At 57.9% G+C, this 271,620-nt stretch overlaps 16 protein-coding genes across 30 annotated transcripts in view; 8 read left to right on the top strand and 8 right to left on the bottom strand.

Moving 5' to 3' along the window:
- The first annotated feature begins 12,639 nt into the window (after positions 1–12,639).
- Positions 12,640–20,588, top strand: BLOC1S1 (biogenesis of lysosomal organelles complex 1 subunit 1). Its single transcript, XM_048831612.2, has 4 exons — positions 12,640–12,765; positions 14,605–14,677; positions 17,137–17,269; positions 19,901–20,588. Exons 1-4 carry the CDS (start codon positions 12,672–12,674, stop codon positions 20,009–20,011), a joined length of 411 nt encoding a protein of 136 aa, XP_048687569.1. The 5' UTR covers positions 12,640–12,671; the 3' UTR covers positions 20,012–20,588.
- Positions 20,589–22,176: 1,588 nt separating this feature from the next.
- Positions 22,177–27,901, top strand: RDH5 (retinol dehydrogenase 5). The gene is made up of 5 exons (XM_048831591.2): positions 22,177–22,269; positions 25,043–25,364; positions 25,641–25,899; positions 26,625–26,788; positions 27,571–27,901. The coding sequence occupies exons 2-5, from the start codon at positions 25,052–25,054 to the stop codon at positions 27,792–27,794; spliced, it is 960 nt and encodes a 319-aa protein (XP_048687548.1). The 5' UTR covers positions 22,177–22,269; positions 25,043–25,051; the 3' UTR covers positions 27,795–27,901.
- A 1,708-nt stretch (positions 27,902–29,609) lies between these two features.
- CD63 (CD63 molecule) lies at positions 29,610–37,410 on the bottom strand. Its single transcript, XM_048831593.2, has 8 exons — positions 37,260–37,410; positions 36,958–37,035; positions 31,904–32,092; positions 31,305–31,379; positions 30,985–31,080; positions 30,631–30,780; positions 30,330–30,413; positions 29,610–30,032 (listed from the first exon to the last, which is right to left on the bottom strand). Exons 2-8 carry the CDS (start codon positions 37,021–37,023, stop codon positions 29,967–29,969), a joined length of 726 nt encoding a protein of 241 aa, XP_048687550.1. The 5' UTR covers positions 37,024–37,035; positions 37,260–37,410; the 3' UTR covers positions 29,610–29,966.
- Positions 37,411–40,272: 2,862 nt separating this feature from the next.
- LOC125627456 (inositol polyphosphate 1-phosphatase) lies at positions 40,273–49,231 on the bottom strand. Of its 3 annotated transcripts, none has more exons than XM_048831577.2 (6): positions 49,087–49,231; positions 43,297–43,514; positions 42,947–43,007; positions 42,419–42,619; positions 41,953–42,127; positions 40,273–41,101 (listed from the first exon to the last, which is right to left on the bottom strand). In XM_048831577.2, exons 2-6 carry the CDS (start codon positions 43,498–43,500, stop codon positions 40,612–40,614), a joined length of 1,131 nt encoding a protein of 376 aa, XP_048687534.1. In that variant the 5' UTR covers positions 43,501–43,514; positions 49,087–49,231; the 3' UTR covers positions 40,273–40,611. The 3 variants fall into 3 exon arrangements, with proteins under 3 accessions (XP_048687534.1, XP_048687532.1, XP_048687531.1); XM_048831575.2 differs by lacking the exon at positions 49,087–49,231 and adding an exon at positions 46,494–46,613; XM_048831574.2 differs by lacking the exon at positions 49,087–49,231 and adding an exon at positions 45,983–46,102.
- Positions 47,291–58,999, bottom strand: LOC142069689 (uncharacterized). Its single transcript, XM_075121691.1, has 3 exons — positions 58,335–58,999; positions 49,238–49,349; positions 47,291–47,576 (listed from the first exon to the last, which is right to left on the bottom strand). Exons 1-3 carry the CDS (start codon positions 58,811–58,813, stop codon positions 47,535–47,537), a joined length of 633 nt encoding a protein of 210 aa, XP_074977792.1. The 5' UTR covers positions 58,814–58,999; the 3' UTR covers positions 47,291–47,534.
- Positions 59,000–59,185: 186 nt separating this feature from the next.
- Positions 59,186–79,524, top strand: GDF11 (growth differentiation factor 11). The gene is made up of 3 exons (XM_048831573.2): positions 59,186–59,668; positions 75,039–75,412; positions 78,516–79,524. The coding sequence occupies exons 1-3, from the start codon at positions 59,275–59,277 to the stop codon at positions 78,894–78,896; spliced, it is 1,149 nt and encodes a 382-aa protein (XP_048687530.1). The 5' UTR covers positions 59,186–59,274; the 3' UTR covers positions 78,897–79,524.
- A 19,754-nt stretch (positions 79,525–99,278) lies between these two features.
- Positions 99,279–149,111, bottom strand: SARNP (SAP domain containing ribonucleoprotein). 2 transcript variants are annotated; one of them, XM_048831602.2, is made up of 11 exons: positions 148,964–149,111; positions 146,737–146,836; positions 146,073–146,119; positions 142,224–142,291; positions 138,886–138,937; positions 135,249–135,322; positions 134,207–134,235; positions 133,528–133,559; positions 131,327–131,395; positions 103,699–103,788; positions 99,279–101,794 (listed from the first exon to the last, which is right to left on the bottom strand). In XM_048831602.2, the coding sequence occupies exons 1-11, from the start codon at positions 148,997–148,999 to the stop codon at positions 101,753–101,755; spliced, it is 639 nt and encodes a 212-aa protein (XP_048687559.1). In that variant the 5' UTR covers positions 149,000–149,111; the 3' UTR covers positions 99,279–101,752. The 2 variants fall into 2 exon arrangements, with proteins under 2 accessions (XP_048687559.1, XP_048687560.1); XM_048831603.2 differs by lacking the exon at positions 131,327–131,395.
- Positions 149,112–149,230: 119 nt separating this feature from the next.
- ORMDL2 (ORMDL sphingolipid biosynthesis regulator 2) lies at positions 149,231–153,349 on the top strand. The gene is made up of 4 exons (XM_048831610.2): positions 149,231–149,320; positions 151,210–151,384; positions 151,922–152,073; positions 152,800–153,349. The coding sequence occupies exons 2-4, from the start codon at positions 151,211–151,213 to the stop codon at positions 152,933–152,935; spliced, it is 462 nt and encodes a 153-aa protein (XP_048687567.1). The 5' UTR covers positions 149,231–149,320; position 151,210; the 3' UTR covers positions 152,936–153,349.
- A 150-nt stretch (positions 153,350–153,499) lies between these two features.
- On the bottom strand, positions 153,500–166,324 carry DNAJC14 (DnaJ heat shock protein family (Hsp40) member C14). Its single transcript, XM_048831541.2, has 7 exons — positions 166,103–166,324; positions 162,664–164,415; positions 161,455–161,561; positions 160,242–160,361; positions 159,710–159,870; positions 159,274–159,376; positions 153,500–158,155 (listed from the first exon to the last, which is right to left on the bottom strand). Exons 2-7 carry the CDS (start codon positions 164,125–164,127, stop codon positions 157,954–157,956), a joined length of 2,157 nt encoding a protein of 718 aa, XP_048687498.1. The 5' UTR covers positions 164,128–164,415; positions 166,103–166,324; the 3' UTR covers positions 153,500–157,953.
- A 2,985-nt stretch (positions 166,325–169,309) lies between these two features.
- LOC125627460 (transmembrane protein 198) lies at positions 169,310–178,237 on the top strand. Of its 5 annotated transcripts, none has more exons than XM_075121439.1 (6): positions 169,310–169,396; positions 173,606–173,644; positions 175,402–175,634; positions 176,385–176,960; positions 177,522–177,670; positions 178,016–178,237. In XM_075121439.1, the coding sequence occupies exons 3-6, from the start codon at positions 175,415–175,417 to the stop codon at positions 178,139–178,141; spliced, it is 1,071 nt and encodes a 356-aa protein (XP_074977540.1). In that variant the 5' UTR covers positions 169,310–169,396; positions 173,606–173,644; positions 175,402–175,414; the 3' UTR covers positions 178,142–178,237. The 5 variants fall into 5 exon arrangements, with proteins under 5 accessions (XP_074977540.1, XP_048687541.1, XP_048687542.1 ...); XM_048831584.2 differs by lacking the exon at positions 169,310–169,396 and adding an exon at positions 171,187–171,274; XM_048831583.2 differs by lacking the exon at positions 169,310–169,396 and adding an exon at positions 172,265–172,536.
- A 1,033-nt stretch (positions 178,238–179,270) lies between these two features.
- MMP19 (matrix metallopeptidase 19) lies at positions 179,271–185,006 on the bottom strand. Its single transcript, XM_048831567.2, has 9 exons — positions 184,740–185,006; positions 183,509–183,597; positions 183,080–183,210; positions 182,382–182,597; positions 181,957–182,202; positions 181,572–181,694; positions 180,651–180,815; positions 180,376–180,503; positions 179,271–179,729 (listed from the first exon to the last, which is right to left on the bottom strand). The coding sequence occupies exons 1-9, from the start codon at positions 184,830–184,832 to the stop codon at positions 179,493–179,495; spliced, it is 1,428 nt and encodes a 475-aa protein (XP_048687524.2). The 5' UTR covers positions 184,833–185,006; the 3' UTR covers positions 179,271–179,492.
- Positions 185,007–192,270: 7,264 nt separating this feature from the next.
- Positions 192,271–200,384, bottom strand: PYM1 (PYM1 exon junction complex associated factor). 4 transcript variants are annotated; one of them, XM_048831601.2, is made up of 3 exons: positions 200,328–200,384; positions 195,232–195,325; positions 192,271–193,184 (listed from the first exon to the last, which is right to left on the bottom strand). In XM_048831601.2, the coding sequence occupies exons 1-3, from the start codon at positions 200,356–200,358 to the stop codon at positions 192,668–192,670; spliced, it is 642 nt and encodes a 213-aa protein (XP_048687558.1). In that variant the 5' UTR covers positions 200,359–200,384; the 3' UTR covers positions 192,271–192,667. The 4 variants fall into 4 exon arrangements, with proteins under 4 accessions (XP_048687558.1, XP_048687556.1, XP_048687557.1 ...); XM_048831599.2 differs by having other exon boundaries at positions 195,232–195,349; positions 200,328–200,361; XM_048831600.2 differs by lacking the exon at positions 200,328–200,384 and adding an exon at positions 198,092–198,178.
- Positions 200,385–207,884: 7,500 nt separating this feature from the next.
- On the top strand, positions 207,885–233,620 carry DGKA (diacylglycerol kinase alpha). Of its 4 annotated transcripts, none has more exons than XM_048831536.2 (24): positions 207,885–208,035; positions 217,161–217,300; positions 218,094–218,170; positions 218,344–218,494; positions 218,908–218,988; positions 220,044–220,093; positions 220,574–220,648; positions 220,953–221,072; positions 221,506–221,623; positions 222,174–222,262; positions 222,590–222,709; positions 222,829–222,927; positions 227,734–227,823; positions 228,538–228,611; positions 229,112–229,186; positions 229,705–229,790; positions 229,929–230,018; positions 230,253–230,413; positions 230,697–230,761; positions 231,298–231,388; positions 231,583–231,772; positions 232,096–232,216; positions 232,406–232,466; positions 232,984–233,620. In XM_048831536.2, exons 2-24 carry the CDS (start codon positions 217,231–217,233, stop codon positions 233,080–233,082), a joined length of 2,253 nt encoding a protein of 750 aa, XP_048687493.1. In that variant the 5' UTR covers positions 207,885–208,035; positions 217,161–217,230; the 3' UTR covers positions 233,083–233,620. The 4 variants fall into 4 exon arrangements, with proteins under 4 accessions (XP_048687493.1, XP_048687494.1, XP_048687492.1 ...); XM_048831537.2 differs by having other exon boundaries at positions 217,205–217,300; XM_048831535.2 differs by having other exon boundaries at positions 207,888–208,144; positions 217,205–217,300.
- Positions 233,621–234,058: 438 nt separating this feature from the next.
- PMEL (premelanosome protein) lies at positions 234,059–244,624 on the bottom strand. Its single transcript, XM_075121803.1, has 12 exons — positions 244,480–244,624; positions 241,156–241,281; positions 240,333–240,479; positions 238,992–239,132; positions 238,371–238,532; positions 237,442–237,843; positions 236,860–237,360; positions 236,299–236,421; positions 235,679–235,763; positions 235,172–235,374; positions 234,847–234,934; positions 234,059–234,439 (listed from the first exon to the last, which is right to left on the bottom strand). The coding sequence occupies exons 1-12, from the start codon at positions 244,610–244,612 to the stop codon at positions 234,280–234,282; spliced, it is 2,271 nt and encodes a 756-aa protein (XP_074977904.1). The 5' UTR covers positions 244,613–244,624; the 3' UTR covers positions 234,059–234,279.
- A 6,743-nt stretch (positions 244,625–251,367) lies between these two features.
- CDK2 (cyclin dependent kinase 2) lies at positions 251,368–258,762 on the top strand. The gene is made up of 7 exons (XM_048831928.2): positions 251,368–251,657; positions 252,299–252,376; positions 252,719–252,839; positions 252,955–253,125; positions 253,824–253,925; positions 254,954–255,157; positions 255,795–258,762. Exons 1-7 carry the CDS (start codon positions 251,542–251,544, stop codon positions 255,897–255,899), a joined length of 897 nt encoding a protein of 298 aa, XP_048687885.1. The 5' UTR covers positions 251,368–251,541; the 3' UTR covers positions 255,900–258,762.
- Positions 258,763–260,575: 1,813 nt separating this feature from the next.
- Positions 260,576–271,620, top strand: part of RAB5B (RAB5B, member RAS oncogene family) — an 18,773-nt gene continuing 7,728 nt past the window's right edge. For both annotated transcript variants that reach the window (XM_048831653.2, XM_048831654.2), the window contains exons 1-2: positions 260,576–260,679; positions 271,521–271,620. The exon at positions 271,521–271,620 is cut by the window's right edge and continues 177 nt beyond it. The gene's annotated coding sequence lies outside the window, so the exon portion shown is untranslated. The remainder of the gene's footprint in view (positions 260,680–271,520) is intronic.

A 271,620-nucleotide genomic window follows, 5' to 3' on the forward strand; every position in this document is an offset into this window, starting at 1 on the left:
CAGCGCCCTGCCCCTGAGGTCCCAACCGCCGGAGCTGGGACTGGGGCAGTTGTGACCTTGGGCAGCCAGCGCCCCCTGCTGGGAGAGGCTGGGAAAAGGGGAGGAGGGCAGCAAGCCCCAGCAGCGGGCATGCCTACACCCTGGCCTGCCCGACCTTCGCTGCACAGCGTGGGCTGGAGGGAGTTTGCAAAGTGGGTAAGAGTGAATCCCGGGGCGCTCCCTTCCCGGGGAGGCCGGCGTGCAGCGCGGCTCCCACTGCAGGACGACTGCAACCGGGGGGGAACGGCCGGGCCCCAGAGTGCAGGCCTGACCCCAACCGGGAGCAGGGTGGCCGTCACATTTTTCCAGCACATTTCCAGCTATTTTTAAACCGCTCCTGCTCCCCACGGGCTCTAGGAGATATTTGCGAGTTGGCAGGGCCGCCTGTGGCCACGTGAGTCAGCTCCGGCTCCAACGCTGGACGCAGCAGCAGAAGAATCAGGAGACCCGCGACCTTCCTCCCCCCCGGTTCACCTCCCATCCCCAGGGCCGAGGCAGAGCTGGGACAGATGGGGGACCCCACCCCTTGGCAGACCCCCATCTCTGTGACCAGTTGCCTGACGGCAGACGGGCCCCAGGAGCTGCTCCCTCACAGTGGAGCCTGGGAAAGGACCCAATTCAAGCCACCGTCCCAAGGAAGCATATGGCTTTAGCGCCTGTTAACTCCCTCCACCTGCACATCCCCCCCCCGCCAAAAAAACCCATTCTGTGCCACACCCGAGACCTGAGATCAGACCCCCAAATTCCCCCCGCCCCGCCCCCTCGGCAACATCTTGACACGGCCCATCCGGCGGGAGAAGGCTGGTGTCACTCAGGCCCGGCTTCCGTGGGGGCGCAGACGTGGAGGCAGATGTGGCTGGGAATCGAGGAACAGCCGGTGTAAATGAAACCGAGCCTTGGGCCGTCCCTTCAGCCCTCGACACAGAGGGGCACTCGGCCATCTGTCTGCTCAAATCTCGGCCCGAAGGCCACACCCAGCAGCCAGGTCCTGGAGCTCTCTGTGTCTCTCACTCCTGCTGCTCTTCTGTGGGGTTTGTAAAACCACCCTGCACCGGCTGCTTTCACCCCCCTGCCAAGCCCAGGCTTCCAACATCCGCGTCAAGCACCCCAAGATCCGCAGGCTAGTTTAAAAACCACAAGATTGTTTAAAACCATGATCTGGGGCTCTCCACCTTTGGATCCCACTTGGGCCAGGGATGTTGCTTTTCTCTGCAACCACAAATGCCAGATACTTCCTGGCTTTTGTAGCAAGGGCTGAACGTCTTATGTCATGGCAGGATTCAAGGAGCTGGGGCTCTGAGAACAATCCTGACCATCGTCGGCAGCACCCATTGGGATCAACGCCTGCGTTTCTGCCGGGTGGAGCTGGACGAAGAACACGCAACATTGACCAGCAAACAGCTGCTTCGTGGATCATCTGCCCGCCCTCCTGTGTCATAGGCCAGAGACTATCCCCCCATTTCTCCTGCACTGCCCCCTGGGTGCCTGATTAAACCATCTTCCAAAAAGACCTCCAGCCTGGCTGCAAAGACCCCATGGCCTGGAGGATCTGCCCCGGCCCTTGGGAGTTTGTTAACCGCCCCCGGCCAAAAACCTGGCCCACAAAGGGGCAAGGGCGAGCCTGCTGGGAGAACGCCAGGGGGCCCGCCAGCATCCGTCAGCATTTCCAACTGCGTCAGATTCTGCTTCACTTCCTGTCCTAAAACTGCAGCCTGGCCTCGCTGTGCCCTGGGACAGAGCTGCCACGTGCCACCCGCCGGCTGGCTGCTTCCCTCAAGGGTTCCCTCAGCAGCCGGCTTTGTGCAGCGTCTGCTTGAGTCCCTTTGCAACGGGAGGCCCCCAGCTGAGAGCGCTCCGGCACACGGGGTCCCCTCTTGGAATCCCTCCCCTGCGTTCCCCCCTTGGGGGCGTTTCTGGGTTAATACAAGTGCCAACTTCCACATGCGGAATCCCCGAGGTAGAAGGTTCGGTGGGATTTGAACCCTCAGCTCCCCCTGGCTTCTGAGAGCCAACGTGATTAACCATCAAGAGAGGAGTGTGGAGGGCTCCCGAGGTACTAGGGAGCCAGCTGGATCCAAATCAGGGAGTCTCGTGAGTGCCTCAGGGGGCGGTGGGTGGGGCTGGCACAAAGAATAGGCCAGAGAAGGGAAAAACCACAGTGGGTGTGGAAAGAGCTGGAGTCAAAGAGCATCCAGGGGCTGGGAGCGGAGCGCAGAGGACAGAGGGTTCCAGGCCGTGGCTCCACCCCGCTGGACACACCCCGAGGGAGCCGCTCCTGAGAACCCCTCCAGTTCCGGAGAGCAGCGGAACCAAGCCTGCTCCCCCTCAGGAGACCCTCAGCCCCTCCCGGGAGCATCCCGCACCGGGTGGAAGACAGACGGGAAAAGCTAGAGAGTAGAGGGAGGAGGGCAGCTGGCAACGTGACAACAGGGCACAGAATCAGCCGGTCCGTGCCCATATACCAGCCTGGCACCTCTCTGCAGCGGCCGGTGCGGCCTCCAGAATCTCAGCTTTCATGCCTAGCAGTTAGAGGGGCAAAGAAAACCTCTGAAATGTGACCCGGGTGTAACCCGGGCAGCTTCACCTGCCGGAGTCTGCACAGAGCCTGGCCCAATAGCTGAGAGACGTGTGAAGCGTCCCCTTCACCGCGGGGAGGGGTGGACTCCCATTCCCAGTGCTGAGCACTCACGGGTCAGCATGGCTAATGCCCCCACCCCTCGTGTGTGGGTGGAGGGAGGGTCCCAGAGCCGCACAGTGACTGTGAGCAGGGTCCCTTTGGGGGCCCGGCAGGGGCGGTTGGGAGATGCTGCTGCTCATCCTTTCAGAGCTTAGTGAGCCCGCGATGAACCGCAGCACGGCCGAAGCGAGCCGGGCCCCACTGGGTGTCAGGAGGTCGGCACTCATCTGCAGGCGGCCCTTGGCAGAGCATCACTGCCCCCCCCTTTACTTCCCAGGCTGACCCTGCTGCGGGGCTCCTGAGCCCTGTTCCCAGCGCTGCCACCGGCTGTGGGCAACTCCAAACCCTCAGAAGCGGGCACTGATTTGGGGGACCCCAACTTGAGCCACCTCAGGCCTGGTTTTCAGAAGGTGCCGAGCACCTGCAGGATGTCCGGCCTGGCTGGGCTCTCTCTGCCTCCGACAGTGGTCAGCTGTTCACTCAGCCGACCACTCGATCCCGCGGCTGGACGGGCTCCCGCGGGCCGGCAACCGGGAGAAGGCAGTTGTGTCGCTGGAGGGAGCAGATCGGTCAGCCAGGTGCCGGGGGCGGGGGGGAGTCAGCCAGGGCTATTTTGACACGGTCACTCTGCTAACTTTGGGCCAAGCGACCTGGTAGCTCCAGTCAGAGCGTCTCCTGGTCTGAGCTGCTAAATTCATCCCTGGAGCCGAGTTCGAAAGGGTCCAAGTAAGGAGCGGGGACATGTCCAAGTAGGGGCTGCCCTTCTCCTTAGGAGGAACCAGCTGTGGACCAAGCCGCTAGAGGTGCCACCTTTCAGGTCAGCCACGAACACAGATGTCCACACTCCTCAGGGGCAATAAAGATCCCATGGGCTTGGTATTTCTTCCACTCCTGTCCCAGACCGTAGCATAGGGTTGCTGCATGCTGTTAAAGAGCTGCAACTTTCCACCCCAGAAATGTCTGCCTGGCAGCCGTGAGTGAACAATCCCTGCAAACACCGTCTTTAAAGTGCTCTGGGATCCTGCTAGAGAAACGATATTCAGAACCCAGGTGTCACAGAGCCACAGGCCCAGTGCTCGCCGACAGCTCTGGAACAGGCCCTGGCAGGACCCTTCAGCATGTCAGCCCCCTCAGGGTCACACTCTCATTGGGGTCAGTCCCTCAGCTTCACCGCCTGCTGGGACCGAACCTCGGAGCCATCAGAGCCCCGTGTCGCGCCGTGAGCTCCCTGCAGCGAGTCCATCTGGACTGAGCGCCCGGGGGAGACTTGCACCCCCAAAGAGAGCGATGCACCCCCAGCTTCTGGACTCTGCAGTGACGCTCCGCCAGTGGGGTAACAGCAGGAGGGTTTATTAGCTGTCTGGACACAGCGCAGAAAGTCCTTAGTTAACACAGAGAACAAAGTTACAGCAAAGTCCAGCTGGATAAGCCCAGAGCCCTGAGGCGTCTCTAGTCCCAGTCCAGGAGCCTCTGTCTCCTCCCTCTAACAGCCCACACTTAACAACCCCAAGGGGCCCCTCCTCAATCCTCTGTTCTCCACAAACTGCTGCCTTCCTGAGGAGGGTGAGCCACCCGTGGACCTCAGTTGCTAGGATTCAACTGTCTGGGCAACAGAAGGGGCCATTGTCTTCTGGGACGGTCCATGGGCAGGGGCCGTAGGCCCCAGACAGCCAGGCCTCAGTCAGACCTGGATTTCTGGGTCTTTACCAAGAGTAAACAACCCTTTATCCACCACCTAGTTAACCATGCACCACACAGGGGAAACTGAGGCACACACAGTATTCCTTCCAAACGACTAATCCCCACTCCGTCACATGAGGTCACTGCAGGGCCCATCTTGGCACATTCTGCTCCCAAAACTCCAGCCCTGGGGCTCCAAGTCACATCTTCCTGGCGCTGGGCTGAATAACCAGAGCAGGAGGCTGTCAGCGCCCGGAGGGAAAGAGGGGCTGGAGCAGACTGGGGGCTGGACTGAGTCAGGCGTCCCAGCCTTCAGTCTCTCCTCTCAGGCTTCTCCAGACCTCTTCCTTCCTGGGCTCCCCAACCCCCATCCCATGTCCAAGGGACCCCACAACCTTCCCGGACCAGCCCCCCCCCCCCAGCCCTGCTGTCCCAATGACTCAGGGCTGGATTACTGAGATCACCAGGCTCTGCTCCAACAGACCCTGCCTTACGCCAGATCTAAATCCGGCTCTGACACCAGCCAAGCGCGGTGAGGTCAGGCACCACGCGCTGCTTTGCCGACTCACCCTTCGGGAGCTGGTGCTGCGCCTGGAGTCCTCTGCCAGCTAATATCCTCTCCGGAGAGCTCCTGGCTCTCGAGCACGAAGGCTCAGGTTCCCCCCATCTTTGGAGCCCAGCCAGCCCTTTCCCGGTCTGCTGACATCTCACGGACCCGCCACCGCCCCGATCCATCAGGCCCTGAGATGGAGCCAAGCAGCCGTCCATGCCATCTAAACAACACAGCTGTTTGTGACCTTGGGCCAGATGCAGTGCAGATGAGAGCCCCCCCCCCGACATCACAGATGGAGAGGGGATGGAGAGGGGAGCAGGCACGACGCTGGTGGGGGCAGACGATCTGATCTGTGGCTAGGAGCCCCAGTCAGGGACCGGGATCCCCACTGCACTAAGCTCTCTACCAAGACAGACAGACAGAGGGGCCCCCAAAGCACTGGCAGCCACAAAGGATCCGATTCTCCTGCCGCTGACACTCCAGGAGTAACTCCACCCAAGTCAGCAGTGCGAAGCCCTTTCGGAGAGGAGACTGGGGCGCAGCGTCCTGCCACTTGGCCCGAATCGCTATGGACAGCACAAGAACCGCCCATCGTACTGGTGGGGCTTCCAGCCCAGGCCACGCCAGGAAATGCAGCCCCAGAGCTGGGACTTGTAAGGATCAAAGCTGGAAGCAGCAAAGAAGGTGGAAGGAACAAGAGAGGAATCAAGGCCCCGCTGCCCATCCCGGGCTGCAGAAAAGGCTGACGAACGGTCCAGCCTAGTGCAGCACCTGGCTCATCCTGGGAAGGGAAACGTGCAGCTGACTATATTAAAACTGAAAATTCAAGAGAGGTGGGGATCCTCCTTGTCTCCCCCAAGAGATAGCTGCACCCTTGGGGATAGCCCTCCCCCAAAGATCCAGGTGGATGGTCAGGTCATTCTCAGAGTTTACATTACGGGTCGTGCCAAGGAGGGAGTACTATCTCCAGAGAGATGAAGGGACTGGTCCAAGTCCTCCCAGGCAGCCAGTGGCAGAGCTAAGAACTGAATCTAGATCTCCGGAGTCCCAGTTTGGTGCCTTAATCTTGGCCTTTTTTGTCTTGACATAATTAAAACCTGGCTAATTCCATGCTGCCTTCCTAACATCCTCCTGAAGAGTCAATCAGATACAGGATTCTCCTCTACTTCCTGTCCTAACCTTGCTGCGTGCTGTTAAACAGCTGATGCATCCTGCCCCAGAGGTGGCTGCATTTCAGGGCTGCTCTTGGATACAGCCACAAGGCTACCTGGCTCTCCTGATAGGATCTAAACTAAAACAGAAAACAGAGTTAGTATTTAACTTGTCTCTTTTGTCTAGGGTCTATTTTCTTTACACTTATTCTGGGTCCTTTCCCTGGGGCGTGTAACTAACGCTCATCACAAGCTTGTCCCGGCTCACTAACTCACCTACCACCAGCAGACCCGGAGCTCACATGGCAGCAACGTTTCAGCACAAAGTGGGGACGCTGAAGCCACACATTGTCCTGCCGGCTCAAATCACAAGCATGCCCAGACTGTGTCAGAACGTCACCACCACCACACGGCAGGGCAAAGCTGCCCCGGGAAGTAACGCCACCGGGCATCAAAAGGCGGCCTCACGCTACATCACAGCTCCATTGCTTCAGGGGGCAGCGTGGAAAAGACACGTCACATCCCACCACCGCGTCCCATCCCAATGCGTTAGTGGGGGTGTCAAAAACGTCACCGCTCTGGCAACAGGGTCTCGCACGGCGCCGTGTATGATGTGCCTCGGCAACAACACCTCCAAACACATCACTGTATTGCCCCCAAACACCCCAGCACTGTGCCAGCCCCGGGGCAAACGCCACCCCACTGGGTCAGTCCCCTACTCCAGGGCACAATGGAGGCACGCCATAGCAACACCTCCTCCCCCCGTGCCAAACGCCCCTGTAACGCAGCGGCCTGTGGCGGGACACTACTGGGAGTATCAATTCTGGACAAATTGCTTAGAGCAGGGCAGTCAGCGCCCCTCTGCACGTCAAACCAGCCAAAGAGAGAGGACTTTGGTTTTACCCCACTGGCTAACCAGAAATCACACAAGCAATTCCCTTAGACACTCCAGTTTTCCAGTATCACCACCAGCAATGCTCCTTATGGGGAAGAAGGTTATGAAAACCAAGACCCCAGTAAAAGAAAAAAGGTTCCCTCGATCCCAAAGGACCAAGCCCCAGACCCAGGTCAATGTACCAGTCAGATCTTACCCACAAATCACGCTGTTGCCAATCCTTTAGAATCTAAAATCTAAAGGTTTATTCATAAAAAGAAAGAAATAGAGATGAGAGTTAAAATTGGTGAAATGGAATCAATGACATCCAGGAATGGCAAAGTTCTTGGTTCAGGCTTGCAGCAGTGATGGAATAAACTGCAGGCTCAAATCAAGTCTCTGGAGAACATCCACGGCTGGGATGGGTCATTCAGTCCTTGGTTCAGAGCTCCCATGGAGCAAAGTTCCTCCAGAGGTAAGAAGCAGGATTGAAGACAAAATGGAGATGATGCAGCTGCCTTTTATAGTCCTTTTGCCATGTGGCTTGTGCTTCCTTTGTTCCAAACACAAGCTACCCAGCACATGGCATGGAAAAACCGTAGAGTTCTGCCATAGGCATGTCCCTTCATGCCTTGCTGAGTCAGCAGGTGTATCTGCCTTTTCTCAGGTTTCAGAGTAGCAGCCGTGTTAGTCTGTATTCGCAAAAAGAAAAGGAGTACTTGTGGCACCTTAGAGACTAACCAATTTATTTGAGCATGAGCTTTCGTTTTATAAATAAAGTCTGCTGCAGTTTCCACGGCATGCATCTGATGAAGTGAGCTGTAGCTCATGAAAGCTCATGCTCAAATAAATTGGTTAGTCTCTAAGGTGCCACAAGTACTCCTTTTCTTTTTGCCTTTTCTCAGTGGGTCAGTTGTGTAGCTGATGGCCCTTAATGGGCCATCAAGCAGGCTAGGCAGTGCTGATGCCAAATTGTCTGGGGTGTCACCCAGAAGCAGAGCACAAGTTGGAAATACAGAGGGTATAGAGCCAATACTGATAACTTTAAATACAAGAATGATACATACATCCAGATAGCATAATCATAACCTTTTCATAGACACCTTACCTGACCTCCTAGGTAAAAGATTTGATGCAACTGTAGGACCTTGGTTCAACAATGATCTATATGGTCACAGTTCATGTCCATAACGTCACACCCCCAACGCACAATTGATGCAGGAAGGGATGACACAAATGTCACTGACTGCATCCCAAGAGCTCCCCATCCTTGGTTCTGTCTTACTACGGCTAGTATTGGGTTAGAAGCCGTATCAGTGTATAACAGAAATGGTTTATCAAAGTCATGTTCAATAACATGATTGAATCTCTTTACAAACTCAAGGTAAAACTTGGTTAGAACAAAAGTGGATTGGATCTGCTCTTGCAGCATGGTTCCTGTATGTCTCATGCGATCTTGCCAAGAGCTAAAGAAAATAGCTATTTTATCCATACAAGCTCTGGCAAATGTTTGGAACCCAATTAACATCAAGTTACTATAGATATTAATGTTGTCCATAGTGCAGGAATCTTGGCATTTAGCCGTGAAAGCAATATGGTAGTGTGCCTCAGTTTCTCTTTTCAGACAGCACATCCGGTCTGGAATGTCTTTTCCCCTGTGAAAAGTTCCAGGACTGTTTACAGGCACTAACTGAAATATCAGGATCACAAGGTCTTTTAACTTAAAGTGTGTTCTTATGCTTCACTCTCAACGTGTTCAAGGGATTTGCCCAAAGATTAGGCACATTGTACATTTTTACAACTCTTGGTATTAGCAACACATGAGTTACAAAAATCACCATTAGCAATAACACCAAATCCATTGCACGTGTCCATCTACAATCATTTTTGTCATGCCACCCCTTTGGCCAAATACCACTGGGGTTTGGGTCTTTCAGGGTTACCCTGTGGCTTCCCTTTGCAGAATTAAGTTCCCTTTTTTTCTTCTTGTCCTGTAGGATCACACCCTGATTTCTCTTGCTTACCAGAATTCACTGGCTGATGGGGTGGGCTCTCTGGTGCTAACAGCTATTGGCAAGTCCTTCTTCTCCCTGCCAGCCAGGTAAGGTGCAGCAACACAGATACTAGCTTGTTCACCAGTTTTCAGATCCTTAATTGCTACCAATTCCAAGGCTGGGCTCTGTCTTACAGAGATACCACACAAAGCCAGAGAGTTGGAGGGTGAGAGTTTGCTTGCTCTCCCCAGCATCCTTAAGCATTCAGCCATAAAACTGTCCTGCTCTGAAACACCAGGAACCAAACCTGTTCTCAGACCCTGAAGCACAGACGGCTCACTCAAAGAATCAGCACGGAGACATTCCTCTCTCAACAACCTTGTCTCCCCAACAAACTGGCCAAGCACAGCCACTTGGTCATAGGGCTCTTCAACTTAACAGCTTTCACCCCGTCTGAGACCCTCTCAAAGCTCTCCACTCTGGATCTTTCAAGAGGAGAGTCAGTGGATCCATTCACAACAGAACATGTCTGGCTGTGAGGAACTGAAACTTCCTTGATTAAATCACTTCCACACCCTTCAGCTGCAGCCAGCTGCTTGCACAGACCACCCTGAACAATCTTCTCTTCAGGAATTTTTCGAAGCACCAAATCACCTCTACCTTGCTCCACAGAAGCATCGCTCTGCTGAGCCACTACCAACTCCTGAGCTTCACTTACACCCAGAATCCCCTCTGGCCCATCAGGCGGGTGACTCCGGGCAACGGGCAGGACATTGTGGCTGGCTTTGCACAAATGGGTTTTCCTAACTGCGGAGGGGCAACAGATGGGACACATATTCCAATTCTGGCACCAGACCACCTAGCCACCGAGTACATAAATCAGAAGGGCTATTTCTCAATGGTTCTCCAGGCGCTTGTGGATCACCGTGGGCGTTTCATTGACATTAACACAGGCTGGCCCAGAAAGGTGCATGACGCACACATCTTTCAGAACACTGGCCTGTTCAGGAAGCTGCAAAGCTGGGACTTTCTTCCCAGACCAGAAGATCACCGTAGGGGAAGTCGAAGTGCCTATTGTGGTCCTTGGACACCCTGCCTACCCTTTGATGCTGTGGCTCATGAAACCCTACACAGGGAGCCTTGACAGCAGCAAGGAGCGGTGCAACAACAGGCTGAGCCGGTGCAGAATGACGGTGGAGTGTGCTTTTGGCCATTTAAAGGCCTGCTGGCGCTATCTGCATGGGAAGCTGGACCTGGCCGATGACAATGTCCCCACAATTGTATCTGCGTGCTGTACCCTCCATTTGTGAAGGGAAGGGTGAGCGCTGCACTGAGGCATGGACCACGGAGATTCAACACCTGGAGGCTGAATTTGAACAGCCAGAGAGCAGGGCTCTTAGAGGGCCCAGCATGGGCTGTAAGGATTAGGGATGCCTTGAGGGAGCAATTTGAGGCTGAAAGCCACCAGTAACGTTTGGTGCCCTGCACGGGAGTCAAGTGCAGAGGCTCTAATGCTAACAGGCATCTGTGTTTGCTACGTACGATGCTCTGACTTGCCGGGCCTGTTACTTTCCTGGCCTATGCTATCTTTTACTTAATGCAATAAAGAATGTTTGCAAAGCCAAAGAATTCATTTATTGAAAAGAAACAGAACTGCTGGGGAAACACACATGGCCTGACACATCTGTGCTCTGTGGGAGGGGGAACGGGGGCGGGGTGGGGAACAGGATAATCACAGATTTGTGTATGTCCTGTTATCATGTCTGGAGCGCTGCACAATGAGTGCTGCACTTCAGGCTGGCTAAAATGCAGGGTGATGGAGGTGGAGCGCAGCGGGTCAGGGTTGTAGTTTGCAGAGCTGGCTGGTGAAGCTACAGCTGTTGGAGGCAGCTGGTGGTGGTAAGAACCTGGATGTTGGGGAAAGTGGGTTGGTGGTGACATGGGGGCGTACCAGCATAACTGGAACCTGAGTCTTGCCATGCAAACGTCCCCTGATGAACTCTAAGCAGATCTGAGATGACAGAATCAGGGACCAAGGATCTTCTATACAATTTCATGTCTTCTTTGACAAGCTGGGATTTCCTCAGGGAACAAAAGGTAATCAGGATGACTTTGAAGGAGGTCCATCACCGGTACTTAGCTATAGGAATTAACAATTGGCCATTTGCTTGTTCCTCCACCATTAACAGTACATTTCAAAGAGCGATAAATACCGAGATATCCCGTGTTTACAATTCATTTAAAGGATAGGATCTTCTTTTGACCTCGGCATTATCCGAATGCAGCCTAGACAGGGACTGTGGATCACATTGTGGACCCTGCTCATGCATATGTAAATACCTGAAAACACAAACATTTTCTCCCTACCTGTTTCGAGGGTTATTCATTTTGCACAACGTTTAGCCCTTTCTAGCCATGCGGCACGCTCCCAATGTGAGACTGGTGTGGAAGGGTGAAATCAGAGCCCCTGGATACACCTTAAGGACCCTCCAACGTTGATAGGAGCTGTATTTACACTGAATTCTTTGTAAGGCCAAGCAAGCTTTGGCCCCAGCCAAAAACTTAGTCCTTACTCCGTGAAACACTTCAGTGATTCCAGGGTTTGGCCTAACCATGGCCATGAATGTTCTCCAGAGAGCACTTACTCTGGCCACATCGCCTCTCCATGGGGGGCCAACCCCCCGCACTGCCAAACACCCGCCCCCCCCCGCTGGGTCACCCCCCTAGTGCCAAACGCCCCCCCCGCCGCGTCACCCCCCCACTGCCAAACACCCGCCCCCCCGCTGGGTCACCCCCCCCACTGCCAAACACCCGCCCCCCCGCTGGGTCACCCCCCTAGTGCCAAACGCCCCCCCCCCGCCGCGTCACCCCCCCACTGCCAAACACCCGCCCCCCCCGCTGGGTCACCCCCCTAGTGCCAAACGCCCCCCCCCGCCGCGTCACCCCCCCACTGCCAAACACCCGCCCCCCCCGCCGCGTCACCCCCCTAGTGCCAAACGCCCCCCCCCGCCGCGTCACCCCCCCACTGCCAAACACCCGCCCCCCCGCTGGGTCACCCCCCTAGTGCCAAACGCCCCCCCCGCCGCGTCACCCCCCCCACTGCCAAACACCCGCCCCCCCCGCCGCGTCACCCCCCTAGTGCCAAACGCCCCCCCCGCCGCGTCACCCCCCCCACTGCCAAACACCCGCCCCCCCGCTGGGTCACCCCCCTAGTGCCAAACGCCCCCCCCGCCGCGTCACCCCCCCCACTGCCAAACACCCGCCCCCCCCGCCGCGTCACCCCCCTAGTGCCAAACGCCCCCCCCCGCCGCGTCACCCCCCCACTGCCAAACACCCGCCCCCCCGCTGGGTCACCCCCCTAGTGCCAAACGCCCCCCCGCCGCGTCACCCCCCCACTGCCAAACACCCGCCCCCCCCGCCGCGTCACCCCCCTAGTGCCAAACGCCCCCCCCCGCCGCGTCACCCCCCCACTGCCAAACACCCGCCCCCCCCGCCGCGTCACCCCCCCACTGCCAAACACCCGCCCCCCCGCCGCGTCACCCCCCCACTGCCAAACACCCGCCCCCCCGCCGCGTCACCCCCCCACTGCCAAACACCCGCCCCCCCGCCGCGTCAAACGGCCCCCGCCGCGCCACGCCCCAGGGCCAGGCCCCGCCCCCGTGGCGGGGCGGGGCCGCGGGCGGTCACGTGGCGGCGCGGTCACATGACCCGCGCGGAGCGGGCGGCCGGCCGGGCGATGCTGTCCCGGCTGCTGCGCGAGCACCAGGCCCAGCAGAGCGAGCGCCGCGAGCAGCAAGGTGAGTCCGCCGGCGTCTCCATGGCAGCCTGCTCCCCCGGGCCGGGTTTCTATTGGCCCGCGGGGCCGTCACTCTGCGGGGGGCTGGGCCTGCCTGCCTGCGTCGCGCCGGGCCTCGGGGTCGCCGTGGCGCCGCGTGATGACGTCACCCTCGTGACGTCACATCACCCTTCGGGGTGGCCTGCCCGCCCCAGGACTCGGTGCCCCCGTCACTCTTCCAGTGACGTCACTCCGCGAGGGCGCCGTGGGCCCGCCGGTGTCGTTCGGCACCAGCCCTTCGCACCCCCCACTTCCACCCGCGCCCCAGCTGGGGGCTGGGCCCTGCTCTGCGGGTGGGGAAACTGAGGCACAGGGCGGGGGCGCGACTCTCCCGAGGTCGCGCCGTGGGTCAGTGGCAGAGCTGGAATCGGAACCCAGGCGTCCTGAGTCCTGGCGCCCCGCCCCCAGCCGCTCCCCGAGCCCGGGCCAGGTCTCCGAAAGTCGGGGAGGGAAGGGAGCTCAGCAGGGTCCAGTCCCAGCCCCGGCTCAAAGCAGCACCAGGCCCCGCTCACTCACCCCAGCCGGGGCGGTGTCAAGCCCGGCCTTAAAAACCTCTAAGGAAGGAGATTCCACCACCACCCTAGGGAGCCCGTTCCCGTGCTTCGCCCCCCTCCTCGTGACACAGCGATTCCTAGCATCCAACCTAGACCCCCCGCCACGTGAGACCATCGGTCCTTCTTCCGTCCTCTGCCACCCCTGAGAACAGCCGCGCTCCAGTCGCTCTGGAACCCCCCCGTCAGGCAGCTGAAGGCTGCCATCAAATCCCCCCTCACTCTTCTCTTCTGCAGGCTAAACGAGCCCAGTTCCCTCAGCCTCTCCTCGTAGGTCATGTTCCCCAGCCCCCTGATCATTTCCATTGCCCTCCACTGGACTCTCCGATTTGTCCACCCCCTTGCCGTAGTGGGGGGCCCAAAACTGGACGCAATACCCCAGATGTGGCCTCACCGGTGCCGAAGAGAGGGGAATAATCACGTCCCTCAATCTGCTGGCAACGCTCCTACTAATGCAGCCCAATAGGCCGTTCGCCTTCTTGGCAACAAGGGCACCCTGCTGACTCATCTCCAGCTTCTCATCCACTGTAACCCCCAGGTCCTTTGCTGCAGAACTGCCTCTGAGCCGGTCGCTCCCCAGCCTGTAGCGACTCCAAGGAGTCCTGGTGTAATGCCGGCAGACGCGGGGTAGGATCAAACCTGGGACCCCTGGAGCTTGGTGCATGATCTAAACGCCGTGTGGCTGTTACCTAAGGCTGCAGAGCAGATTCAGTCTCGCTCTCTCGTGGTGTCTGTTGTCCCAGCTCCTGGCACCACACCACACCCAGGAGGTGTGTGGCTTACACTGGCTCCTGGCCACCTGCTGTAACCCCCTAGACTCTGCTGGCCTCCCAGAGCCGGGGCTAGAACCTAGGAGTCCTGGCTCCCATTTCGCTCCCTCCCTCCCCCCGGACTAACCGCCAGATCCCTCGCCCTCGAGCACTGACAAATACCTTATTGTTGCTCGAGATTTGACAGCATTTCCCAGGCCACCCAGGCACCTTGAAGGACAAGGTTGGCCCTTGTCATCCCAGACCTCCCTGTTTCTGCTGAGCGCGTGGGGTGGGGTACATGCCACGGCCACCCCTCACGGGGTTCAGCTCAGCTTCGTGTTCATGGTTTTCTCCGGCAACTCCCGCCTTTGCACTAGCTGGTCTGTGCGGTTGCGACTCCGGGATCAGTGCTGGCGGGGAGACGTCTGTAAAGGGTCAGTCGGTTTGAGCTCCCCCCCCCAGTACAAACACTGGGGCACTCGGGCCTTTCCCTTGCAGAGCGGAGACGGCGAGAGGCCATTGCTGCAGCCACGTGCCTGACCGAGGCCCTGACGGACCACCTGAACGTAGGGTGAGTGGCAAAGCCGGCCCGCAGCTCAGCAGCGTCGGGAGCTGCGTAGGCAAAAATGTGTCCTGCCCGGTGCACGGTGATGGGCCTTTCACCGGGGCTTCCCCAGGGCTGTGATGGGATTTCCAGAGCCAGTCGCCTCCAGGGAAGCAGCGAGGCCAAGGATTTGGCTGGCGACTGGCGACTGAACTGCCCGCGGCCCCTAGGCTTAGTCCCTGTGGGGGCAGGAGGCAGCCTGGTTCTGTGGACATAAAGGAGACTCCAACGTCAGCCCAGCACCTTCCACCGCCCTTGTCATAAATTAAAGGGACGGGAGTCGTTTTCTCCCACCTTCTCCACGGGGCCTTGGTTCTGCCTGGGGCTGGAGGAAGCCCGGGTTTTATAACTCTTTAAACCACACTGTGCCCTGCCCTGCGTCCCTGGAGGCTGGCAGGGGGGGTTCTCAGAGGCCAGGTGGCGAGAGAGAATGGAGCAGAGCTGGGGCGGCGAGAAGCCCATTGTCCCGCTGCGAGGGAGGCTCCAGCACCGGTGTGGCCCCAAACTCCTGGGGCCATGTAACGTCCCCACCTGGATTCAGGAGCTTCCCTGCTCTTTTTACCAGGAGAGCCCCGTTCCTGCAGGCGGCGCACTGTCCCTCGCTGCCTGATGATGGGGTACGAAACGTTTTGTCCAGGCCGGTCCAACCCAGGCTGGCAGCAACCACAAGTAGTTACTGTTTGATGGCTGTTTAGTGGCCTGAGCGTCATGAGTTCACAGGCCTCAGACCACAACTAAGTGGGGATAGTGATGTGCTTTTGGGGTGTGGCCCCTTCCCGTCACGGAGTCCCAGGACTGACTGTGTCTCCAGGGCTCTGAATCCTGCACTTCTGAGCAACACTGAAATTGATGCTCAGGGTTTCTGGCCCAGGTGAGTGGCAGGGACCTATCGCCCTGGGCTCTGCCTGGCCCCCTTGGCTCTAGCTGGGGCTGTGTGGCTAAAAGCCTGTGTAATCCTTGGAAACCTGTAGTCCACACAGACTCCTTACGGCGACCCCTGAATGGGACAGCTCCCTGCCAGTCCCTGGCCAAGATCCCCGCTCCCCTGACTGCGGGAAGCGGCTCGGCAGAGGGGACTTTGCGGCCGCGTTCTGAGCACAGGCTGCATTCAGCAATCATGTGACTCTGCTCATCCAGCGAGTGCTGCCTGAGGAAGGGAGCTGGATCCTGGGCAGCTAGCCGCTCCCTCCATGGGTCCCCGCCCAGGGCCCTCTCCCGCAGGGCAGATTATGGCTGGGAAATGGCCCCTGGTTCCCTCCCAGCCAAGGCCTGGAAGGGTTTGGTTGCAAAGGCTTTGGTCAGTGTCATGGTGCGGATTCCCCGGCGGGCAGCAGGGTTCTCCCCCTTCGCCGCCGGGCAGGCTGCCCCTTCTCCAGCACCCGCAGCCTCCCGGGGCGGGCTGGAGCTCACTGACTGCAGTGCAGGGCTGAGGAGCCAGGGGACAGGCTGCCAGCGCTCCATGCCCCCGGGAGCCTCCTGCGACGAAGGTGGGCTCCTCCCCAGGCACGTCTCTGCAGGGAGCTCTGTCCGTTCTGAAAATAACTCGTCTGAGCTGGGTCGGGCACGCTGGCTACTGTGCCCATGATGGGAGAGCAGCCCTCTGCTCGCAGCCGTGGGCCAGGCCCAGGGGAAAGTAAACTCCGTCTCTGGCATGAAACGAACTTGCTGGATCTCAGCCCCGTTCTCGCTGGGAAGGGCCCCGCCCTGCCATGCACCCCCATGTGGCAGTCCCAGCAGAGAGGCCAAAGCACCCCTGGGGCGGGGCGGGGAGGGGAGCTGCAGAGCCAGTGGGGCTAGTGGCTAGAGCAGGGCGGCTAGGAGGCAGGACTCCTGGGTCCCATTCCCAGCCCTCACCACTGTTCCACTGTGCGAGTCCCGCTCCTGTGCCTGTATTCCCTGTCTGGCAATGGGATGGCGAGGCTGCGAGGGTGACCGCCCTGCTGCCCGTACCATGTGCAGTGATGCTGGCCTGGCCCACATGCCTCCCCCAGGCCTGTGCCCCATGGCCCGGATCTCAGTGCCTGGCACGCCCCTCTCCAGCTGTCGGGCCAGATCCCTTCCCCGCCTCCAGGAGCCCTGCTGCCTTCTGGGCACACCTGGTGCCCCGCATGCTGCCTGGCCTGATGAGAACCAGACGCTCTCAGGGCCTGGTGATGGTTCCCAGATGCTGCTGAGCCGCTAAGCTGCTCCGGCTTGGGAACTTCCCCGGCCAGAGACTCCCAGCGTTTGCCTCCGCCCCCACTCCGGGGCATGCTCCCCCGAGGCCTGGCCCGTCCTGGGCCTCTGGATCCCGGCCAGCCGCTGCTGGGGCTCCCGGCGCTGAAGGGGACGATACGGAGATGCAGGGTGTATGTCCCCATGCGGAGCGGCTGGTGGGGGGCGGGCCCTTCCCAGGGGCTGGCTGATCACCCTCCTGCCCTGCCCAGGGTGGCCCAGGCCTACGTGAACCAGAGGAAGCTGGACCACGAGGTGAAGACGCTGCAGATCCAAGCCGCCCAATTTGCCAAGCAGACAGGCCAGTGGATCAACATGGTAGAGAACTTCAACCAGGCGCTCAAGGTCAGTCTGCCCCGGGACACCATTGGGGAGGCGGATCTCCTGCCCAGTTGTGCCCCGCCCCACCCCGAGGGCAGGGGAACCACAAGGAAATCCCCCTCACCCAGAGACAGGAATGCCAGGCAGGTGCCATCCGCCTCCAGCCCAGGGCTGGGAAAGGCCCCCCAGAGGGTCTCCAGGGGCGCACAGTCCTGTCAGCTGGCGGGAGGGGGCTCTGATTTCCCTGGGGCTCTCGGCCAGGTGAATGGTGTGGAGCAAGGAGGGGATGGCACCATGCTGGGGGAGGCAGCTGGTTGGTGCCAGCTTCTGCTGACACAGGCCTGGGGCCCCCCCAGGGCTTTGCCCCTCTGCCTGTGCCCCCTTCACGCTGGCATTGGCATCCTCCTGTGGGCTGCTGGAGCCGCGTCCCCACCCCCGTCCTCTCCCGACGCTGTCGGATCAGAGCCGTTTGTTCAGGGTTTATTCGCCCTCCGGCCTCCAGGGCAGAGAATCGGCCCATTGAGCCTGGCTTGGCCTGAGCCCTCAAAGCCGGCTTTGTGCCCAGCGGGCGTGGGGGATGGCAGGACGGCGCGTCTCGCCATACAAAGGCAGAGCTGCCCTATGCACCCCACCGCTAGCGTCCGACTCCTCCCCTTCGCCCACCCAGCGGGGCTGGCATGGCCGTGCGCCCAGCGCCACCTCCCCCCCGGCCTTGCCCACCTGCAGCCTCAGCGCCGGACCTACCGTCTGCCTGGCATGGGGTGGTGCTGGCGATGCCGGGCGTGTTCCCTGCCACCGCGGAGAGTCTGCTCCACGCCACGCTGCTGGGGGCCAGGTCCTGCCTCCTCTGGCTCTGGGGCCCCTGCATTGTTTCACGCTGCTGAGAGCTGCGCTGTAGGGCGCTGGTGCAATGAGTGGAGAAGCCTCAGCTGCCCGGGTGCAAGGAATGGATGGTTCAGCACGACTGGCAATGTGCACTCAGGGTCGGGAGTGACGGGCACCGGCAGAGCTGGGGGGCACTGGCTGAGCTAGCAGGGGGCTGCGGGTCGGGAGTGACGGGCATCGGCAGGGCTGGGCTAGCAGGGGCTGCGGGTCGGGAGTGACGGGCACCAGCAGGGCTGGGCTAGCAGGGGCTGCGGGTCAGGAGTGACGGGCACCAGCAGGGCTGGGGGCCTAGGGCTGGGCTAGCAGGGGCTGTGGGTCGGGAGTGACGGGCACCGGCAGGGCTGGGCTAGCAGGGGCTGTGGGTCGGGAGTGACGGGCACCGGCAGGGCTGGGCTAGCAGGGGCTGTGGGTCAGGAGTGAGGGCACCGGCAGGGCTGGGCTAGCAGGGGCTGTGGGTCGGGAGTGACGGGCACCGGCAGGGCTGGGCTAGCAGGGGCTGCGGGTTGGGAGTGAGGGCACCGGCAGGGCTGGGCTAGCAGGGGCTGTGGGTCGGGAGTGACGGGCACCGGCAGGGCTGGGGGCCTAGGGCTGGGCTAGCAGGGGCTGTGGATCGGGAGTGATGGGCACCGGCAGGGCTGGGCTAGCAGGGGCTGCGGGTCGGGAGTGAGGGCACCGGCAGGGCTGGGCTAGCAGGGGCTGTGGATCGGGAGTGACGGGCACCGGCAGGGCTGGGCTAGCAGTGGCTGTGGGTCGGGAGTGAGGGCACCGGCAGGGCTGGGCTAGCAGGGGCTGCGGGTCGGGAGTGACGGGCACCGGCAGGGCTGGGCTAGGAGGGGCTGCGGGTCGGGAGTGAGGGCACCGGCAGGGCTGGGCTAGCAGGGGCTGTGGGTCGGGAGTGATGGGCACCGGCAGGGCTGGGGGCCTAGGGCTGGGCTAGCAGGGGCTGCGGGTCGGGAGTGACGGGCACCAGCAGGGCTGGGCTAGCAGGGTCTGCGGGTCGGGAGTGAGGGCACCGGCAGGGCTGGGCTAGCAGGGGCTGCGGGTCGGGAGTGACGGGCACCGACAGGGCTGGGCTAGCAGGGGCTGCGGGTCGGGAGTGACGGGCACCGGCAGGGCTGGGCTAGCAGGGGCTGCGGGTCGGGAGTGAGGGCACCGGCAGGGCTGGGCTAGCAGGGGCTGCGGGTCGGGAGTGACGGGCACCGGCAGGGCTGGGCTAGCAGGGGCTGCGGGTCGGGAGTGACGGGCACCGGCAGGGCTGGGCTAGCAGGGGCTGCGGGTCGGGAGTGAGGGCACCGGCAGGGCTGGGCTAGCAGGGGCTGCGGGTCGGGAGTGACGGGCACCGGCAGGGCTGGGCTAGCAGGGGCTGCGGGTCGGGAGTGACGGGCACCGGCAGGGCTGGGCTAGCAGGGGCTGCGGGTCGGGAGTGACGGGCACCGGCAGGGCTGGGCTAGCAGGGGCTGCGGGTCGGGAGTGAGGGCACCGGCAGGGCTGGGCTAGCAGGGGCTGCGGGTCGGGAGTGACGGGCACCGGCAGGGCTGGGCTAGCAGGGGCTGCGGGTCGGGAGTGACGGGCACCGGCAGGGCTGGGCTAGCAGGGGCTGTGGGTCGGGAGTGACGGGCACCGGCAGGGCTGGGGGTGACCCCGCGGTGGAGTCGCTTCCCCTGCTGGTCACTGCGCTCATGTGCACGGTGCTGAACGGGGGAAGCGTGCCACCATGGGCTGGGGGCCGGGGGCACGAGGCAGGGCCCTGATGTCTCCTTTGCCCGCCAGGAGATTGGCGACGTGGAGAACTGGGCGCGCAGCATCGAGCTGGACATGCGGACCATCGCCACCGCCCTGGAGTACCTGTACAAGGGGCAGCTGCAGCCCTCCAGCTCCTGAGCCCCCGCCAGGCTGGAGCGGGGCCGCCCTCCGCCTTGCTGGCTCGCTCAGCCACCTCCAGGACGACCCCTCCCCTGCGTGCCCGGAGCCGGCTGCCTTGCTCGCTAGCCCAGGCGAAGTCTCTGGGGACCCCCAGTGCTGCAGCTCGCCTGGCGTCCGCCCTTCTGGCCACGGCTCAGTGGGAACGGCCCAGCTCTTTGCCCCTTCGGCCGGGGGCGGGGAGAGCAAGGAAGAAACGACCCATCCTGCATTACCCCCGCCCTTGGGCGAGAGGCACCGTCCCGCCTGCTTGCTGGAGAGCGTTGGGAACCCCGGCTGCAGGCGCTTTGCTCTGACCCTGGGGGCTGCTGGGCCGTCTGGTGCCCTGCCACAGGGGGGAGCCGTTGGGTGTGGGCCCTGGGGCCACCTGAGCCCGTCACGGGCCTGCAGGTCGCCCGCCCATGTGCGGGGCGGCTCGCAGCAGGGGGTGGGGCAGAGGGCAGCTGGCTCGTGGGGGTGGGATTCTGACTGGGGGGGATCCCAGTGCTGCAGGGGGGCCTGGCTGGAGAATGGAATAAAACGCGTTAGTTAAACCAGAGCAGGCCACGTGTCAGAGCCTCTGTAAGGGGGGGAGCTGGGCAGTAAGGCGAGCCCAGCCTCTCCCAGCAGGGGGGCGCTGTGGGGGGCAGGGCAGGGGCACTGGCTGGGGGGGGGGTGGCTCCCAGCAGGGGGCGCTGGGGGGGGCGGGGCAGGGGCACTGGCTGGGGGGGGCGGCTCCCAGCAGGGGGCGCTGGGGGGGGCGGGGCAGGGGCACTGGCTGGGGGGGGCGGCTCCCAGCAGGGGGCGCTGTGGGGGGCGGGGCAGGGGCACTGGCTGGGGGGGGGCGGCTCCCAGCAGGGGGCGCTGGGGGGGGCGGGGCAGGGGCACTGGCTGGGGGGGGGCGGCTCCCAGCAGGGGGCGCTGTGGGGGGCGGGGCAGGGGCACTGGCTGGGGGGGGCGGCTCCCAGCAGGGGGCGCTGTGGGGGACGGGGCAGGGGCACTGGCTGGGGGGGCGGCTCCCAGCAGGGGGCGCTGTGGGGGGCGGGGCAGGGGCACTGGCTGGGGGGGGCGGCTCCCAGCAGGGGGCGCTGGGGGGGGCGGGGCAGGGGCACTGGCTGGGGGGGGCGGCTCCCAGCAGGGGGCGCTGGGGGGGGCGGGGCAGGGGCACTGGCTGGGGGGGCGGCTCCCAGCAGGGGGCGCTGTGGGGGATGGGGCAGGGGCACTGGCTGGGGGGGGCGGCTCCCAGCTGTGGGGGGGTGGGGCAGGAGCGCCGTCTGTACCGGATCTTGCCCCGTGGGGGAGGGGAGGTGCCTGATCAGGGCTCCCCCCTCCCTGCCCCCAAATCCTCTTTCACTCCAATCCGCCTCGGAGGCTCTTGCTGAGCCCCAGACAAAGGAGCCGTGTGACCCGGGCACCCGCTAATCCCTCCCCAGCCCCATGCGCAGCATGCGCTCCCCGTGCCTGATCTCCCCCCTCCCGCCCAGCTGGGCCAGGCTTGGGGCCTGGGTGGGGGGTTCCTGCTCCCTGCCAAGCCCCTGGGGGTCCCCTCTACCACCCAGGGGCCTGTGAGCCACCCCCTCCCGTGCCCCAGCCCATCCCCCTCCTTTCCTTTGAAAGGAACTTGTCTGGGTTCTCTTCACTGTCAGGGGCATACATTGTACAGCTGGGGAAACTGAGGCACAGAACAGCCATGCACCAGCAGCAGCAAGTGGGGTGACTTTATAGCCCCCCTGACATTGTGCAGCTCTGTGGGTCCAACACGGCAGGTTCCTGGTGTCTCCTGCCCATGCCTGGACCCCTCCCCTGCCCTCACCCCTTCGGTCACGCTCCCTCGGCTTGGCCCCGCCGCCCTGGTCCCCTCCAGAGACCCCGTTACCCCTCACCGCCTGCCTGTGGGGCAGGTGCCCGCTGACCATTGCCGGGGGCTTGGGGCTCCTGGGGGCGCACTCACTCTGTGGGTGCAGGGCCCCGTTGCTGCCTCTGGCCCTGGCCTGGTGCGGAGCCGGCCCTGCCCCCCTGCCTGGGTCCTGAGGGCCCTGGCCCTGCCTGCCCCGGGGCTGGTGTGGGGGGCCCTGCCTGCAGGCCGGAGCTGGCAGGGGTTAACGCCGGGCTGGCAAGGCCCGCCCCGTGGGGGGGGAATCGGCTCTTCCCTGGACTTTGGCTGGAGCAGAACTTGTGTGGCTCGATCCCAGGCAGCAGGACCCAGCCCGCAGCGCAGGGCCGGTCTGAACAGCAGGCAGGTATGTGGGGCAAAGGCAGCAGAGGGGCTGTGGGGGGTGGGAGGGGGCAGGCAGCACCCTCCCCCCCCCCCCAGCTGGGCTGGCAGCTGGATGCAGGCCCAGCGACCAGCTGCAGGGGTGATGCCAGGCCACCGCAGGCGGGGGGTGCAGGCCCTTGGGGGGTGATGGGCATAGGGGGCAGAGCTAGGGGCTGGTGCCGCGGGGGTCACGGATGGGCGAGTGGCTCAGACACTGATTCCCCACGTGGGCCCCGGTGAGCCCCATCGTCGTCCGTCCCCCCCCCACATGCCTGCAGGCACCTCTGCAGCCTGGGGGGGGGGGGGTGAGGCTGAGTGGGGCCGGGCTTGGGGGGCACGAGCAGGGCTGCTCACGGACACTCATTGTGAAAACTCATTGTGACACTCATTGGGCTGAAAGCTCAGACGGGGTGTCAGGACACCTGGGTCCCGTTCCCAGCCCTGCACTGGGTCCATGGGCCAGCCCCTCCCCCGCTATGTGCCTCAGTTTACCCATCTGAAACACAAAGCGCCAGCCCACCTTTGGCCGCGGCTGAGGAAGGGCAGCCCATTCTGTGGCAGCCAGCCCCATGTGTTCCCTGTGCCATGGAAGGGGCACGCAGGCTGGGGGGACGGGGACTCAGCTGCTGCCTGCGGGACCCTCGGGGGGGTGGGGGGGGCTGTGCCGAGATGCAGCAGCTCCCCCCCCCCCCGCACCACGCGCGAGCATAGCCCTGCTGTGCCAGTCCGGAGCAGTGGTCCAGCCGTTCCTGCATCCCGCTGGCTGGGGCTGGTGTGCGGCCAGGGCGGCCAGGCAGCCAGGGCAGCCGCAAGCCGGGGGCACGACCTTGTCGGCCCTTTGCCTGCGGGAGGCGCCACCTGCCCCTCCGTTAACCCTTCCAGCCCTGGCACCAGCATTTGCTGTGTGGGGACGGGACCAGGCCCACCCCGACTGAGCTCCCCGGGCAGCCCCTGGGGTGAAGAAGAATGACCCAGTGGGGATTGCTGGGCACCCTGCTCTCCCCGCCCCCCAGAATGGGGGGCACAGACTCGGGCTGCAATCCCTAGAGGGGGCACGGAATAGCCCGGCCCAGCTCCCTCGAGCACCCAGCACCCTCGAGGTTATGAAACCTCCTCCCCAGCCGGGCCTCTCGCTGTTCAGGGGATTCAGGGGCGCGGGTCTAATCCCCCTTGGTAATGCCCCCCCCCCAGCCATGGGGCACTGGGCAGCTGGCCCAGCTCTGCCTCTGGGGCCAGGGAATGGGATGCACCTTCACCCCTTAGCTGCCAGCCACTGCCGGGAGCCCCTCCTGGTCCTGCAGAGGAAGGTTCTTGGGGGGCACTGGGTCCCCCCCCCCCTTGCCTCCAGGTGCAGAGCCCAGGTGTCGCCCTGTCCCCGTGGCCCCTTCCAAGACCCCAACCTCAAGGCAGGATCCTCTGGGGGCTAGAGTGGGCCGATGGCGGGGGGGCAGGGGGAGAGCCAGGACTCCTGGGTTCTATTCCCAGAGTGAAACCCCTTGCGCTGGGTGTCCCACAGCTGGGACTGGCCCTGGGCTGGTCACACCCTCTGCAGCTCCTGGCAGCGGGCGAGCTGGCCCCTCACGCTGACCCCTGGCGGCCATTCCTAGGGGCTCACCTACGCCCCTTCCCAGCCCCAATCTGGCCACGCGGGCTCTTGGCTCCTCTCCGCTGCCCCCTGCACCGTGGCACAGCCCTGGCAGAGCTGAGCTCCCTGCATGGGTCCGCTAGCCAGGCCACCTGCATGGGTGACGCGTGGGGCCAGGCACCGACACCCCTAGCCAGGGGGATTAGCAGGTACGACCGGAAGCTCCCCCGTCCCGAGCCCCAGGGGGCTTAGAGTGCCGGGGGGGGCGCTGAGCTCTCCCCTTGTGACTGCAGGAGCCAGCGGCCAGGTTCGCTCTGCCCGGCTCCCTGCCCAGTGCCCGGCTGCATGTGGCACAGCCCTACAATAACCAACCGGGGGGGCCGCCCCATCACCCATGGGGGGCTAGTGGGGGGAGGAGAAGGGGCTGGATCCCAGGTGTCCTGGCTCCCCTTTTGGTCCGTCCCTTCCCCACTCTGTGCCTCAGTTTCTCCATCTCTGTGCCAGGGAAGAGGCCAGTGCCCCCGGCCCCTCCCCATGGGAGCTGGGAGCCAGCCAGCCGCTGACCCGCTGATCCCGGCTAATCCCCATCACGCCCAGCCCAGGCCCATGGCCTACTTCAGGCAGGTTGTCGTGCAGAGCGGTCCGTGGGGGGTAAGGGGGAGCCGTGGCTGCGGGGGCTCTTACCCCGCCCCCAGGAGGGTGGCTGCACCAAGGGAGGGGGTGCTGGGCTATGCAGTGGGCAGGTGAGGGGGAGGGTTCCTGCACCCCGGAGTTGCTGAGTGGTAAGTGCCCCCCCAGACCACGGCCCCCCACCGACCCCAGGACCTGCCCGAAGCCAGGGGGCTTGTGGTGGGGGATGGAGCCTGGAGCCACCTCACCCTGCCACAAACACAACAGCAAACCTGCCCCCCACTCCCCCCAAAACGCACCTCGCACAGGGACTCACGGGCTGAGCGGGGGGCCGGTCGGCTCCTGGCTAGTCGCTGAGGGGGGGTCTCGTCATCAGCACAGGCAGGGAACTCGGGCGCCTGGGTTCCGTTCCCAGCTCCGGGAGGGATGTGGGGACCAGTGGTTAGAGCGGGGCGGGGGACCCAGGACGCCTGGGTTCCTTGCGCTACCCCCGCCCCTCCCGCGTTCCAGCTCTGAGGCTGGTGTGTTTGGCCTGCGGCAGGTGCCAGCCATGTGGCTCTACGTGGGGCTGGTGGCCCTGGTGTGGGGGCTGGCCTGGTACCTGCGGGACCGCCAGACCCTGGCCAGCGTCCAGGACAAGCACGTCTTCATCACAGGCTGCGATTCGGGCTTCGGGCACATGCTGGCCAGGCGGCTGGACAGGAAGGGCTTCCGGGTGCTGGCCGGCTGCCTGACCCAGAAGGGGGCCGACAACCTGCAGCGCACCAGCTCAGCCGGCCTGCGGGCCACCCGGCTCGACGTCACCAGCACCGAGAGCATCCAGCGGGCCGTGGAGTGGGTGCAGGCGGCGGTGGGGGAGAAAGGTGAGTGGGTGCAGGGGAAGCACCCCGCTACTCCAGCCCCAGCCTCTAACAGCAGGGGGCGCTGTGGGGAGCAGGGCGGAGGCACTGGGGTGGTGGGGGAGCTCCGAGCAGGGGGGCGCGATGGGGGCAGGGCAGGAGTGCTGGGGGGCACCCAGCAGGGGGTGCTATGTGGGGCAGGAGTGCTGGGGGGCTCCCAGCAGGGGGCGCTGGCTGGGGTCGGCAGCTGTGTGGGGAGATCCCGACACCTCCGGCCCAGCTGCCGCGGCTCCCTCCCAGGGCTCTTCGGGCTGGTGAACAACGCGGGGGTGGCGAACCCCATCGGCCCCACCGAGTGGATGCGGGTCCAGGATTTCCAGCAGGTCCTGGCCGTCAACACCTTCGGTCTCATCGAGGTGACCCTCGCCTTCCTGCCACTGCTGAAGCGGGCGCGGGGCCGCGTGGTCAACATGTCCAGCGTGCTGGGGCGGCTCTCGGCCAACGGGGGCGGGTACTGCATCTCCAAGTACACCGTGGAGGCCTTCTCCGACAGCCTGCGGTGAGCCCCCCACCCGACCCCCTGCCACGCTCTGCCCCCTGGGCGGTAGGGCCCCCTCTCCAAGCAGGCCAGGGTTACCCCCAATCCCTCGACTCTTTGCTGGGGGACGGGCTGGGAGCCAGGACTCCTGGGTTCTGTCCCCAGCTCTGGGAGGAGAGTGGGGTCTAGCGGTTAGAGCTGGGGGGGGGCAGGGCTGGGAGCCAGGACTCCTGGGTTCTGTCCCCAGCTCTGGGAGGGGAGTGGAGTCTAGCGGTTAGAGCAGGGGGGACGGGGCTGGGAGCCAGGACTCCTGGGTTCTGTCCCCAGCTCTGGGAGGGGAGTGGAGTCTAGCGGTTAGAGCTGGGGGGGGGCAGGGCTGGGAGCCAGGACTCCTGGGTTCTGTCCCCAGCTCTGGGAGGGGAGTGGAGTCTAGCGGTTAGAGCAGGGGGGATGGGGCTGGGAGCCAGGACTCCTGGGTTCTGTCCCCAGCTCTGGGAGGGGAGTGGGGTCTAGCGGTTAGAGCAGGGGGGACGGGGCTGGGAGCCAGGACTCCTGGGTTCTATCCTGTGGCACCTTGGGAGAGTCGGCTCCCTGCTCTGGACACGGAGTTAATGCCTAGTTGCTGGCCAATGCGTGCTCAGCTCCATTCAGGCTCAGGCCTGTGCCCCCCGCAGCCTGTCCCAGGGCTGGGGGCACGTCCACAGCAGGTCACAGGGCCGGGGCCCGCTCACGCCGGTGCCTTGCAGGCGCGACATGTACCATTTTGGGGTGCGGGTGTCCATCATCGAGCCCGGGTTCTTCAAGACAGCCGTGACCAGCCTGGACACCATCGAGGCCTCCCTGCACCAGCTGTGGAGCGAACTGGCACCCGAGGCCAGGCAGAGCTACGGGGAGGATTTCTTCCCGCAGTGTGAGTGCCAGGGGCCCGGGGCCAGCCAGGGCTACCCCGCAGAGCTGGGGCTGTAGCCCCCCCATTCCCTGGGGCCAGGAGCCTGTGGCACGGGGGTGCTCAGGTCACAGGCTGAGGGGGAATGGGGGGCCCCTTCACCCTGTGGGACCCACAGTTGAGTCACTTGCCTGCTACCCTGCCTCAGTTTCCCCAGTGCAGAACAGGGCTGGTGACACCCAGCTGACAGGGAGGAGACTGTGTCAGCTGGGCCCCTGCACTCCCCACATGGGGCTGCTGTGTGTCCCGTCCCCCCAAGTGTGTCACAGTCCAGCCCCTGTGGCCAGCGAGTGGGGAACCCCTCCCAGCTGCTGGGGTAGGGGCTGCACGACCCAGGTGCTGTAGAAGCGGAGATGTGGGGGGAGGGCAGGGAGCATGAGAAAAGAATTGTGGCCCTGAGGAGACAGAAAGCTCTGTGCCTTCCGCTGGACACGGGGGCCGCCTTCACTTCCTGTCCTAAATGCCCCTGCCCAGTTGCTGCATGGCTGGATAAATATGCCCCCGCCCCCAGGTGGTTGAATCTCAGCACCGGGCAAGGGACCCCTGTCTCAACAGCTGCTGTGCCCCACCCCAGAGGTGGCTGCATCTCATGGTGGGTGAATCTGCCTGTAACACAGGGGTGCCCACGGCAGGGGGGCAGGGAGGCAGTGACCCAGGAGGCAGGAATGGGAGCCGTGTGTGGAGGGCTGTGCCTGGCCCTGCCGCCCCCCGGCCAATGCTCCTCGGGCCCCCCTCTCTCCCCCCAGACCTGAAGGTGCAGCGGCTCATCATGGACTTCATCTGCGACCCTGACCTGAGCAAGGTGACCAGCTGCATGGAGCACGCGCTGCAGGCCAAGCACCCACGTACACGGTACAGCGCCGGCTGGGACGCCAAGCTGCTCTGGCTGCCTGCCTCCTACCTGCCGGCGGTCGTGGTGGATGTCGTGCTGGCCACGATCTTGCCGAAGCCGGCCTGCCGTGTCCGCTAGCCCCGCCCTGGGGGAGGGGGGCACCACATGTGGGTTTTAGCCCACAGCATGTGATTGGGCCCCGGCACCCCGAAGCCTGTTGGAAATAAACCGGCCCCCAAAGGACACCAGGCCTGGCCCCTTCGGCTCTGTTCACGTTCCCCTGAACAGGGACTGGGCGATGCCCCTTCCCAGCCGGGCTTTGCCTCCTACCAGCCCCCTGCTCAGTGCAACACAGCCTCAGGGGCCAGCGGTGAGCAGGGTGCTGGGGGGCTGGCCTCCAGGATCTAGCCCCACTGCTGGGAAGGGAGGGGGCCAGTGGGGGGGGGTTAGGACTCTGGGGTTCTCAGCCCTGCTGCTCGGAAGGTAGGGGGCTAGTGGGGTGGGGGGTCAGGACTCCAGGGGTCTCAGCCCTGCTGCTCGAGGGGGCGCTGGGGACAGGACAGCGGAAAGCAGGACCCCTGGCTGGGTTCCCTGTGGGGCTTCGGGAGAGTCACAGCCCCAGGCTGGAGAGCAGGTCCCCAGGCTAGGCAGAGGCGGCTGGTGCCCACGCTGCCCTGGGGCTGCAGGCTCTGCCCCTTTTAAAGGTTAGGCCCGCAAAGCCGCAGCTCCCATCCTGCTAGCCCCGGCCCCGGGGCATGAACCAGCAAAGCTGGGGAGGTTGCCCCCCCCTGCAGCCCCACATGTGACCAGCAGGGGGTCCAGCTGGGAGACAGTAAATGCCACACCCCCTCAGGGGTCCACCGCGAGCACATCAATGATCCGGGGGAGCCAGGCCCCCAGGAAAGCCAAGGCTCCTTCACTGCGGGGGATGGGCTGCTCACTTGCGGGAAGGGGCACAGCTATGGGGCTGCTCACCCCGGGGGGGCACAGCTCTGGGGCTGCCGTCCAATCCAAGCAGGCGGGCGGGAGCGAGCTGCTCCCAGCCGCTGGGTGGCCCCAGGTGCGACGAGTCGCCCAGTCACGGAGCCCCCACTGCCTGGCCACTGGGGGCACGGAGATGGAGTGGGGTGTGGTGTCCCCTGAGGGTACCTGCGCCCACTGGGGGGGGCTAAAGGGATGCCAGGAGGCCACAGGGCGCCAGTCGGCAGGGGGCCCCAGCAGCCTCACCCCTGAACTAGCTGACCCCCCCAGCCCTCCCCAAGGAGCCCCCCAGCCCAGGCTGTCAGCTGCTCAGCACAGCAGGGCCCCCCATCTCTACCCAGTCCCCGGGGGCCCCGCTGGCTCCCCCGGTTCCTGCTGCAGGAAGCCTGACCCTTCCGGAGGGGAGCAGCCAGGACAAGTTGCCATGACAACAGTTGCCAGTGACCTTCAGGGGCTAAAAAATATTAAACAAAGGAGGGGGGCAGGGGGGTGAACACATCCGGCCCCCTCCCACCATGTTTCCAGGGAGGGGCCACCCGTCAAACATAGAATCAACCAGGGTGAAATTCTTGGTGTGTGGTCAGCAGCCCTGGGCTAGAAGGCAGCTGGGGACAGAGCCTGGCTGGGGACTCATGGGTCAGAGGGACCTTGGGGGGAGGGGGGGGGGAAAAATCACACATGCCCCCCCACTGAGCTGGGCAGCCCGGGCTCCTGGTCCCACCCCCGTTGCAGCAGCAGAGGGGTTAACACTTGTGGGCGGGCCCTGCCCCCCACTCACCACTGACCGGGGGGGGGGGGGGGGAGGGTTGGTCCCCTGGGACCCCCAGCACAGACACCCCAGGCCACGTGTGTGGGAATCCCCCCTCATCAGACACCAGATGGGACGAGGTCAAATCTCCCCCTTGCCCCTCAAGCCGGGGCCCAGGCCAGAGCCAAAGAACCCGACAGGCCCAAGGCATCAGAACGGAGAGATCCGGGGAAGCTTTTTATTTTCAAAATACTGTGCACCCCCCCTCACATCTTCAAACGTATCGACATTCCCCCCCCAAAGACAGAGAACCCCCCCGAGCCCCCCTCCCCCGACACTGGACAGGCGGGGGGAGGGGCCGCTAAAGTAAGAAAAGGGGGAGAGGTTTTGGCAAATGTTTAAGGCACCTGCTACCCGTCCATTAGAGGAAATACGGTACCAGCTGCAGGACAGGAGCTGCCCACCAGGGGGCGCTGCGGAAAGAAGGCGGGTCTGACAGCTTAAAGGGGCAGAGAGCGACACCCCCCTCCCCCCCGGGGAGCCCCCCCGGAGTCCGGGCTGGGGCGGGGCCCCCCCGCCGGCTACATGACCTCGTAGCCGCTGCGGATCCCCTTCATGAGGCAGCAGGCGAAGATGATGCCCAGGAGCTGCAAGAGGAGACCAGGCGTCAGGCGACCACGATGCCAACGGCCCCCCCGCCTGCTGCGGCCCACCACCCCCACCGGCTGGGCACTGCCTGGCCCTGCGACCTTTGCCCGCCAGCCCATTAGGTAGAGGGGCACCCCCAGCTCGCCCCCCCAGGGGCCCAGCCGGAGGATCTAAGGCAGGGGAAATTGTCCAGCACCCCTGGGTTCCCCCGCCCCACCCCCAGCGCTGCCTGTCTCCGGACTCAGGGGCGGGGCCGGGCATGCCACGGGGAGGGGCCAGGGGCGGACGCTCGGTACCTCGAAGAAGGCGATGCCCAGCGCCACGGCCGCCACGATGACGATGTGTTTCTTCAGCCAGGCCTCGATGCTCTGCGCACAGCCCTGCAGGGGGAGCCGACAAGGCAGCTCAGGGCCCCCGCCGGGACGGTGTGAACCCCCCCTTCGCACCCCCGCCCTGCCCACACCCCCCCTTCGCGCCCCCGCCGGGACGGTGTGAACCCCCCCTTCGCGCCCCCACCCTGCCCACACCCCCCCTTCGCGCCCCCGCCGGGACGGTGTGAACCCCCCCTTTGCGCCCCACCCCCAGGCTGGAACTCACTTGGACGTTGATGGTGGCAGGCGTGGGTCGGAGGTAGCACGTGGGCACAGTGGCGTTTGCCCAGCAGCAGGATGCGGGGACACTGTGGTTGCTTTTGAACGGTTCGATGGTGGACCAGTCCGTGTAGTTATTGGCCCCGCAGCAGGAATACTGCGAACAGGAGAGAACCAGGCGTCAGAGCAAGCAGGAGCCCTCTGGCCGCAGAGTCGTGAGGTCTAGTGGTTAGAGCAGGCGGCTGGGAGTCAGGACTCCCAGGTTCCCTCCCCAGCTGTGAGGGGGAAACTTGGTCCAGCATTTGGAACCCCACCTGGCCCCCCAAAGAGGTCAAAGGTCGCAATGCCCCACCCCACTCACTTTCCTCTGCAGTTCGTCCAGGGTCTGGGTTACCAGCGAGTCGTTGCCATATTTCTTCATGGCGTCCTCCAGGCCGTCCTGGAGCACAGCGCGGACCTGGGGGGGAGCAGGGGGTCAGAGCAGCCACACGCGGCTCCCGAGGCCGAGCGCCCCCTTGTGGGCTCTCGGGTCACCCACCGCCTCAGCTGGGTGGGCCCCGGACCCAGGCTGAGCCCCACTGGCGATCCCCAGGCAGCCCCAAGCGCGTCTCCCCAAGAGATGCCTGCGCCGGGGGAGCAGGACCCCTCATCGCGGGATCCACACGGCGGTGAGGTGCCCACCTTGTCCTTGAAGATGTACCCGGCAATGGCAGCTGCGATCTCCACCAGGAAGATACAGGTGAGCAGGATGGCGAACTGTGGGGAAGAGCGGGGTGAGCGGTGCCCCTCAGGCCTGCCCTGCAGCCTCCAGCCCCCGCATCCTAAACCCTTGGGGTGCCCCTGAATCCCGCCCCGCAGCCCCCAGCATCCTAAACCCTTGTGATGCCCCTGAATCCTTCCCCGCAGCCCCTGGATCCTAAACCCTTGGGGTGCCCCTCAGTCCTGCCCCGTAGCCCCCAGCCCTCCTGCCCTTGCATCCTAAACCCTTGGGGTGCCCCTGAATCCTGCCCCGCAGCCCCCAGTCTCCCTGTCCCCGCATCCTAAACCCTTGGGGTGCCCCTCAGTCCTGCCCCGCAGCCCCCAGCCCCCGCATCCTAAACCCTTGTGATGCCCCTGAATCCTGCCCTGCAGCCCCTGGATCCTAAACCCTTGGGGTGCCCCTCAGTCCTGCCCCGTAGCCCCCAGCCCCCGCATCCTAAAGCCTTGGGGTGCCCTGAATCCTTCCCCGCAGCCCCCCGCTGGCCCTGCCCCCAGCTCTGCCGCCGGCCGCGCCCCCTCACCGTGGTGACCATGCAGTAATTCTCCTTCGAGGCCCCGCAGCAGCCAAAGAAGGAGACAAAGAAGATGACGACGCCCACGACGATGATGACGATGGGGGCGCCCGAGGCCGAAGGGCTGCTCATGATCAGCGTCTTGTTGAGCTCGATCTGCACGTAGATCCCGATGACGATGAGGGCGATGCCACAGAGCTGGGGGGGGAGACGGGGGCAGGTCACCCCGAGCATCACCTGACCAGCACCCCTCCCCCACACTCGCCCCTCCCAGACCCAGTCAACAAGAGCCCCTGGCCCCACCAGAGCCAAGAAAGTGCTGCCCATGTCCCCTCTGCTGGATGGCACCTGACCTGCTCAGCTGTGTGTCACAGCCCCGTACTGCTGGCAGCTAATGGGGATTCGCCTGTAGCCAGGGTGGCTTTTGGAATGAGGAGGAGGGGGGACGGGCGTGCGAGTCCTGCCAGCCTCAGGGAGTTTCTCTATTTGCTACAAGAGCTTAAATTTCCCCCCCAGGATCCTGAAGCACACGCCAGGCCTGGCACGGAGGCCACGCTTAAAATGCAGCCACCTCTGGGGCAGCGCATGACAGCCTCAGAGTAACAGGGCTGGAGAAAGGTGTTCCCGCCCCCTCTCCCGCCGGGTCCTGCCCAGTATTCCCTCCCCCGGTATCCCCTCCTGGGGGAGGGGTTTGGAGAGTTAGAGGTACCCCCCCCCGTGAGAATTCAGCCAGGACACCCCAAGCCTTTCAGTAGTGCCAGGGCGGCTGGTGTCTCCTGTCTGCATGGCATCACCCTGGCAGCATCTCAGAAACTAGAATGGGGGGGCAGAGAGACCCCCCACCCTAAAGATAATCTGGAGCAAGGGGAGGGGTGAGAACCCCCCCAATAAGGGGGAGATGTGCCAGGTAAGTCCTACCTGGCCCCAGAGAGCGACCCACAGGCAGACCCAGGTCCTGTGGCCTCCTTATCTCCCCATCCCATCTGAGGATCTCAAAGCACAAACTCCATTGAACTTCGCCTCTTCCACACTCCCATGTACACTACACCCCGCACGGGCTCGCCTCCCCACCACCAGCCTCCACCCCCTTCTCAAACAGCCCCACCTGGCCCTATTTACCTTTCCCTGCCCAAGGAACACAGACCCACTGGTGCATGGTCTCCACCCACTTGCCTGGGATCAAGGGCCAGAGATGCCAAACCCTGGGGAGACCGGGCAGGGGCATTCCCTGGACGCATGGCGGGTGGAGGGGGCTCGCCCTGGGCAGAGGCAGGCAGGGACCAAGATGCCCTGGCCCCACTCAGCAGGGGCAGACAGGGCACGTGCCCCACTGCCCTCTGCTGGGCAAGGGCAGCATGGCTCAGCCACATCATAGGCCCCCACCCCGCCCCAAGCCCCTGGCAGAGCCGGAGCCCCGTCCCCACCCCACTGAGCCGGGGGTGATTTGGTACCAGCAGGACAGAGCTGGGGGCACCAGACCCTGTGTGGCTGGGGACTCAGCTGTTGCCACCAACACCCCCCAGGTCCGAGTTCTGTAATCCCGTGGGAGCCCCCCCTCGGGGGCTGGCGTCCTGTGACTCGGGACTTCCCCTTTCCCCCTGCTCAGCCCCCGGGGGGGGGATCGGCTGGAACCAGTGCGGGGGAGGGGCACCGGAAGAAGCCACATGGGAGAACAGGCCCCGCCCCTGGGTGTGACGGGGCCTGGGGGTCCCCGACGGGGGAATAACGTTCCCCCCCCCATCCTGCCCTCCCTGTTCCCCCCAGAGCCCACCCGGCTTTCTCCTCCTCCAGCCCAGGGACATGGCAGCGGGTGGGGGGGGAGGGAGAGTTATTGAAGCCGAGCTTCACTGGAGCCTGGGTTTCCGGCCTGGCCTGCGAGAGGCGGCTGTGTGCGTCTGTCTGTGTGTGTGTGCGTCTGTCTGTGTGTGTGTGCGTCTGTCTGTGTGTGTGTGCGTCTGTCTGTGTGTGTGTGCTCGCGCTCAACGGCGGGGGGGGGGGGTGAGGCCTCGCAGGGGGCAGAGGATCCTGGCACCTTCCACTACCGGGCCCGCTGCCAGCGTGACCCCCCACCCCCTGCTGGGATCCCGGGGCTGCCACGTTCGCCCCAGCCCTGCCTCAACCCCCGCCCCATCAGCGGGACGAGCTCTCGGTGCTAAGTGGCCCCCAACCGGCCCTGCAACAAACTGCCATCTGCTGCTGCCAGCGAGCTGCCCCGGGGGGCAGGCCAGGCCCCCACACCCCCACCTCTCCGGGGTGGGCTACGGAGCGGGGAGGGGCTGGGAGCCAGGCCTCCGGGGTTCCCATCCCAGGAGGATGGTGACATCCAGCGGTTAGAGCAGAGGCGGCTCAGGCCCCCGGGTTCCCATCCCAACTCTGCCACAGTCAAGTCCCTTCCCCATGCCTCAGTTTCCCAATCTGCCAAATGAGGCCACTCCACCTTCTGGAGCCTTATTCCTGGTGTTTAAGGAGCAGGGGGGGAGGGGAGCACAGGTTGCCAGTCAGACCAGCCGGGATCCCTACCCCAGGAAAGCCCCGTATTCTCGGGCCCAGGTGTATTTACCTGCCGGGGAGGGTAAACAGAGCAGCCAGCTTGGCTGCCCGTGCAAACACTGACGCTCCCCTGAGCTACTCACCGGGGGCGGGCGGGGCCAGGTACCACTGACGGCATTCACGTGGGCAGCGGAGCCAGGGTGGCAAGGGGAGAAATTGCCCCAGTCCATGCCGGGCAGAGGGGAGCTACAGACCCAGCTACTGGGGTCACAAGTGCCCCGGCTGGGCCAGGCACTCCTCATTCCCCGGCTCCAGCCCACATCCACTGCTGAGCCCGACTGCCGGGCACCCGGGCCATACCCCTGGCACCGCGGGAGCACGGACGCTCCAGCACTGCCCAGGGATCCCCCGGTGCCGACGGGTCTGAAGGGTCCCCTTGCCCACCTCTGTGGGAGAGTGGCCAGGGCTGGGCACACGCCCCCTCCTCACAGCTGAGCCGGTTCCTCCTCCCAAACTCTGTGACTTCCCTGGCTGGGTGGGGCTGGGACAGGAGGCCCTGGCTCCTTCCCACCATTGAGCAAGTGAGACCCCCATGCGAACCGCTCCTCCCGCCTACGAGGGGTGACTCAGCCCCCCCTTCTTGGTAGGATGCGCCCTCCCACCCATTCTGCTGGGCAATTGCAGGCTGATTACGATCGGAGCCCAGAGCCGTTAGGCCCTGCCCGGGTCTTTCCCCACCAGCCACTTCCCCTGGCCATTCGGATGGCACATGACACGGGCCGTGATAGCATCTCCCTCGGGTCAGGGGGCCCAGCACCCCTCAGCCGGAATCAGCACCATGACAGTCCCCATGCAGTGCCCAGCCTGCCTCAGGCCAGGAGGTGCCCGGGCTCCAGGGACGACGGCCACTGAGGTCACAGACAGGCCAAGGCAGTGGCAGCAGAGATGTCAAGGGGCGAATGGGCCAGGGAGGCCCAGCTCCCCGGGTGGAGGGAGCATCTGTCCAGGGCAGGCGAGACACCACGGCCCAGGGGGAGGGGAGGCCTGCCCCATGCCTGCTCTGGGATTAGCCAGCAGGGCAATTCCGTGGACGCTGAATACGCTGTCGAGCAGCCCCAGAAGCCAGGCTTAAGGTCTCCAGCCGCTCTTGGGGAAAAAGTGGGTATAACTCACTCACTGCACTGGGGCGTTACCCCTGAAACCTAATGCTGGCTGATTATAGGTCAACAATGCAGCTGCCGGGCTATTAGCAATAAATCACCAGCTACTCTGGGCCAGGGGTGGGGAGGTACCACATCTTCCCCAGCTGACTCCTGTTTACGATTAGCTGCCCACCTCCTGCCCCGTCCCCCCAATCCACACCCCCCCCCAAATAAGTCAATCACTCCCAAGCGGACACCCTCCAGATTTCCTGCCCAGGAGCACCAGGAAAAGCCTCACGGCCGAACCAACCATCCCTTGGTGCCCCACCCCAGTGGAGAGCTGGGTGCAGCCTGGGAAGGCCCCGTCTCCTCACCTGCAATTCTGGATTGGTTCGCACCCTCCAGACACATTAAATGGAAACTCCTGTATCCCGTGGGCATGAGCTGGGGGGTGCCTGTTCCAGAGAAGTCACCTGCCATCCCGAGCCAAGGCCTGTACAAGGTGGCACCACTATGCTCTCTGCCAGGCAGAGCCAGAACCCCAAGTCTGTTGTCATAGACCCAATACTGCAAACAGGCAGGGGAGAGGCCCAGTGTGCTGGAACGGCAGGGTGTCTGGGGCTGGATGACCTGGGGTCAAGCCCCGCTGTGGCCATGAAGGTCTGAAATACTAGCCAACTTCCTCGCTTCCCTGGCCCCCAGTGTGAGGCAGACAGTGGTATAAGTGATGCTCTGTGGTTTTTTAGGGCCCTTTGAGCCCCGCGTTAGCCACCAGAGTGGGGCTGCAGCTAGCCCACATCCTGTCCCCACAGCAGGGAAAAGGAGCCTCTTTGGGGCTGGGCCAGAGTCAAGAACCTGGCTCCGAACTTCAGAAGGGCTCAGGGCTGAGATTCAGAATCTCCCTGGTCTCTCTAATGAGCCAAACTGGCCCCTCGCCCCACACATCAGCCCCAGCCCGGGCCCATCTAGCCCGGCCTCCAGCCCACCACGGGGGCAGCCCAGCTGCTTCTGAGAAGGGCCGGGGGAACCCTGCAGGCCCCCGGAGACCTTCCGCCCAGCCCCACCCCACTTCAGGCCCAGCTCATGCCTTGTCACAGAGGGGGCTCAGCCCCCCATGTCCCCAAGGACCCGAACCCCCACCTGCCCCAGCCCCTGTCCACCGGGAGAGCCCCGCTTGGTCCAACCCCAGCCTCTGCCCCCCCCGGGGGGAAGTCTCCAGCCTCTGCCCCCCTCCCCAGGCAGGGCGGGGCGGGAACCTGGGACCCCCGGCCACCGCTCGGCCAGCCAGACCCCTGCCAGCGCTGGCGGCAGGGAGACGCGCCCATGGGCGCGGGGGGAGACTTGGGGGTGGGGATGACGCAATCAGGAGCCAGCCCGGGTCACCCCGAGGGAACTAGGGGGCGGGCGGGGGGGGGGGCAGGCCCGACTCACCCAGAACAAGAAGTTGAAGAAGAAAACCAGGAACTTGACGCATCTCATGCCGCCTTCCAACGCCATCGCGCCCGGTGCCTGGGGGGACAAAGGGCGCAGCAGAGCCGCGGGGCTGGGGGAGTGCGGAACAGACCCCCCCACCGGCCCCCGGCCCCTTCGCCCGGGGAAAGCCCCCCCCCGCCGGAATCACCCCGGCAGCGCGTCCCCCCACCCCCCCAAGCTGGAATCCTCCCCCTTCCCTCTCCCCCGCCCACCCAGGGAGCCGCCCCCTGGCTCCCCACTTTCTAAAGCCCCCCACCCACCTCGGTCTCGCAGCCCCGCGCTCCTGCCTCCGCCCGGCCCGATCACTTGACTCGCTCGGCTCCACGCAGGTGGCAGGAGGGGCCCGGCACCATGTGACCCCTGTGAGTCAACAGGAAACCCACGGGTGGGCGTGGGGTGGGGCGGGGCGGCCCCGCCCCCGCCCCCGGGTGGCTTCCAGCCCCGGCGCCAGGGGCCCCGGTTAACCCCCCCGCCGGCCGCACGGGGAGCCCCCGGCCCAGCCCTGCGAGCCCCGGGCGGGCGGGATCGGCCCCCACGCGCGGCCCCGCGGGGGCAGCTGGCTATTGCTGGCTCTCTGGGGGCCCCTATGGGTCGGGGTCTCGGCCGGGGCCGCGCTCAGCCCCCCACGGGCGGCGGGGGCAGGTGGCAACGAGCCGGGGAGTTTGACTTTGTCCCTTGGAAAGCGCCCCGCAGCCCCCACGTGACGTGGGCTCCCCCCACCCCTCGGGGGAATTAACAGAAACTTCCTCCAGCCCCACTGCCCTAAAGCGGCTCATGCAGGGGCAGCCCTGGGGCGGACAGGGTCCGGCTAGCCCCAGATCCCGTCTTCAGCAGCTGCCCTGCCAGAGCGCCAGGGGGAGAGCCCAGAACAGGGGAGCTGGCCGAACCCCCCCCGGCTTCCCCTCCCAGCTCCTGGCGGTCAGAGGTTTAGGGCGACCCAGGATGGAGCTGCCTGCGGCCCTGACTGCAAACTGACCCAGTTCTTTTTTGAACCTAGTTGTACTTTGGGCCTTCATAACATCCCCTGGCAAGGAGTTCCACAGGTAAACCGTGCACTGCATGAAAATGACTGCCTCTCGTTTGTAGGACACCCACTGCCTGTTCACTTCACCGGGGACCCCTGGCTTCTGTCATGCGGGAAAGGGCAAATCACCCTTCCCTAGCCACTTTTCCCCTTCCCGGCCTGATTTTCTCCCCCTCAGTCGTCTCCTTTCTGAAGTCGAAGCCGTTCCAGCCCCAGATGATCCTGCTGCTCTGTGCAGTGAGGCTAGTCCCATATGGGACGGGACCTAAGCCGCTGAATGCTGGGTCCGAAGGGGCTGCTAGCTGGAAGCTGAACCAGACAAATTCCAATTAGAAAGTAGGCCCAGATTGTTAACGGGGGTTAACCCCTGGTGCACCTCCCCAGGGCAGGGGGATCCTCCATTGCTGGCGACCTGCGGGAGCGAGACCTAGTTTCCCTTGCAAATAGCGCGGTCCAGAGCAGAACAGCCTGCGGCACGTGCGGGAGCCGACAGCACCGGGCCCAGGGCCCAGTACGGAGCCGCTGAATCGCCTGCTCCCGGGAGCCTTTGAGCCCCCCGCAAAAGTGAAAAGGAGTCCCAGCCCTTCCCACCTTATCCAGATGAGTTTAGCATTGTGGGGGGGTCAGGACTCCTGGGTTCTGTCCCAGTTCTTGGAGGACCTCCAGGCTCTACTGCCGCCTCCACCCGCCTCGCTGCGTGACCCTGGGCAGGTCACTTTCTTCCTCATTGCCTCAGTTTCCCCCTCTGGGGGATGCAGACAATGCCTGGTTGTTGTCGAACTGCCTTGTAAAGTGACTTCATTTTACCCAGGAAAGTCCCTGGGTGCTGGGCTGGCATCAGCCCGGACAGGACAAACTTTTCTTTATGTCCACGTTGCGATGGCAGGCCCAGTTCAGTCTCTGGAGGGGGCTGTCAGTTAGGGGCCAGACCTTGGTTTTAAATGTCTCCCTCATACCTTGTGTTTTATAGCCTCCATCAGGGGCATTATATACAGAGACCATCCCCCCCACCACCAAGATCAGTCGCCAACGAGCGTGTGGCAGGTGCCCTCAGGCAGCGGGCATGGGCCTGGGCTGCCCGTTCCAGGAGCTGGAACATTAGGATTTGTAGTGCGTAGTGCCTAGCGGTCCCCAATGAGATCAGGGCCCCCCTTGTACCAGGCCCTGCACAGGCCCCCCGAATGAGATCAAGGCCCCCCGTACCAGGCCCTGCACAGGCCCCCCGAATGAGATCAAGGCCCCCCGTACCAGGCCCTGCACAAACACAGAGGAAGAGCCAGCCCCTGCCCAGAGAGCCTGACCCCTAACCAGAAAGGGCGAGGGAGGCCAGGTGATCGGGGCACCGAGGCCCAGAGAGATTTGGTGACTTGCTCACGGTGGGTGCAGAGCTCAGAAATGACCCCAGGTGAGGAGACAGTTAGACCGGAAACAGCACCTCCCAGAGGGGAAAGGCCTCATGTCCCATTCCCAGCCCCCCTGAGCCAGCCAGGCCCCACCCTGGGGATCAGAGCCAGTGCCCCCTAGAGGGGAAAGGCCTCCTGCCCCATTCCCAGCCCCCTCCCCCGAGCCAGCCAGGCCCTGCTGTGGGGCCGGATCAGAGCTGTCATCCCCTGGAGAGGTGCTCCCTGGCTCCAGATTAGATAGCAGCAGGGTGAGGTGTATGGAAACTCCTCCCACCTGCCCTGCCCAGGGACAGCTCAGCGCTGCCAGGTAGGGGAGCCCCAGGGCAGGGGCTGGTGGTTAGAGAGAACGCCTGGAGCCAGGGAAAGTCTGGGCAGCAGGGCAGGGGTCCGGCGACTCTGCTGCTGGGGCGGGGCAGGGGACTTGGATGCTGCACTGCACTGACCCCCCTGAGTTCTGCCCAGGACCCTGCTGGGGGCAGGGGATGCAGGGAGCATCCAGCTGTGAGACAAAGGCCTGGCTGCTGGCGCCGAGCTCACTGCTCATCCTGGGGGGACTGGCACCCCTGCCCTGGCCCGGGGGGGTTGCCTGGCTGGGCAGAGACGGGGAAATTCTCCTGCCCAGCAGGGTTTATACAGCCCGGCTGCTCCTGCCCCCTGCTGGCTCAGAGGGGCTCTGCAGTGTGCACCTCCCGCCCACCAGTCCCAGAGCCCGCCCAGCCCCGCTCCAGGGCCGGGTTAGAAACGGGCGCCCAGGAGCACCAGCCGGGCAATAGGTCTGGAGATGGGGCTGGCCGGGGCAGGGGCCTGGGGCGGGGGAAGGAGGGAGAACAAATGAAAGGCGAGAGGGCAGGAAAAGAAAGGCATGGTTTAATGGGGGCCCGGCGGAGGCTGGCACAAAGGGGCGAGCTCAGCACGGGCAGCCCTAGCAGAGGGGGTGAGGCTGGAAGGCTCCAGGGGGTGGGGGTGGCGTCAGACGCCCAGGTCTGCGGCACCTGGCAGGGAAGCAGGGGCTGCCTGCAGCCCCCTGCCCCTCCTCCGAATGGTGCTGCCGCCCCCGCCCCTTCGCGCCCTTGGTGCCCAACTGCCCCCACCCCCACAGACCAAGCCGGGCGGGGGCTGGCCCCGTCCCCTGCTGCAGCAGAGGCGGAGCCAGGCTGCCCCTCCCCCGAGGCAGCCCCCTGAGGGTCACAGGGCAGCAGTGGCCAGCGTGGCCAGCACCACCTCCAGGTGTTCACGGTGCATGAAGGCCACCAGGCCGCCCCGGTTGGCCCAGCGCTCGGCCCCCACAGCGCCCCCCGCAGGCTGGCTGTAGGTCAGCTCTGGCAGCGCCCCCCGCTGGCCGGCGCGCCAGGCCTGCAGGGCAGCCTCCAGGTCCACCATCCCTCCGCCCAGGGCCCGCAGGATGGCATGGGGGGCGCACGAGTCCCACTTGAAGGTGCTGCCCTCCGAGAGGACGTAGGCCTCGGCCAGCCCCAGGATCACGCACAGCATCTTGTAGCCGGCGCCCGAGGCGAAGAGCAGCCGCTCCCCATACAGGGGCCTCAGCACCCGCTGGATGGCCGGCGTCTCGCTGCGGCTCAGGACGACGGAGGGCTCGGGGCGCAGCGGGGGCCGGCTCAGCGAGCACAGGCTGGTGCCCTGGTACGAGATGCCCCAGTGATACACGCCCTGCCACCTGCGCACAGGAGAACACCATGGGGACGGTGCCAGCTGCCACAGGGAGCAGCAGAGGTGGGGCTGACGGCAGCTGCTCAGGAGAGGAGCTCAGGGCTGGGAAAGCAGGGGGCTGCAGGTCGGGAGTGAGGGGCACCGGCAGAGCTGGGGGGAGCCCAGGTCTGGGCTAGCAGGGGGCTGCAAGTCGGGAGTGAGGGGCACCGGCAGAGCTGGGGGTGGGGAGGAGCCCAGGGCTGGGACAGCAGGGGGCTGCGGGTCGGGAGTGAGGGGCACTGGCAGAGCTGGGGGGAGCCCAGGTCTGGGCTAGCAGGGGGCTGCGAGTCGGGAGTGAGGGGCACCAGCAGAGCTGGGGGTGGGGAGGAGCCCAGGGCTGGGACAGCAGGGGGCTGCAGGTCGGGAGTGAGGGGCACCAGCAGAGCTGGGGGGAGCCCAGGTCTGGGCTAGCAGGGGGCTGCGAGTCGGGAGCGAGGGGCACCGGCAGAGCTGGGGGGGGGAGGAGCCCAGGGCTGGGACAGCAGGGGGCTGCGGGTCAGGGCTCAGAGGCACCAGCAGAGTGTGTGAGGGAAAGGGTTACACACACCCCAGGGTGGGTACCTGCCATGAACTGAAGCTGATCAGAGAGAGCCACGAGCCACTGTCAAAGCAACCCCCCCGGCCCACTTCTCTCTGCCCCAGTCCCTGGGGGAAGGGTGGGGTTGGTACAGGCCAAGGGCCTAGTGGCCTGCCCTGTGTGGGGTCCCCAGCAAGGTCCAGCTGCTGGGGTGCCTGCAGACCCCCCCCCAGGCCAGGGGCAGCGCCAGGATGTGCCCAGGGCAGGGCTCAGGGGAAGGTCCGGCGGTGAGGGGCAGGTACCTGTGGGTGAGGGGGTCCTCCCGGAAGAACGGCTCGTTGATGACCCCCAGGACCGGGTCCCCCGAGCTGCGGTCATATGCCCCGATGAGCACCAGTGCCGAGCGCAGCCCGGATGGGCAGATGCCACCAATGGGCGCCACGCTGGCCTGGCCACGGATATACTGATTGGTGGAATCTGCCAGAGAGAGGGCGGCGTCAGAAGCAGGCTCCGAGCCCCGCCCGGGCAGAGCACGAAGCCCCCCAGCCAAAGCCACATCGCTCCCTTTGTCCTCGCCATGCTGGCATGACTGGTACTAACTGGGGGTCTCGGCCCTAGAGCTGGGGATGTGGGTTCCCTCCAGGGCAGGGAGGAGCCACCGTGGGGGTGAGGCCATGGGTCAGCACCTTTTCCCAGCCCCAGGACAGGCCGGCCGCTCCCGCGCCCCTGGTGTCGTGCTCTGGGATGGCAGCGAGGGACCCCCCTTACCGATGGGGTCGATCCAGATGGCCAGTCTCTCCGGGGGGATTGCCAGCGCCACGGTGTCCAGCGCCGGGTCCTGCAGCGCCACCTCCTGGTGGATGGCCGCTGCCAGCAGCTCAGCCGCCGGCTGGTTCCGATCCAGGATTTTGAAGAGCAGCGAGGCCGTGTCCCGCTGGGTCGTGCACACCTGCACCACCAGGGTCTCTCCTGAGGGTGGACGGGCTTAGCCAGACGGGGCAGGCTCGGGGGCCCCCAGTACAAGGGGGCTGGAGTCAGTGTGATGCAGGGGGGCTCCCCAGATCAGGGACTCCCCCCACCCCAGTACAGGACCAGCTCAGACCCCCAGCACTAGCTGCCCCAAGCCCTCCCCACCCCATGCTGGGTTAGCATGGCAGGGGGTGGGGGCCCTTATACCTTTCCCAAGAACTCAGCCCCGGCCACCATGCTGCATGGGAGACCAGGGACCCCACTCAGCCAGGGACAGCGCCCCCCACTGGTAGCTCCATCCTGTCCCCACGCCGCCGACTCACTCACCCAGGCTGTTCTCAAACTTGTTGGACTCCTCCCCGCAGATGTGGCCGTGCAGCTCTGGGAACTGAAAGAGACAGGGCAGGGGGAGCTCAGGGTAGCACGAACCCCTTGTCTCAGGCCCTTGAGACTCCACCTCCTTTCGTCTAGGGGTGAGGGGACCCTGGAGGGGGGTGTCCATAGATGGGGACCTAGGCAGCTCCTTGCCTCGGGGATACGATGCCTTCCCCATGCCCCCAAGGGGCACCCCCTGCTCCCGCCTGGCCCCCCCCCCCCCCCCCCCCGGGGATGCTATTTGGATGCAGTCGGACAGGCAGAGGGGAGAGGCCCCAGCCCTGCAGGGTGCCCACGGGTACCTCCTTGCCCACGTCGTGCTTTATGACCTCCTGGATGAGCACGTCCGCCAGCGTCTTGAAATCCTGCACAAACTTCTTGTTCTTGTCGGTGCCCGTCTTCTCCTCAATGAGCAGCTGGAAGAGCGCCTCCTCCTGGCGGCACAGCTGGGCGATGCGGGCTGACTTCTCCGACGCACCCACTAGGCTCTTCAGCAGGGCCGACATGGTGGAGCGGGGGTCTGGAAGGGAGGCAGGGTTAGATGGCACCCAGGTTCCCCCTACACCTTCCCACAGGCCACGAGAGACCAGAGCCCACCAGACAGTGAAAAGGAAGGTCCAGTGATTAGAGGGCAGGACTGGGGGAGTGGGGCTCCCAGGTTCATGGGGAAGGGAAATGGGGCTAGCAGGAGAGCAAGGGCTAGGAGCCAGGACTCCTAAGTTCTATTCCCAGTTCTGTGCCTGACCCGCTGCACGACCTTGGACAACTCCTGTCTCCAGGCCCCCGTTTCCCCTCTGAAATGGGGAGACATGAGACTTGTCTCCCCTCTCATGGGGCTGGGGTTCAGAGCAGCCCCTAGCTGCAGGGCAGGCTGGAGAGGGGCCAGGACCACCACCCGGCATCGCGGTGTCAAAGGGGTTAACAAAACCCATCTCAAAATAGCTGGGTCTAAAGCAGCAGCTGCTAATTACAGGGCCCGGGGAGGTGCCCTGAGAGGGGGAGCCACCTGGCAGGCAGGGCAGGGCTCCCCCAGCTCCAAAGGCTTCTGGGAGAACGGCACATGCCAAAATTAACCCAAACTGTTACCAGATGTGACAGAGGCTAGGCCGAATGTCAGAGGGCAGGGGACTGCCACGGGGCTCTGGCCTGGCCTGGGTGGGGGACGTGCCACGGGGCCGTGGACTTAGCCATGGGGCTCCAGCCTGGCCTGGGGACGTGCCATGGGGGCTCCAGGCTGGCCCGGTTGGGGACGTGCCACGGGGACTCTAGCCTGGCCTGGTTGAGGACGTGCTACGGGGACTCTAGCCTGGCATGGCTGGGGACGTGCCACGGGGATGTGGATCGAGCCACGGGGCTCTGGCCTGCCTCACTCCCCCAGGCAAAGGCTCCTTGTGGGGGATGCTGGCTTTGGTCCCACGGCAGAGCACTGGGGCCAAGCTGGCAGCGCATGGGGGAGGGGAAGGAGACTGGGGCAATTCCCCCAGCCCCTCCCGCTGCCAGCCCCCCGCTGGCTTGGAGGGGCGAGGCTGGCTGGTGGGGAGCAGTTGGCGGGGTGCAGCCTGCCAGGCCTCGGGAGGGAGACCCTCACCCACCGGTGCCATGGGCTTGCCCCATCAGACCTCTGGCCTCCCCAGGGGGCGCCAGCCCCCTCCCCCGGGCCATACAGGGCCAGCAAACAGCTCCCTGGTCCGGGACAGAGACCGCTCCCCTCCAGTGGGACCCCCCCCTTGCCTGAGTCAGGCCCCCGCCCAAACCGGGAGGCCCCACATTAACCCCTTCAGTGCCAGGCAGCATCCCAGGCCGGAGCCAAGCCAAATGGCAGCAGCAGCTCCCCCCCCTCAGCCTGTGTCCTGCCCCCCCACACCTGTCAGTTCCCCTCCAGCCTCTCAGCTCCCCCCCAGCCTCTCAGCTCCCACCCCAGGACTGTGTCCTGCCCCCCTACACCTGTCAGTTCCCCCCCAGCCTGTGTCCTGCCCCCCCCAGCCTGTCAGATTTCAGCCTGTGTCCTGCCCCCCGAACCTGTGCCCTGCCCCCCCAGCCTGTCAGTTCCCCCCCAGCCTGTGTCCTTCCCCCCAGCCTCTCAGCTCCCCCCCAGCCTCTCAGCTCCCACCCCAGGACTTTGTCCTGCCCCCCTACACCTGTCAGTTCCCCCCCAGCCTGTGTCCTGCCCCCCCCAGCCTGTCAGACTTCAGCCTGTGTCCTGCCCCCCGGACCTGTACCCTGCCCCCCTAGCCTGTCAGTTCCCCCCCAGCCTGTGTCCTGCCCCCCCCCAGCCTGTCAGACTTCAGCCTGTGTCCTGCCCCCCGGACCTGTGCCCTGCCCCCCTAGCCTGTCAGTTCCCCCCCAGCCTGTGCCCTGCCCCCCCAGCCTGTCAGACTTCAGCCTGTGCCCTGCCCCCCGAACCTGTGTCCTGCCCCCCCAGCCTGTCAGTTCCCCCCAGCCTGTGTCCTGCCCCCCCCAGCCTGTCAGACTTCAGCCTGTGCCCTGCCCCCCGAACCTGTGCCCTGCCCCCATAGCCTGTCAGTTCCCCCCCAGCCTGTGTCCTGCCCCCCAGCCTGTCAGTTCCCCCCCAGCCTGTGCCCTGCCCCCCCAGCCTGTCAGACTTCAGCCTGTGCCCTGCCCCCCGAACCTGTGTCCTGCCCCCCAGCCTGTCAGTTCCCCCCCAGCCTGTGCCCTGCCCCCCCAGCCTGTCAGACTTCAGCCTGTGCCCTGCCCCCCGAACCTGTGTCCTGCCCCCCAGCCTGTCAGTTCCCCCCCAGCCTGTGCCCTGCCCCCCCAGCCTGTCAGACTTCAGCCTGTGCCCTGCCCCCCGAACCTGTGCCCTGCCCCCCCAGCCTGTCAGTTCCCCCCCAGCCTGTGCCCTGCCCCCCCAGCCTGTCAGTTCCCCCCCAGCCTGTGTCCTGCCCCCACCCGAAGCCAGGCCCCGGTCGAGTGCAGCATCGTGCAGCCCCTGGCCGGCCCCCGCCGGGCCCCCCCGTCCCCCCGTACCCAGGGATGCTGCGGCCGCTCGCTGGCGCGGACAGTCACGGGTGGGACCGTCCCGACACCCCCGCGAGGGGCGGGTCCCCGCCCGGCCATGTGACGCCGCGGGGTTAACCTCGTCGGCGCCGGGCCGCCCCCCACCCCTCCGCCAGGTGCTTGGGCGTCGCGTCCGGGGGGACCCGGGTTAGGACCGGAGCCGCCGCCCCAGGCCCCGGCTGTGACCCCCCGTCCCCGCTAGCCACAGTGGTTATCGCTGGGGAAATCGAGGCACGGGTCAGGCCAGTCGGCGCAGAGCCTGGACTCGAACCCAGGAGTCCTGAGTCCAGCCTCCCCCCAGGGACCCCACCCCCTGGCCAGGGCCAGGAACAGAACCCAGGAGTCCTGGCTCCCGCCCCCTCCCCCCACTGCCCCATTCGCGGGGGTCCGGACCCTCCCCGGGCCCCTCGGCGGGTCGGAGCCCGGAGCGGGGCAGAGTTGGGCCCGGATCGGGCCCGCCCGGTAAGTCGCTGTTTCTAACCTGCCAAGACCCGAATTTTGGGTTCTGGGTTTCCCAGGCAACAGCTGGTGACATCAGCGCGAAAGAATCAGGACAACTCTCAGGCCTTGGTGATGTCATCAGTCGTTGCCATGGTGAAACAGCGAGCTCTGAACTCAGGTCCTGACAGGTCAGTAAAAGAGGAACTGATTTCCGCTCTCAAATCATTCTGACACCTGGCACTTTACACACGTTCACCCGAGATCCCGGGACCGCTCCCCCCTGCTCAACAGGGGAAACTGAGGCAGGGAGGGGGAGACTTCAGCCTGGCTACACAGCAAGGCTGGCACAGCTGGGGACAGAACCCAGGAGTCCTGGCTCCCAGCACCCCCCTCCCAGAGCTGGGGATAGAACCCAGGAGTCCTGGCTCCCACCCCCCCCCCCACCCCCCGTTAAAGCTGATTCCCCACTCTGGCACTTCAAGTGCAGAAGGTGGGGCCCACAAGCATTCTAAAAATTAATATTGGCCACTCCAGGGTGGTATTAAATTCCCAAGGTTACAGGTTCTCTCTGACCTTGGCTGGGTAGATGCTGCCACCACCCCAGTGCAAAACCTCTTGGAACCCGGGAAGGCGCTCTTGGGAATTGCTCCCTGTGGGGCACCCTCAAGCCCTTTCACACACACGCGCCCCCCTCGGGGAAGAGCTGAGAAAGGAAATCAGTTGTAGCCACCAGCTAGTTAAACAGCATGGGGACAAACCTCTTAGGGCACCAAAACCCAGCCCTGTTCCTAAGATAGGCAAATTGTATTAGAAACAAAAAGAAAGGAGACACACCTGGAACTTGGGCTTTTGCTGGATTTAAAAAACCCACTTACAAAAATCAAACATCAAGAATAACCCTGAGGTCCAGCATAAAGGTTACTAGCAAAACAAAAATATGTGGGGTTAGCCCTGAGGAGTCCACGGGCCAATAAGAAATAACCCTAATCATGTTTTCCTAGACATGCCCTAATTTCCTTACGCATCGGGGGGTTCAGATCAGCAGTCTCTCGGGATGATCTGATGGTTTTTCTTAACTGGCTTAAAGCTTTTCATGCTGCCTGTTCCCCGCTTCCCCGGAGAACTGCAACACACAGACAAAGGGAAGTTTTCCCCCCAATTTTGAAAAGTTCTAGCCCTCCCATTGGCTTTTGTGATCAGGTGCCCACTCCCTTCCTTTTACCTGTGGGCTTGTTGATCCTTTACAGGTAAAACAAGTAGAAAACAGACACCAAGAGGAAGTCCATAGCCAACTGGCTGGCTGGGTGTCCACAAAAGGGAGCTACCCCCCTCTCATTTATCAACCCCCCCCCGCTCTAACCACTAGGCATTTCTTCCTTCCTTTATAAGACTAAATCGCACCCCCCACCCCATGGACATTCTAAGCTGCCCCCAAAGGCTGGGAGCCCTCCCAGAAAGACCCTCCCTCTGCCCCAGGCACTATTCAGCCCACTGCCCCTGACAGGTGGGGGAGGCCCAGCCTCGCCCACTGCCCCCTGGGACCTGCTCCCTTCCTGCAGTGGATCTGGGCAGGATCCCTGGGCACGGGCTTCTCATCACCCCCGGCTGTATCAGGCTCCTGGAGCGATGTCCAGCAGCACCCGTGTCCCCTCCAGGCCCCTGGAGGGAAGGGAGCTGAGCCCAGAAATGGTCTCACAGGAGCTGCCTTTGGGGTGGGAGGGGAACACACGGGGGAGGGCAGTGCTGGGCCGCAGGGGCCGAAGGAAGCAGGATTTTTGCTGGGTGTTTACAGAGAATCATAAATCCAGGGGCCTCAGGGCCCAGTGCCATTGAAGGAGCTGTTCCCTGGCCAGGGAGCCATGGCTGTGGCTAATGGCCCAGTGGTTTATGCTGCATTGTGTGTTTTTATCCTCGCCCTGTGATGGCCAATGGCTCTGGAACGCCCCTTCCTTCAGGGGGCCATGGCCCTGCAAGCCCCTGGCTGGGGGCGTGGGCCAGTGTGGGATGGCCTAGGGCTGCCTAGAGAGCCAGCCACAGCCAGGGAGGGAATGGCACTCACTGCCTTCACTCCATTGTGCCATGGTACCATGATCCCGACTCGCAGCCGGCTGCTATGGGCTTCCTCTGCCCTGGGCTGCCGACGCCCCTCAGCCCCGACCCGCAGCCCCCTGCTATTCCTGGGATCCCCCTGCCCACGCCCCTCACGACCAACCTGCAGCCCCCCTGTCAGCCCCGCCCTGGGCTCCCTGCACCCCCAGCTCTGCTAAGGCTTTGTAGCCTGTGAGGAAATGGCTTTACACCCCCCCACCCCACACACACATGTGCGCACTCTGGGGCAGGCCTGGTTCAGGCCATTAGCCCCCAGCCTGACTCTGCTCAGCCAGCCACAGACCAGGGGTGCTGCACACTCCGCCCCCACTAGGTGGTGCTCTGAACCCTGATCTAGAGTCAGAGAAGCAGCCGGCGGGGGGATGTTCTGATTGGCTAAGAACTGGAGAGATTTTCTGGCACCCAACAGCCCAGGTTGAACCCACCCAGCATCCACCCTGGCCACAGCTGGTGCTAAAAGACCCCCCCGCCCCCGTGGCAGTGAGATGGGCTGGAGGACTCAGTGACGATGAACGTTTCTCTACCGTGCACTCGGACCCGGGTGCCCAGGTTCCAGGCCTCTGGGGACACCCGCTGAAACTCCCAGGCACCGAAAAAACCCTTAGATGCTTTGGAAAATCTTGATTGTGCTACTGGGTTCTGAGTCTTCTGCACACGGCGCAGGGCCAGACGAACCTCGGTGCTTCGCTTGGGAGCTGTTTGGGCCAGGGACCGGTTTCTGGTTCTGGGTTCGTACAGCGCCTGGCGCACGGAGGGCCCGGGCCAGGCCTGGAGCGCCTCAGCAGCACTGCAATGCAAGGAGAATAAGAAGTCACAGTAACTGGGCTGCGGACGTTGGACGGACATTTTGGCGCCTGCGTTTGAGCTCATTGTGTGGTATTTTCACATGAAAGTTTAGGCAGGACACAAAGTAGAACAGGTGCTTGATATGTCCCTGGAGGTCCGCAGTGGCCTCACTGCCCACGGGGCAAATCCCAGTCATGGAAAAGATAGTGACAAATTCCTCCCACCCCAGAGCAGGAGTTTCCCAACACACACACAGATAGGCACACATGCGCACCCCCTCCCCCCCCCGAACTAGCATCTACATTCAAAACCCAAACTAGTGTAAGCATTACCTGGCACCATGGCCCCTCCCTGTACAGCTGTTAACAGACACTCAGAACACGCTCGGGCCTGCTGAATGACCTTGGACAAGTCACTGCTCTGCTCAGTGCCTCAGTGTCTCCATCTGTACAATGGGGCCATGGATCCTGCCCTGCTCTGTAAAGCACTTTGTGACACTGTGAAAAGTGCTGAGTAAGCACTAGGGGTTACTAGGGGATGATTATGTACAGGCCCAGCTCCCAGAGTCATGTTCGTACAGGAGAGTTTCCGTTTTCATCAAACAAAAACAGACAGTCACTAGCTCTCTTGGTTGCAGAGAAAAACTGGACACGTGACTGGAGTGGAAACCTAAAAGCTCAGACACCAGAAAGGGGGGATAGAGAGAAACCCAAATTGATTCATAATTTTAAAAAACTCATCATTTTTATGCCACTCTCGTGATTTTGGCGGCCCTGGCCATAGGCTGGAACAGCTGGGTAGGACTATTCCCCCCCCCCGATTTGCACTAAATCCAATTGCAAACTCCCCCACTTTATAGTGAAACCAATCCCACTCCACCTGCAGACAATCAGCTGCCATGCACCCCTCCCCCCCTTTACTGCCACCCCCTGGAGCAGGCATGAATTAACGTCCTCCCCGGGACCCTCCCCCACACCAGCACCTTGCACCCCGCTCAGCAGCAGCCACAGCTAACTACAAGTGGGAGGGAGGGGGATGCATGTGGCCGGCTGCTGGCCCTGAATAGGACCTGTAGGGCTTTCCTGGGTGAGGGGGGACCCTTGCCCAATTCTAAGCGCTTGGTGGGGTGAGATGAGCCCTGCAGCACCTCCCCCTGGTGGATGCAGGACTGGGCTCGGGGTACGACTGATTTCCTTCAGCCCTGCGTGTCACGCTCTTGGCACAGAGTTTGCATCAGTGGCTGCAGCGGGCTGGGCAGGCAGCACCAGTTCCCGGCTCTTTTCAGTGCCCAGCCTGCCCTGCGAGGCAGTGAGAGGCTCGTAAGACGCCCTCCCTGTGGGGCTCATTGCCCAGTGGGGTAGGTTCTCTGGCCTTTTCAGCTCCGATTCAGCTGCTCGGTGACAAGCACATCAGCAAACAACACGACCAATGGACAGCCCCGGCCCTACGAACGCTGCAGCCCACGCGTGGTTTTATGCACATTCTGCAGTGCTGGTAGGATTGTGGCCTAAATCCACAACATCTCTTCCCCCGCTGCTGAAATGCAGCCACCTCTGGTGCAGAGCACACCAGCCGTAAGCACAGCACCTCCCAGTCCAGACACCCTGGGCCAGGAGATTCCAAGCCCAGCTGTAACTGTGGCAGGGGGAAGGGCAAAATGTAAATGTGTTTGGCCAGGGCACAAAGGACAACCCTTTACGCTGAGGAAACATGTCATGGGCCCAGCGGGTTTAACGATACAGACCAAGCTGGCAACACTGGGTACACCCAGAGATGGCTGCAGGGCGCCCAGGTGAGCGATCTCTCTGTGGGCTGCATGGAGCAATGGTTAGAGCAGCCATGTTCCCGGGGGGGCTCCCCCACAAAGAGGCAGGCATTAAAACAAACCCTTTCCAACCATTCATTGTTATTTCCCCATCTCTTCTCCCTTTACGGTCACAATGCAGCACAAGCCCCAGGCTGTAGCTTCAACTCCTGTCCTCACAGAAACCCCGGCGCAGCGAGACGCAGCCTGCAGGACACAGCACACAAATAAAAGTCTTTTAAAACAAAACCTCAGCCCAAAACCCCAAACGAAAACCAACCAATCCAACAAGAATCGGGCTAATGGATAAAGAAACTGACCTGACATGTACAGAACTGAAACCTGTCCTTTGACAGCCAAATACTGAGTAAGGGCGTCTGTCCCTTCCTCCCCCGTGTCCCCACGGCTGCATCTCACTGAAACTGCACCTGCCTTAGGGCAGGATGGTTCCTCTTATTTGTCTGCAAAGTGCTGTGCAAACTGTCCCACTCTGTGTGTGATAATTCCATGAACATTAGCGGTAAAGCACAGACAAGAACCCAGGAGTCCTGGCTCCCAAGACCCTGCTCTCAGCCCTAGAGCACACGCTCTCCCAGAGCTGGTCACAGAGAAAATTCTCAGTCCCCCTCCCCTGAACTTCCCACTAGTTCACACACCCCCAGCACTGGGAAGAGAACCCAGGAGTCTGGACCCCCAGCACCTGATGGCTCAGCCATTCCCACACCACCACCTCCTGCGCACGCACAAACTTACACACAAGTTCCGAATCAGTCAAGGATTTTTTAAATGATTTTCTCCTTGCACCTGAGGCTGGGGAGGAGCGGACAGAGTCACATGCCTTGCTGTGCATTTCTGCAGAGAAGCCAGTGGCCCCGGCCCTGCATCTCTGCTTTTCCACTCTCTCTCCCGCAGCCAGGTTCCCCACTCATGGCATGGGGTTCATTTTTCTCCCGATGGAGAATCCCACGGAGAGTTGGGATGGCAGAGACCGTGCCGGAGGCATGCCCGCCTCCAAGCTGCTATTGCCCCGTGTTCAAGGGTGGCTTCAAACAGGAAAAAACTCCAGGCATGAAGCAAAGATTCCAGCCGGTTGGAGAGAAGAACCGAACCAAAGGGGGTGCTGAGCATGTGAAAATCTGGCCCAGGAGTCGATGTGGTTGGCTAATAAATGGCCCCAGCAGCCCCTGTGTTGCTCCAGGACTGGCTGGGGCCGCCAGGAATATTTTAGGGCACCTGCAAGTCCAGACCTAGCTCGAAATCTGCCTCTTCCCTTTCCCCATCCGGAGGTTTCAGCTAATTCCCCCAGGGGAAGTCGTGCTCATGGCACGAGGATCAGGGCTTGGGGCCACTCACAGATGGGGCTTCCTTTAGCCTCACCACCCCCCTGCAAGGGAGGAAGTAGCTCTATTTCTGTCCTTCTGGTGGGAAACTGACGCATGCTGAGGTGCAGGGACCTGGCCAAGGTCACTGAGGAAGGGAGCCGGGCCTTTGGAGCCCCAGCATAGGCCCAAAGCTGCAGGACAGAGCCAGGCTTGCTCGGCCCACGCTGCCTCCTTGAGGAGTCAAGAGGACCCACAGTGTGGGGCCTACAGTCAATGGATGCACAGGCCCATGAGCGTCAGGCCCAATGTTTTCCCCAGGAATTGAAATTGGGGGGGTGTTGGAATATTTGGGGGGCGGGGGGTGAGGGCCAATGAGGGTTGAGACCATGGGGGCAAAGGTGGACTGTATGGCACATAGTAAAAACTGAAAAATGTTTCACGACTATTTTATTAAATTTAACTCATGTTTTAAAATCATCACAAAAATTAAAGTTGGCTACTCAAGGCTACTATGAAGCACGACATCTACATCCGTCTTGGTTTCTTGTTCTAATTTTGCACAACTCTTTGGTGTCTTCTTGTGTGTCCGTTACTTCCAGGCCTTCATGACATGCTCATGATCAGGCAGACGGCGACTTCTTTCAGAACACAGAATTCTATTCCGTGAGGAAGAAGAACGCTCGGCTGTCGCTGTTGTGACTGGGAGTAGAAAGAGACGAATTCCTACGTCTTTCATCCCAGGAAACAGAGCACAAAGATTGGGTCGAACCACTAGTGACGATAAAGAAGTTGAAGTTAAATCTTCATTTGTTTGTCGGATGATATTCCACTCTGTGTTCAAAATTCTCTATTCTGTCCTGAGCACATGGCAGCCCCATTGCTGGTCGTGCCTCACTCCGCTCAACTGTCGGTGTTTTATAAGACAGGCATCTGTAAAAGCTATGTAGAGGTTGAGTAGAATCCAGAAATCGCATTGTAGATTTGTAAGAATCAAGTCTCTGTACTTTTTCAGCTGGCTTAACAAACACTTCTTGTCATTTTCACTTAAGGACCTTCATTTGTCAACTTCTGGACTGAAGTCTTTGTTTCTTCCAGTACATTTTCAATGGATAACTCTCTGATTGATCCAAGGGTAGCTTCTATTGCTGGACAAAGATCTACTACTGTTGTAGCAGATGCCTGGATGACATTGTTTAATGACCCAAGTGGTTTCAACAGTAGACTTACAAGAGAGAGAACGGTGATAGTCTTCTCTGAACTTAGTAACAAAAGTAGTCCATCAGCCTGTCTACCCAGATCTGTCCTATCCTGGAGGATACTTTCCAAAGCCGGTAATAACAGTTGCAGTAATTTTAAGACAACAGCCAAGAATCGCTCATGAGAAAGCCAGTAGGTTTTCGCAGGTTGGACTAATTTGAACTTCAGTCCCAGTGTATCTTCTATTTGTTTCCAAGACGTTCAGTCCTTGTGGACTCTTGCTGAAAAAAAGAGTATAACAAAGCCATTACATTTATGGCTTTTTAATGTCTTTTGAAGATTCTGCAGCTTGTACTTGGGCTAGCTGGAGTAGATGGCCTCTGCAGTGTGTATAGGAGAGATCAGAGTTACACTTTTCTCTGAGCAAAGCTTGTGCTCCACTATGTCTTCCAGAGAAGTTTGTAGCTCCATCAAATGCACAAGCAGCCACCTGTCTGGGGTTCAACTGACAAGCATTTAACTCTTCTAAGATGCCACAGATGCAGCTGATGTGTCTTCTCTTACCTGAACACCTAGAATGCATCTGCTGGCCTACCACGGACATCAACATACGCCATGACTTAACACCTGATGCCTAGTTGCACTTGTGCTTCATCAGCCATGAGTGCACATATTCTGAATATGGCGGGAGAGGTCTTCACTTTTTCAACGGCTGAGTCTTTCGCTGTTGCACCGCATGTGTCTAGCCAGTCAGCTGAGTTTCTTGCAGAAAGATAGGGAGCATTTGCTGGTCTTGTTCGAAACCAGTGTCCAACTTCAGGATTAACAAATGACAATGCACTTAACATTGGCCTCCCGTTTGTAGCGTGTGGTATCTCTTGCTTAAATAGAAAGTAGGTACAACAGCCATGTTGGTTCACATAAATTGAGTTATGTCTCCAACATTCTTAACAGCCTCATAAGTTCTTCTAAAATTGGCTTTGACAGTGACGGGCTTATAAGGCTTTCTGCATGTTGATGCAGTCCAGAGGCCCAATGTTTTGCAGCCTTTTCATATAGGTTGTCAGTATTGGCTTAGCTGATCAGTCTGGCAAACCAAGCTCCTCCACTTTACTATATAAATCCATGATATGCCCACATCTTGAATACTGCATACAGTTCTGCTCACCCCATCTCAAAAAAAGGTCTATTGGAATTGGAAAAGGTACAGAAAAGGGCAACAAAATGACTGGGGTATGGAACAGATTCCATAGGAGGAGAGATTAATAAGACTGGGACTTTTCAGCTTGGAAAAGAGGCGACTAAGAGGGGATATGACAGAGGTCTATAAAATCATGGTGGAGAAAGTGAACAGGGAAGTGTCATTTACCTCTTCACTTAACACAAGAACCAGGAGTCACCACATGAAATGAATAGGCAGCAAATTTAAAACAAACCAAAGGAAGTGTTTCTTCACGCAACGCACAGTCCCCCGTGGAACTTTTTGCAAGGGATGTTGTGAAGGCCAAAATTATAACAGGGTTCATGGAGGTTAGGTCCATCAGTGACCATTATCCAGGATAGGCTGGCATGCAACATCCTGCGCTGAGTGTCCCTAGCCTCTGTTTGCCAGAAGCTGGGAGTGGACAACAGGATGGCTCACTCTTCATTTCCTCTGAAGCACCTGGAATAGTCACTGTGGGACGACAGGATACTGGGCTAGATGGACCATTGGTCTGACCCCGTCTGGCCATTCTTACATAAAAGATATTTATAATAATAAAAAAGTTTAGTACAGAAACTCCCCAAGATAATGACCTCTTGAGACAGCGATGATGTGAGATAAGGACCTTGGCAAATAAGGCATTTTAAAAATGTCCCACTAGGAAACATATATTTATATAAGTTTCCCAGTCACAGAACTAGCATTCTGGAGCGACGTCACTAAAACACAGTCCAGTGCTCTGGCCACTGTTTGTCGTGCCACCGTTCACCCTACCGCTCCGTCCCCAATGGCCCTGCACCGTCACTTTCTGCTGCCCCCTGCCACGTGACCTCTGCGAGTGGGTCTCTCGCAGTTCCACCGGCTCTCGGGGGGGGGACCTCGCTGCTAGTGCAGGCTGGGCTGTCTCCTGTCCTGCAGCAGGTCTAAGCACTTAGACCTTATCAGTGAGTTCAGCTCCAGTGGTCACTTAACGGAGCCTAAGCAGCTCTGTCTTTAAACAGGAGAGAGGGGCAGGTCAGATAGTGCCTGTGCCCACCCCACCAAGCAAAACACCTGTCCCCACCCTCTGTCTGTGCACTGGGATCTGGCATCCAAACTTCCTGCTTAGCGAGTGCCGTTCAGTTGCAGGTGACCAGGGCTTAGTTTGCAAGGAACGAGGTGCCGGGGCTCAAGCAAGTTTGTTACTTTCCTAACTGATGTGACAAGCCCAGAGGTCCCAGGGCTCCGCACTGCTGAGCCTGGAGCTCAGCCCTGGCAAGCCCGAGCACAAAGTAAGCACGGCGGGAGACCCCCTCATTCAGGCAGGCCGAGCACAGGCCTGCTGCCCTTTACTCGTACAATGAGGAGAACAACATTTCATGACCCCCACATTTAACATGACCAGGATTTGTAACTGACACCAGCCAAAATCGATCACTTGGGCAGCACAGCTCTGGCTGCCGGATACCCCGGCAGAGCAGGCGAGTCGTGTAACTACCCTGAAGCCTTTCCACCCGTCCCGGCTCATCACTAGCCGTCAGGGGAGAGCTCAGTCAGGCCTCGCTTATAAATAACCAGTTGGAACCATTAGGGAGGTCGATGTAGCTGAGACGAATGTGCCGACATTGTCATAAATAACAGCTGTATGGGGAAGCTCGGCTTTGTTCAGACTTTCCCAACCCATTCTGCTTTCTCGGGTACAAGTATTTTCTCATACACTGTAGATGCTTTTAAAGTGCGTATTCATGTTTCAATTTCAATTCAAGCTTCCAACCCATGACTAAATTAGCAACACTGCATGTAACTGGGGCGGGGGGGTTGAGGAAATTCAGCAGGGCCTACTTGCCCCCTAGGAGGCGGGTCTAGGGAAATCCCTGCCATGGGGACCATCTGTTGCCCTCCTGCACAGCACAGGCCAGCGACCCACCCCCAGTGATTCCTGCATCCCCATGGTGCTGGCTGAGCCATGGCATGTCTCAAGGCACCGTCTCCGAGTGGTGGAGAACCCGCCCTGGCCCCGGCACTGTAAAGAACTCCACCTTATGTCGAGCCTGACTTTGCCTTGGAGCCCACATGGTGTCACTTGGAGACCGGGCGCCAGCCGCCTCTGGACCCTGCCTTGAACAAAGGAACTGGGCCGCACTCAGCTGCTGCTGGGGGGGGCTGGTCCATGCGGAGCCTGTTCCCGCTTTCGCCACATCCGGTTCTCAGGCCCCTGCATGCAGCCGCTGATCCCAGCCCTTCCCTTCCACTGCTGCCCTCCCCTGCACCATAGTCCCGCTCATGGCCTCCAGCCACTGCGGCCTGTGTCCGTCTGGCCACCGCACGTGGCTCCTGGTGGCCATCCAGCAGCTGTCTTGCTAAAGCTGAGTCTACTAATGCTGCACCAAGGTCCCACCCTGCCTGGCACACCCCTGGATCCCAAAGACCCCCAGGGAGGAGGCTGGCAGGGCTGGCTTATGTGGGGTCCTCATTTCTCAAGCCCTGAGCGTGCCTAAGGCTCTGCATCTGCCCCAGCCTGCAGGTTCCTTGCCAAGGCGGGGCTGTGGGTGCAGCACCGGGGATGGGGGCTGGGGGGGGGAGAGCTGTGGGGCATTAGATGAGATTCCCAGACGTTAGAGCTGGGCAAGAGCTTTTGGGGTCAAATAATCCATCCTTAGTTGTGCTGGTCTGGGTGCTCATTTCCAGGCTAGTTGAGATCTTCCAGGCTGATCTGATCTATCTCTCTATCCATCCCCCACACCCCCTCTTTCAATCTATCTATCCATCCCCACACACCCCCTCTTCCAATCATCTATCTATCCATCCCCATACACCCCCCTCCATAAATCCCCTCTGTCTATCCCCACACACAGCCTCTATCTAATCTATCTCCCCCCACACCATCTGTCTATCTCCCCACACCCCCTCTATCCATCTATCTATCCCCAGACACCCCCTCTATCTATCTATCCCCAGACACCCCCTCTATCTATCTATCTATCTATCTATCTATCTATCTATCTATCCCCCCCACACCATCTAATCTAATCTATCTATCCCCACACCCCCCTCTATCTATCTATCTATCTATCCCCCCCACACCATCTAATCTAATCTATCTATCCCCACACCCCCTCTCTATCTATCTATCTATCTATCTATCTATCTATCTATCTATCCCCCCCACACCATCTAATCTAATCTATCTATCCCCACACCCCCCTCTATCTATCTATCTATCCCCCCCACACCATCTAATCTAATCTATCTATCCCCACACCCCCCTCTATCTATCTATCTATCCCCCCCACACCATCTAATCTAATCTATCTATCCCCACACCCCCCTCTATCTATCTATCCCCCCCCCCCATCTAGAGCAGGACAGGGAGACCTGGGGATTTTCACTGGATGATTCGCTACTTGCACTTGGCGCCCCTCCGCCTCGCATCGCCCCGGGCCTGTCCCCCGTGATAGCGGCTCCAGCGCCCCGTCTCACCTGGCCGGCTCTGCCCGCGGGCAGCGGAGCAAGGCGGGCGGCGGTTGCCGGCCCCCTGGCTGGAGCGGGAGGTGCCGGGACTTGTCTCGCAGGGCGGAGGGGGGGATCGCTCGCGTCTCGTGCTTTGGGCACCGGTGCCAAGGCAGGGAATGGCCGGGCCACGTCCGGGTCCGGCCCCTCCGGAGCGGTGGGACCCGGGCAGGGAAGCAGCAGCTCCCAGGTGCCAGGCGAGAGGCTGCGCCGCACTGAGCGCAGGGCAGCGGAGGCGCCGGGGGCGAGACCTGGGCAGCGCCAGCCGGGGACAGGAGCCGGCAGGAGGCTTGGCACGGACCCCCCCTCCCTTGGCGATGGACGGGGACGCGGCGGCGGCGGGTGGGGGTCCGCAGCTGCCGGCTGGGGCCGGCCGGGGGGCTCAGCCGGGGCCGCTGGCTCTGAGCCGGGGCAGACAAACGCTGCTTTGGGTTCGCCCCCCGGGCCATTTCACCCCGGGCTCTGGACCTGCCCCGGGGCGCGTTTATTTCGCCGCAAGCAGCAGCTCCTCCAAAACCCAGCCCTGCCGCGGCGGGCGGGGGGGTCCCTGGTTCTTTAAGGGGCGGCCGGGCCGCCCCCTCCCCCGGGCCGGGCGCGGAGCAAGTGGCGGAGCTGGGCCCCCCTCGCTCGCGGCTCGTTCCCCTCCGGTGACAGCCCTTTGGCCAGAGGATCTTTTGTTGCGTCCCCAGCCAATCAAGGCTTTTTACGACACAGTTCAGTTGGGATATAAAACCCCGAGTCTTTCTGGCTCCCCCCCCCCCGGCCAGCATCACTAGTTACCGGCTCCCACCCAGCCGGCCCCGGAGAACCTCTGCCCCCATCAACCCCCCCCTCCCCAGGGCAGCCAGCCGCGGCCCGAGTCCCAAGTCCGGAGGCGGGGGGAGGCAGGAGGGGAGCCGTCCGTCCAGCCATGTCGGTGCGCAGGTCCCCGCTCTTCCTGTGCGCCCTGGCGCTGGCCGTGGCGCTGGCCCCGGGGGAGGTGGTGGAGAAAGGGGCCGGCGGCGGGCAGCGCCCCCCGGGGCCCGAGGCGGAGGAGCCGGGCTGTCCCGTCTGCCTGTGGCGGAAGCACAGCAAGGAGATGCGGCTGGAGAGCATCAAGTCGCAGATCCTGAGCAAGCTGCGGCTCAAGGAGGCGCCCAACATCAGCCGGGAGGTGGTGAACCAGCTGCTGCCCAAGGCGCCGCCGCTCCAGCAGCTCCTGGACTTGCACGACTTCCAGGGGGACGCCTTCCCGCAGGACGAGTACCTGGAGGAGGACGAGTACCACGCCACCACCGAGACTGTCATCAGCATGGCCCAGCAGAGTAGGTGGCTTCTTTGTTAACCAGCCGGGGCGGGGGGGAGCGAGAGGCGAACTTCATGGGGACCCCCCCGCCCCCGCTGGGCCGGAGCCCCCTTCCCCGCAGCCGGGTCCTCGCCGCCCAGGGGCCCGGCTACTTTGCGCCCTTTCCACGCTGCGGGCAGCGCGAGTTCCAGGGGGAAGCGCCCGGGGGTCGCTGCGCGGGGGGCGGCGTCGCAAGCGGGCTGGGCTCCGGGCTCCTGCCTGCTCCCCTTGACTAGCAGGTCGGGGGCAGGGTGCAGCTCCCCTGAGGGGCTATTGGCTCCCACCCCCGGCCGGAGGAACCTGGTGCTGAGTCCTGGCGCCCGCAAAGTTCAGGGTCCCGCACCCCGCGAGCAGAGGCCGCTCGGGGCGTCCCGCGGGGCTGCGGGTCATTGTCTGCGGCCGAGCTCCGCAAACGCGGCTGCCGCTGGGGCCGGCTGCGAAAGTTTGGTCATTGGCCCCAAGCGAGCCAGGCCCCGGGAGCGCTGCCCCCCGCAATTGGCCAGGGGCTCCCCTCTGCCCAGCCTGGGCTCGGCCGAGGGGCTTTTCCCTGGCGGGGGTGCGGGCAGCTGGGCCGGGGCTCTGGGCACAGCCCAGCTTTGGCTCCTGGGAAGCAGATTGGGGGCGGGGGTTGCTCCAGTTGGCCAGGGGAGAAAGTTAGTTTGAAAACATCCCGCAGAGGGCAGGGCGCCTGACAGGAGCAGTTGGGGTCTCTGCTCCCCAGGATTGGAGGCACCGGCTCTCTCCCTCCTTCTGATGGGGGTTGGGGGCAGGAGCCCAGAGTGGGCAGCTGGGGCCAGGCTCTGAAGGTGGCACGTCAGGTCGCCACATCAGAGGCACTTGGCCCCCAGGCAAGGCCGCTCCAAGGTGTCCCAGGCCCAGCGTTGGCTGGCAAGCAGGAGATGCCCACCTGGGGCTCATGGGGGGAGATGGGGTAGGTGGTGCTGCCCCTGAGCCTCCTCCATGGGGGACTTCTGGCTGATTGGATGGGGGGCCCAGCGGAGCGGGCAGCCCCAAAGCAAGTGACCGGGGCAGATCCCGAACCTGGCTTGGGAGGCGCTGATACGAACCGGCTGTGCGTAGCCCGCAGCGCAGACTCAGACAGGGCTAGCAGGGTCCTGGGCTCACTGGCCCAGCCAGTGAGGTGCTGCCCAGGCAGAAGCAAGGCTCAGCTGTGGCAGTGAGGGCATCCCTGCTGGCAGGACATGCAGGCTGGGTGCCAATCCCGGCTCAGAGCGGGGTCGTCTAGGGTTAGCATAGGGGGCTGCAGGCCAGGACTCATAGGGTCTAATGCTGTTTCTGTCACTGACTTATGGTGTCACATTGCTGCCCGACACCTCAGTTTCCCCATCTGCGGGTCAGGAGTGAGGGGAAGCAGCAGAACTGAGTGGGGGGAGCCCAGGGCTGGGCTAGCAGGGGGCTGCAGGTCAGGAGTGAGGGGCACCAGCCAGGCGCGGTGAATGTGGGGAATACCATCAGCTCCTGACTAAACCGGCGCGTTTATTGCAGTGGAATAGTTCTGAGTCCAGCTGGGGTGAAAGGAGCCAGGCTGAGAGCCATGGGGGCCAAAGGCCTCTGTCCAATGAGCAGGTGGATGTTGGAGAGCGGCTGGGTGATGCCCGTGTGCCTGAGCGAGCCCTGCCCTGGTGCTCTGTCTCCTTGGCCTCCACGTTCAGCTGGGCTGGTGGGTTTTGCAGAGCTGGCCGGGGCCAGTGCAGGTGAACCACCCGGGGAGCAGCTGCTTTCTGAGATCCCACTGCTCTTGGCACCACCTGGGCCCTTGGCTGCAGCCTCTGCAGAGGCCGGGGTGTGAACGGGCCACAGGATTGAGCTCCCCAGCCTGCAGCTGGGGCCCGCTAGGGCAGAGGCGAGGCTGCTGCTGGCTGGGCTGACCTTGCCCTGGAGATGCCCAGGGGCTCCAGTGTCACCCAGCCCCTCCCCAGCAGCAGAGACCCACAGCCTGATCCCAGGGGCTGGGCTGCCTCCAGGGCAGGGCAATAAATGGAACCTCCTTCCCTGAGGGGGCTGACGGATTGGCTGTGAGTGCTGTCACCACCAAGCCTGGGACAGGGCAGTGAACAGAGAGGAGAGAACAGGGGAGTGCAAGCAGGGGGCAGGGCGTGGGGCCAGGAGGTAGGGTGTGCAAGGAGGAGCCTTCTCAGACAGGGAGCTGGTGGAGGGGGTTGCCCTGCGATGGCACAAATGCTGGATCACGTCTCTCAGAAAACAACCTGCCATGGGAAGCAAAGGGGGCTGGAGGATCTAGGCATGCTGAGGGGTTGGGGGAAGCAGGGGTGGTAAGATCTGTGGGGCTGCAGGATTAGTGACCGTGGGAGTTCAGCCCTCAAAAGGTCCACGTGTCCGTCCTCTCTGTGTCCAAACTCCCTGAGTTGCCAATGAGTTGCTGACCTCCCGGGTCTCCGCACTCCAGGGAATTTCACAGGGCACTAAGTGCCATCCCCAGTGCTCGGGGAACCAGGGACTGGCGTTCAGGCTTTGCCCACAGTGATCCTCCTTGTTAGCTCTGGTATGCGGTGGCTGCAAATCTCTTGGTCGGCCATACCCCCTCGTCTCCACGCTGCAGCTGCTCCAGAGCCCAGTGAGTACCGGGGGTGGGAGTCACCCACAGTGCAGTCTGTGTGGGGGTCTGGATAATGCAGCACAGCGGGAAGGGGTGCTTGGATACGGGCCACTCTCTTCCAGATGAGACTTACCACCAAGCTCCTGGCCACCTGTGGTCTCTAAACTTCCCCTGGCATGCTGCCTCCGAGATTGAGGGTGCCAAGACGAAATCCCACCTCAGGAAATTACATTCTCCCTCCAGCTGAGCATATTCTGGGGTTTCCTTCACTCAGACCCACTGAGACTTCACCTCCTGTGTCTAGGTGCATGAGGCAACCCGTTTCCCCTGGCTGGCTCTGTGACTGATGTCTGACTCCATTGTGAGCTGTCTCCATGAGGGCGGTCTCCTTTCCAATCTTACTGCAATAGGCCGTTCTGTGTCCTCCGCACCTTCTCTTCCCTCCAGGTGGGATCCAATCTAATCCAATCCTTGCGATTGTGCCACCGGGTAGCCGGATGACATGGCCAAAGCACCGTCACCATCTCTAAGTACTGAGACGCGGGTCTTCTATGTTGGCTACACAATCTCTCCAGTTCATTCCCAAGATTCTTCTTAGACAACACTGGTGGAGTGCACCCAGCGTCCTGTTGTGTACTTGGACCCTCAGCCACCTTTTGGAGGCGTACAGTAGTGCTGGGAGAGCAGGAGCATTGTATGATCTCATTTTAGTGTGTAGATGGATCTTCTTCCTCTTCCAGATGTTTGACAAATGGGAGAATGATCCACAGGCTTTGCTGATTCTTGCCTTCGGTGTAGTGAGCTGCTGTTAGCAGATATTGTACTTCCAAGATAAAGTCATCAACTCTTCCATACTCTTCTCCATCAATCGCACATCAGCCAGCATGGACAGCACTCTCTGGCTACACAACCACATGTTGATACGAAGTCCCACTGGGGCAGCTTCTGCTTTTTTGCTCAGAAAGAATCTTTTCATTCCATCCAAGCTGGTATCCAGGATGACTATGTCATCTGCAAAATCCGACTCATGCAGCTTATCTCCGGCCCAAATGATACCAGCGGCCTGCAGCCGTCACTCTTCTCGTCACAGTCTGTGACCGTGCAGAAGAGAAGCCACCTCGCCTCACAGCAGTAACAATCTTTAACCATTCTGTGTCTCCGCTCTGTCCTGATGCAGATTAGCAATCTTTGCTGGGATTTCACAGCGTCTCCCGCTCGGCCTACACTACAGCCTTACGTCTGTATAAGTAAGTCACTCACCCCTGAGCGACGCAGTCCTGGGGCAGACAGCACTATGCCAGCAGGAGGGCTTCCCGCAGCACAGCTCCGGTCTCTCGGGGAGGTGGGGTTCCTCTGCTGACAGGAGAAGTTACCCTAGCAGCCCAGACCGCCTCTTCACCAAGCGTACCACTGTGCTGCCACAGTGCGGTATGTGTAGACAAGCCCGCAGGATCCTCCAGAGGGTTTATTGGGGTTTATCATGGAAGTTAAACCCATCTTCTGCTGAGACGCTAAGCCACTCTCAGCATCTCCTCAAGGTGAAAATCTGCTCTGAACACAACTTTCCGGATCAAAATCCAGCCCACTCTCCACCAGGAGCAGTTTTCATCCTATTCAAAATGACCTTCTCCAGGTACAGACAGGAGGCCCCCCCACTCCAGCAGCCACAAATAAGCTGGTCCCCCGATGACACGTCTTCTCCCATCCATGGGACAGAGCTCCTTATCCCAAACCATCCTGCACTCCCTGCACGTGGCATTCCCTGCCACCTCCTCTGCAACTCTTTACCGTCCAGCATCGATCTCAGCATCGCCTGGTGCTTTCCCGCTCTTCAATTGGTTTATGGCCTTAGTTACTTCCTCAAAGGTGATTGCTTCTAGTGACATAGGTAAGCCTGCTAGTTCTTCACATCTCTCGGTGTGTGACAGCGGTTCTGGCTGGTCGAGCACAGCCTGGAAAGGTTTCACCCAACGGAATCTCTGTGCTTCCTCTGGGGTTAAAATTGTACCATCTCGGGCCTTCACAATGCCACAAAGGTTCGAGACTTGTGATGCCAGCTGTTTAGGTACTAGAAAAAAGGTTTTGGAATCCCTTCTCTCATGCACCTCCCCAGCTTCTCTCACTTGATTTTCCATCCATTCTCTCGTATCTCTCCTGGCTTTTCACTTCCTTCTCTTTGTCTGCAGGGTCTTGTTGCAGAAGAGCTCTTGTCTTGTTGAATTATCTCCTTTCGTTCTTCCCTCTCTCCAGCAAGCCTCCATGTGTCTGGATGGAGCCGTTCTTGTTTCCGAGCTCTCCCCTCCACTTTAACCCTGGCTGCTTAAAAACGGCCATTGTTCTCCCTCCATCAATGTCTCTAACTCTTCAAATCAACGGCTAAGTAGCAGATTGAAAAATGCCTTCGCTGCTAGATCTACTAACTTCCTAGCATCATAGAGACCCTCTGTCTTGCGCTGCTTCACCTTTGTTAGTTCTAGGTCGATTGTCCCAATAACAAGATGGTGGACACTTCCAACATCAGCTCTTGTGTGCACCCTGCAGACCCCCAATGACCCCTTGCACTGATCTGTTGTGCTGGGTTACTGGGATTGAGTCCCACCCCAAAGACGGCTACATTGCAGGCAGAATAGTTATTGTGTCACTCCTGGGACTATCTCTGCAGTGTGTATTGTCACGGCAAACAGGTGAAGCTCATAGAGAACTGCCCTGAATTCCCTGACACTGAACCGATGGCAAACACATTCCGCTTCATCCCACTCCGCGTGACAGGAGGAGCAACAGACACCGACTCGTTGGGAGCCAAACCCGCCAAACTGAACGGATGCTGCAGCTGGGGCTTTCCGGATCGCTGCCGTGTCCTGGCTTAGTTATATAATACGAGGGCCGTCTCTCAATTAATTGTCTAATTGTCACAGCTAGCTATCTCCAGACAGCCCCTCCGTCTGTCCATCCGTCCATCCATCCCCCCAGATATACATGCAGCTACCACAACTTCCTCCCTCCATTCACCCCCAGACAGCCCCCTCCTCTCCCTCCCAGACACACACACCGCACCTTATTCCCATTCTAATCAGGGCTTTGCTCCCTTCGAGCGCCCCCAGCCACAGCGTTGCTCCCAGGCATACCGTCCCTGCATCCTGCTTTCTCCTGGCCTGGGACAGGCCCTGGCAGCCAGTCCTCGTGCCCCTGGCTCTGCGTGGTGATGCCCTTGGGTACGTGGGCGGCCTTTTGTACCTCGCTGGATGTGATCAGCTGGGACACTTACCAGCAGTCCTGGGACTCACTGTGCCTGGAACTCTCAGCCCCTGGGCCTGACCTTTCCTGGGGGCCACGTGTGGAGGGGTCTCCGTTCCGCTTGGCTGGGTGGGGTCCCGAACCCCTTTGCAAGTCTGGCTCCTTGGGAGCGGGTTGTTGAGGTGCTTGGAGTCAGCTGAGGGAGCAAGTGCCACAGAGCAGAGACAATCGGTCCCGTCCCTCCCTGACAAGCCTTGGCCATGCCTCAGGGAGAACTGGAGCTCTGGGTGGGGGCAGCATTCTCGGTAGGAACCTCTCCAGCTTGGATCCAGCCCTGGGGTGGGGGTGAGGTCAACCCAGGCAAACCAGAAGCAAAGAAACCAACCATGCCAGACACCAGGGACGGGTGGTACCTAGTCTCCCACTCTCCAGCTAGATGCGTGCAGGGGAATGGTGGAAAAGTGCAGCCTGCCTGTCCGGACTGGGCCGGATCCTGGGGTTGGAGCAGCGCCCCCTGGGGGCAGCAAGAGGAGAAGGCACAGCAGGGACTTTTCAGTCATGCCTCCCGGTCCTCATGTGGCTGCTCACACCTCATTCCCTAGTGGTTAGAGAGAGGTGGAGGTGGGAGCCAGGATACCCGGGCTCTGCTTTGCCACTGACTCACTGTGGGAACTTGGGCAAATCACATCCCAATCCATGCCTCAGTTTCCCCAGCAATGGAAAAGGCGACAATTCTTGCCATTAGTTGCATCCCTGCAGTATCCTGTCACCCATCTGTGGCCCAGGTCCCACTGCACTGGGCAAAGCCCAGACAGCCGCCGCCCAAAGCAGCTTACAGTCGAGGTGTGATACTGACCTTGGCCCCAGCTGGGCTAATTCTGCAAACTGCAGGGAGGTGGTCACTGGTGGGGCTCTAACCACTAGACACCACTGCCCTCCCAGAGCCAGGGAGAGAGCCCAGGAGTCCTGGCTCCCAGGCCCCCTGCTCTAACCCACTAGACTCCGCTCCCCTCCCAGAGCTGGGGATAGAACCCAGGAGTCCTGGCTCCCACCCCCCCACTCTAACTCACTAGGAAACACTGCCTGTCTTTATGCTCTCCCAGAGGGGTCCTACTGGACTCTGGTGCCTTCTCCCGGGGCTGATCCAGAGTCTGGGGCCCTTGACTTGATCCATCCTGAGCCCAGCATGCCCAGGATGCAATACACAGGTGCCCCCTGCAGCCCTGGCCCTGGGATGAGCCCATGGGCCAGTGCAGCGCATGGTGAAGTGCCAGTTACCCAGCCTCAGGGTTGGCTTTGGTGCCGGAGTGTCGGCTGGCAGTGAGGGTGGGCCGGGGCGTCTGGCCAGGCTGGAGGGGTGTGCAAAGGCCGAGCGGAAGGGGGGCTGAGGAATGGTTCCCTCCAGCAGCTCATGGACAAATTTCCTTCTTGAGCATTCATAGACTGGAGCGGCTTTGAAATTTTATTACCCATAAAATTGAGAACACGCCGGGGGCTTTGCTCCACACCCGTGTGAATGTTTGCTGCTCCCCACCCGTCCCCCCAGTCCCTTCACTTGCCCCCCCCAAATAAATACCAGAGCCCCGTCCCACCCCACCTGACTGCTGAGGGGGGAGAGAACCTAACCACCGTCCACCCTCAACCCCCTCACCCGTTTCAGTGGGGCCAAAAGCCCCATTAGGAGGGGCTGTCACAGGAGGAGAAGGACTGGCTTGTGGGATCCTAGGGCAGGTGACCCCCCCCAACTCAAGCACCAACCCCCCCATGCGCTGTCTTCCAGCGTTATTATTATGAATTTCGCTTGGCAATTGCGGGTTGGTTTTTATGGTTCCTGAACAGAAGGAAAGGAAGGTTTTATAGGCTGTAGGGCCCATAAACCTCTCAGGTTCTCCTCACCCTCCCCACCCCGCCCCTCAGCACAGCCCCCCCCCCTTTTTTTAACTGCACAAGAAACTAGGGAAGGTTAATTGGGTCCTAAAACCATTTATTGGCTACCCGTGACCCTGCTGACCTTTGGGGTGGGGGGAGGGGAAGTTAATGAAGGGAGATTAAGGGGGGGCACAGTGTGAAACCCAACAAATCTCACTCTCAAATCCCACCATTAGGGTGCCATGGAGCCCAGAGCAAATTAAAAAAGCTGAAGGCAGGCTGCAGGTCGGGAGTGAGGGGCACCGGCAGAGCTGGGGGGAGCCCAGGGCTGGGAGTGCAGGGGGCTGCGGGTCGGGAGTGAGGGGCATTGGCAGAGCTGGGGGATCCTAGCAATGGAAGAGAGGGAGGCTGAATCTCCTGGAAGAGCAGGATGGATGGATGGAGTGTGAGTCTCTGGGACTGGTGCTTACAGTGCCTGTGGCTGCTGCTAGACCAGAAAAATGAAGGGTGTCAATTGTATCAGCAGCTCCCCAGCCCTGCCAAGCCCCCCCGCAGGGACCCGCCTCTTGGGGTGAGGGAGTTCTGGCCTGCTGGGGTTTGGCACCTCCAGGCCAGGACTGGGCTCCTCCCACTCCAGCTCACACAGGCTGCCTGAAGCTTCAGCACCAGGCAAGGGCAGGCCCACGCGATCCCTCTGCTGGGGGGGTTGGCACCCAGGGGATTCAGGCTTACAGGCTGGAGCCAAGCGGGGCAGCGCCAGGCCTTGAAGTGGGAGCCTTGGCTCCTAAACCGGGAGCCAGGGCTAGTGGGCTCGGATCAGAGCTGCAGGGCTGGGAACCCCCAAATAGGCAGGCTGGGGGGCAGGCAGCATCAGCCAAAGGCTCCTGAGCCACCTGGTGCCACTGGGCCATGAAGCTGCAGTGCCCAGGCCCAGTTCAGCCTAGAGCCACAGGTGAGCCTTGAGCGAAGCACAGAGCCCCATGCCAGCCCCGGCCTGGAGGAGTCAGAGCTGGGGACAAATAGCCCCTCACCCACGCACACTCCACCAGTCCTCAGCTGCAGCCGGTGTCCCGGGAAACTTTCTGCCCCTGGTTGCCAGGGTGACAGGAATAGCATCTTGGCACCAAGGGCGGCCAGCGTGCCCAGAGTAGCCTTAGGGGGCGCGGTGCCTTCCTCGGCAGCCGCTGCACGTGGTGGGCAGCATGGTGGGGAGCAGGGGTGGGAGTCGCCCTGGAGGGGGATCCCTGCCCCACACCCCAGGGGCTGATGATGCAGGAGCCCTGAAAAGGGTTACTGGGGAGGCAGCTCAGGCACAAACCTGCCTCTGGAGGCCAGGACTCGTCTGCCTCAGGCCACAAGTGACACAAGCTTCATGGTCTCCCCAAGGGCTGCGGGTCGGGAGTGAGGGGCACCGGCAGAGCTGGGTCAGGGGAGCCCAGGGCTGGGAGCGCAGGGGGCTGCGGGTCGGGAGTGAGGGGCACCGGCAGAGCTGGGGGGTGGGAGCCCAGGGCTGGGAGCGCAGGGGGCTGCGGGTCGGGAGTGAGGGGCACCGGCAGAGCTGGGGAAGGGGGGAGCCCAGGGCTGGGAGCGCAGGGGGCTGCGGGTCGGGAGTGAGGGGCACCGGCAGAGCTGGGGGGAGCCCAGGTCTGGGCTAGCAGGGGGCTGCGGGTCGGGAGCGAGGGGCACCGGCAGAGCTGGGTCGGGGGAGCCCAGGGCTGGGAGCGCAGGGGGCTGCGGGTCGGGAGTGAGGGGCACCGGCAGAGCTGGGGAAGGGGGGAGCCCAGGGCTGGGAGCTCAGGGGGCTGCGAGTCAGGAGTGAAGGGCACCGGCAGAGCTGGGGAAGGGGGGAGCCCAGGGCTGGGAGCACAAGGGGCTGCGGGTCGGGAGTGAGGGGCACCGGCAGAGCTGGGTCGGGGGAGCCCAGGGCTGGGAGCGCAGGGGCCTGCGGGTCGGGAGTGAGGGGCACCGGCAGAGCTGTGGGTGGGGAGCCCAGGGCTGGGAGCGCAGGGGGCTGCGGGTCGGGAGTGAGGGGCACCGGCAGAGCTGGGTGGGGTGGGAGCCTAGGGCTGGGAGCACAGGGGGCTGCGGGTCGGGAGTGAGGGGCACCGGCAGAGCTGGGGGGTGGGAGCCCAGGGCTGGGAGCGCAGGGGCCTGCGGGTCGGGAGTGAGGGGCACCGGCAGAGCTGGGGGGGGGGAGCCCAGGGCTGGGAGCGCAGGGGGCTGCGGGTCGGGAGTGAGGGGCACCGGCAGAGCTGGGTGGGGGGGAGCCCAGGGGGCTGCGGGTCGGGAGTGAGGGGCACCGGCAGAGCTGGGTGGGGTGGGAGCCCAGGGCTGGGAGCGCAGGGGCCTGCGGGTCGGGAGTGAGGGGCACCAGCAGAGCTGGGGGGGGGGGGGGGAGCCCAGGGCTGGGAGCACAAGGGGCTGCGGGTCGGGAGTGAGGGGCACTGGCAGAGCTGGGGGGGGGGGAGCCCAGGGGGCTGCGGGTCGGGAGTGAGGGGCACCGGCAGAGCTGGGTGGGGTGGGAGCCCAAGGCTGGGAGCGCAGGGGGCTGCGGGTCGGGAGTGAGGGGCACCGGCAGAGCTGGGGGGGGGGGAGCCCAGGGCTGGGAGCGCAGGGGCCTGCGGGTCGGGAGTGAGGGGCACCGGCAGAGCTGGGGGGGGGGGAGCCCAGGGGGCTGCGGGTCGGGAGTGAGGGGCACCGGCAGAGCTGGGTGGGGTGGGAGCCCAAGGCTGGGAGCGCAGGGGGCTGCGGGTCGGGAGTGAGGGGCACCGGCAGAGCTAAACTTGCCTATATCTGCCATGCTTGGCCTGGCTCCCTCCTCTCCCAGATTGTCACCTCTGCCCACCCGCACCCCCACCTTTGCTCTGTGTCGGTCCCTGGTGCAGGGCTTGGGGGCTGCCCGCTGGCTGAGGGCCCCTGAGAGCTGTGGGTTGGTGAGGCCTGGCACAGCTCTGGGTACCGGTGTCCCACAATGATCACTGCAGCCGCCGCTCGCCAGGCCCCGGGGGCGCTGCAGAGTCCTAGGGCTCAGTGGGCTGCAGAGGCTGGGCTCAGCCCCTGCCCGGGCCAGGGATGAGCACAGTGCCCATCCGTCCTGCCTTTCCCCGCGTACTGAGCTGCCCCTGAGGCTCGGAGACCTCACCTGGACCTGGCATGGGGCCACACACCTGGCACCCCTGCCTGAGCCCAGCACCCAGCAGGGCCCTTCTTGGGTTGGGGGGGCAAGTGGAAGACCCCCCCCCCGCATCTGCTGCAGTGCCCTGAGGATCCCCTTTGTCTCCCTCCCACCCTCCAGCCCCCGCATGGTGCCAGCCCCATCGTGGCCTCTCCACACTCTTCCTCAGATCAGCCAGAGGGAGGCGCTGCAGAGCGTAACTGGCCATGGCTCTGCCCCAGCAAGGCCAGGGGACTGGAAGGCAGAGAGCCGTGCTGTGGCTTTAAGAGCTGACGGGGAGGGGAAGGGGAAGGGGGCAGAGAGAGGAAAGTACTTTTATGGGCTGCTCCCAGGAGAGTGGGTTTAATAGGGGGCTTGTGCTCAGCAAATTGCTGGGAGGGGTTTGTTAGCAAAGCACCGCAAGGCCCCCCGGCCCCTGTCACTTTGGTTTATGGGAGCCCCTTGTGGGCGCGGGGGGCGGTGCGGAGACATTCCTGGCCCCCGGTTGGTGTCATGACCCCTATCTGTTAGTGGAGGCCTCGGTTCACAGCAAATGGCCCAGCGCTGCAGCTGGGTGCTATTAAACCTGACCGGTGCGTGTGCGGGGGGGGGGGGCCACCGGGCGAGGACGGGGGAGAAATTCCCCGCTAAATTCAACCCAGATGTTTCCCCAAAAGGGAGGGTCAGAGCCAGCAGCACTTTCGGGGGATGGGTGTGCACAGGGTGTTGCATGTGTGCCAGAGAAAAAGTTGGGGGGCATCACCCCATCCTACCTAGCTCCCCCCATTCCCATCCCCTAACCAGCTCCCCCTATTCCTGCCCAGCAGCCAGCTCCCAACCCCCTTCTGACAGCGCCCACGGCACCTGGCCCCACTCTGACAGCCCCCACGGCAGGGGAATCCCAGACCCCTCTGACAGCGCCCACGGCACCTGGCCCCACTCTGACAGCCCCCACGGCAGGGGAATCCCAGACCCCTCTGACAGCGCCCACGGCACCTGGCCCCACTCTGACAGCCCCCACGGCAGGGGAATCCCAGACCCCTCTGACAGCGCCCACGGCACCTGGCCCCACTCTGACAGCCCCCACGGCAGGGGAATCCCAGACCCCTCTGACAGCGCCCACGGCACCTGGCCCCACTCTGACAGCCCCCACGGCAGGGGAATCCCGGACCCCTCTGACAGCGCCCACGGCACCTGGCCCCACTCTGACAGCCCCCACGGCAGGGGGCTCCCAACCCCCCTCTCACAGTGTCCGCAGCACCTGGCCCTGCTCTGACAGCGTCCACGGCAGGGGGCTCCCAACCCCCCTCTGACAGCGCCCACGGCACCTGGCCCCACTCTGACAGTGTCCACGGCAGGGGAATCCCGGCCCCCCTCTGACAGTGTCCACGGCAGGGGGTTCCCGGCCCAGCTCTGACAGTGTCCACGGCAGGGGAATCCCGGCCCCCCTCTGACAGTGTCCACGGCAGGGGGTTCCCGGCCCAGCTCTGACAGTGTCCACGGCAGGGGAATCCCGGCCCCCCTCTGACAGTGTCCATGGCAGGGGAATCCTGGCCCCCCCCCCACAGCACCCATGGCAGGGGGTTCCCGGCCCCCCTCTGACAGTGCCCACAGGAGGCTGGTGTTGGCGATTCAGCTAGGGCCATGCTGCCCTCTGCAGCTCTGTTCCCCCCTCTGAGCCAACAAAGCAGGGCGCTGCTCAGCAGAAGTCACCTCACAGCCCCATGTCACAGAAGGGGCACAGAGACAAGGCATGACTTGCCCTAAGGTCACATGACAAGTCAGCATCAGAACTAGGAGTAGATCCCAGGAGTCCGGGCTCCCGGTCCCCCCACCATCGCCCTTTTCTCTGGGCTCTGGATGAGCACAGTCATCATTATATTTCCCAGCTCCAAGGGGAAAGACGAGGTTCTGTTAGAAATGGCTTGGCAGTCCTGGGCCTGCATGTGACCCTGGAGCAGAGCCAGGACTGGGGCTCGGGAGTTTTTTGGTGCCCTCCTAACCCCCAAGAATGTCCTGAGTGCCCCAGCTGAGGGCTGCCAAGGAGAGAACAAACAGAGCCAGCTAGCAGATGGGATTCTTTGCACAGGGCTCTTGCAGGGAGGCACAGAGCTGGTCTCCTTGGGGGAACCTGGCCGTCCCCCTGAGCGGTGCGCAATCAGGGGCAGGACCTGGGTTTTACATCTCATGCAGCACCGCATCGGGTCCTCAATTCCTCCTACCGCAGAGGGCAGCATGTCCCTAGTTTGGGGGGCTCCCATCCCAGCACAGACCCAGCCTCAACACTGCTCAAGCTGGCAGGGCAGAAGCTCCCACACAGTCCTGGGGATGCAAAACCTCCATGGCATGGGGAGGGGCCTGCTTTTCCCCCGGGCTCATTGTTCTGCTCTGCTTGCAGCTAAGTGCTGCAGAATTGACGAGTTCCTGGGATTTGGAGGCCCAGACGTGTGTTTGCTGCTCCCCACTCTGTCTGCTGTGCCAGTTCGGCTTGGATAAATGTTTCCCTTGGCAGATGCCAGCCTGTTCCTGGCAGCATTCCCCATCCCCCCTTCCCCGCCAATCTCCAGGGAAGGTGCACACTTGCCCTTGGACACAAACAAGTTATGGGAGACGTGGTGAGCGCAGACGCCCTGGCTCCCAGCTTTGGGGCAGGGCTGAGTTCAGGGAGTTCACCCAGAGCCAGACATCCTGTCCAGGAGCCTTGCTGGTTCACGTCACCAGTGGTATGAGTTTCTTAGGACTCAGCACCCCTGCTAGTCCCATTGTAAGTGGGCAAACAGCACCCATACAAAGGAGGCAGCATGCTCCCCTGCTGGCACCCCCATTGTCCTTACACAAAGACGACTTGACTGGACCAAATATACCCCTCTCCTGCTCCCAGCTCCCATGGCCTGCCCCCTGGCCCTTTCGGGGTCACCCAGGCAGTAGAAACCTGAAAATCAGTATAGGTTTGAAACACACCACCATTCCTGCAGATGCTGCAGAGGGGGAGGAGAGCTCAGCAGGGGGCGCTCTCCCCTGGCAATCAGAGCTGACCCCGATGCCCCAGTGTGGCGCTAGGGGGCACTGTTCTGCAGGCAGCAAGGGGGGGGTCAGCAGGGGGCGCTCTCCCCTGGCAGGCAGGGCTGGCCCCATTGCCCCAGCACAGCACTAGGGGGCACTGTGCCGCTGGTGGTGATATCTGGCAAGTGAGGCTCCGGGGAGAGGCCATGGTTTTCGCAGGGCTCAGGGTGTTAATCTTGGCCTGGCACTTTCATCCTGCTGCCCCTCTAATTTTTCCTGGAGTTGCCGCTGGATGCAGGCTCTTTCCTCACCATCCTAACTCCTTGTGTAGCTTTGCTGGAGCGGTTACACAGCTGGCATGTTCCACCCCAGAGGTGGCAGCATTGCAGGGCCAGGTGGGATGATCCAGGCCTTCTCAGGTGGAGGAAGCTAGATCAGGGCAGGGGATTATTAGATTTTGGTGGAGGTGTTCTGGTAACAAAGAGGAGGGACTGCAAAATATGATCCTCAACACAAAGCTGGGGATAGAAACACAGAGTCCTGGGATCCCCAAATCGCCCCCCAAATTCACCCTGGATTGTCTGCTTTGAACCAGCCACATTCTGCCCCCCCACGCTATTGATCAGTGCCCAGCCTCACCCAGGCCTGGATTCACCCTAAACTCTGCCCACGTTTGAGGCCTCAGCCCCATAGTGCCGGGCTCCTGGGTTCCACACCCCGAGGACTCAGTGCTTAGTGTTGGAAACTGGAATCCAGGGATGACCCAGTGAGTCCTTGGTTTGGGGGTTTGTCCAGTTCTGTGGGGGAATTGCTCCCTTTGGGGTGCAGCTGAACTCCCCGAGATCAGACACGCAGGAAATGCTGGCTCCGGTTGCTCCTGACAGAGAGGCCGTCAGTTCCCTGGCTGTGCACTGTGAGGGTTGAGGGGGGCTCAGGATTCCTGCTCCCCCCGAGCAGGGTTTGCTCAGGAGCTGCTTTTCTGACATAGGTGGAAAGCGGATCAGTGACAGGCAGCTTGGAAGCAATGCACCGTGGGCTGGTCCTGGCAACGGTCCACCCTCCCGGCTCGGCCCATGTGCCTCAATCCTGACCCATAGCCCCGCCCTGCTATGTCAGTCTGGGGAGCCATCCCCCGCTACCCACAGCTCTTCAGTGCCTCGGGAACTCCCCCCCCGCCCACTATTCCAGCATTGGAACCCCCCAGCTCAGCCACTGCCCCTCAGTCCCGACCTGCAGCACCACGTTGATCCCTGCCTATGTAATATCCGCAGGGGGGTCACTAACACCTCACGGCATTGGGGTCAGAGGCCAGATGCAAGCCCTTAGTGCAGATACAGGGAAAATGACCTAATGACCTATTACCCGGCCTTCACCTCCCAACGCTCTGGGAGGAGTTCCCAGTCAGCCCTTCGCTGGCGAGGCCCTGGCTGTGGCTCCTGGGGGCTGGGTAGTGGGTGTCCAGAGCCGGGAGGCAGCTCCACTCATATGTGCTTCCCCCCTCCCCCCCCGCAGCGGACCCGGTGGTGCAGATAGAGGGGAACCCCCACTGCTGCTACTTCAGCTTCAGCCCCAAGATCATGTTCACCAAGGTGGTGAAGGCCCAGCTGTGGGTGCACCTGCGGCCCGTGCAGCACACCTCCACCGCCTACTTGCAGATCCTGCGCCTCAAGCCCGTCACCGAGCAGGGCAGCCGCCACATCCGCATCCGCTCCCTCAAGATCGACCTCCACTCCCGCCTCGGCCACTGGCAGAGCATCGACTTCAAGCACGTGCTGCAGAACTGGTTCAAGCAGCCGCAGAACAACTGGGGCATCGAGATCAACGCCTTCGACCCCAACGGCAACGACCTGGCCGTCACCTCCCTCGGCCCCGGAGCGGAAGGGCTGGTAGGTTAACACGCAGGGGTGGGGACCAGCCCGGCCCCTTACAGGGCTCTGCTGGCCTTGGCAGGGGTGACTGGGAGCTCTCCACTGAGTCAGTGCTGAGCCCAATGTCCCAGTGCAAGGCGGGGGGCTCAGAAGGGGGCACCGTGCCGCAGGGAGCGGGGCGGGGGGATCAGAAGGGGGCACCGTGCCGCAGGGAGCGGGGCGGGGGGATCAGAAGGGGGCACCGTGCCACAGGGAGCGGGGCGGGGGACTCAGAAGGGGGCGCCATGCCACAGGGAGCGGGGCGGGGGGATCAGAAGGGGGCGCCATGCCACAGGGAGCGGGGCGGGGGGATCAGAAGGGGGCGCCACGCCGCAGGGGGCGGGGCGGGGGGCTCTGAAGGGGGCGCCACACCGCAGGGGGCGGGGGACTCAGAAGGGGGCGCCACACCGCAGGGGGCGGGGGACTCAGAAGGGGGCGCCACGCCGCAGGGAGCGGGGCGGGGGCTCAGAAGGGGGCGCCACGCCGCAGGGAGCGGGGCGGGGGCTCAGAAGGGGGCACTCTCCTTTCAAAGTCAGTGCTGACCACAGTGCACCCCACCCTTGGGCTCTCCTCAGCACAGATCGTAACACAGCACAAAATTCTGCTCCATTTTCATATAATGGGTGAACTCTGCTTAGGAGAGACCCAGAATACTGGCACCAAGATGGCAATGGGGGCTGCGGGTCGAGAGTGAGGGGCACTGGCAGAGCTGGGGGGCTGAGGTGGGGGGCCCAGGGCTGGGATAGCAGGGGCTCTGGGTCTGGTTTAGTACTGTGTACCCCAGAATGGCTGAAGCCCGATGGCTCAAGGAAGGCACAGACCCGTTACCCTCTGGGTCATCATGCTCTCCCCATGAAGGGGGATTTCTGCCGGAGCCCCGGGGAGCCAGGCTGATGCGGAGGGTGTGGTCTAGCCCCTTCTGATTCCCAGCCACCCCAGAGCCTCTTTCCTCGCCATCAAGCTCCCCAGCAGCAGGCCTGGAATGGAGGCCACTGTGCTGCAGGCCCAAGGATGGCTGCTGATGGGGACGCTTCTTCCCGTCAGTTTCACCTGCCAGCCTCAGCCTCTGCCTGTTCCTGGGCAGAAGGGAGAGGGGTTGTCTCCTTCTGCCCAGGCCCACAGCTGCCTTCCCGCGGGAGCTGCATCGTGTCACCTCTCAGACAATCTGTCTGTGCACCCAGTGAGGAGATGGCTGGCTCCTGCCCAAGCCCCTCCTGTCTCTGAGTCCCCGGGCCAGCAGTAGCTGATGGGTCAGACTTTCCTAGTCTTCTAGCTGTCCTGCTGACAGGATTTATGGCTCCCCAGGTTCAAATCATGCTGGAGCCCAGTGCAGGGCGAGGCTGAACACTGGGGAGGAGGGAGGGACCCACTCAGCCTAGTGACACAGAGCTCAGCCCAGACCACGGCCTGCATTGCCTGGCACCCAGCTACAGGCTGAACCTCTCCCCACACTTCATCAGGGCCGCAGGGGGCAGATGAGGCTGGATTAGTAGACGAAATCAAGGGATTGGCTAGAGATGGATGGCTGGGTGGACAGGTAGCTAGGGAAGGATGACGGATACAGAAGGGTGGCTAGGTGGACGGAGGCTCGGGCTGGGGTGGACAGGGATGGCTGGGTGGGCAGGTAGCTAGGGAAGGATGACGGATACAGAAGGGTGGCTAGGTGGACGGAGGCTCGGGCTGGGGTGGACAGGGATGGCTGGGTGGACAGGTAGCTAGGGAAGGATGACGGATACAGAAGGGTGGCTAGGTGGACGGAGGCTCGGGCTGGGGTGGACAGGGATGGCTGGGTGGACAGGTAGCTAGGGAAGGATGACGGATACAGAAGGGTGGCTAGGTGGACGGAGGCTCGGGCTGGGGTGGACAGGGATGGCTGGGTGGACAGGTAGCTAGGGAAGGATGACGGATACAGAAGGGTGGCTAGGTGGACGGAGGCTCGGGCTGGGGTGGACAGGGATGGCTGGGTGGACAGGTAGCTAGGGAAGGATGACGGATACAGAAGGGTGGCTAGGTGGACGGAGGCTCGGGCTGGGGTGGACAGGGATGGCTGGGTGGGCAGGTAGCTGGGGAAGGATGACGGATACAGAAGGGTGGCTAGGTGGACGGAGGCTCAGGCTGGGGTGGACAGGGATGGCTGGGTGGGCAGGTAGCTAGGGAAGGATGACGGATACAGAAGGGTGGCTAGGTGGACGGAGGCTCGGGCTGGGGTGGACAGGGATGGCTGGGTGGACAGGTAGCTAGGGAAGGATGATGGATACAGAAGGGTGGCTAGGTGGACGGAGGCTCGGGCTGGGGTGGACAGGGATGGCTGGGTGGGCAGGTAGCTAGGGAAGAATGATGGATACAGAAGGGTGGCTAGGTGGACGGAGGCTCGGGCTGGGGTGGACAGGGATGGCTGGGTGGACAGGTAGCTAGGGAAGGATGATGGATACAGAAGGGTGGCTAGGTGGACGGAGGCTCGGGCTGGGTGGACAGGGATGGCTGGGTGGGCAGGTAGCTAGGGAAGGATGACGGATACAGAAGGGTGGCTAGGTGGACGGAGGCTCGGGCTGGGGTGGACAGGGATGGCTGGGTGGGCAGGTAGCTAGGGAAGGATGATGGATACAGAAGGGTGGCTAGGTGGACGGAGGCTTGGGCTGGGGTGGACAGGGATGGCTGGGTGGACAGGTAGCTAGGGAAGGATGACGGATACAGAAGGGTGGCTAGGTGGACGGAGGCTCGGGCTGGGGTGGACAGGGATGGCTGGGTGGGCAGGTAGCTAGGGAAGGATGACGGATACAGAAGGGTGGCTAGGTGGACGGAGGCTCGGGCTGGGGTGGACAGGGATGGCTGGGTGGACAGGTAGCTAGGGAAGGATGATGGATACAGAAGGGTGGCTAGGTGGACGGAGGCTTGGGCTGGGGTGGACAGGGATGGCTGGGTGGACAGGTAGCTGGGGAAGGATGGGTAGGCAGAGGGATGGGAGGTTACGGCTGGTTGGTTAGGGGAGCTGGTAAGATGGCTCCCTGCAGCATGCTCCCCTCCCCAAAGGCTGGCCCTAGCTGCCCCGGGGACGAGGCTCAGCTATCTGCTCTCCCCCCAGCACCCCTTCATGGAGCTCCGCGTCCTGGAGAACAACAAGCGCTCACGGCGCAACCTGGGGCTGGACTGCGACGAGCACTCCGCCGAGTCCCGATGCTGCCGGTACCCGCTGACTGTCGACTTCGAGGCCTTCGGCTGGGACTGGATTATTGCCCCCAAGCGGTACAAAGCCAACTACTGCTCAGGCCAGTGCGAGTACATGTTCATGCAGAAGTACCCGCACACCCACCTGGTGCAACAGGCCAACCCCCGGGGCTCGGCCGGGCCCTGCTGCACCCCTACCAAGATGTCCCCCATCAACATGCTTTACTTCAATGACAAACAGCAGATTATCTACGGCAAGATCCCGGGCATGGTGGTCGACAGATGCGGCTGCTCTTAAAACCCAGCTGGTACTCCCCCAGCCCCGCTCCCGTGCTCCCGGCCAACCAGCAAGAGTCATCGTTGCTTCCCCCCTTTTTTTTATACATATAAAAAGAACAAACATTAAAATTCTTTTGTGAATGTCGGGGGAGGGGGGGAGAGACAGAACACCCCCAAGAAAAACGAACAGAACCCAAACTCTCCCGCGCTTCGCCATGCACTGTGCAATAAGCAAACGTCCCTACCTGGGGAGGGCCAGCTGGGTACCGCTTTTCTCCCAAGGCAAGTCTGCAAAGGCATTATCCCCCGCCCCCTCAACCCACCCTGTCATCGGCATCAGCAACCAGCTGTGGCTCAGTCAGAGAGGTGTCTCTTACCGGGGTTTGGTTCTTGGAGGACTAGCCAATCCCTGGGCGGCCTGGGAGCGAAATGGTTAACGCCGAGACGGCAGGACAGCGACTCTTCAACCGTTTACAAGCCGTGGAAGCTTTCTATGTGTTTAAGTTAAAAACAGAAAATCAAAACAATTGCCTGGAGCTGGAGCTCACAGAAACACACAGGATATTTTGTACGGCGCGAGAGACGAACTGAAGAACAAAGCGGCCTGGTAAAAAGGAAAGATACCCTGGATCACTGGCCTTTTCTTTCCAGCAGTTTTGTTTTCGGGGGGGGGGGGAGGGGGAAGGACGGGAGGGGGAATTTCAGCTGCCTGCCCTTTGAGAGAGAGAATTCCCCTGGCAGGTCTCCAAAGAAAGGATCGCTTGGCTCCCCGGACCCAGCCAGCGTGTGCTGCGGAGAGCTAGGAGGGGCCGGGCCGGGGGCTGCATTGCTAATGTTGGAAAGTCTGATCCTGCTGGCCCAGCACAGGTTAAACTCCCTGATCTGAGCCCACCGCCCTGGCCCAGAGCAGGTGCCGTGAGCCCAGATTATGGTCAGGCTCTCTGATCTCATTGTTCCTTGTCAATCTGCTCCAGAGCAAACTCACCCCAATCCCATCACCCCTGAACACCCCAACCCCTGACACCCCCTGTGCATCCCAACCCCCCATTACTCCTGCATACCCCAAGCCCCCCATCCCATCATCCATAATGCACCCCTTGTGCACCCTGAATGCGCCCATCCTGGCATCCCAGCACACCTTGAACTCCCCACCACCCCACCTCAGCCAAATCTTTCCATCCTGGCACCCCAGCACACCCCTCCCGCCATCCCCTGCGCACCCCAGCACACCCCTCCCACCATCCCCTGCGCACCCCAACTCCCTGATCCCATTGCACTGCTAGAGATGGGCTGGTAGGCACAACAGGCTCCAGTTCCTGTCTGGGCCCAGCTTTGATCCTAATACGGAGGGCACGGGGGGGGGGGCAGTGTCCCTGGGAGTTTTTGCCTGCGAGAGGACTGCAGGAGCAGGTGACGGAGTCCAGCAAGTCCCCTGCAGCCCCACTCCCACAGGGTGCTTGCGCTAGAAAGCTGGCCGCACAGAGGCCCAGCCTGGGAGGAGACGGCTTCCCATGGTAACTTATTTATTTATTAATTATTCTCCTTGTGAGAACTCACAATTTGCCTGGCTACGGCACTAGAAAAACGTGTGGCCTCCCACCTCACCTAGACAGAGCCGTGTGAATGGCTGTGGTTTTTAATGCACTTACATAAACCCTTTTCTTGCTGTCTTCGGAATCACCAAATAACCCCCTGCCCCATGCTAGGTCTGAGATTCCGGCCTAGACCCCTCAGCCCACCTGTAATGGGGCTTCCCAGACTGCCTGGATTAGCAACAGACTGAGACCCCACTTACATAGGCAGAGGAAAGCCAGATGATCTGTCCCAAGCAGGTGCGTGAGGGATGGGAATCCTGGCTCCTGGAGGCTCCATTTGCATTCCCAGCTGGGTGGAGGCCAGACCAGGAGCAGTCTCTCTGACTGTGGAAGAGTCTCTCAAGGGGCAGTTGTGGAAACACCGTTCCCTAGGCTGTGTAGACAAAGCATTAGGAACGGACTGGAGGGAACCATCCGGCCCTGGCCGTATGGGCTGTGGACCAGGTGGGATCCAACTGAGCTGGTTGGATGGACTAGGCAGGATCTCTCAGGGCTTTTCCATCACTGAGCTCTGTGAAGAGAGTCACAGGGATGAACATGGCTCCATGTGCTTCCATGATGAAGCCCAAGAGGCTATGGCGCATAAGCTCTTATCCCTGCTGTCCCAGCGCTCTGGCAAGAGAGGTCACTGGGCTGCTGCAGCTGGACTACAATTCCTGCCATTTGCCGGGTTCAGCCCAGGCCCCAGTCTTTGTGGTGGTCTCGGTCCCAAGAAGCCACAGGATCCAGGCAGGCAGCAGTGCTCAGTGTAGGCGGCTCAGTGCTCTGGACCGAGGGTGTGCTAGGAGGAAATGAGCCCGGTTGTCCCATCACTGTGTGGATCCCCACCTGGCTCCTGGCACAGGGGCGGTTATGGAGAGATTCTCTGTGCTAGCTGGCTCAGGCAATCAGGCTACCAATGATTTGCCTCTTGGCTGCTGCTTTGCATTCCACCCACGGACCAGACATGGTTCCCCCCTGACTGGAGACCCCTGTGTGAAGTGAGGGAGTCCTAGTGGAAAAACCATCATTGCAATCGGGATTCACCAGCCTATGTGTTGGCAGCCTCACCAGAGAGATCATGGAGACGGAGCATCTCTGCTCCCCGGTCTGTGAGTTCAGCCAGCCTGGCGCTTCCATGGGCATTACCTTCTTGGTCGAAAAGTGGATCACTGTTCAGGAAAACAGGAAGCTTCCTGCCGCTGACCTGAGCAGAGGCCTGGGGTTTGTTACTGGTATGCGGCAGGATGGACGCACATGGGTCGAGTTTATCTCTAAAGGAGGAAAACTTGGCCAGAAACCCTGGCTGTGGAGAATTTTGCTGATGCAGCACATTTGCTTCCCACTCTGCCCTCGCTGTTTGGATTATTACTAAGAACATTTGCACAAAAACAGGATCCTTGTTTCTCAAGAGTTCATTGGCTCCTGCTGCTTGGGGCTGCCCCCCACCCCCGCCCATGCCATCGGGAAGATGCAAACAGAATCCGTGGGTCGCCATCTCCGAGCTGTCATGGGGCAGTGTCCCCGGCGCCAGGCCGGCGGACCGCGGGGGAGTTGGATGATGACGTCAAACCAAGTCCCTGATGCCTCGTGGTCATTAAAACCCCTGTAGCATAACACTTCCCACGCTGGGTCAGCAGAGACCTGGCTCCTCAGCCTGCTGCCGGCTACGAAACTGTGTGAAGCTAAAAATACCTCAGCCCTTTCGCCCCGTTCCTTTGCCATGGAAGCATCAGCTGTAGTGGACGCAGGGCGAGGCCGGGCCTGCGACTGGGGAGGGAGCTGTCGGTGAGATGCTCCCTGTGCGAGTGGGGCCCACTGGAAGGAAAAGGCCGGAGAGTCCCCGCCCCTAGCACTTATCTTAAGAGTCGGGCTGTTAAATCTGGCGTCCTGGCCAAATTCCAATGGGGGCCTCTCTAAGCTCCCCTCAGGGGTCAGCTGGAGCCAATGCCTCCTTGCTTTCCTCTCCCGAGATACCGTGTGCAGTTACTAGGGCAGAAAGGCTGCCAGGTATACCCGCCTTTCCCCCGTGGCTGGGGCCTCCCTGGTTCTATGTATACCCCTTAAAAAGCACTTAGGGGTGGGTCGGGATCAAAGAGGTTCTGGGAATAGATCCCTCTGATCCTGCTATCTGCCACTGCTAGAGAGATCCGTTCTGCTCCGGCTGCGCTACTGACTCTGGGGGAGCAGGAGGGGCCCACAATATTTAGCACTTGTCTCAAGCTTTTCGTCCGTGGATCTCAAAGCGCTTTACAAAGGGGATGGCCCCCGCTCGACAGAGGGAGAACTGAGGCGCAGAGAGAGGACGTCACCGTCCCAGCGTCGCACAAAGAGCCAATGGCAGAGCCAGGCACAGACCACAGATCTCACGGCTCCCAGGCCAGGGCCTTAGCCCCTGGCCTGCTGCCTCGCTCCTTAGCACTTACAGACTGTAGCGCTTTACATTTTCAAAGCACTGTTCATAGACCAACTAACTTACTCAGCCCCTGATCTGGTTCTAGCCTGGCTGCTAACCTAGGCTAAAGATGGGCAATGAAAGGGAACAGGCTGAGCTCCTGCTAGAGAAAGGAAGGGAACACTGACCCTTTGCCACTTTGAGGTACCTCCTGCCTTCCATCCGCCTGACTCTCATCCTCCTTGCCCATTAGCCCCCCACTGCCGGAGCAGGCTGGGCTTTTCTAGCGCACACCAGCCAACTCAGGTCTGCAGTCTGCGCTCTTGGCAGGACAAGAAAGTGTTTTCCGTTCACTGCCAAGGGAGGCCTGGGCAGAGCAGGGTTGGAAAGGAGATCAGCATATTGTCTGGTTTCAAGGAGAGGTCACTAAAGCAACAGGATGCCATGAACTCTGAGGACCCAGAGATCCTGTTTTCATGCTGAAGCCCCGAGCGACAGAGAGCCCTGGATCTGAGGCTCGTTAGAAGAACCTCTCCCTCCAATGTGGCAGTGATCCGAAGTGGCACCATCTACCTTGGCATCCCTGCCCCCTTTCTTTACTGTGACAACCACACAGGCCCAGCCCAGATGCGAAGGAGTGAGAAGGATTCACAGCCTGTCTTGCACATCACTGCAGCCACAACCGCCAGCTTCCGACCATGGAGCAGAGAGCCAGGAAGGACTGAGTGGGGCAACAAGATCATAGGGTCAGTGAGCAGTTGGGGAGCCCCACAGCGGCACTTGGCTGGCTGCATTGCTGGTTCTCATGAAGAGGCAGCACTGGAATCTACACCTGCAAAGAACTTTCTGAGCCCCGGAGACAGCAGCCAACCGAACCAGGAGCCAACTGGCCAGTTCTCATGCTCCCTACAGCCCACTGCTGCTTTATTCTGCCTGGGAATCATTTCCCCATCTGGCATCTGAAGCAGGGACAAGGAAACAGCCCCTGCTCCGCTGTCAAATCTGCTGCTGGGGACCTTCTATTCTCTTCACAGCCTTAGCATGATGCTTCCCAGTCCAGGCATGGAGGGCATCCCCAGTTTGGAGGTCTAAGAACACACCTCTTCCTCTTCCTAACACAGAGCTACACTGTGCCCCTCTGGCTGGTGCCACTCCGGAACAGCAGGGCTTGAGCAAAAAGGAACGGGAGCAGCTTTGTACCTAACCCTCCCAGTGCTGTCTCAGTTGGAAGGACTCAAGAGATATTACTCCACCAGTGAGCACATAGTAAGTTATTCAGAATAGAAAGGTCTGGACTGCATGGGTCTAGCAGTTAGACCAGGTGACTGGGAGTCAAGGCACCTGGAATTCCTTCCTCCTGTTGTCCTTTTGGGGAGCTGCTTCCTCAGCTGTGCCTCAGTTTCCCCCTGTGAATGGGGCTCAACCCTGCCTCGCAGCCTGCAGGGAAATGGAGGTGTAGAAAGGGGAAGTGGCTGGCCCACTGTCACACAGGGAGTCAGTGACAGAGCCAGGAATCGCCGGCTCTGTGCTTCTCCCACAAGACCCTGTTCTAGGAACACCCCAGGGCCATGAAGGCGGCATTTCAGGAGTGGTCATGGTCAAGGAAACAGCTCTAACAGTAACCTGGCAGGTCCCCAGTTTTATTCCCTCGCAACAATCTGGGCTCCTGTTTGCTTGTCTCATACGGGGAAGGTTCCTTTTCTAGCCGCCACCACCCAGGCTCTGAACATAGCAGGGCTCCAGCTGCTTCCAGCGGCCGTCTTCCAGCGGTTATCCCACTGCTGCGGCTCCCCTCACTCTCCTGGAGCTGGGCTGGCTCACCCAGGGACAACATTCAGCATTCTAGGAGGCAAACTGCTCCTTGCCACCATGCCTGGGGAGCACTGCTTCCCAAGCCCAGCTGATCCGTTCAATACCTTTGCCCAGAACCCCTCTCGAAAGCTGCACAGATCAGCCTGGGATTGGACGATCGTTACATACTTGAATCCCCTCCAGTTTTAAGATGGGGACGTTCTTAGGTGACCTGAGCTATGGAACCGGGCCACATCCTTGCCATATTATGCCTGTTTGCCACAGGGGAGCAGAAGGAGGTAGCGTGAATGGCGAGGCTATTTCTGACTAAGTACTGTTTCCTGTTGGTGGCCTCACTCAGACACGGAGGGGAAAAATGTTATCCCAGAGATCAGAGATGGAAAAGACCAGTTAGATCCCTGGGGGAAGGACTGTTCCCCTCAGGACATTTCTAATGCTTCACCAAGGCTGTTTTGAAAGGTTCTGAGCAATGGGCTATCCCAGCATAGCTCAGTTGTGACTTGCTCACAGCAGCCAAGGGAGCTCTCAAGCAAGCTTCTAACTAAAGCTGAGATCAGTCCTTCATGCTAACTACAGGCTCGGGAGGTGGGCTGGGAGAGAGAGAATATGACCAGGAGCTTATTTGTGGCTACAGTAGCTGACAAGCTGCCTAGATCGTCCCCATGAGAGATGAAGCCTAAAGAATCCTACACATCAGAGATGAAAAACAACCCTTAGGTCCCATCTATTCTGCCTCCTTCATTCCTTACAGCATATTTCCTAGTGCTTTCACCAGGCTGGTTTAAGTTCTCCCAGTCAATGGGAGACCCACCAGTGAGATGGTGGTGTTTGAATTAGGGAAGTTAGAAATGAGAATGGTGTAGTAGACCCTGCAGTCCATCTCACTGCAAATACACAACCCCTTCCTGGATACACACATCTGCCAGGCAGGCCCCTTCTCTCCCTCTTAAACATGGAAGCTCTCACTGGCTGTTGGCTGGGGCATGGAGAAATTTGGGGAAATTTTTCCAGCCAGATGACACCGGAGATGAAAAGACCTAACTCTGGCAATGGGGGACGTCACCCATGGCTGTTCTGTGCATTGTCCGGGGGAATCTGACTGGCCGAGGGCAGGCAGGGGTTGTTTCATGTGTGTTTGTACAGATCAGCCCTACAAGTATTTTATTATTATTTACTTTGTGTGTGTTACTGGGCGTAATGTCTTAGCTTGGGTTTGTTTTTTTCATTGGGTATCTGAAGATGAAGAGTTTATGAGGATGGCGGCTCAGGAAAGAAGCCATTGGTTGGGGTGGGTTTTTTTATTTTATTTTAATCACATGACCAAAAGGCCATTCATTGGTTGGGGTGTTTTTTCATTGTTGTTGTTGTTTTAATCACATGACCAAACACAGCACTTGAACATCAAAAATAAATAAATAAATAAAAATATTTTAAAAAGTAATAATAATAATAAAAAAAAAAATCAAAGAGTTCAGAGCTTTCCGCTCCAGTCCTGCACCTGCGACTCACTCGCCCCAGGCCTGAGCCCGCGATTCCGATGGGGCTCCACCCTTACAGACGGTGCAGCTAGACGCACATGTGCTCCCATCAAGAGGGACTCTTCTGGCAGGGATCGGCATTGGGTTTTCAGGCACTGGCCGCTGCACCCTGCAGTAACTTTCATTCCCAATAAGGGGCTAGATTTGTTTCATCAGCTGATTTCCAGGTCCAGAGGCCACCACGGCAGGTGCCCATCAGCAGGCTTCCTGCAAGAATCCATGGAACGTTTATTGACTTGGTTGATGTATCCACCCATCCCCACTGGATAGTCTCATCCAGCTGCACTGCTCCCTCTCACCGAAGCAAAAACTCAATCCATCCAGGAGGTGACAAGCAGCACGAGCTGTGGGGATGCTCTGGAGGCTCAGAGGTGGTGGCACCAGGAGACTTGATTCTTCCCAAATTGCAGGAGCGAGGCAAAGCGTCTGACTCAAGAACGCTGAATGTTCACTGTAAAAATTTCTGTATTGAAAGACTTGGGCTGAGGTACCATTTGCACTATGGAAGGTTAAAGAAAATTTAAGAGACTAGTATGGGGTTTCCCTTTGTGACACACCAAGGGCTCGACAGGAGATGCTTTTATGTCTGTGCTTTCTCTTCTTGTAATTGCTGTGCGTGAGGATTAGTGCGTATGCGTCTTGATGTTTTTTCCTTGCTGCCAGAGGAGATGGTTCCCTCTGCCCTGCTCTGTGTCTGTGCAATCCCAGTGGTCAGAGGCTAGGCACACGTGCCAGGATACTCAAATGAATCCAGATGGCGGCGTGTAACTCCTGCACTGCTAACATCACTGAGCTCAACTTGCAACGTGTGAAATTCCCCTGCTCTTGCATCTTCTACAGATCTTCTCTGACAAACTGGGACAATTCTGGGTTACCCAGCATACAATCCAGCCCTGCATTCCCAGGTATCACTTGGGGCCAGTTAGAGGACTCTGCCCATGTGATAAGTGGCTCAGGAGCACGAGAAGAAACTGGGCCGTGCACTGGTGTCTCGCTGGAGAATAACCTGTGTTCCAGCCCATAAGAGAGGGTCCCAGCTGCCCACTGCTTATGAAGAACTCCAGAAAGGGCAGGGAAGTAGTTGCCATGTGTTAAGGAGCAACCTTGATTTTTGAAATACTTTTACGATGTCAGCATGGGAAGGGAGTTGGGTCTAGTGGTTAGAGCTGGGAATCAGCATTCCTGACCTTGAGCAAAGGTTTGTGTTCTTCCTCAGTAGAACAAAGATAATACCTACCTCATAAGGGTCTTGTGAGGCTTCATTACTGCGTGAGGCATTTTGAAATCCACAGGCAGCAGGCATGCTACAGCCGCATACAGCGCTGAGAACATGCATGTGGGGTGACGGGTTTTTTTGTAAAACACATTTAAAAGGAAATGCCACCACTCCCCTTACCTCCTGGATGTCCAAGAGAAATTAGTCTTAAACCAGAGACCCCCCTGCTCCAAGCAGCCACCGCCTCAACGGCTGTTCAGTTGGCTTTGAAGTTTAAAAAGCTTTAGTGTGTTTCACTTCTCCACCAGACAGACAGCAAAACTACCCCGCTGAGCGTCCCTTAGCTGAAGGCAACACTGGAAGTACTCTCCAAGATGAATCCAATGCTGGAAGTGGATTTAACAGCCTCTAGGAAATCCCAATATGGTTTCTTATATATCATGTGGTCCATGTTAAAATGTCCCTCTAGGAAACAAATTCCTCGCCCCCGCATCACAGCTCACAAAGTTCCTAGCAAACATTCCTGTTTAAAATTCTCACCAACGGGGGCAAATTTCACACGGACGCAATCAACTAAAGAACAACAGCAAAAAACTCTGGTACATGAAAAAGTAAGAAATAAAATATCGGAGGAAGCTCACATTTATGATGAGATGGGGCAGAACAGGAGGTTATTTACAGCTTCTCTTTCATAAATCATTCTAGAAAAAGCTACAGGAAAGGGAAAAAAAAGTAAATGACTGTTATTTCTCTTCCAGGTTGTATAAACTAAGCTTTAGTCATCTGTATATATTATAACCGTTGCTTCTGTCCCAATTTCTTTCTTTCTTTTTTTTTAGACTTTTTTTGTACAATAAAAATTATATAGCCAAACAAAAAAAAAAAAAAAAAAAGGAAAAAAAAAGGAAAAAGGAAAAAAAAATCTGCTGGCAAATGCATTTTCCTATGGTGACTTTTCTATGATTGTCTTTATTATGACAGCGCCTAATGCAAGGAATAGACCTCAGGAGTTCTGCTCTCCAGATTGCAAGTGGTTGATTTTAGAACCTCTCCAAGTAGAGCTAGATTCATTTCCCATTTGGTTTATGGGATCTCTCTCTGCCTATCCATTAACACCGGGGTTCAAGTGCTCACTCTGGGAGGCAAGTTGGGTCTAGTGGATTGGAGGAGGTGGGCAGGGCCTAGGGATCAGGACTCCTGGGTTCTGTTCCTTGTATGACCTTGGGCCAGCTACTTCCCCTTTCTAAGTCCCTATCTGTCTTTACTCTCTGTGGGCATTGGGGAGTTTAATTCCTATTTGCAACATGCTTTGAGATCTTTGCTTGGGATGCTTGATGGCAAGTTATTCCTGGCTGGCGAAAGCCTGTGAGATTCTTTGGAACGAGATGTTTTATAGACTATATGGGCCAGCACATCATAAATCATTCCTGATTTAGCAAAAAAGGAAACAAGCTCGTAAATATCCTGGGGCCAAGGCAAGGGCATCCAGCATCAGCTTGGCCCAAACAGGCACTTCAGCCACGGCCGAGTGACTTGGTCGGTGTGAGCTGATCCCCAGGGCTCTGTGGGGAGCAGCCTACAGGATCGGGCCCTTGGCCTGCACCTCCCTCCATGGTGGGCTCTGGAAAGCTTCTGAGGTTTGCAGCTGAGTCTACACATCCTCAGAGCCTTCCAAACCCACATGGGTTGGCGCATCCAATCCCTTCAGCTCCTCCCTGGCCATCTCCTCCCTTGAGAGCTTTTGACTGGATTCAATGACCTGAGTTTTGACTGGCTCCGAAAATGTGTTTCCTAACGTTTCTCCATTTTCCCCACACTCCCTGATGCTAACCATAAAACCAGTCCACCACGCAGGTGGAGGAGCTCCTGGCATAAGAAAATCCAGCCTAAACCCAATGCCCAGAATGATTTTCCGCAGCTGCAGGACATTCTTACTTTCATATGCCAGTCAGACCAAACACAGTCGGCGCTCTCTCTCTCTCTCTCTCTCTCTCTCTCTCCTTTTTTAAACCCTCTGTAGCGGTTTCTCTTTGTAATTTTAACAATGATGCAAAGACAAACGCACCCAGCTCTGCAGAAAGGCAGCCTGTCAGCAAAGCCACTCCTTCAATTGCAAAAGAAAGGTGCCTCCGTCCCAGCAAGGCAGGGCAGGTGTTGGAGGGCTCACCTGGCACTCAAGAGACAGGGGCTCAGGTTCTTGCTCCTCCACAGCCTTCCTGTGACCTTGGGCAGCCACAAGGAGCAAGTGGGACCAATTTACTCTGAGGTGTGAATATAAACTGCAGCAACCCTCCTGGGTGGACTTGCTGATTTCAATTTAGCTTAAATTCGTTAGGAGCAGGGTTAAACTAGACCAAAATCAGAAGCTCTTACAGTGATCTAGGAGCATCCTTGCAGGGCTCCGCACCCGTTTAAGGCCTTTTCTACACACACAAAATTGTACAGCTTTGACTCTGCTGTTCTTGTTACAGTGGCAACAATGTCCCTAGCGTGGCTGCAGTTATAAAAGTACTTCAGAGCAGGAGGGCTGCTAGCTACACCCGCCTAAGAACCCCCTCTAGCAGCATCCACACTGGTATTAGTATGTGGGCAACAAATCGCCCTCCGACTGACAGGCCAGGAGTTAAACCAGCACGACTTTCCCATGCAGACAAGCCGTTAGTTGCTGTGCCTCAGTACCCCACCTGTGCAATGGAGAGGAGAGCACTGCCTCCCCGCACCGGGGCTGGGAGGTGCCCGGGCACCATGCTTATGGGGGCCAGATAAGTACCACAGCCAGATGACACCAGTAATCCTGGACTCAGTTGGCTTTGCCCAGGATTACTCTCAGACCCGTCCAGCAGCATCCAGCCCTGTTCAGGTGCCACCCAGTCCCTCGGGTTGCCCGCAGAGCAGAGCAAGTCCAGGGGATGGACACCAGGCTGGGGTGGAAAAGCAGGGCCACGCGGGATCTGGCTGCGCTGATTCTGCAGGGTGTAAATGGCACCAGGAGTGGGCTTGGCACGTTGGCCCCCGGGGTAGATTTGCTAGCTCAGCTCCCATCAAACACCGGCTCTCCAATGCAGACAAATGGGCAGGGGGTGGCATGAAGTCAACCATGCCCCCTGCGCACGGTGTGGGTTGTTAAGGGCCTTCCCTTGTACAACTTCCATGCCCCCCTTGCTGATACATCCCACACTTTGGGAAACCTTGTGCGAGGAACGGAACCTGCACAGCCCCCCCCCCAGCCCCTAGACTCCAGCCTGTGCCAGCTATGCCTGGTCTGTCATGCAAAAAGCTCCAGTCCTTTCCTTTGGAAGCCCGGGGGGTGGGGGTGGGGATCAGAGAAACCGAGAGGAGAAAGCTCACATGGCTTGGTCTGGCTGGGAGGTAGCACCCAGCCAGGGCAGAAAGGGATAGAGCAACCCCCCCAGGGGAAGTTAAGGAATCCCCCATGTTCTGAACAGGCTTGTGATGTTTTGGGGGCTCCTGCTGGCTACTAACCCCAGGGGAAAAGCAGCACCCCAAAACTGCAACGCAGAGCCTTTGGCCAACTGGCTCAGCAGGGACCATCTGCTGCTCCCAGCCAAAGGGCAGCAGGTGGCCCTCTGGCTGAAACGAGTTTGGTGGATCTCAGCCCAGCTCCAGGTGTCCGCCTCCTGAAAACCACCATTCCCTCCCGGGCTGCCTCAGCAGAGGGGCTACGGGCTGAATGAGTCATGAAGCCTGAACGCCCCTCTCTGACCCAAGCCCAAAGAAGGAGGCAGGCTGGCAGGAGAGCGCGTGACGCTCACCCTGGCCCCAGGCTACGGCAACCAAAGGGCATCCAGGCCCACAGCTATGCAGCAGGCACCTTGTCTTGGCCCCACCTGTTTGGTGGTTCCCTGTCCCCTGTCTTTTGGCTAAAACTCCTGGGCTGCCAGCTGCTCGCTCATGCTCTCCTTAGGGCTGGAAGAAAAAACAAAGGGGAGGACAAGCCACAAATAGAAAACCCCTCCCAAGGGGCGGGGTTATGCTAATTTAGGCAGGCAGGGCTCTGGGTTATGCTAATTAGGGGGGTAGGACTCTGGCCTTCCATGTGGGGCGAGGAGGAAGAGCAACTTGTCTAACTTGGCTCTGGACAGTCCCAGGTTGGGTAATCCAATGGGCCTAACTTTTCCAAAGTCAACAGTGATTCTAGATATCCCATTTGGGGAAAGCTTAACAGGACCCGACTGCCAGATGGTGCCTGTCGCCCACTCGGTGAAAACTGGGCTCTTCAAAGAGGCCGCAGGTTGGGTCTCCAGAATCACTTGTGAAAACATAGGACACGGTGGCTCTCCCTGCAGAAGGCAGCATGGTTCAGCAGACAGAACAGCATGCTAGAAATCAGGAGACCCTGCATCAGGTCCCGGCTCTGCCATGTGACTCTGGGCAAGCCGATCTCTCCAGGTCTCAGTCCTCTGACACAGAGTGGGGCTAACACACAGCCGTCTCATACACTAACATGGGGTGGTGCTGGGAACTTTAATAACTGCTGGCCAAGTGCTTTGGGATCTCCAGCTGAATAGGCACTAGCCAAGGGCAAAAGAGCCAAAGCAAAGCTGTCGACAAGAGGGGCAGTGGGGCAGTTGGTGTTGCCAAGGTGGATGCCCATTGGTCGACAGGCTGTAGTCATTGTAACGGTCCGAGTCAGGGTCTGAGCAGCGTTCTAGCTGTTGAACTCCGAGACCCACCTAGGCATGGGTCTAGGAAGGGTCCACACAGTACAATGGGCCACCCGCACACATGCGGTATACAGAGCAGTGTGGGTTCGAAACATCTGTTGAGACTCCAAACGCCCTGGTGGATGACAGAGACATCCTCCCGCATACACAGTGATGCTCACGTCCCCACCCCCCGGCTTCACACGGACTGCTGCTTCCTCCTCGCGCAGCTCAAAATTGTAAAGTTGAGATTTACAACTGGTTTGAAGTGCCAGAGGAAACCAGATCACGGCAGCTTTTATGGAGCCCTCATTAGGAGCTGGCAGGTATGCCGAGAATGTCACAGCTAATTACATCTGTGGTCAGAGGGAGTGGGGGACAAAGGGGGCACACACACCAACATTAAACCAACCCGAGGCTGCCTGGGTCCTATAGATCAGAGAGCACGTGTGCCAGCAGGCTGGGGGAATACAAGGATGGGGGAAGGAATGGAGCAGCAGAGGGATTTGCTAGCATCGCTGGTGAGACAAGGGGGAAGGACTCCAAAGGGGAACATTTGTGGGGCTGTGAGCAGTTTGGCTCAAGCATGGTCCAGCCCATAGGGACCTCCGAGCAAACAACATGGGAAAGACCAGTCGTGGACTTCCTGATGCCAACCCATAAGCTCCATGCATAGGCTGGCACGGGTACCGGCCCCATTAGCTAATTGACTGTTCAGATTTGGTGTTGCCCCAGCCCTCGCACACCTAGCCCTGGGGTCCTCTCTGCACCTTCAGCCTGCATGGCGTAAGCACCATTTTACCACTGCTCCTTTCCGCTCCTGTGACGTTACCCTCCATTCTCCATCCCTACTCTCCCATGGCCCAGTTCCTGTGTTTCAGTCACACGCGCCCCTCGGGGACAATTCTGGGTCCATTTAATCCAAAACCTCCCCCCACAGAGCCACCTTGCTGTAATCAGCCACTTCTTCAAGACAAGGCCCAGGGCCGAGCTGGATCTGCAGGGAGTGCACGTATCACTATCAGCCCTGGGCTACGGGGTACCTTGCTCGGGCTGTCTTTGGACATTTCTTTCCTGGCCGCTATTCTCATTCTGCCTGGATAGGATTCGATTCTCGCTCTAGGGCGTTTCTTTGAGCTGTGACCATCCAAGAGCCTGCGGGTGCCTGGTGTGAAACACGTTGAGGGGCGCAGTTGAGTTCTTTCTAGACAGGTGCATCCATGTCACAAACCATCCCCTAGCGCACTGCAGTTAGCACTAGCTGCCCCCCCTGTCCGGCCTCTGAAGATAAAAGATTGAATAGGAAGCAGAGACCGGACTCTCCCGCCTTGGCTGACAGCTGCCAAACCGGGGAGAAACACGAAATGCCGCCCTAGGGCTGTCGCTCCCACAGTGCTACTGTCACTGCCGGGCTTCAGGTTTTGAAGCGCGTGCAGTTACTTTTCCGAGGTGCTGAGCCCGGACAAGGTCTCGGGGAAGCCAGAGGGCAGGAGGGGGCCCAGGTCCCCAACAGACTCACCCACTGACACATTCTCAGGCCAGTCGCTGTCAGAGGAAAACAGAAAAGGGAAATAGGGTTGTGCCTAAAGCATGGAATCAGGAAAGTGACTTCCCACACCCCAGATCTGCTCCCCCTCCCCCCCAGCCAGGAGCTGGCCCAGCTATGGGAGGATACAGGGGTCTTGAGAGCCCTGGGTTCAGTTCCTGACTCTGTCACAGACTTCCTGGGTGACGTAGGACAAATCACTTAGTTTCTGTGCCTCGGTTTCCCCACCTGTACAATGGGGATAACAGTTGTGAGGTACTCAGATACACTGCGATGGGAGGTAGATAACCTCTGAGATACTCTTTAGCTGAGCTGTGGTAGCACCTGAGCGCCCCAGTAATGGACCATAACACCACGGGCCCAGGCACTGTACAGACACCTGGAAAAACAGCCAGGCCCTGCCCTACTGGTCCCCTATTATTGTATGCTTCAGATCAGTACCTGAGCTAGATAAGCCTGGAGTGCTCAAACATGAGGCCTCCAGCTGCAGGTTCTGTTGCAGACTGGCTGGTAACTCCCACCACTATGTTATTCTTAAAGGGTCTATGATATTACTGAACCCCCATCTCCAAGCTGCCACCTGCTACACACCCGGAGGCAAAAACGGATAGTAGCAGCTGGCAGAGCATCTAGAGCTCTCGATGGAATCTAGACCTTTTGGTTCCACTCCTCCAGAGTGACAGTGGTTCCATCAGAGGGGTGTATGGGGGTTGGGGTAGGTCAGCCCACTTGTAACATTCCTGGTTGGGTTGGTTGGTTTACTTGGAAGGACAATGTCAAAAGTTTAATGAGCACTCGCTTTTGTTCTGGTCGCGTCTCCCTCGAGGCTGCTGGGAGCTGCGCCCTGCATCACCTGCTTTCCCCAGCACTCGGCTGACCTAATTCAGAGACAGAGGGTGCAGGCACGCAGGGGCATGGAGGGCAGACAAATTAGGACAGGGACAGAGCCAGTTACCTCCATCCTGGTGACCACCCACAGCCATGTCAGAGGGAGGGGTTGCAACCCCATGCCAGCTATGCCATAAACTGGCTCTCCTAACCTTCCCCCTCCGTTGCCTAATAAGACAGTCCACATGCAACGTTCACAGTAATTATACCAGCAGGCAGGGAGCTTGGCTGGGATCCACTGATCCTGCTGACTCTGTAGCAGGAGACACCAGTGCTCCCTGTAAAGCAAGGACTGTAATGCCAGTGGCCGGGCAATCACCCTGGAGAGGTGGGCACAAGCTAATGCACCCTGCCTCTGATAAAGCATGCATGGGTCCCACAGTGCTGTACAGGGCAGCAGCCAGTCCATGACACAACAGATGGTTTAGGGCAATTTTCATCCAATGGGCCCAGCCCAAACTCAGCTATGGGATGTCCTTTGATTGTCCACGGGCTCATGGGCACAGCCTGTAGACCCCACGGAACACAGCATATCACCGTGGAAGGACAAAAGGCTGAGCTGACCCTGCTGCAGAGCAGTTCCAAGCCGATGGTTAGAGCCCTACACCACCTCCTCCTCAGGGACATCCCTGTCTTCTAAAGGTTCGTCCCCTGTCAACCATGTCTTTATAAACCTCAGCCTACCAGCCAGTAGGGCTAAGTGGCAGCTTTACAGAGGGTGCTGGGACCAAAGCTCTGGAGAGCAGCTAAGGATCTATGCATATGGACACTTCCACCTGCCACTGTAGGTGCTTCGGAACCTTGCTTCACACCTGGGATAAGGTATCCTTGACGGAGAAAGGCCAAGCAGGCTGGGGAGCAGCAAAGCAAAGGGGCAGGTCACCCTGGGGCTGCCGTGAGCGTGGCGGGAGCAGAATGGCGTGCACACAACTGTGGAGAGAAAATAAAGATCCTCACTCTATTCCCCACTCCCCCCGAGTCTCTTTTCTTCCAAGGCACCTAGGATGAGATGAGGGGGGAGAGAAATCTCCCAGTTATTGAAAACATCTTCCCTCCTGAGACTCCCTGACAAGTCAATTACACCACATAGGAGCAACAGGAAACATCTAACATCTGACCTTCATCTCTGGGAGCTCCTGGCTCAGTCCCCTCACTCCACCCTTATACCTGAGCACAGGGACTGGGGGATTCTCCAGCCTGTGACATGAAGGAGGTCAGATTAGAGGACCATAGTGGTGCTTTCTGGCCTTGTAATCTCTGAATTTATGATACATCCATACAGCATCCAGCACAAGGGGGATCTGGCCTGGCTGAGCTCCGGGCACCATGCTTCCTGTGTAGCAGTGCCAAGAGCAGATACAGTAGGACAGCAATGAGAAGTGTGATCTGACAGCCAAGGGGCGAGGTGCTGGGGAGGAAGATTTGACTGCAGGAGCGATCTGGGGAAGAGAGGACAGCCCAGCTCACTCCCTTCTCTTCAGGCCTTTGCCAGAGCATGTGCCTCCCGAAGGGTCATCACATGGCCAACCATGGCACACGCCTCTCCCTCCAGCTTCAGTGCACCTAGCAAACAGAGGTGCTGTGGGGAGCAGGTAACTCACAGACATGTACTTCAGAAAGGGGCAGGACTGAGGGAGCAACCATGGAGTTGGTTAATGTCCAGACCCGTTCTTGCAAGGGAGGGGAGCCAGGATGCCTGGGTTCTACTGCCAGCTCCCTCTGAGTCAAGCCACTTCTGCTTTCAAAGGGTTTCAGAAAGCCATCATACAGCCCAAGTTTCCCCACACAGAGGGAGCCAGAGGCTCCCTGAAATGTCTTAACAGCCACTCAGCCAATCCAGAAGCCAGGACTCCAGACTCCCAGCCCCCGCCCCCACCCACTAGACATTACCGCTTCTGAAGATAGGAGTAGAACCCAGGAGTTCTGACACCAAAGCCCCTGCTCTAAGCCTTGGTGTAGAGATGCCAGTCTTCCTGCTTTAACTACTCAGCAACATTCCTTCTGTCCTGAAAAATATTTGGGGAAGTGAAATTATAATCATTATATAGAAAATCCATCCCTGGCCTTGAATTCTGGAGGCAATGTGGGCTAGATCACCTAACAGGCCTTCCTGAGCTCCGATTTTTAGGGGAAAAGCACAGTTGACTCTCGGCCCAAGCAAGCGGCGTAAATCACACTTTAACTAGTCCTGAACCTCTTGGGCCAGCCAGAGACTCCAGGTATCGAGCCAATCGCAGCACCAGCTCACCAGGTCCCAGGTGCTGCCAGGGGGATATAGACGTATTTATTTTTTAAACAGTCCACTCAACTCCAAATGCAGGGAGGAGGGGAAGAGAGGGGTCAGAACTACAGCTGTTCAGGTGCACAGAAAGGGCAGCACCTCAAGACCCAGCAGTACAGAACAGGAGGTGCCCTTGCTGTGAAACTAACCAGCCCTTGTGACAATGGGGGGCAGGGGAAGAGGATAACCTGTAACCTAATCAATTTGAACGTAACACAATTTCAAGAAAGGGGGTTTACCTACAGTCAGCTTCAAGGCGACTCCAGAAGAGATTTTAATATAGGCCTATAAGGTATTTTAAACTGTGGGGAGGGGAAGAAAGGGACAGAAGAAATCTTACTGTATTGCTCTGTATTAACCCCCCCCCCCCATGCTCTGCTTCGGTTTCCTTATTTTTCTGAATTTAAACACAAGAAGTTTCCAACCCAGTCACAGACGACTCAGGGGCAGGAGGCCAGTGGGGTGAAGGGGACAGCGCGAGCGGGAAGATGATGTGTTTGTGTTTCTTTGTGAAGGGGCACGCACGCACACGCGCACAGTGCCCATCTCTCTTCTCACCCCACCTCCTCCTTCCCTTCACATTGTGCAAGCCCACCCATTTCTCACTCTCCCGCCCCCCACCCCCACTCCTCCCGCCAGCCTGACCTATAGTCCCACTTTCATTTTCAGCCCAAGCGTCTGTTGTGAAAAGTGACTTCATGCTGAATTTGGGCACTGTGCGGCGTTACCAGCTCTCACGCTGCAAGCCCTGGCCCTCCTTTTCTTTCGCTCGCTTTCCCACACTTTCCCCCGCTCATTGTGTGCCCGCTGCTTTTTTTCTCCACCTATTCAGCCCAAATTAGTCACGAGCGGCTCCCAGCTTGGAGAGGAAAAATAAATTAGGTGGTGTTTTAAACACAGTGTGATTAGAATGATTTCCCCCCCACCCCACAGAGGGGAAAGCCCAGCATTTAAAAGAAGCAGTGTCCTCTACAAAATAAACTCCCACCAAGAGGGAAAAAGAAGCAGGGGGGAAGAGACAGGGGAGGGGAGATCTCTACAGGCAGCGATGCCCCCTGTAGCACTGGCTGCTGGAGGCAGCTGCTGGACCAGGGCTGGGAATACAGAAAGTGCCTATATCCAGGCAAAAGGAGAGAGAGGTTGATAAAGGAGAAGGGAGGGAGTAGACCTGGGTTCATCGTTATGTTGCTCCCATGGCCAAAGGAAATGCATCCAGAACAAGGGGAGGGAGGTGAAATGGGGGAGCAAGAGACACTCAGGTAGTTTTACCAGAGCAGAGGGAAGTGATCAGTTTGAGGATGGGTGGAGGGGAGAGAATGCCTGGGGAGAGGAGGGGGCAGAACATGCATTAGTGGCTCTAGAACGTCAGGAATGATTTGGAACAGCCGAGAGAACGTGCAATGGAGGCACTGTCCATGGCTGTAGTGATCCCATATGCCCAAGGGAAACTGAACAAGCTGTGCTTGTGTGGTTTCTAGAGGCAATAGGGGCTGGGTTCCAGTGGTCAGACAACAGGACGGCAAGACAGGATATTTGGCTCCTATTCCCAGCTCTGGGAAGAGAAAATGTTGACTAGTTAGAACAGGAGACTGAAGTCAGGACTCTTGGGTTCTGTTCTTGCCTTAGGAAGGAGAGAGTACTCCAGTGGTCAGAGCACAAGAATGGAAATTGGAACTCCTGGGTTCTATGCCCAACTCTGCTGTACAGTCTTGAGTCCCTTTACCGTATGTCAACCTGTACAAAGGGGACCCCACTTACCTACCACCCAGGGGGGATTTGAGTACCACCAGCACGCCTCCCTGCAGTACTGTCAAACAGCCGATCATCTATACCACGTGGGTAGTATACGGAGAAGTACAGGAAGTGATCAAAAATAAAGCAGCCAAGGACACAAAAGGATATTTGCATTTGCCAAGCAGACCAAGGGAAATCCTAGAATTGGGAGCATCTGACTTCTTAGTACCAAACAAACAAACAAAGGAGACCTGAGCACTATATACACAGCACCCTGCATGTGTAAGATGCTTTACAGGACAATTAAAAGTGGAGTCCCTACTCAAAAGGGCTTGCAAAGTTTAATGAGGTCAACAGAAGTGAAGAGGAATTCTGTATCCAACTGAAACTATAGGGAAGAATTTAGGGAGGCAGAACTGGGAACTAGGGTTTGTCCGGGATGCCAGGGGTTAACAAAAAGTATCACGGGATCTTTCATGACTACAAGTGCTCAGGACCCCTGTGTTCATTCAAAGGCAAGGGGCACTGTACACTGTGGGAAGTCATTTAAATCAGGGCAGAATGGACGTAAATCGCATTTTCATTTGGCCATGGGATTGACGTGCACTGTGCATGGGTGTAAAGAACGCCACAAGATGCAGAACCAGAGAGGATCAGACCCCAGTGATGTCTGGCTCCTTGCTAGTACTGCCCAGCCCTGACACCACAGGAAAAGCACTGTTACATCACACACCAGACAGGCAGATACAGGTGTTGCCTTGAAGAAGCAGTTTTATTATGAAATCAAGAGTGAAATGCAGTGTTTGTCCTGGCACAATTCAAAACATTTCAAGCAAATAACCAGCAAAAAGTCATGAGCAGAATAGAAAATACATATTACAAAATCCTACATACAGAAAAAAACCACCACCAGAATAAGGTTATTCCACTAAGTCTGGATAGAGACAGGGGGCTTCGGTTCATTCTACCATAGACACCCCAAGACACACACAATGCAACCTGGATCCTATAGCTGCTGGGCAAGCAAACCAACCTCAGATATTGCTTAGAATCGCCTGGGGCATACAGCGGAGACATCAGCCTGGTGCATCAGTGGTGCAGAGCACAAGCAATTTGAAGACCTCTACATTTAAAGAAAAATATACTGCTTTTCAAGAGTCTGTACACAGAGCTGCTGCTCTCTAGCATCTGAAGGAACTGCGTGCGACCAGGCAAACATCTTTCCAATAGAGGGTACGGCCAGAAGCAACAATCCCTGGATGCAAAGCTCTGAAGCACAGGCACATTCCAATCAAAATGGACATTTAAAAGCAAAGATCAATCAAGGGGAAATCTGCCCAGCTGTTCTATTTTTCTGGGGACCTTGATCTAAGTTTAAGGGTAAAAAAGTTACATAAGATGTTAGATGCACAAGGAATACCTGCGTGTAAAAGAACCTATTAAGCAGACGAAGAAAGGCACCATACGTCTTCCCTCTCTGCTGAATCACTGCTAATAACGTGGCTATTTGCCTCAGAGGCCTAGAGCAAAGCATGGGACAACAGCTCTCTGATATTAGCACACACTCTTGCTCCATCTACACAACTTAACATGGAGAACACATTCCTACGGCTCCCTAAAAACAGAAGGTACCATTTGATAGGCTAACCAGACAAAAGGTGCATAACAAGTTGCAGCCATGCTGTTTCACTCCTGTGATGTTAAGCGTGAACATGATGTTCACCAAGCGTGATGTTAAGCTGTGAAAGCAACGTTGCAGGGAAAATGGAGAAGTTAATGTGACAGGAGGGAGATTCAGTTCAGATGCAGAACAGGTTCACTGCAACGCTTTTTCAAACCACGTACTCCCAGTACAAGGTTGCTGCTGTCCCCCTTTGCAAAAGGTGAGGCTGGGAAGGCTGCTTTAAGAGTGTGTGACGTGTTAACAAGCCTAACTGAGCTAGTCTGGATGTTAGATGAGGACAACACAAAATTCAACCTGGGAATAAAAACTGAGCAAAGGAAGGTTAGTGAGGTATTTCTCTTGTCTTTCAAAAAAACTCCAGGAGATCTGAACATTTATACTAAATGCCACAAGCCCCAGAACAGCCCCTAGAGGCAGGTGAAGTGCAGCAGCCTGAGTGGTTTAATCTGTAAATGTTCTAGTATTGCCCTCTCCTTATTCCAAGGCTTTGGCTTTGATCTTCTGCCAATCACCAGCTGCTGCTCCCACCCATTCCCCACTAGGCCACCCCTGGGAGCAGAGGTAACTGAGAAAGACCCTTTAACATACAGGGTGGTTTGTGAAGTTTAAAGCCTATCTCATACAAGAATTACTACTATGTTTTCAGGCTATATCATGCAATATATTAGAAAGGCCCTCCCCAGGCCAGCTAGGCAGCAAACACGATGTCACAAGCTGAGAGGGGCAACTCAAGTAGAAGTTGATGATCCACAGCAGAACCTAAGTAGGAATGCATGGTGCACTTGAGCTGAAGTGTGTTTTTAGCCAGGCTATTGGTGTGCATGCCCTGATTCTGCTGAACTTAAAGAGTGATTTCCTCAGGCTGAAGGAGGGAGAGGAGGGTTTCTTTGCCCAGGGCAGCCCAGGGAAATGGAGAAAATAAAAAACAGCAACGTTAAAATAAAAGGGAGGCTCCAGGTAGTTCCTGCTTTAAGTGGCATAACCTGCTTCTCAAGCCAAGGGTGCAATTCCCCAAGACATAGCAGGGAGATCAAACCCTTCTCCACCTTCATCCCTGAATGGCATTATCCTTTCCTCATGCTCCACCTGATAGATGCTTGGCCACTCCAGTTCTCCTTCCCCACTACCTAGGTTCATCCCTGAACCTTGTATGGGCATTAACACCAGTGCACGATGGGTGTAAAAAACTTCCAATTTTGATGTGGTGGCATTACACACCTGCTTTGCACTGCTGTAAATAACTGCACAAGTGGCAGGGGAATGGAGAACCGGGCACTGGGATTTCTACCCACCACAGATACACTAAGAACATTTTTGCTCTTTGCGCTGTATATATATATTTTTTTAAACTTCACAGTTGAAAAAATAAGCAGCACAACTGTACAGCTATCAGGGATTCTCTATTAGGTCCTGCACGGGGAAGAGAGCCTACACTCCTTACTAGTGCTACTGTGTGTGTGGTGGGGGAAGGGGGGGAGAGAGAGAGCGAGCGCACACACGAGCGTGCTCCCCCACAACAGGTAAAGCCTAACATGGACAGATATCAGACAATCCCAAAGCGTTCTGCTCTTTTCCTCTTCTTTGCCTGCAAAAAGGATTGAAAGAAAAATCAAAACCAAAAAGAAACATTCACAATTCAAACCCCACACACATTTGGATGAAAACACAACACAAACCAAAAAAAAAACAAACAACCAACCACCACACTTGATGGTAGAACATGACCCTAGTGCATGACTGACCCAGCCCCTGTCTAAATACGGGATCACAGGGTTAGTTCAAGAGGGTATTTGGTATCAATGTTTGGCAAGGAGCTACAAGATTTTAGTCCAGCATTTGAACAAACAAAGCTTGAAATCAAGTTGCAAAGCATACAGTGCCCAAGATACAGTGCTGCTGAAGTCACTTCATCTCGCTGGCAACAGTGCTACAAAAGGGAACAATGCCTACTTGAGGGGCCTGGAAACCCTTCCAGGCAATGGGGAGGTGGGAAATTTAAAAGGGCAAAGGGTTAACACTCTTCTATTCATGGAAAAGGTGAGAGGGACACACTAAACTGCATTAAATATTCTATTGCGTCTCTCAGATATGCCTTTAACTTGATACACGAGGGGTGTATAAATCTTAATTTTTAGCAGGATAAATAGCCTGGGGGCAACAAAAGCGCGAACCAAGAATCTCCAGGGGAAAGGTGCATTTGAGCGCACACAATACTAGTAAAAAGACCTTTTTGTTCCAGGCACAACCTGTAAGTGACCTAGTGGGAAAACATGGAATCCTTCACCCCCAGCCACCCCCTCTGCTCAGACTGAACAGGGGCTTGTTCTCCAGTGCTGCTTGCAGAAGGCTGGGAATGCCGTGCACCATTTCATTCAAGGGAAGCGTTTATCAAAATGCTACAAAAACAAAACAAAAAAAGCCCCCAAACCCCACCTGAATTGCTGAGATCACTCTTCGGAGCCAAACAAAAAACCACTTCTTGTATGTCAAATCCAGAAGCCATCTGGTTAAGTAGCTTCTGAGACCCCAACAGCTCACCGTCCCGCAACCTTTGCCAAATGATTGTTAAAATTAAAATCCACGCCAGCAGCTCCTCTGTGGACAGTGATGGGGGCTCAGCTCTCACTGATTTATGCTAGAGTATGATTTATGCAGCACCACTGGTGTGCCTGGTACTCGACAAACAGGAACGTAGGAACTGCCACAGGACCATCTAGCCTGGTCTCTGGTACCAGGTGCCGCACAGCAAGCCATATAACCCCACAAATAAAATGGTGAGGCGCTGTCTTGCGGAGCTTACAAATTAAAAATCAGACCAAAAGACAACAGCAGGACAGAGGTGTCAAAACAAAAGATGGAGGAGAGAAAAGCAAGGGGTGTAGTCAATTTCTTGATCCTTACTTGTTCCTTCCTTTTTTATGTTGTGAAATTTACATGCATTTTATGATGAAAGGAGTGAAGCAAGTTTAAAGCTCAAGGGCTTCCTGGATAAAGGAAGTTGTACGGAGGGATGTGAAAGGGAGGTGGTATAGTAGGCCACTCCAGGCATAAAGGGAGCAGTGTGGAGGAAACTGGAGGAGAACAGTTGCTCCCAATTTTCTGCAGGCATCTGTATTAGTTTGCAAGACTAAGAGCTCAGCCGCATTGGCCAGCGCCAGCCAGATCTTGTAGCTTGGGCTGCTCCAAACCAGTCTGACAAGCTCCACAGGGGGGTTAGAATGCATGCAACCCAAAAGAGGCAGATGCTCATCAAGGTAAAGATGATAAATTACCTTTGCAATATCATTGGGGTACCTGAAGGAACTGAATATAAGTACTTGCTTGCGGACCAGTAGGATGAGATCCACTTGAGGAGCGAGATGTCATGTGTGCAATAGTTACAGTGGAATATTCAACTCTCCTAATAATTCAGCATGGAAAGTGTTCTCAGCTGCCCTTCCACCCCCAAACTTCTTATGTGTCCCTCTGCTTGCAGGTTTGGCATTTTACCTCTGTGTCCTCTGTGGCTCCAGCCCCAGCCGAACTTGTTACAATGCCAAACCGCTCCTTCCTCTTCTTCAGCTTCTCATCATCTTCGCTCTGAGTGGAAAGAAGGTAGAAGATTTAGTTTGCCAGACAGGCCCAAAAATCATTTTAACAGTTGATAAGGTTCCTTTCCTTGCCCCCCAAATCTTCCTGCTTTTAGCTACAAGACCAGCTGCTAGAAAAGAGTAGTTGCAAGATGATTTTGAGGTGCACATGACTCTGCACAGAGCTGAACATACACTTTAGCAGGCATCATCATGCTGGCATGGTTAGGTGCCCCGTCCAGAGGGGATTTATTGAACAGATGCTCAAAAGAACCTCCCAAGGAGTATTTATGATAAGTAAGTTCCCATGCTAAACCTGCTCTCCCTCCATGGTAATCAATAAAAAGTGAAACCTATTTCTCTGGAGTACAGTGGTGAACTTCATGGAGTTTGTAGGATTAATGGCTAAAGCTAAGTAACCTGTGATTTTGCACCTGCCTAACTTTGCAACTGCTCTGTCCCCTCCACTTTAAATGTCTTTATCCTGTAACTGTCCACACCTTAACAGGTCAAGTCAAAGCAGAGCCGACCACGATAGCTAGTAAGGCATGGTGCAGTGAGGTAGGGAGGAAAAAGGAAAAGCTTTTATATTTCCAACAGAGTAAATGAAAGGCACTGGATTGGCAACCTTAGGGAGTGAGTCTCTGTTTAACCAAAGCAGTACAATTACCTGGCAGTTGCAGTGTAAGCTTCCAGTCAATGTGTCCCAATCCTGACAGGGAGGGCCCCTTACTAAGTTCTCCCTTACTGACCCCATTAAATCTTTGGCCTCAGTATTGTAACCCAAACTCATTTCACATAGGCCACTGAGCAGCAGACCAGGGTTGAATTTCAGTTAGGAACCTAGAGGTGAAAGCCTCTGTATCCCTATTACCAACCCAAGTGTAGGCCCAACATTGAGGATTTACAAGATCTAACATTAAAATAAAAAATGTTGCTCCAATGCAATGCTCCAATGGAAATGGTTTTAAAAACTGCCCCGTGAAGTTTGCAACATGAAGAGAATTTGCACTAGAAGCAGAAAGTGAAGCCGGCCACACCCTGCAGAATGAATGTAAAATACAGAATAGCATAAACACTCTTCAGCAGCTCTGGTGAAACTAGTAGCAAAAGGGAAGAACCCAATTCACTTTGACGAGGGACTGTCTGGAGCATCACCACTGACTAACACCAATCCACCTGCTGCATGTTTTTCCTCATTGGGAAATTAAGGAATGTGATAAATCAACATGACAAAGAGGATGCACCCTCAGAAGAATGCACAGATCGGGTCAGACCAGTGGTCCACCTAGCTCAGTATCCTGTCTTCTGACAGCGGCCAGTGCCAGATGCTACAAAGGGAATCAACAGAACATGGCAATTGAGTGATCTATCCATCATCTAGTCCAGCTTCTGGCAGTTGGAGGTTTAGGGACACCCAGGGCATAGGGTTGCATCCCAGACCATCTTGGCTAATAACCATTGATGAATCTACCCTCCATAATCCTCTCTAATTCTTTTTTTAACCTACTATACCGTTGGTATTCACAACATCCTCTGGCAACGAGTTCCACAAGCTGACTGTGCGTTGTGCGAAGTAGTAGTTCAACGTGTTTGTTTTACAGCTACTGCCTATTAATTTCACTGGGTGACTCCTGGTCTGTGTGTTATGTGAAGGACTAAAGAACACTTCTTTATTCACTTTCTCCACACCATTCATGATTCTGCAGACCTCTGTCATCTCCCCCCACCACAGTCATCTCTTTGCCAAGCTGACCTGGCCCAGTTTTTTAATCTTACACTTGATCCTGCAGTGAAACCATAATGCCATGTTTGCAACATCACCTCTCTCTCGGAGCAGACGGTCAGCCACAGGACTATGTGAATCATCCAACATAAGCCAAGGGAACACTTTAATCCCCAGGGCTTATGTTGTATGGTTTCCTATGCCTGCCCCAATGCGATAGACCCTGAGCTTTAAGCACTAGCTGCACTAGTTTCCCCATCTGCCCTTGAAGACTTCATGGGTCATAATGATGGTCTCAACTTTTATCCAGAGAGCTCTCTGGCCCGTTCATAAGGGAGCGCTGATGTTACTGAAAAGTCTCTCGAGTTAACGAATGAGCTCTCTTTGTTGCTTCCAAGGAGGATTTTTATGGCTATATGGATTTATTTTATTATTATTATTTCCAACACTCAATTTCTTGCATTTTCTAATCCCGTATTTAGAGAGGTGCCCACTGACCAGGAGGATGCCATCTGTCAGCGTATCCTTTCTAAGCCAAGGGAGAGCATTTTCTGCAAGGCAGCATTCCAGTGCAATAGAACCACCCTAAAAAGCCACCGAAGCTCAATCTAGACACACAGTCTTAGCATGGGCCCCAAAGATCTTTGGTTCAGCCTCAAGAGGACATTTCAGCATATATCCTATGTACATTTGCACAGTAGAGCAGGCAGATTAGACAGCATAGATATTGGTTTTTCACATTTCAACTCCTACAGACTGATGTGACAAATAATCCACCCCACAAAGAACCCTAAACTCTTACACTTTCAACAGACCATGAGGCTCGGCTCTGTGGTTCTATTGTTAATGATGTTAATGTAAACGATGTACATGAGGTCACTCGGGATTTTTGAAAGGTACCTTCTGTTTGAAGCCTTCACAAAAAAACATACATCCCTTAAAACTGGGAATGTCCTAACTAGACTGTGGTTAATTCTCAGTTAAGGGTTTTTACACCTTTAACACTTACAAGCTTAGGGCTCTTTCCTGTGGATTGTTAGTGAGCAGAACCCCCAATAAGTTGATGGCAGCCTTGGATGAAAAAGACCAGGCCTGTAATTTGCTGTAAAATTCTACAGCTGCTCCTCCTCCAGGATCTGCACAAGCAAGGTATCTCACAATCCTGTCAAATGGTATTTTTCTATACCATTAAATATGAAGGCACCTTTCCTTTGAATTATTTGCTGCAGTGCCCTTGGATTTGTTAGCTGTGGTTCAATAAACCCCACGGGTAGAATCTGGCTTGCTATCCAGTGCTAGGGTCTCATTTCTGCAAGCATCACAAAGGATGTCTGTCTCATGGAGCTTGACTCAATTCTTTTGCTGACATTCACTTTGCACTCCAAACTGTTTTAATGGGGGATGCTTCTGATTAGGATATTTTACTTCTTCACTCCTTGCTCCTTCAGCAAGAGCAGAGGGGTGGGCATGCGTGCTCAGAGGAGTCCTTCTCTTGCTATGGACACAAGACATTTGGCTACCGCTGGCAGGATGAGAGATCTGATCTACTAATGGTTTTCAGTCTAGCAAGAGGCAGTGGAGACAGTCTGATAAGCCAGACAACTACTCCTATACGCGTCATAGGTCTCTTGCCCCCCTTTTCTATTCACTGCACTGACCACCATTCCTCTCAAACGCATTTCCATTTTGACATGACCATCTCAGCACTCACTCAACCTACCTTCACAAATTCCATTTCAGTGATTTGCAGCCTGAATGGACAATTTTACTGACATTTCGCAGAACCGTCACGTCCCTACATTTCTTGAGATTCTCCACAAAACCAGAGGCTTTTATTTCCACTACCACTACCCACACGGATGCCTTGACTATCAGTAATAACCAAGGCCATCATTACCCTTTAAAAGCCTCAATGCATCCATTTTCAATGGATTTATTTCTAGCTTTGGCTATTTCAGCCCTCATTTAGCCAGTTTTGTCAACTCAGGCTGTCCAATTACCTTGCTACACTCCTATAATTTCTCCTCTGTCCCCTGTCACTAAGTATATTTCATGTCTTCCCCTCCAACACCATTTGTTACATTTCATGACTCCTGAGAGCATGGTCCGACAGAGACACTAAAAAGGCATTCATTTGCAATCAGGTGAAGCAAGCAGAGCCATCCTTGTGATGACATAAATAAGAGATGTAACAAATTGAAACCATCACCAATAAGGCAGTTGCCTGGAACTCCTCACTGGATGCACAACTTCCCACGTCCGTTAGGCATCTTAAGTAAATGGGTATGAAATTGGTCGTCGTTTTGCTTTACTAAAAAGGCACCCCCCCCCATCAGAGCAAGAACTCAAGAGGCCCACTGTCTACAGCTAATAGAAATGATATATTAGTAACAAGTAACTTCTAACCCCAATTGCTCCATTTTAATAAACTGACGTTAGCCAGGCAAGCAGAGGAAACAAACTGGACACTTAGAAAAAAGATCCATTTAAATGCAAACTCGCAAAACAGACCTAATGACATCACTGGTGCGGTGGCCAATTTTCATGACAAAAGTGACACTTGACACCCCCTCAGCAAGCAGCTGGACAGCCTTCGTTATGTCAATACCTTACATAAATGACACCATAGCAACCGGCTCAGTATTATTAATTATGACATCTCCATGTGTTGTGGCAACAGGGGCGACTGAAAAGTTTTAATTGAAAACTCAGCAATTTCTCATGAGTTTTGGCTCCATAGGCAGTCATGGCCCAAACAGCGCATTCATTTCTTTCTGTTCACTTACAACACTTCACTGGAGTAATTATTGCTAAATACAACTGCTAACTTTTCCTTTTGTTCCAGGGTCCCACTTAGCCCTTGAACATCCACAGACCTGCCATGTTTTTAGTCTCTAACTTCCCTTCCCAGAAGGGCTCTCGAGACCCTGACTATAAACAGTCATTTAAAGGAAGCAGTGCAACGTAGCAGCTCTGGCATCCATCTGCCTGCTAGGGACTGGGACTCTATTCTCAACATTACCACTACCTAGCGCCTTACCTAATCTCCAGCGCAGGAGCATCACAGCGCCTCTCCGGGCATGGCTGTTTAGCACTCTGAGTTTTGGTTCCCCATTTGTATTATCATAACATCTAGAGACCCTAGCTGAGCTCGCATGCATGCATGCACGCACACACACACCCTGCACCCAAAGAACTTTTAGACAAGGCACAAAAAGGACTGGAGAAAAGAAATGGTGTTATTCCCATTTTACAGCTGGGGAACAGAGGGGTAGACAAATGAAGTGGCCTTCCCAAGACACACAGGAAGTCTGTTGTGGAGCAGGGAACTGAACCCAGTTTTCCTGTGTCTCAATCTAGGAGGCCATCCTCTCTAAGTGTGGTCATATAACCTCCACCATCCCTAGAAAGGTGGTTGTGAAGCTTAGAGTCTATGGAACCACCGACGGTGGGCAGAATTATGTATCATTTGGGATCATAGGGGCGGCAAAAAAAAAAATCACTGTTTGGAGAAGTGTAATCTATAAGAACATAAGAATGGCCCTACTGGGTCAGACCAAAGGTCCATCTAGCCCAGTATCCTGTTTTTCGACAGTGGCCAGTGCCAAGCGCCCCAGAGGGAATGAACACTTGATGATTACCTGTTCTGTTCATTCTGTCGCTTATTTCCAGCTTCTGGCAAACAGAGGCTAGGGACACCATTCCTGCCCATCCTGGCTAATAACCATTGATGGACCTATCCTCCGTGAATTTATCTAGTTCTTTTTTGAACCCTGTTATGGTCTTGGCCTTCACAACATCCTCTGGCAAGGAGTTCCACAGGTTGACCGTGTGTTATGTGAAGAAATACTTCCTTTGGTTTGTTTTAAACCTGCTGCCTATTAATTTCATTTGGTGACCCCTAGTTCTTGTTATGAGAAATAGTAAACAATACTTCCTTATCTACTTTCTATACCAATCTTGATTTTATAGACCTCAATCATATCTCCCCTTAGCCATCTTTTCCAAGCTGAAAAGTCCCAGTCTTATTAATCTCTCCTCATATGGAGGTCGATCCCTACCCCTAATCATTTTTGTTGCCCTTTTCTGAACCTTTCCCAATTCCAATACATCTTTGCAAGCACTGATGCTGGTAGAGAAAATCCACTCCAATCTGCTCATTTAACTATCTACAACCAGGCTCTTCGATTGCTATGGGTGACCAAAGTGTTGTTCAAACCCTGCTGGTGGGAGAATGGCCCAAATACAAACTTCAGGAGAAACAGGAGCACTGTGTCTTTAAAAGGACACATGGGAGTGTCTCTTGGGGGAACTGCTCTGAGCTGCAGGTTATTTATTTATTTTTTCGGTAACCCCTCCACCCCCGATTGTGGCCCTGCAGAGAAAGAGTATAACAGTCTCAGTAAATCAACACTGTTCTAATGATCTTGCTCACTTGACCCCCTAGCATGACAGTGTCAGATGCAAACACGCTTACAATAAACTTCACTCCATCTTTGGCTCCTCGCTGACAGGTTTTGATTCATGGGGTGCTGAAACCCATCTGAGGAAAATTACCTCTATCAAAACACTGCTATCTCTGCATTTATCAAGCCCTGGGGCCATGCCTGAGTGTGCAAATGGGCACATGTGCATCTGCAGCGAAAGCTGACCTTTCCAGCAGCATCAGACCAATTTTCTAACCTTTCTGTTACTAGGTTTGCTCCCTTTGCACTCACACTAGGAGAGGTTTTTTTATATTTAAAAAAGGGGGGGAGGGAGGGAGGTGGTGGAGGGCTTTCCGTGAAGGATCCAAGCCTGAGAGTTAGAAACTTTTAAAGCGTAACGGGCATGGGGCAATGTGCAGGATTTTAGACGTGTAACTACACATTTCTACAAAAAGAAAAGGAGTACTTGTGGCACCTTAGAGACTAACCAATTTATTTGAGCAAATTTGCTCAAATAAATTGGTTAGTCTCTAAGGTGCCACAAGTACTCCTTTTCTTTTTGCGAATACAGACTAACACGGCTGCTACTCTGAAACCACGCATTTCTACTGCGCTTACCTAGCTGCAGCACTTTTGTTTCAATCTAGCGCTGTCCTGTCATTTTGAATGAAATAAGCAGCTAACCTCATCATCCACAGGGCCACAATCACACAGCTCACCTCAGTGCTATCGTCAATAATAAGGTCACCACACCACACGGATCTTCCTCAGGCTCTTTTCTAACCCCTTCAAGATTCTGGCTCTTTCTTTATAAGTGGCAGCTTTCTACAGCCAGCAACTGAACTGTCAATGATCCTTCAAATCAGCCTGTAGGCCTGTGAGTTGTTGAACATCCTCTATGCCAAACGACTTCAATGGGAGCGGCTAGAGCTCAGCTAAGCTCCAGGCACAATCAGGTAATTCATTCTGAAGGCGGGATTACTTCTATAGACTGTAAGCACCTTGGGACAGGGACCAAAATGTCTCTTATGGAACGTACCCACTGAGCATGCGGGCAGTGTCCAGTGAAGGGTTTTGATCAAACTGAAAGAACTACGACATTAACTGGACTGAGCTCTTCAGTCTCTCTGGGAAACACCTGAAAAGTGGTACTCGACAGTTGAACCAGAAGACTCTAGAACGGCCACACTCCCAAACCAGCATTAAAAGACCCGCTTTACTGCAGCCAGACAAACAGGCCAGGAGCAGCCTTTTCGTGAAGCAACACTGACACACAGTGGGGGCAGGTGGGCAAACCCAACATGTACATCCACTGAAGAGGTCCAACAGTGAGGTGCGGCTAGCACAGCTCCAGATTTTAAAAATGCCTGAGAGAATTAATCAATCTCAAATTTATCTGGCCTTTATTTCGTACCCAGATTATTCCCAAAAGATAAAAGGACCCTTTAAAAAAAATCAGATCATTCCCCTCACCCCACAGGGTGGGCAAGTTGCCAGTTTCAGTGCTGGAAGGGTGAATGCCAAAATGCATTAAGTCTTGGTTTCCATGGTGCACGGAGCAGCTCTGGTACTAACCTCATCCCCACAAGCAGAATTGGATTTTAACTTGGAGGGGAGGGCGCAGCTGGTTACCTTTTTAAATGACACGCAAGAGCTCCCTGCAACAATGGCGGCTCTCGGCTCTGCTCCAACAGGAGAAGCCCTGTTCTTTCTCCCATCTGAAGTGAGGCAGCTCCCAGCTGATCCCAGTACAAGTGAAACCTCTTGGTGTCCTCTGTGTTAGGGGCCGGGGGGCCAGATCAGCTGCAACCTCCCTAGCAATTACTAAGGCTATGGCTACACTACCAAGGCTGCAATTACACCACTGCAGCAGAGACACTTGCTACAGCAATGGTGGGGGGTTCTGTCGCTGTGGTAAATCCACCCCCTCAAGAGATGGTGGCCAGATCAATGGAAGAATTCTTCTGTTAAACTAGTTTTGTCGGGCTTAGGTCAGTTTAATGACATCTCTCAGGGTGGAATTTTTCACACCCCTGAGCAATGCAGCTAGGCTGACTTAAACTGTGTCATGGAGGTCTCAGGAACCGGTGCCAGTCCATGGACCGGCTGTTGAGAAACACCGTTTTAGAGCACTTCTAAAACGGTGTTTCTCAACAGCCGGTCCATGGACTGGCACCGGTTCCTGAGACCTCCATGACACAGTTTAGGAAGGCAGCAAGCTGGTCCCTGGTACCAAAAGGGTTGAGAAACACTGCTCTAACGAACAGCTCATCTGAAGTGATGGGAGGACTCTGCACTGAGTCAATCACTGCAAACAAAGAAAGGGTGCTTCTGAAGGGACAGTAAGAGATGAGAACACGTATTAACACACATTTCTCCCTATGGTTAGCCCTAGATACCAAGGAAGCACAAGCAAGTGACACAGCAGCAGCTCCTAATCCTCAGCTGTTTAGATTTCATAGCAGTAGCCTGGCTGTAGGTGCTATGGAATGACACTTCGAGGATACAGCACAGGGCTCATTACCAATAACTAAGATAGGCAAAAATAAATGGAGGACCAACCTCTCTCTTTAGTAGCAGCAGACAGGTGATGAGCATTGGGCTCAGGCTCAATACAGGAAACAGAAGTGGCAGGGAAGGGGCTACACTCTGAAGAACCTGCCAATATTCTAACCTCATCTCTGACGGGGGCATCAGATCACAGATGATCAAAGCTGTGGGTAATCTTGGGGTCATGCTAGATTCACCACTAATCCTAGACCTTACAGACAAGAAACCATGGTACAATACCTCACACTGCTGAAAGCCAAGCCTCACAGTATTGTACGGGCAAGATGCCTTCTCCATAGATTAAGAGTCCCCTAGAGAAAAGAAGTCTGGATTTCCAGAACAACACTGGAGAGGAATTCTAATCATGAATGTAGAGATACAGACACAAACCTCCATAATCTCATCCTTGGAGCTTTCATTCTGAGAGAATGGAAGGGTATGCATGCGCATGTATGTATAAAAATGGACCCTTCTGGTCATCTACTCTCCTGTATCTTGCTGCAGCATGACGGATGGCAGGATGAAAAGCAGAGCCCTGAGGCTTTCAGGCGATGGTAGATTAATGATGACATGGCCTTGACCTCCAAAAGGTAAAGGTTATGAAACACTCAAGGGTAACTGGGCTTCCAATTTCATACCCAGAGGGTGAATGACAGCAACTGATGGTTTTATTCTCAGAAACACTCCAATCCTGGGATGCACAGCTGTCACCCACCACCTTTTTGAAATTCATCTCAACGTATTTATACCTCCTGGCTCTTTTGCCTTGCAGACTCCATTCAAGAGCTTCTAAGTCCATTTGGAGTTGATAAACTAATGTACATCAGCAAATATTTAGTAGGGGCTGTGAAACAATTGGAAATCCCAGGGGTTTTATGTAAGCATTCCTCATGTGGCTTACCTTTCAATTTGCATCCCCAGAATTGCTTTTCACATAGATATCACAGTGAGAGACCTCAGTTTCATACCATACACACACTGTAAACTATCTTATAGGAACAACCAAGGAGCTGTTGGTTTTATAGACTCCACTTCCCCACCCCCATTCTGCTGCCCCCAAAAGACCTCCAAACGCCTGGTTGTTTTCAAGCTGTCCCTTTCAACCCAAGTCAACACGGCTCTTTAATCTCCAACCTCATGAAACAAAGGTAAATAAAATATTCTAAGGTTCACCTCACTTCATGTCGTCATTCAACATTTGGAGCTAGTTACAGGGAGACATATGGTGAGATTGAAAAACTCTCTTTCCAGCAGCTCAAAGTCTTGTTAAAAAAATAATGCTACCCTTGAGAACATTCCCTCAACCTAGTGTGGAATACATTCACCTTTTCAACTCCATTAATATTAGATGCCTACGAAAGGGTTATTCATGAAAGGCTTGTAACACGGCCTACTTATAAAAAGACACTGCTCTTTTGTATCACCTTTCCTCCCAGGCTGGGCGGGCGGGGGATTGTTTTATTTATATACAGTAGTATAAGAGATGTACACTGAAGGATCTCTCAGCACTTCACAAGCATTATTCAGTAGCATCCCCATGGGAAGTGGGCATCATCCTCATTTTGTTAATGGCTCACTCAAGGTTCCCCCAGCACATCAGTGACAGAACACAGAAGTTCCAGCCCTAAGAACTGACCATCTGTGTTTCACTGGTGCAACTTTAGCTGGCCTCTCTAGGTGTGGGAAGTTTACTGACCAATCTCCCCTCTTGGAAGGTTCTCACACATTTTGCTTTCTTTAAGGACTAGGACTTTCACAGAATCAGCCTCTATATCATGTAAATCTGGAGTGATGCTTCATTTGCCAGCTAACATGGTCTATTAAAACTTTTATAATATCACTAGGGACAAATCAAAATGTATCTAAGCCAGTCGCTTTTAAGGGCAGCAACTCCGAGTACATATTTTGTGAGTGCCAATACAACAAAGAGGCCAACTTGTTAAACTTATTGAGCCGGATTCTGATCTGACAGTGGTGTGAACTAAGAGCATCGCCATTCAAATCAGTGAAATTGTAAATGCAGTACAGGCAAGATCAGTAGCAGGCTGCTAAGCTGAGACAGCAACTTTGTAGTTCACAGTAAGTAAATTTCTGCTATAATACATTAGTTGGGGAAAAAAGTGACCGTGGTGCTACCTTTAGCTCCTCTCCCCTTCCCCACCTCCCTTCCAGTAAAAATCCAGGAAACACAGATCAGGTAAGGGAAGGATGAAGGAATCTAGCTAATGTATTTTTTGGACGCTGGTTTTGATAGAGGGCAAAAGTTACAACAGCTGGCAGTTCTGAGGTTTGTGTGTCAAGATACTGAAGCCTTAACAGTTAAAAGTTTATGCTCTCTCCAAATGGAATCAGCAGGGGAGGAAGACAAAAAAGTCACAGCCATGTGTTAAGAGTACACCTGCAACTCTCCCAGAAGTGGAATACTGAAGTTGAAAAGCATTCTTTGACCTAGACGTCAGAGGAAGACAGACACACGTAAGGAATGCCACATGGCAGAGTGAAAGAGACACATCTCAGGTGCAGGGCAAGGCAAAGGGGTTAGGAAGCATCTTCACAGTCCCTTAAGAACAGCGTCCTAAACATCAAAGCATTTCAGCTAAGTTGTTTTTTAATTTACCAGCACAGACATATTTTGACAAGCCCACAACGTACAGAATCTCCACCGATGTGTAGACACCAGAGGCTTTGCTTGACAAAAACGTATTTAGGAGTTACGGTATTTATGGTAAACAAGAGGCCACCTCAAGTTAAAGCTACTTGGCGCAGGGAAAGTTTTCCCTTGAAGCGTCCAGCTGTTATTAAAAAGGAGCAATCGGGCGATTACTAAACACTATTTGAATTGCACATTAGCCACAGATTTAAAAAAAAAATCCATCCTATTCAAAACCAACAAGCGCAAAAACGGCAACACACCACAGCAATGTTAACCCTTCCTGTGCATTGAGACAGTTTACATCCACACACCTCTATTTAAGGAAGGGAGAACTTTTTATCCGGGGAAGTGGATCATATTTCAACTGTATTTTATCAGCTGAGGCCAATACGACTAGCCATTCTACCAGCCAGCAATGGTGGAGATAAATGTAGAATCAAACCACATTACAAGGCACTGGAACGCCAGTGAATTTGGGGTGCAAGGAAAAACCTTCAGGGTGCATCCTTGCTCATTGAAATGGACAGCACAGTCCTACTGTGCTGAAAACGAGTGTGTAAAAGTGTCCATAGGGTCCCCAGATTTATCCCCCCTCCAGGATTTCAGATCAAACTGGCTCAGTTTACAAGTCAAATGAAGGTTCTTCTATCTGCAGGCCTCACGCACTTCCCCTGGGACCTAGAAACGCAGCTGGGCTCTTTCCATCTGTGACCCCCAATGGTAAGTGATTCTGCAATCAGTACTGAGTTACAGATTTGGACAGAGGCCAAAGAGAATCCCCCACACTCTCCCATAGCAGCACTGGGAGCTCATGCAGGGCTAAGCACTCCTAGGTATCCCAGTGACTTAATATGTCCATTCTATAGGATAGACAATAAATGAAAATTTATTAACATCAAAGCGATTTGATCCAACTCAGTACACGGGGAGTAGAGACTGGGAGTAATTAGTGGCCATTAAACTTAAAATCTATATATGGTCAAAAACTAAAAAGGCTATGGGATGAAGAAGAAATGGCAATACACTATAGTACTTCAGAGCATTACTTCACGACAGAGATTCATTAGGACAGGCTTTGAATTAATCAGATTAATAAACCAGATTAAATGCAAGATTCCCAACACACACAAGCGAGAGAGTTAGCAATAGCTCTGAGTCCTTCGTTCACCATTTTATACTTGGTTTCTCTTTTTGCAGAGTGGCAGAGACAAAGAACGGGTTGATTAACTCCCTTCCATGACCAACTTCGCTTGGCTGAATTCCCCTGTAGGCTGGTGAACAGAGGCATTACTGGCGTTTAATTATTTAAGGTGAACGGAGAATCGAAATATGTCATTTGTATGACAGTACTCCTTAGAGGTCCCAACCAAGATCAGGGCATTGTGCTGGGCACTGCCCAAACACGGAGCAAGAGACTGGCCTTGCATCAAAGAGCTAACAATCTTCATAGGCATTACAGAGAGTGGGAGAAAGGCGTTCCAGTGTCCAGGATACCAGCCTGCGACAAGCCGGAGACTCAGGTGCTCAACTCCCTGCTCCGCCACCAATGACCCATTTCTCTGGGCCTCAATTTCACCTGTACAAGGGTGCTAACAGCACTTCCCTACCTCACAGGGGTGCTGTAAGCGTAAATACAGCAAAGATAAGGTGCTCAGATGCTAGGGCAATGATGGCCATAGACGTACATTAGGTGGATTACACTTTGCAGCTCAGAAAGAGGCAGAGATTAATCGACAGGCTCAAGGTAGCACAGAAAGTGTGTGGGAGAACTGGGAACTGAACCCAGATCTCCTGAGTCTTGGTCCAGAGCCATAGCCACAGCCACAAGATTGTCACTCTGAATTCGGAAAGCAAGAATTTTATTATGCAAAATTTATCTGTTGCCATATTTAAAAGGCATGCAAGTACTGAAAATCTTGTCTATCATCAAGCATACCTGATATCATCCATCGAATTAGTCCAGCTACTCTGGATGTTAGCCACTTCAAACGCCTTACAAAATACTCAGGAGTGTCTCTCTGATTTGGAATAACAAGGCAGTAGAAGTACACCCAGTAGAAAAGTAATACATATTTGTCCTTTTCTATTTGCTTCATGGCTTAAGGTTTCTGTGGTGCCAACAAAAGCAGCCACAAATTCAGGGAGATGGGAAGATCAATGAAGGAGCAGATTTTTTGCAAATATTTTGTCAAGATCAAAATGTTGCTAGTTTTTAAATCTCCACATACATTTTTCAAGGATTTCAGATCACATCCAGAGAAAAATTTGCTGGCCAAAAACATTTAAGACAGTTTAACCTCTAAACAAGATCCAAAGAGAAAAGAAGAAATAGTAAGTGTTCCTTTTGCAGAAGACATATCTTATTAGAGGGAATAACCAGAGTAAGGAATAGATGTGTTAGGAATTTCCAAATTATTAGTAACAGAAGTCAGGTTTCAGAGTAGCAGCCGTGTTAGTCTGTATCCGCAAAAAGAAAAGGAGGACTTGGGGCACCTTAGAGACTAACCAATTTATTTGAGCATAAGCTTTTGTGAGCTACAGCATGCATCTGATGAAGTGAGCTGTAGCTCAGGAAAGCTTATGCTCAAATAAATTTGTCTAAAGTGCCACAAGCACTCCTTTAAAAAAAAAAAAAAAAAAAAAGGGAGTGAGGTTAACTCCCAGACCTTAATGCAAATCACTTTTCCAACAACACCATCAAGCTTAGGAGTCTGAGCCTAACCACTCATACATGAGTCCAAAAGACTTACTGCTTTTTGTTTTAAATAGAGTTAAAATACTCAGCAATATAAATCTACTATGTTTTTGCAAAAGACAGGTCAATCAGAATCCCCTTAAAGCTAAACTAATATTATATTTAAAACCACTTTATGCCTAGGGCAGTAGGGTTTTACACAGCCATTTCCTGTGGGACTTTTGTAGGAAAGCTGACACACAAAGGTATTACTCAGATGGGCCTGAACCTAAACCCAGTTCCGTTTGATGGCGTTCTGATCTGGATCAATCCATTTTGCAGCTCTGAGCTGCAAAGTAGTCTCAGAACTTTTTTAATGCATTCTTATGCTATCTCCTTGAACTGGGATGAGAGCTAGGAAAGCCTTTTTTCTTTAATAACTAACTAAATCAAAGCAGGCTTCCAATAAAGTGAGACGAAGCATTTTCCATAAGCTGAATTAGTTGGGATGATAATACTCTTAACAGCCTGATCGAAAGCCCCATGGGAGTCTTCCATTGATTTAATGCATTTTGGATCAGTTACATTTAGTGAGGCTCCACAATGTTCTGCAAGACTGTGTTAAAAAGTAAATCCATCGAAGCAAAAGCGGTACTCCAATTCCAAATCAAATGCCATAGCAACTCACTGAAAGTGTATTGATTTGACTGCATGGTAGGTTTTGGAGCTCACAGGACTCCCTCCGTAGTTGGTACTTTCAGAAAAATGTTGGAGAAGAAAAGTAATCAACGAATGAGGGAAGGGAGTAAAATCACAGCAAGCAGCACTCAGAGATGTTTGACAGTTTTCTTAAGAGCAATGGAGAAAGCTTCTTAAATATCTTTATTAAAAAATTCAAAGGGTGGTACCGCAAACAGAACTTTATAGGCTTAAGACCTTTACTAAAAAAGCCCTAGCAGTTCATGCTACCACCTCTCACACACACTCACTCCTTCATTTTATGTGGGTTGGGTTTTTTGGTTTAACTTTTGTCTTTCCTGATGAACAGGGGTTAAAGAGAAACCTGACTTCGTTTCTCTCCTTCAAATTAGAATAGATCCTTGAAGGCTAAGAGCAAGAGCACCGTTTGCCATTCTCCCCCAGTCGCTCCTCCAAATTCCTGCAGCCAAGTGGTTCAACAGCCCCTGAATGGCATACATAATGACATCATTGATTGAACCATAATAGAAGGGAAAGGGGGAGTGGGGAAAAGATGTATTTGTGTTACAGACAAAAGATAAGTTCTGTTTCACAGCAGGGACAAACGAAGAACCAGATGACTGGACAGAGTGAGGTCACAGAGTCCCCCCCAGCATTGTCTTCCCTTTAAGCAACCCCTTCCCCACTCCCTAAAGGTTTGTTAGGGACGCAAATCCTTTTCAAATGGCACCGTGGATAAAGAAAAGATCAGGAGTCCTGCTGACCCCTCGCAGCTCCTCGCCATTTATTTTTAAAATGACATCGTGTGTGTGTCAGCGTGTGCAAAGAGGTTACAGGAGGGGAAGAGACAAACACGAAGAAAGGAGTAACTGTAAACACTACATTACTATTAACATTAAAGCCGTTACAAAGGGGAAAGGCAAAGCAAAAGGACAACAAAATAATGGAACGCCCCCGCCAGAACCACTCAATTACCGTGTTTTTAGATTTCACCATTTCTTCCTCTCCCCTAGACTGGCAGCTGTTTGGGGAAGCAACCTGCCACGAATCTGAAATTGGGGGCATACTTTGGGTATTGTGTTCATTAAGTGATGGCCAAACTGAAATATGCAAAACACCCTGAAGTCTGGAGGACAGGAGTTGGTTCAGTCCATTTGAGAGAAGGCATTTGCATAGTTCACATTCAGACTGAGTACACAGCGAAGGTTCTGGACGGTTTCAATGCAGGATTTTGGTTTGGCCTATGCCTAGCAGAAACACACCAAGTGAAATTATTTAGAGTGCACTGTTTGGGGGTGGGGGAAGATATGCAACCCTCCCCAAAAAGAGAACCACTCACAAGCCGGTAACCAAAATGGGGAGACAAAAACAGATGGTGTCACCAGTGTGACAAGAGAAACAAGACAGAGGGATTCTACAGTCCAGTGTCTAAAGTCTGAGGAAGCGTAAGAAAGACACTAATATTATCAGGAGGGACTAAAAGACTTTCCATTAAAGAGGGAGGAAGAAAAATGCTCACAAACTCAAGCAGGACAGTAGTTCTCCCCCCCCCCCAGCACTCACTGGTCACATGGTCCTGGCTCTGCCTCCTCCTTGTTTTCAGCTTCTAAATTGTATCCAACAGCCACAAATGCCCTCAGGCCTTTCCTGTTATTGTTCCATATAAGCTGCTCAGTTCTGGAGTAGCCACAGGGATGTAACATGAATAGAAAAGGAGAAGTCCAGGAGACCCCTCCCTCAAAGGTTTACCTTACGGAAGCATTTGAGAACCAGGAGAAAAGGAAAACCAACAAGAGTGGTATGGCATGGCACACAAACTGCCAGCAACTCAGAAAAGGGCTAACATACTAAACAGACACAAGGGGTAAAAATCCTAGTACCACTGGAAAGTCCTAGCCTAGACAGATACTTGGGCCTCAATGTCTGGATACCCCCAACTTAAGCCACCTTAAAGGGGCTGATTTCCAGACAGAAGTTCCTCAGCACTTTTGGAAAGTGAGGTCCCTTTAGGGTTCTGGCCCCCTAGGTCTTGGAATTTTTTAAATAGCTCCTACAAGTATGGGTTGAATTTGACACCATGCCTGCCTTGAAAGGGCACAATCCAACGCAGTCTAACGTGAATACATAAGGGGTAGAATGAGCTCCCAGAAGAGATAGGAGTAAACTAGAGGCCCATACATTTACTAAAGCTTTTGCCACAGAGACAGCACAACATTAGTAAGTAGAGGAGGGAGGACCTAGAACCTTGGAGAGGTGAAGAGTTCGCTAGATGAAGAAGAATGCCTTGAAGACTTTGCTTAGATACAACAGTGCTAGGCACTTTGGAAAAATCAAAATGTACACTGAAAGAGATGGTTGGTGGGACAGAAACAGAGGAAGCCTGCTTGGAAGAACTGGATTTGGAGGAAGGATTGAAGAAGATAGGGAAAATTGGTCAGAGCTTATGGGCATCATGGAGACTGGAAAGTGCAGGGCACAGGATGGCCTGAGAACAGAGCTACGCAGAGCCTTGCCATTGTTAATTCAGCACCTTGGGTAATTTACAGACCTATGAGCAGCTTAAAATCCAAGTCAAGGAATGAGAGCATGAAGCTGATATGGAAGGAAAGCCAGCGACAGGGCTGGAGAGATGTGTGATGTGGTATGGGCAAGGCGGAAAATTATGTTAGCTGCAGAATTTTGGATCTAATGGAGAAGGAAATTCAGATGAGGAGATGGCAGCAGCTCCAAGATTACTGCAAAAGGAACATGAAGGGGCCAGCCAAAGAGAACACCAGGACTGCAAAGGAAGGGGCTTGAGAATCTGGAGGGGTTTGCTCTGTCATCCAAAGACCACTTCCAACCACCCTTCCAATGTAGGTGCTGGTGAGGGTCTGAATAATAGCTGCCTCCTCCTTCGGCAATCACGTTACAAGAGAAGAGCAAACTGGACAAAACCCATAGAGACAGAGTGACTTACACAACACTGGGCTGAGTTTTAGCCTCCATTGGCACAATGACTTTTTAGGGGAATGCCAGGGAAGCACCCTCACCACTACCAAGCCAGCAGGAGAGAGAGTTCCCAGAAGAGTTATAACCACATGGGGATGAGATTGGGATTCTGTGCTTGAAGGAGCACAGTTCAAAAAAATCACACCACCCTGAACAATTTGTTACAAGTAACACCTAAGGGCCCTACTACTTTGTGCATTTAACTGCACTTGTATCTCATCAGCTTCACTGTTTCCCATTTATGTGGTTCATTCAACAAAGCAACAGGGGCGAGGAAAAACATTTAAAAAACAGGAAAATGTGATTGTAAAGCCACAAAATCTGACAAAGACTCGGGGGGGAAGGTGTTGTACCTGGAGCTGCTTTAAACTGTTTAATTAGATTTCAAATTGATGATATCCCTTTCAGAAAGCAACTTTTTACTGATTCCTACTTCTTTAAAATGCCCTGGCTATAGAAGAGCTTCTTCAAAGGAGGTGAAAACTATTTAATTTTCACACACAGAGACAGAAAGGCAGGTTGGTGTCATTGCAGCTTCTGCAAAGCATTCAGCATCCCTCAAGGAAACGCTACTTTTCTAAGTAGGTTTACAAAGATTTCCAACAAATACACAGATTTCCCTTCTTTTAAAAAAAACAAAAAACAGAACTACTTACATTTTTGCACTCACAGGAAATTAAAAATCAAAATGCATTTTAGGATAAATTGTTATTTATTCAAAATGTAAATGGAGGAATTATAGAAGTCCAGAATGAAACAGAAAAGTAACTTCATCCTAATGTTTTATATTAGTGTCTCACTTTTAACCGTTGGGGAATAATGAATTCCATGCTGGAGCTCAAACTCATGCACTTAATCTTCAGGGGATATTCAGTCATTTGTCAAACTTCTCCTGTTACATTTTGATTAACCATGGGCACGTTTTAAAATCTGGTTTTAGATGGAGTGGGGTGGGGGTGGGGAATCAGCAATTTTCAAACCTACCTATAACTCCTTAAAAGGATAAGCTTATCTAAATTACAACAGATCTTCATCCACACCTCAAGCAGCAATTGTGCATAGGATTTTCAAAGGTGTCCAAGAGTGAAAGTCAGTGGGAACTGGGCACTTTGGTGTCCTTCAAAAACCCTGCAACAGGAATGCTACAGACAGGAGGGAAAGGATTATTTTTCCTTCAGTGTAAGAACACTGTTCTCACAAAACAGAGACAGCAATGGCTCTTTAGCCACACTTCCTGTACCTTAAGTTCAGATGTCGATTGCTGTACGCAGCGTTGGCTAAGTAGACCATACAGATAAGCTAGGTCAGCACAGGGAGATAGCTAGGTCCCGGGAGTGGGAGAACTTGGACACAACCATTACTAGTCTAGAATTCTTGCAATGGTGTTTACTTAGCACCCCAAAAAACCTGCTAGGTGCATTACAGAGCAACAATGACAGGACAGTCTGTCACAAAAAGTTTACAATCCAGTAAAGGAATTCTGCCCGATAGACAAACCTGCCCACCTTCAGACAGTTGCAGACTGTTCACATTTCCTATTATTTCATAAAGACCCCTTTTATTCTGCTCTCTACAAAGGAATTAAACTGCATGCTTGCAGGCTCATAACAGCATCAAACCCACATTAGTTTAGCACAGCTTTAAGATGCTTTTGTGTCCACATCTAACAGTAATAAGTTATACTATAACCTTGCTATAAACTAGAGGCTAAGACTGTGGACTTGAAAAAACAAACATCTCAAAACCAGGACATTAGGAATAACCATGCTGGAAAACAGTGGTCAGGCTCAGTTTGGGCTGGGTAGCCATTTTTAAACATGTGTTGAGTAGTTCAAATAATATGGTGGAGAAGGCTAAAAGAAATATCGAACTGAGAAATCTGCTTTGATAAGATCATCCTTACATAACCCATGTTATGGGAAGTGACACTTTAGACGCTGATCCAGAAGAGTGCTGAGTGCCTTCTACTTCCACTGAGTAAGTTGGGAGGTTGCAGGTGCTCAGCACCTTAGGGTAAATGAACCAGGAAGCCAGTCTGGGCCTCTTGTTAAAGCAGTTGTCACCCAAAGCACACCTACCAATGTGGTTTTTTTTTAAAGTCTCTGGTGGGAGCTCTTAGTAGCTTAGTCCATGTATCAACTACTCTGGGTAAAGAAATTTTACCTTTTCTTACCTTTGGTTCCTGTACCGATTGGACAGTAGCTCATATAATCAATGGAGCACACACAGCCTCCCCCTCCCCCCCGCCACAACTGGAGCTTTCAATGAGGTCCCTTCTTACAACCCCTATCCATGGATTCTATTCCCTCCAGTTTGGAGTTCTTGAAAATCCTCCAGGGGATAAGCTGCTGGATTTCACAAATTTGCCTATCTGCTTTCAGTGGGAGACACATGAGGACTCATCATTTACCATAAATCTCCCTCTACGGTTCCACTATATGCCAGCCAGGGTACATGGGCTCAGGACTGGTGTGAAATTTACCATGGGTACCACTGATCTACCTCTATTTCCCCCTGCAAGTTGTAGTTCTCCCCATGCTCATTGCCAGTTTAATATACTGCTTCACTCCCTCTCCAAAGCCTCACCACACACTCCCTTTTGTGAGGCTATTTTTATGAGAAAAATCAGCTATAAATATCGTTTTAGTCTTTACATTCATCTTGCACCTAGGCACTTACTGGTTTCACTAAGGGTACAGCCCCACTAGGATTTGGGTTTCTTTCTCAGGCAAACCAGTACATTACCCACGTGTATGCTAGCTCTACGGAGTTATTCCTTCTCATGCCTACATCCTGAGGAGTCGTGCCCTGCCCTATTCTTAAGCAGCCCAGATCAGTGAGCGCATTTCTTTTTAAGCCCACTGTATTAGCCTGCATTTGACAGCTTTCTTACTGACCTTTGTCAAGAGGTGGTCTGGTGCTGAACTTAGCAGCAAACCAATATGTGAAAACATATTTTTGCCCCCTCCCCGCCATTCCAGAGTCCAGTTTCTAATCAGGTCTTTGTCACAGAAAGCTAATGATCACACAGACAGCGGCTGCAATTAGGAAATACAATCATCATATGTATGGAGACGAAGTTGCTGGCAGGGTGGGGGTGAGGGGGGCCATGCAAGAGAGGAGACATGAGCGTTAAGTAAAAGACTAGAAAGCATTCTTATTACAGGAGGGAAAACAAATCCATGTTTCACACTCACAGCCCTCCTTTAGCCATGCAGCCTGTGCCATCAACGCAGCAAACTCCTTCTCCCAGCAATCCAGTGGGCGGGGGAGGAGGCAGCCTAGCTTACTACACCCTTGTGTTAAAATCTCCATGACTGCCAGCACTATTCTTCACCTTGTCACTTCCCATTATCCTAAATCAACAGGCCTGCATTCACAGCTACTCAAGTTAGAAAATGGTGAGGTTGGTTTTTAAGGGGATGGGGGGGAAGGAGGAGCAGCAAGGGGTGCAAACATACCAGACTGCTAGTTACGGTGTTGTGTAAGTGTGTGTGTCTCTCTCAGACACACACACACAGTTGAACACTAAGTCATACAGGTATTCTATCCAAGCTTTTTCTGAAACAAACATGGAAATTAAGGCTTCCAAATATTAGTACGTAGTATATATATGCTAAAAAAAATTCAGAGACAATCTGCAACTGTTAAGTGTAGCCACAAGCCCTAATTTAGGAAGTGGTATCCCCACATTCATATTTTGCCTTATAGAGTGACACATCTTAAGTTGAAGGAATCACAGGGGAACAACTGGGTTCAAATGACAACGTTTACTAAAGGTTTACAACATGCAAGAGCTAACTACATGAAGCACTGCTGCTCTGGCAGGGTTCTAGTGGCTTCTGAAGGTGCTGAGGGCCATTACTGGGCTCTCAGGCTATGTAAAGAGATACCCCCTCATGCCCATACACTGCAGACAGTAGAGGTTCCTTTTTTAATATACGTAGTGATGTAATACAAAGGGGTTTAGCAGCGTGAATTTGGGACTCTTCCAGATCACGCACAAACAATGAAGACAAGTTGTGCAGGGCAACCCAAATGAGGGCTCACAAGATTTCTAAGCCACGCCACTTTCGCTACCTACTGTGTGTTATAGCAAAGGGTTTTTCAAATGATTTAGCATTTTGTTTTGTTTTTTAAAATGGAACTTTTTTTAACCCCCCCACCTGTAAATCTCAATGCTCAAATAAATTGGTTAGTCTCTAAGGTGCCAGAAGTACTCCTTTTCTTTTTACAAGGCATCTGGTACTTTTTGACACGGTGGGGCTACAAACTGGAGCTCTGCCTTTGAAAAGGAAAGATTTTCAGGGGGATGCACAGTACTTCTTCCTAGATCTGAAACTCTCGTGATACTGGCTGTTTCAATCTTCTTATTTTTAGGTATTTAAAAAAAGTTGCTCTGGGTAATTTGCAGAGGATTTTCTGTTTCCCTCTGAGTAGTGTACAGTTGGGCTAAGAGTAACTAAGGCATTGAGATTTACAGGTGGGGGGGTTAAAAAAAAGTTCCATTTTAAAAAACAAAACAAAATGCTAAATCATTTGAAAAACCCTTTGCTAACGGTGGGATGAGAGATGTGAAAGGGCTTTTCGAGAAATCATTATGAGCCTAACTCATGCTCCAGTCCTAGTTTTTGCTGACCCAAGCAAACCATTTATCCTGCATACTGATGCCAGTTTGGAGGGTCTGGGAGCCGTCCTGTACCAGGAAGTGGAAGGCAAACGTAAACCTGTAGCCTTTGCCAGCCGAGGATTGTCTGATAGTGAAAGGTTTCAGAGTAACAGCCGTGTTAGTCTGTATTCGCAAAAAGAAAAGGAGTACTTGTGGCTGTGTACTGTAGCTCACGAAAGCTTATGCTCAAATAAATTGGTTAGTCTCTAAGGTGCCACAAGTACTCCTTTTCTTTTTGCGAATACAGACTAACACGGCTGTTACTCTGAAACCTGTTAGATGCCTTGTAGTGCTCTCGGACTGAACAGTGACCATTCCTCCGAGAAGAAAAACGTTTCTGTGGCAGGCTGGTTTTTAAGAACTCCCAGCTGTAAGAAGCTGCTCAGACGTTTGGAATATTCAGAGCAGTCCTGGTGGGGAAGAGATAGCAGGCAGAACACTGGGGAGGTGCTCAAAGGTGCAGGATATACACAAGCTATTATATGGATCTAAGCACCACAATGGTGTAGGGATGTGCTTATATATGTATGTATGTACGTTCGTTCTATGCACGCGCACAGATAGTGAATATACTCTCCTGTAGCACCTTTTAAACAAACTGTACCACAAGGCACTACAGAGGGCAAAAACAATAGTGAAGGAGAGAAATTAAGAGGTGTGAAGATAGAAGGGATGTTTTCAGGTATCCTTTAAGTCCTTTAAGACTACTCCAGATGCTGCAGAGGAGAAGGCTACTAGGCCAACAGGGCTGTGATTGTGCGCAGGGATGGCAAGGAAGACCTACAACACGAGCAGAGGCAAACAAGGTCTAGGAATCAGCTGGAGTCCACAGAAAGTTTAAAAAACAAGACACAACCGGGAATGGAGCTTGCTGCTAAAACAAGCCAGGAACCAGTCCTAATATCTCCTGTACCAACTACAGAGCTTCCGAAGACTGAGCTTTGTGGATTTATAGCTGTCTCCATATGAGAGGTCTCGAGGAAGCTTCATTCTTCACATGATACCTAAACTGATGGAGGGTTTAGGAAGTCTCAGATTGAATACCGACGTGAAGCTCATGCCCTGACACCATCCTAGCTCAGCATAAGCCATTTGCAATTACCAGCAATGTCACAGAGCACCAAGCTGGTCTTATTAAATATAAATGCTTAGTGGGTAAGCTAGAAGGGGCTTCTTTTTCAGGTAGTTTTCTCCTTCCTGATCTGCCAACATCAGCATTTTCCCCCTCCTTTGCTTCTTTGGTGGTTAATATTTTCACATCCAGCGTTGGCAGGGGGTACTGGTCTGCAGGCAGAAAAATTATCCAGGAAAAGGATTCCTCCTCAGCACGTTATTATAAGTTTGCTGGAAGCCAAACAATTAAGCCAACTGTTTTCTCTCTCTCATTTAGATATTTTGTACACACACAAACTTTCTGCTGGGCTCCTGACCCCTGCTCTCCCTCAATATCACAAACGTCATGAAATAATCAGCCTGCCAGCTCTGTCCACCTAATCTCAAACGATGAGTGCAATAATTCTCATCTGCCACCTGTAAAATAAACCCTCATTAAAGAGAATTAAACCGGAGCAGTGACTGGTAGCCATATTAATTCTTATTTAACTCTTCCGAACCACAAAGACGACTTTTTCCATCAAAAAGTGCAGCCTTCCATCACTGCTGACTAATAACCAAGCTGGCATGTCTATGGAGCTCTCAAAGCACTGCAAAGGCATTACACAAGCGTCACAGTAGCCATAGGAGATGACCAAGTTCTCATTCCATTTTACAGATAGCGAAACAGACACAGAAAGGTGAAGCAATTTACCTGAATCAGTGTCAGTGCAGAGAATGGACCCCAGAAGTCCTGCCTTCCAGTTTTCCCCACTCTAACCCCAGCTGACCATATCATCTCTAAAAAGAGATGTAGAATACATAGAAGCGCTCTTCTTTGCAACTGCCCTCTTCCACCCTCACTCGATGTCATCACAACCTGGTGTTTTGGACATCACAGTACTCTGTACCATGAACAACCACTCCCATACATGGTATCACTGAGTAATGGGTAGAAACCTATGTGTACACACACACCCCATTGCGGTTAAAGAGACTTTGGAGTCAAGATTCCCTTTTTCCATTTACAGCTCTGGGAGGGAGTGTTTCTAGTGCTTAGAGTAGGGAACAAGGATTCAGGACTCCTGGATTCGATTTGCAATACTGCCCCGACTTAGTGCATGACCTCGAAACAGTCACTTCATCTCTCTGATCTCAACATCCATGGGGCTGAGGGTTAATCAGCCAACTGTCTGTAAGGCAGTTTGAGACCTCCACATTAAAGGAGAGACATAAAAGCCAATTACTTTGGTCATCTGCTCAGATAGGGAAAGGTATTTGATAATGCAATGCAGGGCATGGGGGGGGCTTTGTGCTTTTATGTTATCCCTAGAGCTTTGACTTTACATTTGGTGGCAACACTCTCAGCAGGAGACTTACAAGGCTATTTTATAGAAAAAAAGCAAACCAACCCCTTCTAAAAACGCTTCTGCATCACCAACTACCACGAAGCCTACCTATAAAACATGCAGCTATAACTCCAGCCCATGGGGAGCCAAGAGCTCTCAGTGTTACAGGGAGAGGGAAATTTACAGGTATGTGTATGGGCTAAGTAGGAATCAAGGGATGGTAGCTTCAGGTCAGAGGAACTGTGTTTTAACAGGAGGCTTCACAAGAGAGGATGGGGAGGGTGGGTTAGTACTAGGGGGAGATAAACGCTTGCTTGGTTTTATTTTGAACATTAATTTGATGGGCCTGTACCGCCAAGACCCAAGCAAGCACCTGCCCTCTGTTCTGCCAAAATCAACCTTTTCCTGCTAGGTCCCTTCTGAAATATTGGGGACTTTCCTCCTTTTAGGTGAAGAGAAAGAGGATTTTAAACTTGAAAGATTTCACCCTGGAGGGCTAGTCAGGGGGTTCAAAGCTACAGATGAGTTCTCAGCCACTAATGCAGCTCTGCATTTGCTCCCTTCTCTCAGCAGGTCTGAAATCCCCCTTAAGCAATGATTCTCTCACCCCACCCCACCCCACCCCCCTTCCCTTCTTCCAAACCAATTTGAATAGGAAATGAAGTGTGGCTCTGTGGAGACAATGGCTTATTGTAAAGTTCTTGCTGCTACACGGGGTATAAAAACCTGCCACGGCACATGTAAACATTAGCAACTGCCAGGCTCCTCTGTAATGAAAAGCTATAAAGAACACCCAGGTGGGAAGCACAATACTACAGGCTAATTAAAGTAACCAATAATATTCCTCACAGGAATGCGAGAGTGTGTTCCGCTCAGTGGGAGAAGCCACTGCTAAGCCTATGAACTCAGCTTCCTGATGGAACAGAAACAAAAAAAAAAAAAAAAAGACATAGCACTGCAAAGGCTGCCATCACTGCTGGACACCTTGCTTTGTAAAAGGCACAAGGGCGGCATCTGGAGTTAAACCACAAGCCTAGAAGTCGGGCAAACTGGATGCTAGACCTAACTCTGCCATGGATTTGTGACCTTGGGCAAGTCGTTTCCCCATCCTGGTATGCCACCATCTGTAGAAGGGGATCAGTTCATTAATGAACTTAGCCTGTCATTTATGTTTGTAAAGCACTCATTCAGATCAGGTGCAGCACGTGACTGCTTTCGATCTCTTCAAGATTCTGGAGCAAAGTGTAACCATTGAAGGCCCTCTCAGAAATGCTGAGTGTTACTACAAAGCCCCAGATCTACAAGCTGCAGCCATGAACGCTGACAAGGCATATATCCTTTCTGAAAAACAACAGTTCCTAGTGACAGGGTTAATGATGTTTGAGCAGCCTCTCACCCTGACCTGCCCTTCCACATATTCCAGCTTTAATGCACTTGCCCGATTCCCCCAGCCCCAAAGGGATGTGTGGGGGAGGAACAGTGGCCTCCAACACCAATTATTTTCTACATCACTGAACTTCCTGGCTCCACATTTGCAGAGTCTAGCATTTCACTCTAACTTGCTGAAGAAACAGATGCAGTAAAATGTCCACGGTACAAACCCCATGAGAGAAGAGGGGGTTATATATCAGTGGTGGAGGGAAGAGGACAAATCCATCCCCTTACACTCTTTCAAAGAGAGAAGAAGGGTTTCCAAACCCCACTGGCACAGCCATTGCAAATGGACAAGATTTTTCTTCACTTCCTGTCCTAGAGTGCTGTGCAGTGTCATTGTGCATGGTAAATCAAGGTTGCACTTCACCCCAGAGGAGAAGGTTATTCCTGTCTGATGTTTTGTGATTCAAGCTGCTGTATCAATGTAATAGGGTATTACTGATCTCCCTCTTTTCTATCTGTCTCCCCCAAACAGGACTAGATGAGGCTCTTTTCCCCTGTCCATTTTAATCTCTCCTACTGCAGAACATTTCTATGCAGGGGATTGTTGTACTGGTGATGATGCCTGTGCTCCCACACTCTTCCTCTTCCTCCTGAAATGTATACTGCCCTTCCCAGCTCACTCAACATCCTGTCACCAAAAAGATCCAGTCTCTCCAGGCAAGGTGGAATTGTGCTTCGTTCGCTGTAGTTCCAATCAGACGCGCTCAGTCAAATCCTGTGCGGACACACACACGAGCCTTTGAACCTAATGGCTAAGGGGACCTAGAGCTCTGTCCGGCATTTTCAATCATTTGATGCATTACAGTTTTGAGTCACTTTTCAAACTGAGCTCTGGAGCCTCTGATCCCAAGGGAAGTCATTACCTTGCGGAAAAAGGTCAGTTGTGAAGACTGATCAGGTCTACCACCTATAGAACACAAGTCAAATGCCTGAAAACAATCCAATTATAAAGCCTCCTCAACTGTCTCTCCTTCCCACTTGTAACATTTTATGAAGACTATCTTGACAGCCCCTGGAAGGAAGCCCTCTATCCACCAGCCTGGCCTTGGCAGTCAGGCTTCCTCAAAACCAACAAAATTACAGCCAAACAAAGAGAGGAAAGGACTGGGGGTAAGGAAAACGATGCTGACAAGAGTCTTCATGTGGCGTGATGCATGGAGCCCTGTATCAGCAACAGGAGGTAAAAATCTCAGGAAGCAAGACAACTTAGAACTTTCACTATTCTGAGCACTGTGCTAATCTGTAGGTGCAGACAGTGTCCTAGAGGCCAATGCACCTTACCTTCTTGGAGGCTGAAGAGACATTCAAACCAAATCTTTGAGCCCTTTCCTTTAATTTATCCATGTTTACCTACAAAGACACAGGAAACAGTTTAACGTTTAAGTCATTGTCACTTGAACTGTAAGACAGGAAAACTAAAAGACCAACTGTGGCTGGGAGAGGGCAGCTCGTGAGAAGGGTCCCAGGACAGAGCAGCCCATTCTGATGGGTCTGTGGAAAATGTGGTCAAGCAAGAGACACTCCTGTGAGCACTCCCTCTCTGTGCTAGGTCGGAAGACTCAGCCGCGACAGAAGGGAAGAAGAGCCACAAGGCAGAAATCTGTGCCTCAAATGAAGCAGCCAAGAACTTCCAGAGAGCTGTATTCTGCTCAAGCTTCATTAACAGGCATCTCTTAAAGCTCCAGTATTGGCCCAAAGGACAATGCTACAGATGGTGAATTCTCCCACTGAAGGACCAGCTCATTCAATGGATTCCTCTTTTTTTTTTTTTTTTAAACTGTAAATCAAATGAACTTAGTACTCTTCCTTCAGCAGCCAGATACAATTAACATGATGGAAGGAAACTTCCTGCCTCTCAGACAAACACACCAGCCATCTCTCTCCAACTCCTGTCGTTTTCAGTAACTACTGTGTTTCATTCTTACTCTTCAGGAACTATAGGACACATCTAGTCAAGCCCCATGTCAAGTTATTTTCCCTTGCTTTGCCCAGGTCACAAGCAATAGGGTTTCCCTTTGGGGAAGTATCCAACAGTCTAATGAATCCCAGTTTTGGATTTCATTGACAAGTCTTCTACAGTATGTGGTGCCATGGAAGAAAATGGGGTCCCTGACGCTAACCTACTTCTGAGCAGTATTTGAAAAACATCTTCCAAAAACACTCAGTACAAGAGAAACCTGGATTAGACCCCAAACTTGCTTAAATTAGCTTTCTGTTGCATCTTGCACCAATAATTTACCATGATCAAGCAGCAAGGTACTAAGCAGACTGTGAAGAAGTGGGAATATTCTTAATGTTTTTTCTGACTACTGTGTGGGTGCCTCAGTTTCCCCTACACATTTCTTAAGTATCTAGGTGGTGGGATAAGGGTATGTGATTGTTACAGAGCCCTAGAGGGCCAGTGTGATGGTGTCTGCATAGAGAATGGCCAACACCCTGTCTCCTGGCAACTGATGCCCTGGGCCCCTCCTCTGCAAAGGTGCCAACTGAAGGTGTTGGAGAACAAAGATCAGGTGGCCTCCTGGCCCAGGAAAGGGACAAAGGCCAGAGGAGGGGCTGGAGAGTTACACTTTGGAGCTGGCTGGGGAAATGGAGGGAGACCCAGATGAGGCTCTGGCCTCCCTGCCCCCCAAGACGGACCTGACTAAGGGGTCCTGTTCTCTGTACCTACAAGTTCAGTTTTAGACCATGTTCCTGTCATCTAATAAACCTTCTGTTTTACTGGCTGGCTGAGAGTCATGTCTGACCGCGGAATTGGGGTGCGGGCCCACTGGCTTCCCCAGGAGCCCTGCCTGTGCGGACTTGCTGCGGGAAGCCCACGGTGTGAGAAGGGGATGCTGAATGCTCCGAGGTCAGCCCCAGGAAGGTCGAAGCTGTGTAAGCGTCTTGCCCTGGAAACAGTCTGCACAGAGACAGGAGGCTTCCCCAGAGTCCCGATTGGCTTCGTATGGAGTAGTTCCAGAGCATCGCCCGGTGACTCCGTGACACAGGCTACCCACGCAGCTCAGAACTTACATTTCCAGTTGAAATCTGAGGTAGAATAGTGCACCATTTGGACATTAGAAAGAAAGGGTCATTTACTGTAGGAAAACAGGAGGCTGTACAGAATCTAGGTTCTTGGAGCAATGCATATAACAGTTCAAGCAAAAAGGGCAAAGACAGAACACCAGGCACACAAGCGGGAAGCTCACATGCAATATTAATAAAATATTTGCCTTTATTCCTTCAGGCATTTAGTTCTAAAGCCAGCTTATCCAGGAGTGTGGTCAGCTGAGAGAGGCAGCCAAATATTGCACAGAGGAGGGGGTCCTAGCAAACTTAATGCCTGTATAACCTTAAGCAACCTCATGCATATCCTACCTGGTTTGTTTTGGGGGTTTACTATTTACTCCTGGGGATGGAGACTTGTCTGAACAAGCACTTTTGGTATTGTGATTAAAGGGCATGATCAGCTACAATTATAAGCAATAAGCATTCCTTACCGTAGGCTTGCTGTCTGCAGACAGACCTGAGACTGGGGAAGGGGAAGACACAGTTAGTGATCAGAAATGGCAAGAACAGTTTTAAACAGAGTTCTCTGACCCCCTTGGCAAAGATGTAATTTAAGCAATCTCCACTGGATCGTGATTGAACAGAACTAGCTGGGTATCCCTCATGTTCTAGTGAGCTGAACACAAGTGAGTGCCAGGAATTGAAGTCCATTTTAATCCTGGCTGACACTGTCTCGCTGTGTGACCTTGGAGATAGTCACTTCATCCCTGATTCCGTCTCCCCATATGTAAAAATACAGATAGCCCTCTTGTGAGGTAGCAGAGGGCTTTGACAATTAGGAGTGGTATTTTTAAAGGTAGCCCAGCTCCCAATAATTGCTCATGGCAGCTGGGCGCTGTACAAAAATCTGGCTGTTAGCATCTAGCCACGTTCAGACACAAGAAAGACACACTGGACTAGGTAGCTCAGAGCCACTCTGAAAAAGGACAAGGACGATGCATTTCCATTTCCTATCCTGGTTTCTTCCAGCTCACTGATTCTGGTGATCACTAGGGAAAGGGACAAGCAGTTGGAAGAACACGAAGTCCCATTTGGCTTTTTCTGTATACGAAGCGTTAAATATCTGCTGAAGGGTTAATTCTACAGATTAGCTCTACTTGATTTGCTTACCTTTAGTGGAAGCTGTGGACATACCAAACCTGTAGAAAGTAAATAGAGTTTTGTCAGAGACTCAGAGCTGCACTATAGGGTAGGAAAGCGTCTGAGTCGCCAAGCATAAGATGTAGGGGGAGCGTTTCCTTCAAAAATTCTTCATGAGGGCACTTGAGACAAATTGATCTTTGGGTGGGATTAGCTTCCAGTTAATGCTACGACTGTAGTGATTACTGCTGTATTTACTTTGCAAAATGGAAAACTCTGCAGAGCTAGCATCAGCACCATTGTTCCATACAAGCAGCCTCAAAGCCCCTCAGTAACCACCTTTCCCTTTGTTATTCTACATCACAGGGAGTAGGCAGCATAAATTTCCTGGTATTTTAGGATCAAGGTAAGTGACACGGATTACATACACAAAACATGCTGTGCTAGTGATAGCAAATCAGGTTTAAAAGTATAGTCCAGGTGCTGAATACCAAACACTTGCCTCATATTTTGAGCACAATCTTCCCCTGCCTTAGCCACCTGTGACACTCAGGAGGGCAGCCAGGCAATATTACCTAGCAGTTAACTCGCAGGCTTCTGCTCTAAGACTCCCATCTTGCATTCTGAGCTCTGTCAATAATAATCCTGGCCAAGCCCCTTCCCAAGACTCAGCCTCCCCATCTGTAAATGGGGATAAAAACCACTTCCCTCTCCTGTCGGGGAAGGCAGCAGTATAGGGGTTGTGAGGCTTCAATCGTTAATATTTGACAAGTGCTTTGATATACTAGGACAAGAGAGGCTTAGGCAAGCAACAAGGACTACAAAGTGGGCAAAGCCTTCCAGAAACTCAGGTAAGCAGCTTCCCGAAAGGCAATCCAGTTAAGAAGCAGCTTTCACCTCCTCCTTATATGCCTCAAAAATCCAGAGACTTTCAATCCCCAATGCTGCCCCAGATCCCCACACACAGAGCTGTGGCGAGGATCCATGTCAGTATGACCTGTCAATGAGACAAGAGTCTAGCATTCTTCCACCAAATAAAAAAATTGTGACAGCGCTCCAAGCAGAGACTTACCGAGCTGCTCGTGCCGCCTTCTTACTCTCCAAGCTCACAGGGACATTGAATCTCTCAGCCCGTTTCTGCATTCTCTGAAACAGGGAGAAGAAAAAGAGCAAAACTTAATCCAGCCATACCGGCAGCCAGTTCGGGGCACATCTTAGACTGGGGATGCCCGCATTCAATTCCCAAGAAAGCATTACCAGCTTTCTGAGCCCACTCTTAATTTGCGGCCTAGTATTTAAACACAGGGATCAGAGTTCCTGGGCTCCATCCCCAGTTCTGCCAGAAACTCACCAGGACTGAGCAAGTTTCTTCACCTCTTTATGCCTCAGTTCCCCCTCCCCGCTTAAAACAGCTATTCCCCATCCTCATTGTGAGGACTACAGATCCTTGGAGAGAAGGCACTACAGAAGGGAAAACCAAACAAAAGGTGTGTAAAATTGTCACAAAATCATCTGAGATCTGCCTTAACAGATCATTAGAGCAGAGACCTGCAGCTGATCAGCTTTGCCCTCATCCCACAAACAGTGGGAGAGAGTTGCTATTTGCATGGTCTGTATCATGGCCATCCCTTAAACTTTGGGATACAGGCCTAGCAATGTCACTCTCCTTTATTTCTATGGCAGTGATGAACATACATAGTAATAAAAATCTATCTAATCCTAGAGAAAGCTTTTCTCCGGTGAAGTCCGGGGCACCTGCAGCTCCCCAACTTTAAATCTGAGCAGAGGGTATTCAGCACCTCACCTGACCAGAGCAGGTCACGACTTATTAAACATCTGTATGGAAAGGGAATTGCCAAAGGAGGCACAGATTAGCACACTGACCCAGAGGCAAAAGGATGGACTTTTTTCTTTTTTAAATTAGCAAAATACAAATCTGCTGCTGGGCGAAGACTGGCATGCCAAGCCGGTGAGACAGAACCTTGCACATCTCATCCGGGGAGAACCCTGTGCCAAAAGGCAAAGAAGCAGAAGCCCTGGCACTGAGCAACTGTGACTTGCCCTCCAGCGGCAGGAAGAAAGCAGCAAGCTTAACGGGCCTCAGCTGATTTCCAAAAAAATGCAAACAAGAATTTTTTTTTAAAAGTGAAACACTAAGAAATATGTTCGAAAAGAAGGGTTATTTCAAAAAATGGAATTTGTCCCTTAAATCTTAGGACAAGTCTTTCTGAGGGTGACAGGCACAATTCACACAGCTGGCTCAGCCTTTCAAGTGGAGTTTATCACTTAGCAGTGAAAATACGATTAATGCTGAAATTCACAATCACGGGAAGGACCCAGCCTGCCATCCTTTCCCCACAGACAAAGCTCCCACAGACCAAGATGCAGTCTGCCTTGCTTGGAAAGGAGCGAAGGACTAAAGTGTTGAAAGCACAGGGGTGCTTGTGTGTTCACACACATATGTACTTATTTACAACCCTTTAAGTATTTTTATACTTAGAGGAAAGAAATTTGATTAGCTATTTAGTGCCTTATTATTATTTATACAAGACCATACAAGTTAATTTGGTGCTTTACAGCTAAGAGCAACTGGGAATTTTTTAGTGCCCCTGACTAAAAGTAGCTGTAGTAACCATTCCCTTGACTATTGTCAAGCATGGAACAAACTTCTGTGTGAAAACAGACTGAAACTGTTTACCTTCAAGAGGAGAGCAATATGGGGGATGCAGTAAGAGGTATACAAAATCATGGTCTAGAGAAGTTAGACCGAGCTCTGCAACTCACCCTCTCCCATAGCACAAGAGTATGTTTAATGAAACAAAGGGAATATGTTTAAAATCTATAAGAAATATTTGTTCATGCATTAGCCTGCTGAACTCATGGCCCCCAAGGTAGAATTCAGGCCAAAAGCTTAGCGAGATTCAAAAAGGGATTGGACATTTATATGAACAACAAGAATATCCAGAGTTGTTATAGCAAACAATATAACCACAGACAAGAGCTTTGGAAGGCACACTCCTGCTTCTGGGTACATGCCAGCCTGAGTATTACAGGCTAGGAGGGGGCAGTTTATGTGCAGATTTTTGCACCTACCACTGAAAGGGCTAGTATTGGACACTGTTGGGGGTAGGATATTGGACTAGATGGAATACTGGTCTGATCCAGGTAATTCTTATGTTCTTAAAGACTTACTAACCCTTTGTTACACTAAGCTCCTTATGGTATTAAAACAGAATTTTAAAAAATGTGATTTACTTATGCTCTTACTTTACACTTGCATTTCATTCCACTTGGACCAATGAGGCCCAGGAAGGTGAAATGACTTGCCCTAGGTCACATGGCAAGTCAGTGGCTGAGCTGGGACTAGAACCCAGGAGTCCTGGAAACATCAGTGGGATGCCATCTACACAAATCTACTCCAGTAGGTGTCTACAGACCTTGATTAAAAAGGTAATTTACATGACAAAAACATACTTTCTTTGTGAATAGGTCTTGGCAGAGTTTGGAACTGAAAACAAGGCTGTAGATATGATGTCAGCAAATGCATTTAATGAGCTGTTTAAACAGCTAATGACAAAGGCATCCCACAAAGCGTGGAAGACGACACTCCTTCGTGATTTGTTCTGGCTCCACATCAGATCAATTTTTATGTATTTCTCCTCATTACTCCCCCAGCTGAAGTCATAATCCTCCATTTGCGACATCACCCCCTGGTTGCTGTGGAGCTGTTCACGTCACAAACAGAAGATTAGAACTTCAAGGTGGTGGCTGACCAGCAAGGAGACACAAATCGTGTTTTCATACTAACTCCCGAGTTACAGAGAACAAGAGAAAAAAAAAATCAAGACAGAAAAAAGCATTAGAGGAAGCAGAATGTGTTTTGGAGAATGAAAAATTTTGCAGAAAGTTTCCACAGGGGGACTGCATCAGCTGCTTCTGGTGTGTGTATTTTAAATTAGACCAGTAAGCATAAAAGAAGAGAGACTCACGAAAGGTAAAGATGAGAATCTGTTAACTCATCAGTTAATCGCAAACAGGATTATTCCCTACAGCGTATTCTCTGCCGGTCTCTATCCTCTCCAGTTTGACATGTCTCAAGGAATCCAGGATATCAGCCTACCATAGCTGGCAACAGCAGTCCAGTGATAGGGCTTTAGAGACATCAGAAACCAAGATGCATCTTACATAGCCCATGTGATAATGGAGGTAGGTCTGTCTTCGAGTTCCTCTCTAGCAACCCCTTCAGCCAACTCACATCAGAGAATGCCATGGACTAAGTTCATCCACTGACTGCAATACAGTTACAAGCTAGGGATGAATTTAGCTCCATGTCCTGCTTGCTGTTGCCAGGCAGGTGGCACTGATGCGTGGCCTGTGACGATTGTTGGCAAGAAGGAATAAAGTGGCAGAAATGAGACAGGAAGAAAGGAAAGTGACATACACTGACAGACGATGGACAGGAACAGACCTTAAAATCTGGTGTCCCAATCAAATGCACCAAGAGCTCGACATCTCTTAAAGACAGTCTACAGCCTAAAGCAATTCAGAATCACAATATAAAGCTCTGAAAAACCTCACAGGGTTTACAACAGAAATACTGATAAGGAACTTAAGGGAGGGATCCCCAAATGTGAAAAACACACACACACAGGTTAAAACAGATACCCCCTAAAAGGAGGGAAGGGATGGGGTGGTGACAGGATTCTTACCTCCATCTGTGGTATTTCTGATGTTATTTTCACCACTTTCTTTTCTGCAGTCCTAGAAGTTTGGGGGGGGGGGGGTGGGAAGGGAGGGAAGAGAGATGGATCAGAGCCAGGAAACTACACTCACCAATCTAATTTCCAACCAGCGAATTCCTATTAGTTTAAGATAATATGTCCCAGTAGCAGAGATAGTGGGTTGCCTCCCTCCACCTCCGTAAGTATAACCAACGGATCTCAACCATCATTGGGTTCATGGTCTACAGAACAAAAGCACCCTCAGCCATCACCCCTAGGACACCAATGCCTCTCCAGCCCCTTGTAAGCATAGCGTGGCACCTAGGCGCCAAAGAGAACATGAGCTATGGAAGTACAATCCTTACCCAAGGTTAGGGATAAGATAGAAAGGGAAGCACTCTCTTGGTGAGGCCACAGCCTTGACAATCAGGCCCCATGGGTCCTACCTATAGTGTGACTAGTGGGGTGGGTTAGGGCTCTGGCAGTCAGGACTTCTAGATTCCATTAGGGGCTCTGATAGTAAGTGTGGCCTAGTTGCCACAGAAGATCCATGGGGACAAGAACTCTGGGGTTCTTCTTCCTGCTCTGTCACCAACGCAGCCTCAAGAGGGGAGAAGTCTCTTCCGTGCTGAGGGAAGTGTTGATACTTCCCAAGTCACAGTGGGGAGGTGAGGATTAACCAGCATGCACACAGCACTCGGAGAAGCTTGCTTGAAAGGTAATATGGAAATGCAATGTATCACAAGCCTTCCACACACACCCAAGAATGACCTATCACTTATTTCCCAGAGGCTCTCAATAGTAATATTCAGCTCCCCCATCAGAAGCCCAAAGCCTGCACCGTGTGAGCTTTATTCCTTTACAGCTATTCGTTTACAAAGGATTGCTCTGTTCTAGTTCACGGCACAGCCACAGGTTACTTTCACCAAGTCAGCGCCAGCTTCCTCAGCTCTGGCGATATTTCAAATGCACGCTTCTTTAACAATACACAGTTGGCTACAGTGAAGACCCAGCAAAGAGACTAAACACAAATATAATGGAGTGGGCGTGCTCCAAAGTTTATGCTCTGAAAATAGGGCTGAGGTTTGAGGTAGAAAACAAAGGAGGAAAAGACAAAGTTCGGAAGTTCCCAGGGTAAAAGAAACAGCATCCTCCTCCCCCAAACAACTCCCATAAACCAGTGGGTCATAACCAGCCTCATTAAGGTCTCCCATTTAGAGAAATGTGCTGCCTTTGTTCCAGATTCCTGGACAGTTTTCCTATTTTATGCCCTGAAAGGTAGTAATGGTTTAATTACACTTTCACAGGAAGCAATTCGGAACAGGAACCAGGACTTGTTACTCTCCAGCCTCCTCAGGAGCTACTTGTTTGGGACGCAGATAAAGGATGCCCCCTGCTGTTCAAAATTAAGTACTGAACTCAAATTAGCTTGAAGCAGTTCTACCACCTTAGCAGACAGTTGTACATCAGAGTTTGTTCTCTCTCATGTCTTTCATAGTAACCATTTAAGTACCGGTAAGGCAGCAATCATGCAGGCAAACAGTCAGCCATGACACACTCAGCCAGAGCTCCTAGGCAGCCAAGGACATCAGAACCTGATTTATAGTTATGGAGGATGTTGGTTGGGACACAAGGAATTATCCCTTTTTCCTTACAAGACCTTTAACTTACAGCTGGACCAGTGTCTACAGCTGAGATGAAGGGCCCCAGAACATGGTTTCATCTGAACTACATCACTCACATGCACCCACAAGCCAATGTGCTGAGCTACAGTCTCATTTCGATGCAGAAACGGAGAACAGAGCTCTAAAGAACCCTTCATTCTCATTGCTGCAGCTTCCCTCAGGTATCCCCAACTGCCCAGGAGTGAGCATGAATGTAAGCAATTAAGGTGAAATTCACCCTTATGCAGAGGGCCGGCACTAGGCCTATGCACCACTTTTGTGCTATCCTGATGGCTTAAGTGAGGCTTTGTTCTGACCCACAGCACAGGAGTGAATGTCAAGAGCGCAACATTAACAAGCTCATGTTGACTACTTACACACAGTAACTGGCAACGGAGGACAGTAAAACACAGGCTGGAAACACCCTCCCGTAGCAAGAGGTGGGGGCTAAGCAGAGGACTGGGAGGAAAGAAGTCTTGAATGCCAATCGCAGCAGGGACAATACCTCCTTTTGTGGTCTTGGACAAGTCACTTCACCTCTCTGCACCCTAGTTTTGCCATCTGATGAAAATAAGGGGGATAAATACTTCCTTGCCTGCCAAAGAGTGGTGAGGGTTAGCAGCAAAGGGCTTTGCAGAGGAAAAGCACCACATGAAGGTCAGTTCAGTGTTGCAGAAATTTGCTAGCAGTAATGCACTGGAGTTTAACCTCCACCATTCAGTTAAACTGAAAGAGGGCCTCTCTTTATACAGACATGACGCATCTTCTCAGATCCGAGCAAAAACAAAAATTGCAGGCTAATTTCCTATTTCCCTTCTGCCACTAAACCCTGTGCATTCTATATCTGCAGTAACTACTAAATCACACTCCCTGCGTCAAGCAAACAACTGTCTGTGGATTAATAGGGAAACTCAACTCAGAGCTATGGAAGCAAATGCTTAGGAACCACAATGAAAGGAAAAAAGCCTGGAAAGAGACATCCTGTGCTGTGACTTGTTGGCATGATGCAAAAGTGAGGAGACTAATTTACTAGTCTGATCCTCTTCCATCCAACTCCACGTCACTGTGCGTCGCCTGAGCGAATGAGAAATATACAGCATAGATACTATCACAAGAGAAGGAAGAGGACAACTAGGCCAACTGACTGGGAATCAGATGAATATTTCCACATTTCTATAGTATCTTTCATCCCCAAATCCTTCACAAACTATACACAGCTCCCCTGAAATGCAGCTGCCCCTGAGGTGGACAGCAGTAGCCAGTCCAACAACAAGGTGAGGCCAAGGATACCAGGCTAGAATTCTCCTCTCACAGGTGTCAGGGATGTTTGGTGAACACACAGGGCAGCCAGGGCCTTGCTTTTCAAAGTCTCCTCCAAAAGATCTAAACTGCTTGGAAGTCAGTTTATCTGCCGGGGAGAATGAGGGGCAGAGCCTACCCTGCTGGGATGTGAACCTGTGATTCCAGGGAGTCCAAGGTACTGCACACCTGATGTTTATTCCACTATGCCCCCTCCACACACACAACTATGATACTTGTCTTTGTAGATTTCAACTCCTTTGAAGCAGGTTCCATGGAACTAGTGAGCGTTCCTACAGTGCTACTGTCTCCATACCCAGACATGCCCCCTCAGTTACAGCCATGCATTCCCCAGAAACATACACATCAGCTGATTTTTCAGGAGGTTCTTCCTCTTTAGCAGGAGGCTCTGCCGGTTTCTGTTCTTCTTCCTGTAATTCAATTAGTTGAGAAAGGGGGTCAGGTTAATACTCCCGTCAAGTGAATGGAAGGAAGAGGCATTGGAGGGGGACCACTCTCAATATTAATGGATTTTGATTGTTTAAAAACCATCTACTCAGAGCTCTAGGTGCTTGGAAACAAGTTTTTTCCACGCTACATACAGAATTCAAATGGAGACAATGTCCCCAGTCAGTGCATCCTTCTCCCCCTGAATCTCTGCACATCAGATCTGGCTTTCCCTTTCCACCCAGTCCCTGGGAACAGAGACAGGCTTTGCAACATCTGCTGAAGGTTAACAATCTCAGACTCTGGCAAACCAAGGAAAAAATTACTGGGAGCCCCATGTCACCAGACCTATCTCATTTTAAACCAGAGGGCTGTCAGCTACATTTCATCAGCTGCCCTAGTAACACCTGAGGAAAGAGTCTCTCTAAAGGTTAAGAGGCCCAAGAATGAACCTATTTACCCATTTTAATGTACTTTAAGATTCCTCCTCATCCCAAAAAAAAAAAAAAAAAAGGCTAAAATTGCTGGGCTTTCTGCATTCTCACTGCTGGCCTCTCCCCTTAGAGTACTCAGAAGGCAGCACAAACTCTGCTTCCCCACAAGTCTGTGTAACCTGGTCAATGAGCACCTCACTGTGGGATAACGTCTGTTGCAAAAGCCTTGTTAGTATTTATTAGAGGGGGCTGAGGTCTAATCATCAGAGCCCAGGGCCAGACTGCTGACCTTCAGTAGCTATTGCAAAGCCTGTCTCTAGTTTTGGTGCTGAAACAGTGTTCCTTGGTGATCGAGGCAAGTCACTTTACCTCTACCTCACCTTCCTCATCTGTAAAAACAGTGATAACACTACAGACACCCCTACTGTATGGAGGGTGCTGCGAGGATAGATACATTGGGAAACAGCTGAAAGCTTTACATAAAAGACTATACTTAGTGCTTACCCCATAATGTAGTCACTTTACCTATCTGTAGTGATCAGATAGTGTTAATTTAAATGCCTGAATTTTATATTCTGGGCATTTATTTTGAAAATTATAGGGCTGTCAAGCAATTGAAAATATTAATTGCAATTAATTGTGCTGTTAAACAATAGAATACTATTTATATAAATATTTTTGGATGTTTTCCACATGTTCTAATATATTGATTTTAATTCAACACAAAATACAAAGTATACAGTGCTCACTTTGTATTTATCTTGTATTATAAATATTTGCACTGTAAAAATAAAATAGTATTTTTCAATTCACTTAATACAAGTACTGTAGTGCAATCTCTTTATAAGAAAGTTGAACTTACAAATGTAGAATTATGTACAAAAAATAACTGCATTCAATAATAAAACAATGGAAAACTTTAGAGCCTACAAGTCCACTCACTCCTACTTCTTGTTCAACCAATCGCTCAGACAAACAAGTTTGTTTACATTTGCAGAAGATAATGCTGCCCACTTCTTGTTTACAGCATCACCTGAAAGTGAGAACAGGCATTCACATGGCACTATTGTAGCCGGCATTGCCAGATGCAGTAAAAATTCATATGCCTCTTCATGCTTCAACCACCATTCCAGAGGACATGCGTCCATGCTGATGATGGATTCTGCTCGATAACAATCCAAAACAGTGCAGACCAATGCATATTCATTTTCATCAGGAGAGTCAGATGCCATCAGCAGAAGGTTGATTTTCTTTTTCGGTGGTTCAGGTTCTGTAGTTTCCGCATCAGAGTGTTGCTCTTTTAAGACTTCTGAAAGCATGCTCCACACCCCATCCCGATCAGATTTTGGAAGGCACTTCAGATTCTTAAATCTTGCGTCAGGTGCTGTAGTTTTCTTTAGAAATCTCACATTGGTACCTTTTTTTGCGTTTTGTCAAATCTGCAGTGAAAGTGTTCTTAAAAATGAACATGTGCTGAGTCATCATCCGAGACTGCTATAACATGAAATATATGGCAGAATGCAGGTAAAACACAGAGCAGGAGACATACAATTCTCCCCCAAGGAGTTCAGTCACAAATTTAATTAACGCATTATTTAACAAGCGTCATCAGCATGGAAATGTTTAGCATATCTGGCACATAAATACCGTACCTTGCAATGCCGGCTACAAAAATGCATGCGAACGTCTGTTCTCACTTTCGGGTGACATTGTAAATTAGAAGTGGACAGCATTATCTCCCATAAATTAAACAAACTTGTTTCTCTTATCGACTGGCTGAACAAGAAGTAGGACTGAGTAGATTTGTAGGCAGTAAAGTTTTACATTTTTTGATTTTAAGTGCAGTTATATAACAAAAAAAATCTACATTTGTAAGTTGCCCTTTCATGATAAAGAGATTGCAATACGGTACATGTGTGAGGTGAATTGACAAATACTATTTTGTTTATCATTTTTACAATGCAAATATTTGTAATAAAAATAATATAAAGTGAGTACTGTACACTTTGTATTCTGTGTTGCAATTGAAAGCAACATATTTGAAAATGTAGACAAACATCCAAAATATTTAATACATTTCAATCAGTATTTTATTGTTTAACAGCGCAATTAAAACTGCGATTAACGTGATTAATTTTTTTTAATCGCAATTAATTTTTTTGAGTGAACAATGTAAGGGGCTAAGATTTACCCCGGCTTCTCCACACACTAATATTTTGGGACATGATTCTGCAACACTGAAGACCACTCACATGAGTAAAGTCTCATACGTGTTTTCAGGATTAGAGCTTTTTTCCCCAACTGAATTTATAGTATTAATAGTAACGAAAATTCTATTGACACCGAAAACATAAAGTGCAATAACAAACAACTAAATCACAATGTATTTAAAAACAAAGACATGGGGCCAAATCTAGAGATTACATACAAAGATGTAACTCTTTTGACTTCACACACCTGGATATGTCAGGTCTGAATTTAACCTAGATGTCATTGGCAAGTGATTTATTTGGCTCTACTTTTCCTCTAGGCTTGCGGGCAAGGACCTTATTATTCATGCTAGGTCTTTTTATGAAGCCTTCGAGAGGTTTCGTAAGTGTTAGGATGAATGATTTATTTTATGTATATCTATTTGTGGGTTAGATTTGTTTTGACAAGGCTAATACTTAAAATAAAAAATCCACATTTTCTGAGGACATAGGAAATGTGCTTCGGATGAGAACATTCTCATGTTTACAGTATCCTACGTTCTCACAGCAAGGTAGCTGGCAAAGAGAGCACACACAACATGTATGATCCAAACCTAGCATTATGCTTCTTCATCTGAATATTTTTCTGCTTTAGGTACTTAAAATAAACCCACAAGGATATATATTCACACATAGATATCTATCTACTTAGTAGCAAGGAACATGACATTTGGGGGTAGATAAAAATACCTAAAGAGACTAGTTTTCCTAACACTAACTAGGCGCTTTTCTTAAGCACAATATTTTCTAGTTGATAAGATCAGCTCTTCAGTGGTGAGGCCTAAAACTAACTCCGTTATTTCATACTTAAAAGAGTCCAATTCTGTAATGTCAGCCATATACCACAATTATGCAGTCCCCAAGAAACCCCATTAGTAACAATGTCAAATACACTACAGTTCATTCACGGTGGAGTTCCCCACAATTGCGACAGTGGTTGACATGATATAGAGTAATTAATCCGTACATTGCCACCAGACTGGAAACTGCTCAAAGATCAGATGACGTCAGGCAAACTGACACACAGCTACACCTAAAATAGATTGACAGTATGATAATCTGCTCATAGTAATAGGATTTACCTCTGTTTCTTCTCCCAAAACATCTTCTTCATTTGCTTCTTCTTCAGCTAAAAGAATTTTTTTAAAAATCCACAGATTAGTGAGAGATTAATTCCTAGAAGACTGATGTTCTCCACACTAATAAGTAAATTAATGTTGTAAAGATTCTGTTCAGGGTCTTACATCAGGTCCATCACCACAATATGTAAGCATATACTCTAGGAATCATTTTGGAGAAGCTCTGTAGCCTGTGTTACACAAAATGTATACACAGACACTTCATAAACTTGGGGATTTTTAGGGGGTGGGAATTGGGAGCAAAGAAGAAAAGAATACACCTTGAATTACTCAATATTACAGTCACTCTCCATACATAGACTTGGATGGGAGCTCCACATGAGGAACACCTGAAGAATTAGGCCTATCACCAAGAAAATTCTGAGGACTGTCTCATCAGGGAGATTCTCAGAGGCTACAGCCACAGGACAGCTCTTATTGAAAGAATATCACAGCAAGCCCATGTAATGGGGACCGTTCACAACAGCTAGAATCCTATAAAAAGGAACCAATTAGGGAGAGTTCAAAATTCCTGTAAAAACAAAGAGGCCACAGCTGGGCCTTGAGTCGACCTTGCTAGAGGGACCCTCGATCTGCAACGCTTGCTCCAGCCCAGCAAGTTACCCACCGTGTTCATCAAGGTAGGCCTGGAGTCTGTTTATGAGATCCTGTTTGTTTCCTTTCACCTCCAGGCCACGGGCGAGACATTCTTGTTTCAGTTCAGCAAGCTGCGTACCAGAAGAGACTTCCCATTAGCATACTTAATTCATTCAAGTTTGCAAAGAACAGGAGGAACACCACCAAAGCAAAAGGATCAAAACAAGCAAACAATAAGCAGACCAGATAAACCATGGGCATTGGCACTGACAAAAAAAAGACATTAAGACTAGTGGTTAGAGCTGGGGGGGAGGGGGAACAAGGAGTCAATGACTGGGTTCTTTCCAGCTTTTTCATTGGTTCCCTTTGTGTAGCCTTGACATTTACTTTACCACTGCCATCTAGGATTCCACAGAAAAATGTACTAGAAGGGAACAGTGCTGCACTAGAAGGGAGTCGGATAATCTACTGGAATGTCTTCATCACAATTTCTGTAATTCTCTCTGTGCCTCCATTTCTCCCATTTGTAGACAGGCACTTCACAATACTTGGACAAAAAAAGCTTGAGAAAGACATTATTATTATTATGAGGATCTGAATCTGTGCTATGCTCCCCCTGAGAACTGCTTTACATCCTGCAGATTCTGAGTTCCTCTGGGGACTGGAACAGAAACAGCTGCAGACATTACACTCCACATTGAACAAAAGCAGCAGAAAAATTACATCTCTCTAGCCATACTCCTTAAGTATAAACCTTCCTACACTCACCCCAAAATACCCAAGATATGAAGAACTTCAAATCATTACTTGCTACCATTAGTGTTATCGTAATAGTCAACTGAAAATTCTGAAGAGAAGAGCATAGAGGAGATGATGCCTAGTGCCCAGGGACTGGGAGTCACAACTGCTGGGTTTTGAGAGGAGTGTGTTCTAGTGGTTAGAGCAGGAAACTGGGAGTCTGGACTCCTTGAATCTACCCTCAACTGTGCCAGTGATTTATTGATGCCTTGGACAAGTCCATTCATCTCCCTCTGATTAGTTTCCCCCCAAATCTAAGAAATAAAAATATTTGCCTCTCTGTTTAACTGTTTCAGAGACATTAAGATGAAAGGCCCTTCTGTATGACACCATAGTCATGTTACTGAAACCACAGAAGTCAGAAACAAAAGAGCCGTTAGATTATCCAGTCCATCTGCCTGGGCCCAATGCAAGATTATCCCCTAATGAGTTCTTTGTAGTGTTCTGTGCAGGCTAATTTTAAGAGTCCTAAATACAGGCTTCAATCGCAATCCTCGCAAGATTATATTACAGTCAAACATCTTGCTGGCCAAGTTTCTTCCCCTGCAGAAATTTGACATTGCCTGTTTATTAGCATCACACAGGTCTGGTGATATGTCTTACTAAGACAAAGACTAGAGGACATGCGGAGAAGATCCAGAAGGTTGATTATTCTGGGTAGGTTAATATAGGTACCTGGTGTGCAATGATTGACGTTTAGCTACCCTGCAATCCTCATTCTTTTGCTGCCGTGAAAGTAAGCCACAGGTCGGCGTTCTTAGAGCAGTGCCCGCGCTAGGGCGTGAAAGCCAGAGCGAGCACAGGCTAACAGGTGGGGGAGCTCACCACCACGAGCTGAAAGAGGCTCCACTTCCGAAGCCCACACCGCCCTGTGGAAGTCCCGTGCCAGCGACCGCATCTTCCCCCGGGCCCCGGCGGGCGGGGTTTCTCGGCCGCGGTAGCATTTGAGGTGGGCGCCCTGCCCCCGGGTTTGGAAGGCGACCTCCGGCCCCGGGTTGTGGGAGCGCCCCCCGATTTTCCCCCCACGGGACACCCAGCCGAAGCCCGCAGTTCGCACGCACTGGGGGGCAGGCCCAGTCCATGGCTGCAACCCCAGGCCTCGCCCGCTCTCCCCACGGCTCCGGCGGGGCCCCGAGCGGCGCAGGGAACGGAGGAGTGACCCCGGGCTGGGGCACCCGCTGGGGGGGGGGGTCAGCGAAGCCCCCCAGAAGCAGCCCGGGGGGAGGGGCCGCAGCCCCCTGGGGTGCCCCCACTCGGGGCCGCTGGGAGGCGCCACGAGGACGGGAGCCCGCCCAGGAGCGCGGGGAGGCTCAGCCCCCAGGGAAGGGACGCGCACGTGCTGCCGGCGGGAGCTCCGCGCGCGGGGGCGGCGGCGCCCGGCCTATCCCGCAGGCGGGGGGGCGGTCAGGCTGCCCTGGGGTGAGGGAGACCGGGCCCCTCGCCGCGCCCCCCTCCGTTACCTTCAGCTTGTGGAGCTCCACGGTCTCGGCCGCCATCTTGTCGCCTCCTCAGGTCGCTCCCGCCGGGCCCCGCCCGCCCCGCCAATGACCCGCGCTCTTCCTGAGCGGGCGCCCAACCCTCCCCTCAATATCGCGCCTTCCTACTGGCCCAGCGGCACCCGGCCCCGCCGCTTCCTATTGGTAGCCACGGAGGGAAGGGCGGGGACAGAGGTCAGCGACGACGACGATGACCAATAGGTGCGCAGACGTCGGAGGCGGGCAGCCAATAGCGGGCGGCAACGGGGGAGGGGCGCAGGCAGTGGCACTTCCTGGAGACGAGCCGGGGGAGCTGTGTGGAGGTTCGGCGGCAGCCGCCGGGTGGGTGAGCGCCGGGGGGCCGTTAGCGGGGCCCGAGGGCTCTGAAGGGGGAAGAGCGGCTCTAAGCGCCTGCCTGTAGGGGGCGGGGCACCTGGGGGTGGGCGGCAGGAAGCTAGGTAGGGGGCGGGGGGCACTGATGGGGGCGGGGCGATCTGTGGGGGCGGGGCGGCCGGGGGCACTCACGGGGGCGGGGCAATGGTAGGGGCGGATGGTGGGGGGGGGTGTTAATGGTAGGGGCGGGGGCACTGGTGGGGAGCGTGGCAATGGTAAGGGGCGGGGCGGACGGTGGGGGCACTGATGGGGGCGGGGCGATCTGTGGGGGGCGGGGCGGACAGTGGGGGGCACTGATGGGGGCGGGGCGATCTGTGGGGGCGGGGCGGCCGGGGGGCACTCACGGGGGCGGGGCAATGGTAGGGGCGGATGGTGGGGGGGGGTGTTAATGGTAGGGGCGGGGGCACTGGTGGGGAGCGTGGCAATGGTAAGGGGCGGGGCGGATGGTGGGGGCACTGATGGGGGCGGGGCAATGGTAGGGGCGGACAGTGGGGGGCACTGATGGGGGCGGGGCGATCTGTGGGGGCGGGGCAATGGTAGGGGCGGATGGTGGGGGGGTGGGGCAATGGTAGGGGCGGGGGCACTGGTGGGGAGCGTGGCAATGGTAAGGGGCGGGGCGGACGGTGGGGGCACTGATGGGGGCGGGGTGATCTGTGGGGGGCGGGGCGGACAGTGGGGGGCACTGATGGGGGCGGGGCGATCTGTGGGGGCGGGGCGGCCGGGGGGCACTCACGGGGGCGGGGCAATGGTAGGGGCGGATGGTGGGGGGGGGTGGCAATGGTAGGGGCGGGGGCACTGGTGGGGAGCGTGGCAATGGTAAGGGGAGGGGCGGATGGTGGGGGCACTGATGGGGGCGGGGTGATCTGTGGGGGCGGGGCGGACAGTGAGGGGCACTGATGGGGGCGGGGCAATGGTAGGGGGCAGGGGCGCCTGTAGGGGGCAGCAAGGGTGAGAGCAGGGTCTAGTGGTTCCTGCAAGAAGCCGTCCTGAGCCCCATTTCTGGCAGGGAGGCAGTGCTCAAACCCCTATAGAGGTACTAGTGGCTAGAGCTCTGCTCAGGAGACCTGGGTTCTGTTCCCAGCTCTGCCATTGGCCTGCTCGGTGACCTTGAGCGAGTCATTTCCTCGCTCCGTGCCTCAGTTTCCCCATCAGTAGAATGGGGAGCATGATACTGCCCTCCTTTGTAAAGAGCTTTGAGATCCACTGATGAAAAGTGCGATTTAAGGAGCAAGGTGGTGGCATTATTCTACTGGAAGGGGTGACGGGGCCATATAAGGGCTGAAAGGAGGAACAGGGGGAGGAAGACATATGGGATGCAGGATGAACAGTAGGTACTGCTGGGGCAGGGCAGTATGGCCATAAAGATGGGGAGAAACTAAGATCTGAATTACAGAGCAAAAACAACTCATAGGGTCCCTGCACTTTCAGCTTTGCTTGTGGGGTTTCCAGAGTCACTAACCAGTGCCGTACAGTAGATGAGAGTGGGGGGGTAAATGGAGGGGAGGGGAGGGGAGGAGGCTGGGAGTCAGGATGCCTGGGTTCTATTCCCCAGCCCTGGGCAGGGAATGGGGTCTAGTGGCTAAAGGAGGCAGCTATGCCTGGGTCCCACTTCTCGTTGCCGCTACCTCAGTTTGTGGACGTGGGCCGGTCATTTCCCCTCTCTGTGACTTGATGTTCTGCCCATAAGATGGGGATACAGAGACTTACCAACCAGTCCAGGGGCTGTGATGATTCATGCATTAATGTTTTTAAAGCATCTGCGCATGGCGGAATCAGAAAACCTTGTCCTCTCAGATGAGTAACGTTTGACTCTTCTCCTACACCCATCTCTCTTTCAGGATGAATGTTGGGGTGGCCCACAGTGAGGTAAATCCCAACACCCGAGTGATGAACAGCCGTGGCATCTGGCTGGCCTACGTGATCTCGGTGGGAGTTCTCCATATCATTCTCCTCAGCATCCCGTTCTTCAGCATTCCAGTGGTCTGGACCCTCACTAATGTTATACACAACCTGGTGAGTCAAATCTCAGCCTCCCGACTCATTTTCCTGCCCTGCTAGAAAAAGCAGTGTTAGACTCGGCTCTTTGGGCCCTTGCCCACTGGGCCTGGAGGAGCTGGGATGAGGCCCAGTCCCTCCCTGCTGGGTCAGCACTCAGAGAGATGTAGCTAGAGGGTACTGTATTTGGGAAAACTTAAGGTGATATAGGAAGTACTTTCCTGACTCCCACTGATGATCAGCTATGGCCTGATGCACGACATTTCGTTATCCTTTTCCTATTTTAGGAGCAAGAACTCCTGAGTTCTGGTTCCAGCTGCCACTCTCTTAGGCAAGTCACTTTACCTAGGGAGAACTTACCTGCCCAGCCAGCCCTTTTCTAAAACCAGACGTGGTGTTTGACTCTGGCCTCCTGTAACAATGAGTTCCACAGCTCAGCGGCCCTCTAGCTTTGTTTCCTCTCCAATCCCTGCCCCCCTCTTGTGTTGATGATACAACAGTAAAAGGACTGAGGCCCTCTCCTTACATCCTCCCTTCTCACCATGGAAATTGCAGGTTATGTACTGGTTTCTTCACACTGTGAAAGGAACCCCGTTTGAGACGCCAGACCAGGGCAAGGATCGCCTGCTCACGCACTGGGAACAGATAGACTATGGGACGCAGTGCACCTCCTCCCGCAAGTTCCTCAGCATCTCGCCAGTAGTTCTGTGAGTGTCCATTCCTGCTGCAGCAGGTCAGCTGTTGACCTGCCAGGACCTGCTTGCTCTGGAGGAGGCCTATGGTAGGAGTGCTCCAAACCTGCCCAGAGCTGCAGCTCCCAGGCATTCAGTGAGGCTCACTGCAGTTCCCTTCCTCTCCAATACCCCTGCGTAGCCCACGGAGACCAGAAGCACACTGTGTAAGGCTCCAGCTGTAGGGGGGCAGGCATGAATGGCTCAGGGAGAAGATGGGATTGCTGTAGTCTGCGTGAAGCCATACTGAGACACTAGCCTATGCTGGGCTTCCCGTACGCAGGGAAAGCCACCGTGGCTATAGAGTACATTGCTTTTCAATGGAACTGGCCAGAGCCCTGCATGCCTTAGCTAGGTGACTGCCCTCTGCCTACTGCACTGGAGGGCACAAGCTCTCGGGCCTGAAACGAACCAGTGGGCATCAGGCTAGTCCTTGAAGGCTTGTGCACTGAGTATCCTGACTGCTAGCAGCTGGCCCCATGGCTGGCAGCACAGAGGCACCAAGGGCAGCATGGGCTTTGGTGACTGAACTCTGCCCATGCTGGGGAAATGGTTCTGCATCAGGCGTGAGGTGCCTTGGCTGGGAAGTTTGCATCACCGCTTCTGCTGTCAATCAAGCCTCAGAAATAGCTTTCATGTGCCCTCACCCCAGCTGGGGGCTGGATGGCCACAGAACTAACCCTGCCTTTGTCTCTCTTCCAGTTACCTCCTCACCAGCTTTTATACCAAATACGACCCTGCACATTTTATAATCAACACAACGTCCCTCCTCAGCGTCCTCCTCCCCAAGCTGCCTCAGTTCCATGGCGTGCGCGTCTTTGGCATCAACAAATACTAAGACTCAGCGAGCCCAGCGCTGCCAAGCCAGCTGCGAGGGAAGAGGGAGTCCATCCCAACAGGCTCCTGCTCTGGCAAAGAAGTAATGAGCCCAACGTGAAGGTGCTGTCCTGACTGTGAACTAGGGCGGCGGCGCAAGCGAGGGACCAGCCACTGCTTGAGCCCCTTGCAGGGATTAAGTTACTCTCCCTAGTAATCATCGGTATTTGGGCTTTATCTTTTGTTTGGGTGGAGAGAGAGAGGCAACTGAGGAGGGAGGAGGTCTTAGTGTCTCATGAGCTACCCTGTCAGCTGCTCATGTAACTGCGAGAGAGGAGAACTGCTGCCCAGCAGGGGGGAAAATAGCCAGTTTGTGCATCCTCACCATCCTTGTGTTTTATTAACTTCTACTGTAATAAAGACGTTTGACAGACAACAGTGGTGTTCTTGCAAGAGGGCCCTAGGCTTAGGGGAATCAGTCAGGGGTGACAGTAAAGAACAGAAGATATTCACTGGTGGGAGAGGATGTGGAGTGGATCCCACAATCCACTGCTTGTTCCTTCCCCACCTCCCAGAGGAGACAGGCTTCTTCAAATCGTATTTTAATTTAACAAAAGTGATAAGAAAGAGATACACAATCATCTTAAAAACCTCCGTGCTCAGCCCTCAGGACAAAGGAGGTGAACAGTGAATACACCCGACATCAAACACTCGCATGGCAATACAGGTCAGGAAGAGTGAGTGATTGTCCAAGACTTATTTTTTTGCAAAACGTATGTAAGCATCTTAAGGCAGCTCTGCCCCGCAGCAGCCCAAGCAGATGCGCTTCCAGCCAGTCCGCTTCCCCAAACCTCCACTAGCGCCGAGAGGCTGCAGAGCTATATCGACAGGAGCTCAGTTGCTCGGAGGCAGGGGGGAGAGGGAACGTGCCTACAACTCGGTTTCTGGCTCCCCCGGCGTGAACTGAGTTAGGCAGCCCTGGCAGCAGAGCCGCAGAAGCCACGCAAGCTCAGGGAGCAAAGAACAGAGCAAGCTGGCAGGTGAGACCAGGTAAGTGTCCTAGGGCATGGCTGCTCTCCAGTGCTCTGTGCCCGCTCAGCACAAAGCAGCAGCTGCAGGGGTGAGCCTGTGGCTTTCAGTGTACAGGGAGGGAGTCCCCAGCGAAAGAGAGGCTCTGGCGTCTGCCACCGGCAAGCTTTACTCTACTCGCTCATGATGGAGAGACAAGCTAGGGAGGCTGACAGTCTAGCAGTAGACAGACTCCCCCGTAAACGTGAAGGGGTAAGGAGCAGCAAGGTGGCTGAGGCAGCTGCCCGAGAGGAGCCAACAAGAAGCCCCGAGCATACAGACCAAGGGACATTACAGTGCTGGAGTTGCTTCATTTCCTGCCCCATGTGATTGCAGCTAGAACATGACTGGAGGAGGGGTATATTTCCAAGGCCCCTTAATGTACATTTTGGGGTCACCAAGGCACTACCAGCCAAGGTGTCCGTTGCAGCTGAGAACTAGAGAGAGCAAATCCCCAGCAGCCTGGTTCTCCATGAGTGTGAGCCAGGGTGGGTCTCCCGTGGGGAGAGCTTCCAGGTCAGGAGATTAAAAACGGGATGGCTCAGCTTGGAAAAGAGATGGGGGGTGACAGAGGTCTGTATAGTCATGACTGCCGGGAAGCAAGCGACTAGGGATGTGCTATTTACCCCTTCCCATAACAAACCAACCAGGCATCACCCAATGCCATTAACAGGCAGCAGGTTTAAAACCAACCATGGATCCCACAACACAGTCAACTTGTGGAACTCCTTGCCAGGGGATGTGGTGAAGGCCAAACCTAACTGGGTTCAAAAAAAGAATGAGTTACGTTCATGGGGGAGAGGTCCAACAATGGCTGTTAGCCAAGATGGGCAGAGACACAGCCCCACGTGCTCAGTGACCTTAAACCTCTGACAGCCAGATGCTGGACCTGGAAGACAGGCTGGATCTCTCAATGTTTGCCCTGTTCTGTTCACTCTCTCGGAAGCACTTGACACCTGCCCCTATCTGAAGGCAGGACACTGAGCTAGCGGGACCATTGATCTGACCCAGTCTGGCCGTTCTCATGATTAGCTCCCTTCCTGGCCCTTCCAAATGATCAGTTGTATGCGCAGCAGGACTACACGGCTTTACATTGTCCATTCATCCCTTGTGCACCAGTGACCGTGATTGGCCCTGTGTTAAATACAGCTTCCTCCTCCCACCACCTCCAAACCTAGAGCTAACGTCTGCCTGCTCAGCTCAAGGTAACCGAGCCCAGGAGAGGGGATGGGGCACACAGGAGAGGGGATGGCCACCTCTCCACAGCCCAGGTACAGCCCTGGTAGAAACAGTCCAAGCTGCCCCCCCACCTCAGAGGGAGCACAGCTTGCACCTCCTCAGGGGTCCAGTCAGGCCCTGCGGTCCTGCATACAATCAGGCTGCCCTCTCTGAGGGCACCACATTTGCACCCACCATAGCTGGGATTTTTAGGGACATGGATGCACGTCTGCAAGTAACCAGCTAAAGACCCTTGATTCACTTCACGTAACACCCCCCAAATAGCCATGTGATGCTGAGACTCGCTCCCAGCTCAGTGGCCCTTAGAACCAGTTCGCCAGAGGGAAAGAGCTCTGCAGCCCTGGTCCCCGCGTCGTTCAGTCCTGCTGCCCAGAGTTCACCCTGGGAAGAGGAATCAGGGTTTGCAGGTGAGTGACACCTGGGGGGAGAAACAGTTGACAGAGAAGCCAGCCAGGTGGTTCCCATCACACCCTTCAAATAACGAAAAGGGGCTCAAATAACAAAGCTCCTAGAGGAAGGCTGAGCTGGGAGGGCTTGTTTTAAGAGCTTAGTCTTGTCATTCTAAGGAAGGTGATGAGGAAATACCTGCCCTCACCCTCCGTCCAGTGCGGCCTGCTCAGGCGTTAGTTAACCGACTGGCACCACAAACTACAGTTTAGTGTGTCCGACCCCAGCTTGGCCCCTGCTGGCTCATGTCACTTTGAGACAGTTTTGATAAATAAGGACGAGTGCCTGAGTTACTGTCCTAGTTTTCTTCCACTAGCCCGAAATCCAGCTTTAGCAGGGGCCAGGCCTCCTGCTTGTTATGTCCCCCTTTTTCACAGCTGCATAGTGGTGTCTATACACAAGTTAGGTGTGTAGAGAATACTCTTATGTAATCCTATGGGGGTTTATTTTGCAGGGGATGGGTAATTGTAGAATATACACTCACCAGTTTAATCCTAAAGCAGAGCTTTCTGCTCACACCCACACAATTGTTTGTGTAGGCCCTACCCTAAATCCAATTCATTTTGGAAATTCAGCAGTGGAATGCCATAAACACCCTGACAAGGAAAACGAGTCTTACTTCCTGGAACAACTTAAAAATCAGCTTTACTCCAACTGGGGTTAGAGTAGTTCAGCATCAGCTCTGTGAGCTGGGTGCACGTTAGCGACCGGAAGAGCAAACCTAAGGAGGTTACAGAAAGTGCCTACAGAAAGCCGAGGTGTAATACATGGAACGGACTGGCGCTGCCCAGGGAAGCAGGGGAAGCACTCCCCCAGCTGCTCTCAGGGATTGAGCTAGATTTATCACAAGGGGTATGCACATGGGATTAAACAGAGATATGTACAGACAAATAGGAACCAGCTGTTAGAACCCAAGACCAACCCTTCAGTAAGAGCCTGGACAGTTACAGACCCGTCTGACTGACTGCCAGGAGCTTGCCCAGCAGAAGCAGACCAGGGTTTTGATGGGTTGGGGCTGGGCTTACAAACTTGACCTAGCTTCTTTGGAAAGCCTAGTCCCCGTATGTGAGCGGCTGGCCCCAGCCAGCATCCCTGTGAACAGTAAAGTCAATACTGGCTGCACAGATCAGGAGACTTGTGCAGACAGCATCTCACAACTGAGCTCCCAGAGCAACCCACTGGGGAACCGCTCTCCCAAGTCTCAGGACTATGGCTGAGCCCAACTGGCAGAAAAGGAGTCCATGGCCGGGAAGCAGGGCTGAGGGGGAATCAGCAACAAAAATCCGACGGGGGGGTCAGCATGAAGCTAGGGGCCAGCATGTGCTACCAGCACAGTGGGAACAGAGCCAGGCACAGCACAGGGAGCACCCACCCACGCCTCATTTCACCTCTGGGGCAGCAGGGCTCGGCAGAGAGCGCAGACAGATGCACTGGCTCCAGGAGTAGGCATGGATAAGACCCTGCAAGAGTTAGACAAAGGGCTCAGTCTTGTCTGCCGGGGCCAAGGCTGGGCTGCTCTCTAGGAGCATTCTCCAGTCAGCTGAGCAAGCCGCCCTCCAGCACCGGGGTTCAACGCTTGGCGTGGTTCTTCTGGGGTGATGAGCTGTGCAGATGGGAGGGGTCAAGAATACGATCTGCTGCAGAAGCTTTAGAGGCCAAATTGCGATTCAGTTCTAAGGGATCCTGCTCAGTGCTGTGTGTGACGCATTACGGCTCCCTGCAGCTCTCGGAGGGCTGCAAGACGCAGACATCAATGGGCGGGGGAGTGAAGGGGAGCCGCGCATGAGAAATGGGGGGCAAGCGGAGGGAAGGGACATGGCTGCCTCCCAATGGATCCCAGATGTGGCCTTTATGGAAATGAAACATCCCCTGATTTTTAAAGTAACCCTGAAGAGATTCCATGGCTCTGTCCAGCTTCCCCACCCCCCAACTGCAGGGACACCCTCCTTCCACACACACTGGGCTGGTGTCTCCAGGGATCCTGCAGGGCACCCCCTGCTGGAGTTCTTTGGTATCACTGGGTCTGGTTCTTTACACTAGAAGTTAATGGCATCAGCCGGAAATTCCCCAAACGCCTGGTTGGCTTTTAAATATCTAAAGAAAAAAATAGATTCTTCTTCTTGTAAAGAGCCCTTTTAGTGCCCGACCTAGAGCCCGGGACGCGCCCAGCTGCCTGCTGGGACGTACACAGGAGCTTCGTTTCCTGTCAGTGCTTGTGGCCTCCTGCCAGGCCAAGAGCAAAGCAGCCCCCACCCGGTTACTCTCCTGCACTGGCCACGCCGCTCCTCAGCGCTGGAAGGGACGGCGAACTTTCTTCCGCCTTTTCTGCTTTGAGTCCCCTTTTGAGGCTGCACTCTCTGTCTTCGGGGCTGAAGCAGAAGGAGCTGCTGCCTGGGCGTTGGGCATCTGCCCCGGGGTCCCCTGAAATACGCGGTTGAAGAAGTCCTGCAGGTCTGCAGCTGAGGCGGGGCTGCCTTCAGAGGCAGTTCTGGGGGAAAACAAGTGTTTATAGACACGACACTTACACATGTAGTTGGGTGTCAAGAGGCAGTTCAGTGGGCTCTAGTGGTTACAGCAGGGAGTCAGGACTCCTAGGTTTGCATGGGCTAGGGGGTTAGAGCAGAGGGGTCGGTACTCAGGACTCCTGGGTTCTGTCCCCACCTCAGGGAGGCAGTGAGGGTCTACGTGGGTTTGCAGGGGCTCCTGGGTTCTATTCCCAGCACTGCCATGGGCTCTCAAGTCACTCCACTCCTAGTCTCCTCGCCAGGGAAAGCGCCCACACAGCAAGGGAGCTGTGAGGCTAAGGGGCCAGATCCTGCCAGGGGCTCAGTGACCTGCCCTCTGTTAATTTCAGCAGCATTGGATGGCACTTGGCAGGGGTGTCTGGGATCAGTGTGCTCCCGTGACCCTTCCACCCAACGGGGGAGGCAGCTGGAAACGCAGGATGGGTTGACAGAGCGACAGATGACGGATCGCTGGCCGGCGTTGGTTTAAAACGCATCTGCAAGGACCCGGGACGGGCGGGGAAGAGTTCTTCCAACAGCCCACAGAAGGGGGGGATTTTTATCTATGCAGAAGCACCTGGCCTCAGACCACATGCTTTAAAGCAGCAGTGCAGTACTCTGCCACAAGGGGGCAGTGCTCCAGAGCCCAGCAGTAGCACGATTAGGACAGGGGGGAGCTTTGCTGACCCCAACAAGGAGACTCCCAGCGAACACTGAAAGAAAGGGAGGACTGGTGGCCCCTTAGAGACTAACCAATTTATTTGAGCATGAGCTTTCGTGAGCTACAGCTGAATGCATCCGATGAAGTGAGCTGTAGCTCAGGAAAGCTCATGCTCAAATAAATTGGTTAGTCTCGAAGGGGCCACAAGTCCTCCTTTTCTTCTCGCGAATACAGACTAACACGGCTGCTACTCTGAAACCAGCGAACACTGAGTAACTCAGCTCCCTTCGGCCCTTTGACGGGGGAAAGTGGAATGCCAGAGGGAACTTATGGCTGGCCACAGCTCCCCCAGAAGTGCTCAAGATTGGAGATTTGACCCATCCCCACCCACTCAGACCAAGGCGAGAGCATGAAGGAACCAGAACAGCATGCAGTACCAACCTCTGGCGTCCACCCAAGCCGGAGCTCCTTGATCCAAACGATATGTGATACGGGGCACGATGGGTGTCGGGAGAGATTCCAACCCGCTGGCAGCCGGCCCACTCTGCAGACAGACAGGCAGGACACACCATCAGCCGGCGGGAGGAAGCAACCGCAGCCATCACACCTCCCGGCCTCCGGAGCACAGGAGCAATGACACAACCCAGGAAAAGCAGGAGAGAGCCGCACCCCCACCAAGGGCTGGCATCCTCCTCTCCAGCTGGGCTAGGGATCCTGAGGGGAAGGATTGCTAGTCCCTGAAACATTAGGAGCAGGGGACTGTTTAAACATGGTTCATCAGCCTGGTGTAACTGCAATTCAAGGGGCTGGCAAACAACTGGTCAGTTTCACGGTCTGGTCAGGCCGCACATCCTGGCCCCACGGATGCCTCCCGTACCTGTGATGTCATAGACTTTCCCATCCATCAGGGCGAAGTAGGTGATTTTCAGCCCCAGCATGCTTGATTCGGCCCAGAAGTCTCCCTCCTTGGCAGGGTGCAGCTTGCCGCACTCCGCGCAGTAGCGAGCGCTGAGCGGATCTCGGTCCATCTCGAACCTCCTAGAGCAGCAGGGAGATTGCCAAACGCTGTTAGAGTGGGGCCAGCTTTGCCATGTCCCCTCCCAGAGGGACGCGTCCTCCCTCCCACAGCACTCCAAATTCCCAGGATGCTCTAGGACAACCCGCACCACAGAACACTTGTGCTTAAGGAAGAAGCACAATGGTCTTAAGCGCAGCTAACTGGGAAAGCCAGGACATGAGCCCACCAGCTGCAGGACTGTCTGGCTGATCCATTCCGGCCGCCACGCAGGGCCAGACCCACTCCTGAGCTCCAGGCCCCATGGAGGGGTAACGCTTGGTGCCCCAGGAGGAGGCAGGGCACCAGGGCTACAAGCAGGGGGTTAAAGCAGTCACCGAACGCCAGCACCTACTTGTGCTTCCCCTGGCACTTGCTACACATCATGGTGTTCATGGCCTCTTTCAGGTCGTCCCGCAGCTTGGTGAGGAACTCATTCATGGATTTTGTCAGCTCACTTTCTGCCATCTGCTTGCTGCAATCACAACGGCATGGGGGTGAGTCACGCCCCAGGCAGGGAGCCCACAGGAGGAACCGGCACAGGACAGCCTCTGCACCCAGCAGTCAGCCCACGCCCCTCCCTGCTGGGCTCAGCCCCCGTTGGCAGCAGGGCTGGCTTGCACGAGGTTCTTGCTGCAGCCAGCGTGGGGGGACACACCCTACCACCTCCCCAGGCCATCGCTGGCCGAGACGCGGCGTCAGGAGCCGGCAGAAGATCGGCACTCACAGCTCTAGGGAGGTTGCCACACTGGGCAGCCGGGCCTGGAGAGCCTCAGCTTCGTTCCATCGGCCCAGGCCTGACCCCGCACCAAAGCCCCACCCACGCACCCCGTTCGCTCCCGTCACCTATGGCAGCTCCCCATTAACCCAGGCAGTAAGCTCCCTAGGACACATTTGTACAGCTCCTTGCACAACAGCGCCCGCACCCTGACCTGGGCCACCGGTGATCGCAGGCAAGAAGAGAAGAGCAGCCGGAGGGATTTCACTTATAATCGGACACCTCAAATTCCCACCTGCCAGTTCTCTGACAGAGACTCTGGCCCCCTAACAGCGACTTCTAAAGAGTATTTAAGTACAGGAGGTTTCTCGGCTAAAGCCCTCGTGCTCTGCTTTTGCTCTTATGACCCACGGCTCATCAAAAGCCCTTGGTGCCTCACTCAGAAATTCCTGGCTGTGTCCTCCCAGCACAGCACAGGAGCATCATCCACTCGGGCCTCAAAGCAACGTCTCGCAGTGGCGAGTACCGGAAGAGGACCGGTCCCACTCAAGACACCCGTCCGAAGGTGCCATCCTTGCTCCCCCAGTCAGCAGGGGAAGTAACAGCCCCAGGGCAGGCCTGAGGCCAAAGTACAGACTTCAGTGGGCAGATCAGATCAGCAAGTCACGGTGGGGCTGAGCAGCACAGCCCAAGATCCCAGCCCACCTTCCTCCCCGTCACCCGTCCCTCAGGTACACAGAGATGTGACGGAGGAGGCCATGTTCTCTAATCCGCCACCAGCAACTGCAGGCTCCCCTCCATCCCTCGCCCCCGTCCTGCCTTAGGGGGAGGGAAGGGGCCCCCAACTCACATCTCGTACTCTTTCCTCTTCTCCGGGTTGCTCACGATATCCCAGGCAGCTCGCAGCACCTTGAAGGCTTCCTCCGCCCGTGGATGCTCATTCTTGTCGGGATGAACCTGCAAAGCAAGACATGGGAACCTGAGACCACCAAGAGGCTCCTTCGGCGCTGACCTCGTCTGGTGCGAGGGGTCTGGCTGGGACGGAGCCCCCTCCAGGGACAGGACAGGACAGCACCGCCAGATGGGTCGGGGGAGGGGAAGAAAGAAGGAGTGGGTGCTACATGTCTTCAGACAAGGCCAAATGGGCCACTCTGGTCTGGCCAAGGCCAGGCTACTGAGCTGGTGAGCCTCGGCCCCCACCTGTCACTTCTTGTCTTCCTTCTCAGGCACCACAAGCAGAGCAGCAAAGGCAGGAGGGCTCACCATCCCGGCCAGGGCAAAAAAGGGGGTGCCCAGCTGATGAGCTGGGGCAGAAGGGACAGCCAGCACCCAGGGGAGCCTCAAAGCCATCAAGCTCTCCCAGCGTGGCCCGCGCCACAACTCCACGGTGCTCACATGGCGACTCCAAGTGACAAAGCAGCATCAGTCCACTGCCCCTAGCCATCAGGGCCGGGAAGCACGCGAAGGCTGCCCTGCACCACGGCTTGTTAGAGGAACCCAGGAAAACAGGAAGAACATGGGGCAAAACATCAAGCAGAAGTTTCACTTTATAAAAGGACAGCAAAAGCCCAGCATCCCCCGCTGAGATACCAGGCAGCTCCGGGGACTAGAGTCAGTCAGCTGCTCAGTCCTGCAGCCCACGCCAGGCTCAGCACAAGCCTAACTCGGGAGCTGCTGCCAGTTATTAACACCGATCCCCATGCCTCTGGCCTAGCAGTGGACCCACCTTGCGGTGGAGGCCTTGCGGTGGACCCGCCAAAGCAAGGAATTCGCAGGAAGGAATCTGGGTCTCAGCCCAGCTCTGAAACAGACATGTTACGTGGCCTTTGGACAAGTCACCCTAACAGTGCGTGTCTCAGTTTACCCATCTGTAACATGGGGGCAGGGGATTAAGCGTATTGAGCCTCAGTGGGGAGAGGCTAGAGAAAAGTGGCTCACTCTCTCCCCGTACGAGGACAATGCAGCTCAAATGGAGTTCCTGCCTCATGTCCCCCCAGGTGTTCGGGTGCCATGGGGCTGGGTGCGATGTCCATCCCCCACCACGCCAGGGTACACTCACCAGCACAGCCAGCTGACGATAGGCCTTCTTCAGCTCTGAGTCTGAAGCAGTCGCCTCCAGCCCCAGTACCTGAAAGGGGTTCAGCTCTTCCTCGGGCACATCGGCCAGGGCCAGCAGCCGTGCCACCTCCTGGCTGGGCTGGTAGCGCCCCCCTGCGCTAAGATCCGGGCCAGTCGCAGCCGCTCCCAGCTCATCGGTCCTTAGCCCTTTGGCTGCCCCAAGCAGCCCTGGCCACTTTTGCAGCAAGTGTGACACGTACTTGCAAGTCCTGGTTTCTTTGAAGAGAGCCCAGGTTCTGCGGAGGAAGGGCGAGCCCAGGAGCGAGAGGAGCCAGGCCATGCTGCTGGTTCTGCCCAGCTTACCTACCCCAGCAAGAAGCAGGGACTTGGAGACTCGCCAGCACAGCCGCAGGCTGCCCAGGAGCAGCATGAGTACCAGGAAGAGCAGGGCACCCAGCATCCTGAGCAGCCGCCACAGCCAGTTCCCCCAGGAACCCAGCCACCGGGCTGCCTTCCCCGAGCTGCTCTTGGCCCGCTGGATCCACGTCCTCGTGCTGCCTTGGGCTAAGCCCAGGGCCCAGGCGTCGAGCTGACAGCACGAGTAGAGGAACCTCCCACCAGCTTCCACATACTCGCCGCACTCATGGGTGATGACCAGCACCAGCTTGATGAGCTTCTTGAAACAGGAGACGCAGACCCGGGCCAGCTCTTCCAGCTGCTTGGGGACCTCAGCTTTTAAGTGGCGCCGCCGGTCCACATGGCTCCTCTTCCTGGCCTGCTTGTGCTTCCCACCAGCCGGCACAGACCTACCCTCCCGCTTGGCATTCTCCTTCCCCTCCTCCTTGTCCTTCGTGCCAGAGCGATGCCTCTGGCGTCTCCCATTCTTCCTGCCGCTGAGCAGCCTGCCAGAGCCGTACAGGTCCTCACTGGCCTTGGACACTCCGTCATCTTCCTCGTCTTCCTCCTGGCCCTGCGGCCATGGTGCTGAATCAGGACCAAAGGCTTCATCCTCAGCTGCAAGGGACTCCGAAGCCCAGCGCTGGCAAGTGAAGCTACACGAGCAATTCCCCTTCTCCAGGTAAGTCCTGGAGGGATCCAGACTCTCCCCCTGACAACTACAGGAACGTTCGTAACTGGACAGACAGGAGCCAGAGGCACTGTACTCAGTGAAGTGCAACAACCCGTCCCCTTCCAGCAACCCCATCGGTACTTGGTCGCAGCTTCCATTCCAACCAACATCCTCCCCTGTGGTGCAGGAAGTCCTCTGCCCTCCGCCTTCTGGAAAGCCCTGAGGGGGAGAATGGCCGGCCTCCTCCACCTTCCCTAGCCTCTCGGCTGATAGTTCAGCTAGCAATGTCTCACGTACACTAGGAGTCCCAGTAGCAGCTGGCCCCCGAGCCTCCATCGGTTCCAAGCCTTTGGCGGCTCTGTGGAGTTCTTTCGGCCAGCTTTGGCTTGGAGACATACGTTCTGGGCCTTAAGAACCGCAGCATTCTTGGAAGAACTGGCAGCCGTTAGGCCCAGTGCTTCCCAGATCCCCAAAACTTGAGAACAAGGATCTCTTATGCCCACAAAGGCTGGCACCTGATGCACCCCTGCTCCGGGAGAGCTTGCCACTCCAGCAGCAGGAACTATCCAGTTTGGTTTCACACATCCCTCTTCCTCCAGAGATCTGCTTCTCTATTGCCTTGCCCCAAGAGCTGTCCTGGACCAGCAAGGGTTAAGTTACAACTGTCATTTTGTAGCCTTTGTCCTGCAAATTAAACAAAATAAAATAAAATCAAAGGCATCAAAACCAGGCTCAAGGCCAAGACACAGAGCATGAGGGATCAAAGGGCAGCCCTGGCTGTGAATCAAGAGTGGTCTCCAAGGCTTGTTCTCAAATCCACAGTCCATGCGACTGGACCTACCTTCTGACACACACTGACAGCAGAGCAGACTGGGGACCCCTGGAAGGGGAGACAGAGCTTCCCCCACCTCAATTCATTCGTAGCTCAGCAGCAGCCACCCAATAGCTGCTTGCGGCTGAGCCACTGAGATCAGCAGACGGTCGTAGTCCGGATCTCAGGTATTCAGATCTCAAAGATCTACCACCGCAAGTGCCAGTGAATTCCCCTCTCGCCCCACATGGGAAGCCGACGTGCTAGCCGTGGCGATACAGAACTTCCTTGCACGCAGCTTTCACCGGCACTTGGAGAGAAATCCACTGGCCAGTGCTTAAATCACCAGGTTTCCTGCCCTGGCCCCAAGAATCAGAAGTGACCCTCTGTGAGGCTGTTCCTGCGACCCAGCAGGGGTCAGTACAAAAGCACAGCCGTGTAAGTGCCTATGAGGAGAAGAGATAGTAAAGTGCAGTCATTTGACTCTGGATTACAAACAACCCACACGAAATGGCAGAGTCCCAGTGAACCCACGCTCACTATTAGGAAAAGCTTGAGCTCTCTTGCTTGGATTTAACCCTATCAATGGCCCTGAAATCCTTGCCCAAACCTTGACTAGCGAAACCAACCTAATCCAATTGGGTGGTGGCATCTCTGTACCAGACCCCTATTTCTAGAGGGCCTCTCACCAGGGTATCAGGGCTCTAGCTACTTCACATTCATCCTGCATCAGTTTCCTGTTTTGCCAACTGCACTCAGATATCACACTGTCAGGCCCCAACAAGTGGTGAGATTGGCTTCAAAGCCGGGAGATTTCAAACAAAAAGCTTGGGGGGGGGGGGAGCTTTTTATTTGCCTTGGGCTTAGGAAGCGGAAGGACAGAGCAGTGGTTAGAGCAGGAGCCTCGGACTTGGTCCCATTCACTGCAGGTGTCCCTCGGCCTCCCTGTGCCTCGGACCCCCCCGTACAATGAGGATACCAGCACTGCCCAACCGCACCGGGCCACAGGCACCAGAGAGCGGGGGGCCGGGGGATCAGACAGACCCGGCCAGGTCTTGGTCCTCTCCCCCACCGCGGGGCCTCAGCTCTGACAGGCTCCCCACATGCCAGGGGCAGGAGACAGGCGAGTCGGGGGGGGTCTGACAGCCCCACTCGCGCCCCTCGGGCTGCTGGCTGGGGGGGGAGGGAAGCTGCCAAACTCGCAGTGATGGGGGGGCACAAGGCAGATCGGGGAGGAGGGGCAGGGGCTCCCCCCGTGCGGAGTTGGGGGCAGACCGGGGGGGGGAGGGGGAGGGGCAGGGGCTCCCCCCCCGTGCGGAGTTGGGGGCAGACCGGGGGGGGGAGGGGGAGGGGCTCCCCCCCGTGCGGAGTTGGGGGCAGACCGGGGGGGGGGGGAGGGGGAGGGGCAGGGGCTCCCCCCCCGTGCGGAGTTGGGGGCAGACCGGGGGGGGAGGGGCAGGGGCTCCCCCCCGTGCGGAGTTGGGGGCAGACCGGGGGGGGAGGGGGAGGGGCTCCCCCCCGTGCGGAGTTGGGGGCAGACGGGGGGGGAGGGGAACTCACCTGCTCCCGGTGCCCGGGGGGGGGTGTCCTCCTCCTCTTGCCCCCCCGGGTCCGCCTCTCTCCCCACTTCCGCCTTCCGCCCGCCTGTGACCGCGGCAGCTTCCACTTCCGGGGCAGAGGGCGGGGCTTCCCCTTAAAGGGCCAGCGCCCCAGGAGCCCTCTGCGGATCTGCGCCTTGTGCTGAGCGCGTCGGGCCTCAGCCTGGGGCTGGGACAGAGGCAGCGGGTTTGAATCGGGCCCCAGCTTGGCCCCGGGCCCCATTCCCCGCCCCCCCCGAGCCAGCCAGTCCCCTGCCCTGGGGCCAGCCGGGCCCCTCCCCGGGCCAGCCAGGCCCCTCCCCGGGCCAGCCAGGCCCCCCACAACGCTTCATCACCCTGGGCACTGCCCAGCCCCCTCCGCAGAAAGAGAATCCAGAGAGACGGAGCCGGGACTTCTGGGATCTATTCCCGCTCTGCCCCGGCCTGCTGGGTGACCTGCGCAGGTCACGACCCCGCTCAGTGCCTCGGTTTCCCCATCTGTAAAACGGGGACCATGACTCTGTAACACACCACGAGACCCCCTGGTCAGCAGAGCTCAGTGGGGCTAATGTTACTGTCACGCTCTGTGGGGCAGAGGCGATCTCCTTGTTCCAGGTCTGTGCCCCACCTGGCACAAGGGAGCTACCAGTGCCTGACCGGCGCTCCCACGACACAGAAATGGGTGTTTCTGCTTGGAGAGCCCCCGATGAGAAGCATCAGCCCTTTCTCCAGCAGAAAGCGACGTGTGCCTTCGAACCCCACTCCAGCCTGCTGGCAGGGAGGCAGCACCCACGGCTATTTCGGTTGGCTCAGGGAAGGGGGAAGCAGATCTGCACCGGGTGGCACGGCATTCCAAGACTAGGCGCTGGAACTGGGGGTGCTGGGGAGCTACCGCACCCCCTGGTTTGAAGAGGTTTCCATCATATGCAGGATTCACAGTTTGGTTCAATGGTTCTCAGCACCCCCACGGTACGAATGATTCCAGCCCCCTGATTCCGAGTGCGACTCCCGAGTGACTGCTGGTGGCCCCTGTAACCCAGGGAGGCAGAGACAGCCCTCGGGAGAGTCCCGGAGGCTTTGCAGCTGGATCACGGGCAAGACAACCTGATGCAGGGGAAGGAGCAGTCGTCTAGGCTGCTAGGACTGTAACAGGGTTTACAAGAGAGCTGGACACATTCATGAAGGTGAAGTCCATTAATGGCTATGAGCCAGGATGGGTAAGGAAGGGTGTCCCTGGCCTCTGTTTGTCAGAGGGGGGAGACAGAGGGCAGGAGAGAGATCACTGATCATTACCTGTTAGGTTCACTCCCTCTGGGGCCCCTGCCACTGGCCACTGTCGGCAGACAGGACACTGGGCTGGATGGACCTTTGGTCTGACCCCGTCTGGCCGTTCTTAGGTTCTTATTCCCACACATGCGCCCCCACACACAGCTGGGGCCAAACTTCTCCCCGGTGTAACTCCACCGGGGCCAACTGAGTTGCACTGGGTATGAATTTGGCCCATGATCCCACACAGGTTCAGACTGGGGCCTTCCAGTCTCCCAGCTGCCCCTTTCCTCCAACCCTTTGGGACTTTCCTTCCAAGCCCCTGAGAAGATAAAGTCCAGATCTTGACCTCGGCTGTCCCACTGTAAATCCACAGTATCTCCATTGGAGCCGATCTGGATTTACACCCATGTAAACAGGACCAGGAACTAGCCCTACAATTGGATGTGGATAGGGGCACCGAGGCTTTGGGCTGGCTCGTACCTCCTGGGTCAACCCCCTCCAGAGATGTGAATCCTGGAGCCAGTGGGTCCTTTCCCACCATGTGACCTTAATTAACCAACCTCAGTTCCTATTGTTTCCATTGGATACAGTCTTCTTCCTTTCTACCATAATGTGCATCCCACTGCTGCCTGCTGTTAAACAGCCGGAGTGCTCCACCCGAGAGACACCTGCAATTCCCTCCTGGGTAGCTGATCCCTGTTCATTGTTGCTGTGCACTGGTAAGTAGCTGCCATGCTCCACCCCAGGGACAGCTGCATTTCAGTGTTGGACAGCTGAACCCTGGGAAGTCTTGCTGTCCTGGGCGAGGCGCTTGCCATGTGAACTGTGTAAATCATGTTAGGCTCCTCCATGAGAGGGGCTAAACAAAGAAAGATGGTATCAGGGGTTCTCTGTGTTTCCTTAGCACAGGGGCAGTCACCAGGCAGCCTGCGGGCCAAATCCGGCGTGCCAGGCACGTGTGACCAAACCCCAACTTCTTCTCATTTACCTACTGTCATGGTTGTTCTTTTTGCATCATTTTCTCTGGATTCTGGACCTTGAAAAAAGATAATTGGCCCCCCTGGTCTTAGCAGCGTCTTTCCAAGGGCAGCGACTGGCTTCGCCCACGTTAACGCCGGCTCTGCCCCCCTCCGCCAGGTGGGGCCACTGCGCCCCCGGGTCTCCTGGCCGGGACGAGTGGGGCACTAGGGCTGTGCCTAGGTGAGGCAGCAACTCAGTAGCAGAGCCCGGCCCTCGCCACGTGAGAAAGAATCTGACTTCTAGAACTGGGGCTAGGACCCCACTCCCCTCCCAGAGCTGGGGCGAGAACCCAGGAGTCCTGGCTCCCAGTCCCAGGGACCAATCCACTAGACCCCAGTCCCCACCCAGAGCTGGGGCGAGAACCCAGGAGTCCTGGCTCCCAGTCCCATGGACCAATACACTAGACCCCACTCCCCTCCTAGAGCTGGGGCGAGAACCCAGGAGTCCTGCTCCAAGTCCCACTGCACTAACCTCCCCCTGTGGTGGCCAGAGGACATTGCTGACCCTGTTGCTAGCATGTGCAGCCCTCCTGGGGGTGCCGGGCCCTGGCAGCTCAATGCGGGAGGAGGCTGCCCATCACTATGAAGGTGGAGCAGGCATTGGGGAGGCCCCTAAGGCTGCCCCAGCCCCTCTGCCAGGAGGTGCCCGCTGCCTTGCTCTGGCTGACGCAGTGGCTGTGGGCTTGGCTGGCGGATCATGTGCTGTGCTCCCTCGACCTTGGCGCTGGGGAGACACAAAGCTCCCTCTGTCTCCAGTGTCGGGGCCTGAGAGCTTCCACTGTGCCATGGAGGAAGGAGGGGGCGGGAGGGGGGAGGGGTGCTGTTCTGCATTGTTCCAAGACACGGCGTCCCCCGTGGCCTCCCGCTCCCACAAGGGCTGGGGCGTGAGAGACAGCGAGACCGAGGACTGCGTTAGACCGAGGTCTGTCAGTCCAGGCTCCTGAGTTCTATTCCGAGCGTCCCCACTCTGTGCCTCAGTTTCCCCACAGGTAACAGAAAAAATGACATTGACATGCCTCTCTCAGTCCTGATCCAGCCCTGGGCTCCCACACCTCACCCCTGCAACAGCTCTGCCGGTGCCCCTCACTCCCAATCCGCAGCCCCCTGCTCTCCCAGCCCTGGGCTCCCCCCCAGCTCTGCCGGTGCCCCTCAACCCTGACCCACAGCCCTCTGCTAGCCCGGCCCTGGACTCCCCCCACCAGCCAGGAGATCTGCAATGCACCTTGCACCTGATCCACTCAGAGCCAAACAGACAGTCCCTTCACATCCCGGCTGCAATCCTGGGCGGGAGGGCAGGGCAGGGGGCACTGGGCGAGGGATCAGCTCTGAAGCGGGGGGAGCGAGGCGGGTGGCAGCCTGCTTGGGGGAACCCCAGGGCCACGGGGCCCCAGGAGCATGGCTCTGCCACGTGCTTGGCAAGGCTCTGACCCTGACCCCCCAGGTGTGGCTAATAGAGATAGCTCCGGGCAGCTGGTGCTTCGTGTTCCTGCCCCTCTCGCGTGCTGGGGGGGAGGGACACCCGTGCCAGCCCCACACTTCACCAGTGGGCAAGGGGCTGCCCTGGCCCAACTCCCCTATTCCGCAGCCCCCTGCACTCACCGCCCCTCGTCCGCAGGAGCCAAGCCCAGGCCTGGAGGGCTGGTCGCAGCGGGTCCTAGTCACTTCCCGGGCCTGCCCCCTGCCCCTTCCCCCCACTCAAGCAGCGCTCTAACTCCAAAGGAGGCAGGCTTGTGGGGCGATGAGTGAGGTGTTTTCAGCGGAACCCAGGCGTCCGGGGATCCCATAAGGAGGAAGATGAGATCCATCCGCTCTCCAGGCCTGGACAGCAAAGAGAATCCTGGTGTCTCTGTCCCGTGGATGCCAGCTAGCGCCCTGCTGGCCCTGTGGGAGCCTGGCACTGCGCTGGCGGGGAGGCCGGGTCAGGGCTGGCCCAGCTGGCTGGGGAGAGGGTGAGAAAATCCGGCTGCCAAGAGCCAGGCTTTGGCCGCAGCTCAGGCTCCCACAGGCTCCTGGCTCCTGTGAATGGGCCGGGTGCTTCTCTACAGCTCTCCCTGGCACCGGCCCCGGGCAGGGAGGGCACCGGGATGGCGGGGGGGGGGGGGAATGGGCAGGCTGGGGGAAAGGGCTGGGGCAACACAGACCAGGGGAGTAACCTGCCTCTGGGAAAATGAGGCGGCGGGCAGGATCAGGGGGATGGGGGGCACCCAGGTGTGTTGGGGGATGGGCAGTCCCCAGGGGTGTTGGGGCACGGGGGAGATGGGCAGCTCCCAGGGCGGTGTTGGGGCATGGTCACTCCTGGGACTGGACCTACTGCCCCAGGGCCGCTAAGGCCCCTCCAGGCCAGGCCAGGGAGGGAGGTGGTCTCCCCGGGGCTCAGTGGTTGCTGGGGCTGGGGCAGAGGCAGGGCCTGGGGGCAGGTTCCGGTGACTGTTGGTTGTTGCTGGCACCATCTGTCCCCACAGCTGAAGCTGGGTCAGAGCAGATTGCAATGGGGGAGGGGTGTCTGGGAGTCAGGACTCCTGGGTTCTACCCTCAGCTCAGGGGGGGCTGGGAGCCAGGACGCCTGGGTTCTATTGCACAGTGCTCTTGTTCCCATTATAGCCAGGCCCTGGGAAGGAGCAAGGGGGCTGCTTGACCCCGCGAGGCCCTCCCCTCCCCACAGGACAGAGGGACCCCTCTGCTGCAGCCCAGCTGGCGTCTGGCTGGTTGCTGGGACGCTGGCGTGGCTTCAGGCACCTGCTTGGGCCCGCGGCCAGCAACTGCAAGCCCCCAGGGAGAGGCCGGGCTGCCCAGGAACGGGGCCAGGGCAGCGCCGCATTCCAGGGAGGGAAGCTGAAAGGGCCCAGCTCCACCTGCAGCTAAACCAGGTCAGTCACCACTCGGTGTAGTGTAGACACGGCCAGGAGCCCTGACTCCAGCGTCCCCTGCCCTCGCCGCTAGACCCCACTGCCCTATAGCCAGGATAGAACCCAGGCGTCCTGACTCCAGCGTCCCCGGCCCTCGCCACTAGACCCCACTGCCCTATAGCCAGGATAGAACCCAGGCGTCCTGACTCCAGCGTCCCCTGCCCTCGCCGCTAGACCCCACTGCCCTATAGCCAGGATAGAACCCAGGCGTCCTGACTCCAGCGTCCCCGGCCCTCGCCCACTGCCCTATAGCCAGGATAGAACCCAGGCGTCCTGACTCCCAGGGCCCCAAGGCGCCGGTGTCCTGGGGGCAGAGGGCAGGCAGCTGGGCTGAGGAGCCAGAGTCCAGGCTTGGCCACGGGGGAAGTGACAGGCCTAATTACCTGGCTCTGGACATCCTGGGCTAAGGCCCCGTCCGTGGGACGCTGGCTCCAGGCCGCGGGGGCCTTTGTCCGGGCGACAGCGACGGGGCCAGGATCAGAGCCCGGGGCACCGCGCTCCAACCACCAGACAGCGCTGCCCGCTGAAAGGTTCGGATTCCCGGTTCTGCCTAGGGCCCGGGCTGCCAGGCTGGCCTAGGGCCCCGCGTGAACGCAAGATGGGCCCTGCCCCGTGGCCTTTGCAGTCCTGCCCAAGGGGAACCGAGCCCGGACTCCAGCCCAGCCAGACCCACCCTGGGGCTGGGGTCCGGGAGCAGGAGCCTGGGGAGCCGGTGCTGGGCGTGAGGGGCTGGGCCCCGGGCAGCGCCCTTGGGTCTGACGGGCCCCTGGAGCCCTGTGGCCCCTGGGAGCCCCCCCAGCCCCCAGCTCGCCCCTTTCCCGGCCAGAGCCTCCAGCTGGAAGCATCCGGGCCCCGCACCCAGCGAGCGGCGGGGGGGCTCCCGGGGGGGGACGCCGGAGCCGCCCCAGCAGTGGCCCCTCCCTGCCGCTCTCCCCGGACCGGGGGGGGGGAGGCTCGGCCCCCTGGGTCCCCCCGACCCCGCCCCCTGCCCCGGCCACGCGGTTTGCGGCCGCCCGCGGCTGATGTCACCCCGCAGCTGCTGCCGGACGGAGCCGTTGGCGGAGTTTAATCCGGAGCCGGACCGGAGCGGGCCGGGCTCGGGGGGCCCGGGCTGGCGGCGCTTTGAGGCCCCTTCCTGGGACTCGCCCCGCAACAAAAGGACCGAGCTGGGATGCGCCGCTAGCCCCGGAGCGCGGGGCCCTTCCCGGGCAGCCCGGCCGGCGGTGAGTGCTGGGGGGCCGGGGCCGGGGGCTGCCCGGGGCGCTTCGGAGAAGTTTGGGGAGCGGTCGGGTGCCCGGGGGGGTCGGTGACTCCCCCCGCTCTGCCCCCAGCTCGCACCGGGAGGCGAGACCCGGCTCTGGGGCCCCCGCGGGAGGTTTACAGCAAAACAAAGTATCGAGAGAGCGATGGGGGGGGCCCGAGACCCCTCAAACTTTTAAACAATCCCTGAGTATCGGGAACCCCCCCCCCGTGTCCCCCGGCTCCCGGACCGAGCCTCCCCCCACCCCTGTGTCCTCGTCGGTCCCCGACCAAGCCCCGCACCCCTGTGCCCCCCGGGCTCCCAGACCAAGTCCCCCCGCCCCGTGGGCTCCCCAGCTCCCAGACCGACCCCCCCATCTGTGCCCCCCACTATTCAGCCTTGTCTCCCTCGCTCCCAGCATTAAGCTGATTTCCCTGGTCCCGTGGCCCCCGAGCCCCTCTGGCCAGGAGCCTCATCCCCCTCCTGCCGGCCCTGTGCAGGGTGCCCAGCGAGGGCAGAGGGGGCTGGGGGCTGGGCTGGTGTCCCTGAGCCTCTGAGGGCAGCATGTAGGGTGCCAGTCCTGACACAGAAGTTGTGCCCCAGAATCTCAGCCCTGCCCCCCCAGCTCTGCCGGTGCCCCTCACTCCCGACCCGCAGCCCCCTGCACTCCCAGCCCTGGGCTCCCCCCTTCCCCAGCTCTGCCGGTGCCCCTCACTCCCGACCCGCAGCCCCCTGCGCTCCCAGCCCTGGGCTCCCCCCCCCACCAACTCCACCGGTGCCCCTCACTCCCGACCCGCAGCCCCCTGCGCTCCCAGCCCTGGGCTCCCCCCCACCCAGCTCTGCTCGTGCCCCTCACTCCCGACCCGCAGCCCCCTGCGCTCCCCCCCACCCAGCTCTGCCGGTGCCCCTCACTCCCGACCTGCAGCCCCCGCTCTCCCCACTACAGAATGGTACAGGATGGTTCACAGAACGGGTCCCATTTGCTGGCATTTTGGTCTGTTGTGGAATTTCTCTGTCTCCTTGGTTTAACCCCTTTCCATTAAATCCTACAGGCCTTTCTCCGAAGAGCAGTGATCCCCCCTCGCTCACAGGTACCCTCCTGGGCTCTGCAGGGCTAGTGCACAAAACCTGAGTCCTTGGGCCTGGCCCTCCCAGTCCTGCTCCAGGTTACTAGTGAAATGAGTTTAGTCCCGTCTATGTCCCCACTGGTTTTTGTGTCTCCTAAACTACCTCCCTGTCGGGTGCCTCTGCAGCCAGAGAGAGCTGGGGCTGCGGGGCGGGAGTGAGGGGCATGGGCAGAGCTGGGGGTTGGGGGGGAGCCCAGGGCTGGGCTGCAGGTCAGGAGTGAGGAGCATCGGCAAAGCTGGGAGGAGCCCGGGATGGGCTAGCAGGGGGCTAAGGGTCAGGAGTGAGGGGCACTGGCAGGTCTGGCTGCAGCAGAGCAGGGCTCTGGGGTGTCATCAGGCCCCTATAGCCCCATCAGGGGGAACCCTGGGATGTGGGGGCTCAGGGCCCTCCTGCCCCCCCTCCCCCAGCTGGGAGGGACTGACTCTTTCCCCTCTGGGTGATGAATGATCGAGAGAAGCACAGCCCATCCCCCACCCCAGCTCTAGCCCCAAGGAAGGTGGGGCCCTTTTGCTCCTGGCGCCCTGGGGAGGGGGTTCATCAGGATTCATGCGGGGGGGGGTGACTGTGGGCTGGGATCAAATAACCGGGCCCCCTTCATGCAGGAGGCTGCCACCTCCACGCCCCCACTCCCCTCCCAGCCGGGAGGCCGCCTGCCCCACCTCCACGCCCCCACTCCCCTCCCAGCTGGGAGGCCGCCTGCCACCCCATGTCCCCTCTGTCTCTCCAAACCCCGCCTGGCTGAGAGCCCTGCCATTTGGGCACACCCCCATGGAGAGATTAAACCCCTGCAGGGAGAGGAGCCCCATTCCACAGAAGGGGAAACTGAGGCATGGAACAGGGAAACGGCTTGCCAAGCAGAACCCAGTGTGGGGGGACTCTCCTGATACCCCCAGCAGGGCAGGCGGGTAATGGGGAGCTGAGAAAGGCCCCATGCTGCTCACAGGCTCTGTCTCCCCTGGCTGTGGGGGGCCGGCCCAGTTCCCACATCGGGTTCTGACAGGACGATGCCTGAGACCCTGTCCCCAGGGGGAGAGGGAGAGGCTGCCAGCCCCTGGATTTTGCAGGATTCCCTCATTTTGGGGGTGGGTGGGTCTGAGAGCAGCGAGTCATGGACATTAGCTGGGGAGGTGAACCCTTGGTGGGGGGCTTTAGGGCAGGTGGGAGAAAGCTGGGGGGAGGGTGGCTGTAGGGAATGAGGGGGGGGTGTCTTCCAGGGAGCTGTGGGGCCAGCAAGGGTGCAGGTGGGAAGCAGTGGGGATGGGTGCAGTACGAGAACCCAGGGGAGATCCCCCTTGTGCTTCTCTGATTCCACCCCCCATGCTCGCCCCGCCCCGAGGAGAGGCTGCCAGATGTGTCCCTGTGTCCTGGCTCTGGAGCAGCCGCCAGATGTTGGGGGGGGGAGGGGCTGGCGTTTTGCGTGTTGATTCCAGCTGTTGGGGGGAAATTAGTCATCTTTTCCATGCCTGGGTCGTGTGAAGAGATTAGCCTCTCCTGGGCAGGAGGATGGGGGGCAGGGAATGGATCAGACCCCGGGAAGGGGGTGCTCAGGGGAGATCTGGGCCGAGAGGGTGGGGGTTAGAGGGAGGGGGTGGGGCGGGGCGGGGGAGGAGAGGTGCGGGGTTGACGTGACTGGCTCTGGCTGCACAGGGGGGTCGGGGGAAGCCAGGAGCTCAGCCCTAGAGATCTGTGACCCCTCCGAACACCAGGCGCCCCCCCACAGGTTTGCTGTGTGGATGGCTGCAGGGCCCTGGCTCCCACCCAGCATGGAGCCCGACCTCCTGCCCCTCGTCCTGACAGCCGAGCCCTGGGGCTTTAACCAGCAGGCCACGGAGCTGGGGCCGGGCGCCCCCGGCCTGGAACCCTGCAGCCTGGAGCTGGAGCGTCGCTACCAGGCCGTGCCCGCCGCCGTCTGCGCCCTCTGCTGCCTCTTCGGCGTCATCTACAGCTGCTTCGGTGAGCGGGCGGCAGGGGCTCATGTGGGGCTGGATCCTGTGGAGCCCCCCCCAACTTCCACTGCTGCCCCTCACTCCCGACCCGCAGCCCCCGGCTAGCCCAGCCCTGCCGGTGCCCCTCACTCCCGACCCGCAGCCCCCGGCTAGCCCAGCCCTGCCGGTGCCCCTCACTCCCGACCCGCAGCCCCCGGCTAGCCCAGCCCTGCCGATGCCCCTCACTCCCGACCCGCAGCCCCCGGCTAGCCCAGCCCTGCCAGTGCCCCTCACTCCCGACCCGCAGTCCCCGGCTAGCCCAGCCCTGGGCTCCCCCCAGGTCTGCCAGTGCCCCTCACTCCCGACCCGCAGCCCCCGGCTAGCCCAGTCCTGCCGGTGCCCCTCACTCCCAACCCGCAGCCCCTGCTGCCCCAGCTCTGGGCTCCCCCCTTCCCCAGCTCTGCCCGTGACCCGCCCTCCTGACCCACAGGCCCCCCCCCATCTCCTGCCGGGGGCAGGGATAGCTCAGTGGTTTGAGCATTGGCCTGCTAAACCCAGGGTTGTGAGTTCAATCCTTGAGGGGGCCATTTAGGGATCTGGGGCAAAAATTGGGGATTGGCCCTGCTTTGAGCAGGGGTTGGACTAGATACCTCCTGAGGTCCCTTCCAACCTTGATATTCTATGATTCTATTCTATGATTCCTGCACACACCCGGAGCCCCTGCCCCACGCGCTGGGTCCTGCTAACCTCTCCCCCTCCCCCCCGCCCCACTTCCCAGGTTACCGCTGCTTCAAAGCCATCATGTTCCTGTCGGGGCTTCTCTTCGGCTCCCTGGTCATCTTCCTGCTGTGCTACAAGGAGCGAGTCCTGGAGACGCAGCTGAGCCTGGAAGTGAGCGCGGGCATCGCGCTGGGCATCGGGGCGCTGTGCGGGCTGGTCACCATGCTGGTGCACAGCGTGGGGCTCTTCATGACGGGGCTGCTGCTGGGGCTGCTGCTGGCCACGGCCGCCCTGGTGGCCACCGAGCCACTCTACCAGCCGCAGAGCCTGTGGGTGCCCGTGGGCAGCCTGCTGGGGCTGGCGCTGCTCTGTGCCCTGCTGGCCCTGCGCTGGCAGAAGCCGCTCACCGTGCTGTCCACGGCCGTCTTCGGGGCCGCCGTCATCGTGGTCTGCGTGGACTATTTCGTGGAGCTGCTGGCCCTGCTGCACCACGTCTACGACCGGCTGCGCCTGGCGCCCTCCTCCCCACTCTGCTGGCACAGCTGGGCCGTGCTGGGGCTCTGGCCGGCCCTCAGCCTCCTGGGCCTCCTGCTGCAGTGGAAACTGACGGCCGGGGGCTACTCGCACGCGGACGGTGAGCGGGGGACAGAGGGGCAGCGGGGGGGACGGGGGGGCAGGCACGGAGCGTGAGTGGGGGTCCTGTGGGTGGGACCCGGGGCTGCAGGGCAGGGGCAGAGCAGGGGTGCTGGGAGGCAGTGAGCCAGCCTGGGGGTGGGGTAAGGGGCACAGGGGTGGCGACCTCCTTTACCCCTGGCTCTTTTCTCCCACCTCCGCAAGCTGCATTGAGACCCCCTTCCTGGAGGGGCTGGGAGCCAGGACTCCTGGGTTCTCTCCCTGGCTCTGCGAGGGGAGTGGGGTCTGGTGGGTTAGAGCCCAGGGAGGGTGGGGTCGGGGGAGGGAATCAGGACTCCTGAGTTCTGTTCCCAGCCACTGACCCTCTCTTGGGTAATTCCCTCACCTGGCCGTACCTCAGTTTCCCTGCCACACTGAAGGAGCGAGCCCCAGCTGGTCCAGTGCTTCCCACGTATGGGGCCTGGTGCGGAGTGGGGGGGGCCGGCGCAGAGCGGGGGGGCGCAGAGCCAGGGGGCCCGGTGGGGGGGCCGGCGCGGAGGCTCACGCTGACTCACCCTCCCAGTGATCATCAGCCGGCGGCAGCAGCGGTTGCAGCTGCTGCGGATCCGGCAGAGGGAGGCCAAGAAGCGGCAGAGCCTCCCCCCGCAGGAGGGCAGCTACCGGCGCAAGCCCAACCCCGTCAAGCGCTACGCGGGCGACGTCCTGGCGCCGGTAAGTGGGGAGCCCCCTTCTCTCCTTCCCCGGAGCGATCACGGAGCCCTGCTCCCTTGTCAGAGGCTGAATAGCTCAGCTGGGATCCACGTTATACTTGGCTGCCATGCTCTGCCCCAGAGCCAGCTGGATTTGGGCAGGGGAGAGGCCCAGGCCGTCTGTAAGGGGTAGGAATGGGGATGCCGCACATCCAGTGTATGGGGTGAATGCTGGGCTCTCCTGCCTAGCCAGGGGTTGGGGTCCTGGCGCCATGGGATGAAGGGGGATCTTCGTCCGCGGTGGGTGGAGGCAGTGGGCCCCCCTCAGGGCGCACCCTGTGTTGACCTGTCCCCTCCGCGCACCCAGAGCTACATCCAGAGCCTGCGGGATCGCCAGCTGGGCACCGGCACTGCCCACACCATCCTCGACCTGGACTACGACTGCGGCTCCACCGTGCCCCTGACGGCCCCCACGCCCGGCGGGCGCCTCTGACGGGGGCAGGGGCTTCACTTCATTCCACTTGTGCCTTAGGGGTGGAGGCGGCAGTGGTGGGGGGAGGGCAGGGGGACCGTTTTGCTGGTGACACTTGACCCTCCCTCGCCCCTCCTGGCGCCCTCTCCCCAGTCCAGCAGCTGCGCTGCCCACCTGGCCTGGGCACCTGCCCGCCTGCCCCTTTAAATATTCAAAGCAGCTGCCTTCCCCTGCCCCTATTGGCCTGTCCAGAGGGGAGGCGGGGCTCCGGGGCCCACAGCTGGTTCCTTTCGACCAGTGTCAGGTTGGGGACCCTCCTCTGGGCCCCCCTATAACGTCCAGAGTTTGAGTCCCCTGCCCCCCCCCCGGCACTGCTGCCCATTGCTGGGGGGTTCTGCCTTGGGGCCCTGAGTTAAATCTCTCCCAAGGCCGGGTGGGGCCGGTGGGGGCTGCAGGTGGGGCAGCCGCAGGGGCCCAGATGCCGTGCGGAGGGGCTGGCCTGGAGCCCTTTGCTCTGGGGCAAGCCGCTGCCTTGGTAGAGAGCATTCTGGGAAGTCAGCAGCCGGCCCCAGGGGGCACAGGGAGTGCCCAGGCTCGGGGCACTGGAGCCATCGGAAACACCCTGCAAGGGGGCGTCCCAGTGTGGTGGGGCCCAGATCCCCGCCCCAGCCTGCGAGGATGCCAGCTGGAGCCCAGCCCCGCTAACTCTTCTCGCAGTACTTTGCTTTTGTACTTTTGTAACCCGCGGGCTCTGGCACTGGCCATGGGGGGGGGGAGCCCTGGCCCCACATCTCAGCCCTGGCTCCAGGGGGGAGCCGGTCCCCGTTTATACGCTATGTACTGTACGGGGGGGGCCCATTAAACTGCCTTACAGAGCGGATCTGGCCGCCTGGCTCCGTGTGTCTGTCTGCAGGGTGTCCTCCAGGCTGCGAGCCCTGGGGGCGCCGGTTCTGCCCCCTTCGGCAGGACCCCAGGGGCCAAGCAGCTCAGGGCTGGGGTTCGCCGGTGCTGGATTTCCAGGGCCGGCTGGCTGGTGTGGCGACTGGGGGGCAGAAAACAGCCAGGCCCCCATCATCTGTCACTCCTAGGAGGCCCACCGCCATGCTGCCCTGGCGCAGAGCTCGCAGGGTCCCCATGACGCTCAGCCCGCTGCCCGTGCCCTGGTGACGGGGTTTATTGTGCAGGGAGGGAGCAGGGGCTCCCCGGGGTACAATGCCCAGGCAAGGCCCCCATTCCCCGCAATGTCCTGTCCCGGAGCCGTTCCCGCCAGCTGCCTGCAGGTGGCGCCTCTGGCCCATTAAAAACCCCTCCCCCCCTTCTCCAATCCCTTGGCCCCGATCCCAGGGCGCCCGGGCCCATCCCGCGGGGGCGCCTAGGCCTCGCAGTGCATCCAGCGCTCGGCCGTGCTCAGCGGGTAGCCCTTCTCCACCCGCAGCTGCGTGTTGACCCGCCAGTACTGGCCCCCCTGGAAGAAATAGACCCGGCCGTTCTCCCAGGCCACGGCCGCGTCCAGGTGGGAGGGCACCCCGGTGAACAGCTTGGAGATCTTCTTGGGGTAGCCGCTGAAGTCGCTCCAGGCCAGTTCGTCCCACTGCCAGTAGCCGGTGCCCTGCGCAGGGAGGCAAAACGGAGGGGTGCTGGCGGCTCGGCTCCCCTCCCCCATGCCGGCTGGGGGCCCCCCTTTGCCCAGCGCCTGGCTTGGAGCCAACAATGTGCCAGACGGATTCTCCCAGAATGCATCTGGCAGGATGCTGGGGCGGGGCGGAGGGAGTTCCTCAGGACCAGCGTGGAAATGGCCACTGCAGGAGGTGAACTACACTTCCCAGGATGCTCTGGGCCCTGGCTCTATTATATAGCCCATGAGGGGGGGCATGGTCCTGCACATACCGGGGCTGCGTTGCCATTGGCCGACTGGTTATGCCTGCCCTGTCGGAATCTTTGCCAGCCAACCCGCGTCCTCCTGTCCTGGGATCAACCCGCCCTCAGGCCGGAGGCAGCTGGGCACCATGGGAACAAGGCGAAAGGCGGGTCCCGGAGCTCCCTGCCCCAAGGGGCTGGCAGGGCAAAGGGGCGGGGCTGGGAATTCCTGCCCCAGCCGGCTCCGCTTGCTGGGTCCTAAAGCCGGAGTGGGCCAAGGCTGCCTGGGCCGGGGGAGGGGCGGCCTGGCTCAGGGGCCAGAGGGGAGGCCGGGGCGGGAGGGGGCACCCGGGCTGGGGCCCTTGAGAGACCAGCAGCACCCGGGCCCCGGCGCCTACCTTGAAGAGGAAAATCTTCTTGTTCCCTGGCCAGTAGAAGGCAGCGTCGATCTTGGCCGGGACGCGGGTCAGGGCCTTGGGGTAGCCGGGGTCCAGCTGGAAGCCTCGGTACCGCCAGACCTTGTCACCTGCAGCAGAAGCGGGGGTGTCTCTGCGATGCAGAATGGTGCCCAAAGCCGGGCCCATAAGCCCACGGGGCAGGAGCCAGCCCCCCCAACCTACCCTTCCCCATCCCCCATCTCCCCTTTGACACCCCCTGGCAAGGCTCGTCCCACCTTTGAAGAAGTAGCTCCTGCCGGTGCGGGGGGAGTGCACGGCCGCGTCCAGCCGCTCGGGGAGCCCCTTCCACAGGGCCGGGATCTCCTTCAGGGGGCCAGTCCCGAAATCCGTCACGGTCCAGACATAGCCCCCCTTGAAGGCGTAGGTCTGCTCATAAGGGCCTGGGAGGCAGAGGGGAGCAAAGGGTTAATGCCCTGTGGGCTGCCCCCAACCTCACAGATGTGGGGCGCTGGGGGGAGGGCTGTGCGGCCTGGAGCGATGACACATGCTTGTCTTTATACAGAGATGGGTCGCAATGCGAATTGGCCCCAAAATCTATTTCCTCACTCGGCATCCCCTGAGCCGGCGCAGCCTGGGGCCCCCGCAACGACGGCACAGAAGTCGGGGCCCAGCCCCAGGCCCTGCTGCAAACAGGGGCTGGGCTGCACTGGTTCGCACACACGTTTTAGCTCCCGGGGCTGGGCTGGCAAACGCTCGTGCCGCTGGCATGGGGTTTACACAGGCTCTGGGCTGAGCCCACGCTGAATGCGCGGAACCAGGGACACGGCACAGGGTGGGCGACCGTTAGTTCCTCAGCAGTGAGCAAAGGGGGCACAGGCTCAGTTTTAGGTGGGTGCTGCCCGGCCCCCACCACTCGCCAAAGGGTCATAAACCCACTCGTCCTGCTCAGGGCCCCATCCCCCCGAACGCTCCATTTCAGCTCAGGCTGGCGGCAGCGGGTGGCCCGGTTCCCATGCCCGTTGGCTCAATTATTTTATATTCACGTCTAATTCAGTCCCTCCCTGGGCAGCCCTCCCCGAACACCCGGCATCTGTCTCCGTCCCCAGGTGCCAACCCTGGAGAATCCAGGGGGCTTCGGTTCCTTCTCTTTCATGGCCCGTTGGGAATCCCCCCACAAAAGAGCCCCTCCGGCTCACCGAACATCAGGGCGTCCAAGCCGTCGGTGCAGGGGTCGGGCACCTTGGCGGGCGGCAGGCTGGGGGAGGTGGGCGACAGGCTCGGCAGGGTCCCAGACAGCGTCACTGCCGGAGTCTTTTTGCCTTGAAGTAACACCAGACAGTGATTATTCTGGCCCACTACAGACTGGGCGGGGGATGAAGGGGCTCCAGGAGGGCATGGGGGGAAGGGGAGCTGGACCCAGACCCAGGGGGAGACATGGGGCAGGAGGAGTGGGGTCCCCCCGTGGAACACCAGAGGTGGTCAGGATACCAGGCCCAGCAGGACTTGGGGGGGACAGAGCCAGTGGGATAGTGGTGTGGGAGGGGGAAGGACCCGGGCGGGGGAGATCCCGGCATCCCTCACCGTACAGGGCCCGGATGCCGTCGATGTCGTCGAAGTGCAGGCGGAAGTGGGGCCGGTAGCCACTGTAGACAGGGGCCATGAGGGCGGCGGGGTAGCGGGAGTGGCCCAGGCCCAGGGCGTGCCCGATCTCGTGGGCCGCAATGATGCGCAAGTTGACACCACGGTACGTCCCCTCCGTCCACAGCTCGTCCTCGTCGAAGTGCACCGTGCCCTCCTCGGGGACGTCGGCGTGAGCCAGCACCTTCCCTGCGCCCAGAGACGCGACATGAGGGCGGCCCCCCCAGCCCGACGGAGCCCCCCGCCCCGCTCCCTGCTGCACACTGCGGGCAGCACGGCCTGCCGGGGGGAGCGCCCCTCCCGCTCAGGGCAGCACCTCGAGGGGAGGTCTCCCGCCCCCGCCCCCTGCCCCGGGCGGCTCCGTGTACCAGGTCCGTCGAAGGGGCGGGAGCAGGTCCAGGAGTAGGCACCGTGGAAGGAGAGGCGGATGTCGGCCATGCCGTGCCGCACCTCCCGGAAGGTCAGCGGGGCCACGTCGCTCCAGTACCGGAAGGCAGCCTGGATGGCCCGGCGGGTAGCGCTGGCCGCCATGTCCGGCGTGGAGCTGTAGATCCGGTAGGTTAGGTTCTTCCTGCGCCAGCGGCCTGGGGGGCAGAGGGAGGAGATCGGCTGTGCCAGCAGGGAAGGGGTAGGAGCCACCAGCCCCCTTCCGAGGCCACAGGGGATGCTGGGACCCGGCCTCTAGCCCTCAGTGCCCAGTGGCAGGAGAGCACCGGCCCCTCACTGCCCTGGCATTCGGGGTCGAAGGGACACCCTGATCCTGGCTCCATCCCCCTAACTTCCACCTCTGGGCCTAGCCCCATAACGCCGACTTGACCCCCGCCCATCCCTAGCGCCAGAACCTGGACCCCAACCCAACATGACCCTAACGCCTTAAAGTAGCTCCGGCCAGACCCAGCTGGACCCCCAAGCCCCTCATTTGACTCCAGGTCTGCAGAACAGAGAAGTCCCCCCACCATGGGGCGCTGAGCGCCTTGTGCCCCCGACCCCACCAGGCGGCCCAGCACTCAGCTCCCCCCACCCCCACCGGGCGCATCGGGTCACGCACAGTCTGTCCGCCCCTCACCCAGGAGCAGGTACTTGAGGATTTTCTGGTTGAAGGGGTCCTCGACCCCGCAGCGCGGCTGCCTCATCTGTGCCAGGGTGGCATCATCCAGGAGGCCGGTGGCGGGCAGCTCAGAGGCCAGCTGGAAAGACCTGGACGCGGGGGGCACAGACAGCAGGGTCAGCTGGGGCGGTGATGCTCGAGGGAAGAGGACTCCCACATGCAGCCTCGAGGAGATGGGTTCCCCCCTGGCGCAGGCTGGGGGGGGCGCCAGGAACATCTGGGTAAGGCCTAGCCAAGGCACCCGGTGGCATCCCCTCTCTGACATGGCACAGCACGCACAGGGGGCAGCATGCCACTGATCACGCACACGCCACGCCCAGGCCCCGCTCTGCCCACGTGCCCCAGCCCAGCCCTGTCCCCTCCTAGGGCGCTTGGCGCCCGCGTTACCTCATGGCCTCGGTCAGCTCGGCGTCGGTGAACTCCTCCGTCAGCCTCTCCAGCGGCTTCTGCAAATACCCGAACTGCTGCAGGTAACGCTGGGGGGTGATGGGACATGGGTCAGCAGGACACTTCCTGCCCCCCCCGGTCGGTCACCAGGGACCTGGGCATCGCTACGCAGGTGGGAAACGGGGCCCTGACCAGAGGGGTGCGGCGCCGCCTCCAGGCTCTGAGCCTGGCAGGAGAGGAGCTGCGTGATCTCATGCTGGGGCACTTAGGGGCTGGCATTTGCCATCGTGCTTTGAGGAGCTCAAAATGCTGTCCCCTTAATTAAGGTTCACAGCCCCCCGGAGCGTGTGTGTGGGATCATTATCTTCATTATACAAATGGGGAAACTGAGGCAGGGGGGAAGAGACTTGCCTTGGGTGCCAGAGCAGGGGACAAAACCCCGCAGTCCTGGCTCCCAGTCCCCTTGCTCTAACCACTAGACCTCACTCCGCTCCCAGAGCCAGGGATAGAACCCAGGCATCCTGGCCACCAGGCCTACGTGGCCCGCACAGCTGGGTGAACAAGCTGACAGGAAATTCCCACGGCCTGCTTGGCGCATCAGCGGGGGGCCTGGCCAGGCAGTGAGATTGGCCTTCTGTCCCAGTCGGGGACATGGTCCCCTTCCCATGTCCAGCCTGGGTTCGCTGCCATGTCCCATTAGCCCCAGGGGCACAGACCAGCCACGCTGCAAGGCCCCTGGCATGTGCAGGGACCCTGCACTGGTAGGTCGCCCCCGTCCCCAGCTCACCCCCCACTTCAGCACAGATTGGAAGAGGTCTCAGGGCTGGCGTGGGAACCCTGGCAGGGTTGGGCTGGGGAGCCCCGGGGGACCATCAGATCAGGGTCGGTGTGAGCAGCAGCTGGGGGAGCGTCCCAAGCCCCAGCTCTGGGATAACAGGGGGCTGCGGGGCAGGAGTAAGGGTCACCGACAGAGCTTGGCGGCATGCAGGGAGTCCTGGGCTGGGATGGCAGGGGGCTGCAGGTCGGGAGTGAGGGGCACCGGCAGAGCTGGGGGGATCTCAGGAATGGGATAGCAGGGGGCTGTGGGTGGGAATTGGGGGCACCGGCAGAGCTTCCCTTAGGCAGTTTCTCAGCACTTGCCTCTCACTTTGCTCAGCAAACCATTCCGCCCCATCCCCGGTCCCCCCAGCGCTCCCTTTGGGGCAGGAGACCAGCCCCAGCTCCGACTCACCACGGCTTCCTGCTCCTCCGAGGGGTCGCTGGCAGCGGCGCTGGCAAAGAGGGCGAGGGCACAGACCTGGCAGAGCAGCTCCAGCCCAGTCATCCTCCCCTGAGCCTCCAGCCGCAGCGGCAAACAGCGGTTTCCAAGGGGGGGGCACTAGATACTCCTCAGAGCCCTTGGAAACCGTCTTTCTGGGCCTTGTCCCTCGTCCCCTCCTGCCCGCCGGGGTTCCTGCGGCCCTTCGCTCCTCTCCAGCCCTCCCGCCCCTTTCCCAAGTTTATAAACCTTGAACAGCCCCGATGACTCATTCCAAACTAAACCATGTTGCAACCGCAGGCCAGAGCCCCTGGGATGGCGGGGGAGATGGACAGTTAACCCCTTCCCCAGCGGGCTGGCGGTTCCTGACTGCAGGATGGACGGGGGGCCCGTTAGGCCAGGTGCTGCAGATACAGACCACGGGACGGTCTCTGCCCTGAGCAGTTTGGGCACCAGAGTAGGACACAGAACTCCTGGGTTCTAATCCTGGCTCTGCTGCGTGACCCTGGGACAACCATGCCCCCCCCCTCGGCCTCAGTTTCCCCTTGTGTACTCTCCCTGTAAGATGCTGCCCAGGCCCAGCCCAGGGTCACTCATGTGGGATGCTCTCAGGTGTCCCCCTGGCCTAACCCTGGGGGCAAAGTGGAGTTCAACAAGCCAGTAGAATTAACCCTCTGCCCCCGGACCGGACAGCCCCAGCCCCTCCCCCACCGGGATCTCTCCAGCCCACTGGCTCCCAGCTGGACACCCAACATTGGGGTCAGCTGCTGGGGGTCTGCAAGGTGCCCCTAGGAACCGGCTGGGACCCATCCCCCAGGACCCCAGTGGGTGTAAAGCTGGTGAAGTCAGTGGGGCGCCGACCAAGTCACGCCAGCTGGGCTCTGGCCCCATTGATGCCCCGGGGCGCCGGCCGGGGCACGGCAGCCCATTCTCCTCGCAGACTTACTCCCTGCCCAGCAAACCAGCCCCTCAGAACAGCTGCCAGGAGAACTGCAGCAAAGGACCAGGATGTGACAAAGTGGGACTGTTCTTAATGTTTCCTCTGAATAGTGTGGGGGTGCCTCAGTTTCCCCTAGGCAGTTCTTAAGTATCTAGGGGGTGGGATAAGGGTGTATAATCACTGCGGAGCCCTAGAGGGCAGGTGTGTGCAGGGGTCTGGACACAGAGAATGGCCGACACCCTGTTTCCTGGCCACTGATGGCCTGGGCCCTTCCCCCCTGCAAGGTGAGAGCTAAAGGGTTGGAGAACAAAGGAATCAGGTGACCTCCTGGCCCGGGACAGAAACAAAACCCAGGGGAAGAGGGGCGGGAGGGAGTTTCAGTTTTGGGGCTGGCTGGGACATGGAGTGAAGGGCAGATGTGGTTGTCTGGCTCACTGCCCCCCAAAATGGACCCAGCTGAGGGGTCCCGTTCTCTGTACCTACAAGCTTGGTTTTAGACAGTGTTCCTGTCATCTAATAAACCTCTGTTTTACTGGCTGGCTGAGAGTCCCGTCTGACTGCGAAGTTGGGGTGCAGGACCCTCTGGCTTCCCCAGGACCCCGCCTGAGCGGACTCGCTGTGGGAAGCGCACGGAGGGGCAGAGGATGCTGAATGCTCCGAGGTCAGACCCAGGAAGGTGGAGCCGGGTGAGCTGTGTGTCCTGCAGACAGGCTGCTCCCAGAGAGGAGACTCCCCAGAGTCCTGACTGGCTTCGTAGGGAGCAGCTCCAGAGCATCGCCCGGGGACTCCGTGACACAGGGCTCCCAGCAAGGCCCCAGGGCCCATCCCTTGGGACAAGCGTGGTCAGTCTCCCCTCTCTGTCTCCGGCCCCTGTGTCATGGGGTCCCCGGGCGATGCTCTGGAACTGCTCCCTACGAAGCCAGGCAGGACTCTGGGGGACCCTCCTCTCTGGGAGCAGCCTGTCTGCAGGGCAAGAAGCTTCCACAGCTTCCACCTTCCTGGGTCTGACCTCGGAGCATTCAGCATCCTCTGCCCCTCCGTGCGCTTCCCACAGCGAGTCCGTCCAGGCGGGGTCCTGGAGAAGCCAGAGGGTCCTGCCCCCCAACTCTGCAGTCAGCCGGGACTCTCAGCCAGCCAGTAAAACAGAAGGTTTATTAGACGATAGGAACACGGGCTAACACAGAGCTTGTAGGTGCAGAGAACAGGACCCCTCAGTCAGGCCCATCTTGGGGGGGCAGGGCTTGCTTTCCCCAGCCAGCTCCAAACTGAACTCTCCAGCCCCTCCTCCAGCATTTGTCTCTTTCCCAGGCCAGGAGGCCACCTGATCTCTTTGTTCTCCAACCCCTTCAGTTGGCACCTTGCAGGGGAAGGCCCCAGGCCATCAGTGGCTAGGAGACAGGGTGTTGGCCATTCTCTATGCAGACTCCATCACACTGGCCCTCTAGGGCTCTGCAACAATCACACCCCCTTATCCCACCACCTAGGTACTTAAGAAATGCATAGGGGAAACTGAGGCACCCACACCGTATTCAGAGAGAACATTAAGAACAGTTGCACTTCATCACACCCTGTTCCCCCCAGGACCGGGCATCAGGGAATCAGCCGCAGCCATGGCAACGCAAGCCCCTTATGCACACCTGGGAATGGGTAGCTCGTTACACAACCAGCTGCTGGGCAGCCTGAGGCTAAGAGCTGCCCCCCTTTCACAGCATGTTGAGGAGGGTACCAGGGCAGTTCAAGGGTCCCCCCTTCCCCTCCACTCACCTGCAGAAAGGGGGAAAATAATTGGGGTGTGATGGGACAATTAACCTGGGAAACTCACTGCAACAGGATAGCACAGAGGCATCGGATTAAAGGGGGTTAGATATGTATAGGACTAAGGACAGGACCTAGCCACGATAAAAGTTACAAGGGCCCATGAGTCCACATAGCAATCAGTTCTTCCACCACTGAAATGCAGCCACCTCTGGGGTGGAACGTGGCAGCTGTTAACCCCTGCACAGCAGAGCTGCCCAAGCCCATAGACAGGTAGAACCCCACCCCGGCTGAAGCTGCAGAGGGATGTAGGGAGGCAGATGGGGAAGACCAGCGGGGGAAGAGGGCCAGGACACCGGCTCCCACACCCCAGCTCCCTCCTTCTGCCCCACATTTGCTATTTTGAACGACAGGTATTTTCCATGCTGCCGGCTCCTGCCAACTCCTCAGCTGAGAAAACCATCAGGGCGCGGCTCCAGGGCTCCCGCCATCACCAGCTGACAGGGAGATGCAGCCTGGCCAGGGGGATCAGAATCTGGCACCACACCAGCCCTGCGGGGCTAACAGGAATGAGGGATGGGGCGCAGCATTGGGATCAGGGAACAGGGGGAGAAAGAGGGCCGTACCAGAGGGAAACTGAGGCAGAGAGGGGCAGGACCTTTCACTGTGCCAGCTTGGGTAAGTTAGTGGTAGGAGCTTGAAGTGCGTCTCCAGAATACAGTATAAATGCCCCAATAGAACTCGTTCAGACCTCTCCCCCAACACATGCTGAGGACCCAGAGTCCTAACTCCGAATCTGCCCAGGCCCTGTCCCCCTCTAACCATTAGGCCTCCTCACTCCAGGACACAGAACGCAGGAGCCCTGACTAAATCCCACTCCCTGCTCTGCTCTAACCCAGACGAGCCCCCTCCCTTCCCAGAGCTAGGGACAGAACCCAGGAGTCCTGGCACCCAGCCCCCACTGCTCTAACCACTACTATTCCCAGCTCTGGGGTCAGAAGCCAGGAGTCCCAACTCCCCCCTAATCCCCCTGAGCAGCACTTCCTCCAGCCACCCCACCCCAGGCCATCTGCCAGCCCAGCCTAGGCCCCAGGAAAGAGTTTAACCTTCAAGCACAAAAGCCGAACAAACACCCGCATGGCCATTCAGGTCCCTGGGGCTCGCCCCCGCCTTGGGCTGGTTCAATTGGCATGGGCGAGCGGCTGGGCAAGGGGCAGTCAGTGAGCCAGCACTGCCAGGAACTGCAGGCGGGCGATGACTTGTCTGGCAGAGCCAGGCGCATCACTGAGCGGGAGAGCAGGCCAGGGGATGACACATGGCCTTTGTATCCCAGCCCCGGCTCCTGCTCCAGCCCGCTCAGCTGCTTTCCTCCCACTGTCCAGTGGTTAGAGCGCCAGGGTGGGAGTCCGGACCCCTGTGTTCTACTTGCTCTTCAGCAAGTCACTTTCCCAGCACTGTGCCTCAGTTTCCCCATTTCCACCTGGGTCTGTGCCTTTAGCTCTCCACGACAGGACCTGGTCTCTGTGTTCACCCAGCGCCCGACCCACAGGGACCCCACTCTCAAAACAATGCTAACGGGTTCCCACAGTTGGAAGGGGCTGCAGGGAAACAGGGTTGGGGGGGCCATCAGGTCACCCCAAGCACCGATACCGGCTCAGCTCGAATAGACGCAGCGACGGGTTTCATGCCCAGCGACAAGCTCAGCGGTGGAACGGAGCCGCATGCCCCGGCCGCTGTATAGCCCGGGGAAAGGCCAAGAACCGTCTGCTTCCCAGCCAGCCCGGGGTCACTCACAGCCCAGAGGCTCTGCGAGGAGTCCGATCTCACAGCCAGCAAGAGTCCCGCATAAGCTAGTGAGCCCCCCTCCGCCCCCTAGAGGTGGGGCAGGAGCTGGCACATGGGCAGATAATTACACAGCTGTGGGCCCCAGGCCGCAGCCCATGGCAGGTTCATGCCACTTCTGCCACCACCCCCCGCAGCCTCCCGCAGGCCAAGCCTGGCAGGATCCTGCTCTCCCCTTGCTTTGGCCCCACGCAGCCATGTGGTCTAGGGGTTACCACAGGCAGAGTGAGAGCCAGGACACCTGGGTTCTGTTCCCAGACCTGCTGCTATCTCACTGCAGGAGTTTAGGCGAGTCACGCCCCCCCCTTCTGCGCCTCAGTTTCCCAAAGAGGCAGCCAACCTGGTAACAAAGTGTCCTCTGCGCACCCAGGAGACGCTCCCGCTGACCAGGCCCCGCAGAGCAGCCCCACTGCTGCACACCCCCCCCGCCCACCCACACGCTGACACTGACCAGACCCAAGCCAGTCACGCTGGCATCTCTCCGGCTTAGTCATGCTCCGCTCGCTATGGCAGCAAGCGAGACAAGCTGTGTCCGGTGCAGCTTTCAGTCAGTCACATCTGTGACCTAAAGACCCGTCACTACCCAAAAACCCGCCAGCCTGGGTCATGCACAGGGGGCTGCTGTCCCAGCCCCACAGCTGCAGCTCGTTAAGGGCAAGGGAGGGATGACTCAGCCATCTGTCAGGGGGAGGAGGGACATATCATTCCCACGAGACACGGGGGGGGCTGCTGCCCCTGGCAACCCTCATCCCCCACCAGAAACCACAGGGTCTGCACAGTTCCCACCCCCTTTGCCATCCATGGCTCTCCCAGTGCTGGCTGGGGAGCAAGGGGGCAGATGTCCCCACATCTACCCCCTGCAGGGTCTTCTGCTGGGAGATATGGGGCGAGATGGCCCCTGACTCTGAGTCGCCCTAGCAGCTGTTGTGTTACTGCGCAGCTGGGGAAACTGAGGTACTGCCAAATCACCTGCCCAAGGTCTCCGGAGGCCGCGTCGGAACTAGAACCCTGCTCCCCCCCCCAGGCACCCCACGTCCACCGCGCCACCTCTCCTTGGCCGTGCTAACGCACTACCCCTGTGGGACCTACAGGCCAAGCTGATTCTGAGCCACGATCTGTAGGCCACTTACAGCCCGTTAATGGGGCTGGAGCTTCCCGCCTGGGCCCTTTGAACACCCGGCTGCACCAACAACCCCGAGTGCGTCAGCGCATCACAGCCCCAGGGCAGGAGCAGACAGAGGGGAGATGCCGACCCGATGCCGAGGCGTCCGCTGAGCTGCTCTTGAAGCAAACTGGCCCTGCGGTGTGGGAGTGCACACGGGCGATCAGCCCCAGCTAGTTCGCAAGGCAGGCAGGGAAGGATGCTGGTGGCAGAACTGTCCTCTCACAACCAGTCTGCGCACTAAACTGAAGAGGGGTTGGCTGGTCAATAGCGGGTGGCCGCAGGCAGAGCTGTGGCTTGCAGAAGACTCGGCTCTGTATTATTTGCACCCCAGAGGTGATCGGGGGCCCAGCATGCTGCACAAATACAGAATAGCTGCCCCCAGGAGCTCCCACCAGCATCCCCACAAACCCAAGGCAGACAGGCACTGCCAGGCCCTGGGCATTGGAGGAGACAAACATGCCAGGGGGATCTAGGCACTGGGGTCATGTCCAGGCCAGTCACCATTGTCCATTAGCACCACCTATCAAGGTCTTCCAACCTTTCCCATTACAAGACCCTGTTTTCTTGGCTTAGAACTTGGCTAAGCTTTAAATTTCAGCTCAAGCTGAAATTTCCCACGCCCGGCATCTGCCTCCTGCTGAATTCTCTGGGGGAATTTCAGCCAAAACTCTCCAGCTGTTTCTGAGAGCAAGGCGAAGGGGAGCAGGAGCCATGGGCCGTGTTCTGGAGAGCCCAGGCAAAGGGGATCGAGGCCTTGCTCCCTCAGCTCCCGCCGAAGCCACCAACAATCCCAGAAGGGTTTTGTTTAAAGCCCTTCGCAACCCCCTCTCCAAAAAGAGACACAAATCAACGGGATCCAAAGCTTCATTCGGTGTCGGCAGCAGTAGGACACACCCGCCCACCCAAGCCCCTGACTCCCTCACCTCTCCAGCAGCGCTGCACTGCGGCTTGGCCTCCCACACCCCCCAAAATGCAACACCCACCCCCGCCTGCACTCTAAGGCCAAGCGTTCCTGGCTCCCGCTGACGTTGGGCTGGCAGAACCCGCCCACGGGCCTGCACTGCACAACCAGACGAGGTGGCTCAGATTTTGCTCTTGCGGGCCCCCTGCCCGCGCCGCAGGGGGACAGGCAGCACTAGGGCTGGCCACCACACTCGAGGGACTAGACAGGCCCTACGAGCCCCTGGTGGCCAGTGCCAGACAGAACAGGTCCCCGTTCTCAAGCCAGTTACTCTTACACCAATATACCCCCAACACACGAGGGGCTGTGCTCACCTTCCTAGGGGTGTGCTAAGGACCAGCCGGGGCAGTCAGCCCCCGCTCCCGACAGTTCTTCAGCCTCAGCCCCCGACTGTTCTTGCAGTTATAGGAGGCTCTAGCAGCGAGACTTGCACAGAAGAAACTTGGAAAATTGGAGCAGCACCTTCCTGAGTTTGCAGAGAGCCTAAAACAACCACTGTGGGTCACTCCAGTGGGTGCTGTCTCAGATGCTGATGAAGATACGTTAAGGGCCAGCAACTGTTTACTAGTTCTCTGCTCATCAGATCATGGAAGACACAGAGCAAGCATATATTCCAGAAAGCTACACAATCTACTCTGGGTAGCCACGCATTCTAGGTAGGCCTTTACCACACTGTGGGGCTGAAGTGGGGAGGATGGGCGTGTTCTCCTGAGGGACGGGCGCGCGCCTCAGCTTTCCCTCCAGCACGCAGAGCACAGACTCTCCAGAGAAGCCAGCGAGACTCTGCAGGGGCCCGAAGGCAGCTTGGCTTGAAGGCAAAACAAAATCCCAGACGCCGAAGTCACTGCTGCAATTTTATTATTGCGTCATTTTTAAAAATCAAAGGAGGAGTGAGTGGCTGGAACACAGAACACTGAGGACCTGGGAATCCTACAGGGCTGGGGAAACAGCCATGGGATGCTAGCCCCACCCACCCCATCCCAACAACATCCCCAGCCTTCCCTCCCCCCACCCCCCAAATAAAACAATGGAAAAGGAGAGAGGTACATGAAGAGTTGTCGAGTTTCTAACATCGACAGCCGGGAAAATTGTTCTTAAAAACCGGGCAGCACCCAACCAAAAACCCAGCAGAGACCAGCGGGGCAGCTGGGGCTCTGGTCAGCACAGCTGGCAGAACTCATTCACCCTGCGTGCACCGAGTCTGGGTCAGAGTCTCCCCCCGTCCCGTCCCCCACCCCCTACAAACCCAGCTCCAGGTCCTCCAGCTCCTCCTCCAAGGCCTTCCGCCGCGCCAGCTTCTCCAGCTGCTCTGCCGTCGGCTGCTTTATTTCCCCGGAGTCCAGCCGCCGCTGCAGCTCCTCCACCTGCCGCAGCTTCTTCTGCAGGTTTTTCATCTTCTTTGTTTTCTCAGAGGCTGAGGAGTCCCCATCCCCCAGGGCCTTTCCGCCGCAGGCCTGCTGCTGCCGTGGGGCTGACTTACCATCCCCTGGGGGGGGCCTGTCCCTGCTGCTGCCCCCCGAGAGGGCGGCCTTCTCCAGCGACTGGATCAGTTCGTCCGTCTCCCTCTCCCCTTTCTCCTGCTGCTGCTTCCTCTTCTCCTTACGTTTCAAGTTCCTCTTGGCTGTCTTGGACAGTCCTGTCTCGCTGCTCTCTGCCTTGGCGGCCTGCTTGCCTGGCTGCACGTTGGCCTCGGGGCTCAGACCAGGGGGCAGGTCTGGTTTGCTTTTGAAAAACTTCACATACTTATTCTCATACCTGCACAGAACAAAATCCATCAGGACTTTCCTCTCCCACACACGAAGAACAGGAGCCAGCCAGCTGGTACATATGGCGGCCATCAGCTCCAACGCTCTCTAATCCCACTGCAGCGGCGCTTTGGACACACCCAGAGCCGCAAGGCCATGCCCCTGCAGATCCAGCCCACCGCAAGACGTGCTGAGAACCCACTGGTCCAATCACCACCCAATGAGTCATGAGCGCTCAGCCCCACTCTTCAGGCCCCACAGAACAGCAGCATCACTGAGTGAGAACTCTAAAGGGCAAAGGAATCACAGCACTTGGCCGCCACCCTCAGGGCGGGAGGAGACGCCCAGGACCTGAGGAGTGAGCCTCCATGGAACAGACACACTTTGAACATTACAGGATTTGAGCACTGTTTGCGAGTACCTGAGCTCTATGCCTGAGACTAGCAATGCCAGCTGAGGTTATCCTCGCAGGCAGGACCCATCCAGAGCCCTGCTGAAGCCACCCACCAGAATGATTTATAAGGGGAGTTAATACATACCGCCAGGTTACATCTTATGGTATAAGAAGGGGTCAAAGTTGGTCAGGCACCTGAAAAAAGACTCAGATCTCACGATGTAACCCAACAGTACATACACATGGTTATAAATCATTACAGCCGAGGGGGCGCTGGGCGGGGGGGATTTTCAAGGGGCTTGATTTGGAAACATGGGACAGCCTCTCTGTTTCACCGTTCCTGACAGATGTTGCCCAATGGGAGACAGGAGGTTTTGCTGCCCTGTGGCCCCTCTCAGATCAACTCGCGCTGGGCCAGCGTGAGGATGTTTGGTGTGTAAGTACAGCACTAGCATGCTGAAAACACCTCACAAGATTCCCAAAGCAGAGACTCCCTCTGAGGCAGGGCAAGGCCTCGAGAGACGGGGGCAGGGAGGCCATCTTTAGTATTCCCCAAAGGGTTTGGAGATGGCAGGTTCAACTCCAACAAATGGCCACATTCCCAAAACTTTGTGGCCCAATCTGGAAGCCTAGAAAGTTGACAGCCAATTGGCCTTGGGTTATAGCAAGGAGTGGGAGCCACATCCCACGTCTGAGAGTCGATGAGCCCCCATGGGGGCCGACGTAGATCCACAGCGCCATGCTAAGCCCAACCCCCATTCGAGCTCACTAATTACCTGTCTGGGGACATGGGAATTCTGAAGCCAAGCCAGATGCCCTGGGAGCTCACTGAACATGCTCTGCCACGTGAGAAGAGCTGGGATCAGCACTTCAGGGGCTGACAGGAATGCCTGGCTTGCATTAGGGAACGAAGAGAATTCATAGATTTAAAGCCAGAGACACCCTTGGGATCATCTAGTCTGGCCTGTGGAGTACTGAGCTCTCCTCTCTTTTTAAAGAACGTGTTTCAAACTCTGCCACAAAGCCTCCCATGGATCCTTGGGGGAAAGCAACCCCAAGCAGCGAGCAGGCCCCAAACGTACAACTGCCTGGCTCGTCACGCTGCACCCAGCTAAGAGGTGGGCCGGGAGAGGACTGACAATGGTAAGATGTGCCGTTACCCTAAAGGGAAGCTAGCTGAAGGAAGGAGGGGTCTCAGGCCTACATGCAAAAACTGTAGCAGTTTAACCTATATCAGTGCAAACCCATGGGGACAGTTATTGCGGAGACAGTTATTGCTGAGAGACTGGCTTTCTTCAGGCTAGTTTATGGCCTTTAAGAACAGGGTTACGCTAAGCCAAAAGAAAACGCCCCGAATCCAAAGGAGTGCACACACAACACTTCGCACCAGCTTAACATCACACCTTAAGTGAAACCAGTGCCACTTTCTTGGGTAGCCCAGCTGAGGAAGCAGGCTACCTGTCCGCCGAATGGGCTGAAGCTCCAGGCACACATTCGGTGCTGTAGAAGCAGACAATCTCACAGCATTAGGAGCTGTCGAGGTTTCCAGTCGTGAGGAGTTGGACTGTGTAACAGCCCACACACTATGGGCCATACAAGAGATCCCAGAGGCCCTCCCCTGCTCTACGGAGGGGTCAGCCATAAGGACTAGAATTCGACTTACACCGGCACTTCTTCTTGGGGCACGTATCCCTCCTTCACCTTCCTCTGCTTCCTCCAGGTCCCATCAGGGCGCTGTGTGGAGGCAATGTACTTCCCTGAAACGTTACAAGCATCTTTGTCTGTGATGGGATATTTTAAAGAGGGGGGAAGGGAAAAAGTGATTTCAATATTCACCTAAAGGCTGCTCAGTAAGACACGGCCAACCAAGAGCCCCCGTCCAATAAAAGAGGTCACCTGCCCCACCTTGTCTCTCTGGCAACGCTCAGACAGCTTACAGACAAACTGAAGACCAGCTCCTCCCCGCCACGCGCCCCTGGTCAGCGCTGGACCCTCGGATGGGGAAACCGAGGCACAGGGCGGGGGGGGGGATTAGGTCACCCAAGGAGTCAGGCCTCCGAGGATTAGTCTAAGGCTGCGCCAGGGCGGCCGGCTCAATGGGGCCGTCCTGGAGCCGCCTCCTACCGCAGAGGAGCCCCCGGTCCTTCGCTACCCGCAGGGCCTGCCCCGCAGCCCCTCCACCAGCGCAGCCCCCCGGGCCACGGCCCGGGATGGGGCTCCTCGGGGCGGGGGGGCCACAGGGAGGAAACAGCCCAGCGCGGTCCTGAGCGAGGCTGAAGGGGGGGCGCCCCGACACGTGACTGGTTAAGGGGGGCAGGGGACAAAGTGGGGGGCTGCACGACACCAAGGCACGGGGGGGGCAAGGGGCAGGATGGGGGGGATGCGGGCGGGGGGAGGGGACAAGGGGCAGGATGGGGGGGATGCGGGCGGGGGGAGGGGGAGCTGGGGGTAGGATGGGGGGGATGCGGGCGGGGGGGGCAAGGGGCAGGATGGGGGGGATGCGGGCGGGGGGGAGGGGGAGCTGGGGGCAGGATGGGGGGGATGCGGGCGGGGGGAGGGGGAGCTGGGGGCAGGATGGGGGGGATGCGGGCGGGGGGGAGGGGGAGCTGGGGGCAGGATGGGGGGGATGCGGGCGGGGGGGGGAGCTGGGGGCAGGATGGGGGGGATGCGGGCGGGGGGGGACAAGGGGCAGGATGGGGGGGATGCGGGCGGGGGGGGGACAAGGGGCAGGATGGGGGGATGCGGGCGGGGGGAGGGGGAGCTGGGGGCAGGATGGGGGGGGATGCGGGCGGGGGGAGGGGGAGCTGGGGGCAGGATGGGGGGGGATGCGGGCGGGGGGGGCAAGGGGCAGGATGGGGGGGATGCGGGCGGGGGGGGAGCTGGGGGCAGGATGGGGGGGGATACGGGCGGGGGGGGACAAGGGGCAGGATGGGGGGGATGCGGGCGGGGGAAGGGGGAGCTGGGGGCAGGATGGGGGGGATGCGGGCGGGGGAAGGGGGAGCTGGGGGCAGGATGGGGGGGATGCGGGCGGGGGGGGGACAAGGGGCAGGATGGGGGGGATGCGGGCGGGGGGGGGAGCTGGGGGCAGGATGGGGGGGATGCGGGCGGGGGGGAGGGGGAGCTGGGGGCAGGATGGGGGGATGCGGGCGGGGGGGAGGGGGAGCTGGGGGCAGGATGGGGGGGATGCGGGCGGGGGGGAGGGGGAGCTGGGGGCAGGATGGGGGGGATGCGGGCGGGGGGGGACAAGGGGCAGGATGGGGGGATGCGGGCGGGGGGGGACAAGGGGCAGGATGGGGGGATGCGGGCGGGGGGAGGGGGAGCTGGGGGCAGGATGGGGGGGATGCGGGCGGGGGGAGGGGACAAGGGGCAGGATGGGGGGATGCGGGCGGGGGGAGGGGGAGCTGGGGGCAGGATGGGGGGGATGCGGGCGGGGGGAGGGGACAAGGGGCAGGATGGGGGGGATGCGGGCGGGGGGGGAGCTGGGGGCAGGATGGGGGGGATGCGGGCGGGGGGGGGACAAGGGGCAGGATGGGGGGGGATGCGGGCGGGGGGGGAGCTGGGGGCAGGATGGGGGGGATGCGGGCGGGGGGGAGGGGGAGCTGGGGGCAGGATGGGGGGGATGCGGGCGGGGGGAGGGGGAGCTGGGGGCAGGATGGGGGGGATGCGGGCGGGGGGGAGGGGGAGCTGGGGGCAGGATGGGGGGGATGCGGGCGGGGGGAGGGGGAGCTGGGGGCAGGATGGGGGGGATGCGGGCGGGGGGGAGGGGGAGCTGGGGGCAGGATGGGGGGGATGCGGGCGGGGGGAGGGGGAGCTGGGGGCAGGATGGGGGGGATGCGGGCGGGGGGGAGGGGGAGCTGGGGGCAGGATGGGGGGGATGCGGGCGGGGGGAGGGGGAGCTGGGGGCAGGATGGGGGGGATGCGGGCGGGGGGGAGGGGGAGCTGGGGGCAGGATGGGGGGGATGCGGGCGGGGGGAGGGGGAGCTGGGGGCAGGATGGGGGGGATGCGGGCGGGGGGGAGGGGGAGCTGGGGGCAGGATGGGGGGGATGCGGGCGGGGGGAGGGGGAGCTGGGGGCAGGATGGGGGGGATGCGGGCGGGGGGGAGGGGGAGCTGGGGGCAGGATGGGGGGATGCGGGCGGGGGGGGAGCTGGGGGCAGGATGGGGGGGATGCGGGCGGGGGGGAGGGGGAGCTGGGGGCAGGATGGGGGGGATGCGGGCGGGGGGAGGGGGAGCTGGGGGCAGGATGGGGGGGATGCGGGCGGGGGGGAGGGGGAGCTGGGGGCAGGATGGGGGGGATGCGGGCGGGGGGGGGAGCTGGGGGCAGGATGGGGGGGATGCGGGCGGGGGGGGGAGCTGGGGGCAGGATGGGGGGGGATGCGGGCGGGGGGGGGAGCTGGGGGCAGGATGGGGGGGATGCGGCCCAGGCGGGGGGGGGTGAGGCCGGAGCTGGGGGGAGGGGCCCGGGCGGGGGGAGGGGCCGGAGCTGGGGGGCTCCCACCTCCCGGAAGCGGTTTCCGCACTCACCGGTCTCGTCAGTCACATAGGGAGTCGCCATCTTGGAAACGCGACCCACTTCCGGCCACTCTGCCCCGCCCCCCGGAAGGGGCGTGGCGGGCGGGGGCAGCCGGGCCGGGGGCCATCTTGTTTTTAAAGAGACACCGACCGCCAGAGGGCTCGAAGGGGTGGGGAGACATTTCCCAGAATCCTTTGGGGCTCAGGCTAAGCGACCCCCCCCCTCCACACACACAGAGTCACGTGGGACACAGGCCTCCACAGGGACATCTTGTGGGGGGGGAGGGGTTCCGGGTTCAAACCCTGCCCCAGGGGGATGGGCAGAAATGGGGCAGCTCATGGGGGAGTCAGGGGTTCGAATCCTGCCCGGGCATGTCGGGGGGGGGGGGGGGGGAGTGACTAGCCCCAGGCTGGGAGAGGAGGGGGCGGGAACGGGGCATCTCCCAAGGGTGGGGTGCAGGGTCGGAGGTTGAAACCCAGCCCCACATTGGCCTGGGGTTGCAGCTGGGCTGGGGGTCAGCACCTGAGGCCCTCTGCGCCTCGTGACAGCCACATCCCCCCCACTGCCAGGAGCCGCAAACAGCCCCCGGCCCCCCCATCCATCACACTCACACGCAGTAGCAGCAAGGAGCTGGGGGGCAATTCTCCCTCTGGACAAGGCCCAGCCTGGGGTGGGGCGTTTTTAAAAGGATGCCGAGGAAGCGGAGATGGCGCCGCCCAACCGCCACGAGGGCTGGCGAAAAGGCTCCCGAGGAGATACCCGGAGCTCAGCCTGCTTAGCGCCTCCAAGAGACCGGGAAGGTGATTTTGGGTCACCAGCCAAGCCAGGCACAAGAACCTGCCTGGAAGCCAAAGCCAGGCTGATTCCAATGGGACATAACCCCCTCCCTGCTAACGTTCTGGGGCTAAACCCCTGGACCCAGCTCCCCACAGTGGTGGGTGATCATCCATCGCTTGGGGTCTCCTGGCTGCCTTAGCCACACACTAGCTCTCCGGCTCCACACCGGGGGCACTGGGCGAAAGCCTCTGTTCTGTGCTAGGCAGCAGGTCAGAGCAGGTGATCGAATGGGCCCCTCTGGCCTCCAGGCTCTAGAATGGATTGTTGGACACTTGGGGTTGGAAACCCTGTGTCCATACACCTCCCCCACCGCGAAAAGCCAGCCCCCACCTCAAGGCGCTGTCAACCCAAGATCTGACAAGTGGCAGCGGGGCGGGGAGGCCGGCCAAGGGAACAGCACGCTAGGGAAGCGGTTACAGTGGCTGATCACAGCACAGCAGCTGCCTGATCACTTTTGGCAGTGACAGACGGTATTTCCACCCTTGCTGAGCTGTCTGTCATAGGCACGTATTCAGCCCCCAACAGTTAGTATCGGAGCCTCTCACATTCTTACCCCACACACCCAGTGAGGCTGGGAAATGCAACGATCCCCGTTCTACAGGAGGAGAACTGGCACAGAGAGGTTCTGGTCATACTCCCAGGGCAAAGAAAGGACATAACCTGGGTTTCCCCCATCCTAGACAGCACCATAACCATTGGGCCATCCTGCCTCCCCAGGGAAGCGAGCAGACGGGCCGAGCAGACCTCTTGCGTTATATTCCACCTTCTGATTAACACTGGGGTTGACGTTTGCAACCCAAGAGATTTGTGTTTCGTTTTGTTTCTTTAGTTAGTGACAGAGAAGAGCCACTCACCCTGCCCAGCTATAGAGCATTTCCTCCCTGCCACCCTTAACAAGGCATTAGGACAGCTGGAGAGCCAGGCCAGATGGCAGGGAAAAGACAATTTCCCCTGGAGTTGCAATAAAGCCTCTGATTTGATTCACAACCTCCAGGTCAGTAGATAATTATTTCCATATCAGCAAAGAATCTGGTTTGAAAAGATTGGCTGGAGTTAATTAACTAGTTACAGTGATCAATCCAATTAGTAGAGCATGGGGTAATTTAGTTACACAGGGATTAGATCCATTCCTCAGGCAGGGAACACCCATAATTTATTTAGGCAAAACCCAGGCGCTCCCTATGCATTTAAAGCCATAAAGTGCACCCTGCTTTTGGAACAGAATGACAGCAGCTTAAAAATAGACTCTGTAAACAGCAATGCCAGGAGGCCAGCCTTCCCACAGGCATGGGGCCAGCCTGCAGACACCCTATGGAGCTCCCCTCTGCACCCCAGCAGCTGCCAACTAAACAGAGAAGCACCTCTCAGGGAAATAGGATTCTCACGCTATAGGGATCTCACTACCCTCACCTGTTGCACTAGGGTCTCCAGCAGCAGCCATATTGGGGAGAAAGACAAGCGGCTGATTGGACTTTATAGAGGCCTTGTGGGTGGGGCTGTGGGCTAGGCTCCACCCTTCCACTTTTTCTTTGTATGCTGCGAAATTTAGTAAGACTCTAATGGGGCAGGGGGGCCTTAACACCGCTACTACTACCTGGGGGGGGGACTTAACACCGTTTTCCCTGAGGACTGGGCTGTATGGAAGTTTCTCAAGGGGAGCAAAAGGGAGGCAATCCAGCCCCAGGGGAATTTCTGGCAGCAGGGGCAAGGGAGGGTGAGCATGTGTTGGCCAGAGAACCGCAAGGCACCTGCGATCCAAGGAGCTGGCCCATCCGTGAATGGCTGCTCCCTGGGGCCCTGGTCAAGATGTGCGCTTTGTCACCCTCATTTTACTGCTGGAGAAACTGAGGCCGAGGGAGTGGAGGTTTATCCACCAGGGGACAGAAGCCAGGTGCCCCAGGCCCCAGGCCCTGCTCTCGCTGCGTGACGTTTCTGCCTTGCTGCTGTTCCTACATGGGGGCAGCACAGTGCCAGGACTTTACAAGTCTCTGTATTCAAACGCTATGGAGACAGACAGCAGCTGCTGGGCGCTTTATGCAGCAGCTGATAAAGGGTGAGGGATAAAAGGCCTGTTGGGTGAGGGATAACGGGCCTGGGTACGTCCCTCCCTTCCCCTCAACTGCCAGCGCACAGCTGTGCCGGTGCCCCTCACTCCTGAGCCCTCCCAGCTCCCAGGCTGAACTCCCTCGGTATCCCCGCCAGGTGGGCAACGCCAGCAGCGTCCCAGCCAAGCAGCCCTCCCGCCGCGGGGCTCGTGGCACGGGGGCGCTGCTGCCAGCCTCGGCACTCAATCAGCGTGCTCCAGTCATCGGGGCACGCCCTGAGGAGCCTCTGTGGGTGATCCCTATCGGCAGAGATTTGAGGTTTATCAGTCAAGTGGCCAGCAGGTAGGGAAGCCGTGCTGGCAGGGCTGAGCTCTGATGTCAGTGAGAGATACACACATGCCTGTTCAGGAAGCGGAGCTGCTGATCTGTGTCTGCTTCACGCCTCCTCGAGCGGCTGCCTGCACAGACCCAGCTTGAGCTCAGGAGAAACCAAGGTCCCAGAGAAGGTCCCTCCGCCTGCCTTATGCTGCTCCCGCCTCACCGTCCTGCGGCGAGTGCCCAGCAGACGTTGTGCTGAGCGCTGGGGAGACAGGGCAAGACAGCACGGCTTTGGCTTGATGATTTCCACCTGGGCGAGGGGCCCAATGCTTTGGCTCTCGTGGGCCCAGGAAAGGGGGTGGGGACAGGCTGGATGCCCCCCCTCATCAGTCCCAAACCATGGCTTGGACACAGCTGCACTTGGCCCCCGCAGAGCCAGACCGGGCTCCGACTCCCTCGTCGCTAACACCAGTGCAAACCAGTGTGAAACCCACCGGTAAACTTTGCACGGGGGCAAGGCGTTTGCACGCTCGCTTGGCTCTAGTGTAAACAACGGCACGAGGGCTCAAACACATGGTCCGTCTGGGCACTTGCAGGGTGGGCTGGGCTTGAGCCAGTAGAAAAGCACCGTGACACAGGGGATCAAGCCTGATTCCCACTTACACTCAGGCTCTGGCAGCAGGCTGGGGCCTGAGAGGGGCAGCGTGGGGGAGTGGCCAGAGCATGCTGCACTGTGGCTGTTCCCTGCTCCCCAAGGGCCAGAGGGAGCCAAGGGAGTTTGAGTGTAAATTAGACCAGCCTCAGGGCGTCTCTGTGTCTGTCTGGTCTGTCTGTCTGTCCAGGTAGTTCTGGAGCGCTGCTCCCCAGGGTCATGCGGTGTAACACACACACACACCTCCCTGCCTCTCACTCCATTCCTCCAGTCTGCCACTTTCCCCCTTCCCCAGCTCACAGGTGCAGGGGAGACAGACTGTGATGAAGCTAACATCCAGGCCATGTGCATTTCGTAGAGCAGATGCTGCCTGTGAATTCCCACATGCCGTCAGGCTGCATCAGTTAGCTCTGAGCCTGGCGCTTTCGGGGCTACGCGGAGATGTCGGTGGGCTGCCCAGAACAACGATTCTGCTCCTTCTTTTTTGTGTGTTTTTCAATCATTAGCAAAGCGAGACGAAAACCTCGCAGCTCTCTGCTCCGGCGCTCTGGGCCAGGCAGAAATCCACAGTGGGACTACTGCATCGTTGCTTCTGTTCTAGTCTTGCTCAGTAATTTCAGTGGTTAGAAGGGAGGGCTGTGAGTCAGGACTCCTGGGTTCTCATCCTAGCTTAGGAGAGAGTGTTGTCTCATGGCCAGTGCAGCGAACTGGGAGTCAGGACTCCTGGGTTCTGTCCCCAGCTCTGGGAGGGAGCATGGGCTCGTGGCTAGAGCACAGTGGGGCGGAAAGTCAGGGCTCCTGGGTTCTAGCCCTGCTTGAAGGAAGTAGAGCTTATCTGTGGTGATGTCAGCGCTGGGGCCCCGCTCTGCAGAGTGCGGCTCAGTTGTTTTCAAGCAGCCTCGCTCCTCCTTTCCTTTCCCTTTGTTCTCTGGCAGTTTCTCGCTCTCGCTCAGACGTGGGCAGCGGCACTGGGGCTGGCAGGGAAGTGGGTGCCACAAGTGGGCAGGGCCACACCCTGTGACTCATCCCAGGGCAGGAACATACTTACTCCTCTGTACCTGGCTTCTCTGCACTTCCCCACGTCCACCCCCTTCCCTCCGCCATCTTGGTCCCAATGGGGGTGAGCCTTCCAAACACCATCGGCGCCGCTCTGTTTGCAGTCTCTAGGGCGCAAAGCTGGCTCCTGCCAGCTGTTGTCATTGCTCAACAGAGTCAGCCTTAGCAGGCTGCCTGTCTGTGCATGGGAAGGCTGTTGGCCTGTGCTGGAAAGGCTCTCCCCGACTTGGCCTGAGTTGGGGTGCATGGTTGGGGCATGCATTGTTTGTGGACAATGATCAGACACACAGATGAACACCATTTGCTGGGGAAGAGTCAACATGGCTTTTGTGAAGGGAAATCATGCCTCACTAATCTATTAGAATTCTTCCAGGGGGCCAACAAACGTGGACAAAAGTGATCCAGTGGATCTAGTGAACTTGGGCTTTCAGAAGGCCTTTACCAAGGTCCCTCACCAAAGACTCTCAAGCAAAGTGAGCAGTCATGGGATAAGAGGGAAGGTCCTCTCACAGGTCAGTAACAGGGTAAAAGATAGGAAACAAAAGGTAGGAATAAATGGTCAGTTTTCACAGTGAAGAGTAGATAGCAGGGTCCCCCAAGGATTAGTTCCGGGGCCAGTGCTGTTAGACACATTCATGTATGATCTGGAAAAAGAAATAAAGAGTGAGGTGGCAAAGTTAGCAAAGGATACAAGATAGTTAGGTCCAAAGCAGACTGTGAAGAGTTACGAAGGGATCTCACAGAACCGGGTGACTGGGCAACACAATGACAGATGAAATTCAGCATTGATCAGTGCAAAGTAATACACCTTGGAAAACAGAATTCCCACTCTACATATACGCTCATGGGGTCTAAATTAGCTGTTACCACTCAGAACAAAGAGATCTTGGAGTCATCGTGGATCGTTCTCTGAAAACATCCACTCAATGGGCAGCAGCCGTCAAAAAAGCAAACAGAATGTTAGGAACCATTAGGACAGGGATAGATAATAAGACAGGAAACATCATAATGTTGCTATATAAATCCAAAGTACACTTTAATATTACATGCAGTTCTGGTCGCCCCATCTCAAAGAAGATATTTTAGAAGAATTGGAAAAAGTACAGAGAAGGGCAACGAAAATGATGAGGGGTCTGGAACAGCTTCTGTCTGAGGTGAGATTAACAGGACGGGGACTGTTCATCTTAGAAAAGCAATGACCGTGGAGGGATCTGACAGAGGGCTATAAAGGCATGACTGGTGTGGAGAAAGGAAATAAGGACGTGTTATTTACCCCTTTGCATAACACAAGAACCAAGGTCACCCAATGAAATTAACAGGCAGCAGGTTTAAAACAAGCGAAAGGAAGTATTTCTTCACACAACACACAGTTAACCTGTGGAACTCCTTGCCGGGGGATGTTGTAAAGGCCAAAATTACAATGGGGTTCAAAAAAGATTGAGATCAGTTCACGGAGGATGGGTCCATCACTGGCTATTAGCCAAGATGGTCAGGGATGCAACCGTGGGTGTCCCTAAGCCTCTGATTGCCAGAAGCTGGGACTCGATGACAGGGGATGGATCACTGGATAATTGCCCCATTCTGTTCATTCCCTCTGAAGCACTTGGCACCGGCTGCTGTCAAAGAGAGGAAACTGGCCTAGATGGACCATTGGGCTGACCCAGTCTGGCTGTTCTTATGTTTGACAAATGGCGAAGCTTTTAACAATACGTAGGTTCTAGTGGCCTGGTTCATGTCTATGTTCAACACTGCCCTCTACTGGATGGGATGAGGATGGCAATTGTGTACCATAGCACCCGACTGCTTTCAGCTATTGGGGATTCTCCTTTAAGGGGTAGGAGCAAGCAGACCTGGGTTCTAGCCTTGCGGTCGCGGTGAAGTCGTGAGTGTGAGTCATGGTGTGTGTATACACACATACACCCCATTCACGGTATATCCCAACCCTCACCTCTTCTCCAAACTGAGGCTGTCATGCACTACACAGCGTGGCTAGGAACCCCCTGGGCACCCCTATTTTTCAGATCCCCCCAATCTGAATCATTCCCCTCCCCCATTCCCGTTGGGGTCCACAGAATGGTAAATATGCTCCTCCCCCACCCTGGCTGTCGTTTGAAAGCCTGACGAACCGGCTGCCTTCGAAGAATTCATCAGCCGGAGCAGGGTCGGCCCATGGCAGCCCTTGTCCCCGCCGCAGCTGTGTGATTCATCCGAGCTGGGATTTAGACTCGACAGCCCTATCGGCAGCACAGTCCTCTGAGTGAACGCCAGGCTGGGGACGGTGCCCGCTTCATTCTGAGAGCCAGGGCCACAGCACAGTGCCATTCCCCCGCCCGCCGCCATGGGGGCCTAAGCCCCAGCCTGGAGGGACCCCTCCTGCCCCACGAGCTCCATCACCGTGGCTCCTTGGATCCTGGGCCTTCCCACTGACCGAGAGGCCCGTTCAGCCAGCTGGGGCAGCCACGGGGACACGGTCTCCAGGCACAGGGCAGCCCACGCAGGCTGCCAGGCAGCAACGGCTTTCCCAGGTGGCTTCTGCACTGGGTGTCCCAGGAGCGAAATCCCCCCTCGCCACATGCTCGGTCGTGGGGCCTTCCCTCCATCCTCCCGACGTGACCCGTGTGTACACGCCTGGGCACACGTGCTCACACGCACAGCCATTGACTTCGTTCCCTCCAAGGCCCGGGACGTGGGATGCTATCTGCCGCTCCGCTCCGCTGCGCCCCACGCTCGCCACCCTGTGGGGGGAGGATTCTGGGGGCTGGCTGCAGCACCGGTCTGCATGGTCCTAGGGGCGAGCTGGAGCGCTGGGGGCTGCTTGAGCTGCTCCCGGCGTGAGCAGCTGGTTGGGTGCGGCTGCTGGAGGCTCTCCCAGGCTCTGTAGTAAAAGGGGGGGATGTATGACTAGAGAGGGGGGCAGAGCACACTGCTCCAGAGTCCAGCCCCCCGGCTCCAGGCTGGTGTGCTGCATTGAGGGCAGTGTGCAATCCGTGGAGGGAAGCACCGCCCGGGTCTCCATGCAGTGGGCCAGGAACTGCCAAGCAACTCTGCCACTAACTCACTGCGGGGCCTTGAGCAAGTCCCTTCTCCTCTCTCGGCCCCGCTGTCCCCAGCTGCAAAGCCAGGCCGCGGAGCAGGCCCCGGGCGGATTCGCGAAGGAGGGTAGCAGGGGAACGTGAGATGGAAACAGGTGCAGAGGCGGCATCAACTCCCCGCAGCGCTCGCACCTCCCGCCCACACGCCCGCTCAGCCGGCAGAGAAATGCTCGGCAGCCCACGAAGGGGAAATTCCAGCTGACGGGTTTGTGCCTCGCCGTGGGGTTCTGGGGCCTTCCGCCCTCCAGACTGGGCTCCTCTGTCTGCAGACAGCCCCAGCAGGGGTGCCAGGAGTCGAGTGTCCCAGGCCCGTTCAGTCCTTGGCCTCTTCTCCGAGCCTGGCTGGGAGGGGGTCCCTTGGTGCCGTCACATGGCTGCATCTTTTGACCACTGAACTGGTAGCCCAGGGGGCAAGGCTCTGGGCACCTGAGCCAACTGCTCCGGGCAGCACCGCTCACCTGACCAGACTGCAAGGGCTTTCTGGTGTAGTGAGTTTGCTGGGTCTCAGTCCAGTTCTCAGGTGGGACCCTTAAGCCCCCGGCACCAAGGCCAAGGGCTGGCTGGGGCCAGACTGAACTTGGGGGGGTACCTTTGCAGCACGCGTGTGCACACAGATCACGCCTGGGGGAGAAGGACGAGGGTGTAGAAAGGGCCGAACGGCTCAGAGGTGACTGGGGGGAGGAGTTCCCCTCCTGCTGCCCACTGTTTCTAGCGAACGTCTCCAGACCAGTGCTGCCCCCTCGCACCTGGCAGCCTGGCCTCAGTCCCAGAGAGCACCCGGCACCCACACGCCCGGAGAGCGCGGGCCTGGGCAGGCTCATGTGCGCAGAGCTGCCCGGGCAGGCTCCGGCGCACCCACAGATCGGCGCTGAGGGATGAGCAAGCAACGCGTACACACGGGGGCACCCGCAGGCACCCACCCGCAGAGATCCTCGCTGAGTCCCCCTCCGCTGACGCCCAGATGTTCACCTTGGCACCCCTTTGACACGCACTGAGATGGATTCCTCGCACGCGGGCTCACCCAGGAACCCCCCCACCAGCGCACAGACGGGGCCGGGCCCAGGACTCAGCTACCCCCACGGCCCCCTCGAGTCAGGCCTGCCCACAGCCAGAGGCCACCGCGTGCTGCCAGGCAGCCTGTGGGCGTGTGAGCACGAGCACACCCGGCGTGACTTGTGTGCACAAATCGAGACCCCCCCCCGCACACACACTCAGGGGCACAAGCAGGCCTGGCCAAGTCGGCAGCCGGGCTCACACCCCTGAATAACCTGCCCAGGGCGCGGGTGGAATCTCCGTCCCTGGAGGTTTTTAAGGGCAGGTTGGACAAACACCTGCCAGGGACAGTCTGGATAATCCTTCATCCATGAGCACCGGGGCTGGACTCAGCCCCTCGGGGGCCGTCCAGTCCCACGACCTGGGGACTCCGATGTGACCTCGCGCCCACCCAAAGGTGGCCAGGGGCAGCGCTGAAGTCAGAGCTGCTTGCACCACCCCTGAATTTGGCCCCTAAGCCTCCCCCTGCGGTTCAAGGCCAAGGCGATCCCTTCCCAGAGGGTGGCTCCCAGAAAAGCCCTGCTGGCAACTGGCCAGCCCCAGACCCCCGGCGCAGGGGCCGGATTCTTGCTTTAATTAACCCCTGGCAGGAAATGGGGGGGGGCGCTGGGGGCCCAGGTGACTCTCCGGGGTTTGTTCTCACTGCAGATTGGTGCAGCGCGCCGCTGTCCCTTTAAGTGTGTCCCCCCCCCCCGGGGCTCGCTCAAATTGGCGGGGGCAGGAGGCTGCGGGCGGGGGGCAACTGGGTTCTGCGGAGGCTCTGGGCAGGGGCGTCGCAAACCGGCTGCAGCGCGGGGCCCGGGAGCACGGCACGGCACGGCACGGCACCCTGCGGGGTCTGTGCGCCCCGGAGCGCCCCGCTTCGCTGCCGGCGCCGGGAGGGGAGCGGCCGCAGGAGGAAGGTGCGGGGGCCCGGGAGGGGAGGCGCCGGGGCGGGCTGTGATGTCAGCGGGGCTGGGCTCGGGCGGGCGGCGCCCCAGGCTCGCCCCGCGCTGCCGAGCTCCGGACAAGGTAGGGCGCGCCCCGGGGGAAGGAGCTGCCGGGCGCCCGGGACCCCGCGACCCCCGCCCGGCTCCGCGGCCCCCGGCGCTGGGGAGGGGCAAAGAAACTGCGGCGTCCCGGGGGATCCCGGCGCTTCCGCGGCTTCCTCGTCCCGCAGCGCCGGGGGAGGAGGAGCCGGGGTCTGGCCGCGTCCCGGGCCGCTTTGCCCCGGGTCCGGCCGCTCCCCGCCCGGGCGATTGACCTGGGTGCCCGGGGGGTCTCTGGGGCGTGACCCCGCGCCCTGCAGTGCCAGGCGCTGGGCACAGGAACAGGAGCTGCCCCGGGGGCCAGGCGCTGGGCAGGGGAAGGGGCTTCTCTGGGCCCCTGGTTGGCCCCAATGTGACCCTCTGGGCTGAGCTGCTTCAAGCCATCCTGGCCCCGGTGGGGCTGCCGGGATGGGGAGGGCCGCGTGTCTGGGCTTTTGCACCCATTCAGAGAGTGTGTGGCCAGTAGGGATCCTGCACTCGCGCTCCGGCCTGGCCAGGGCCAGAGGGTTCCCCCATTCCCCCTGGACTGTAGGTTTATAACCCGCGGGATGGCCCCTGCCCCAAGGAATCTGCCATCCCGAGCCCCCGCCTGGCGGGCAGCGCCATGCCCAGGTTTGCAGAGTGCTCGCCACATCTGCCATGGCTTCTCCTGCCCGGTAGAAAGGGGCCAGGACTGTGCCAGCTTTCCCCACCCACCCCCCTAAGCCGCCACGAAGGAGCCATTGCCATGCAGGGGGGGCTGCAGGGAAGGGAAGGGAAGGGGCCGAGCAGGAGGAGGCTTTGGGGTGTTTGGCTGAGGGTGGCACAGTGGGCCAGGCAGGGGGCAGTGTAGCGAGGGGCAGAGGTTTGACCAGGGGGAACAGCGAGGCAGGGCAGAGGGGGAGACCCCTGCCTGAGGTGATGGGCCAGACTTTCCAGCCAGCAAAGCACCCGGTGGAACACCCCCAACCCAAATCCGGTGCCTACTGGCTGCTCCGCTCTGGCTCCAGGCGCAGCTGGTGAATCTGACCCCCAAGGGCTAATCCAGCTGGGATCAAACCTCCATCCTGGGACCTCTGGCTCTGCTAAATCAAGAAGCCAGCTGAATGGCCCTTGCAGGGGGAGCCAGCGGGACTGGGCCTGGTGCTCGGTGGCATGGGGGAGCGCTGAAGGTGGGGGAACACTAATGGATCGGCTCCCTGTGGCCTGGATTTTTTTAGGGGTTCAGCCTCCCATGGGATTTCGGAGGCAGGTTTCTGTGTGTGATGCACTGGCCCAGGCGAAAACCACCTCCCAGGCCTCAAGTAACAAAGGCAATGCCAGCTTGTTTAACTTTTATATATGTAAAAAAACCAACCCTTCCTGGGCCAGGCTGGGGCTTCGTCCGGTCCGGCTCCCTCGCCGCCAGGGCAGAAATCACCCCGAGTGCATCATGACTGGACCGCCAGTGTGGGCACCTTCCTTCAGTGCTGGGAAGGCTGAGTCAGTCCATGGGAAATGGAACCCAGGAGTCCTGGCGCCCAGTCCTACCCGCCCCTCGGTTGGCTGACCCTCGGGGCGAGTTTCATGTTCTGTTTGGATTTGACGCTGTTTTTCCTGGAGCCTGGAACAATTCATTGGGAGAAACCAGCACTGCAGGTGTGCGGGCTGGCTGGGCCGGGTTTGTCCTGCCCCCAGCAATTCTCCTTAGACGGGAGAGGCACCGTGCAGCTGTGTTCACCCAGCTCCAGCCATGTGCCAAAGAACACGTTTACCCAAGAGCTCGAGCGGGCACTCCTGGGTAAATAACGCGCGGCGGGGGGGGTTACAATCTGCCGCCAGAGTGATTGTTAATTAAGGAGAACAAACTAACTTCCTGCCAAGGTCTGAGCGGTGGCCAAACAATAACGTGCGATTTCCTAGTGCCTTTCCTCCCCCAGCACTGGCTATAGACGGGTTGTCTTCTGCCATGGAGATGCAGCCACCTCTGGGGTGGGGCGCAGCAGCTGCTTGGACAGTGCCCAGCAGAGAGGTGGTTTGCGGTCTGAGGGCAATGCCAGCACCATGCAGAGGGAAGAGTGCCCCCATTGGGCCGCCAGCCCCACTTCCGGCAGCTCCTGGCTGTTTCTTGGCCCTCCCAGCTCAGGAGGCCAAGCGGGGGGGGGGGGACCCAAGACTGGGTGGAAACTCCCCCCCCCCCCCCCACATGCTCATCCCTTCTATGGGTCAGGTGGGGGGACGGGGCAGCAGGGGATCAGGCTTGTTGGATCCCTCTGACTGGCGAGGCAGGCGGGAGGGGGTGCAGGGTCCAGCTGACTTAACCCCTTCATGGGGGTTGCAGCCTAGAGTGGCCCATTGCTCTGGGGGTGGGGGAGGCCGATCAGGCTTCGCTGTGAAGTGAGGCGGGAGGCGCGTTTGCAGAGGGATGAACGCCCCCATTGATGAAACAAGAGTCTACCTTAGTCAAGGGGCCGGGTGTCATGAGTTTGGTGGGGGCTCGGGCCAGGGAGCCACATCCCCTGCACTGGCAGCCTGAGGAGAGAGGCCGAGTGGGCCGCGGAGACCCTGGACTAGCCTCCCTGTGAGGCTGGTCCCGGGGCGGGGGAGAGCCATATTCACCGCTGGCAGTGGGGGCGTCTCGGTGGTGCTCAGCTTGTGGCTGCGTGAAAGGGCCTCCCCACACCCTTCCCCAGCCAGCGTGGAGCTGGGATCAGGGCTCTTGACCCCGCCCTGGAAACTCTGCGAGTCACTTAGAGCTGCCTTGGGGCTGCTGTAACCCCTGCGGGAGGCAGGCCAGGCCCTAGGCTTTGGGGAGTGCAGTGAGTGAGGGCTTTGCCCTGCCCCTGCCTAGGAACAAGGTCCCCCAGAGTCAGACACCAGGGTGATGGGCCCAGCACCAGCAGAAGCTCCGAAGGCTCTGGCCCCGGGTGCTGGCCCTGCAGGCGCCAGGGCAGGAGCATTTCCTTAATTCAAGCCTGCTGGTTCTACAGGCCTGAACTCAATGGGAACGCAGGGTGTTGGCCTGACAAGGGCAGGGAGTAACCGGCTCCTGGTTCCTTTGCTCTGCGGCGTTTGGATCTGGCTGGGGGCTGCGTCCGAGTCGATGGCTGGGCTGGTGGAGAAGCCGGGGAGATAGCTGCCAGGTGGAGGAGTTCAGACCCTCTTTCGCTTGGCTCAGCTGTTCCAGGAGGGGTTGGGGCAGCTGCCTTGTGTCCAGTGAGAGTGAGTTAAAATGGAGAGTTCCTGCCCTGGAGTCCTGGCACCGAGCCCCCTCCCAGGCATTAGCCCCCACTCACTCCTGGGATAGAACCCAGGAGCCCTGGCTCCCAGCCGCCCTCGAGCTCAACCGCCTTCTCTGAAGCTTCTCCTTGTGCTGTCCCTTTAAGACTAGCCTGAGGGGGGACAACCTGACCTGACCCCCATCAGTCAGGTGGGGGCTGGCAGCTCAGCTGGAGCATGGGTGGGACCAGCCAACCCTCAGGCTCCTGGCAGTGGGGCCAGGCTGCCCCTGCCTGCCTGGGAAGTCCCATGCCCGTCTGGGACAAGTAGGGCTAAGCAGAGTGGGGGAGACGGCTGGATGTGAGGGGGGTTGTTCTATGGGCCTGGGGCTAGTCCCAGAGCAGGACACTGAGCCATTCCCTTGAAATTCCCACCCCTCCTGCACGGCTGGTCGGCCCCCTGCTGAGTCCTGGACCATCCCCCTAGCCCAGTGCAGGCTTCACCCCCCACCATTCCCCCCCAAGCTCGGCTTCCCCAGCGCACCAATAGTCAGTAAGTCAGGGAGGTTGGATCCCATTAGGGGTTTAGCCATGAATCCCAGAGGGGGTGGGCGGGGAGCCTGCCAGCCTGGGCCAGCACCCCAGCGTTCCCACCCCCTGCCTCTGGCCAGCACTGGCTGGCAGGGAGCGCGGGCTGCTCCATGCGTTGGCACTGAACCAGGGAGCGTGGGCTCAGCTGGGCCGGGGTGGGGGTTGGGGGGCAGGATGTGATGCTCTGAAGAGGGGCAGGCCCAGAGTGGGAGTCGAGACATCTGGGTTCTGCTCTGGGTGCTTATAGGCAAGTCCCTGCCCCTCTCTGCCTCAGTTTCCCCATCTGGAAAGCAGGGACGATTCTGGGGAGGCTGTGAGGCTAAACTAACGACTCATGTTTACCAAGCACTTTGGGACCAGGACTAGGGGGCACCAGCAGAGCTGACGGGGGAAGCCCAGGGCTGGCCTAGCAGGGGGCTGCCGGTCAGGGTTGCTAAGAAAGGGCATTTCTCCCCCCAAACACCCTCGGCCGTGCACTCGCTTGCCTTGTGCAGCTCCCAGGTGCCGTGGCGCTTGCTGGGGGTGGGCAGCTAGAAGCACGTGGCAAGGGTGAGATGTGGTAGCGGGGGGAGCTGCCGCCCCATGCGAAGGGGGGGCGGGGTGGGGCTGTTGGCACGCCAGCCACCTTGCCAGAAATCGGCCAGTTGGTGTCTGTCGGCAACACGAGTGTGAAATCTCCTCCATCCCGCTGGGATAAACTGTGCCCCCCCATGAGGAGTGATGGGGCTGGGCCTGGCATGGGCTGGCGAGGGGGGGGCCCCTGGTGTCCCAGGGAAGGAAGCAGCTATTTGAGCCCCCCCCTCCCCAGCCGCTGCCCCACCCATGACAAAGGATCGTGGGGAGGGGCTTTTCCTGGGATCGCCTGGTCCCCGGCTTGTGGCTAGGGTGCCGAGGGGTGTCTGCCACCCGGGGTCGCTGGGAGCCAGGGGCTGAGGGGGACTGGCTGGACCGTTGGTTGGGGGGCTGCTGGCACAGCAGTGTGGGTCCCTGGTGTCCCCTCTCTTCTCCCTGGCCTGAGCCCGCGCGTGTGGCCAATTGCTGTCCCAGGAGTGGAGTCAGTCCTGCCGGGGGCCAGGCAGAGCCAGGCTGGGTCAGAGCCGAGGATTCTCCGCGTCGTGTGCTGGGCCTGGCCAGACAATGGGGGCAGCAGGGCCGGGGCCCCTGCTCGGCCGTCCCCTGGGGATCACGGTGTTAAGCTTTGGCCTCCAACCCCAAACGGCGTCTCCCGGCATCTGGTTTCCATTTGCCGTGCTCGGCTGGTGGAGCCAGGGGCAGGCAGGGCTGAGCTAAATTTAGCGCTGCTGATGGAGTTAGCAGGACTCAGTAACCTCAGGATCACTGGGATGTGTCCAGGGCGGAGTCGGTGCCCTTCCCCCTGGCCTGGGGTGCCAGCCCTCCTCCGAACGGCTCAGGGAGAGCAGCGGGGATGGGAGCCAAGACTCCCAGGTCCTGTTTCTAGTTCTGGGATGGGAGTGGGGTCTAGTGGTTAGAGCAGGGGAGCTGGGAGCCAGGACTCCTGGGTTCTTTTCTCAGTAGTGCTGCTGGCTCACAGTGTGTTGTGACCACTGTGCCTCAGTTTCCCTTCTATAAAGGGCAGGGGAGCAGGATCCTATCAGGGGCTGTAAGCACATCCGACAGGTGCTAGAGAAGGTTCATGGCACCATTAACAACAGGGTTTTATTAGCTTTGCCGCTAAGTTTGTTCAATCAGATGCAGCGCCCGGCCCCTCCCTGGCACTGGGTGCACCCCTCACCCTGGCTGTGGCTGCATCTGCCTTCCCTGCTCTGATTGATGCTGGGCTCAAAGCCCACAGTTTCCTCCCCACCCCTGTGTGATTACCCTGTGGAAGTCGCTGCTGCAGGATCTTCTGGGAGCAAAGGGGGAAGTGAGTTGACAGAAAGGCCAGGCCCACTGTAGGAGCGAGGCTGGAATTCTCCCAGGGAGCTAGCAATCCTCATGCTCCAGGGCCCAGCCTGGTCCCCAGCTGGGGTCAGGCAGGAATTTCCCTCTGGTCACAAGTGGCTGCCTTGCACAGCTCAGCTGCACCATCCCTTGACTGGGCTCTGTCTTTGAGGCCTGATCGGGCTGGGGGGTGTCAGCTGCTGCCAATCAGAGGTGAGGGTGAAGCTGAGGACCTGCTAAACTCACCCCCTGGGGGTGGCATCGACAGCAGCCTCCTTTAGAGGCATAGGGAAGCCCCATCATATCCCATAGCCCCCACCCCTCTGTGTGCAGCGGGGCCAACTCAGTGCCCCACTTCCCCGCAGGGCTGGGAGCTGCCAGGGGGTCGGTCCCGTGGGGTGGGGTGGAACGGCCCCTGAGCCAGAGCAGGGATGCAGGGGGCTGGCAGGGATGCAGGGGGCTGTTAAATTGACTCCCCCGGGGGTTGTGGGGAGCGGGCTCCCAGCAAGACTCCCATTCAGCCAGGGGTGGGCGGGTAGCTAGCCAGGCCCCTGGGATCTCTGCAGCCATGGCGCGGGTGCCAGGAGCCGTTTGCCTGAGCCACATTTCATGCCAGCACTCTCTGTTTCTTGCCTCCCCCTTTCCTTCCTGCCCCCCCTCGCCGGGGGGGGTCCCTGGGGGCGGGCACTGAGCAAAGCTGTGTTCGAATCCCAACCCCCTGCATGAAAGTGGGGGGGTGCTGAGCAGCTGCCTGCTCCCCATGGCTGGGCATGTACCTAGGCGGTGGGGGGCTGTGTGCAGGGCATGTGCATGGCTGGGCAGACCACGGGGGGGTGAGGTTTGTGTAGGGTGAGGGTGGTGTGCATGGGTGTCGGGGCGGGGGGTATGTTGGGGGAGGTGGCACCGGTGCCCTGCCCCCACCCCTGGAGCCCCGGCTCGCCCTGTCCCAGCGGTTTGTTCCTCGCCCCGGGACAGCCCCATGTTTACCCTGAGAGGGAGTCATTTCTTGATGGGGGGATCCCTGTGGGCACCCCCCCTACCCGCAATGCTCTAAAAATGGATCCACCGAAAGCAGAAGTCGTTCGTTAAGGGGCTTGGACTGGCTTTGTCATCTCCTCCCGCACTGGCCGCACCCGGAGCCAGTACAACAGGGGGGGAGGAGGGGGACTCCTGGCCCTGCTGCCAGGCAGGGGCTGAATTGGGGGTTGGTTAGTCACATGTCTGGGATGAAAGGGGGCGGCTGGGAATTAGGCAAAATCAGAGCCCCCGCCCCCCGATTCAGGGCCTTGTTGCGAACAGAACAGGGGGTGGTGCCAGTCGGGGTACAAGAAGGTTGGCAGAGCTAACCACTGGCCCCCAATCCCCTCCCAGAGCTGGGGATAGAACCCAGGAGTCCTGCTCCTGGCCCTCCTTCATTTTCATTGTTCTGCGTGTTAGCCCCTCTGCTCATATTAGCTCAGCCTGGGGTCCCCCTCTCCCTAGCCAGTGCCCCCAGTTTTGCACCTTTCTCCAGCAGCTCGGCCGGTGCCCCTCACTCCCGACTCACAGCCCCTTGCTAGCCCGGCCCTGGGCTCCCCCTCCAGCCGCGCTAGTAGCCCCCAGCCCAACCTGGCTAAGGGGGTGAGTTACCGCCCCAGCTTCTCCTTGTGATGTCTTCACAAATGGTTGTATTGAGGGACTGATTTACTCTTGTTCTATAGCCCCTGTCATCCTGAAGGGCCACTTTTGGGGCAGGCCAGGGCTGGGAGAGCAGGGGCTGTGGGTCAGGATTGAGGGGCACCGACAGAGCTTGGGGGGACCCAGGGCTGGGAGAGCAGGGGCTGCGGGTTGGGATTGAGGGGCACCATCCAAGCCGCTCTCGCATCTCAGACTTGCTGTCCGGGCTGCGAGGGGGCTGGCGTCCAGGGGGGCCGTGCTTGGTATGAGCCCCATTAGTGTTAATGGGAACGGCACGTCCTGTCCTCTCCCTGCCCCACAGAGACCTTGGAGCACTTCGCGCAGCCCGGCAGCTCCCAGGTGTGCGCCGAGATCTGGATTAATGTGAATAAATCATCGTAGTAATGGAGTGAGCTGAGGGCTTTGGCGGGCAGCGGATACTGGGAAAATACTGCCGCCGGGGAAGGAAACAGGGGGGCAGACATGCGATTCCAGCCCGGGAGCAGGGGGCCCCTGGCGTGAACAACCCCTCGCTCCCACTGGGCGGGCGGATCTCAAAGCACTCAGTGCTTTATTATCCCCTGGTGGGGAAACTGAGGCACAGAGTGGGGAAGTCAGTGGAGAGTCTGCGACATGGCTAGGAATGGGACCCAGGCATCCTGCACTAACCATTAGACCGCACGTCCCTGAGCTGGATGCAGTGGGGGCACAATACTAGTCAAGATCTGGGGGGTGGGGCTGGCGCAGTGGCCCCTCCCCCATGCTGCTCCCCCCCCCTCCCCCCCCCGGCACTGCTGTTGCTCTTGGACCCCAGCCGGTCCATACGCAGTTTGCAGCCCGCTCTGCCTAGCGCCCCCAGCCTATGCTGAGAGGAGCTTGGCCTGTTGCCAAGACCCACCTCTTTCCCGCCACCCCCCGTTCATGTCTCTGAATCAGACGATCTCCCCCCCCATCCCCAATTCACAGCGGCAATTGGAGAAACAGGAACCTCCCCCTCCCCGCCCCCCAGCCATGACTTGGCACCATTAAATATTTAGCAGTGCCGGCAAAGTGGCCGCCTGCGGAGAGGTATAAAGCACTGGAACCAGCTGCCCATCGCTACCAGCTCCGTGCCAGGCTGCTGGGGCACGGGCCAGCCCATGCGCCTCCCAAGTGTCCCGCTCCGGACCCCCGCAGCGCTGGCAGGGGTGTCTGCGCTGGCAATGGGGCTGTTCTGGGGCAAATGGTGCCCCTGTCTGTTGGCCGGCGGCCAGCCCACCCCAGTCGGTAATTGGGTAATATCCCTTTAAGAGCCCCTGGCGCTGGGGGTCTCAGTGGTGGGTCCAGAAGAGGCAGATAAGGACATCGAGCGGTGGTGGCCCCACTCCCACCCCCGACTGCCGTGGGTGCCAGCCCGGCCTCCTCTGCTGGGCTCCAGCCGCCCCAGAGCAGGGCCCCCCCCCGGGTTGGGATACCAGGGGAGGTTTGGGGGGCGCCGGGGGCTTGGCTGGCATTGCCTGGGGGCTGCGGTTGGTGCTTGGCTCCGCCGGGGAATGTGCTGGCTCAGCTAATCCGGGAGGGGCGCTGCCCGGGGACACCCCCCCTCGGTCGCTCTCGCCAGCACCTCGCCCGGGTCCGTCGCGCTCTGCATCCTCACTCCCCTGTTGGCTCCTTTTGTCTCTTCCCCCCACCCAGTCACCCCCCTGGGAGTCTGTTTCTAACTGCCCCCCCCCCGGCAGCCGCGGCCCAGAGGCCCCAGAACGTCATGTCGGAGAGCAAGGATTGGGCCACCCTGAGCCCCGAGGAGTTCGCCCACCTGCAGAAGTACATTGACTGTGAGTAACCAGCCCCCCCCACAGCCCTGCCCCCCCCACAGCCCCACTGGGGCACGTGCCCAGCCCCTTGGGGACAACCCTGCCCTCAGAATGGTCCCACTGCCCCGGGGGTGGGGGGCTGCGGTAGGGAATCCCTGTGGGAACAGCCTGTGGCCCCCAGGGCATCGGGGCCCCAAGGAAAAGGGCCCCCCTGCCCTGTAACCAGTGAGCGCCACCCCCACAGACCCGCTAGTCCGGGCTCCGCCTAGGGTGCGGGGCCGGTGGGGAGAGTCGCCACGGCTCTGGCAGGAGCAGGATCGGGCCCCAGGCGGGGGGGATGCAGCTCAGCTGGGCAGCTCCCTTCACCCAGCCATGCCAGCGTTAACCCCACCCACACCCCGCTGCGCGCTGGGGGGTTGGCCCCACTGGGACCCCCGCATCAGGTTCCGCAGTGCGGGTGGGGTCCCCTCTTTTGGGGATTTGCCCTGATACCAACGCTCCAGGCCTGCAGGTGGGGCCCATTTTCTGCCGGGGGGGAGGGCTGACCTGGCCCCCCGTCACAGACTCACAGGTCGTGCTCCATAAGGCTAGGAAGCTTGGGGTGGCGGGGAGGGCGGTAGAGTGGCTGGATTTGCCCCCAGAGCAGGGCGGGGGCCACGGTGGCAGAACTGCAGCTCTCCCCCCCGCCCCCCCCCCCAGCAGGGGAGGGCTTGGCCTCGGGTCTGGGCAGTGTCTGCTCCAGGCCAGGGCTGCTCCCCACTCCCGGCTGGGGGGGACCCTGGGATCGTGACTCTCCCCATCTCTCCCCCCCCAGACAGCAGCAAGAAGGTCCAGGACGTTCTCCAGGAGTTCTACGGAGATGGCACCTTGGTGCAGCACCTGCAGGGAGACGTGAGTCCGCCCTGATGCCCCCCGTGCCCCACGGGGGTGGCCCAGTCTGTCCCTGGAGCCGCTCTGCTCTGAGCCGGGCCGGCCCCCTCCCTCCAGCTTGGAAGCGCTGAGCAGAGGCCTCCCCAGGCCCAGGATGCCCCCTAACTGCCCCCCCCTCTGCTGCCTCCCCCCAGTCCATCGACTTCGAAGGTTTCAAGCTGTTCATGAGGAGCTACCTGGAGGCCGAGGAGATCTCGGACGCGCTCTGCCAACACCTCTTCCTGTCCTTCCAGACCTCGCCTGGGAGGGCCCCGGGGGAGCAGCCGGGCCTCGGGGAGCAGCCAGGTAAGGGCATGCACCGGCCCCGCCTGCTCTGTCAGCCTGGCAGAGCCGGAGGACAGTCCCCATCAGATGCCGACTGTACGGGGTATATGACACACAGCGGAGCAGTTCTGATCCCAGGCAGTGGGGGGCAGTCACTAGCTAGCTTGCTGCAGTGGCCAGAGCTGGACTGATGATGGGGGGGGGGGCAACATGGGGCACAGGCTGCCTGGGGCTAGGGGACTGCAGCTCATACTGGGCGGGGGGCTGCAGAGGGTCCCCCATTTCCCGTTGCTGCTTACCACTTCCCGCCCCCTCCCACCCCTGCTGGCAGCTGAAGCTGAGGAGTGAATGGGCCTTGGGGCCTGATCTCCTGGGTCCCTGCTGTGTGGGGCAGGGGGGCTGCAGGATCCAGTGCGGGCTCTGTCTCTTTGCAGCCAGCGGCCTGGTCTGTGTCAATGACGTCTCCTGCTACTTCTCACTGCTGGAGGGAGGGCGCCCCGAGGACAAGCTGGAGTGTGAGTCTGGGGGTGGGAACGGTGGGGGGGGGCTGTCCCCCCGCCCCAGCCCCATGGAGAGGTAACAAGGTCAGGGCAGCTCTCGGGCTCAGACCTGAGTTGGGTTCCTAATGGGGCAAGGGTTGGGGGGGGAGCCACAGCGGGGGGTGTCACAGGGTCCCCGGGCGATGCTCTGGAACTGCTCCCCATGAAGCCAGGCAGGACTCTGGGGAAGTCTCCTCTCGGGGAGCAGCCTGTCTGCAGGACACACAGCTCCCCCGGCTCCACCTTCCTGGGTCTGACCCCGGAGCCTTCACCTCCTCTGCCCCTCCGTGCGCTTCCCACAGCCAGTCCGCCCAGGCGGGGTCCTGGGGGGGGCAGAGGGTCCTACCCCCCCAACTCCGCAGTCAGACGTGACTCTCAGCCAGCCAGTAAAGCAGAGGTTTATTAGACGACAGGAACATGGCCTAACACGGAGCTTGTAGGTGCAGAGAACAGGACCCCTCAGCCGGGTCCATTTTGGGGGGGGCCGTGAGCCAGACAACCACGTCTGCACTTCACTCCTCGTCCCCGCCAGCCCCAAACTGCCTCCCCCTCCAGCCCCCCCTCCTCTGGGCTTTGTCCCTGTCCCGGGCCAGGAGGTCACCGGATTCCTTTGTTCTCCAACCCTTTAGCTCTCACCTTGCAGGGGGGAAGGGCCCAGGTCATCAGGTGCCAGGAAACAGGGTGTCGGCCATTCTCTGTGTCCAGACCCCTGCACACACCTGCCCTCTAGGGCTCTGCAATGATCATACACCCTTACCCTCCCCCCAGAGACTTAAGAACTGCATAGGGGAAACTGAGGCACCCCCATACTATTCAGAGGAAACATTAAGAACAGTCCCACTTCGTCACAGGGGGCTCGTGGGAGACCTTTGGGGTTAGAGGTCTTTCCCCAGAGGGGTGGAGGCTGACAGGCTGTGCTAGGATGTGGGTTGGATGGGGGCTGGCATAGGGTGGGGGGGCCATGGAGGTCTGGGCCTGGCTGGGGTCCCCCCACTGACTCTGCTTTCTCCCCCCCCCCCCCCCCCCCCCAGTCACCTTTAAGCTCTATGATAAGGATGGGAACGGCCTGCTGGACAGCTCGGTGAGTGCTGGGGGGGGACCACAGCCCCCCATTACTGTCCCCTTCACCCTAGTGCCCCCCACTGCCCGCTCTGAGCACCTGGGTCCTGCAGAACCCGCCACACTGCGCCTGGCAGAGGCTGGGAGCAGCCCCCCCATCTCTATGCCCCCGCTGGGTCCGGCCCTGCAGCAAAGGGAGGCCTCTGCGCCCCCACCCCCAGGGATCCACAGGTGCTTCCAGCCTCAGGGCTGTGCAAGGGGTCCATCCCCAGTGCCCCATCCCTGGGGGGCTGTCTCCCCCCCACATGGGCCAGTACTGACCCACTCTGCCCCCCCCCGGGCTGGTTACTGACCCGTTCTACCAGCCCTGCCCCCCCCCCATGGGCCAGTACTGACCCACTCTGCCCCCCCCCGGGCCGATTACTGACCCGTTCTGCCAGCCCTGCCCCCCCCCATGGGCCGGTACTGATCCGCTCTCTTCTCCCCGCTCCGGGCCCCCCAGGAGGTGGATCGGATCATCACCCAGATGATGCGAGTGGCCGAGTACCTGGACTGGGACGTCACGGAGCTCAAACCTGTGAGTACCGGGCTGGGGCCGTGGGGTGCGTGGGGCTGCCCTGGCCCTGCCCCCTCTTGCCTGGGGGGGCACCAGCCCATGGGCACTGCAGGGGACAGTGTGTGCTGGGGGGGCTGCCCTGAGCCCGTAGGGAGGGAGGGGGTGCAGGGCTGGGGGTGAAGCGGCTGCAGATGGGGAGTCCCGTGCCCCGGCCATGAAGAGTGGGGGGGAGATGGGGCCCTTGGAGGGGGTGCTGTTGGGTGGGGGCTCACCCAGCCCCTCTGGAGCCCCTGAGCCATGTCCCTGCCCCCCCCCCCCCCCCCAGATCCTGCAGGAGATGATGAGGGAGATCGACTACGATGACAGCGGGACGGTGTCGCTGGCCGAGTGGCTGCGTGGGGGGGTCACCACCATCCCCCTCCTGGTGCTGCTGGGCCTGGAAGTGGTGAGTCCCGGGGGGGCGACACAGAGAGGGGCGACCCCTGGGGGGTCAGGGGGGCCCCAGGGGGGCAAGGGGGGCAATCCCTGGGGGTGGCAGAAATGCTCTGAGCCGTGTGGGAATTCGACCCCCTCCAACAATGGGGATCCCCATTGGGCAAGGTGGAAAGCAGCCAGGGGCATGACGGGCGGGGCCGGGGCGGGAAGCTCCCTACCCCCACCCCGATCCTTCCTGTGGGCCTGGGACCCCCCACGAGCCCTGATTTTCCCCCCGCCCCTGGCCCAACCAGTGGTAACCGCGAGTGGGTAACGGCCCACAGGTGAGCCCCACGCCCCGCGGGGAGAAGCGAGTGAGCTCTGTGTAGCCCAGCCCCGCCCCGCCGACTCCCGCCCCAGCCCCCCAGGGTCCCCCCCGGACTCTCTCTCGTCTCTCCCCGCAGAACATGAAGGACGACGGGCAGCACATGTGGTGTCTGAAGCACTTTAACCGGCCCGTCTACTGCACCGTCTGCGAGACCCTGCTGCTCGGCCTGCGCAAGCAGGGCCTGGCCTGCACCTGTGAGTGCCCCGGCCCCCCCCCGCCGGCCCCCTCCCTCTGCCCCCCCCCGACACGGGCCCTCCCCCCGGCCGGCCCCCTCCCTCTGCCCCCCCCCGACACGGGCACGGCCCCCCCCCCCGACATGGGCATGGCCCCACCTCTGTGCCCCTCCCCCGACACGGGCATGGCTAGGGGAGGGGGATCCCCCCCACCTCCGCCCCCCTGGAGAAATGGGCACCAGCCAGGGAAGGGCACCCAGGGGGCGCTGTGAGTTGTGTGGGGCTGGTGGGGCCCAGCCTGGGGTGACCCCACCCACCTCTCATTCAGCCAATGACACACCAGCAAATCAGCATTGTGTCATCAGCTCAAACTGCCATTGGCTGGCCTAACCCCCGCCCTTTTCCCTCCATTCAGATGTGATTGGCTGGCCCACTCGAAGCCCCGCCAATCATTGAGGGGGGGATGGGGGGATTGGGGCGGGGCTAGAGGAGGAGCTAAGCCCCGCCCCTGCCCAGCTTGTGCCCCTCCTCCCTGGTCACTAACCTGCTCGCGTGTCTTTTCTCCCTCCAGTCTGCAAGTTCACGGCCCACGAGCGCTGTGCCCGCCGGGCGCCCCTCAGCTGCATCAGCACCTACGCCAAGTCCCGCAAGGACACCAGCGTGAGTGGGGGCAGGGGACCCCCCGTGTCTGTCTGGCCACGTCCCAGCGCGACGGCCCCTGGTCCCCAGAACCATCCTCCCCCCCCAAGTACCTCCCACGTGCTCGCTAGCCCCATCATACAGACGGGGAAACTGAGGCACAGAGTGCGGCAGGGACTTGCCGCTGATGGGCTGACAGACTCTGGGATTAGAACCCAGGAGTCCTGACTCACAGCCCTCCCCTCACCACCCTCCCAGAGCCGGGAGAGAACCCAGGCATCCTGGCTCCCAGCCCCTGCTGGGCGATGGGAGCGCTCACTGCTGCCCCCCCCCCCGCTGCCCCCGCAGGCGCAGAGCCACGTGTGGGTGAAGGGCGGCTGCGAGGCCAGCAAGTGCGACAAGTGTCAGAAGAAGATCAAGAGTTTCCAGAGCCTGACGGGGCTGCATTGCGTCTGGTGCCACCTCAAGGTGGGTGCAGCGCCCCCCCCCCCCCCCGGTGCTCCTGCCAGGCACTGGAGGCTGGGGGGCAGCTTCAGGGGAGGTGGGGCCAGGAGTGGTGTGCTGGGCTAACCCCCCGTCTCCCCCAGATCCACGAGGAGTGCCAGCCCAGCGTGCCCCCGACCTGCGACTGTGGGGCCCTGCGGGACCACATCCTGCCCCCTTCGGCCATCTACCCCGTCGTGCTGGTGAGTGAGCCTGTCACGGGGTCCCCGGGGGATGCTCTGGAACTGCTCCCCATGAAGCCGGTCAGGACTCTGGGGCAGTCGCCTTCCTGTGAGCAGCCTGTCTGCAGGACACACAGCTCACACAGCTTCCACCTTCCTGGGTCTGACCTCGGAGCATTCAGCCTCCTCTGCCTCTCCGTGTGCTTCCCCCAGCGAGTCCGCTCAGGCGGGGCTCCTGGGGAAGCCAGAGGGTCCTGCCCCCCAACTTCGCAGTCAGACGGGACTCTCAGCCAGCCAGTAAAACAGAAGATTTATTAGATGACGGGAACATGGTCTAAAGTGAGCCAGACAACCACGTCTGCCCTTGACTCCATGTCCCCGCCAGCCCCAAACTGCCTCCCCCTCCAGCCCCCCCTCCTCTTGGCTTTGTTCCTGTCCCGGGCCAGGAGGTCACCTGATTCCTTTGTTCTCCAACCCTTTAGCTCTCACCTTGCAGGGGGGGAAGGGCCCAGGCCATCAGTTGCCAGGAAACAGGGTGTTGGCCATTCTCTGTGTCCAGACTCCTGCACACACCTGCCCTCTAGGGCTCTGCAACGATCATACACCCTTACCCCACCCCCTAGATACTTAAGAACTTCATAGGGGAAACTGAGGCACCCCCACACTATTCAGAGGAAACATTAAGAACAGTCCCACTTCGTCACACCTCTTCCCCCCCTTCGAGATCAAACTGAGCATGGTCACTTTAGCCGGTGACCTGGGGAAGTTTGAAGCCACCAACGTTCCCATGGATGCCCCAGCATCTCTCCCATTCCTTGGTAGGAGTTACACCAGGCCCTTCCAGTTTCACGCCCTCCCTTAGGTCGGTGGTGGTCTATAGCACTCGCAGGCCGCATGTGGGAAGGTTTATGCGGCCCGTGCCCTTTGGCCACCCCAAAACCCCAGGGGGTCAAACTGGGATTGGGTCTTCTCCCCAACAAGCTGGCCAAACACAGCCACTTGGTTATGGGACTGTTTAACTTTCTTAACAGCTTTCACTCCATCTGAGACCTTCTCAAAGCTCTCCACACTGGATCTTTCAACAGCAAAGTCAGTGGATCCATTCACAACAGAAAATTTCTGGCTGTTAGGAACGGAAACTTTCTTGATTAAATCACTTTCACACCCTTCAGTGGCAGTAAACTGCTTGCAAAGACTCCATGAGGATTCCTTTCCCTAGGGCTTTTCTATGCTACAATTCACCCCTCCCAGAAATTCTGCTCTTACCCTCTTTACCTAGGGCTTGCTCTAGAGGAACACTTTCCTGAGCAACAACAGACTCGTTCTGGGTCTCCCTTACATCCAGAATCACCTCTGGCCCATCCGGTGAATTCCTACACAATCCCCTTTCAGGCAAACTTACAGACTTCCTAGATAAAAGGTCAGAAGCATTCTCCTTCCCTTTGCCACACACAAGTTCAGGAATCTTTTCCTTCTTGCTACGGGTTTCCACACCCTCAGTAGGTAACACAATCACATCACCTTCCTGCTCTCCTTGTGCCCTGGCTGGGATCTCACCCTGATTAGACAGAGTTGCTGCACCCTTTCCAACAACACACTAGCAACAGGCAAAATACACGCACCAGAATTGTCTGGTCTCTGGGATTTTACATAGACACTAACTGGATGCGACCTAGTTACAGGGCCATTCTCCCGAGCAGACACAAACTTAGGACCCTTCCCTTCCTGGGCTTCAGCTGAATCCAGAACCAGCTCTGAGACAACTGCACGACCCTCAACCATCACAGGCTGAAAGGCCCCTTCAGTCTGCTCCACAGACAAAGAAGAGCCGGACACACTTTCTCCTCTCCCAGACCCACAGCTTGGGATCTCTTTCCCCTGGTCCCAGCACACAAGGCTGGTCACAGACAACTGCTTGGAGATCAGGGTAGCTCCCTCCACAGGCAAGTCAATACCCCTGACACACACAGGCACGTTTCCTTCACTGTCACAATTCTCCACCCAGCTAACAGGTAAGGTCCAGGGACACTCGTCTTCCACCCTCCTCGCCTTCCCACCCTGCTGACTAGACACAGCCGTCAGCTCACAAGGCTGCCTAGGCTCATCCAAACTTTCCTTACCAAGCACCTTGCCACTCCCCACAGATCCCCTGCCCTGCCTGTGTCTCCCCCCACTCAGCTGGGGTCTTATCTGCCCCGTTGCACAGCACTGCCCTTGCTGTCCCAGTGGGGGCAGGCAGGGAGCTCGCTGCTTTCCTCACAGCATCAGAGCCAGCTGTGAGCCCCTTCTCCAGTGTGCAGGGGGGCGGGGAGCATCTCTCTGTCCCACCCAGCCCCAGGGGTCTGGTTACAGGCAGGCAGGTAGCCTGAGCCTAGCCGCTCCTCCCCCATGCCAGCCGGGTCATCTGCATTTTCACTGACCATTTCCCTCTCCACCGATTGGTTCCCTGGATTCAAATTCAAACCCTCGGCAGTTACAGGAGCAGGGCCTGGATCCTGTCCCAAAGAGACTCAGTCACCCCACAGCAGGGTCTCGCAGCTGGTATCCTGGAGAACCCCAACGACCAGCCAGCCCGACCCCTCCTGGGTCTGCACAGGGATCTGGGCCATAGGCAGGGCGAGGGGCTTCGTCCCTGGGACCCTCACCCAGCTCACACAGCCCCTCAGCCTCTGAGGCAGCACCACCCGGGGCCTGACACCAGTTCTCTCTGTCCCAGGATCTCGCCATCCCAGGAATGTCTCCCCATTGACCATCACCTTCTGCTCCCACTGGGGGTCCGAGGGGCCTGGCCCCAGGGAACTCCACACAGACATATAGGTTGGGACCAGGAGTGGGAGCCTGTCCACCTCCCCAACCATCTGGCTGACGGAGTCTACAGCCTTGGGACCCAGCAAGGGAGCTAGACACCGGGGCTTTTCCGCAGGGTCCCCCTGGTTCAAACCTCCAGCCTGCTCAAAGGCAGTGAGGTGGCATCCACACCCCCCCCTCCTTAACCAGCAGCAGCAATTTAGTCTCGAGGTTCCCTGCGGAACTGGCCCCCCGGGATCTATCCCCACTCACCCCTGGGAGGTCCCCTAGGCCTCTCCGCCCCACCACCGCCAGTTCATGCTGCTGCTGCTTCTGCAGCTCTTTCTCGGGCTCTCGCTGTCTCCCACAGTCCTCTTGCTCTCTCGGACTCAGCTCCAATCCCGTCCGTCTCCGATCCCTGGATGGGGAACCCGATCATGAAGACCCTCGTCTCGTCAGGGACAGGAGTCTTGGCGATGCCTGGCTCCCGCTCCAGCTGCTCCCAGATCCTGCTATAGCCCCACTTGGGGTCAGGAATCTGTTCCTTAGAGCGGTCATCCTCCTCCAGCTGCAGGATGAACTGTGCTTTGGTGAACTTTCCAATGCTCAACCCTCTCTTCCTGCACAGGGTTACAATGTCCTTCTTCAGGAGACAGTGACAGGCCCTCACTCCGCTCCTCCCAAGTTGTTGTGGACTCACAGACCTGTGTGCCTTCAGCTCCCCACGGTTTCCAGGGAGAACCCCTAGTGTGCCAGCCCTTCTCAAGGTCACCACCTCTTTGCCAGGATCGAGCTGCAGACTCCTCCGCCCCTGGGACCGCTCGCTGCAATCCCCCGGGGGACCCTGTTACTGCAAAAGTCCTTCTCTCTGATCACACACTTCCAGGAGTTAACCGCCCCCTGAAACCGTCTCTCTCTGAATCTTCAGCACGCCTGGTCCCCGTCAATCCCCCTTCGTTTTACTGCTCCCCAGTCACTTACTGCAGAAAGCGCCGTCCACGGGGTGCAGTACATCCCACCGCTGCCACCAGTTGTCACGGAGTCCCTGGGCGATGCTCTGGAACTGCTCCCCATGAAGCCAGTCAGGACTCTGGGGCAGTCGCCTTTCTGTGAGCAGCCTGTGTTCAGGACACACAGCTCACACAGCTTCCACCTTCCTGGGTCTGACCTCGGAGCATTCAGCATCCTCTGCCTCTCCGTGCGCTTCCCCCAGCGAGTCCGCTCAGGCAGGGCTCCTGGGGAAGCCAGAGGGTCCTGCACCCCAACTTCACAGTCAGACGTGACTCTCAGCCAGCCAGTAAAACAGAGGTTTATTAGATGATAGGAACATGGTCTAACACAGAGCTTGTAGGTGCAGAGAACAGGACCCCTCAGCTGGGTCCATTTTGGGGGGGGCAGTGAGCCAGACAACCACGTCTGCCCTTGACTCCATGTCCCAGCCAGCCCCAAACTGAAACTCCCTCCAGCCCCTCCTCCTCTGGGCTTTGTTCCTGTCCTGGGCCAGGAGGTCACCTGATTCCTTTGTTCTCCAACCCTTTAGCTCTCACCTTGCAGGGGGGAAGGGCCCAGGCCATCAGTTGCCAGGAAACAGGGTGTCGGCCATTCTCTGTTTCCAGACCCCTGCACACACCTGCCCTCTAGGGCTCTGCAATGATCATACACCCTTACCCCACCCCCTAGAGACTTAAAAACTGCCTAGGGGAAACTGAGGCACCCCCACACTACTCAGAGGAAACATTAAGAACAGTCCCACTTCGTCACAGAGCCCCCGCCGGGCGTATGGACCAGCCCGGAGCCCCTGGCTAGGGCTTTATGGACCAGTCCAGGTGCCTTTGGGAGGCCTGCCAGGCTGGGGAGTTCCCTGGCCCCACACTGGGGAGAGACCAGAGGCCACCAGCAAGGGGCTCTGTGCCCCATTGGGCTTTGAACCCAAAGGAGCAGCTCCGCCCCTTGAGCCCCACGGAGCCCTGGGGGCTGTTGGTTCCTCTCCCAGGGCTCTGGGCCCCTGCCCCCAGGTGACGCCCTGGCTCTGGGTTCCAGGAGAGGCAGAACAGCCAGAAGAGCGACGGCGGGACCCCGGTGGAGGAGACGCCCCAGCCCTGCACCACGCCCGAGGGCCAGGCGCTGCGGGTGAGTGGGGGGCGACGCCCCGACGGCGCTGCTCTTCGACTGGCACCTGCGGGACGCGGCCACTGGGGGGCAACGAGAGCCCAGTGACCCGAGCAGCCAGGTCGCTTGGCCCAGTAGGGGGCAGCAGCATGTCGGGGGGCTGGGAGGGTGGGAGCTGGCTGGGGGCCCTTGGGACGCTGCGGGGGGAGGCCGTGCCCCAGCCCGGAATAGACCCCGCCTAACGGGGCGAGGCCCCACAGCAGGGCCCCGGGCGGGGGTGGGGCCGGGATTTTGAAAAATGAGGGCGTTTATCCCTGCCCAGAATGAGGTAACAACCCCCCCCCCACCCCCATTCACCCTGGTCCATACACACAGAGGGCTCTCGCTATTGGCTCATACAGGGCCCAGTGGCTCCCTCTGGTGGCAGACGGTGACCATGCAACTTGGCCACAGCAGCCGGCTCCCCTGGGCAGGTGCTGCTGGACAGAGGGTTTGGTGAACCGTCCGCAGGTTGAGACACCAAGACGTCCACTTCTTCCCACGCTCGCTGTGGCCCCAGCACGCCCAGGCTTTGCCTTGCCCAGCCCCTCGGCACGAGCCGCGGAGCCGCGCTCCGGCCCTGCAGCGGCCGCCGTGGGCGCTCATTTCCTGGAGCCCGTCTGCAGTTTGCTCCGCCCGGCGCCCGTGACTCTCCCGTGTCTCACCCTCTCGTTTCCCCTTTCCCGTGCTCTGTAGATCATCCCCATCCCCGACACCCACCCCCTGCTGGTCTTCGTCAACCCCAAGAGCGGCGGGAAACAGGGGGAGAGGTAAGGGGGGGGGGTCAAGCAGAGGGGGCTCTTGGGAGCCAGAACTCCTGGGTTCTATTTCTGTCAGGGCGAGATGTGTGGGGTCTAATGGTTAGACATGGGGCGGGGCCGGGGGAGGCAGGGCTCCTGGGTTCTGTTCCTGACTCTGGAAGGGGAGTAGGGTCCACTGGGTCTGTGCAGAGAACAGGGAGCCAGGACTCCTGGGTTCTCTTCCCACTTCTCTGTGTGACCTTGGGCAAGTCTCTGTCTGTCTGTCTGTGCCTCAGTTTCCCCACCTAATATGATGGGTGGAGGGGTTTGGGAGGGTTGTTCCGAGGTTGCCGGGCAACAGTCTCATTATCGTGATGTCATTGCTCCACCCTGGTCTAAGGGATATGCCCCTGGACAGCCCCCCCCACCTCCCTCCCCATGGTCTAGACTGTGTCGGGGGGGGGGGGTGTCCATGGCGATGCCTGGTGTGGGTTCTCGCTCCTGATGCCCCCCCTTGTCTCCACGACCAGGGTGCTCCGGAAGCTCCAGTATCTCCTCAACCCGCGGCAGGTTTACAACCTGATGAAGGGAGGCCCGGCCCCCGGGTGAGTGAGAATTCAGGGGCCCCGGGGCCCTTCGCTGGGGGTCTCGGCCCTGCCCCCTAGTGGACTCTTGCCCACATTGCAACACCACGGGGCAGCTCCACGGCATGAATGGGAGGGGGGTCAAAGGGCATCGGCCGAGGGAGGGGAGTCGGGGAGCCCAGGGCTGGGGTACCAGGGGGCTGCGGGTCGGGAGTGAGGGGCACCGGCAGGGCTGTCGGGGAGCCCAGGGCTGGGGTACCAGGGGGCTGCGGGTCGGGAGTGAGGGGCACCGGCAGGGCTGTCGGGGAGCCCAGGGCTGGGGTACCAGGGGGCTGCGGGTCGGGAGTGAGGGGCACCGGCAGGGCTGTCGGGGAGCCCAGGGCTGGGGTACCAGGGGGCTGCGGGTCGGGAGTGAGGGGCACCGGCAGGGAGCCCAGGGCAGGTCAGGGGGTAACTAACCCTTGGGGAGGATCTGGCAGGGAATGGGGTGCGGGAATCCGGGCCCCGGCGCTGACCCAGCTCCCTGTCTCTGTTCGCAGGCTGAACTTTTTCCGGGACGTGCCGGATTTCCGGATCCTGGTGTGCGGCGGGGACGGCACCGTGGGGTGGATCCTGGACGCCATCGGTAGGTGGAAGCTGGAGGGGGGAGGGGCAGGAAACGGGGCCCGATTCTTGGCCCGGGCTGGGGCAGGAGCCACTTGGACCCTGCCCTTGGAGGGCCAAGGAGCCCGCCCCCCCGCCGACCGTCCCTCTGTCCTTGCAGATAAAGCCAACCTGCCCGGGCGCCCCGCGGTGGCCGTGCTCCCGCTGGGCACCGGCAACGACCTGGCACGATGCCTGCGCTGGGGAGGAGGTGAGTGACGCCCGGGGGATGGCTGGGCCCGGGGGTCTCCCTAGCCTGGCACCCGCCCCCCAGGAGACCAACGGGCGCGGCCTGCCTAGCTACCCCCCACCCCCCGCTCAGCCCTATGGCCCCATCCAGCCAGGTGCCCCCCTGCCCATCTCTGCCCCCAGCCCCGCTTAGGGAGAGGCGGGGGGGGGCGCCTGGCACTGTCCCCTCCCGCTGAGGCCGTGCCCCCGCCCCCAGGCTACGACGGGGAGAACCTGCGAAAGATCCTGAAGGACATCGAGAGCAGCAGCATCCTGCCCATGGACCGGTGGCTGGTGCAGGTGACCCCCGAGAACCCCGCGGAGAAGGGGGACCCCGTCCCCTACGAGATCATCAACAACTACTTCTCCATCGGCGTGGTACGGCCGGGGGTGGCTGTGGGGTCTGTGCCCTGGCACTGAGGGGGGGGGGGGGAGGAGGGTGGCTAGAGCCCAGTATGGGGGGTGCGGTTGTGGGGGGCAGGATGGAGCCCCCAGGATGCGATGGGACTTCTCCCAGTCCCATGCTCCACATGCAGGAGCCTGGCTCGGTGTCACTCCCGTCTGGCCAGCATAGGAACCGCGGGGGGGGGGGGGGGGGGGGGCTGCTGAGCCCCCCCCCGTTATCCACGCTGGGGTCTGACTGCATCTGTCTCGTCTCCAGGACGCCTCCATCGCTCACCGCTTCCACCTCATGAGGGAGAAGTACCCTGAGAAATTCAACAGCAGGTGTGTGGGGCCGGGGGGGAGACGACGAGGGCAGGCTGGCGGGTAGGGGGTGGGCGGGGCAGGTGGGCATGGCAGGGGCTGGGCTGCCAGCCACGCTGTATCCTCGGGGGTTCCCGGAGGCACGGGGGCCCTGGCCTCCCGTGTGGATCCCGGCTGGGGCGCAGGGAAGCTCGGAGCGGCTGATCCAGCCCTTGGGGAGCCCGTGGGAGGCGGCGACTCTGGGTCCATGGCCTGGGCCTCACCCATCGCACTGGTGACTCCCTGAGATGCCCCCCCCCACCCAGCTGAGATGGGCCGGGAGCCAAAGCCAGCACCCTGCCCCCATGGCACCCCCTGCTGGGACGGCAACAGCCGGGCACTCCCCCTGCCCCCCCTGCCAGTGCCCTGCCTGCCCCCACAACACCCCCTGGTGGGATGGCAACAGCCGGGCGCTCCCCCCCGCCAGTGCCCTGCCCGCCCCCCCTCCCGGTGCCCCCTGGTGTGGTTTGGTTTGTTCAGTTTTCCACCCGTGGGTTGTGGGGCTGTTTCCTCTCCAGGATGAAGAACAAACTCTGGTATTTAGAATTCGCCACGTCCGAGACCATCTTCGCCACCTGCAAAAAGCTCAAGGAATATCTGACCATTGAGGTGAGGGACGGAGCCCAGCGCTGCCCCCCGCCCCCTGCCCCACGCATGCCCAGGGCCCCCAGCCATCGCCCCCTGCTGGCAGAGCCCAGGGCTGGAGCATGAATTCTCTGCAGGGCGAGCACCGGGTGGCCTCTCTGGGGTGGGAGCTGGTTTACGCAGGTCCCCAGTTGGTAACGAGGGCTCTGCCCCCCCAGTGCTGCGGGCAACCCCTGGACCTGAGTGGAGCCCTCTCGGGGGTCGCCGTCCTCAACATTCCCAGCATGCACGGCGGCTCCAACCTCTGGGGCGAGACCAAGAAGCCGCTGGGCGAGGCCCGGAACAGGGCCACGGGGAGCCAGCCCGAGGCCGTCACCGACCCGGAGATGCTCAAGACCTGCGTGCAAGGTGTGGAGTTGGGGGGCGGGGCCTGCATGCAAGGGGCGGGGCCAGGAGTGCCATGGGGGCAGGTGGGGGGCAGGTAGTCATCCCGTGGGTGGAATTGGGGGCGGGGCCTCAGGTGGAGCAGAGGTGGGGCCTGCACAGCACCCTATTGGGGGGCTGGGTCCATGAGGCGCTCCCCAGAGCAGGGGCCCACCTGCCACCCCCTGGCCCACGGAGCTGGTTGGGAGGGGGGGAGCTGGGTGTGGGGGCTGGGCTCACTCATCCCCTGGCCCTGGCCCCCCGGCAGCATGGGGGGGCCAGCACTGACGGCCCCTCCCTCCCCCCAGACCTGAGCGACAAGCGGCTGGAAGTGGTGGGGCTGGAGGGCGTGATCGAGATGGGGCAGATCTACACCGGGCTGAAGAGCGCAGGCAAGCGGCTGGCCAAGTGCTCGGAGATCACGCTGCGGTGAGAGCCGGGGGGGGCACCGGGGGCAGAGGGGGTGAGGTTCCCTGGGGGCAGTCAGCCCCCAGGATCTTACGGGAGGCAGGCTTGGCCCTGGGACCCGCCGCGTGTTGGGGAAGATCCCAGCCCCCTGCGGTGGGCAGGGTTGTCGGGGGGGCTCTGTGGGGCTGTCTCACACCGGGGTCTCCGCAGGACCCTGAAGTGCCTGCCCATGCAGATCGACGGGGAGCCCTGGATGCAGCCGCCCTGCACGGTAAGGAGCCGTATGGGGGTCCCCCCCCCGCACTCCCCCGATCCAGCAGTGGAGATCCGAGCCCTCTGCAGCTTTCCCAGCCCCTGCGAGAGACCTCAATAGACCCCCCCCCCCCGCCCCGCCCGCCCTACCCTGCCAATCCATCTTGGGGCGCGGAGGAAGCCGGGGCCGCCTGGTGTTGGGAGGGGGGCTGGGGGCCAGGGCAGTCGGCTCCGCTACCTACGCCGGGCAGAAAGGGGCCCGTTTGGAGTGGGTGCGGCACCCGGGTGCCCCTCGCCTGCTGGTCGCATGGGGCCAGGGCTAGCAGGTGTTGGGGCGGTTCAGAGCCATGGGGCTGGGGTGCTGGCAGCCACGCGCCCCCCATAGACAGGAGGTGCCATGGAGGGGTAGGTGCATTACTAGGGAACCTGCAGGGTGGGGGTTGTGTGGCTGGAGCTGGGGGAGGGGACGCTTCCCTGCCCACGCCAGACCCCCCCCCCCGCGTGTCCTTCCTCCCCCCACTCTCTCTCTCTTTCAGATCAGGATCACGCACAAGAACCAGGCGCGCATGCTCTTGGGCCCGCCCCCCCGCTCCTCCAGCTTCTTCGGCATCAAGAAGGGACCCCATGAGTCATAGGGGGCATAGCTGGGGGCCAAGGATCCCCCCCCGGCCCGGCCACCTTGGCTCTGAGCGGGGAACAGCCCAACTCCAGGGGCGCTGGTGGGTTTGGTTCCTGCCCCGCCCCCCCGGTGCAGCCTGGATGTCCTGTATAGACCATCGCGTCATTTTGGGGGTGGGTGTCACGCCTGTGGCCCCACCAGCCTGGGCCCCTGCCCTGCCCAGGCCCCTCTGCTTGCTGTCCGCAGTAGCGAGCGGGGGGCGGGCGGGAGGCCTTGGTCTAATCCCCCACCCCCCGCTGCTGAGAGTGCTGGCCCCCACTGCCCACCCCCTCTTGGGTGTTTCTGCCCCATGGTGCGGAGGAAGGGGGCATCTGTATCTGCCCCTCCTGTGCATCTCTGGCCCCGGCGGGTGGGGTGGGAAGCAGCGTGCTGGGCCCCTGCGTACCCTACATTCCAGCCCCCCTATTTATTGCCCCCACAGTCCAAACTCCCACCCCCCCTTGAGATTTCAAGTGCCTCGTCTTACTAATAAAGGTTGGAGGTTTTTGTTCTCCCCCCCGCCCCATCGTGGTTGCTGTTCTGGGCCCAGACACCCGCCCCCCCGGCCCGGGCCTCAGGCGATGGGCCATGGTTTGGACCCACCCGTCCTGCTGCCCATCCCCTGGGGTCAGAGGCAGCGCCATTCAGGGGAGGGGGCTGGGCTCTAGGGCTCAGAGCACAGTGTCACAGGACACCTGGGTTCCTACTCCCAGTTCTGGGGGGGAGGCGAGGTCTGCACAAGGTTCCAGGACGCCTGGGTTCTATTCTAGTGATTGCAGGCACATCCCTGCCCCCTGCTGGAGGTGAGTGCGGAGCCGGACCTATAAGGCGGGGTGGGGGGAGCTGACTCCTGACTATCCCATACCCCCTTCCCCCCCTGCACAGCCAGCCCTGCCCCCCCAGGATTCACCCAGCACCTTCCCTGGCAGGGACAGAACCAAGCAGACGCGGGCAGGAGTCTGAGTGTTTAATAGCTGATAAGGACGAGGGCACCTGAAACCCCCCCCCCCCCCGCCGCAGGGTGCCAGCTGGAGCAGGGAGGGCTCCCTCCTTCCCCCCGTGCTGGGGGGGCAGGGAGCAGTGCAGCTCTGGGGCTGGGTGGGTCGGGCATCCCCAGCCCCCCCCCCGAATGGCAGGAGCGGGGGCAGGGCCCTTTCGGGGGGCGTCACTGGCTCTAGACCACGTTGCCTCTGAGCAGGGGGCTGCTTTCGCCGGTGGGCACGGTGCTGAAGGCCTGGCGCAGGAAGAGACGCAGGGCGGCGCGGTCAGGTAGCCAGGCCCGGGGCAGAGGGCTGCGGGCGGGGCCTGCGGGCAGGGGTCTGTACTTCACACGCCTGCCAAGGGGCAAAAAGAGAGGGGGGGTGTCATACCTGGCCAGCTGGGGCCCAGGGCTGCCCCCCCCCAAAAAAAACCCCCACCAGCTGGGGCCTGGCTCCCCAGAGGGCAGCCCACAAAGCAGGAAGCTGGGTTAGCCCAAATTCTGCCACTGATGCACTGTGCCTCAGTTTCCCTCCCATAACTGGGAGCTCATAACCCTCCCTTTGAGCAGCGGGGAAGCTCTTCGGGGCTGCGCCTGGTGCAATGGGGCCCTGATCTCGGCCCGGGGATGCTGGGCAGCCCGGTGCTGCTGGCCTGTAAAGCTGGGTTGGGCTCTGGGGTGGCTCCGTTTGGCACCCCGGCTCTGGGAGCAGCGGGGCCTAGCGCAGCCCCGGTGTCTGAAGCGGGTGGGGGCTGGTCTCACCTGTAGGCATAGGACACGGTGCCCAGGGCCACGGCCACCAGCATGAGCCCCACGATGAGTGTGATCCGGGGCGCGGCGGGCTCGGCACCTGCAGGGCACAGACACGGGCAGCGGTGAGGTGGGGCTGGGGCTGCACCCAGCAGGACGGGGCCAGCCAGCCTCTCCGTTACCCCTCTCCGGGCTGGGGTGTCTTGGAGACGGCTGGGCCCCAAACTCCCCAGAGCTCGCGGGGGCTGGCTCAGGCCCCGCGAACAGCTCAGTGTGCAGCCGTGAGGGGGTCGCCCCGCCCTGCACAGCCCCCCACCCCTGCAAACCCAGCCCCTACCTCGGATGCTGACTTGGGTGCTGGCGACGGCCAGGCTGGCGGGGTTGGCCAGCGAGACGTTGAGGCAGTAGAGGCCGCTCTGGTTGAAGGCCTGGCGCAGCACCAGCTGGCAGGCGGGTGCCGGGGGCACGGGGGTGCAGACACTCTGCTGGGGCGTGAGGCACGTGGGGTCCAAGACGGTGGTGCAGACCTCTTCTGGCAGGCTGGGGGCGTGGGGGGAGAGGGCAGGTAAAGCGTGGCCACGGGGGCGGGCGGGTGGGTGGGGGGCACCCGCAGGAGGCGGGATGGGCCAAGTGCCCCTGGGAGCCAGGCTCGGCAGGCGTGGGGGACGGGACGATGCTGGGGGTGGCTTGGCCCAGGGGATCTCCCCCAGCACGTGGCGGAGCAGAGCCCGGCTTCGAGGTTCTGCTGCAGGCCCCGGGGTGGGGGTGGGGGGATTGGGGCATGAAGCCACCCCGCCAGCAGGAGCCATGCCCGTCCCGAGGCCGCCCCCCTGGTGCCCCCTACCTCCCCTGGCAGGTCACGGTGAGCTCCACGGCGCTCTCGCCCACCGCCGGGGCCACCTGGACGATCTCCATGCTCTCGATCCCCTCTGCAACGGGCAGGCGTTAGGGGGGCATGCGCAGCCGGGCCCTGCCCCGAGACTGTCCCCCACCCAGCCATGGCCACCCCGGGAACCAGCCTGCCCCCTCCAACCTGCTCCCATGGAAATGGCCCAGCAGAGGGGCCGGGGGCTGGCCCAGAGCCTAGTGTCCATCGCTCTGGTCCAGATACAGGGGCTGGAATGGGAACGGCTGGGGGGCTCCCTGCACTGTGCCCCATTCCCAACCACATGGGGGGGCAGGGCAGCCCCCCCAGTCAGGGTGAATCTCAGGCCAGGCCTTAGTGCAGACTAACCCCCAGGGACCAGGGAGCCCCCGGATTTCACCAGCCGGCCCCTGCCCCGAGCCCAGCCAGGCTAGGATGGCCCCTCCCAGGCCCGGAGCTTTGCAGCTTGACACCGCCTGCGGCCGGACTGAGCCGGCTGCGGTGGAGGACGCCCCCCATTGCTCGGGGCCAGGGGCTCGCTGGGACCCCGGGCTGGGGGCAGCCCCCCGAGCGCAGGCCACGCCACGCCCCCAACTCACGGACGATCTCCAGCTCTGTCAAGAAGGTGCCGTATCGGTACAGGACGCAGCCGGCGGGCGCCTGCCGCTTGGCCAGGACAAGAACCTCGGGGGTGGCAGGATCCGCGGTGCCAACAGCCACGTCTGCGGGGAGATAAGGGGCTGAGAGAAGGGAGACCCCCCCGGGACCGGCCCTGCCCACCCGGTGCGACCCCTGGGTCACGGCCACCCCGCCCGGGGGACGCCCAACGTTGTCCAGCTCTCGCCCATGTTGACATGTTGGCAGCTGGGCCTGGGACCACGCTGCCCCCCCAGGCCAGGCACAGCCGCGACCTGCTGCCTTCCACCCCCTGGGCCCCCGTGGCGCTTGGAACCACAGCCAGGGCCCCATATCAGGCTGAGCCGAGCCTCCCTGGTCTGGGCTGGGCGCTGACCAGTGTCAATCCCCAGGCAGCCCGGGCAAGGACCCTGCCCCCCGCAAACTGAAATCGGGCCCAAGCTGGACCCCTGAAATCATTGGGGGGCAGGGGGGTCTTTTGGGTCAGCCCCGTGGGACCCCACCTATACAAGGTGAGCACCCACCTGCTGCTTCCAAGCTAGTGTTGGCCACGATTCCTGCCACGCTGGCCGGCGGGTTGGCCCCGGAGGACGCAGATGCTGGTGGCGAGGTGCCCGGCGGGTTGGCCCCGGAGGACGCAGTCGTAGGTGGCGAGGTGCCCGGCGGGTTGGCCACGGAGGACGCAGCCATAGGTGGCGAGGTGCCCGGCGGGTTGGCCACGGAGGACGCAGTTGTAGGTGGCGAGGTGCCTGGCGGGTCTCCAGCGGCAGAGACGGAGGCAGGGAGTGGCGGATCCGCAGAAGCCACAGCCAGGTCTGAGCCGGCGGCGCCGACAGTGACCACGGACCCAGGTGCCACGGCGGGCCCGGTGCTGGTTTCCAAGGCGGGGGTGGGAGCCGTGGTACCGCCAGCAGCCGAGGTCACAGCACCGGGCAGGGTGGCACCCGTGCCGGGCACCACGGGGCTGGGAGGGACGGAGGCTGTGCCTGCCGTGGGCGTCACTGGCTCGGCCGTGGTGGTGGGCACTGTGGGCAGAGAGCACGAGAGCTGCAGCCGGTTCCGGGCTGGCACCCGCAGCCCAGCCCAGGGACACGTCCACCACTTACCGACGCTCAGCGGCTGGCCCGGTGTCTGCGTGGGGCTCCCGCTGGGCGCCAGGCTGGCTGGAGCCGAGGTGGAGGTGGGCTGCCCTGGGGGGACCGTGGTGGGGTCCACGACCGGTGCTGGTGAGGTGATGCCGCAGGCCACGGGGATGGCAGCCTGGAGCACCACGCGGGGCCGGAAGGTGCCAGGCTCCAGGTAGGTGTGGGTGACGGTGCGGACGCGGGAGAGGAGGGTGCCGCTCTGGTCCCCGAAGTCCCAGGAGTAGGAGACGTCGGCGGCCTGCAGGTAGTGGCTGGGGTCGTGCAGCCGGACGCTGAAGGCCACGGCCCGGTTCCGCACGAAGCGCCGGTCGCCCCCGTCCACGTCCAGCACCTGGGCGATGTCCACCGCGAAGGGCACCTGGTCTGGGGAGTGGGGGTCAGGGAGGCTCCAGGCCTTTATGGAAGGGCCCCCCTGCCCCTGCAGACCCGGGGGCCCCCTGCTCCCTGGAGCCCCACAGACCTGGTGCCTCCCTGCCCCCAAGGACCCTGGGGTCCCCCTGCCCCCACAGACCCTGCCCCCTGGAGCCCCACAGATCCCAGGGCCCACTGCCCCCACAGACCTGGAGCTCCACAGACCTGGTGCCTCGCTGCCCCCACCGGCCCAGGGCCCCCTGCCCAGGTTCAGGTGCACACAGGGCTCCTAGGACCTGCTCCGTGCCCCAGTAACGCCCCCCCGACCTGCCCGGGGAGCTGCTCTGGGGCAGGGGGTGAGCAGAGCCACCGGAGCGAGGCCGTGGCCACGGGATGGGGCAGGGAGGCGGAGGAGGAAGGGGGCCAAATGGAGCCTGCGGTGCCCAAGCCGCCTGGTGACGCATGTGAAACCCGTCCAGGCCCCCCCGCCCAGCAGCCCCCGGCCGGTCGGTCACCCCCCAGCCCTGCCCGGGCCTCACCCGTGATGCTGAACTGGGACGTGGCCCTGCCCATGGGGATGAACTTGCGGCGCCCCCGGTAGTGATAGACCTGGACGTCCATGGCGTAGGAGCCCAGGGCCACGCCGTCCGTCTCCACCGTCAGGAGCGAGGAGGGGCCGTCTACCACCTGCCAGTACTGCCCTGTGGGGGGCAGGGGGAAGGTCAGGGTGCAGCCCAGGGAGGGAGCAGGGGGTGCAGAGCTGTGGGGGCCGGGGCACAGAGACTCCAGTTCTTACTGGAGAGGGTCCCGCAGCATGGCCTGGTCGGGGGGGCTAGTTGTTAGAGCAGGGGGCTGGGAGCCAGGACTCCTGGGTTGTATTCCCAGCTCTGCCAGTGAGTGTGACTGGGTCTCGCTCTGTGCCTCAGTTTCCCCACTGAGAGGAAATGCTGCGGGAAGTCATTGGATAACGTTTGTTTGGTGCTTTGAAGAGTGGAAGATGCCGAGGGCTATTGTGGGGCCTGGGGCCAAGCCTCAGGCTAGCACTCCCCATGGGGCGCCGGGGGCCAGCTGTTCGTGTGGGACGGAGGCTTCTGCCATGGCCCTGCCTGTGCCAGGGGGTCCGGGGGGGTGGGTGGCAGGCGCAGGGGGCTGGCTCTCACCCCAGGTCTGCCAGACGTAGACGAACTTGCTGCGCTTGCCCCGGGTGCTGGGAGGGAAGAGCTGCCCGTCGGGGAAGACGCCACCAGGGCCCTCGCCTGGCTCCTCTGGGAAGACGGCGTCCCCCCGTCTCACCTGGGTACCTGCAGGAGCGAAGGGGGCAGTTAGTGCTATCCTGGCTCGGGGAGGGAAAGGGGGAGAGGTCTAGTGATTAGAAGGGGGGAGCTGGGAGCCAGGACTCCTGGGTTCTATCCTGGCTCGGGGAGGGAAAGGGGGAGGGGTCTAGTGATTAGAAGGGGGGAGCTGGGAGCCAGGACTCCTGGGTTCTATCCTGGCTTGGGGAGGGAAAGGGGGAGGGGTCTAGTGATTAGAAGGGGGGAGCTGGGAGCCAGGACTCCTGAGTTTTAGCCCTGGTTTTATCGGGGGGGGGAGGGGGGGCTGGGATCCCAGACTCCTGGGTTCTATCCTGACTCTGGGAGGGGGTGTCTCTGCTTCGCTCCCCCCCCTTTCTGGGGATGGACAACCAATCAAAGGTGCAGCCCGCAGGGCTCTCTCCCTTCCCCCACCCTTCAGCTACCAAAGCCCTTTACACAGGAGGGGAGGGGGCTGGTCTGATGAGGGGTGGGATGGGGTGCAGCTTGATCTGGAGATTGGGGGCAGAGCTAATTGCCAGATCGGGCTGACGTGGGGCATGAACTCCTGCAGCAGGGCCCAGAATCCCCTGCCCCCAGACGCCTGGCAGCGCCATGTGCCCCCCCACACATGCTGGGCATGGCCCAGGGGCCGCCCACCCACTGCCCGGCCTGGGAGCAGGCTGGAAAGAGGGCAGATCACTGCTGGGCAGGCAGATCCTAGGGGGCTGAGGGCAGCTGCCGTTGGGCGGATGGAGCAGGGAAATGGGGGGCATCAGCACATCGGGGAACCTCCCGGCACCGGCAGCACCTGGGGGTGGGTGTCCAGCCCCACAAGAGGGTCCTTTCAAATCCAGGGGACGAATGCGGGGAGCTTTCAAGGCCGCTCCCTATGGAAATACCAGATTCCACCCCCCCCACCCTATAGAAATCCTAGACCCACTGCCACCCCCATATAGAAATATTGTGCGTACAGCTCCCCCATGGAAATATGAGGTATCCCCCCAAGCAATAGTCTCCGCCCCACGTCCTGCTGAAATACTCCATACTCCCCTGCCCGCCCTCAGAAATACCGGGGGGCTGGGGGGGGTTAGAGCCACGGCCCCTCCCCAGCTCCGGACGGGCCCGTTGCTCTGGGTGCGAGTCGCCATCGGGGAACACGGCCCCCAGACGGGCGCTGTGCTGGGCGGGGTGCGTCGCGGGGGGGCTCACCGTCCACGGTGCAGTCCTGGCTCCACACGACCCGGCCGTCGGGCAGCACCGTCTGGTTGCCGGGAAAGCGCAGGGCGATGGCGAAGGTGGCCCGGGCGCCCGTCATGGTGGGGGCGTCGTTGCTGATGTCAAAGGTCACGGGACCGCCTGGGAGGGAGAGGGGAAGGCAGCCAGCTGGTGGGGCGCAGATTGGGGGAGGGGTGCAGTCCCCCCCCCCCGGTGTTTCCAGCTTCTCACAGGGTGAATCCTTCATCCCTAAACCCGCATCTCTGCCGGTGCCCCTCACTCCCGACCCGCAGCCCCTGCTAGCCCAGCCCTGGGCGCCCCCAATCCAGCTCTGCCGGTGCCCCTCACTCCCGATCCGCAGCCCCCTGCTAGCCCAGCCCTGGGCGCCCCCCAACCCAGCTCTGCCGGTGCCCCTCACTCCCGACCCGCAGCCCCTGCCAGCCCAGCCCAGGGCTCCCCCTTCCCCAGCTTTGCCGGTGCCCCTCACTCCCGACCCGCAGCCCCTGCCAGCCCAGCCCAGGGCTCCCCCTTCCCCAGCTCTGCCGGTGCCCCTCACTCCCGATCCGCAGCCCCTGCTAGCCCAGCCCTGGGCGCCCCCCAACCCAGCTCTGCCGGTGCCCCTCACTCTCGACCCGCAGCCCCCTGCCAGCCCAGCCCAGGGCTCCCCCTTCCCCAGCTTTGCCGGTGCCCCTCACTCCCGACCCGCAGCCTCCTACTAGCCCAGCCCTGGGCTCCCCCACAGCTCTACCGTTGCCCCTCAGGCCCTACCCGCAGCCCCCAGTGGCACAGCGTTGGGCTCAGAGGGGCCAGCCCCTACCTTTCCAGCAGTTCTGCTGCCGGGGGTCGCCCTCCTGCCAGCGGGGGTACAGCTGGGAGTTCCACGACCCCTCAGCCAAGGGCTGTCGGTTCCGTCGGTCACTCCCCTGGCCTCTGCTGCCGGCCCCTGGAGAGAGACGGGATCCGAGATCCAGAGCTGGGATCGCGGGGGGGATGACCCAGTTCCTGAGCCCAGCCGGCAGGATCAGACCCTGGCCCGAACCCCGCCAGGGCGTGCAAAGACCCGTCCCTGGCCAGGGTGGATCAGGCTAGAACAGAGCTCGAGTGTTCCCCAGAGGCTGGCGTGGAGGGCTTGGGGGGTGGGGGCTAGAACCCAGGACTCCTGGGTTCTGTGTGGAGTTCTGGGTATGGAGAGGTGTCTCGTGGGTTAGAGCGGGGAGGGGAAGGGGCAGGACTCCTGGGTTCTGGCCCCAGCTCTTGTGTGGAATATGAACGAGGTGCTTTGCGATCCACGGTGGGAAGGCTGCAGGGGGGCAGGGCGGATAATTCCCCACAAGGAGGATGGTGGGAGATTCGCTGCCCCAAAGCACTGGGCATGGCCCCTGCGACCTGGGCACCACCTGCCATCCCGGCAGCACGGGCAAGGGGATTCCAGCCGAGGCATCTCCAGGCCCCAGCAGACAGGCTCAGCCCCGCAGGCCCCCAGGCTCCTCCAGGCCCCGCTCCATGGGGCTCCATCGCCGCACCAGCTGGGGGGTGGCTCCGCCCTGCACCCAGCCTGCCCACAGCCCTCCCACGGCCTGCAACCCGGCTGGCTGCAGGGAGCACGTGACGGATCTTCCACTCGGCACTTGGGGCTCCAGGCAAAACCCCTCACATGGGCCTCTAAATCCTCCGCCGAGCCCTTGCATGTGACTCTCAGCTGAGTCCCTGGTGCAGGATGCTCCAGCCAGCACAGGGTTAATGCACCCCCCCTGCACCTCCACTCAGTGGGGAGGGGGAGAGTCCCAATCACCCCCGGACCAGGCAGCCTCTCTGGGTGGGAGGGGGGATGGAGCATGCCCCTCTGTATCACTCCTGGATAGTGTGACCCACTGGGGGTGAAGAGAGGGGGGGTCCAGTGGCTGGAGAAGGACCGGGGCTGGGAGTCAGAACTCCTGGGTTCTCTGCCTGGCTCTGTGAGAGGAGTGAGGGTTAGAACAGGGGGACTGGACTCCTGGGGGCTAGTCCCAGCTCTGGGGCTGACTGATTGTATGACTTGCGTCATGTCCCCATCTCCCTTCGTGCCTCAGTTCCCCCAGCTGTAAGGTGCAGGGAATGCCAGTGACCCTATTGTGAGGCTCAGCACCTGGCAGTGAAGTGCTTTGGGATGCTCGGGCAGGGAGGGGAGATTTCCCAGGGAAATGGTCTGACTTGCAACCCCCCACACCCTGCGCCCCAACCAGACGTGGGGCCAGACAGGCAGCCCCCCCCACAGTGTCGCTCCACTGGGAAGTGAGGTTTCCGCGGGGGGCTCCCTGCTGCAGACAGGCCCTAGGGGAGACCAGCAAGGGTGAAGGACAGAGGGACGGAGAGTCAGCTGCACCCTGAACCTGCCCGCTTAGGGGATCCCCCCTGCGAGCCCCTTGGCCAGGTGTTCAGATCTCGATGGCCCAGTGGAGACCCCCCCCCCCCGCGCGGCGGGTGCAGTGTTAATTCTCAGCACAGGGCAGGGGGTCTGGGAGGAGGCAGCAGGGTCAGCTACGGGGGGGACTGCAGGAGGGCAAACAGCAGGGGGCAGATGCCTGGCTGCAGGGGTCAGTAGGTAGGTGAGGGGAAGGGTCCTTGCAGCAGTAGGTTGGAGCTGGGGGAGAGGGGACATCCCTGTGCCTGGCACAGCGCAAGGAGCTGTACGAATATTACTCGGCAGCTGCTGCCCCGTCTCCTCCCCATCAGCCCCAGGAGCAGCAGAGCAACCCGCAGCCGCAAAGAGTGACCAGGCCCCCAGGCTCCCTCCTCAGTATGGGGATGGGTGTGAGCACGGTGGGTTCCCCCTCTGGGTACCCCTCCCCGATTTAGCCCCCCACATGCAGGGAGCAGGGCGCGGCCCCATTCCCATCCTTCCCAGATGCTGGGCCTAGCATGGGGGATTAGCAGGAGCTATGAGCCAGCTCCCCACGCGGTTCGGCTTTACCGCTACCCCCCCCCCCCGCCCCCCCAGCCCTCATTAATCTGGCAAGACAATTCCCAGCGGGGTGGGGACGCATCCCTGCTCCGGCCCGGCCTGGGGGAGACACTGGGGCGAGGCGGATTAAACCCACCGCAGCACCTGGCAGCACCAGCTCCGAACCGGGCCGGAGGGAGCCCAGCCCATCTCCCTACGCAGCCGCTCGGGGGCAGCCGACGGACGGTGGGAGGCTGGTGCTGCCCCGGGCAGTCCCCGGCCCGGCTCTGCAGGCTGGCCTGGCGCAGACAAGCTTTGAGGCAGGGGAGGTCGGGGGGTAGGCAGGCCGGGCAGTGGGTTTGGCCATCGTCTGGGTTGTGGAAATAATGGGGATGGGTGAGGGGCAAGGGGGAGGCCCCGGAATAGTCTTGCCCCGGGTCCCCAGTGGGCCAGCACCGTCTCTGTTCACTCTCAGCCCGCGGGAGCTGACCCAGCCATGGGAGTCTGTCTGTCCATCTGTCTGTCTCCTCTGCAGGGGAAAAACCCTCTGGATGCCTAAAGGGGGCACATTAGATCTGGAATCGCTACGGGGGGGGCTATAAGGGATATTCCCGTTCTTCCCCCACACACGCATGCTCCGTGGCAACTTTATAGCCGTTTGGCTGACTCCCACCCACCCCTGAACGGGACTTTAAGGTCCCTTAACATTTTAGCATCACTGCATCCAAAAGCACCTATCACCCCCCACCATCCGGAGAAACGTGCTCCCTCCTGCAGGGATGGATCTGGGGGTCTGGGTCAGTTAATGAAGCTACATTAACCCAACAGGGCTCTTCACTGCCCCATTTGCATACCGGACACGCACCCCCCTGCCCCGACCCATCTCCCATTCAGCTGGGACCATCCTCTCCACACAGCAATCTGGGAAGGGGAGAGGGGGTGTCACTAAGTTTGATATGCCCAGTGTGACCCCCTGATCTAGGACATGGCAGGTAAATGCCCCCACTGACCCCCAAGGGTATCAGAGAATCCCCCACACACACACACTCCTTGAGGCAGATGGAGATTCTGGGGTTTTATGGGTACCAGCTCCAGCGTTTTGGAGTCGGGAACAACGCGTGACAGGGATTGATCCTGCCTTGGCTGGGGTGGGTCAGATGGGGCCCTAGAGATCCCGCCTCCAGGCCCTTTGCTAACCCCAAGGACCGGGCCCCTACTCACTGCGTTGAGCTGCAGTCGCAGCCAGAAGGGCCCAGGCAGCCACCAAGTACCAGCTGGTCTGCATCTCCCAGCCCGTCCTTCGCACCCGCCCCCCGCGCTCCTGGACCCCCTTGACGGCAGAGAGGCGAAGCATCCTAGCCGCCCTGTATAAGAAGGCACCCTCATTTGCATAGCCCCGCCCCCTTGCACGACCTCATGAAAATCTCCTTCTCCCCCAACCAGCAGTGGGGCGTGTGGGTGAGATCCAGTCAGAAGTTTGTGTTTCTAACACAATGGGGCCTCACTAGTTTTGCCTCCAGACAGAGCCTGGAATTTCACGGGGAGAAGAACAGACACGGGTTTCCGCTCTGACAAGAAAGCGTCTCTAATGATCACAGGAGGGACGAGTAACCCGTGATGCAACTTCACTACAGGGTCTTGGGGTGAAATTACAAGTCACTCCAATGCTGAGCAAGGCAGATTCCACTTAGCTCATGGCATCCAGCTGCTTCTATTCACCCTCTCCCCGATACAGGAGCGAGGAGACGGGCAGTGCATTGAAAACTGATCAACAGAAACATAACACACACAAAGAATCAGTGGGTGGAACTCACTGCTACAGGATAACAACAAAGGGTCCGGTGGCACCTTAAAGACTAACGGATTTATTTGAGCATAAGCTTTTGTGGGTAAAACCCCCACTTCTTCAGATGCATGGAGTGAAAATTACAGCTGCAGACATAACTATACTGGCATATGAATAGACGGGAGTTGGAGAACCCGGGTTGATGTAGGGACTGTCCGGTTTGGCCAATGTACATGGCAGAGGGGCAAGTACCCGTCTCGCTCTGTCTGAGGAAACAGATTGACAGAGTGAGACGGGTACCCAGAAATCTCCTACTACAGGACAGGCCCAACAAGGAAAATAACAGAACGCCACTGGCCATCACGTACAGCCCCCACTTAACGCCTCTCCAGCGCATTATCAATGATCTACAACCTATCCTGGAAAACGATCCCTCACCCTCCCAGACCTTGGTAGACAGGCCATTCCTTGCTTACAGACAGCCCCCAACCTGAAGCAAATACTCACCACACCACAGAAACACTAACCCAGGAACCAATCCCTGTAACAAACCCCGTTGCCAACTCTGTCCCCCTATCTACTCTAGCGACACCATCAGAGGAGCCAGCCACATCAGCCACACCCTCAGGGGCTCGTTCACCTGCACATCTGCCAACGTGATAGAGGCCATCCTGTGCCAGCAATGCCCCTCTGCCATGGACATTGGCCAGACTGGACAGTCCCGATGTAAAAGAATAAATGGACACAAATCGGACATCAGGAACGGTAACTTACAAAAGCCAATGGGAGAACACTTCAATCTCCCTGGCCATTCTATAACAGATTTGAAAGTAGCTAAACTTGAACAAAAAACCTTCAGAAACAGACTGCAAAGAGAAACAGCAGAACTAAAATACATTTGCAAATTTAACACCATTAATTTGGGCTTGAATAGGGACTGGGAGAGGCTGACTCATTACAAAAGCAGCTTTGCCTCTCCTGGAATTGACACCTATTATTGGGAGTGGACCTGATCGAATTGGCCCTGTCAACACGGGTTCTCCGCTTGGGAGGTCACTCCCGTCTCTTCATGTGCCAGTATATTTATGTCTGCAGCTGTAAGTTCCACTCCGTGCATCTGAAGAAGTGGGGTTTTACCCATGAAAGCTTATGCCCAAATAAATCTGTTATTCTTTAAGGTGCCACCGGACTCCTTGTTGTTTTTGTGGATACAGACTAATGCGGCTACCCCGCCGATACTTGCTACAGGATACTGAAGCCAGGCACTTGCGTTCCAGTGGTACGTCCTATAACACTAGTGACATAGATCTGGCCAACATACAGAGCTTCACCTGTTTAATTTAAGGTGTGATTTAAAGCCACTCTAATTAAAGCGATGCAATTTTATCTGTGGACACTTAAAAATGGCTTTAAACCCGGCTTATAGCGGTTTAGTGTGTCTGTGCTTGTAGACGCAAACTAAACCGACAGATCCAGTCGTAAATTGCTAGATGAGGCTGCATACGGGGATGGGGGGTGTTTGGTGTCACTAATCCATTCTCAAATCAATTGCCATTAAACCAGCGCGACTCCAGAGTGCTCAGTTAGCTTGTGAACATAAAGGAAAGACACGTCTGATCACCCCGGTCCTAGGCCAAGCAAGGGAAACCGGAACTGCCAGTTAGTAGAACAAGGGCAGGTAATTTGAGGGACCCCAATTTACTAATTTGGTTGAGAACCGACCCCGAATAGAACTATTGCTGGGACTAGTTACATTGCAGTTATCATGTCACTTTGCCTGGCCATAAACCTTCCCCTGGCCCTGTTTGCACCCAACCATCACAGCCTGGGGCCAGCCGGAAACTGACCAACATGAAACTGACTAGCCTGTGTTCCTCCCATACACAGCATCAGCATCAGAGCTGCCAGCCCTGCAGGGAGCTGGGGGTGTCGAATGGACCCACAGGAGGAGTTTGGGACTAGGGAGTGGAATCAAGCTGTTGTGGGATTGGTCCCTGAAGTGAGGCACAGGAGAGAGCTGCATCTGGGGAACTGGGCAGCGGTGCTGTAGCCCAGATGTCTGGATAGGAAGCCTTGGTCTGCTCCGACCTCCATTCAAGGGAACAGGAACTTTGTACCTGTTTCAGAGGAACAGCCGTGTTAGTCTGTATTCGCAAGTGAGCTGTGGCTCACGAAAGCTCATGCTCAAATAAATTGGTTAGTCTCTAAGGTGCCACAAGTCCTCCTTTTCTTTTTGTACCTGTTGTAAGCAAACAAGTCACACTAAGGAAATACCTGATGGTATCACCCATTTCTGCTCCAGACAGGAAACTGACCCGGCAGGCCCCAAAATCTGCTACTGCTCAGCAAAAAGGGCAGCAGAATACATGTCAAATCCTGTTCTGAACCCTGGTAAGCTCTCGGCCTTGGCAAGACATTGTAGCAGTGAATTCCACACGTTAATTGTGTGCTGTGCAAAAGGTATTGGTAACACGGGGAGGGAATTTGTTTTTGAAATGTATTGTTTTGAATCCAGGTGTGTCCCTTTAATAAAAGGAACAAATTGGGAGGGATAATTCACAATGGTTATTGAATATGACCTAGATCATTAGAGGTACTTAGAAGCCGAGCTCCCATTGATTTTAATGGGAATTATGGGCCTAAATACCTTTGCAGATCTGAGCCTATGTGTTCAGGATATTATCCTGCTAAGAAAATGATTTCTGGGTAACTCCTCCCCCAAACACCAGACATATCAGCAAAATCCTGTTTAATAAACCCATGGCCCAAGTTTCCCCTGTGACAGACTGTGTTCCTGTGTTCACCACTTTTACAAGACTGTGATAAATTTTGTACAAAGTATGCCTTGTGAGGTAGCATTTGAAAACTCATAATTCACTGATCATTATTGTCCTGGTAAAATTGGTGTGGCAACATTGTATGTAAAGTTATACGCTTCCACTGTATGATGTTACTAAAGCATATTTCAAATCTGGGGAAGCAGCCCAAACAAGTTCCTTAGAGACAAAAAGGCAAATTGATGCCTGAGCCAGGTGTCAACAAAATCAACTGGACTATCACCTGATTAAGCAGCCGTTCTTTGGCAGGAAGAAGGATGTCAGTGAGAAATTTACATCTTGGCAAAGACCAGATTTGCTGTTGCCTGAATCCCAGTTGGAAATGATTCTCAAAGAGGAGGAAAAGATATAAAAATGAGGAACAGAGCCCCCAAAGCACGTCTCTCCCCTCATCTCTACTCACGGTTTCAACAACGTTTGAAAGACAAAGGAAGCATCGGTGGACTGGGGAGGGGTCCTGGCCAAAGGAATCCAGCCAGACTGCTGTGAGCATGTGGTGAGAGAAATCCATTTACTTTAAGTTCACGTGGCTCGTTAAGTTGGGTATTAGTTTGCGTTTTACCTTTTATTTCTTTGTAACCAATTCTGGCTTTTATGCCTCATTCCTTGTAATCACTTAAAATCTCTCTCTCTGTGGTTAATAAATGTGCTTTCTTGTTTATCTAAGTCAGTGTGTTTGGACTGAAGTGTTTCGGAACCTCCCTTTAAGCTAACAGGGGGTGTGCGTAGCATTTGCTATTAATGTAATCATGGACTTTCTATGAGCTTGTGCTGCACACAAGGAGAGAGCTGGGCAGAACAAGACGCACATTTCTGGGGACAAGTCTGGGACTGGCAATTTGCTGGCGTCACGCTGCAATGTAAGCACTGATATATTCAGCTGGCAGTGATCTGGCATGCTAGAGGCTTTGTGAACAGACCAGGAGTGGTTGTTCTCACTGCGACACAGTGTAAAAGGCACTCCAGATTCAAAAGTTGAGGGGACACAGCTGTCCATCAGTCCAGATTGTACCGTGGGGAATGTCACAGCCCCCTTCGCAGAACTACATAAAGTTTAATATTTGGAAGAACTCAGGTCACATTCCATTAGCTCATTGGTCACTTATTCTTGTAGCAGAGATTTGGTTTGACCAGATTCAAAGTGAATGGATTTTATTTATTCTAAGCATCAGCCAGATTGTGGGTGGAGTATGGTCTAGTGGTTAGAGCACAGGCTTGTGCATCAGGACTCCTGGGTTCTATTCCCACCTCTGAAAGTGAGGTCTCATGGTTAGAGCAGATGATGGCATGTCAGCCTAAGCCCAGTTTTACTACTGTAAGACAGGGGGCAAATCACTTAACGCTTCTGCACCTCAGTCTTTCCACCTTAAAATGGGTCTTTTTATTATGTGCATTGCAGTAGTGCCTGGGGTGCAGTCATGAACCCTTGCGTTAGGTGTGGTACATACCCACTGCAAAATACCAGCCTGTCCCTGGAGAGCTTACATCTACCTCTTAGGAAGACTGTGAAGCTCAAGCCATTAATATTGGGTGAAGTATTTTGAGATCTTCAGAGACAAGCCTCAGGGAAGCCCAAAGCAGAGTGAGTTTTTATCTTGTGTGGTTCTAGCCTTTTAATTTGCACAAATTTAACGGCGCACAGCAAGGAAGGGACTGGCCCACATCACCCAGAGGAGCGGTCCTCTCCCACCTCCTACCGATTTGCGGCTCCAAAATGAGACCTCGCTGACAGTCGATGGCACAGATCCCCCAATATGATCCTCCCGCTCCCTTCCTGCAGGCTTTGGCTAGCAATGAAATCGTTACCAATGGCCATCTGTGACGTGACTCTGACACACAAGCGCTGTGGAGACTTTGTCCCCTGGCAGTGGAAGGATGCCCCAAAGCACGTCCCCAGGGGATGTCAGACTCTGTATGGACCTGGGCTTTCAGAACAGACCAGCCAACGCTATCCGAGACACGCACAACTGTTAGAGCTGGATCCCTTTGGGGAGGAGACCCCGGGCTCCGGGAAATGAGAGAGAGAGCAGAAAGGAAGGAGCCAATTCAAACAATAAACCTGCAGCACAAAAGCAGCCCCCCTGGCTCCGCGTTCCCAAGCTGAGCCCCGATGGGCAGCAAGCAAAGCGCATGGCCGCACTCCCTCCCAGCCACACCGCACGCGAGCTCGCCACCCGAAATGGCAACGCGCAGAACAAAACCAGTTCAGCAGGAACTTGGCTGCCTTCCACTGCCAGCTCTTTTGTCTGCCGGATTAAAGAGCCCCGAGCAGGTGCTTCCAGGCCGTGCTCAAGTCGCCGGCTGGACCTTCTCGTTGATCAGCTGCACAGTTTGCTTGTGCCGCCCCTGCTCGGAATGGCCAGGGCTGGGCGCAGCTCAGGGTGCATGAATCCCCTGGGGGCGACCCTTCGAGACTGAACTGAGCGGGGTCACTGTGACCAGTGACCTGGGGAAGTTCGGGGCCCCCTCTCCGGGACAGCGCATCCGCTATCAGGTTGGCACTTCCCTTCACGTGGACCACGTCCATGTCGTAATCCTGCAGGAGCAGGCTCCATCTCAGGAGCTTGGCGTTGGCTCCTTTCATCTGGTGCAGCCAGGTCAGGGGCGAGTGGTCGGTGTACACGGTGAAGTGCCGCCCGAAGAGATAGGGCTCTAGTTTCTTGAGGGCCCACACCATGGCCAGGCACTCCTTCTCGATGGCCGCGTAGTGTTGCTCCCGTTTGGCTGGCTGCTTTCGGCTGCTAGGTCTGACATCCCCCGAGCGGAGGAGGCCTTAGGCCCAGATCCTCAAAGGAAGTTTGGAGCCTCGGTACTTTTCAGGAGCTGGGCCTCGGGTGTGGTTTAATTTTTGGAATGGAAGCCGGAAGCCCAGTTTGAGTCCTGGTTCTGAGCGAGGTCCTCAGGGCCTCCGAGGCTTGGTACAAACAGGGTCCTGAGCGGGGGGGACACATGTCATGAGAAATAAAAACGGAACTGATCACAATCTTAACACTGGGAATCCCCCTTCATCTTCTGCCAGGTGGAGCTTAGGTGGGGGGGGAGGAGGGGGAGCAGCTCCCTGGGATAGGGGGAGCACCTGGAGTTAAACCACGGGGGAGGGGAGTCTCCTTAGGGAGGGGGACCCTGGGCCACCCCCCCTCAGTCACAGCTCAGGAGGGGGCTCAAGGAATCCGGGGGGGGGGGGGCTGGGGAAATCACCCCACAAATAAACATAGCTGGGGAGCAGCCATTGGACTGGCGTGGGGTCACCCAGCGGGGGGGGGGGGGGGTCACCTAGGATTTAACCGCAGCTCCGGGTCTGGCCCACCCCGCCACCCTACGGCGGGCGGGAGAGGACAGCCGCTTTCTCGGCGCCTGCCCCTTTAAGAAGCCTCCCGCGTCGCTCCCAGCGTCCCCCGCCCAGGCGCCAGCCAATGGCGCGGCGCGGTGGGCGGGGCGAGTGGAACGCGGGAAGCGGCCGGGCGGGGGGCGGCGCTACATTGTTGCCAGTTGGGGGGGTTTGTAACCGCCGGGGGGTGCGGAACGTTCTGTCCGGGCCGCCGCCGCCGCCCCAGGGGCCGCGATCCCCGGGCCCGAGCCCCGGCTCCCACCCCTGGAGCCCTCCCCGGGGCGGGCGGGCGCCGGGCCCGGCCCCGGCCCCGGCCCCGGCCGCCGGGCCCCATGGAGAACTTCCAGAAGGTGGAGAAGATCGGCGAGGGCACCTACGGGGTGGTCTACAAGGCCAAGAACAAAGTCACCGGCGAGGTGGTGGCGCTGAAGAAAATCCGCCTGGATACGTGAGTCCCCCCCCGGGGAGCCCCCCTGTCTCCGGCTGGGGGGCCCCTCCTGTCGCTCGAGGTTTGGGGGGGCAGCGGGGGCTGTGTCTCTTTTGGGGGGCACGAGGAGACTGGGCCGGGCAGACTCCTCGCCTCGAGGGCTCGGGGGGGGGGGGCGTGTTGCACCTTGGGGCTGCAGCTCCGGCAGAGAAGGGGTCCGAGGCTGGGCTGGCCCCCGGGGGGCTGCGCCAGGTTCCTCCCTCCCTCTGGGGCTGGGGTGCCCGGGGGGCGGAAGGCGGGGGGGCTGGCACTTGGCATGAATGCCGGGGGCGAGGTGCATCCTAGGTGGGCTGGGTCAGTTCTGGTTCCGGCTCGGCCGGACCGTTCAGCTGGTGGAGAAGCCAGGAGAGCCCCGGGGTGCGGGGAGGGGGCTGCATGTCCATGGTGCTGCATCCATGCAAAGGGTTTTAGGCTTGCTGCTGCTGCCCTAGGCTGGAGCCTGTGTGGGGGGCGCTGGGCTGGGGGGGTGGGGCTGGAGTTCTTAGGCCACCTGGCAGAAGTGATATTGGTGACACCAAAGCACTGTTGTTGGGCTGGAGTTGAATGGAGCCCCAGACCTCCTGCGTGTCTCCAGGCTCCCCATGGCGTCCCTCCCCCTGCAGAGAGACGGAGGGCGTCCCCAGCACCGCCATCCGGGAGATCTCCCTGCTCAAGGAGCTGAACCACTCCAACATCGTCAAGTAAGTGTGTGGGGTGGGGGTGGCGGAGTGAGTTAATGAAGTCCCTGCCAGGTGGCACTGCATGGTCGCCGAGCTACTGGGATCCAGAGCCCCTGATCCCCTGGGGCCGGTGGGGACCCAGAGCTGTGGCCCCCATCGTGGTTGGTCTGGGCCCGGCTCCCCAGCGGGATGTGTGCCCCACAAGCTCGTCACGCCGGGTGCTGCCCGCTGCCATCGCTGGCAGCCTCGGTAGAGGCCAAGCCGGGCCTGGGACATGGTGAGCGAACGCCCCCACCCCTCCTGCAAGGGCCTCTCCGGGGCAGGAGCGGTGACGTCTCCTCGTTCCTCTCTCTGCGCTCTCAGGCTGCTGGACGTGATCCACACGGAGAACAAGCTCTACCTGGTCTTCGAGTTCCTGCACCAGGACCTGAAGAAGTTCATGGACTCGTCCTCAATCAGCGGCATCCCTCTGCCCCTCATCAAGGTAACCGGCCCGGCCGGTGTGCTGCTCAGCCCCTTCCCTGGCGTCCTCTCCTCCCCTGACCTGACCTGCGAGCTGAGGTCCCCTCTGACCCCAGGCCTGTCTGCCCCCACTGCAGAGTTACCTGTTCCAGCTGCTGCAGGGCCTGGCCTTCTGCCATTCCCACCGGGTGCTGCACCGCGACCTCAAGCCCCAGAACCTGCTCATCAATGCCGAGGGAGCCATCAAGCTGGCGGACTTCGGGCTGGCACGGGCATTCGGCGTGCCGGTGCGAACCTACACCCACGAGGTGCGTCCGGGCCAGGCTCCCACCTCCTCCAGCTGTCTGGCTCCTGCTGGGACTTTGCTGGGAGGTGGGATCCAGGGGCTAGGCAGTGAGATGGGGGCCACCTCACCTGGGTAGGTGCCCGCTGACGGGCTGAGTATCCCTGTCCTCCCTGCACCAGGACCTCCGGCTCCAGCTGAGCATGGCCAGCTGATCCCGCCCCCTGCAGTGGGGAAGTGACAGGACTGGCCCATGTAGGCTCCCCCATTGCTTAACCTCCTTGTAAGGGCTGAACCTGGCACCCGTCCTCCTGCGGACTCCTCCAAGGCTGTCATGCCACCACCAGCCCCTAGCGGGCGGGAGAGATCCGGCTGCGTCCCCTGTGCCTACTCCAGGCTACCAGATCCAGGGCGTCACACCGCCCTACTGCTCAATCCCTGGGCCAGAGCCCTACTAGGGAGAGGAGCGTGTAACGGTCACCCCCACAAGGCCGGGAGCTCGGACTCATGGGTTCTATTCTCAGCTCCCCCCAAAATTTGCGGTCTCCCCTTGGGTGAGTTTCCCTTTCTGTGCCTCAGTTTCCCCTCTTCAAAATGGGGATTACGACGTTTCCCAGGGGGCCTATGGTGCGTAAAGCTCTTTGGGGTCCTTGGAGCGGAAAGGGTGAGAGACGTCCCGGTCATGATTAACAAGGATCCCCCTCACACACCCCACTTCGCCAGGTGGTGACTCTCTGGTACCGGGCCCCTGAAATCTTGCTTGGCTGCAAGTACTACTCAACGGCTGTGGACATCTGGAGCCTGGGCTGCATCTTTGCTGAGATGGTACGTGCCCCCCGCCCCCGGCACGTGGTTTTTCTTGTCCTGGAGTCAGGGAAGGGCCACGTCCTGCAGTGGGGGGAGCAAAACAAGCACAACCCCCATGCTGGGGGCCTGATCCTGCCTCTGCGGAAAGTCATGTGTGTCTGTGAGGTGGGGGGGGGGGCTTCACCCTGCTCCTCTCTGTTCCTAGCTCGTCCTGTCACATGCTGGGGGAAGAAGCATGAGTTAGTTGCACTGTCCTGCCGCTTGCCAGTGGGGGCAGCAGGTTTCGCTGCCTGGCCTGATGTTAGTTTCCCCCCAGGCGTGAGAGGCTGCATTGAGAGTGCTGTGGGGCAGATCCCAGCCTGGCCGGCTCTGATCAAGGCCCCCCCACCCCACGCACGCTGCCAGAGCTGCTGATGGTGTCAGATGAGCAGCCTCTGCCTTTCTTCCTCTGCCCGGGGGCAGCTCTCGGATGCGCTCAGTGACATCGCCCCGTCCCCGGAGAGGGGTGCTGACCTGCCGAGCGGGAAGCGGGAAATAAAAGGGCTCTGTTGCGTTCTCGGGGGGTGCCCTGCCAGGCATTTCCCCTGCCCTGGGGGAAGGGGTTGTGCTGGCAGCGGGGGTACAAAGAGGTGTGTCATGTGGAACATGTGGGCTGGCGTCTGCATCACGGGGTGGGCGAGTGGGGAGCCGACCACAGAGCGGGCTGTTTCCCATGGGAGCCAGCTGGCCATAAACCTTCGTGCCCAGGTCACCCCCACCCCCGCTGGGTAGAAGCTTTGCTGCAGTGGGGGGGGTCAGTCACGAGGCTGTAGAGCGAGGGGACGATTCATAGGGTTTAAGGCCAGAGGGGAGCATGAAATGGTCCACGCAGGCCATTAACTTCCCCCTGTGCTGAACTCAGTAATTGGTGTGTGGCCAAAGCATCCCTGGCTCTCAGATCCCTCTCTTGGGGAGAGAGGAGGGTGGGAAAGCCCCTCTCGTAGCTTTGAGCCACTGGGAGGTGGGGCTGTGCTGGGACCTCGCTTGACCCCTCTCCTGCTGTCCAGATCACCAGGCGAGCCCTGTTCCCTGGAGACTCGGAAATTGACCAGCTCTTCCGCATCTTCCGGACGCTGGGCACCCCGGACGAGGCCGTGTGGCCAGGGGTCACTTCCATGCCCGATTACAAGCCCAGCTTCCCCAAATGGGCCAGACAGGACTTCAGCAAGGTGGTGCCCCCTCTGGACGAGGAGGGGAGGAAGCTCTTGGCTGTGAGTAGCTGGGGCGGCTCCAGGATTGACCCGGTACCTTGAGGGCGGGCGGGGGGAGAGGAACAAGGTTTCTTGGGAGAGTGCAGGGCTGGATCTGGGGACTAGAAGCCACTTGCCATGCAGCCGTAGCCAAGCTTCTTAGCCCTCCACTGGTGCTACGTGGACAGCAAGCAGCCCCCCCCCCCCCCCACCACCACAATGGGGCAGCCTGAGACACAGTGGGGAAGTGACTTATCCTGGCCATGCAATCAGTGGCAGAACCAGGAATAGACCCCAGGTCCCCATGCTGTAGCTGCTCCTATCCCACAGCTGGAACTAGAACCCAGGAGTCCTCTGCTGTAACCGCTAGGCCCTCCTGCTGCGAGAGGTGTTAGCCCTGGCACCCGGACCAGAGTCCATCACATCGTCTCCCTAAATTCCCCCTGGAGATGTTGCCAGGGTTTGAGATTCCATCTCATTCCCTGTCCGTGGTGGTGGACCACGCTCCACCCCGAGACAGCTGCACGACAGCCTTGGGTGTGACCCGCCTTGGTGCTTCATGACGAAAGTTGCCATGGGAATGACTGGGTTACCACCAGACCCATCCCCCACTCAGTTCCCCCCACCCACAATAACCACCCACCCCTCTCCTACCCAGCAAATGCTGCACTACGACCCCAACAAGCGGATTTCGGCCAAGTCAGCGCTGAACCACCCCTTCTTCCGGGACGTCACCAAGGCCGTCCCTCACCTGCGCTTGTGAAGTGGTTTCGGGGAGGGGGCCAGCCCAGCCAGGACTCTGCTGCCCCCACTCTGGCTCTGTCTGGCCTATGCCTGTATCTGGATCTGTCTCCTGGGGCTGGACCTGCCCCGGGGGTCCTGAGACTCATCCCGCCCCAGCGGACTTGCACTTAGCCTCCCGAACGGAGAGGGTGGCAGCCCAGCCCCCATTGCCCTGGCTGGAGCTCCTAGTCTGTGGCTCTGACCCTCCCTGGAGGGCTTGGATTCCAGCACCAGCAATGGGACCTTGCTCGCTGCAGCTGGGAGCATCCCTCACCAGCCACCCTGGTTGAGCCCCTTCTCCTTTCACCTCCCTCGGCATGCCCCCATCTGAGACTCTTCAGTGATGTCTCACATCCTCTGGAGCCCCCCGAATTCCTGCTCCAACACAGGGTGAGCCCTCCTGGAGCCCCCATGCCTCCTTGATGGGTGGAAGGCAGGGAGGGTCTGGCTGGGGAACCTCCCCTCCTACCTTCAAGATTGGTTCAAACTGGATACGCTCAGCTGGCCCCGGTGAACTCGCTCCCCTGCCTGCTTCTCGTCCAGCACCCTGGAGTCTGCTGCACTAGAGACTCGAACTGCAGCTGGTGCTCCTGGCGACTCCTGTTCCTGCTGCAAATTGGACCCTGCAGATTGGCTGCCCGAATCCCCAGCAGCTCTTTGCATTGGGCGGGGGCCCACAGGAGTGGCACACGTCCCCAACCACTCAGGCAACAAGTGTTGTAAGGGCTGATCCTGCAGCGTGTTGGGCCCACTCAGCTCCCCTCCTCCCCTGGCAGGATCTGACCCTAATCAGGAACTCTGCTCACTTATCATCCCCCCCACCTTAGTGTCCCATGGGCAGAAGCGTTTTGACCAACAGGGCCCAAGACCCTCACATGTCCAACGCTGGCATCCTGCCCCCCCATCTCACCAGGTGCGACCTGATGCATGTAGCTTCTGCAGGGAAGCAGGTTCCTCATCCGCTCCGGGGAGAATCTGCACCCACAGGAGGGGGTTTGCTCTAAAGGCTTCACCCTGCACAGCATGGTGGAACGGGAACCTAGCAGCTGAAAGCGATTGTTGCAGCCAGCTCTTCTCGTGGCCCCCCTGCAAGACGCCCCCCTATTCTCTGCTCCCTGAAGGGCTTTGAAAGCAAAGGGCTTTGTCCCGGAAAGGAGCCCCTGGCCTGACAGTGCTGCAGTCTCCTCCGACAGATTCTCCCCCCACCGCATCATTGGCCGCTCATTCTGTGGTGCTGCGTATGGCCAAGTGCGATGCAAGGGGACAGATCCTCCGTGGGTGTCGATCAGGGTGGTTCCACTGATTTGTCAATGGTGCTATGGCAGTTTATGCCAGCTACAGATCTGATCCCAGAATCTGACATACACCTCACTAGAGCTGGTGCCCTCCACCAGCCGGGCTGTTTCCCAGCGGGGGTGGGACTCCTTGTCACTTTTCTTTTGGCTTAGATCTTCCCATGCCAGACGCACTTCAGCTCGTGGAAAGGTTGGCTCTGGCACCTGGGGCCAGATCCCCAGCTGGTGTGGACAGCGTATCTCCACTGCCTTCAGCAGAGCGATGCGTATTTACACTAGCTGAGAGTCTGGCCTGTGAAACGGGCATGTGCACCTGTTTTAATTCTCCCTCCTTTCCTGTGGGCTTCCCCAGCCGCGTTCTCTAGGGGAGCAGGGGCAGCTCAAGGCGTTAGGGGGTGCTACTGAGTCTCAGTTGGAGTAGTTGTCCACTTAGATTGTCCTGGAGGGTGGGGAAGGGTGACACCCTGTTCGAAAGTATCCCCCATCACCTAGCCCTCAGCAGCTGCTTCCTTTTAAGTGCAGTGCAGATGGGGTGTTTGGATAGATTGGAAGGCTACGATTGAGATCACTGAGGTAGCAGCTGTTGCTGGGGCAGCTCTCCACCAGAATAACATGATCAGTTTCAGATGAGCTGGTACTGTTTCCCTACAAACAGCTCCATTTGTAAAAGTCTGGGACATCCCATGGTGTGGATGGTGCGCTGCTGTCACCTGCCCACCTCCAGGCTCTTGGGGCCTGCTTAAAGAAGGGATGCGGGGGGGGGGGAAATCCACATCTAAACCAAAATTGAACAGTTGACAATAGATGAATAGAATATTTAAACACAGACTTAGTGTATTTTATAGTAAAGCATTTTATATTTAAGGATTGTTTACAGAAGTATTTGAGGTACAAATTAATATTCAAGGAGAGGAATGATCATTAAGGGAAGCTGTGGATTTAGCGCATAAGCCACATAGGCCTTTTCCAGATGAGGGTTAAAAGTTGGAATGGTTCTGTTCCTATCACAGCTATTTTGATCTCTTGTATCTTGAGTTTCTTTAGAGCAGAAGGGTTGGGTCTCGTGTCCTTCCACAATGGACTAGCTTTTTTTCTCAACTCAGTTGCCTAAAGAAAAATGTAGGGTTAGGACAGCAACATAAAGTGCCTGATGGAAACCAGTTTGAGGAGGGAGGGGAAGCTGAGCCGCAGAGATTTCCCCAAAACAATGCTGCTGCCAAGTTGTGATGAAAACAGAGGGAAGGAGAGATGCAGATGGGGTTAATAGCTATAGTGACACAATATCTGCGAGCATGAATATATATATTTTTTGGACTGGAACAAATAGGGAAATATTTATAAGGCCATGTTAGTTTTAAAGCAGAGCTCTGGATCTGTATAAAGTTTGTTAGACAAGCACCGTGGAGTTTTTGTAAGTGAATATTTTTAAAAATCAAACCCTAGAATATATTTGTCGTCCTTGATTCTTTGTAGACTGTTGTTTCTTACCAAATGTTAAAAATATTATGGGGTTGGTTTATAAATCATTAAAAATATTCTTAGTTTTAACTTGAGTCATGAATGTGCTTTGTTTTGTTTTTTTCCTCCAAAGGGGGTAGCTACAGAGGAAAATATCTTCTATTAGATGAGAGAGGAAGTCCTGTCCAGTGGGTAGGTCACTTAGAAACAGGTTCTATTCTCAGCTCTGCTACAGACCTTGGGCCAGTCACCCAGGCCCACATCCACAAAGGTATTTAAGTGGGCATTAGGCACCAATTTCAATGGGAGTCACCCATTCCAATACCTTTGAGGCTCTGTGCTTAAGAGCTCCTCGTCATGGGCCAGGCCCCCATTGTGCTCGGTGCTGCAGACAGCCCCTGCCCCAAAGAGTTTACAATGTAAGATGAGAGATAACAGCTGACAGAGCATAAGCAGAATAGTACCAGTGATATGCACAGCTGAACTAGGGTCCATTAAGTTTATCTGTGAAAGTTCTTCCCTGCAGCCTTGTCAATTGTTTTTCCTTTTTAAAAAGTGGAGTGATTTTAGTGATGAGGGCAATAGTCTAACAACTCTGCCTTACAGTAGGTGTACGGATGTTGGACGAAGCTCCCATTAGCTCTGGCAATGTTACAAGGGGCAGGCCCCCTGCTATGCCAGCCCTGGGCTTCCTACCCACCCCCATGGATGCCCCTCAGTCCCCACCTACGACCCTCCCTCCTTTTGCAACCTTTCTGGAATAGCAGCTGCCATTTTTGCCAAAGGGTTGTGAGCTCCTGGAGGCAGGGGCCAGCTTTTTGGTGTTTATGCAGCTGCTGACCCAGGCCTGCAACTCTGGTAATATCCATAAGCAGGGGGCTGGCAAGACAGCTCAGGCCCTTTCCTGGGTCACAGCAACACCCTGTTAGCCTCGTGTCTGGACAGGGCCCGGTGCCCCACAGGGGCAACGTGCCCCCTCGGGCCTGGCTGGCTGCTGGCAACTTGGCCCCTGCCCTATCCCAGCCCTTGGTGCCTGAACCTAGGCCCTGCCCTGGGTCATCGGACCCCTGGGCTCCTGGTGCCTAGACCCCGCGGTCCCTCACCCCGGGCTACCTGCCTGGGCTACCACGGCCTTAGGCCCCTCCCTTATCTGGGCCCCACACCTCAGGCCCCTCCCCTGTCCCTGGGCCCAACTCCCTGGGCTCCACCCTCCCCGGCCCCCTTGGGCTCCTGGTGCCTGGCCCCGCCCCCTGCTCTCTGGGCCCCCAACCGTCGTCTATTTTTAGCTCAATTAAGCTAATTGGGGAGAGGTTCATGACAAGGTCAAAGGTCAGATTCCCAGAGGCCTCCGTGCTCACACCTCCCTTCTCAGCCCCACCCTGCCAATTATTTCCCGGCCCGTCTCTGATTGGTCAGAGGGGAGGCGGGCCGTCCTTTAATTGGACAGAATAGGGAGGGTGAGACGCCTTCGGTCGCTTGTCAATCATCGCGTTCTGGTCTCAGATTGGTAAAGCTGGAGGCTGTCTGCCCTGTGATTGGAAAGAGGGGACGGAATTCCTGATTCTGATTGGACACCGGAGCTTGAGGGGCCCGCCCCTTTAGGTCACCTTATTTGTTGTTGCTGCAGCCCCCGGAAGAACTGCTGTTTCATTGGCTTCAGAGTCCGTCAGTTAACATAAGATCCACCCTATCATGACGTTTTTCTATTTTATTGGTCTGTTACCACCATGCTGTCCCAGTTGTCATTGGCCAAATTTTGCGCCCGTCCGGCCACTTCTGAGCTCTCATTGGTGAATCGAATTGGGGGGCCCGGCGATGCGTTTTCCGGAGCGGCAATTGGGCGAGACGGCTGGCAGGGGCGGGTCCGCTCGCCAGGTGCCCGGCACGGATTGGCGCGGCCGCCGCTTAACCCCGCCCACCAGCGGCAGGTTTGGTTGAGAGCAGCTGTTTGTGTGTTCGACACTTTAGGGGCCGAGACGGGGGGAGCCGGAGCCGGAGCCGCCTCAGGTACCGGGGAGCGGGGGTGGGGCGCGGCGCGGCCGGGGCCCTGGGTGGGGGCCTAGGGGGCGGGGAGAAGAGTTGGGAGGGGCCGGACCCTGGAGGGGGGGGGCCCTCGGGTGGTTGGGGGCTGGGCGCGGGGGGGCCCGGTCCGTGGCGGGGGGGGGAACTGGTGTCCGTGGGGGGGCAGGGGGCGGAGCCTGGGGGCAGGGGGCGGAGCCCGGCGTTGGGCTGGGCTGGGGGTGGCTGCCCTGGGCAGGCTGGAAGGAAGGGGGGAGACTTGGGTCTCTCGGGGGGCCCAGGGTAGTGGGATGGATGGGGCTTGGCAGCTGGTAGGGCTGCCCCATTGCGGGGAGGGGAGATCAGGGTGTGTCTTCCTGTAGGATGGCAAAGGGGCTGTGTATCCCCCCCCCCGCCCCACCCCGTGCCCCTGCCCCAGGGTTTGGGGTTCTTGAGGTCCCAGCAAGCTTTCTGGGCCTGCTGTGCCCCAGCCGTGCTCTGTCTGCTTAGGTGAGGGTACAGAGACTCCTTTCTGTTTCCCCTGTCCCCCTTTGCACACCGCTCTGCTCGAGGCCTGAATGCACCTGTCCCCAGTGCTGGGGCCTGAGTTCATTCTTGGTCCTCACACCTGCCCATGTTACTAATGTGCCTTTTCCATAGCGAGGGACAATACAGCACAGATGCTCGCCCCTCTTCCTCCTCCTCCTGGTCAGCCCACCAAACACACCAGCAGCTTATAGCTCTTAACAGCAGGGACACCTGGGGATGGAAGACACCACCTCATTGCGTTTCTGTTCTTGTGAGCAGACCTGTGCAAGTGGAACCGTGTAGTGTATAATTAACATCTAGGGCTGGTCTGTCGACTCAGCCTCCAACGTGTTCCTGGCTGGGCATTGCTGGTGGTTCATACTATCCAGGAGCTAACAACAAGGATTAGTGGAAGACGGGAATATTAGAAATTCATGGAGCGAATCCCACAGCCCTGAGGTGCTTCTAATCTTTGTCTTCCAATTTAACTCCATTAAAAATGCATTGGAACAGGAGATCTTCCCAGAGGGACAAAGTGGGAAAGTGATAAATATTTCTTTTATTGGAGAGAGCAAAAAGGGACTCTGCCTTCTAAATTGGGGCAGCTGGGAAGATGGGATAACCTGGTGTACCATCAATTATCAGGTTTGTCTCACGGGTCGTTCCTACTAGGGGCTGATTGCCAGACTCTACCTGGGAATATGGGTTAGTCTCTCAGCTGGAATCCTATGGCTGTCTCCAAACATAAGTAGAGGCTACAGTGATGGGCACGTTAGAATGCAATATGTGCTGGAATGTTTATTTTCAGGGCACTAGTGCCTCAAGGGCTCTTGGTATTTAGGTTAGTTCTTTCCCCTTCTGGGATGGCCGCAGTGCTGTCAGCTCGTGTTAAATTTTCTGTGTTGAATCGGATACTTTATTATTTGCATGTCAATTAAGGAAAGGAGGAAGTGAATCATGGAAGTTCAGAGATTGGGGAGGCCTTGTAGATCATCCAGTCCCCGCTATATTAGTGTGTAATTGCTACCGACAGTCTTGTCTCCTGTATCCGGTCTAGTTTTAAAGATTCCTGCAATAATGGTGCTTTCACCAGTTCTCTCTGGAGATATGTCTACCCTGCAATGTCGGTCCAGGGCTAGTAGAACTCAAATTAGCAGACCCTGGGATTGTTAACCTAAGGTTTGAGCGTCTACATGCATTTTTAACTCCAGGTTAGGAACTGTAGAACGCTGGGACTCCAGTGTCTACATTTCATCTTGCAGGCCCATGTTCAACCACCTGTATCTCAGACTTCCTAGCACCCTCCCAAAGTGTAGCTGCTCTAGCCCTTTGTTTGTGGTGCAGTGTGGGAAAACTTGACTGTCCGGAGGACAAAGAAAGTCAGCCCGTGGGATTGTGGAATACTTCTGGTGGACTCCCATGGTACATCTACATTTTGATAAAATATCCATGGCATGAGAGGATGGTCTCAGCTCCAGCCTGAATGTCTACACTGCAGTTTTTAGCCCTGGAGCCTGAGTCAGCTGACCTGGGCTTTGAGGCACAGTGCTGTGGGTTTTAGTATCAGTGTAGACATACCCTCACAGCACAAGTCCAGTGGGGCGGGGCTGCATCTACACTGCAAAGCAATAGGGCTTGAACCCTGGGTCTGGACTTGACTCAGCCTTGGACCCTCCGCCCCTGTGGGATCCTGGGACCCTGGGTTAGCACCATTTGTGTGTAGACAGAAGGGGGGTTAGGCTTGAGCCTGAGTTCAAATCCTGGTCTTAAATTGCAGTGTGGGCTTACCCTGAGAACTATTTCATCCTTTAGCAGATCTCTGCTTTTGGGAAGCTTTTCCTGACATTCGGGCTGAGCTTGCCTCCCCTTAATCTTGTCCCATTACTCCTTGCCATTGGCCCAACCATTTTCATTCTCCTTGCTTACAGAGTAGTAAAGCAGTGATGTGAACAACTTCCTCTAAGCGTGATGGAGGGGAGGAAGCAGATCTCCTGCTCTCACAATGGTTAAGCAGTGCTGAAATCCTTAAGGGTCGCAGCTGTGCTGTACTCTCTCGAACCCTACCCTGAATTTTCCCCTAGTCTTCAACTCAATCTCAGAAATATTTTCTATGTTCTTTAAGTGGCTTCACATATGCAACGCTTTCCTCCCTGCTTATTAATGTTTGATGACTGGCCTAGTACCCATATGAATTTTTCTAACTTCTTGTGGAGGGAAAGGAAGAGACGCTGCATTGTTAATAGCTAGAGCAAGGGACTGGGAGCTTGGACTCCTGGCTGCCACTGCCAGCTTTGCCACAGCTTCACTGTGTGAGTGGGGAAATGGAGGGTACATAGAGGGGAAGTGACTTTTAACCTCCTTTGGGTGTCAGGATCTATTAAACATTGCCAAGTGACTGCTGATCACCTCCCCATGCTCGCCTAGAACGTGGCTGTGTTGTTATTAGCCCTTTGGCCTGGCCACTAACATTGCTAGTGTAGCAAGGAGAGCTAACTCTCAAGTCACTCCTTTTATTTAAATCAATGCATGCTCTTGCTAGAGACAACTTGTGGGACCATTATTGCCTCTGTTCGGATGCATGGGGGAGCATGGCAGGGAATATCCTGGCCTATCTTGGGGGAGAGCCCTGCCTTCCAGGTGCTTCTTATGTGACTAATTTCCAAAGTTTACTATAAGCTCTGCACAAGAGCTTTCCATGCTGCGGGCAACATGCTCACCCCTCTTTCCGCCTGCCTGTGTCTGACAGTAAATCCCTGTTTTATTTTACACTTGCAACAAGTGGTTGCGATCGAAGGATAATCAGACAGACTCTGGCGGGGTCATAGAGACAAGTGACAGCTTTGTTGCTGGGTGCTTAATAAACCCGGTGTCCCTTAGTCTTCCAGCAATGCCATGAAAGCTTACCAGGCAAACGCTCAACTGGTGTCTGGAGAACTAATGCTTGCCCTGGGTGCAAAGTTTTATTAAGTCTTCCAAAATTCTAGTTGATCCTTTCCCAGATCACTACATCGCCCAATGCCTGCTGAAAACAAGCTTTAATTTAACAGAGTTGCTATATTGTGCTGGTTAATTCCATCCATGTATCGCTGCCTTCCACTGGATGAAATCAAAACTGCTCACCTTTGTTAGATAGGCCTTGTATTGCTAAGGGAGATCCTACTTTTTCCCCCCTCAACTGAAATGGACGTGTGTTTTGGAGCAGGAGAGGCTGGGTCCTGTCTCTGCGGCTCCTCAAGTTCTGTGTGAGTGTCGCATTAATTTGCGGACAACGGGGCATTCCTGGGTGACTGCAGTTGTTGTACAGGATATTCCTAATCTGTCTAGTAGAAAGAAGACTGGTGGCCCTTGATCCACCAGATATCAATATTGTGAGTCAATGAGCATTACCTCTTTAATGGTCAGTGGTGTGGAGTGACTTTACATGTAAATACCCTGGAGACAGAGGTGCTAATTATCCCAGCGGTGACTCTTAAAGCTTTGTTTGGTGACTGTAATTGGAACCGAGCTGGGTAGAGGTGGCCGGACTGCAGCGTAGTTCAGGATCCAGGATACGTATTGAGGAAAGAACCAGAGGCAGGAATGTACGCATTTTAATGGCAGCTATGACACAGGACTCTTAGTTTCAAATCCCCATGTAGACAAGACCCTCCATCACCTGTTGCAAGTGGCTTTTGGGCTTAGTTCTCAACAGTAAACTGGAGGGGAGGATACTTGTCCCTTTCCTGTGGATGCTGAGGATAAACTAGTGTGTAATGCACTTTGAAGACTAGAAAGGCTGTGTAGGTAAATGTCTCTTGTCTGAACAGTGGGTATGCCTGGGCCCCTGTTGAGAAGTCTCATACCTGGATGGGGAAAATGGTGGATCCATTGCAACCTTATTAATAAACGGAACAAGCTCCCAGCGAGCTGTATCAGGCTGTGCTGCTGTTATTTTGTATCTGACGGTGCATCACCAGGGCTCTTCAGGAACATAGAATATCAGGGTTGGAAGGGACCTGAGGAGGTCATCTAGTCCAACCCCCTACTCAAAGCAACTAAATCATCCCAGCCAGGGCTTTGTCAAGCCGGGCCTTAAAAACCTCAAAGGAAGGAGATTCTGCCACGTCCCTAGGGAACCCAGTCCAGTGCTCAAAGAGTCTCAAAACATCTCAGAGTCCAGAGCAGTGGCTCCCTTGTAATATGCTCTCATCTTCTCATTCCTGTGAGGAACCTGATCCTGCAGCCCTTGCCCCGGCAGAATGGCCACTGAAGGGAATGGGGTTCCACACTACTTGGGTGTGCACCGGGGTCGGATCTGTAACTCCTGCATTTCAGGCTTTCAAATACTGGGTGGTCAGGGTAGGATCCAGTTCGTTGCATCCTCTTCACTGTCTGGCTAGGTAATAAAGCGGGGTGGGGAGAGAGGGCTGATGGCAGATTTAACCCATGCGTGTGGTTTTGATGGCAGTGGCTTATGTTGTATGTGATTAAGACATAGGAAAAGTAACATTGGCAACAGGAAAGCAGTTAACCCAGACAGGCTGTTGCAACTCCAACTCCTGGGGGTATCTCCTGAACAGGCCCTTCCCTGAAACAAAGTTCTGCTATTAACACTCTTAATGACTGAATTGCAATGGATCGCATTCATCCCTGCCGCAACCCCACTGAAGTCAGTGCAGTGAAACTGGGGGTGATCTGATCCAAGGGTGGATATCTAGCTAGCTCCCTATGCCACGTATTTGTCCTTTCAGTGCCGGTAGTAGGGGGCAGGGAATCGGTAAGGAATGGGCTGTGTGGATCTCTTTCCCAGTTCTTTCACCCTGAACTTGCTCAGTGCATCAGAGCCAGTTGTTGAGCCCTGCTCCGCTTCTCAGGGTAATGAAATGGTCAGCCAAACTGACTCCTGAATCTCTAATGTTGGCAATGGAGATGTCCAAGTCGGCTGCCAAGCTGAAGCTTGTCAGCTGACTGCTGTTAAAACACCTTTATTGTAACTTGTGCAAGCTAAGGGTTGTGATGTGTATGTCACTGATGCAGAGTAAAATGGGGCTCCAAGGGGGTCCTCAATTTCTGGTCTAGCTGTTGGATGCTTTCTGGAAATGTTTTGCTTTGGTAAGTAACTTTCTGGACGGTAACTGTGGTTCCAACAGATGTTTAATATTAACGCAGATATAAAATTACTCTGAAAATGTCCAAAGGATGCTACGGCAGGTTACACGGATTTACTGAAAGATCTGAAGAGCTAATGGACTGAGGGCTTTGACCTGTTAGGGGTCGGATACCTCATTCTAGTTATTTCAGGTAGTCCATGAAAGAGCCAAATTTGGACAGTAGCCTTTTAAAGAAAGGTATCTATATAATCTATAGCAGTGGTTCTCAGCCAGGGGTCTGGGGCCCCCTGGGGGTGTGTGACCAGGTTTCAGGGGGTCTGCCAAGCATGACTGGCATTAGACTCACTAGGGCCCAGGCCGGAAAGCCAAAGTCCTGCCATGTGGGACTGCACCCTGGGGTCCCGAACCACACCAGCTTCAGCCCCAGTCCTGGGTGAAACCTGAGCAACATAGCTCTGCCGTGCCTCTCCTGGTGTGGGGCTCCAGACAATTCTCCTCCTGGCTTTTATATGCAGAAAACCAGATGTGGTGGCACAGCTGGGCCAGGGAGGTTTTTATAGCATGGGGGGGATTTGAGAACCCCTGATCTGTAGAAGCCCCCTTGCTTCAGAGGAGGGCTTTTCCGATTTAATTTCTTTGAGTTAAATTCATTCTTGATATTGGAGGAAGCTTCTGTTGGGATGGAGCTCTCTGTTTAGCGAATATGAGTGGACGGCTGGATCAACTACTCTGATCGCGTTCGGGGTGAGTTCCCGGAGCTTTCTTGGGATTGTAGTAATGTGTGTTACAGCGGTGGCTAGGGACCATCCAAGAACAGGACCTCACAGTTGGGCACAGAGTAGACAGTCCCTGCTCCGAAGAGCTGAGTCTAAAGAGTGGCTGCAACACTTGTATTCAGCGTCCCATCTCCATGCCAATCGCTGGTCACCAGTAGTACAACAGGATTTGACTTTTCTGGGAACCTCGATGAGCTGTGTTGGTTTGTCTGCTCTCGTGGCGTGTTTACACCATGAAGAAGCTTGGTCTTGTCGTGGGAGGGAAACCCAAGTAACAGAAGGAGCTCTTAGGAGGTGCGAAGTAGCATGCAGGTTGAATGTTCTTATGCCTGACACACAGCTCTGCCAGAGTCGCTTTATGGCCGTGGCAAGTGACTTCATGTCTGTGCTTTCCCTTCCCCCTCTCTGAAATGGGGGTGCTACTCCCTGGGGTATGGGAAGGCTTAATTCAGCTAGGTTCGTAAAGTGCTTTGAGATCCTTGGCTTGAAAGGCCCTGTCTGAGTGCAGAGAATTGTTGAGAGATGACCATTTATCTGGTACCAATTTACTAGGCACTTAGGTGACCTGAGCTGCAGTGAGGAGGAGGGTAGCTTGGCTTGTGTCAGCATCTTTATGCTGTAGAAGAATCTGAAAAGTGTCTTTGTTACTTTCCTGTCCAACCCCCCTGGAAGCCTGTGGTGACTTAGGGAACAAATGAAATGAGCACATCACCAGGAAGCGGAAGCTGCAGCAGTTGCGGAGAAGAGATTTGTCAGAATGGTTACAGCATCTTCTCACCTGCTCCCCAATACCAAACACCTGCTCGGGGGAGAGAACACCTTTGTTCAGACTGAACAATTAAGGTGTGAGAGCTCGGACCTCCAGCATAGAGGGAAGGCCAGACAAGGTTCCTGATTTCTGCGGAAGCCTTCAAAGGCAAAGCTGTTTTAAAAAACCCAAACAAACCACCCTTTGCAGGTCACCTTTAAGGGTCTGTGGTGACTGGCTTTGCAATGAGGTGGTGCTGTTGTCAAATCCTGGCTGTTGCTCTGAAATATCCTTCGTGTTTAGCCTCTTGTGACTTGCTGAAGCCAGCATACAAAGTGTTGTAACTATCCAGTGATTGGCAGGTTGAGAGAGAGGGTGGGGTGACCAGCAATTCACCCTCTGGGACAAGCAATGGGAATGTCTTCAGTTGGAGAAGCCCAGTATTCTTATTCTTCCAAGGGCCGGACTTCCGAAAGAGATCAGCTCGCGATGGGAGGCGCTGAGGACTTTCAACTCTGGCCCTAATTGTAGTTGCTTAACCCTCATATTGCTCCCTCTGTATCTCACTCTCCCCATCTGTGTCTGGCCTAATTTGAAGCTGTGCCCCGGTGCCACAAAGCAGAGAGTGGCTTCTAAGCATCGGAACACTCTGGCTTGTGCCAGCTTCCCCAGAATCACGCAGGACTCTCCCCAGGAAACTCTCATAGGATGCTGACGAGGTCATTGCTTAATCATTCCTCTCTCACATATTTAACAAAACAAGGTCCTCGAAGCGGAAGGAAGCGTTTCCCTGTCTTTAGCCAGCTCAGCTCCAGGAAAGCTGAACGTGCAGTACTTGGGTTGCTACCAGACAGCTTTGGCCATTATGGGCTTTGAAACCTTTTCCCGTTGTCCTTGGATTCTTGCTTTTTGAACAATAAAATGGTGACTGTCCCTCTTCCTTGGTGGGACTGGGAAGTATTGGGCTGCCCAGCGTTCAATTTGTACAAATCACAGCGGTTACAGTGAGCATTTCCTGCCAGGTTTTGGCCTTTAGTCTGCTTGTCTCAAAGCAGATGGGGAACGGGAAATGGCCAGGCTTTTCCTGGCTGCTCGCTGATAAGTCTTCAGATGACCCTTGTTTTCTTGTATACTTGGCCCTGTTAATGCTAACAAATCTTTGCTCCAGGGTCTGCCCTATAACACACCAGTCTTGGATCCGATCTCTCACCTCAAGACCTGGAAGCCCTTCCTTTAGGGTTTGAACTCAGAAGGAAAGGCCTGAGACACTGAAAAATGGCTAGTGATTTTTGGGTGTCTAATTTTAAGAGGCCTCAAGGGGACCTGAGCGCACAGCCTCTGATTCAGGTCTCTTGAAGGTGTCTCAGATTTGATAGCCACAATCAGGACTTCTGGAAAAATCTTGGCCCAGTTGCCTGCATTTGAGAAACCTGTCTGCCCTTAGCTCCAAGGTCACCAGTGCTGGCTATGGAATCCAGAAATGGGCTTCGGAGAGTAGGTAGGCAAACCAACCAACACGTGCTTTGCTAAATTCCCCCGACTCATCGCTAGGGGTGAGAATCCACTGGAATAAAGGGCTAAGCTGTGCCTCACAATTTAATCGGTTAAATGGTGAAATAAACAGACTCTGAAGTTTAATGCCATTTTCTTTCATTGCTCCCGATACCTTTTTGGCAGTTACTAACGTCCTAACGCAGATGTAGAGCTATTTGAATTAACACAGGTCAGCATCCGTTGTTTTCTAAGGGGATTCTAATAAAGAAGCATCGCTAGCATGCATGTGTTTTGAGGTCTTAAAATGCATTTCACATCAGATCGGAGGAACCCTTTCTCACAGTCTCCTAGTGCATTGCACAAAGGATTGAGTTGAAGGCCTGGTCTACGCTGCCGGGGTGCGGGGGATTGATCTAAGATACGTCTACTTCAGCTACGCTATTCTCGTAGCTGAAGTCGACGTATCTTAGATAGACTTAGAATCACTTACTTCGCGTCCTTACGGCGCGGGATCGACGGCCGCCCCTCCCCGTCGACTCCGCTTCCACCTCTTGCTGTGGTGGTCCGGAGTCGACGGCAGAGCGATCGGGGATCAATTTATCATGTCTACACTAGACATGATAAATCGATCCCCGATAGGTTGATCACTATCCCGCGGGTAGTGTAGACGTGGCTGAAGTCCTGAGAGACCTTAGGGACATATTTCAGAGTCGCAGCTGTGTTAGTCTGTATTCACAAAAAGAAAAGGAGGACTTGTGGCACCTAGTCTCTAAGGTGCCACAAGTCCTCCTTTTCTTCTTAGGGACATAAACGCTCAGCCACTGGCAGACCTGAGGTGTTGGCTACACACAAACTGGAACCAAAACAAGAGTCTGTAGTTCACACCTCTGCGATGCAGATGTCTGGGTGCTTATTTCAGATTGTGTCCTATTTCAATGAAAATCTATTCCAGTTATATCCCTACCTGGTTAACCCCCCTCCACCCACCACTTGAAATAGGACCCTCTGTTGTTGACTGTACACGTACCACTTTTGCCAGACTAGTGCACACCTTTTGGATGCTTCAGGTTTCAGAGTGGCTTATTTAGATCTTGTTTAAACCTGTTCCTAGTTGACTTCACGTCAACTGCAGTCAATTGTTCACACAGCCTCTGGCACTGGTCTAACTAAACGGGGTTAGACTGGTTTAAGTTAAACCAGCACAGCTCTGGGTGTAGTCAGCCTTCTGTCTCACCACGTCTTCTTCTTGAGAACTCCCAGCAGTATGGTCTTTTCACCCATTGCCTGGGTTGGGGGAGAACTTTTGGCCATGGGTAGTGGCTATGTGAAACTGACCAGGATTGCATCAATTTCACTCTGCAGCAAGAGCTGGTAATAGCTTTTTCACAGGGAAGGCTTTAAAATTTGGCGGGTGGTTAACTGAGCAGGGAAGGTGGCCTACCCATAGCCCTTGTGCGATGGCAGCGTGCCTGCACTGCGCGTGTGAGTGGGGGTCTCAAAATACGTAAACAAAAATTGACTCGACTGTCCCTCACTTAGGAATTTCCCTTCAGAACGGCAGCGATGAAATAGGTCAGTCCCTCCGTCCTGCCCCCAGAGAGCCGGGGCAGGGAGGGGAGATGAGCAGATGTGGAATTTCAGGCCATTTGCAGTAAACAGAACAGATGCATTCAGGCTGCAAATGGGGCCTGAGCTTGTTGCTGCATAACAGAGTTCTTGAATCCTCCTGCCCCTTCCTAGAACAGGTCAGAGGCTCTGCCCTGGCCCTTGGTACCACATGGTGCAATGCGCGTTCCTATCCAGGAGCTGTTTGCTACTTCTCCAGGAATGCAAGTGAGACATCTGCTAGGATTGCTGACTCACTCAGTTGTAAGGATCCAGCTTTTTCTTTCCCTCCTTGGCCCGATTTCTGCTTGTCAGCTTGCTCCTTTTTTAAAGCTTACCTGCCAGTGAGGCTCGGGCATCTCTCTACCTTAATGTATGGGAGAATCGGAGCTCTTGGCAGGAAAGGGAGCGTGTCCTAGTAGGTGCAGTAGGCAAGTCGGACTCCCGGGTTCTATTCCTTGCTCACCCTGGTGTGTGGTATGCAAGGCGGTTACTGATCCATAAATCCAACGGAGATAACGTCTGAGACCAAAAAACTCGGAGCCCTTCAAACTCTGTAGTGTTGTATCTGTACCATGTGCTAATTCGTCTCTCCCTCTTGTGTTTCAGGAGAGTTGAGCCTCTAGGATACTGTTCCTTGGCTCAGAACCAAGCCAAGAGCTGGTCAGTGGCACGAAGGTTCTCCGATCCGCTGGGGCGCAGGCTGTGA

This window comes from Caretta caretta, chromosome 20, assembly GCF_965140235.1.
Source record: "Caretta caretta isolate rCarCar2 chromosome 20, rCarCar1.hap1, whole genome shotgun sequence".
Classification (NCBI taxonomy): Eukaryota; Metazoa; Chordata; order Testudines; family Cheloniidae; genus Caretta; species Caretta caretta.

Excerpts from the sequence above, each read along its gene's own strand:
- BLOC1S1 (XM_048831612.2), top strand. The coding sequence starts at position 12,672 with ATGACCCGCGCGGAGCGGGCGGCCGGCCGGGCGATGCTGTCCCGGCTG. Across the intron at positions 12,766-14,604 it reads CGAGCGCCGCGAGCAGCAAG|AGCGGAGACGGCGAGAGGCC; the intron begins GTGAGTCCGCCG and ends TTTCCCTTGCAG. Across the intron at positions 14,678-17,136 it reads ACGGACCACCTGAACGTAGG|GGTGGCCCAGGCCTACGTGA; the intron begins GTGAGTGGCAAA and ends TGCCCTGCCCAG.
- RDH5 (XM_048831591.2), top strand. The coding sequence starts at position 25,052 with ATGTGGCTCTACGTGGGGCTGGTGGCCCTGGTGTGGGGGCTGGCCTGG. Across the intron at positions 25,900-26,624 it reads GCCTTCTCCGACAGCCTGCG|GCGCGACATGTACCATTTTG; the intron begins GTGAGCCCCCCA and ends GGTGCCTTGCAG. Across the intron at positions 26,789-27,570 it reads GGAGGATTTCTTCCCGCAGT|ACCTGAAGGTGCAGCGGCTC; the intron begins GTGAGTGCCAGG and ends CTCTCCCCCCAG.
- CD63 (XM_048831593.2), bottom strand. The coding sequence starts at position 37,023 with ATGGCGTTGGAAGGCGGCATGAGATGCGTCAAGTTCCTGGTTTTCTTC. Across the intron at positions 30,781-30,984 it reads TGGACGAACTGCAGAGGAAA|TATTCCTGCTGCGGGGCCAA; the intron begins GTGAGTGGGGTG and ends TCCTGTTCGCAG. Across the intron at positions 30,414-30,630 it reads CTGCCACCATCAACGTCCAA|GGCTGTGCGCAGAGCATCGA; the intron begins GTGAGTTCCAGC and ends CTCCCCCTGCAG.
- LOC125627456 (XM_048831577.2), bottom strand. The coding sequence starts at position 43,500 with ATGTCGGCCCTGCTGAAGAGCCTAGTGGGTGCGTCGGAGAAGTCAGCC. Across the intron at positions 42,128-42,418 it reads CATCTGGATCGACCCCATCG|ATTCCACCAATCAGTATATC; the intron begins GTAAGGGGGGTC and ends TCTCTCTGGCAG. Across the intron at positions 41,102-41,952 it reads GAGGACCCCCTCACCCACAG|GTGGCAGGGCGTGTATCACT; the intron begins GTACCTGCCCCT and ends TCCTGTGCGCAG.
- LOC142069689 (XM_075121691.1), bottom strand. The coding sequence starts at position 58,813 with ATGGCCCGGGGGGCGAACCCAAAGCAGCGTTTGTCTGCCCCGGCTCAG. Across the intron at positions 49,350-58,334 it reads CCGCGGGCAGAGCCGGCCAG|TGCTGCTGAGGCGCTCCAGG; the intron begins GTGAGACGGGGC and ends CTTGCATTGCAG. Across the intron at positions 47,577-49,237 it reads CTCCCAAGCGAAGCACCGAG|TTCTCCGGGGAAGCGGGGAA; the intron begins GTTCGTCTGGCC and ends TGTGTGTTGCAG.
- GDF11 (XM_048831573.2), top strand. The coding sequence starts at position 59,275 with ATGTCGGTGCGCAGGTCCCCGCTCTTCCTGTGCGCCCTGGCGCTGGCC. Across the intron at positions 59,669-75,038 it reads CATCAGCATGGCCCAGCAGA|CGGACCCGGTGGTGCAGATA; the intron begins GTAGGTGGCTTC and ends CCCCCCCCGCAG. Across the intron at positions 75,413-78,515 it reads GCCCCGGAGCGGAAGGGCTG|CACCCCTTCATGGAGCTCCG; the intron begins GTAGGTTAACAC and ends CTCTCCCCCCAG.
- SARNP (XM_048831602.2), bottom strand. The coding sequence starts at position 148,999 with ATGGCGGCCGAGACCGTGGAGCTCCACAAGCTGAAG. Across the intron at positions 142,292-146,072 it reads TTTTGGGAGAAGAAACAGAG|GAAGAAGAACAGAAACCGGC; the intron begins GTAAATCCTATT and ends ATTGAATTACAG. Across the intron at positions 138,938-142,223 it reads CCTGAAAAATCAGCTGATGT|GACTGCAGAAAAGAAAGTGG; the intron begins GTATGTTTCTGG and ends CCAAACTTCTAG.
- ORMDL2 (XM_048831610.2), top strand. The coding sequence starts at position 151,211 with ATGAATGTTGGGGTGGCCCACAGTGAGGTAAATCCCAACACCCGAGTG. Across the intron at positions 151,385-151,921 it reads CTAATGTTATACACAACCTG|GTTATGTACTGGTTTCTTCA; the intron begins GTGAGTCAAATC and ends TGGAAATTGCAG. Across the intron at positions 152,074-152,799 it reads AGCATCTCGCCAGTAGTTCT|TTACCTCCTCACCAGCTTTT; the intron begins GTGAGTGTCCAT and ends TCTCTCTTCCAG.
- DNAJC14 (XM_048831541.2), bottom strand. The coding sequence starts at position 164,127 with ATGTCTCCAAGCCAAAGCTGGCCGAAAGAACTCCACAGAGCCGCCAAA. Across the intron at positions 161,562-162,663 it reads ATCGTCAGCTGGCTGTGCTG|GTTCATCCCGACAAGAATGA; the intron begins GTGAGTGTACCC and ends CTTGCTTTGCAG. Across the intron at positions 158,156-159,273 it reads GGCTTGGGTGGACGCCAGAG|AACTGCCTCTGAAGGCAGCC; the intron begins GTTGGTACTGCA and ends GTTTTCCCCCAG.
- LOC125627460 (XM_075121439.1), top strand. The coding sequence starts at position 175,415 with ATGGCTGCAGGGCCCTGGCTCCCACCCAGCATGGAGCCCGACCTCCTG. Across the intron at positions 176,961-177,521 it reads GGGCTACTCGCACGCGGACG|TGATCATCAGCCGGCGGCAG; the intron begins GTGAGCGGGGGA and ends TCACCCTCCCAG. Across the intron at positions 177,671-178,015 it reads CGGGCGACGTCCTGGCGCCG|AGCTACATCCAGAGCCTGCG; the intron begins GTAAGTGGGGAG and ends CCGCGCACCCAG.
- MMP19 (XM_048831567.2), bottom strand. The coding sequence starts at position 184,832 with ATGACTGGGCTGGAGCTGCTCTGCCAGGTCTGTGCCCTCGCCCTCTTT. Across the intron at positions 181,695-181,956 it reads CGGCATCCGGGCCCTGTACG|GCAAAAAGACTCCGGCAGTG; the intron begins GTGAGGGATGCC and ends TGTTACTTCAAG. Across the intron at positions 180,504-180,650 it reads CAGGAGCTACTTCTTCAAAG|GTGACAAGGTCTGGCGGTAC; the intron begins GTGGGACGAGCC and ends CTTCTGCTGCAG.
- PYM1 (XM_048831599.2), bottom strand. The coding sequence starts at position 200,358 with ATGGCTGCTGCTGGAGACCCTAGTGCAACAG. Across the intron at positions 195,350-200,327 it reads TGGAGACCCTAGTGCAACAG|ACAAAGATGCTTGTAACGTT; the intron begins GTGAGGGTAGTG and ends ATCCCATCACAG. Across the intron at positions 193,185-195,231 it reads CCCCAAGAAGAAGTGCCGGT|GTATGAGAATAAGTATGTGA; the intron begins GTAAGTCGAATT and ends TGTTCTGTGCAG.
- DGKA (XM_048831536.2), top strand. The coding sequence starts at position 217,231 with ATGTCGGAGAGCAAGGATTGGGCCACCCTGAGCCCCGAGGAGTTCGCC. Across the intron at positions 220,094-220,573 it reads ACGGCCTGCTGGACAGCTCG|GAGGTGGATCGGATCATCAC; the intron begins GTGAGTGCTGGG and ends CGGGCCCCCCAG. Across the intron at positions 229,187-229,704 it reads AAGGGAGGCCCGGCCCCCGG|GCTGAACTTTTTCCGGGACG; the intron begins GTGAGTGAGAAT and ends CTCTGTTCGCAG.
- PMEL (XM_075121803.1), bottom strand. The coding sequence starts at position 244,612 with ATGCTTCGCCTCTCTGCCGTCAAGGGGGTCCAGGAGCGCGGGGGGCGG. Across the intron at positions 237,844-238,370 it reads GTCCCAGTTCAGCATCACGG|ACCAGGTGCCCTTCGCGGTG; the intron begins GTGAGGCCCGGG and ends CCCACTCCCCAG. Across the intron at positions 234,935-235,171 it reads CACCCAAGTCAGCATCCGAG|GTGCCGAGCCCGCCGCGCCC; the intron begins GTAGGGGCTGGG and ends TGTGCCCTGCAG.
- CDK2 (XM_048831928.2), top strand. The coding sequence starts at position 251,542 with ATGGAGAACTTCCAGAAGGTGGAGAAGATCGGCGAGGGCACCTACGGG. Across the intron at positions 252,377-252,718 it reads AACCACTCCAACATCGTCAA|GCTGCTGGACGTGATCCACA; the intron begins GTAAGTGTGTGG and ends CTGCGCTCTCAG. Across the intron at positions 255,158-255,794 it reads AGGGGAGGAAGCTCTTGGCT|CAAATGCTGCACTACGACCC; the intron begins GTGAGTAGCTGG and ends TCTCCTACCCAG.